Raw genomic sequence first — 288,358 nt, forward strand, 5'->3', positions numbered from 1 at the left:
GTGGTCATATGGCAAAAATAGAGTCTTATCTTGGGAAGCCATAGATATTTTTATAGTCTTCGTATGTCTTGTACTTTTTCCTCAGGGACAAAAGATCACCGTTTGTATTTGTCAACTTCATATCACCAAAATTAGATACAGCATTTTCATCAGAAACTATAACCTTCTGGGAGGACTGCACACCTTTAGATATAACAGGGAGCTGCAAGGCATTAACATTTCTGTAACATATACTTTTGGGGAGTTTTCAGCTTTGAGTCACTAAAAGTAAAATCATATCAACATGGCCAGAATCAAATTCCAGAGTGTTGTCCAGCTTTATTCCTTTTCTGCTTTTCCCACTTCCAAATGGCACTTTTCTTCAGTTGCAAAGAGCTGTTCTTCCATCTGGGTAATTTTCCCCATTGCGCTTTCCAACTTGTTCGAAGTCTGCAGAATATTGCTCTCCATATCTTAACATTCCAAATTTTGATCAGCTATTTCTTAGTCTGCAACTTTTATTTTACACTCAAGCTCTTGTTCTCTGGCACTCATTTTAACTGGGAGACTGTGCACTTGATAGACATTTTCAAGGTTCATATTTTCTCCTTGCAATTCATAAATCACAGCACATATATGGTAAACTTATTTCTCCAAAACTTCACTGTGTTCTGCTGTTTCATGCAGAATTTACTCTTTTTTTAGTAAGACACTCTGGAATTGCTCTGGAAGTAGCAAAATTGGACTGAAAGATCTGTATTTGCTCCTCAAAACTTGCTTGAAGACAAACAATTTCCATGTCCTTTGCATCTTTGTCTCTTTTTCACTGAGCGTGATTCTGCAGCATATGGAGATAATCCTCTTTTTCCACAGAACATTCATGGAGTTTTCCAGTTAGATAATCTTTCTCTAATTCACACTCTGCAAATTTTGCTCTAATAGACACAATTATAGAGTCTTTCTACACCTGAACTAAATCTGCTACTTTTTCATGTGTGCACATTACATGATTTTGATATCCCTTTACAACTGCCTCGAGCAGTTTAGACATAAGTGCCAATTTGAGATCTTTCTCTTTAAGAGCTTTAATTTCCAACTCTCTTCTTCTTCAGTAAACAATATTTTAAAAGAAGTAATTCTCTCTGTAACTTTTTATCAATTTGCTCATGCAACAGTTTGTCTTTAGCAGACTTTTTATTTAAGTTACTTATCTGCTTCACAAGATACAAAAGTCTTTCTCTGGGAAATCAATTTGCAACACAACATCTTGAAAGGGTTATCCTCCAGAATATCACAGAGGAGTCCAAAAAATGTTAGATCACCTCCTTGTAACATAATTGTTTTATTTCCAGACTGTAGACTCCAGTCCTGGATCTGCAGCTCTCCAGCTTCAGACTGAATACTTGCTAGCATTCTGACTCTTCTGGGAACATGCTTCTTTTTCATTCCCTTATTTATCTGCATACAGTATATCCAGGAACAGCTTTTCTTGTTTTACTTTATCACACTTTGCCTTCAAAAGTATTCTCAACACTACAAACCACTTTATACTGTAGGGGTGGCACTACAACTACCAGCATGTATCACAGTAACTGTCCCTTTAAGTGTCTTGACAAAAGCTATCCTGCTCTGCACCACAACCATCTCGTATGAGGAAGATTAAAATACTTGGTTTCTTCAGCAGAAATACTATACACTTGGTTTTCCTCTATTAAACCCCTTTTCTGACTGCAGACTGCTGTATCACTTCACAAACACGTGCCACTTAACACTTGTGATTTTACACACATCTTCACATATGCAGATAACTTTCTGTTCAAATAGCACTTCAGAACTAGCTTTTTTCACTCTCACCTCCTTGGGCTTCATGTAAATGAGTCCATTACATTGTTGCTGTGCATAAAGATCCATATTTTTCATTCAGCTGCTGCTGCTGCTGCTGCAATCTCCTTATTTCTGCATAGATCTTTAATACATGTCAATTTGCCACCATAATGTGATGTTCTGGGGTATTTTGCTCTGTAGATTGGGCAGTCCCAGGGGGATGTATTTTCACCCCCTAGCACTGCCAGTCCAAGGCATGTTTCCAGTGGGAAGTCACTTTCCTGCCTTCCCATCAGCCGCACCCAGCTCCTAAGGGCTGCAGCTGATGCACATGAACCTGTCTGCTGGTGTTTGTGCACCAGTCCTGCCACCTGCCAGATTCATTGTGCATACACAATGGACTAGGCAGCAAGACATGGGCACTGCAATTTGGAAAGCAGTAGGGTGAGCAACCCCTCTCCTCAAGGAGGGTAAGAGCCGCCACTGGTCACCATGCAGCTTGTGCAGCTTAAAACAAACAAAATAATATATATTTTTTTAAATAATGTATTCTAAATCATGTAGTATTTTTTAAGTACTTTAAACATCACTAAAGTCATCAAATAAACATTTTACGTACCACAACAGAAAAACAAACAAAAAAAACAGGAAAAAAAAAAGAACAGATATAAGTGCAATTTGTCCATATAAGTAGTACTTACAACTTTTCTTCCTACTTGTTACCCCCCAATTTATTAATTGCAGGCCTACTGCCAAACGTATCAAAGCCACATAACATATAATAAAATTAATATAAGCAATACTCCACGTCTCAGTGCTCTGTGTAGCTAATAAATCACAATATTCTGTGTGTCAACAAATCTTAGTGTCTTATTTACGTGGCAAAATGTTCAATACTCTATATAGCAAACAGTTCTCAATATACTGTATAATACAGATGTCATTACTCTATATGACACACAAATCTTGATATTCTATATAATAAAATAACCTCATGCCCTTCATGTCTAAGAGAAAAAAATTGTCTGTGTCAGTGCTTTATATAAAAAAGAAATCACAATATTCTATATAATAAATAAATCCCAGTGGTCTGTGTACCAAAGGAACCTTAGTGTTCTGTATATCCAATGTGTCCCGATGCTCTGTATAATTAAATAATCTTTTTAAACCATATATTAAGCAAACAATTCAAACAATACAACAAAATACATTTTAGTAGCAAAAAAGTTTTTTTATTTAAAAATAATTAATTAAATTTACCAGCACTGGCCCATCTCAATCCACCCCACATGCATCCTAAATATGTTATGTGATTGTGGGCCTGATTCAGAGATGGACGCTGTGACCAGAGCGCTCGCTCTGAATCAGGGCCCTCCTCCATTAAAATGGAGCGTCCTCCTGGACGCTCGTATAGCTGTGGGTCACCACCCACAGCATATACGAACGTCCAAAAAGATGGTCGCGATGGTCTTGACCATCGCGACCATTGGACTTGCGACGCAGACCCTGCGGGAGGGTCTCCCTGCCACAAGCCCTGGAGTGATTTTGGCTCTATCAGAGCCAAAATCACTCCCACTGACATCACTAGTGACGTCAGTGGGGCCGGCCGGCTTCATGGGAACGCCTACCGTCTGGCAGGCACGCCCCCGACACGCCCACCAAAGGGGGCGTACTGTCAATCAACATCGACAGCACGCCCCCTTTGGTGCGAGACCCGGAGCGACAGCTTGGCTGTCGCAGTCCGGGTCTCGCGCATGCGCACGACGGAGCTCCCTCCGTCATGCGCATGCGCAGTGGGGAACATCGACCCACTTGAGAGCGTACTGTCGCTTGCGAGTGGGTCTGAATGACCCCCTGTGTCAGTTCCAACAGTTCTGTCCATTTACCATGAATTTTGACTTGAAATTACGACACCTAAACATATGTCTTTCATGTTTTATCACATTGTTCACTAAGACTCTCCATTTAATCCAATCAGGAGAATCAGTCGAGAACCAAGACCATACTATTACCACTTTAGCTAACGTAGAGAGACACGTAATATACCGATACATCATAGGTGAGTGCACTTCTTCTAAATCAAGGCCAAAAAAACAAGTTCTAGAATTAAGAGGAGGTAGAAAAGGAGCTGTAAGTAATATATCTTTCCACAGTTGTTTGCAAAAAGAATAAACCAACCGGCAACCCCACAGCAAATGCCAAAATCCAACATTCTCCTCCCTGCATCTAGGGCAGAATGCATCCTCTCTTAAACCCGCATGCTGCAAAGATGCAGGTGTATGATACACTCTATGCAACACATAAAAGTTTACTTGCTGATATCGAACACAAAAAGTAGTAAATTTAACCGAGACCAAAATTTGTGCCCAGTGCTCATCTGAAATCAAACCCAGGTCAGCCTCTCATTCCAACTTAAGGGGATTAAGTTGCTCTGGGAGAAATTTTGCATTCAGAGTAGCATACACCGAGGATACCTTACCCTTAGAATCCAAATTAGCCACTAGAGATTTAACAGGGGAGGGTGATAAACTGATAGTAGTACCTGTAAACTGTACTTGTATGGTGTGTCTTAATTGCAAGAATCTAAAAAAAACTGTATTAGGAATTCTAAACTCACTCTGCAATTGCTGGAAAGACTTGAAATTCCCTTTACTATACAATTGACCTATTGTAACACCTTCTACAAGCCATATATTAAACCGATGACAATTTAAGCAATTCCAGATATGAATTATTAATCCACAAGGAAGACAAGAAAAGAAAAGAAAAGAAAAGACAAGACAAGACAAGACCGCACTTGTTCGGCCAGGAATCCCAACAATGGTAACCCAGCAGTGCCAGTTACCCATTCAAACAAATGGACTAGTTGAGTGGCCATGTAGTAAAACTGAAGATTCGGGAGGCCAAGCAAAGTTTTAATAGACACTCTAGCCAGTCCAATCCCCCATATAAAAGACACCAGAATGCTATCAATTACTGTAAACATTCTCTTGGGAATATAAACTGGGGAATGCTGCAAAATATATAAATATTTGGGTTGAATAGACATCTTAAACAAATTGATACACCCAAAGACTGATAATGGTAATTTCTATCAAACATGAGCCTTCCCTTTAAAAATAAAATTTTAATAACCCCCAAACCCTAATTAGAGCAAGAACAAAAGGGGTATAGGGTATTGCACCCTACAGCTATATTTAGCAGAAAACTCCCTAAGCTTAGGACTAAATCTAGTCCCCTGGTGTACTAATAAAACCTATGTATGACGTGCAATAAATGATATGCCAGCATTATATGTATAGTCATATAGTCAAAAAAAAATTATAAGGGAAAAAGAAAAATTCTTCAATGATGAGTGCGGGGCTATTGATCCAGCCAGTACTCCACATCTTTGATATTATCAAAAAAGTAAGTAGATTTATCGTGATCTACTCCCAGTCTTGCAGGGAGTAGCACAGGGTACTGAACATTATTATCATAAAGTAAAAAAAACTATAGTAACCTGCGCTTCACACTGATGCTGCTAATAGGTGTAATAAGGTAATCCCTATAATACTTTCAAATAGTGATCAAGAAAAGAGAAAGAACACCCAAGCGCAAAAAAGAAAGAGACAATGGTAATAATTCAAAAAGTCCAAAATGGGCAAAAGTTTGGACCAATATCCAAAAATGCAAAGAATGTGAGGGGAATAGAGATGAGAGGGGAATAGGGGAAACAGAAAAGAGAGACAAAAATCAGGGGAGATTGAAGAGAGAGTAAGAGGAGGAATAAGGTGAGATCAGAGACAGAAGGAAATTAATGGCGGAGATGGCAGAGAGAGATACCTCTGGAGTGTGCAGAGTCACCATATGCAGTCCCCTGTGATGCAGCGTCCTGCTGCACTGTGTAGCTGATGCCCGGGTTTCATTAGCAGCATGGAACCCGGAAGTGCGGCTCCTCGGAATGCCGTGTACTGTGCCTCAGCTCCTCTTGCAGCTCCGCCTCCCGTGCAGAAAACTGTCTCTATAGCAGGGGCCCAGATTCTCACTGCTCCCACTGCCATGGTGCTTGGTCGTGGCCGCGTCATGACGCACTGCGTCACGACGCGGCCGCGCATTTGTGACGTCAGCTTGATGAGCAAGGCGCCGCCCGGGAGGGTGTACTGCCGGGTAAGCCTGGCTCAGCCAAAGTGGCCGATGGCCAGTCCAGCCCTGCCTACAAGGTACCATTAGGAGATTCCTGCTCCCAGGAGGTGTGGACTTCCTTATACGTGCATATAGGTGTATCATCAGTACACCAACACCATCTGGTACGCCTTGAATTTTTACTTTATATCTGGTGGATTTTATTGTTATATTTCATCACTGTGTGAACTTCTTAAATAATAAAAACTGTAATACACTATGGTGGCTCTATCTTTCTCTTTTTACATATGAACATGTGCTGCAAGAGAGTTATTAAGCCCACCTGGATCCAGTGTTGTTGGAATTCCACAGAAGACATCCCAATTCCCCCAATAACTTTTTTCCTCCCCTCCCATATAGGAAGTGGATCTGGTAGAGATTTCTTTATACATTCTTTGCAGTTTTGGATATTGGTCCGAACTTTTGCCCATTTTGACTGTTTTGGACTTTTTGAATTATTACCATTATTATCATAAAGCTTGCGCTTGCCTTGTGAGCAGCTCTTCTGTACCTCAAGTGCACAATCCGGAAAGATTAAGGCAGTTTGATTTTCAAACTGTAGTGGACCATTAGTGTGGGCCAAGCGGAGGATAGTGTCCTGATCCCAAAAGTGCAATAAGTGAGTGATAAGAGTTCTAGCAGGAGCACCAGGTGGAGGAGGCCTTGACGGCAGCCAATGGGCATGCTCCACAGCAAAGTGGTGAGTAAAAGCCTCCCGAGTAAAAGCTGAACCAGCCAGCTCTCTAAACATTTCTCAGGCTTCATGCCCTCAGCCCGTTCAGAAAGCCCGACTGTCTAATCCCGGCAGGGGTCTAATGAAAGGCATCGAGATCCCGATGCCTGTCATTTTACCTATGCCGGGAGCACGACGCCCGGCATACCGATCTAAGGTAAGCCGGGCATGGACAGCCACGGGGGGGAGGGTTAGGATAGGGTCTCCCAGGAGGGACTTAGGGTTAGACACCCCCCCTGGGAGGGTTAGGCTAGGGTAAGGGGGGTTAGGGTTAGGCACCCCCAGGAGGTGGTTAGGGTCAGGCACCTCCCCAGGAGGGTTTGGTTTAGGCAGCGGGGAAGGGGGGTTAGGGTTAGGCACTAGGGAGGGAGGCTAGGGTTAGGCACACCTAAAGGAGGGTTAGGGTTGGGGGGTTAGGATAGTTAGTACTTACCTTTAGAGCAGTCGGGATCATCACTGGTGCCAGGCTTGTGGTATCGGACATAGGTCCGCCAGTATTTCATACTGATCCTGGTCCACTGGCCTGTGGCCTGGCTTGGATACCACAGTCCCACCTGGGCTGTATCCTCTGGGCTGATAGTTCTGAACACATTCCTTTTTAAACTTGTTTGGGTGGATCCCACATCCCAACACAGATTCAGTGGTTCACCAACACCACTTAGCTTCATTCCACCACTATATGCAGTATACATCACAGAAGCTCTACACATGAAATAATAAAGCATGGAGATTTGATTGAAATTGCATTGCAGTCCCTGTCAAGGGAGTGGGACCCCAATTTTCTGCAAGTTCCTACTCTATCACTCATAATTATAAACAAGGCAATAGCTATCAGTGAGAATTAAACTTACAGTAATATTTGCTTCTCGGTTTGTGGGTCAATTGGGTCAACCAGACATACCAGACATTAAACATCTAGGAAAGCACCTGGCTCAAGTTAAAATAATCGAGCTAACACTGGGGTGCAAGAGAAGATGTGATCACAAATAGATTAAATAAAAAAAGGTATAAAATAAACAAAAGGCAGTTATCCACTGCACTCGCCTCTCCTAGATCTGGGATTAATGTGGTATGTTACCACAGTGTTTAAACAATCCTCACAGAAGCTTTGCAGTCTTGAATATGGCCCACAAATGCTGGACTTCATTATTTATACACTGCAATTTAGATTTGAGTTTGGACACACCCATCTCACATATAAATCACTCTGCACCTTTTAAATATGCCTCACCTGCAGTGCAACATGGGTTTACCAAGGTGCAGTTAATGTACTTGCACTTTTTTGCTTTGGTTACAACTCATTCCACAGAAGTGCACCTACAGAAATTCTGAATAACAATATTGTGCAAAGCGCAAATGTCTTCTTCCTGTTATTGCATTTGCTACTTGCTCTTTAGCAAATTAAAATTGCTTTGTCTATTGCTTTTCTCTTTCATTGTATAGAGTTTTCCCATACTTACAGGAAAGTCAACACTCTTAACATCAGAGTAAAATGCTACAGAGCTCTTCAATCCAAAGAATATAAGGAAAAGCTCCTAACATCTACCCTTTCATAACATTTCAATAATTTTACTGGGAAAAATTATGTATTTATACACTGCTCTACAAAACTAGGGACAGCACTGTGCCTACAGTGTAGTATGCAAGGAATGCCCTTTCTATGCCAAACATCTCCCATAAGCTGATACAAACCTCTTCTCCACCAATGATGCCATTTATCTCCACAAAGCAATTCACATATGCAGAACTCTAGACAGACCACTGAAAATCAAGGCATGCACCATCAATCAAAAGTGCATTGTTCTGCTCCCCAGACCTGGGCTAAAACAAAGTGTGTGTGACCTGTGTCACTGCCCAGGGTTAATGGCCAAGGTAGTGTAACGATCACATGCCCGGCACCACTCTTTCCACCTTGTGAGGTACCTACATATAAGCACTGATAGATTGTAACCAATCTTCTGTAATTAATCACCAGCCCAAGTTCATTAGTGTATGTCAGACCCTTGCATTACTGAGATCTCTGGAGACAGAATCATCACCACCAGACTTGGCTTCAAGATTCTCTCTGGCTATATTTGTGGATTATACAATAATATGAAGCATAGCATGCTTGTAATTGCAACATATCCGAATATTCACACATTATATCTCACTACAGCAGTCTTTGTTAGCATTCATTACATTATTATCTGTACATGTGGGAGTGTTAGAGGGGGTTAGGGATACACAGCCTTATTCATAACCCTATCTGCATGTTTATACATTCCAAGGTTCTTTAGCTCAAAGCGCTGTGGAAATCATTCTTTGTAATATTATACATTTAAAGCTATGAATATTTAAAGGCACACAGCATCATGTGACAAGATGGAGTCTTATGTGGATAGCTTAATTACAGATTTATAATTTTCCCATCTTTTATTCATAACTTTACCCTATACTATCTACCTAAGAGGAACACGATCTTGCTATACTAAGTATAGGTACATTTATATATAAGTTCCATCTACAGGAACCCATACATAAGATTATGCATTGATCCATTCCCCATAAAGCAAGTCCACGGTCCTCAGTCTCCAATTGTCTTCTATTCGGGTCCATCTTGTCATGAATGTTCAGGGAAATGATGATAGTCTTGCATTGTCCACATGTTTGCTTGTCATCCTCAATGAGGTTGTTTCCACAAAGGGTACAACTTGGAATGTTGTCTTAGGCACAGATGTTATCATAGACTTGAGTCATCATCAAGGCCTTTAGTGTATTTTCCTTGGAGAAACAACAGTCAAGTGTAAGTAACTTCTTATTTAGAAAAATAGCAAATTTTATATCAATCAAAATTATTACAAACAAAGATAAACCTTTATCAATAAGTGAAAGAATTCCTGATATCCATCTAATGAATTTGTTAAGCCATTTAACTGGGTTTAATTAATTTAGGTAATTGTTTCTGTAAGATTGATACATAGTACACCATATCGGCAGTTGACCTTAATCATGATTTTCTTAACACACTGGAGAAAATAATTTTCTTAATTATCTTAATTACCTTGGCAATTGTCTTTGTATCTGCCCTCCAACACGCCTACCCTCCGGGCTAGTGACTGATGAGGCTCATACAAGAGGTCATCACATTGGGAACATTTGGGCAGTGGTATAAAATCAATTTGTATCCTTTGTAAGGAACACAGAGTCTGGGGAGTACTTTCAAAAGGGGTTGGGACAGTCTTACCTGGATTGTCCAATGCACATATTAGACATCCTGTTATAAAGGCCTGTGCTGCCTGTGCTGTCTGTGCAAAACCCGGAGCTATCCAATTACTGTTAGTGAGCCACCATTGTATCCTTCCTCAAGTGCACCTCACCATGTATTATCTGGGTTATAACTTAGTAAAGTGTTTTTGGTAGACCTAAACGTTGACCATCCCACCATTCACCATTTATCTTTAGCTCCTAGCTTTGCTTTTCTCAGCCTCTGGAGCTTTTACCTGGAGCTTTGCGAGGGTACTTAAGTCAATCTTGAGGGTGGGATCTACCACATAAGTGGGTTACCCTTGGGAGCAGTGACTTATGGCAGCAACACATGCAGCCTGTTCTACCAGTCTTGTGTCTTCAGCTTCGGGTGTAGTCTCTCAATTGTATCCTCATTTTTATCACTACAAGCCTTTGCAATAACTGGAATGCAGTAGACAGTGCTCTGACGTAGTCAACATATCTTGTATATGGAACTCCATCTTCAAAAGAAACATTAGAAAAGTTAAGGACAATGGCCCTCATTCAGAGCCGTACGCTCTGAGCAGAGCGCACGCTCTGAATGAGGGCAGCCCTCCATAAAAATGGAGCGTCCTCCTGGACGCTCGTATAGCTGTGGGTCACCACCCACAGGCTATACGAGCGTGCATTTTGATGGCCGCGATGGTCGTGACCATCGCGACCATCGAAATTGCGAGCCGGAGCCTGCGGTTGAGGTTTTCAACCGCAAGCTCCGGAGTGATTTTGGCTCTATCAGAGCCAAAATCACTCCCACTGACATCACTAGTGATGTCAGTGGGCCGGCTTCTGACGGCCCACAGCTTTGCAAGTGGGCTGGAGAAAAAAAACATGCCCTGATTCAGAGGGAGTGCTTGCCAGCAGCGAGCGGCTCTGAATCACTCCCTATGACCATACTTTTGGGATGATTGGCAAAGTTGTTATAAACAAATCCCAATACTATAGTCTGAAGATAATCCCCATCAATATGGCAACCTACCAACAAACAAAATGTACTTCTATGTCTATTCACTCTTGAAGTATAAAGATCACAAGTTGTATCAAGGGACAACACTTATGCTGATCATGGAAACATATTACTGGACTGTTAAATACAATAACATATTTTTGCTATCGGCGCTAACAATAATTTACTGCAAATTTATGTGTGTCTCTGAATCACTCCCTATGACCATACTTTTGGGATGATTGGCAAAGTTGTTATAAACAAATCCCAATACTATAGTCTGAAGATAATCCCCATCAATATGGCAACCTACCAACAAACAAAATGTACTTCTATGTCTATTCACTCTTGAAGTATAAAGATCACAAGTTGTATCAAGGGACAACACTTATGCTGATCATGGAAACATATTACTGGACTGTTAAATACAATAACATATTTTTGCTATCGGCGCTAACAATAATTTACTGCAAATTTATGTGTGTGCAGCAAATAAAACATAGGGGATTTTGTCATGATTTGATCAAAGCATTTAAGCCTGCAGCCCAGCATCAAGGGACCCCATTTTTCTGCAGGTCTCTAACACTAGCATATATGCCTAGCACATCATTACATTGCAGTTAAATGTACTCACCTCCTAGATACAGAGGGATACATCTATACAGGGCTGGCTGTTAGCCATACCCAACTAAGCTTTATATAGCCTTAATTGACAGCTGCCATGATAGCACAAGGCAAAATTTTGAAACAAAACAGAAAAGAAATATGCCCGCGCTCGGTTTTACCCATATCATACATGGTACCAGCAGCATGGCAATATTAATGCCATATATGTATACAAAACAGAAAAACTTTTGCTATCGGCGCTAACATCTTTGTTTTATTTGCTGCTCACACATAAATTTGCAGTATATTATTGTTAGCGCCGATAGCAAAAGTTTTTCTGTTTTGTATACATATATGGCATTAATATTGCCATGCTGCTGGTACCATGTATGATATGGGTAAAACCGAGCGCGGGCATTTTTCTTTTCTGTTTTGTTTCACAATAACATATTTGTTCATATTCAAATCTATAAGAATTATAATCTGTATACATTTTTAAAGATTCATTGGACATGTCATTTCATAAAATAAAACCCAGAACTTAAAAAAAATCCCAACAACAAAAACAAGAATCTAAGATACACAGATTTCCGTACCTGAATCCTTAGACAGACACAGGAGTTTCCCAAAAAAAGTGCAGTCCAAGTTAAGCAGAAAATTACTGATCCCGGGATGAAAGTTAGAATCCACTTTTCTGGTCACTCCCTACGTGTCCATCCACGGATCAAGGTTAGGGATCACAATACGGGAAGCTCCGAGATAGATCGTATCCAATCTTCTGTAACTAATCACCAGCCAAAGTTCATTAGTGTATGTCAGGCCCTTGCATTACTGAGATCTCAGGAGACAGAATCACCACCACCAGACTTGGCTTCAAGATTCTCTCTGGCTATATTTGCAGATCATACAATAATATACAGCATAGCATTCTTGTAATTGCAACATATCAGAATATTCACACACTATATCTCACTACAGCAGTCTTTGCTGGCATTCATTACATTATTATCTGTACATGTGGGAGTGTTAGAGGGGGTAGGGATACATAGTCTTATTAATAACCCTATCTGCATGTTTATACATTCCAAGGTTCTTCAGCTCAAAGCTCTGCAGAAATCATTCTTTGTAATATTATACATTTAAACCTATGAATATTTAAAGGCACACACCATTTGTGACAAGATAGAGTCTTATGTGGATAGCTTAATAACAGATTTATCAGCACCCAACACTTTCTGCTCCAGTGCTTGTCCTCTGACATCTCTGACATCATGATGTCACTTGTGCCAGGGGCGGGAGATGCTGGCCAGGTGGGCTTCTGCACTCTACTACACCACTTCCCCAGACATTTTGTGTTTTGTTATTGACTGTCAATATATTTAATTAGTGACAATGTAAGGGTACTCAATTTCTTCACTAAACAAAGCCATTCCATAATCACTATATCATACTGCTGAGGTATGACAGCCTTGTAAACAGCAAGGCCATAACATAGGAGAAATGTGCTGGTCCCGCCCCCTAAGCACTGGACATCATGCACATGACATTATGATATCATGCAAAAGGGTCAGTACCAGTAAGTGCAGTGCTAGCCGGGCATACTGAGGATGCCTGGTTGGCTGCACAGATTGTAGAGTTCCAGTCTGGAGCATCCAGTGTACACTCCAGAAGGGCACGCTAGAATCTGTGCAGCTGACCACTGCCACTGCAGAAGTGATACTGGCTAAAGGGTGCTGTTCCAGGCACCTTTGTAGTCAGTAGCAAGGGCCGTGGGGCAGCAACGGTGCCACACACACAGCCCTTGTGCTCTGTGTGGTGGTACTGGTCGAACAACCCTAGTTACAACCCTGATAAACAGGATTTGAACAATTACCATCTGTGTCTGAATAACAGATTCAACCTGTTGCAATTCCATTGTAATCTAACTAACATATACAGTAAATATTCCACTGCAAACAATGAATACAAATAAATCCCATTGCGTATTCATAGTTATTGGGAGTCAACACATTCATTCTCTATGTGCTGTAATAATTACACATGCAAGACCACTATTTCAGCCATTCAAGGCTTTCAGCACACTGTAAATTACCTTTTTAGCTAGGATTAGCATACCAGGATGTTAAAAATACAATGGGTAAAATATATTACCCAATGAAGATAGAAATAGCAATTTTGTAAAGTAGAACCTTTAACAATGCTATAACAATAGCAGTGACGTGCGGTAAGATCAATGGCTGGGGAGGCACACATGAAGATGGGTCTGAGGCTGGGAGCTTGTCTCACTCCCTACTCACTGTAACTCTGCCCTCATTCTCCTACCTGCATCACTGTGTCTTCTCTTGCTGCTGCTGCTGGCTGAGCTCCAATCACTAAGGACTGCAGTGCACTTCTTGGTCACATGACACATCCGAGGTATCCATCAGTGCTCAAGGCACTCCCCACATACTCAAAGGCATGCCTCTATTAGCTCTCTCTCTGTGCAGCTTACTGCCTATGGTGTGGCCCCACCCCCAGCTCTGCAAGCAGTATCTGACTATACAGAAGCTAGGCTGAGCTGTTGCTGCCTCATTTCTTGTCTTCCTGCAGTCCCAGGGAGCTCCACAAAGCTGGTGAGTGTTAACTATAAAAATGATTACAATAAACAAAGAAGTTGTTTATAAGTTATAATTATTTTCTTTTATTATTTTTATAATTTTTATATAAAATCTCAGGTGTATGACAGGGGAGGCTCTGCCTCCCCTGCCTATCCTGACTGCACATCCCTGAACAATAGCAGTATCAGCATCAGTATTTGCACATTGACCCAGAGGCTCTGGACCCCTATTGCAATCAAAATAAGGAATGCAGAGTCCTATCTCTTTGCAACTGTGGATGCAATAACACAGCTCGTTTAACAGTTATAGTGGGCTTTCTGACCTGCAAACCTTGTGTTAAGACTCCTTTCTACACTACAGATAATTCAGCACTAGAATGCCTCCTACAGCTACTAACAGTCAGTAGCAAACAGTAATTGTGCTTATACATGGCCACTTGGGTGCTAAAGTAATGCTGGGTACACACTTTGCGATATATCTATCAATGAGCGATACTGTATATATTGTGAGTGCATTCCCAGATGTGTAAACCTGAAACGTCAGTGAACAACATCGTTCACAGATATATAAGGTCGGACCTGCAGCACAGTTGATGCCAATATATATGAAAGATATATCAGTGCATACGCATGTGTCTACTGACGACCTGCCAACTGCCCGTACACTTGCTGCAGGGACCTCTGACACTGACGTCTCAACTGGGCGGGTAAATTTAAATGCCCACCCAGTTGTAATATCAGCCCAGACATATTGAGTGGCCGATTGATAAGTGTGCATAGCTTACCAATCGGCCGCTCTGACAGCGGAACAGTCTGCTGACCGATTCGCCATATAAATGTGTACCCAGCATTACCCCAGGTTCCTTGACTGCTAATGAAACTCCCTATACAATTTATTTACCTACTCAATGGTCCTGTCTTTCTGGTAAAAAACAAAATAACACTTCCAAAATCTATAAAGAAAATACTTTTACCGTGAATTAATTTGTTTAGGTAACAACTTGAAAATAAAAATGTCAAACAATGGAAATGTCATCTATCAATAAAAACAATACAGTGTTCAGAAGTACAGTAGCATGAATTACTGATACATGTCATGTTCATCTCAAAACAAAATAAAACTAAATAAATCCTGTTTATGCCCATGGCATCTGCCATTAGTGAGAAATCCCTGTAAAGGTAAAACACTAAAGCTAGGTATACACTATAAGATTAAGGGGGAGATGTACTAAGCCTAGGAGAGAGAGAGTGGAAAGAGATTAGGTGTCCTTGTACTGATGAGCTGATTGGTCGGTACTTTATCTCTCTCCACTTTATCTCTCTACTGGCTTAGTACATCTCACTCTCTGGGCCTGATTCAGACCCGCTCGCGAGCGCTGAGCACTCGCAAGCGGGTCGATGTTGGCCCAGTGCGCATGCGCACGACAGAGCCGGCTCCGTCGTGCGCATGCGCGAGACCCAGATAGCGATGGGCAAACCATCGCTCCGGGTCTCGTACCAAAGGGGGCATGCTGCCGATGTTGAGTGACAGCACGCCCCCTTTGGTTTGCATGCCGGGGGCGTGGCTGCCCAGACAGAGGCGTTCTTATGGGAACGCCTACCATCTGGGGCCGGCCCCACTGATATCACAAGTGATGTCAGTGGGAGTGCTTTCGGCTCTGTTTGAGCCGAAAGCACTCTAGGGCTTGCGGCAACGAGACCCTACCACAAGGGACTGGTCGCAAGCCCGATGGTCGTGATGGTCTTGACCATCGCGACCATCTTCCTGGCCGCTCACTATAGCTGTGGATGGTCACCCACAGCTATACGAGCGGCCAGGAGGCCGCTCTAAAAATCAAGACGGACGGCCCTGATTCAGAGCGAGCTCTCTGTCAGAGCGTCCGGCTCTGAATCAGGGCCTCTGTCCAATCCGGCTAGTAATGTATAGGAATAAATGACAATCGATCCATACATTACTAGATTTTCATTCCGGGATGTAGTCAGCATCCTGGCAGTCAGAATACCTACAGATTGCGGAAGTAAGTATTAGGGTTAGGGGCAGATTTAGACCTCTTGGGGCCCTAAGCAAGACATCGATTTGGTGCCCCCCCTTCCTCAAGTAATCCATATCACTATATTTTCATTCCTGATTTATTCCCCTTACAGTATTTGTAATTTTTCCTCCCTATATTGTAATGCCCCACACATTATGCCACACAGTAATCCCATTTACAAATTATACCACACAGTAATGCCCTTTACACATTATGCCACACCGTAACATAAAACATAAATAAATAATGATGATTTTAAATGTGTTGGTTGTCTCATATTATTTCACTGCAGCAATGAAACTACAGAACAGAGGCCCTCATTCAGAGCCACTCGCAAACAGCAGTACGCTCGTTGCGTTCCGATGTTGACTAACCGCGCATGCGTCGGTGTAACACTGCGCATGTGCGTACGGCAGATTGCGAGTTTTTTTGGTCTCGTTCGTCAAATTGCGTACAGGAAGTGACCTGTGAAATGTGATTGACAGAACAGGGCGTTTTTGGGTGTTGACGGGGGTGGAGATGGAAAAATGCAGGCGTGGCGAGGCGTTTTTGGGGCGTACATACATTAGCAGATGCGCGTGTAAAATGTGTACGGACCGACTCATACGTCACTGGATGATCCTCTTTCCCTTCAAAATGCTCGCACAGCTTAGGGTCTGGATTACTCGACCACATTGGCGATGGCCTTCACCTCCATCCCGGCACTCCTCGATGTTGTTGCGATTAATCGCGGGTGGTCTGAACAGCAATTAGTGGTGGATTGAAAACCGGCTTGGTATGTGTATTGAAAGTAGTTTTTTGTGTTAGCACAAAAGCGTACGCAGGTGGAAATCATAGCTGCTAATGTGATGATTACACAATCAATTTACGTACATTTGTGGTTGTTTCTTTGGGGCTCAATTTGTTGGTTAGGGCCTATTGTAACAATAATGTCATCATGTTGTTTTGGTTTTTACCTTTTTCTTTTGGCCTGTTGAATTTGCCTCGTTATGTTAAATTTGAAACGTTTCTTAAAGAGCCCTTTTTTGGGGGGCCATGTAAAATGTGGTTCTTGCCAGTTTGTGCCTTTTGGCCCAGGATTAAATGTAATCCATTGTGACAATAATGTGAGAATGCAATGTCAGTTTTTTAATTTTTTTTTATTGCTCAAAGAAAAAATCACAATTCTAAAATATTAGGCCAAAGTTTTTTTGCAGGGTTCATTTTCAAAGTTACAATAATTGGGCCAAAATAAAAGATTTATGAAATGTAGAACACAAAATTAAAAACAATTCACAAGAAAGGAGAGGGAAGTTTTGACCAGAAAGGAATATGAGCCAAGCACAGAAGGAGTGTGGGAAAAGTCGCCATTGCTGTCACCGTTTTTTCACCCGTTTGGCTGGGGGAGGGAGGGCGCCAGACCGGGTCCGGGATGTCATCGGGCTTGCCTGTCCAGAGGCAGATGTTGTGGCCTGTGGACTAGGCCCAGGGCTAGGCACATTTGGAGGATTGGCTGATGTTGTGCCAGAGGTGGAGGATCCTGATGTTCCGGCAGGAAGGGAGGTCGGCTCCACCATGTGCTGGCGAACGAGCTGCTCCAGGGCATTGGCGATGCGGATGTTGGCCCTGGTATTTTCCGCCAGGGCCTGACTAATGGTCACGTTGGCCGCAGCATTTTGCTCCAGGGCCTCAGCCACCCATAGCAGACTGGCGTCCATCCTCTGCAGAATCTCCATATGGAAATCCACTGCCTGCGAGGGGGATTGCCCTGGACTGGCTTCTGCAGGGTCCTCAGCCGGATGTACTGGTTCCTCCCCTGCAGAGCCAGCAGAAATTCGACGGCCAAGGCTCCCCTCTGGAGCAGACTCATCCGCCTGTGTCTCTGTTAGGAAAAATGAGAAAAGACTCACATTAGAATCTACATATTGGCACACTAACATTTCAGAGTTGGTGACATCACAAGATTTACCTGGGACAACATGAGGAGCCGCAAAGTCTGGCATGTCCGTATCCATGTTGGACATGCCAAACACCTCCACAGGCTGCACACACCCCTGTGCCAGCTCTTCTAAATCCGTCAACTCCAATGACACAGGGGTGGAACCCCCACCTGTCCCCCTTGCATGCCTAGCCCTGTCCGCGAGTTTTTGCTTTAGGCGATATTTGAAGTCGGCCCATCTGTGGGAAAAAATGGAAGCCATTATCCTTTTGTTTAAAATGGGGTTTGTTTTTAGGGGGGGCAAGTGTTTACTTACCGCCGTTTGACATCCCGGGCTAGACGGACATAATCACCCACCCTATTGACAGCAACGGCTACCTCTTCCCACATTCTCCACTTCTGGCTTATACTCATATTCCTGTCTGCCTGTGGCAGGATGTCCACACACTTCTGAATCAAAACCTCCATCTCCTTACTTGTGAAATGTGGCTGCCTTTTTTTTTTTGCAGCTTTGGCCAGAATACTGGGCCCAGCAGCCTCTTCCATGTCATCCTCCTCACCTATTTGTGTAAATATTCAGATTTCTCTAATTCACAACTTGCCCAATCTTATGTTTCAAATTAATCATTGATACAAAATGCATGAAAGACTTACCGCCTGACTCTTGGGCATAGTTTCCCTGGTCTGTAGCCATGTCTGAGGTCCAAACAAGAAATACACCAGAATTTAAATGTGTTTTCGTGACGTATTTATACATGCGTCCTTATTTTGCTGCCGCATCATTGATTGTGCGTTCCTATGATCCCTCCTTAATTTGTGCGGGAAACGAAACACTATTTATGGCCTGGTGTGTCTCGAGTCGAGGTGGCGTTTTGGGATTGTTGGAGGTTACCTTGGTTGGAGTTTCTTGTTTGCGGATAAAGGAGTTGGCGTTTGAAGTTTATTTTGTTTGCTAGATTTGCGTTTTAATTTTCCGTTCGCTTTTTTGGTATATTTTTTTTTGGCCTCGTTTCTTGATTTGGTAAGTTTTGTGAAGTCTAACTTTGGTTCAATTGGTGTCTCATTGTGTTTCTTCTTGTTTTTAATTTTGTGATCCATAATTTCATATCTTTTAGCATTTTTTTAATTTCGGACCCAAAGACCTTTTGATTTGGAATCTTATATATTTGCTCTTGGTAAGTCCATTTTTTATCTTGTATTTGCAAACTAATTAGCGCATTTTTCTCTGTTTGTATAGTGACTTGTATTTGCGAACTAATAAGCGCATTTTTCTCTGTTTGTTTATTAACTTGTATTTGCGAACTAATTAGCGTATTTTTCTATGTTTGTATAGTGACTTGTATTTGAGAACTAATTAGCGCATTTTTCTCAGTTTGTTTATTAACTTGTATTTGCGAACTAATTAGCGCATTTTTAAATGCTTATTAATCCTGTTAAATTTTTGGTGGTTGCCCATTGGCTTTTTTGGCTTACATTTCAACCCATTTTGATGTACTGTGTGCAATGTCGTTTTGCTCTTTGGCCAAATGTGTGTTTCGCATATTTTAAGTTTTGTCTATCACAAAATTTAGAAACATAAATGCACACACTAAAATTTTTCAATTTATTTTTGGGATTAATTTCAGTTTGGCCGTATCATGACAATAACCCGGCATGTAAGCAGCAATGGATGGTATCATCAAGCTAAGTTGTTCTTAATTTTCTTTTGGGGTGGGTCCAAAGCCTTACATTCTAATCTTGCCATTTCAGGTTGATCTTGGGCGGATTGTTCTGGCCATGCTCCCGGAAGCAGACCAACCTCAATCTCGTCCCAGGCGTAGGCATCGTAGGCGTGCAAGGCCCCAGATATTTCGAACACGTGTCACCCTTTTTGGAATGCCCGATGATGAGGTTTTAAGACGCTACCGTCTTCCTCCCAAAATCATCATAGACACTCTCTCATTAATAGAGAGTGATCTTGAGCGGCAAATTGACAGTCCAACAGCAATACCACCACTTACGCAATTTATGGCGGTGTTACATTTCTGTGCCTCAGGATCGTTCCAAACAATGGTGGGAATAGTGGCGGGCATCTCACAATCCTCCTTTTCCAGGATCCTGAGGGCAGTGATGGAGGCACTTTTCATGCACCTCCATCATTTTATTAAAATGCCTTTGGATATGGGTGCCCTTAGTGTGGCCAAGGCCAATTTTTACCAAATAGCTGGCTTCCCACACATCATAGGGGTTGTGGATGGTACTCACATACCACTTCAGCCTCCAGCACGGCTGGAGGCAATATTTCGCAACCGAAAACACTATCACTCCCTGAATGTAATGGTGGTATGTGATGCCTCCCTCCAGATCCTGTCCCTGAATGCAAAATTACCAGGAAGTGCACATGACTCCTTCGTCATCCGGCAATCAGGGATATGGCACAAATTAACCAACCTACAAGCTGGTGATGCGTGGCTTCTGGGTAAGTGTAGACCTTTAGTACATAACAATGTTAAGCTTGATACACAGTGATCCTGATGTTGTCTATTCTTTTTCACAGGAGACAGTGGATACCCTTGCATGCCCTGGCTGCTCACTCCTTATTTGGCTCCCACACCAGGTCCACAAAGTGAGTTTAATACCGCACTTACAGCCACCAGGCAAGTGGTGGAGCACTGTATCGGCCTTTTAAAAGGCCGATTCAGATGCCTCCACCGCTCTGGTGGCGAGCTCATGTATTTGCCGGATATGGTTTCGAAAATTATGGTCCTGTGTGGGATCTTTCACAACATCGCCATAAGGAGTGGTGTTCCAATGCAGCCAGAGGATGCCTTACCTGAGGATGGCCCCCCCGAGGTTGGTCGGAGGTCAGTATGTGGGGGGGCCATACGCGATGATGTGGTGGCCCGATATTTTAGGTAATTATTGACCAAACAACAGTGTGTATACCCAATGTGTTACGGTTTTTTAGCGTTCATCTTTTTTGATATTAATTCTTGCACCATCTTCTGTTTGTTTGCATAATCTTTGGCACTCCCACGATGACTACTTCCTGCTACCCTTCAAAAACCTTTATGTGGAAACTTCGGGAATATATTCTGACACTAATATTGCAACGCCATATTTTTGAAATCATGTGGGCATGGACCTTCGTCAACCAGTTCTTGATTTGTTGTGTGTTTGTTTCGTGTTTTTGGTATGTGGTGTATTTCTGATTATCACTGTGTGTTTTGTTTGTGAGTGACCACTTTGTATTTTGATTTCTGTTGTGAATAAATATTTGGAGAGTGTAATTTGTCTCCTTTTTGGGCACGTTAGAAGCAAGTGTAAACAAACTCCCAAACGTTAATTTTACCTAAGGGGTAACCCAGTAATGAAGCAAGTGGAGCTAAAATGTAATATGTTTTCGGGGTACTAACCAACACAACAAGGAATCCTGTACAATCAGTTGCCTTCGTAAGATTGTCCTAAGCAGTTTGGCCACCAAATAGGAACCTGAAAAATGGTGTAAACTATCATGTTGACCACCACAAAAAAGGAAAATGACATTGGTACTGGGAGGTGTTTCTTGTGCCTGTTTGCATTCAAAATACAACACACAATCTGTAGTGAGATTCTGTGGCAATCCTTGCTTGAAGAGTCTACTTATGTCAGTGTAAAGAATCTTGGATTTACTCCAAACGCATGAGACAGAGCTTGATTTAAAACTGATTTATTATGAAACAATTAGAAAAAAAAAAAAAAACAAACTAATTCCTGAGGACCAACAGATGGTCAAGGCCCGGCATAAGCCCGGTGACCTGCTCCCGCATACGGCCCACACAATTAAATATTTGTTCCCGACGCCTCTGTTCCTCTGTGGGTGACAAAAGTTTGGGGATTAATAAATCGATAATGAAGCAACATTCTAAAAAAACACAAAACAAGCAAACCAAAACTTACAAGCTTGTGGGCCAAAAAAACATTTCACGGATAAAACCCAGCACCCCAAAATGTCGTAGGCCAAAAATACAAGGGCCCTAAAAAAAGGCACACAGGTGTGATATGTGTATGGTGACATCAGCAGGAACAGGTAAAGACAACCCCCAAAAATACCCTAAGGCGACAGAAAGCCCAAAAAAATGGGGACGACACATGATTACATACAAACAGTTTGTGGTGTCCAAAATAAAATTTAAAAACATACCGTTCTCAAAAACGACAGAGCCAGAAGCCACTCCCTGGACCACCTCGGAGGTGGCTACATTCCCCAAACCTAGGGGCAAGGTGTTTGAGGAATCCTGGGAGGGGGTATTTGGAGGAGGGACGGATGGAGGAGAGGGGGAATTGGGCTGGAGGGGAAGTAGGCCTGAAATTTCGGCCACAGGGTCTGGGGAGGAGGGGGTAATTGACGAATTGGGGGATGGAGAGAGGGGCCGGGACCGGTGTCTTGTCTGGCGATGCCGCCGTAGTGTTTGCTGTGCCCTTAAAAAATGTAAAAAATATTGTGGTTAGTTTCAACAGGAATCCAAAAAAACAAAACAAAACCAAAAAAAAAATGACTAAATAGGACAGACATGAAAACATGCACATGCAGATATGACTACAATGACTCAATAGGACAGACATGAAAACATGCACATGCAGATATGACTACAATGACTCAATAGGACAGACATGAAAACATGCACATGCAGATATGATTACAATGACTCAATAGGACAGACATGAAAACATGCACATGCAGATATGACTACAAGGACTCAATAGGACAGACATGAAAACATGCACATGCAGATATGACTACAATGACTCAATAGGACAGACATGAAAACATGCACATGCAGATATGACTACAAGGACTCAATAGGACAGACATGAAAACATGCACATGCAGATATGACTACAATGACTCAATAGGACAGACATGAAAACATGCACACGCAGTTAGGGCCCACAAGATAAACTTGAAAACCACAGTCCAGAACACTTACTTTCCGCAATCTGCATGCAAAAGCATGCCAGCAAGCGGGGCGTCCGCCGGTGCAGGTCCGACCACCTGCGCTCCAGCTGGCCAATATGTCGGTGTGAGCCGAAGGAGCGCAGGCGTCGATGTACCTCCGCATATGCGGAACGCTTTCGCCTATTGGAGATGGGTGGAGGCTGACTGGTGATCCGCCTGTCCATCACCTCCGTCAGCACCAGCAGTTCGCGCCTGGTGAATGCGGCGGATCTCATGATGGCAATGGTGTTCTTTTGTCAAAATATTTTTAATAGAGCACCCCCAAAAAATTTGATTGGCTAATGTATTTGGGAAATTAACAGGACAAATTCTATTGGTTAGTGTATGAGTCATGTGTTCGACAGGGCCACAAATCTCTTGAGAGTTATGATAGGCTTGATGCAGTGACATGCGTAAGCAAATTTAAATAAAGAAATGAACCACAGAAAAATTGTGGGGAGACAAACAAATAGAACAATTGTTTAATTGGGGCTAACATGTCTTTTGAACAATAAAAGCGAAGGTTTCAGCAGTTCGTATTCTGCGAGCAAATACAAACACGGACAAGATTAAAGTTTATTGCATTGTGTTGAAAAAAAAAAAACAATTAAGCGAATTGATACATTGATTGACATGATACGATTGAGGGAGGTAGGCAGAAAAAACGAGCAGGTCATCAAAATCTGACAGTCCCACTTCCGGTTTGTACTTGTGCGTGCATTCCCTTCAAGCCATTTCGGGGATGTACGCTCGCTATTTGGCACGCTCGTTAGTTAGAGGAGGGGTCGCCTGAGTTTGGGGCGGATTTTTTGCTGCGTACGAAAATACGAGCGAGTGCTTGAATTTAAATATTTTTTTACGTACGCCGAACGTACGTACGCCCACTTGCGAGTGGGTCTGAATCAGGGCCAGAATTCCTAAAAAAAACACTAAGATTTCTGCATTGGGTTCAGCATTATACAGTATAACTTAGCATGAGAAGTACAGTGTATCCTTTTGTGTTTCAAAATTTACTTTATTAGAAGCAGGACCGGCGCTAGGCTTCCATGTGCCCAGTGTTGTCCTATGCAGCATAGCCATGCCCCTTCCTTGCCCCTAAGCACTTACCCATTAATGCCAGCGGGGGGCAAGCTTGTCCACTGCAGCCAGCTGATGGCGAGCTCAGGCACAGAGCAGGACTGCTAGCCCATGCCTAGAGCTGTCACTGATTAGAAGGGCACTCATTTATGAAATATGGTTCATCTGTTTATTGCATTCTATATTTTTATAAAGGGTCTGGAGAATTACATATTACTATAGGAAATAATAATGAGCATATTTAATATCATGTATAATATAATATGGCTCAGTCTGATAAAGGAAATACTGATCACACAAAACTGTCCTGGCACACCCCCCCGCCCCCCTCTGTCTACTAGAGCTGGTGAGTGCTGCTGAACCAGACTGCCACCCACCACCCAACATCACTGCCCACTGGGCTGACTCTCAGCCAGAAAAAAATAACCTGCAAACCATCCTGCACTGGCTGGCAACCCCCGTGGCCGACATCCCAGCCGCAGCCGGACCCCTCTCCCCCCACGGCCGACCTCCCCCACTACCCATCCCATGGCAATTATAGAGGTGGTGAATGCTGCTGCAGCTGAACTAATGTGCAGTGATCCAGCACCCAACATCACTGACACTCACCTTCTGTTTTTTCTGGAGTTTGGACTGCAGCGCGGCACCTCAAATGGCTACTTGTGTTGCCTAGCGGTAAATCTGCTACGAGTTAGGTGGAGGCTAAGGGTTAGGCGCTAGGTGAAGGGTTAGGGTTAGGCTGCGGGATGGGAGGGTTAGGGGTAAGGAGAGGGTTAGGTTAAGGGTTATAAGTTTTTCAGAATCTGTCGGGTTTCTGACTGTCAGGATGCCGCTCTCGGCATTCTGACTGTTGGCATCCTGACCACCTGGATCCTGTACCCAACCCTTTCATTCCAACCATGCCTAGTTTAAGTATAATTACCTGGCCTCAGTATTTTGTAATAATGATAGCATTGTTGACCAATGTATTTTGGTTTTCTTGTTTTCCGTATGCAAAGAAACCAGATAAAACACCATGCTAGGATGTCCTATGGCATGTACATTTTTAATTTTGATGTACTGACCTTTACTGACTTGAATATCCTTATTAATCTATTACAATCAAGTACTATTCTTGATTTGTAAATATCATCACATACTCTTCTTATGTCATCTATGACCCCAATCTCTTGTTAAAGGCAAATGTGCATGTGTCCATGGTACATTCACAGCAAGACTGGATAGGAAAATATAGATCAGTGATCTAAATATCAAATGCAATGGTAGTACACAGTGATAATGTCCAGTTTGCTTAATGAGATTTGAACATGACAAGCTGGGTTTGTGGTCTTTCAATAGTAAAATGTCATTGAAATTGGGGACCCATATTTTTGTAGCCATTAAAGTTTCACTGACAGAGACAGTGAAAGCGCTACCTCTGGGAGTGTCCCCCATACCTCCCATAGTAGCCACCTCATCCTCACGTTGTACCCCCACATTATGTTACTCATACAGTGTTGAAAGCACCCCCACCCCCACAAATGTCACTCATACAGTGTTTTAAGCATCCGCTAGCTCAGAGGTTTTCAAACTTTATTGAATTATGGCATCCTAGAGTATCATCATTTTTTTCATGGTACCTTAGGCCAAAAGTTTTTTAATTAGAAATACAGCAAAAATGATTAAATTATGTAAATTATACTTACCTGAGATCCTTGGGGTGTAGTCAACAATATTAATGTCAACATTCATAATGTCCACAACACAATGTCAACATAGGGCTGCGTGGGGGGGATGAGAGGTTAGGGTTAGGCTCTAGAGGGAGGGTTAGGGGAAGGGATTAGAGATATGGACAAGGAAAAAAATACTCAACTGAACACCAGTGGATCAGAGGTCTGACCTGGAGGTCACAGTCACATGACTGCCAGGACCTGGAAGAAGCTGCTACAGCCGTCAGGAGCATGTGTCACCGTCGGGCCACCAGGGTTGGTATGTCGACATTTCATCACCATCTATATGATGAATATTAACATGTCAATGCCGACATTATGACTGTCAACATATCATAACCAACCCATAATCTTTACTGTAGGGTCAGTTATGTGATCTTGGACATGGTTGCGCTTCTGTTTGTCCACATATTTTATGATTGGCAGCCACCAGGACTGGTTTTGCCTTTCACATTGACCAAAGAAAATGTAATTTGGTCCGGGACCACGGCACCCAGTTTGGGAACTACTGCCCTAACCAATGCCATTCTAGGTAACTGCCTATATTAGCCTAATAATAACACTGACACTGGACAGCAGATTAGGTTGAATGTACCATTAGTGTAAAGAACACATCCATGGTGAATGAGCTGCTACTCTATTTTACCTAACGACTGTTTATACAATGACTTCCTTCTACTTGAATAAATATAGCAGGTTTCTTCCAGTTTTTAGTCTAAACATAATTACCTATTCCCCAGTGCCTTTGTTTTCTGTATAATCGGTATACATATCAGGTTCACTAAGTTCCTGGAATTGAATGAGACAAGAGTTGTTTGAAACTACTGTATGTGCAGTTTGTACAGAGGCACTGACTGTTGGCTTCTGACAGCCCCATAGGATTATGTAACATTGCCTTCCCATCCTTCCTCGTTTACAACTTTCTATCCTCTTCCTTGTGGTATGTATTTGGCAGTACAGAGAATTTTATGTTACCAATTGTTAGGATTCCTTAAAAAAAAATGGCAAATAGGTAAACACATTTTATAACCAGTGTAAACAATGTAATGTTATTAGTGTGCACTGTGATATCAATATTTTCAATAGTTAACAAAGCGTATGTTGAAATGGAGTGCACTAGGTTAAGAACAAAATATAGTTTTATACACTAACGCTTAGCAGTTGGAATACATTGTAAGGAAACGTCTAAAGCTGGGTACACACTAAATGATGTGTGTACCCAGCGATGTCGCCGATGATCCCAGCGCAGACGGGCCGACTTACACTGGGCCAGGGTCAAACGCAGGATTTTTAAGGGGGAGTTTCCATATATAAATATTTCTATATATGTATGTGTGTGTATACATCTATATACATAAACACACATATAGATATACTCACATACAGTATATTGTACATACACACACATATATACATATATACGCATGCATACATATGTCACACATACCTTACATGCACACGCATATATACAAACAAACCTACCTTGCAGAAGATTTGATCGGTACAGGCCCTAACAGGCTGGCACCATGTAATTTGGCCCCTCGCCCTCATGGCAAAATGCTGCGACTCGCAGGTCAATAGGACGGGCAGGCCAAATTACTCAATTCTAATGAAATTGCATCATATTGGCTCCGCTTCCTCCATATTGACCCGCAAATCGCAGCAATTTTCCGCCAGTGGGCATGGCATAAGAACATGGTGCATACACTCCAGTCTGTCAGGGGGGGTTTCTGGGTACTCAGAATCAGAACCCCCCCTGCATGCACTACTGTGGGCAATCTGGTGCCCGACCGCCCGATATGCCGCCCCCTCCCCCCCATAGCGTTGCATGGAATCATCAACTGCATCACCTGATCTTACATGAGGCACATAAGATCAGATGATGAGGTTGATGACCCCATTGGAGCGCGTACTACACAATGTAGTGCATACACACTACACATTTTTAATGATTTGTTGTTCTGATGTGTTGGAATCGGCCAAATCGTTAAAGATATCGTGTAGTGTGTAGGGGCCATAAGGGTGTCTTACTGACACCAGAATGATTAGTCACTATGTTAATCTTCCAGCTAAAGGTGCATCGCTACTCCAGTAAAAGCAGGGTACAGTATATCCAGTTGTTATGTTTCACTTTCTATAGTAGAATAGGATACCATGATACATATTGCATACTAGAGATGTGCGCAGACCTCTGTATTTAAGTTTTGGTTCTAAGGGGTCTATGTGTACTAAGCCATGGAGACAGATAAAATGGACAGAGATAAAGTACCAACTAATCAGCTTCTACAGTAACTGACACTTTACAGGTTGTGATTAAAAAAAGAAAGTTGGGAGCCGATTGGTTGGTACTTTACCTCAGTTTATTTATATATATATATATATATATATATATATATATACAGAATAGGAAATGTGTTTACCCTCCGGGGTGAAAAACATAGCACGGGACTGCAGGACTTAAACAAAATACAATAAATTGTATTTTGTTTAAGTCCTGTAGTGCCGTGCTGTGTTTTTCACCCTGAAGGGTAAACACATTTCTTATTCTATGCATTTTTTCGCAAAGGCACACAGGCAGCTGGATTATTAGACAGAGTGCCGGTCCAACACATCAATATATATATATATATATATATATATATATATATATGTATATATATATATGTAAAAAACAGAGAGAGGGTACTCAATGGGACTTATGCAGCAGATATAAATAAATTAGGTCAAACCAGAAATGCTGTCAACGTTTCAGCAACTTAATGCTTTTATCAAGACATACATATAATAAAAAACAGTGCAATATATAGCAGATAACTCACCCATGTTCTGTCACCTCCACAATCCCCAGCTGTGGCCCAAGCTGATGTCATCATCAGAGAGGGCCTGGGAGCGTGGTCAGAAAATACCCAGTGCCATCACCATAGCAACTTGACAACAGAGAGGGGAAACTGACTCACAGGATTAACTATGCGATGAACAATCACCGCAATAATGCTGCTGTAACATAGCTATAAACAATATAGAGCAGACAGTACACAGGGATGAAGTGTCTATAGATAGTCATCCCCCAGCTGCATATGTACAATGTTGCACGCATGCTAAAGCTTAACGGAAGATAGCTAAAACATGTAAAATACAGTAAGAGCGTCATTTAAAGTAAACAGCATAATTACAAAAAAACAGCATGATTACAGAAAGCATGTCAGAGATAGATTTTCATTCAGACCCAAAGGCTGTACAGTCTGCAAAATATGGATCCATTTGGCCTCTTTCTGTAACAGAATGCGGCCTCTAACTCCACCCCTAATACTAGGGGGCACCCAATCAATCATTTTATATCTAATGCTCGACAAATTCACCCATCCTAGATCAGGCAAAATTTTTCAAATTAAGCACCCACTGACTTGCTCGAGCAAATTTGTAATTTATTACATTAAGTGCCCTTGCAGTTTGCTATATATAGGGAAGACGACACGCCAGCTAAAAGAACGTATGGAGTTACATCGTTCCAACATTAGGGCAGCACTGGATGGCAAGAGCTGTGACCAGCCGGTCGCACGCCACTTTCTACAGTTTAAACACTATCTGTCGAGCATTAGATATAAAATGATTGATTGGGTGCCCCCTAGTATTAGGGGTGGAGATAGAGGCCGCATTCTGTTACAGAAAGAGGCCAAATGGATCCATATTTTGCAGACTGTACAGCCTTTGGGTCTGAATGAAAATCTATCTCTGACATGCTTTCTGTAATCATGCTGTTTTTTGTAATTATGCTGTTTACTTTAAATGACGCTCTTACTGTATTTTACATGAATTAGCTATCTTCCGTTATGCTTTAGCATGCGTGTAACATTGTACATATGCAGCTGGGGGATGACTATCTATAGACACTTCACCCCTGTGTACTGTCTGCTCTACATTGTTTATAGCTATGTTACAGCAGCATTATTGCGGTGATTGTTCATCACATTGTTAATCCTGTGAGTCAGTTTCCCCTCTCTGTTGTCAAGTTGCTATGGTGATGGCACTGGGTATTTTCTGACTACGCCCCCAGGCCCTCTCTGATGATGACATCAGCTTGGGCCACAGCTGGGGATTGTGGAGGTGACAGCACATGGGTGAGTTATCTGGTATATTGCACTGTTTTTTATTATATGTATGTCTTGATAAAAGCATTAAGTTGCTGAAACGTTGACAGCATTTCTGGTTTGACCTAATTTATTTATATCTGCTGCATAAGTCCCATTGTGTACCCTCTCTCTGTTTTTTACTTATTTAACCCATGGTTGACTGTGGCAAAAGGGCTGCTGATATTTTGTAGGAGAGTGCCGGACTATTATTCTTACATATATATATATATATATATATATATATATATATATAAAGAAATGAAGATTACAGCACCACTTTTGCTATTGACCCTCACTAATTGTTCTTAATAACTTTTATATATAGTGATATTTACTTATAATCAAACATATATGTGCAAATCAAACTCAGGTATATCTAAAGCACCCCCCAATAATATAGGTGTCAGCTCAACCAGAAAACCTGTAGCAGTGGCAATCTGCTACACATAGATAAATACATTAAAGAAACTGGAACAAAGCGCCTAGCGTGCCAGTATACCTTAATATATATATATATATATATATATATATATATGACAAAGTGCTTAGTGATAAATAGAAAGTGCAATCGTGCTCAATATACCTCACTTAATACGTATAATATTGATATATATGTATCAAACTTAATAAATAATTGATAAAAGTGTTTTTATAAAATATTTCATAAAATATTTAAAAAAAAATTCATATAATAATGTATACTTATAGGGAACAAGGGGTTAGGGAATTGGAGATCGCACCAAGACTATTATCCATGCAAGATCACCCTGATTGTCATAAATATATGTCCCAGACTTTTATTATATTCAGGGGTGCAACCTAGGGATATATAATTACTCAAGCAAAAAAAAAGGAAAAAAATAATCCCCATGTAAGTGCACAAATTCTCGCAAGAATGAAACATAAGAATAAAAATTAACTTTTATTAATTGCTTCTAATAACCAAAATAGTGGTAAAAATAAAAACACGACAAAATATACATAACAAATTTGAGAATAAAAGTTAAAATACTAATAAGTGCTCAGTCTGTATGTCTACAATAAATCACAAATTTGTGTGCTGTAATGTATGTGTGATACTATCATTACATCCAGGTATCACATGAATATATAGGTAATATGAGTTGGGTACAACAATATATCTACCATATACCCCGTAGCGTCCTTGAACCTAAGAATAAATGTGTATTGATATAACCATGTTTATATATCAAAATAGAGCTTGATTGCTCTTATCCAAAATATTATCTCAGGAACCACGCTGTCCTCATGGCTTGTATCATCAAACAAAATGACACATATATGGTGGGTAATATAATATTAGTAACACTTACACACCTAAAGTGGTACACTCTGAACCCCCCTGTATGTGTCGGATAACCGCTCTAATACAAGCCGACTACAGCCCTCTATAATCAAGTACGGTCTCCCGTTAATTTGCTAGCGGCCGGCAGCTGTCAGCTATACACCGCACTGACTCTGCAGCGTCGTGCGGCTCATAGCTCCTAGTAACAGCGGCTAGAGATGATTTTGCCAGACACGGTATATTTATCACAGCATTAACATTCAGCTAAATAGACAGACATTTAAGACTGGCACAACAAACGCCTGACGCGCGTTTCGCAGTGCTTTTTCACAAGGCAATATAATAATGTGTAATAATCAGTGAAATAATGAAATATAAAAATTGAAATAAAATATATATATATTTATTTAGAACAACAAAACTGTCCTCAAACCCATCAGGATAGTAAAAAACATGTACAAAAAGGAGCAAAAAATAAAAAAATATATAGGAGTAACTTATCTGATCACAACAACGGTAAGTTCATGAAAGGAGAAGATGTAGCCTGGAGGCTTCAACAACTTCTCCTCTCCTTTCATGAACTTACCGTTGTTGTGATACCAACACACTTCTCCAAATCAGTAACCAGCCCTGGACCTCTGAGCCTGGTCTTTCATTGGAAAATAGGGGGGAAAATTAGCGTGTGGTTCACCCTAGTCTAAAATAACCAGCATCGGGCTGAACGAGCTGGAGGATTATGCGATAGAAGGGGACACACAATGTGAGGTCCCCCCTGTCATCCCATTATTCAGCCCTGAACTGGTGAACCCAGGGCTGAAATTCCTCAGAAAGTGGGGACCTCAAAAATAAAACAGGGTCCTCACTCCAGAGGGACAACCAGCCCTGGGCTAATATTTTACTGTTATCCATGTAACCAAAAAATGATCACTGATCCCCACAGACACTCTGTACAGTGCTTAAACCGAAATGTTATCAGGTGCATGAAATTTATCACAACCTGCATGCATCTCCATTGTCAAACATTAGCAGAAGAATCAGTTTATCAAACAAGTTAATTTGTTAAATGTTTGTTCTGCTAGAAAAAGCCCTGGACAGCTGTAAGTGCTGTTACTGTGAAATGGATGTATAGGCACAACAACAGCACAGATATGAAGCAGTAGGCCACATAAGATCACAGAACGGAACCACCAGGTGCTTAAGCACATGCTTATAAATATTGTCTGTCTTTGGTTGCAACACGAATTACTGATTTCCAAACTGCTTGTGAAAGCAATGTCAACACAAGAAATGTTTGTTGTGGATTGGCCTTTCATGTAAAAACAGTAACACACAAGCCTCTCGTCACAATGTGCAATGCTAAACATTGGGAAGAGTGGTGTAAATCACTCCACCAGTGGCGTATCTATAATGGGTGGAGTGATTGACGTGGAGTCTTTGTTTTTTATGTAATAAAACTTTTGTCTATATTTGCATGATGTGGCGCCCCCTTTTTGTGCTCTAATATTTCACATATATATATATATATATATATATATATATATTAGGGGATGTGCACCGACTCCTGTGTTTTGGTTTTGGATCTGTATTTCCTTCAAGGTTTTGGATTTGGTTTTGAAAAACCACCCTCAAGTGTTTTGGTTTTGGATCTGGATTAAAAAAAAATAGATAAAAAGTTTTGTAGGCATGTAAAGTCCAAAAAGCCAAAGTTCAGTAAAATGAACCAAAAAAAATGAAAATTAAATTTAAATAATCTGAGGAGAAACTTAAACTTGCCAGTATGCCATTTACGACACGGAGTGGCAAGGAACGGCTAAGGCCCTGGCCTATGTTAATGACTAGTGGTTCAGCTTCACATGACGATGGAAGCACTCCTCCTCCTGCTAGAAAAATTAAAATATATAAGCTGTCAAAAGCACAGCAAAGAACTGTGCATTCTAAGAAGATAGCACAAATCCCCAAAGAGAGTCCAAGTGTGGTGGCGGTTGCGATGCCTGACCTTCCCAACACTGGACGGGAAGAGGTGGCTCCTTCCACCATTTGCACGCCCTCTGCAAGTGCTGGAAGGACCACCCACAGTTCAGTTGCTGATATTCAAATAGAAGATGTCACTGTTGAAGTACAACAGGATGAGGATATTGGTGTAGCTGACGCTGAGGAGGAAGTTGATAAGGAGGATTCTGATGGTGATGCGGTTTGTTTAAATCAGGCACCAAGGGAAACAGTTGTTGTCCGTGGGATGAAAAAGCCCATCATGGTCATGCCTGGGCAGAAGACCAAACATTCCACCTCTTTGGTCTGGAAATATTTCTATACAAATCCGGACAACTGTCTTGCCATATGTACCTTATGTAAAGGTGTAATAAGTAGGGGTAAGGACGTTAACCACCTAGGAACATCCTCCCTTATACGTCACCTGCAGCGCATTCATAAAATGTCCGTAAGCAGTCCAGGGACACCTAAATCCCTTTGTCATGTTGTATCCAAGCGCCTGCAAACCACACGGTCAATTCCCTCCTCATCAATTTTGTCCTCAATCAGGATCGGAAGTAGTAGTGCAGGCCATGCCACTGGCATGACTGACTCCTTTCCTATCCGGGATTCCTCCGGAGGATCCTGCATTGCTACGCCTACTGCTGCCGCTAGTGCTGTTGCTGCTGGGAGTCATTCATCATCCCAGAGAGGAAGTTGGAACACCACTACTTCTTTTACTAAGCAATTGACCCTCCAACAGTCCTTAGCGAGGAGGATGAAGTACGACAGCAATCATCCTGTTGCAAAGCGGATAACTGAGGCCTTGACAGCTATGTAGGTGTTAGATGTGCGTCCGGTATCTGCCAATAGTGCAGTGGGATTTAGACAATTGATGGAGGTAGTATATCCCGTGTACCAAATCCCATCTAGATTCCACTTCACTAGGCAGGCGATACCGAGAATGTACAGAAACGTCAGAAAAAGTGTCCTCAGTGTCCTAAATAATGCGGTTGAACCCAATGTCCACTTAACCACAGACATGTGGACAAGTGGAACAGGGCAGACTAAGGACTATATGACTGCGACAGCCCACTGGGTAGATGTATCACCTTATGCAGCAACAACAGCAGCATCACCAGTAGCAGCATCTCAGAAATGGCAGCTTTTGAGGAAACCGCTCCTTTGCTGAGAAACGCATCAAGCAGCACACTGTTCCATTGAGACATTTAAACAGCGCTTACCACGTGCAGCAGCACTGATCCACCCGGACTCCACTACATCACTGGGAGAGAAGCATGCCAACCAGCATTCACACCAGGTCCGGTGGACATCCTGCTTTGGCTCCATTTGCTGTGGAGAGCCTCCGACTGCCAACTTCGGGAGATGGCTCAACACACCGCACATCGGGAATTTATCCTCATGTTTGCTTCCGTGTTCCACCTGGAGACAGATATAATTGCCGGCGCCAAGCACGGATCCGACCACCTCCACTCCTTCAGTTCCACTTGAGGAGGATGCACTCATTCAGCCGGGGAAGGTGAGGAGGGGATAACCAGCTGGAATTCCCCCCCCCTGTGACCAGGTCCAGGAAACCCCCGATTGTAAGGTACCTTACTTATCAAACTTTATGACGAATAGACCATGTGAATCAATATATTCCTCATTCAGACTATCGTAATGAGAAGTCTCGATCTGCTCACTAAAAAGATTTGGGAGCTGTAATACTGTTGGTGTGTCAGTGCTGATCGCTACACAATATCCATTTGTCACAATTCAGTGTTTTGGACTACACTTTGATTTATTGTAACATCCAGTGGTTACATTCCTTATAGTTCCATCTGTGAGACTGCAAGTTGCACAGTATCCACTATTGCTCATACTGCATTTCTACAGCCCTAACAGGACTATTGTTATTTTTAATGCATTGGTTGGTGTAGGTTCCTGCTCATTGGTAATTAGAGCGGTGTATATTTATTTTTACCTACCTGTGTTTTTTTCCTGATTTGTTCCATTTATCAATTATTTATTATTCATGATTTATTATTCATTATTTATATGATTGCTGATTGGTATCCGAACCTGACTCCGAATGTTCAACAAATTTATTATTTATTATTAAATATCTTATAAATTATTTAACTTGTCAGTTGCACTGTGCTTCTTTTCTTTTACTTTTCTCTAGTAGTACCATTGTGAGGTCCAGCACCTCTTACAGAAGCAGCAGTCCTGTAGGATTATTTTATTTAATTCATTACACCACTGAGCTCTTATACAATTTATACCTACATTTCTTGGCGCTCTCCTTTAGTCTTCCTTTCTTTTTCTGGTTTTTAAACCTCTTAGAGAAACTGAGGGAAATCATCACCCAATGGCTTACCCCACTTAGACTCTCCTGGGGATTTGTGATATCTGACAACGCTACCAATATTATGCGGGCATTACATCTGGGCAAATTCCAGCATGTCCCATGTTTTGCTCACACACTAAATTGGGTGGTGCAGATTTTTTTGAAAAACAACAGGGGCATGCAGGAGACGCTTTGGGTGGCCCGAATAATTTCAGGCCACTTTCGCCATTCAGCGACTTCATGCCGAAGACTGGAGTGCCAGCAAACACTCTTGAACCTGCCCTGCCATCACCTGAAGCAAGAGGTTGTAACACAGTGGAACTCAACCTTCTATATGCTTCACAGGAAGGAGGAGCAGCAAAATGCCATTCAAGCCTATACCTCCACCTATGACATAGGCAAAGGAGGGGGTATGCACCTGACTCAAGCACAGTGGAGAATGATTTCCGTGTTGTGCAAAGTTCTCCAGCCCTTCGAACTTGCCACAGGTCATTCCCCTCATCAGGCTTTTGCAGAAGTAGCTGGAGAAAGTGAAGGAGGAGCTAAGATGGAGCAATTCCACTCAGTATGTGGGACTTGTGGATGAAGCCCTTAATTCGATTTGCTAGGATTCGAGGGTGGTCACTCTTTTGAAATCAGACCACTACATTTTGACCACCGTGCTCGATCCTAGGTTTAAAGCCTACGTGGTGTCTCTCTTTCTGGCGGACACAAGCCTACAGAGGTTCAATGACCTGCTGGTGAAAACACTGTCAGCTGAAGTGGAACATGACACTGCAACAGCTCCTTCTTCATTTCTCCCGCAACTGGGGCTGCCAGGAAACAACTTAGATATCCTAAGCAACCCACTGGCGGTGATGCAGGGTAGGCAGGACCAAGTTTGGACATCTGGTCTGGACTGAAGGACCTGCCAACTATTTCTGACATGTCTACTGTCACTGCATATGATGCTGTCACCATTGACAGAATGGTGGTGGATTACATCGGTGACAGCATCCAAATAGGCATGTCAGACAGTCCGTACCTGTACTGGAAGGGAAAAGAGGCAATTTGGAGGCCCCTGTACAAACTGGTTCTATTTTAAATAATTTGCCTCACCTCCAGTGTGTACTCCAAAAGAGTTTTTAGTGCAGCTGGGAACCTTGTCAGCGCAAGGCATAGGAGGTTGCTTCCACAAAATGTGTAGAAGATTATATTCATCAAAATGAATTATCAATTCTTCTGGGAAGACCAGCCTCCAGAAAGTACAGAGGAACCTGTGGTGGTGGATTCCAGTGGGGATGAATTAATACTCTGTGAGGATGAGAATGTACACAACACTTGAAGAGGGTGAGGAATTGGTGGATGAGGATGAGTACGACATCTTGCCTCTGTAGAGCCAGTTTGTGCAGGGACAGATTAATTGCCAGCTTGTTTTGTGGGGGCCCAAACAAACCAATCATTTCAGCCACAGTCGTGTGGCAGACCTGGCGCTGAAATGATTGGTTTGTTAAAGTGTGCATGTCTGGTTTATTCAACATAAGGGTGGGTGGGAAGGCCCAAGGACAATTCCATCTTGCACCTCTTTTTTTCTTTGTATTATGTACTCTTTGGGGCCTAGTTTTTTGAACTGCCATCCTGTCTACAACTGCAGTGCCACTCCTAGATGGGTCACGTGTTTGTGCCGCTCACTTGTGTCACTTAGCATAAGCATACAGCTACCTCGGTGCAACCTTTTGGCCTAAAAACAATATTGTGAGCTGTGAGGTGTTCAGAATAGACTGGAAATGTATGTTATTGAGGTTAGCAATAGCATAGGAACAAAAAATATACAGATCCAAAACACAAAACCCGGAAGGGTGGTTTTGGCAAAACCAATCCAGATCCAAAACATGAAGAAAGATCCAGATCCATAACCCAAACACAAAACACGAAAAGTGGCCGCTGCACACCCCTAATTATTACTAAGCAGATGGTGAATCTATGCAAAGTTCAGTTGACAGGGTTATGTATGTAGGCAGAGGTCTCTCTTGCGGAGTTATAGTGTGTGTCTCTCTCCTGAGGTAAAATATATAAGAGGAGTTGCCAGACCCCTCTCTCCATGGATCCTGAGAGTAGGGAGTTAATTGTGACAATAGGAGTCTCCTGTGAAAATTATTTTGGATATATCTTTTAAGTCAAAAGTCCACTGTGAGGAGTTCTTAAGATACTGTATGCATGTTTTTGGAGTTTTATCTTTTATACCTCTGTATGCAGTGCAACAATGTATGTATTTTTCTCATTGCAGTGTGATGACTGACTGGGGTATGTATGATCAGTTCTAGAACTTTCCAGCAGCCATATACTAGGGAGAGCTCCAGCCGGTCCCCCTACTCCTCCCTCTGATCACAACTGGTCCACAGTCAGGCTCTGCTCTCCCAGCAGTTCCTCTACCTCTGTATGCCTCACACAGTGATGTCTGCTTCTCTGCTTCTCTTCTCAGCACTTGAGATGCCATATGCTCTGCAGCTCTACACTTATCCTCTCTCCCACAAAAGGCTCAGGCTGTGATGTCTGGACCTAGATGAACTCTTTCTACCCTGGACTCTCAAACTGTCCCTACAGCTGGTACAGCACCTCACTGCTATCATTCTGCTCAGCCACGGGACACAGGACATCCTCACTGGCACAGGTCCCCTCCTCCATACATGATGCTCACCCAGCTGAGTCCCATCCCAGAGATTTCTAGATCCATCCTGTTCTATTTACTAAGCCTTGGGTGGAGATAAAGTCGATGGAGATAAGGTGCCAGCCAATCAGCAGTGGCATGGCAGTCAAAAGCTGATTGGCTGGTACCTTATCTCCGTTCACCTTATCTCCATCCAAGGCTTAGTAAATAGACCCCTCTATTCCTTAAGAATAATTGGTTCATAGGTGGAAAGTGCAATGTATACCTTTACAGTTTTACCCTGTACAGTGGTGAACAGTTTTATACATACAATTTACACTAAAATATATATGTATTTCTATTTTAAAGGAACAGGGTACTTGTTGTGTTACACATGCACTCTTTCTCCCCACTGGCATTTGGATCTTCACTTCTCTGAATATTTCTTGTGGACCTAGGGGCCTGACTCATTACAGATCATTATTGGGATCATAGCTGTGATTATGCACGCAGCCCCACTGTGAATATATGCTAATGAATGCTATCGCAATGCCATGGCACAGCCAGCATAGAGATGTCCACTGCCACTATCTCACATCCGTAATACCTGACAGTCCTCGTATACATCGGGAACATCGAGTAACATCCACCCCTCACATAGAATTACAGCAGGTCTGACCTTACTCAGAAATTGCTAACCTCATTGTACACAATGAGTACTGTAGCCTTCAGTGGGCATCAATGCATAAACTGCTACTTCAAAGAAGAACAAATGTTAATTGACCAATGTAGAACTGTGTCACTTATCATAGAACTGTACATTTTGAAACTTAACAGTTCCAAAATGATAACTTTAACTAAAGTGTACCTATCACTCAAACATAACAGAAGAAGTTACAGTATGTGACATTTTTCTAAGTGCGTTCATGATGACCCTTGTGCCCAGTGAATTGATATTCTGCATTCTTATGAAGATTAGTCTAGTACACAAAATGACCACCCCTCCTAGGTGTAAAGGTGATGGGAGACAACACATTAATTTTTATCTTCCTAGTTTTATTTATTACTCTTTTTCTATGATCCTTATTTATAGTATATAATCCCACCACTGCACTAAAAAATGTAATTCATTAATATAATTAATATATACACCTACTGTAAATTGTATGATGGTGTACAAAGAGGTGTTCGGGAAGGACAGATCTGCCCAGCTATTTTGTTGCTCATGGAGTGGCGTGCAGGCCTCTGAGTCACGCCATGGACTTGTGGTGTGGCATGCAGGCCTCTGAGTTGTGCTATGGATTTGTGGCATACCATGGTATTCTTCAATGAAGGATATGCTATGGCATGTAATACAGCACTTAACCGCTGTGTGGCAAGTGCTCCACTGTTGTAATTTGTACTGATTGCCTTGTACTGAATGCCATACTGTTAAACTTAAATTGGATGGATATCACATTCACAGCATTTGCATGTTCGCACAACCAATATTTTTAATATCACATATTGTATATACAGTAAGATCTTATAACAGGATGCAAATCAGTCCATATACAGTATTGTACATAACTGAACAGTAGAGAAGTTGCCTGAGTTGTTATCACAGTATAACCGATACTGTAGATTAATGAGATGCACGCACAGCTTTCACTGAGATGGGATGATTTACAGTATGACAATTTTTTTTATAATTAAAAACAGCAGCGGGAGGAGTGCACAAGGATGAGGCCACTCTGTGCGGTTCACTGTAGCTGGCGTGTGGGCTAGTGGTTAGGTGATCACTTTGGAAGAATTATGGTCCCGGGTTCGATCCCTGGAAAATAATATTTTTTAATTTTTTGGCACTGTCTGCTCTGGACACTATAGTGAAACTACTGTAGTAGTGTTGTACTGTAACACTGTAGTGTTGTTGTTTAAAAGACTGCTTAAAAGTAAGACATTACAAACTGATTGTGCGTTTAAATAGTGCAAAACTTTCGTCAATGTCTGCGCTGTGGGGTTGCAATAGGATTTCTTGCGCATGCCCAGTGGAGGGGTTACAATGGTATCTGTGGCGCCAAGCCATACGCCATGTAGCGCTATGCCATGGTGTATGGAAGATCATCAATGCGCATGCGCAGTTGTCTGTATTACTACAGTACTGTACGGTATGCTGTTGAATTTTCACCCTTGCGCCACTCTGCGCTGCCCAAGACTTGTACACAATAGTCATTTCATGACTTCAGAAACTGCTACAGTAGTGCACTCTGTTTGAGAGGGAAGCCTCTAAATTACAAACTGACTGCGTTTAAAACATGAATTTTGCACCACTCTCTACGCTGTCCTAGACTTGGACACAATAGTGAATTACAAACTGACTGTGTGTTTAAAGCGCAAAATAGCACTGCACCTCAAACTTGCCATGCCGCTGGCATGCCCACCAAGGGGGGGCATGCTGTCACTCACCATCGACAGCACACCCCCTTTGTAGCAAGACCCATAGCGACGGCTTGCCCGTCGCTATCCGTGTCTCGCGCATGCACAAGATGGAGCCGCCTCCGTCGTGCACATGCACACTGGGCCAACATCGACCTGCTTGTGAGCGCTCAGCGCTAGCGAGCGGGTCTGAATTAGGCCCTTTGTACAGTATGAGAGAGAGGTCTCTGTATTACAAACTGACTGTGCGTTTAAAGAGCAAAATAGCGCTACACCGCAAACTTGCGACAATGTAGATGCGGTGTCAGCCTTGCACACTATAGTGATGTCTTTTGAGCAGTAACTAGTAGTGGGATCTGTATGAGATAGAGCTCTCTGTATTACATGGTTGGCGCTATGGTGGCTGTCAGCCATCTCCGATGGATTAGAAATGGCATCTCTGGCGGGCACATGCCCAGTAGGAGGGTTGCGATGGGATTTCTGGCGCATGCCCAGTGGGCCAAGAGTCATACACAGTGCATTCAGGTCCCTTCCCCCAAAGCAAGCAAGAGCCTCTCATTACCATAATAAAGGATGCTTTGTTAATCCTTTTACTGTAAGCAGTCAGCTCTGCCCTTGTGTCCTGAAAAAGGCTATGAATAGTGACCATTGCCAAAGACACCATCCCCCATATGCTAGGACAACTAGTGTGCTGCTATGAATGTGTCTGTACTGTATATTAAAAACTGACAGTGCGGTTGAATTTTGACCACACAATAGTGATTTCATAACTGCAGAAACTGGCAGTGAATGGACTCTATACAGTATGAGAGAGAGGTCTCTGTATTACAAACTGACTGTGCGTTTAAAGAGCAAAATAGCGCTACACCGCAAACTTGCGACAATGTAGATGCGGTGTCAGCCTTGCACACTATAGTGATGTCTTTTGAGCAGTAACTAAGAGTGGCCTTTGTCTATGAGAAGGCTCTCTGTATTACAAACTGACTGTGCGTTTGAAGCACAAAATAGCGTTACATCGCAAACTTGCAACAATGTCGATGCTGTTCCAACCTTGCTCACTATAGTGATTTATCATGTCCAGTAAGTAGGAGTGGGATCTGTATGAGATAGAGCTCTCTGTATTACATGGTTGGCGCTATGGTGGCTGTCAGCCATCTCCGATGGATTAGAAATGGCATCTCTGGCGGGCGCATGCCCAGTAGGAGGGTTGCGATGGGATTTCTGGCGCATGCCCAGTGGGCCAAGAGTCATACACAGTGCATTCAGGTCCCTTCCCCCAAAGCAAGCAAGAGCCTCTCATTACCATAATAAAGGATGCTTTGTTAATCCTTTTACTGTAAGCAGTCAGCTCTGCCCTTGTGTCCTGAAAAAGGCTATGAATAGTGACCATTGCCAAAGACACCATCCCCCATATGCTAGGACAACTAGTGTGCTGCTATGAATGTGTCTGTACTGTATATTAAAAACTGACAGTGCGGTTGAATTTTGACCACACAATAGTGATTTCATAACTGCAGAAACTGGCAGTGAATGGACTCTATACAGTATGAGAGAGAGGTCTCTGTATTACAAACTGACTGTGCGTTTAAAGAGCAAAATAGCGATACACCGCAAACTTGCGATAATGTAGATGCGGTGTCAGCCTTGCACACTATAGCGACGTCTCTTGAGCAGTAACTGAGGGTGGCCTCTGTCTCTGAGAGGGCTTTCTGTATTACAAACTGACTGTGCATTTGAAGTGCAAAATAGCGTTACATCGCAAACTTGTGACAATGTCGATGCTGTTCCAATCTTGCACACTATAGTGATTTCTCATGTCCAGTAAGTAGTAGTGGGATCTGTATGAGAGGGAGAGCTCTTTGTATTACACGGTTGGCATTATGGTGGCTGTCAGCCATCTCCGATGGATTAAAAATGGCATCTCTGGTGGGCGCATGCCCAGTAGGAGGGTTGCGATGGGATTTCTGGCGCATGCCCAGTGGGCTGAGAGTCATACACAGTGCATCAGGTCCCTTCCCCCAAAGCAAGCAAGAGCCTCTCTTTACCATAATAAAGGACGCTTTGTTAATCCATTTACTGTTAGCAGTCAGCTCTGCCCTTGTGTTCTGAAAATGGCTACGAAAAGTGACCATCCCCTATCTGCTAGGACAACTACTGTAGTGTGCTGCTATGAATGTTACACAATAGTGATTTCATGACTTCTGAAACTTATCAATCCCGTGAAGCCCACACTACTTTGCCACTACGGTTATGACTACACTACAGTGCACCACAGATGCCTGCTGTAACGAGGGAATTAGTGTCGTTGTGCGTTGTGTGCCGTATGTTATGCGTCGTGCATTGTGCGACGTGCGTCACTGGCTATTGAAAATGGCTGCGATAAGGGCGAGGAGGTTTTCGTCTGGCGAGCTCTTTGTCTTGGTGAAGTGGTGGTACCAAGCCTTTGCCACTAACCAAGACAAAGAGCTAGCATATAGAAATGCCAGCAGGGATATATACAGGCGCTATGGCCTGCGCCGTGACGTAAGGTCCCTGCAGCGCAGGTGGTCAGACTTGCTGAGGAGGGACAGGCCTCGCCTAGTGCAGATCAGGAGGTGTATAAGGCGCAGTAAATACAGTATTGCTGTATAATCACATGCATTACAGTATACTGTACAATAACAAATACAGTACAATGCATGACTCTGGCATACTCTACATTACTGTACACTGCACTGTAGGGTGTTGGATAATACAGTATCTGACGATGACTGACAGTTGTTACCACACACTGACATGACTGGCAGACATTTGATTGACAGGCTGATTAAATCTACAGTATTGTACTGTACATGGACTAAAGGGCGACACACTATTGGTCGACATGACTTGTTTGTATAATTAACCTAGAGTAACAAAAGGCAAGTTGATTGATCCAGCATTCTAATGCCTGTTGACCAATTCTATGTTAACCTACTGTACACACTATATATCTGTGATGGGCCTGCCACCATTAAGTCTGACATTATTACTGTACGTCACGGACAGATTCAGGGGTCTCCAATCAGCTCCCAACTGTCATCTCACAGGCTGTGTTTGAAAAATGAAATTTGGGAGCTGATTGGCTGGTATCTTATCACTTCTCACTCTGGGCCCCATTTACAAACGAAGGGAAATACCAGCTGGAATTTTCGTTTAGTATCACTGTGATACAAACTAAAATTCCACTGGTACGGTATTTAGTAATACTTACCCCTCCGGCGAGGTCCCGCGAAGTCGTAGTCCTCAGTGAGGTCCTCCGCTGGGTTGCTGGCAGCCTAACGCTGCCAGCGACAAGCTCCAGTGTCATGCGCATGCGCGACGGTCCATCTGCGCATGTGCATGACAGGGAGACCCGGCAGTGCCTTGAAAAGCACCGCCGGGTCTCCATTGCCGGCAATGGGGCCCACATCGCTCTCGCCATCTTTTAGATGGTGAGAGCGATGCTGTACAAACAGCGGTAATCTAAGATTTACTAAATACAAGAAGATGGTATAACCCCTTTAGCGAGCGCTAAGGGGGTTATATTTCGTTTGTAAATGGGGCCCTCTTTCTCCTAACACTGCTTAGTACAGTAAATACTGTAGACCCCCTAAAAAATTTTAAACGCCAGGGTTTGCCTACAGTATACAGTAGCATCCAAAGTATGCAAAGGCCAGCAATTCTGGCAGCAGGGTGCCGATCCTGGCACCCTGCAAGGCAAAAGTACAGCTCGTGGGGTGGCGACAGTGCTGCCCACAGAGCCTCTGTGTGACGTTGCACCACTTGGTCATACAGTACTTTACTGTATATTTTTTTATATACAGTACAGAACTATACTGTTTTATGTTGGGCCCAATACCAGCTTCACAGACTACAGTAGTTTTTGTACTACAGTATACTGTATTGGTTTGTATTTTTATCATGGTCAATAGCTAATTCCCTAAGGCCATCTACAGTACTGTACCGTAATCCCTCTCCAATTTGGAATAGAGGTCTGACCTCTTGTTTTCAATTTCTCCTTAATGGCGACATGTATTTTCCCCCACAAGGCGAGAAGCCCCCCCATCACCACCGCCGCCATCACCACTGCCGCCATCACAACCACCGCCATCACCACCACCGCCAGCAGCCGGGCCCAGCGGGCTGAATTGCTGGAGTAAGTACAGTACACACTACTGTACATTGCTCTCTCTCTCTCTCTTAATTTTTCTCTCTCTCTTTTTCTCTCTCTCTTTCTGCTCGCTTTCTCTCTTTTTTTCTCTCTCTCTCTATCTCTCTTTTTCTCCCTCTTTCTGTGTTTGTTTTTGGTGTTATGGAGGCTCTGGTCAAGATTTATACAGTTTATTTGTTTCCAAATGGTTTTGATGGAAATTGTTCTTTTTCCACAGTCCTATCACCACCACCACCACCACCACCTGGCCCCAGTGGCCTCTCCATGCCGCGTAAGTACAGTACTGTACAGTACACCACATTGTTTTATACAGCACTGTAAATGGGAAACTTGCTTTGGGGGATCATGTTATCTATCCTTGAACGAATATGAACTATTGAACAAGAGTCTCAATGCAAAGCCAACCTTGTAAAACCATCTCTCTCATATAAACTGACATTTCTGCAATGATATTTAAGAGTAAGCATTCTTCTTCAGTATAAGATTGTAACATGACTAAATATAATAGATGTAAAGGGTAAATTCTACATTTCAGACATCCAGGTTTTAATTCTTCCTCTCTTTAATTGAATCAGAAAATGTTGTTTGGCAGTAACAGATTGCTTGACATTTTCTTTTCTATTTTGCTGTGAACACTACAGTGTTTGCTGCAAGTTCTTCCAGAGGTTACAACATAACAGTTTCAGGAACTAGTTAAAAAAGGTGTAGTTCTTTTTAACCACTCAGCAAAGGCTCATTTTTGTTGAAGTAAATACAGATAGTTGTCAGCCATCCAGCATTGTTCCTATCGAGATGAAAAGCTGGAAGACTGCCAATAGCTTCTTGTGATTAACCAAGCTGAAGTTTCTTGTACATTTATAGATGATATACTCGTATCTAGCAAATTGCTGCACAAAACACTATAGTCTAACAATTAAAGTAAGAAAAGAGTGATCATGTGGGCTGTCTTTGTAGGCAGATAAAAAGTATTTAATAATAAGATGGCTTTTTGGCAATTAAGAATAAAGCCATTACCAGAGGAGTGCTTCTAAGAAATTAACTTTGAAATCCTGGACAATGGTAAAGAAGCTGTCCTATATGTCATTTGATATATATATATTAAATATTATAAAACATTTATTTGCTTTGCAATGCTGTATTAGCAGATAAATCAGTGCACAAAGCCCTATGTATTAAACAGTTTAGCAGCACAGTATGCAGAGCAGAGTATACACAAATAAAAAAGACTGCTAAGAGATCATAAATTGATGCAGGGATGGACTGGGGCTGTACATCAGCCCTGGCAGTCTGTCCTGTGCACGTGTGCGTGCGCTCGCGAAAGGGGAGGTGGTTTAGTTTCAAGGCATGCCGCGAGTCACAGGGCCCAGGATTTGCAGAACGCTCCCCTCTCTTCCCGGCCTACTGCCGCTACCCTTTCTCCCAGAGCTAATAGCATGTATCCGGTGGCGTGGGGTGGGGGGCAGGGGTACTTCCACCCTCCTCGCACTGGACCTAAGACCATCAACCTTTCTGACAAGTTCCAGATGGCCAAACCGACCCTGAATAGATGTTTTGTAATGACCTGGCCCTTGAGGTTTCCAGTCAGAGGACTTGGGAGTCAGGGTGACTAGGTGGGGAGGCAGCAGTAGAGGAGGAGGAAGTAAATACGACTTCCTCAATGGCTAATTCTGGGTGTTGATGAGACCTGACCAGAGCTGCGTAGTCTAACACATTGGTGGTTTTCACCAGTGACCCCTCTAATTGGGATATGGGCTTAGCTACGGCCGAATGAGCAATTCGCGGCACCCTGGTCAGGGACCCAAGACTTAGCAACTGATAGGTAGTTAAGGAAGACCACTAAGTGGTTGGATATTATCACTAGGGATTATCGGTAGTAACTGATTAGTGTCACTGGAGAATATCGGTAGTGACCGATGTAGAATATCACTGAAGAGTATAGGTAGTGAATGATGTTGAATATCTCTGGAGAATATCGGTAGTCACTGATGTTGAATGTCACTGAAGAATATCGATAGGGACCGATGCTAAATATCACCAAAGAATATCAGTAATGACTGATGCTGAATAACACTGGAGAATATCAGAGACAGGAGAAGCGCTTGAGGATACAGCAGTGTGGAGCCTGGAACAGTGATCCAAAGCTAGCAGCTACTGGAGAAGAGAAGAGGTTCAGGCAACTTCCTGTGTCCTGGAGTCCTGCTTTATACTCTTAGGTATCTGTTCATTGGACTAGAGAGTCAACTGAGAGATGACAAGGCTACCAATGGTGGCGGGTCCAGTCAGGTGAGACAGACAATATGGTTGTGCCCATGACTACCACTGTGGGAACTCCAATATGGAGGATTGTGTGGAAGTCAACAGAACCCCGGGTATAATACTCAGCGCAAGATACCGCACCTGGCATCTGACCATGTGGCTAGTCAGTGGAAGCCGGCACCACAGTGAATAACAGCCGATCCCAGGCTGAATTCTGACAGTACCCTCACTTTTAGGGTGGACTCCCAAACACCTTGAAGGTTTAGCAGGAATTTTTTTCTGAAAAGCATGAATAAGCTGCGGTGCCTGAACATCAGAGGCTTTTATCTATGCTTGTTCTTCAGACCTCAGCCTTTCCAGTCAATCTAATACTGAAGATGACCCAAAATGATGTCTGGAATCAATAATCTGTTCCATCTCAAACTCAATCCCATGTTGAGTGCAAACTTGTGGAGTTTTAGGTGGAGTGTGATGGAATTGATTGAGAACTAAAGGTCGAAGCATGGAAATATGAAACGTATTAGATACCCTCAGCTGGGAAGGTAACTCTAATTTGTATGGCACCAGTTTCACTACCTTTTAAGATACGATAAGGACCAATGAAATGCGGAGCTAGTTTCATACTTGGAACTTTGAATCTTATATTCTTGGTGGAAAGCCAAACCCTATCTCCAGGTCATAGAAGAGGAACAGCCAAACGCTTGTGATCAGCAAATTTCTAGTAATTGATAGATGCCTTCTTTTATGAAGAATGTATTTTCTTCTAGATATCGAAGAAAGATTCAAGAAGATCGCAGACAGCAGGTACTTCTACCAGGTGTAAAGCTTGAAACTCTGCGACACGAGGATACATTCCAAAAACAGCGAAGAAAGGAGTAGAATTTATGGATGTGTGGTAGCAATAATTATGAGCATATTCTGCCTGAGGCAGCAGATCAAACCAATCATCTTGAGAAAAAGATACAAATAGTCTGATGAAAGTCTCCAGTTCATTATTAATTCTTTCCATCTGCCCATTAGTCTGCAGATAATAGGCACAGGAAAACTTCAATGTTATCCCACAGGAAGAACACAAGGCTCGCCAGAATCTAGCAACAAATTGTACACCACGGTCAGACATGATCTCTTTAAGTAGGCCATGCAGACAAAATATTTCACGAAGAAAGATTTTGGCTTCTTGTGTTGTCAAAGGGAGACCAATCAGACATATGAAGTGAGCCATTTTAGAATATCAGTCCACCACTACCCAAATCGTGTTGTGACCCTTGGAGGAAGATAACTCAGAAATTAAGTCCATGGATAAATGAGACTATGGATTCGACAGAATTGGTAAAGGTCATTGAGGACCTACTGCCTTTCTGTGAACAGATTTGTGCTGAGAGCACTTTGCACAGGACACAATAAAATGACTGACATCCTCTTTCATGGATGGCCACCAGTAGGAATGTTGAAGGAGTTTAAAGGTTTTATGAATGCCAGAATGACCTGCAAATAGAGAGGCATGGGCCCAAGTAAGTAATTTTTTATGAAGATTGGGAGCCACAAAGACTTTGCCAGGAGAAGGAACAGAACTAACTTGAGTGATTTTCATCTTCTTCCTGAGGCAAAAATTATCTAGAGAGAGCATTGGCTTTCTGATTCTGTACTCCCAGATGAAATATGACCTTGAAATTAATCCTGGAGAAAAAGAGAGCCCAGTGGGCCTGCCTAGGATTAAGATGTTGAGCCATCTTCAAATATAGCAGATTCTTGTGATCTGTAAATATGGTTACTGGGAACTTGGCTCCTTCCAAAAGATGTCTCCATTCCTCAAGTGCAAGTTTCATACCCAATAATTCCTGATCACCAAAAGCGCAATTTCTTTCTGCTGGAGAAAACTCTCAAGAGAAATATCCACAGGGATGATTCCATTCATTCTCAGCTATTTGAGATAACACAGCTCCCATGCTGACTGAGGAGGCATCTACTTCTAATGTAAAAGGTTTATTCAAATCCAGTTGACACAGGATAGGAGCAGAAGAGAAAGCCTGTTTGAGAGTCTGGAAGGCGGCTACAGCTGATGGCAACCAGCAAGAAGGATTAGCCCCTTTCTTTGTGAGTGCTGTAATGGGGGCCACTATGGTGGAGAAGTTGTTGATAAACCTTCGGTAGTAGTTTGAAAAACCAAGGAACCATGAACAGCTTTCAAAGAATTAGGTTGCGGCCAAGCCTGAATGGCATTCAGCTTTTCTGGATCCAGCTGTAAGGTTTCCCCTGAAAATATATGATAAAGAAATGGCACAGAAGTCTTTTCCAAAATACACTTAGAAATTTTTCAAAAAAGGTGATGGGCTCGAAGACGGGAGAGGACCTCTTTTATATGGAGACGGTGAGACTGGATCTCCCTTGAAAAATCAAAATATCATCCAGCTGGACCACTGCAGTATGATCAAGAATATCCCAAGAAATCTCATTCACATAACCGTGGAAGACTGCTGGGGCATTGCTAAGCCAAAAGGCATTACTAAATACTCAAAGTGGCCATCACGAATATTGAACGCAGTCTTCCATTCATCACCTTCCTTTACCTGAATCAGGTTGTAGACTCCTCGAAGATCTAGTTTGGTAAAGATAGTGGCACCACGCACCTTATCAAAGAGTTCAGAGATGAGAGGAAGATGATACCTATTCTTCACAGTGATCTCCTTTAATCTACGGTAGTCGATACAAGGCCTAAGGCTCCCATTCTTCTTTTTCACAAAGAAAGAACCTGCTCCATCGGGAGACATAGATAGCCACAGTTTCTGGGACTCAGGGTCCCATTCAGACCTGCTCGCAAGTGCCAATGCGCTCGCAAGTAGGTCGATGTTGAGGCCCTGCCGCACTGTGTGTGCCAAGCCCCGGAGCGAGAGAGAAATTCTCTTGCTCCGGGACTCACTACAAAAGGGGTGGCTGTCGATGGTGATCACTGGAGCTTGCCGTAGACGAGACCCTACCACAAGGGTCTCATCGCAAGCCCCTATGGTCACGATGGTCTTGACCATCGCAACCATAAACCTGGCCGCTCGCTAAAGCTGTGGGTGGTCACCCACAGCCTAGCAAATGGCCAGGAGGCCGGCTCTGAAGATAGAAGCGGCCGCCCTCATTCAGAGCAAGTGCTCGCATTTTGCGAGCGGCACTGAATGAGGTCCTTAGAGTGGATAGACACAAACACATGGTGAGACCTTTCCAGGTACCAATTCAATGGCATAATCCCATGGACAGTGAGGAGGTTGTTTATTAGCGGCTTGTTCACAAAAATGTCACAAAATTCTTGGTAGGGCTTTGTTTAGAACTTTCACCTGCAGAAACTGAAGCTGTGCGAGAAGAAGAGATCACAGGAGTAGTTTGGTGAGTCCAGAAAAGAACTATTCAAGCAAAACCTTTCTGGTGGCATGTGTGTCCCCATGCCAGGATATGCATGGTAGACCAATCAATAGTAGGACTATGCACCTGGAGCCAAGGTAATCCAAGAACTACAGCATGATTACACTTGGGTAGCACTAGAAGCTTAAGTTCTTCCTGATGCAAAGCACCTATACTGAGCACAACAGGTAGCAAAACTGATGTTATGGTACCTGCCTGGATAGTACTGCCATCGACAGCGGAGAGAACCAATGTCCGTTGAAGCGGTTTAACAGAAACACCAAAGTTTCTGAGATTAAGTTACCCGCTGCTCCAGAGTCAATTAAAGCATCAATTCTCTTAGTGTGGGACCCAACACGAACTTTGACAGGCAACACAGAATAAGCTAAATGAGAGGAGTTAGATAGAATCCCCAACCGGACACTCCTAGAACCGGTCAGGGTTTCCCATTTCCCAAAATTTGAGGACATGCGCCAAAGAAATGTCCTGGAGTGGCGCAGTAAATGCAAAGCTTATCACACATATGGCGAGTCCACTCTGCTGTTGTCAAACAAGAATGATTTATCTGCATAGGTTCATCTTTGTATGGAAAAGAAGTATTCATATTAGTAGACATAGGGCGATCCTTGCTACGATCCTTTCATCACCTACTTGACTGTCTTTCTCTCTGACAAAGATCAGTTTTAATACAGAGAGAAATTATTCTGAAAGTGAATCAGGTAGGTCTCGCGAAGCCAAGTCCTCTTTCAATTTTTCAGACAAACCATGTAAAAAAGCAGCCATAAGAGCTCCGTCATTTCATTCTAGCTCGGATGCAATGGTTAGAAACTGACCCACCGTGTGTGAGCCCTGGTGAATCCGTAGAATATCAGAAGAGGCAGAAATAGACCTGCATGTTCTAACAAAGGAGAGACCTATTCCAGAGCAGATCTGCAGAGTAAAGAAATAACATTGGCTACTTTTGATCTTGGTGTGGGAAAATTCTGGAGGGAGAAATTCAAATTAAATCTCATGCTGGTTAATGAAACCACGGCAGAGTCTAGGATTCTCATCAAAATGATTTGGGGTAGGTAACTGAGGATGAGACTTCAGAGGAGAGAACACAGGAGGATAATTCACTTTTACAGTTATGGAGGAAGCTGGAACCACTGAAGCTAGGGTGGACCGAATAGTGATTAGTTGAGTAGAAAGTTCCTGAAGATAGCATGCCACCTGTTGCCGAGCTGCTTCTTGATTCTCTATATGAGAGGCAAGGTCCTGTATTGCCCTGGCACCTTGGAGACCCTCAACATCCATTAGACTCGAACAAACTGTCATGACCTGGCCCTTGAGATTTCCAGTCAGAGGACAGGGAGTTGGGTTGACCAGGTGAGGAGGCAGCAGTAGACCAGGAGGAAGTAAATACGATTACCTCATTGGCTATTTCCGGGTGTTGATGAAACCTGACCAGAGGCGCGTTTTCTAACTCATTGTTGGTTTTCACCAGCGACCCCTCCAATTGGGATATGGGCTTAGCTGCACCCAATGAGCAAGTTGCATCCCCCTGGTCAGTGACCCAGGAATTAGCAACTGACAGGTAGGTAAGGAAGACAACTGAGTGGTTGGATATTATCACTAGGGAATATCGGTAGTAATCGATGATGAGTATCACTGGAGAATATCGGTAGTGACTGATGCTGAATAACAGTGGAGAATATCAGAGACTGGTGAAGTGCACTGAGGATACAACAGTGTGGATCCCGGAACAGCAATCCGAAGCTAGCAGCTACTAGAGAAGAGAAGTTGTTCAGGTGACTTCCTGTTTCCTGGAGTCCTACTTTATACCCTTAGGTATCTGTCCATTGGCCAAGAGAGTCAACTGAGAGATGACCAGGCTACCATTGGTGGAGGGTCCAGTCAGGTGAGAGACAATATGGCTGTGCCCATGAACGCCGCCGCGGGAACTCCAATATGGAGGTAGTGGGGATCTAGACTTTTCATTTAGGGGGTGGTTTACTGTTTAGCACAGACTCCTCCCCTTTCCAGTAACAACTCCTCCCCCTCAAATAATTTAATTAACACCTTGCCAGCCAATGAGGTGGGTGTGATAGTGGTACAGTGCGCAATATGTCTGGGCCCTAGTTTGAAACCATGAGAAAGCTATAATGAGGCAAGATCACAGACTTCACCATTTCCAACAAACCTTTATATATTACAAACAGGACAAATGATAAGGCTTTGTCAAAGCATACACACACATATGCAGACACAGCCACATATGCATACACACAGCCAGTGGCGTAACTTCATCCCAGGTGCCCGGAGGCAAGATACATGTTGGTGCCCACCCCAAATTAAAATGTACCAACCCCCAGCACCTATGCGAGCCCCAGCTGCCGACCTCCCTATGCAGTTCCCCCAGTAGTGGTCCCCCTGTGCAGTGTCCTCTGTAGAGGTCCCCTATGCAGTGCCGTCTATGTAGTGCCCCCAGTAATGGTCCCCCTATGCAGTACCTCCAGTAGTGGTCCCCCTTTGCAGTGCCCCAGTAGTAAGGACCCCTGTAGTAAGCCCCCTGTAGTGCTCCCAGTCGTAACCACCTGTAGTAAGCCCCCAGTAGTAAACTCCCTGTAGTAAGCCCCCAGTAGTAAACTCCCTGCAGTTCCTCCTGTAGTAAGCCCCCAGTAATGCCCCCTGTAGTAAGACCCCAGTAATGCCCCCTGTAGTAAGCCCCCTGTAATGCCCCCTGTAGTAAGCCCCCTGTAGTAAACCCCCAGTAAGCCCCCTGTAGTGAGCCCCCAGTAATGCCTCTTGTAGTGAGCCCCCAGTAATCCCCCCTGTAGTGAGCCCCCAGTAATGCCCCCTGTAGTGAGCCCCCTATAATGCCCCCTGTAGTGAGCCACCAATAATGACCCCTGTAGTGAGCCCCCCCGCGAACGCACACACATACAAAAAAACCCACAAACAATACTTACCTGAAACCCCGCTCCAGTGCTGCTGCCTTCCGTCCCCAGCGCCCACTCCTCGGAACTATAGGAGTGACGTCATACAGCCACATATGCACACAGATAGCCACAATAGACACACAGCCACATATGGACACACATGCACACACAGCCACATATGGACGAACAGCCACATATATACACACAGCCACATATGTATATTTGCACAAAGCAGAAGTGAATTGGTTGGTTCAAGTTTAATAATTTGCTGCCTATTATATGTTGGTCTTTGAATGGGAAATCTATGGCTCCTATTCAATTAGAGGCAAAAAGTCAGACAATTGTCGCCTGTCCGACTTCCACCTCCTTCACCTGTTTCAGAGGCAAAAACTTTTCGTTTGTGTCCCCGCTTTTCGCCCTATTCAATTCCTAAACATGCGAAAGCGGAACAGGCGGAAAGTACGGGAAATCAGTCTGTACCCCAAAAAAATATGCACTAACAGGGAATCAATGTAGATGTGTACTAATAGCCCTAATAATAGTGTTTGGGGTAATTAAGTAATTTAAATTGCTTCATATTATTGTCTTTGTAAAAGTGTTGAAGAATGGCATAAAGCTGTATAATTGGGGGAAAATAAGTAGTCCAGTCAAATTTGGGTTACTTGAAAATGGGTGCTAGCATATTTTTATGTCTCTAAAGTGAAGTTTTAAAAAACTTCAAAAAAGCACCTGCGGCATGCACCTGCAATCCTAAAATCACCTGACACATTCTAGCAGACCCCGAAAAAGTCTATTTCGCTAGTTTTTATGCTTGTACACCCACTTTTTACTTTTTTGCCACAAAAATTAAAGTACTTTTTTGAGGTGTCCTTAGGTTTTTTTTGCCAGATTTGTCCTTTGGGGGACTGTTCCAAGGGTTCTGGGTCGTCTCCCCACTTACACCCCAAAATAAAGATTTAGCACTTCTTTTCACCTGCTATTCATAGGCAAAACTTTTTTGCCTATTACATTGCATTGAGTTTCTGGTTATGTGAATTCCGTCTGGAATTAAATTTGGAGATAAGTTCCGACCAGGCGAAAAGTGGCAATACGCGAAGCTTTTTCGACGGTTACGGCTTTTGGCCTTTAATTGAATACGGCCCTAGAGTATGTCTGTTATTTGTTGGGCAATCTATGTTGAAAATTTGGGGAATTCTACTATAGAATTTAGCTGTGCATTTTATTTTAGGGTGGTACTTTTCAGAGTATTGTATACTGGATGTTTTCTTATGGTCCATAATAAACATTTCTTAGTAGTATAAGTTCGGCATTTGCTGTGCATAATGTGCTATGTTAGTATACTTGATGGGTATCTGTGCAGGCTAATGTTGAGAAAAACAAAAAACAGTCGTTTGGCTAGCCACATGTCATGTCTCTTGCACATAAATCATTAACCTGCAGATGGTTTACTTAGAAAAAAAGGTACAATAAATCTATATCTGCTATGCTAATGTTTACTTATAATACTGTACAGCTGGAATATATATATATTTTTTTCTACTTACAGCATAGCATTACAGCTATTGTAATGTTCATATGTATGATAACAATACTAATACTAATAAAGGATACTTTCAATAAGTGCTATATCATAACTGGTCAAAGTCATACAAATCTATTTTATAATGTAAGATGCAAAACCAATATCACAACAAAACATACACATATTTTCACCATCAGATTATATTTGCTTCAGTTGGCTTAGCTAAAAGTACAGCTGAAAATGTGAAAGCTCTTTTCACTTACAGTTGCCTTATAAAAGCGTTGATGCACAAGTGTTATGTAAACGCTTCAGGAGCACCGTGAGTGATTATGGCTGATATGTAAAGAGCTTTTAAAGTACTAACTTTAAAGCTACTGTACAAAGAATAGATGAATAATGGAGCCCGAAAGTGGTTTCAAAGTGGAGTGTAAGCAGTTGAAAAGAAATCTAATAGATCTCAAAACTGAGAAGTCGATTACTGAATAGTCAATTTAGAAAGCTTTTTCTTCCTTTTTAGTTAGAAATAATTGTGACCAATAGTGGTAGGACAATGTGTTATGTGTGAATCAGATGCTGCTCTTATGGGGGTAGTGGCCTGTCTGTTTCTGTGACTAGGGGCCTGATTCAGAGTTGTACACAAACTAGGGGTGAGCGGGTTCGGATTTCTGAAATCCGAGCCCCCCCGATCCGAGTCTGATCCGAGTCAGGCTCGACTTTTCCCGCCTGACTCGGATCTGAAATCGAGGCAAAACGTCATCATCCCGCCTTCCGAGTCTCGCGGGTTTTGGACCCTATATAAGGTACCCGCGTCGGCGCCATTTTCTCACTCGGCTGTGGACAGTGAAGAGGGAGGGTGGGAGTTAGGGCTGTGTAGTGTAGTGTAGTGTAGTGCTGCTGTTGTCCACTACTTCAAAGTCCATAGGGGCTGGCTGTGTTGTGCTGTGCTGCTGTTGTTAATAGGGGCTGTGTCCACTACTTCAAAGTCCATAGGGGCTGGCTGGACTGTGTTGTGCAGTCAGTTCTCCATAGGGGCTGTGTCCATTCCAAAGTCCTGTGCAGTGTCCCAGTCCTAAAGGAGTGCTGTAGTGTTGTCCAGGGGGTGCTCTGTCCATCAGGGGTGCTCCCCCCAAGTGCTAAAAAAATAATATATTTTCTGTGTTTGTGAATTGTGTGCGCAGTAGCCGCACGTGCATCAACAAAGTAGTGCCAAGCGTGCGCCTGTGTCATAAGAAAAGGGCCGGTTGGCTTGACCGTTAAAGGGTGCTGTAACCCCCGAAAGTACACTCCAGTCCAAACCAAAAAAAAATTATTTTCTGTGTTTGTGAATTGTGTGCGCAGTAGCCGCACGTGCATCAACAAAGTAGTGCCAAGCGTGCGCCTGTGTCATAAGTAAAGGGCCGGCTGGCTTGACCGTTAAGGGTGCTGTAACCCCCAAAGTACACTCCATTCCAAACCAAAAAAAAAATTATTTTCTGTGTTTGTGAATTGTGTGCGCAGTAGCCGCACGTGCATCAACAAAGTAGTGCCAAGCGTGCGCCTGTGTCATAAGTAAAGGGCCGGCTGGCTTGACCGTTAAAGGGTGCTGTAACCCCCGAAAGTACACTCCAGTCCAAACCAAAAAAAAAATATTTTCTGTGTTTGTGAATTGTGTGCGCAGTAGCCGCACGTGCATCAACAAAGTAGTGCCAAGCGTGCGCCTGTGTCATAAGTAAAGGGCCGGCTGGCTTGACCATTAAAGGGTTCTGTAACCCCCAAAGTACACTCCAGTCCAAACCAAAAAAAATAATATTTTCTGTATTTGTGACTTGTGTGCACTGTGGCTGCACGTGCATCAACAAAAGAGCAGCGCCAAGCGTGCGCCTGTGTCCCATAAGTAAAGAGCCGGCTGGCTCATTTCTTAAAGGGTGGTGTAACCCACAAAGTGCACTACTCTCCAGCAAAAATAAAAAAATATTTTCTGTGTTTGTGTGCGCTTTAGCCACACGTATATATCAATATAACATAAATGGAGGACCAAACTTTCTCCGATAAAAATAAAATAGGGAAAGATCAAGAACCACTTCCTCCTAGTGCTGTTGCTGCTGCTGGGAGTTGTTCATCATCCCAGAGAGGAAGTAGGAACATCACTACTTTTACTAATCAATTGACCCTCCAACAGTCCCTAGCGATGAGGATGAAGTACGACAGCAGTCATCCTGAAGCAAAACGTATAACTGAGGCCTTGACTGCTATGTTGGTGTTAGACGTGCGTCCGGTATCCGCCATTAGTGCAGTGGGATTTAGACAATGGATGGAGGTAGTGTGTCCCCGGTTCCAAATCCCATCTAGATTCCACCTGCATCCTCAAAGCAGCAGCGACAAGCGTGCGTCTGTCTGTTAAAGGATGGTGTAACCCTCAAAGTGTGCTACACAAACAATAAAAATATTGTTCTTTTTTTTTCTGTCTTTGTGAATTGTGTGGGCTGTAGCCGCACTTGCATCCTCAAAGCAGCAGCGACAAGCGTGCGTCTGTCTGTTAAAGGGTGGTGTAACTCTCAAAGTGTGCTACACAAACAATAAAAATATTGTTCTTTTTTTTTCTGTCTTTGTGAATTGTGTGGGCTGTAGCCGCACTTGCATCCTCAAAGCAGCAGCGACAAGCGTGCGTCTGTCTGTTAAAGGGTGGTGTAACTCTCAAAGTGCTTCAAAAAATAAAAAACTATTTTTTTAATGTGTTTGTGACTTGTGTACGATGTAGCCACACTTGCATCCTCAAAGCAGCAGCGACAAGCGTGCGTCTGTCTGTTAAAGGGTGGTGTAACTCTCAAAGTGTGCTACACAAACAATAAAAATATTCTTCTTCTTTTTTCTGTCTTTGTGAATTGTGTGGGCTGTAGCCGCACTTGCATCCTCAAAGCAGCAGCGACAAGCGTGCGTCTGTCTGTTAAAGGGTGGTGACACCCTCAAAGTGTGCTACACAAACAATAAAAATATTCTTCTTTTTTTTTCTGTCTTTGTGAATTGTGTGGGCTGTAGCCGCACTTGCATCCTCAAAGCAGCAGCGACAAGCGTGCGTCTGTCTGTTAAAGGATTACATCGGTGACAGCATCCAAGCAGGCATGTCAGACAGTCCGTACCTGTACTGGCAGGAAAAAGAAGCAATTTAAAGGTCCCTGTACAAACTGGCTCTATTTTACCTGAGTTGCCCCCCCTCCAGTGTGTACTCCGAAAGAGTGTTTAGTGCAGCCGGGAACCTTGTCAGCGAAAGGCGTAGGAGGTTGCTTCCACAAAATGTGGAGAAGATGATGTTCATAAAATGAATTATCAACTCTTTCAGGGAGACCAGCCTCCAGAACGTACAGAGGGACCTGTGGTTGTGGATTCCAGCGGGGATGAATTAATACTCTGTGAGGATGAGGATGTACACAACACTGAAGAGGGTGAGGAATCGGTGGATGAGGACGACATCTTGCCTCTGTAGAGCCAGTTTGTGCAGGGACAGATTAATTGCCAGCTTGTTTTGTGGGGGCCCAAACGAACCAATCATTTCAGCCACAGTCGTGTGGCAGACCCTGGCGCTGAAATGTTTGGTTTGTTAAAGTGTGCATGTCCTGTTTATTCAACATAAGGGTGGGTGGGAGGGCCCAAGGACAATTCCATCTTGCACCTCTTTTTTTTCTTTGCATTATGTATAGTTTGGGGCCTAGTTTTTCAAACTGCCATCCTGTCTGCCACTGCAGTGCCACTCCTAGATGGACCACGTGTTTGTGCTGCCCACTCGTATCTCTTAGCATAGTCATCCAGCTACCTCGGTGCAACCTTTTGGACATAAAAACACTATTGTGAGGTGTGAGGTGTTCAGAATAGACTGGAAATGAGTGGAAATTAAGGTTATTGAGGTTAATAATAGCATAGGAGCAGAAAAACCCACAAATTCTGTGATTTTAGCTGTTTTTATGCTTTTTTTCAAAAAAATACAGATCCAAAACACAAAACCCAGAACCCAAAACACGGAAGGGTGGTTTTGGCAAAACCAATCCAGATCCAAAACACGAAGAAAGATCCAGATCCAAAACCAAAACACAAAACACGAAAAGTGGCCGGTGCACACCCCTAACACAAACCATACTTGCATACTCTCCCGGAAGTTGCCGGGAGGCCCCTGAATTTTTGGGTAACCTACCGCACACCCGGAAGGGTAGGCACTTCTCCTGCAGTCTGCCCACTTCCTAGAGAAGTGGGCACAATAGGGAGAATATTACCAGGGATTGGCGGGTCTGTACATTGGGGCGGGGCCTAATGATGCGATTCTATTAGAATCGCGTAATTTAGCCCTGCCCCCTATGTTAAATAGCCGTTGTTCACAGGGAATTCCTGTGAGGGGATGGGGCTTAATGACTTGAGCAGACAAGCTCCACCCCCAACACCGCCCACTTGCTTCTCCTTCCCAGGCTTCTCCTGGGGAGGAGAATTTATAAGCCAACAAGCATGACACAAACCCAGTGGTTTGTGTACAACTCAGATTGTGGCCGGTCGGCACATGTGCAGGATCTGTACTGCACATGTGCCGATCAGTGTCTGAGATTGCCTGCAGTGCCCCCTAAACCTCATGATTGACATACTGCCGCCATTTGGGGGCAAAGAACAGGCGACGACAGCCAGTGTCCCAGAAATGGGGGTGTCAGCCCTGTTTTCTGGGCATGCTGAGGCCAGTGTCTGCATCTTCTGATGCATCTAAAGTGGTTCCGATTGCGTGAAAGCACCGTCCATCCTCCTGAGTAACCCGAGAGTTACTCAAATTACCGATGATCACTCAGAGTGATTTAATGCAGCATCATTTGATGCAGAAGCAGATCACAGAAGCCAGCAGGATTTACACAAGACGCCTCCTGCATAATTAGCACAGCAGCTGCTATGTACACTCTGAATCCGTTCCTATGTTAGTGAGTGTAGTGCTACATGTACTAATAGCGCTATGTGAGTAGAAATGCAGGCAAGTAGGAAACCTCAGACTGAGACCTACTGTTTAGTGAAAGGAACAGGATCCACCAACAGCACAGCATAGTAATGCGAGGCTCCTATCAAACTGGTGTGGGAAGATTGTAGTGTCAAAATTGTATGCAGGGCCATAGCTTCTGTGGGTAGAGGGGATGCAGTTGTTATGGGGCCCACATCCCCCTGCACCCAGCTCACCTCAGCTGCATTTTTTTACTTTACAAGAGGAGATAAACACTATATGTTTATAAACACTATATGCAGTAACAGACTTTTCCTTATCAGTCCCGAGATAAACTGGCAGAATTTCCTTCCAAGAGATAAGCACATTTTGCTACAAATAATTTCTAGTTGCATTTAAGAATATTCCTATTGAATGTAGACATAGCATCTCAGTTTTGCAGAAATCAGAACGCATCCGAACTTGGGGTTTCCGAGTAGAACAGAGTCCAGGCTCAGGTAAAATATGGTTCACAAAACGTCATTTTCACAGAAATCCCAGATCTCGCAGGTTTTTTTGTAAATTGCATATAAGAGTCCCTCCCTTGTAATCAGGCTCCATTTTATATAGGAGAGTATATGGAGAGGCTGTGGGCTGTAGATGCTTTTCAAAAGAAGCCATTAGGATGCCATTAGAATTAGAATAGAGAGAGTTGTAGTTAGAGATGAGTGGGTCCCGTTCTCAGAGAACCAGACCCACCCGAAAAAAGGGAATCCAAGCAGGATCCGAGTCAGGCTCGGGTTTTCCCGCCAGACTCGGAATCCAAAACAAGGCAAAACATCATCAATCCCGCATCAGATTCTCACGAGTCCCTCCCTGCAGTGATCGGCACCATTTGCTGCTGAGTCTCCATGCAGGGAGGGCCGGCTGGTGGGCTGTGTGTGCTGTGCTGTCCATCCAGTAGTGAGCTGTTCATTCAGAGGTGTGCTGTGCTGTCCATCCAGGGGGGAAGTTAAAAAGTAGATTTTTTTTTTGTGCTGTATCCCATTGTATCCATATAAGCATTGTGACTCTGCTGGCCATATCCCAGTATATGCTTCCGTACCACAGTGTATCCATTTAAGCTCTGTGACACTGCAGGCCGTACCCCAGTGTATGCTTCCATACCCCAGTGTATCCATATAAGCACCGTGATGCTGCAGGCCATACCCCAGTGTATCCAAATAAGTACTGTGATGCTGCAGGCCATGCTCCAGTGTATCCATATAAGTACTGTCATGCTGCAGGCCATACCCCAGTGTATCCAAATAAGTACTGTAACTCTGCAGGCCGTACCCCAGTGTATCCAAATAAGTACTGTAACGCTGCAGGCATTACCCCTGTGTATCCATACAAATACTGTGAATAAAAATAAAATAAATTTACAAACTAATCAATCCTTCCTTCCCTTCCCTGCCTTCAACTACTCCATAAACATACTTCATCTCCTTTGGGTCTTGATTAATAAAACAAATTTTAGTTTTTCTTTGGTGTTGTATAGTTTATTAAACTGCCATCCTGTCTGTCACTGCAGTGCCACACTGTTTCTTAGATGTTCCATGTTGGAAGCTGAACTGCCATATGTTTGTGACACCCACTGCTGTCGCATAGCTTAGTTAGCCAGCTGGCTTGGTGCAACCTTTTGGCCTAAACTGGGTGAAATCAATATTGTGAGCTGTGAGGTGGTCAAAACTGACTGGAAATAAAAGTTATTGAGGTTGATAATACTATAGGAACAAAAACAGGCCCAAATTGTATGATTTAAGCTGTTTTTATGATATTTTAGAAAAAATACAGATCCAAAACCAACAAAAATGGCCCGATGCACATCTCTAGTTGTAGGAAGTAGATGGAATAGGTGGGAAGGCTGATTGCAGGCATCTCTGTCACTATGCATGTGTGTTTGTTTGTCAGACACACTAGCTAGCAACTGCATTCCAGTGCACTGCAAACAGGCTACTGGGTGTTTGTTTGTCAGACTGACATAGTAGCACCTGCAATCCAGTGCTGCGTACAGGCTGTTGTATATGTTTGTTAAAGAAAACTTCTTGCACTTGTTTTTTCACAAGGATATCCATTTATATTATCACTTGTGTATGGGTGTAAAGACTAGAGAGAGTGTGATTTCAAGATTATGTGTCTAAAAAATTGTATACTGTCTGTGTTGAGTTCTCTGTACCCAAAAGAAACCCTATTTTTCTGTTATGAAAATAAATATTTGCAAAAAAGTTTTTTTTTTTATCAGCAGTCTTTTGCAGTTCAATTCAGTTTAGTTTTTGAAGAATGTGTGTCTTAGAATTGCAGTGTATATTTCTGTACTTACTGAATGTTGTTGTGTCCACATTAGCTGTGCCCCAAAAAATAATTAGTGGAAAAAATATGTTTTTTATCTGGTATCAAAAACATCTGCAGTCATTTAGAATTCAACTTAAATAGGATTCAAGAGTGTGTGTCTTGAAAAGACAGCATATATTACTGTACTTTCTCTGGGTGTTGTCGTGCCACCCAAAAAAAATAAAGTGGAAAAAATATAAATTTTTATCTGATATAAAATAAAATCTGCAGTCATTTATAATTCAGGTTATTATAAATAGCATTTCAAGAGTGTGAGTATTTTAAAAGCAGCATATATTACTGTACTTATCTGGGTGGTGCCGTGTCCTCATTATCTGCACTTCAAAAAAAATAATTATTAATTAATTATCTGGCATCAAAAAAATTCTACAGTTTTTTAACCACTTAACTGGTTAATATTTCCTACAAAAACCATTCAGAAACTGTGGGTTTTTATTATGATTGAATTATGTCCATAACATCTATTTAAAACTAGTACAACACAATTTTATAAAAAAAAACTAAAAATTTTTTAACACAATATACCATAAAAATAGCATTTTTTATGGTAAACTTGTGCATAAACTTGAACTTTATACTACAGTGTTTAACCAAACCCAATTGGTGGTCCCACATTGAAATTGAAACAATGGAAAATCTCAGCACATGGAGGGGGGCAAATACTGCCTACAGTATGTTTTTACCCAGGGGGGAAGAAGGGGCTGATTACTGATTACAGTGCATACCACCGGGTATGCTACTCCTATCTGCAGCTGCCAGGTAATCACTGAAGAGACAGCTGTGATTTTTACATCTCATCGGCTGCTGCTTCCACTCTTCTCCCGCTGGACATTCAATGGGGGCAGCAGTAATTTTACATCGGCGAGTGACACCCGGAGGTGGCCCGTACCCCCCTTTTGACGCCACTGCCTCTACTGCTCTTTCTTGCACTAGAATGCCTATTGCAAAAGCCAGGGCAATCATAGGCATCTTCTGGAACATCGCATGCACCACCTTGTCACTCTGAGTCTAGATGTGTCATCTATAAAACAGGCAAATCAGTGCATAAAAATAACACTAATAACACTAATGCTGGCCATACACGCTGCAATTATCGGGACGATCCGCCCGATATCGGCGGATCGCCGCGATAATTGTAGCGTGGGGGGGGCGACCGAGGGTTAAATATTGCTCGGTCCGGCATGCTGGATTGTCCAGCATGCCCGTCCGATGCGATATTTACCCGGTAACTGTCGGCCGCATCGGGCAGTGTATGCCCAGCGCGGCCGACAGACAGACATTTCCTGTGTTCCTTCCTACGGAAGGAACAGGGAATTGTCTCCTCCCCCGGGGGCGGAGCGCAGATGTCGGGCTATACGCTGTGAGATTTCTCTCACAGTGTATGCCGCGGACATCTGCGGCTGGCAGCCGGCCAGATAAAATGTTTGTCGGTCTGACAGACATTTTATCTTGCCGTGTATGCCAAGCATAAGGATGAAGAACAAACTTTGTTTACAAACTTCACAGATTCCTGAAGAAAGTCTAAGGGTGTCCATGAGTGCTGTGTGCGAATCTCACATTTCTGACACTGTAATCCCATGATGTTGTTTGTGTCAAAGTAAGTATTTACCAGTGGCAGGCATTGTCATGCCTGAGTATAAGCTTAAATAATCACCTCTTCCATGTTAAAACATTTTTACCAAAATCCTGACAACATTTGTCAAGACATCTATAGTATTTGTGCTGCCAAATGAAATAGAGGTAGGGATGTTAACAATCTAGGCATCCCCTTCCTGTTAGTATGATAGCCACCATCCTGTTGCACAGTGGAACACTAAAACCATGATGGCTATGTTAGCATTAGATCTATGCAGGGCCGTAGAGAGCTCTGCCAGGCCCAGGTACAGAGGGGGCATGGCCTAATTGTGGCAGATGTGGCCATGCCCCCTTGAAAAAATAAATAAAAATAAACACTTTTCCAGCTCCGCAAAGCAGCGCTGCGCTCCAGGGAGGGGGCTCTATGAGCCCCTCAGCCTGGCACAAAGCCAGGGGGGTGCAATCAGTGTGATCTCCCCCCCCACAGGCATTGGAGATTGCTGTGGCTACTGCTCAGCAGGCACGAGCAGTCTCCCACTGCAGCTCAGCACATTCTGTGTGCTGAGCTGCTGTGTGGGAGAGAGAAGAGACGGGCCCCTCAGGAAGCCCGGGCCCAGGTAAACAGTACCTGCACCCCCCCTTCTCAGCGCCCCTGGATCTATGTCCAATATCCACCATCAATGCATTTGGTTTTAGATGACAAATTCCATCTTGATTCTATTTTACCAGAATAGCAATTCCTCACCTGCACTTGGAAATTAAAAAAGTTATACTTTGCCTAGAAAAAGCCTTTGTTCCAACTATCCACTTTAGTACAGATATGTGGACAAGTGGTACTGGTTAAACTAAAGATGTGGGTACATTGCCTTCAGCAGCAGCAGTATCTAACACACTAATGCCAGCATATTCACAGGCAATGTACTGTCTGAATCACCTGATTCACTAAAAGGCATACTGGTGTCAATCTGGGGACAAAAATTCAGGGATGTGATAGCAAAATGGCTTACCCCACTAAGACTCTACTCAGGATTTGTAATTCCGATAATGCAATTTAACATTGTACAAGCACTACAACTGGGTCAATTTCAACAAGTACCATGTTTTGCGCACACAATAAACTTGGTTGTTCAGAATGTCATTTGGGCATTTTGTCATTCAACACCTGCATGTAGTAGATTGCGGCAGCTGTAAGAACAGTATAATTTGCCATGCCACCAACTGAAGCAAGATATAGTATCCAGGTGGAATTCCACTCTTTATATGCTTCAGAGACTAGAGGAACAGCAACAAACCATCCAAATACAAATTAAATCATGAAATAGGGAGAGGGGGGACAAGTTACCACCTTACTACAGCATAGTGGCCAACACTCTCAGTTTTATGCAAGCTATTGAAACCATTTAAAATGGTAACCATTGAAGTCAGCTCAGGCACTGCCAACCTGAGGCAGGTCATATCCTTAATTAAATACTGGAAAAGTAGCTAGAGAAGCTGATGGAGTAGATGAAACTAAGTGATTCCATCAAGTATGTTGGACTTGTAAATCAAGACTCAAGGGTTTGCAACATCGCCAGGACTCAAGGGTTTTCAATATCTTGCATTTGGATCACTACATTTTGACAACCATGCTTGATCCTAGATTAGCTCCTATGTAATGTATTTTTTTCAATTGACACATATCTTAAGAGATGCAAAGAGCTCTTTGGGAGCAAGTTGTTAGCTCAAGTGGCACATGACACATCATCTCCTGTTTTAGTGTCTCTAAAAAAGGCTGCTGCCAGGAAAAAAACTGACCTTTTTCAAGAGACTGGTAATGATGATTATGATGTTGATGATTATGAGTAAACTCAGTGCACCTGAGTGAAATGATATGATATTTGGTCAGGTTTAAAAAAAAAATTGCCCACATACAGTATACCATGACTCAATCTGATACAGTAAGCATCAATAAAATGGTGGGGGATTGCTTTAATCATAATGTACAATTCAGTCCCTTTGAATACTTTGTACAAGGGGCTCCAAATTGCCTTTTTATCACAAACTAACTATGGTGTACTTAAGCTGCGACACTCTAGACTGTACTCGGAAAGAGTGTTTAGCACAGCCAAGAAACTTCTGAGCAATCAGCATAGTAGGCTACTTCCACAATATGTGGAAAAACTCATGTTCTTCAAAATGAACTACAAATTCTATCCTACCAATTACAATAAACATTCCAGTGGGGATGAGCTAATATTGTGTGTTGATGATATGATCAAGAGTGATGAGGATGATGATGATGATGACATCTTCCAACTGTGAGGATTATTAAAACTGTTAACCTTAAGTCACTGGTAGCTTGGTTTAACCAAACCACTAAGATATTTTCTTTTGTGGGGGCCCAAACAAACCAAGGTCTTCAGCCACAAAAGTGTCAGTCTCTTGTTTTCTATTAGACATTACACCAGCAGCAATTGAGTTTACTGACTTGAGGCCTGTGATTTGCTTCTTGGAGAAGTTGTTATTAACTTATTAATTATCAATTTCTACTTTGTATTTTTGTATTCTGTTTCTATTTTCTAAAATTATCAATTTCTATTGTCCTGAGGCCTGTGATTTGTTGCTTGGATTCAATGATTTTGGAAATGCATGTTTGGATGCATACTTTTTAATAGTTTTCTCCATGTCTCTGATGTACTTGTCTTTATATTTGCAATAAAATCAATCAATGCTTTACCTTCCACTAAATAGTTAGTATGCTAAATCCAATCACCTGTACTGGCCTTGTGCCTGTGATTTGCTGTTTGGAGAAGTGTGCTGGTAATATATTTTTTTATACTAGGATTTTAAATTTAGGCTACTAGTTCTTGATTAATGAAAACATTCTATAGGGTTGTATAGTTCATTAAACTGATATTCTGTCTGCCACTGCTCTGCCACTATGTTTTATAGATATGCTATATTCTTTTAAACTGCCATGTGCTTGTGTCACTGCTCTGTCACTTAGTTTAGTCAGCCTGCTCACTGCAGCCTGGGCCAATATAGGTGAAAACAATATTGTGGGCTGTGAGGTGGTCAAAATTGACTGTAAATTACTGGAAATTTAATGCTATTGATGTTAATAATACAGTTGGAACAAAAACAGACCCAAATTATGTGATTTTAGCTGTTTTTTTTTAATTTTTAAAAAAATCCCAAACCAAAACACGTTAGGGTGGTTTTGCCAAAACCAAAACATGATGATGATTAACAACCAAAAGTAAAACTCTGGGCTCTGCGCACATCTCTAGTTTATAGCTTGTAAAAACCTTCATAGGTGATCGTGCAAAAGGTTGGTAATTACACCTGGAAAATTTGATGACAGCAATAGTAGAAAAGTCACATCAAACCAATCTCTTTTCACTTTATGACCACCCCTATTCTTACCCTGACCTTTTTTACATGTCTCCTAAAATACTGCAATTTTATATCTCATTTATATGTTAAACCATTCATGAGAGTGAGCGAACAATGGTTCTGTCTCTTCCTTATGGGGAATGTCCAAATGAGTGCAGGATTTTGTCTGCAAAAAACTTTGTGTTCCTCCCAGTTTTGGATTACCCTTGGTATACAATTTAAAAAATGGTCACAGGGTTTTTGTGGACAAAATCCTATGGGAGGGGAATTTTTTTCCCCCACTAAGCCTGCAGCCTTTGGACAGCTGCCAAGGCTGAGTGCAGGCAGCAGGTGCAAGGTTAGGTAGTGTGTATCAGGAGCGGGTATAGGGTTAGGGTAGTGTAGTGAATGCAAGGAGTGGAGCAAGGTAGGGGTAGTATAATATGTGTGTGGAGTGGGTGCAGGGTTGGGGTAGTGTAGTGTGTGTGGGGAGCAGGAGCAAGGTTAGGGGTAGTGTGAGTGGGCAGTTAGCAGGGTTAGGGGTAGTGTAGTCTGTGCAGGGAGGGGTTACAGGGTTAGCATAGTAATGCTTACCCTGTGCCCAATACATGGAAGCTGTCTGCGATGATGGAAAAGAGACAAAGGAGGAGGACAGCACTTTTGTAGGTGAGTATAAAGGACTAATTAAGCTAATTGGAATCTTCCAATTGCTTAAATAGTCATTAGGGGTAGTGTCCAAAGTGGTCCAGAGTAGGTGCACACAGTTTTTCCTTAAAAATGGATATTAGGAAAAATTGGACCTGTTCTCTTTTGGGATGCTAAAAAAAAATTAAAACCGAACACCCAAACGGATACAAGACATTTTTGGTAAACTTGTAACTAATTGTGTACTCATATGTGTCATTTATGTTTGTGGTCATTGGTCAAAGTCCACCTAGAAAAATGTTTTTTTGCAGGAGGAGCTAGAGGAAGGTGCAAAATCTATGCCAATAAAACATACTCAACCATGTTCTTTTGCAGAGATGTTGTGCTACTTCCAGTGATATACTGTATAGTATGTAACACTCTTGTATATGCACCCACTACACCTTTTTAATTTATTTATATAATATTGTGCTACATTAAATGTATTTAAGGTGTGGGTAAAAGAAAGTGCACTTATGCACCTAATCAATACTCTGTTATGCCGTAAATCCAATGCACTCTCCCCAAAATTTAGTACAATGACACCAAAATAGCTAGATGGCAATCCAATGCTATTTAGAGCTGGTAAAAATTATTCTGGGAGCAGACTGGGTGGTGGATATTACCATGTTGCACTACATGGAGTGCAAATTAATATTTATTTATTTTTACATGTACTGGTTGATGCACACATATACTGGGCAGCTCTTTTATTAACACTGTATCTTATAGCTGTACTATGACAAAAAAAGCCAGTCCCATAGCCAATATTTTTTTCTTTGTGGGGGCCTCCGCAATATTTATCCATCCTATCCTTAGGCTGGTTTGCTCTTTTAAGCATGAGCTTGCACAATGAAGCCCTATTTGGGCTTTCAGTTCTGCGACATATTATACAGCACCAGGGCCGTAACAAGGGGTGAGTAGCAGTGCCGCTGTCCAGGGTGCAGGACCTAGGGGCTGGCACCATTACTGCCTCTTGGCACTTACAAATTACTTGGAATGGCATCCTGGAGCGTGCAGGGCCACTGCAGAGCTGCCTGGAGCTTCCTTAGGATGCTCCAGGTGCCCAGCTTCATCCTCATCCCGTCAGCCTTGCTCGATAGCTGTGACATCATAAAGTTACATGTTCAGGGTTGCGACCAGCAAAAAGCGTATTTTCGCCTGCAATACCCCTCTACAGCACTGTACATGGAAGGAATCCTAATACAAGCAAATGACATACAAATCATGAAACAGAGGATAATCACATGAGCTTACAATCTAAGTGGTATGGGAAATTGATACATAGGGTAGCAAAATAGCATCTGTAGCTGCTGGTGGGGAAAGAACATGGTGACTACTGTTAGAGTGCAGCACTATGAGACATTAGCGAATGGCATGGGTGTACAGCTACCGGTATACTGGGATGGTTGTAAGGAGGAAAGACAGTGGGACGTGGAGGCAGAAAAGTTACACTAAAATGTTGTTTTGGTTTATATATATTTTTTATTTTGAAGGAAGTTTTTTTTATTATCTATTTTATAATAAGCATATTATGTATCATTTACAGGAAGTATTCTCTCTAATAATAAATGGTGTCATACTATACAAAGATATTACTTTCATTGCAATGGTTAAGTCACTGTTTAAACAGAGTAAAGTTTTCTGTTTATAATTGTCATCCTGTAGCAAGAAAAAGAAGCAAACTTTTCTTTATTGTTCTTGATACATGTTTATCAGCTGATTTAAGAACAAGGAGTGCTTGCAACTCCTAAATAATGTTCAGCACTGTTCTTGAGCATGTGCTTTCTAAGCATCATATCATATGAGTGGAATAGTCCTGTTTACACATAGAATAAGAAATAGAAAAATCTGACTGACACAAGACATCTTCTGATATGTTGTTTTTCCAACATTGGAAAATGAATGACTGGAAGATGTTCAGGTCATGATATATAATAAAAAAAAACAATTACATAGATCTATTAGGCAGAAGGATAGTTTTTAGAGCCAAGTTATTTTTTTCCCTCTGACCTACTGTAATGTAACAGTCATGTGTATGGCTTACAATCCAGTTATTCATCCCAGTCGCCAACAGCTGGATCTTAAAGCAAGTTTGCCATGTTTTAAACAGATCTGGTAATTCAGGTATCAATCATAGCAATGGAAAGCAATATAAAACTGTGTCTACAACTGTTTTGCATCGTGTATGGTACAGAGTAGAGATGTATCACAGGATGAAAAATATGGCCCAAATATCAGACTCATTCCACATTACGTCATGGGATAGTTTGCCAGTGGAATTTGCCCTGAAATGTTCCTACCCCAATCACATTATACAGTAGAATTAATTGACCATCATCACCCAAGCTTTATTTATAGACTAAATCAAAGTATTAGCAGTAGATTTACTAAAACGTCTAAATAGCAAAATTGAAGGTGTTGCCCTTAGCAATCAGATTGTAGTTGTGATTTGTTTATTACATTCTAAAAATTGACAGCTGATTGGTTCTTATCTGAAACAATTCTTGTTTTCCTTTTTAACAGTTTTAGTAAACCTACAATACCCCTTAGATATTTAAGTCCTTTTGCAAAGTTAAAATGGCCATGTACACTTCTGTATAGCACAGAAAGCTGCTAAAAAGTTGTCTTTTTCCACCAATGTCAACCTTACTTCGTAAAAAAAAATGTTAATTTGCCATTGCTCCACAAAAATCAGCCCACTGGTGCAGAAAACACTAAGGGCCAAATGTATTAGGGTGAGAAACTCAGCCAATGTAATAAAGTCACACAACATGCAAACTTGCATGTTTTTCAGACTCAAAAACCTCTCAAGATTTAAACTCTTATCCAGGTGTTTCCCGTTTTGAAAATACAGCTCGATCAATGTAGTAGTGTGAGAGTTTTACTGCTAAACTCTCACATTTTCTAATCTCTCACCCTATTACATTTGGCCTTTAGGAGATTTATCAATGCTTGGAGAGAGAGATAAAGTACCAACCAATCAGCTCCTAGTTGTAATGTTACAGGCTGTGTTTGAAAAATGACAGTTAGGAGCTGATTGGTTGGTACTTTATCACCATCGCCTTTATCTCTCTCCAAGGCTTAATACATACACCCCTTTATCTCTCTCCACTATGTCTCTCCAAGGCTTGATACAGCAGGGCCGAAACTAGGATTTTTGTCACCCGGGGCAATGCCATAATTTGCTGCCCCCTAAAAAAATACAACATAGAGGACGAAAAGGGTGTGTGGTTTTGTGACACAGTAATGAACCTTATAACACATTATGCCACACAGTAATGTCCCTTATACATTAAGCCACAGTAAGGCCCCTTTCACATTAAGCCACAGTAAGCCCTCTTTTACATTAAGCCACAGTAAGGCCTCTTTTACATTAAGCCACAGTAAGGCCTCTTTTACATTAAGCCACAGTAAGGCCCCACATACATTATGCCACAGTAAGGCCCCTTACACATTATGCCACAGTAAGGCCCCTTACACACTATGCCACAGTAAGGCCTCTTTTACATTAAGCCACAGTAAGGCCCCACCTCCCTTCTCTTACGTGCCTGGACCATGCGGTGGGTGAGCTCGGGGTGGTGCAGGACTGGGCTGCCACAAGCTGGGTAACTGTCAGTACTGCCATCGCTGTAATGTGGTGCCGCTCGCGAACCAATTGGAGCTCATGGACCGGCAGCCTCTGCTGATTGGCTGCCGGTCCACGAGCACTGATTCGCTTGCGACCGTTACCACATTAGACTGACGGTGTCACTGGATTTAAGTATTGTTTTTGCTGCAGTGTGCTGGGGGGCAAATCTCTTTTTTTTCTGTGTTCAGAGTAAACCCCGCCCTTTACAAGCACCTGTGTTATGCAATTAAGCTGATCTGAGCAACTACCATTTTTTTTGCAAGTTTGGAGAGGCATGAAGGCAGTCAGCATTAGGAGGATGTGCTGATGCTGATAGTGCCATGTGGAGGTTTTTTGGGGTACCTCCAAGGTAAGTTAGCTCTCAGCTTTTATATGTACTGTTATCATGCAGTACATCAATTGTAATTATATGACCCAGAGTGGGTGCTACTATTATGTAGCAATAATTATTTTGGGGTGAGCGTTTGGGAGTGGGGCCCCCGGGGGGGTTCTGACTGGGCCTTGCTCATGGCATCACCACTTAATTCACATAGAATACTTTTATCACTTTTCTATTTGTTTGTATATTATTTATGTCATTTTAATTCTTTCTCATTTCATTAACACTTATTGATTTATACTTACACATCTTTTCTTTATACTTCACTATCACCTTTTTCCCTTTTTCGTGTGATGCCCTGGGGATGGCCCTTGGTTGGAATTTTTTTGGGGTGCCTTGCTTCTCGGACGTGAACCCCTTAATGCTAGGGACGCCAGTATAGAGGAGCCTTGACGATTGGCCTGGCGCTTATTCATATATTTGCAAATGTATGTAACTAATACCTCTGAATCGCTATTATCATGTAGGATTTAAGTATTGTTTTTGCTGCAGTGTGCTGGGGGGCAAATCTCTTTTTTTCTGTGTTCAGAGTAAACCCCGCCCTTTACAAGCACCTGTGTTATGCAATTAAGCTGATCTGAGCAACTACCATTTTTTTTGCAAGTTCGGTGTCTCTGTGCCTCTCAAGGCTGGGATGCGGCTCCAAACCCACAAGAACAGCAACCAAGCCTCCCAGCAGCCTCTCCCCGGCACCCCCTCAAGTGCGGCCAGAGGGTCATATGCCCCCTTAGCCCCCCTAGTTGCGGCTCGGATACAGTACATATAGCCCTCAATTTGCAAAGAGTACTCTCCCACTACCCTACTCATCCACACTGTGCAAACATGTGATCCTGCAAAAACAATGCTATATTGATTCATAAACCATGTGCCTCAGTATGCTTATATGCGCACCTCTCAGCTTACTTCCTGTGGCAATTGGTATAAAAGTAGAAGTGGTCACAAATTGCTACGCCGCCCCAACACCTCTTTTTTCTTTAAGAATAACTTTCAATTTCCACAGGACCCAGGGACACTTGTCTCTGGTGGACACAGCACCTATTCACTACAGTGATGTCCCCTCTCACAATGTTGAGCTGGAACATACCTCCAAACTTCCTGCGGGTCAGTACAAAATGTAGAGTCATGGTATGGCAGAAGATGGTAGAAGAGTCCCCTCAACTCTGGAGTCTCCCATCTAAAATAGACCAGTCTGGAAGTGTGTATATGGGACGTATTTTAAGACACTGTTCAGCCAATGTAATAATAAGTTTCAAATGAATAAAGTCAGCAAATGTGATATCTTCTTACTGCCATGATTCATTTATGACATAAATGAAGCTAAACCAAATTTTAGACTTATAGCTGGAAAACTAAATTTTAGACGTATAGCTGGAAAAGATTAAGCTAATGAATGGAGCGACCATAAAGCAATAAGTAAGTTGGGCTTTGATAGGACATTGTTATTACTGCTTCCTAATTGCACATTTTACTGGAGCATCCACAAACCCTCAAATCTGACGCACAATTTAATTTATGGGGTGGAATATAAAGACAGTGTAGTGGGCCTGCATCTTGAAATGTGCTTTGTGGAGAAGCTGATTGTGTACATCAATAAGCCATATAGTATGATTGTCTACATAAGTCAGCCATATAGATTTAAAATAACTTTTATTAGTTATTTGGTTATACTCCACTTGAACATCATACATCAGCACTCTGCCAGGACTGTGTAATGTTATCTAGCATGCCCATTGGTATATCGGATGTGTAAGCTTGCAGTACAACTGCAATAATAACGACAACATAAGGAGTCACTTGTTTTTCAGAAAGTATATTTATTGGTATCATTACATCACTCTGTATTAACAAAATGAATATTAGGTTTTTTAACAGTAAAGTTGTTTATTGAAGAGTTTTTAGTTGAAAAAGAAAAGGGTGATACCAAGTGTTCACTGTGGGGGTGGCAGCAGAACAAGAAAGGAGAGGTCATTTGCTCCTAGTTGCAAATATAATAGATACTGACAGGGGTGTAACAAAGTATTTGAAGGCACCATAGAAAAGGTTTGTAAGGGCCCCTACAGTATGTAGGTCCCAATGGTGAATATGTATATAACACATGTGACTTTGACAAGGAAGATGGACTGCCCTCAGCTCTGGGCCCCATAGCAGCTGCACCCCTTGCACCTATGGTAGTTATGCCCATGGATACTGAAGGCCTGCGCCTTAGTGGTCAGTGTTTAATCTAAGGTGGAAATAAAAAGAGAATAAGTGCAAATGGTTTAAACCTTGTTCTGAAACAATGATGGGCTTGATGATAATGCAGATGGTAGTCAAGCCCTAAGGAGTAGTGGGTGTAACTGTCTGGTGTCACAAATGAGAGGCAGACAGGTATCCTTGTACAAAAAAAACTTTTTACTTCACAGTGCTCAAGGGGAATTCGTACCTCTTAAGTGTTTCAAAACAAAGTTTAGTCCGTTTACACTTATTCCCTTTTTATTTCCGCCTCAGATTAAACGCTTGCCACTAAGGCGCAGACCTTCAGTATCTTCTATATTGAAGAGTTTATAAACTACAGTATAAAAAACTTGAACGGAAGCAAAACGTTTGCATTAGACAAAAGGATGCTATGTAAGGGCCACCATGAGGCAGGCATAAGAGATACAAACTCATTTGAACCTTAGTTGTGATAGCAGAAAAGGCAGGAGGGGAGGGATATTTTCAATATTGGGCTATTGCAGCTCTGGTAACTATGAGAACATGGCCTTCAATATATCTAGAAGACTGAAGCTGTAAACGGGTACAATGTAAAATAGCAAGGTCCGGATAGCAGGGGACAGGGGTTATAGAGAGGTGTAAAAGATTTAACAATCCACCGCAGATTGCTCATTGTTTAGGGGAGACAGGAGTGACCCAATCAATAAATTGATAAAGAAAACATGATAAATAATAAAACTCATGCTTGGGTACAGATAGAGCCCCTTTCAATTAAGACCTAAACATTTTTGATTCTAGCAAGTCTGGGGCTTTACCCTTTCATATAAAATCAGTAAATAGTGTTAAAAAAAGCTATAAATGTGGGATAGATCAAAAAGGTATAGTGCTTTGGGACTGAGAATCATTATCACATCCACAATTCTTCCCAACCACAATATTTCATAATTAAATCAAGCTTTAGACAGAGTCATGAACTATGGAATTACTACTGTCAATTGTGTCAGAAGGATATATAAGGATACAAATACACTTATAGGTCAAGACGTTGGATTGCCAATTATATTTGTAACTTTCTTAAAATCTATGGAGTAAGGCTTGGGGAATACTTATAGCTAATATCAGGACCATTTCTAGGGATCGGTGAGCAGTGCCACCACCAGGAAGCAGGGGTCAGGGGCCGGCACTATCACTGCCTGTGGCACCTGTATTTGACACCCTACAGCCTAGAAAGTTGCAGTCTGGAGCATCCAAAGGACACTGAGGCACTCAGCTTCGCTAGTCTCAGCGGTAAGATTCCACAGAGCCACCAGGAATGTCCTTGAGACATTCAGCTACGAGCTGCCTCATTGTGATTTCATGATGTCACATGTTTGGGGGGCAAGGCTGGCACAGAGCGCATTCTTCATCCTGTTAGGGACCTGGCTAATATCTCTACTTTGGAAGTGTTTCCTTTGTAAAAGCATGCTGTTGAATAATCTTGAAAAAATTAGCGTATGGTTGTAAGGGATGACTCAGGGCTGGACAAATAGCAATATATCGACTGTGAAATGACAAAGTATATGATGAGCGATGCCAATCTCTGAGCTCTTAATCAAATAAGATTATTTTTAAAACGTTCTCCTCAAGAGTCTCCTATATAGGGAGAGACAAGGGGCTTCCCTGCCTTGCGCCACTGCTGATTTTAAAAGTCAGAGAGAAAACTGTTATAAATCCTAGCAGAAGGTCGATGATATAGGTTAAGAATGGCTTTAAGAAAAACGTAAATATTAGATTTTAATATATTTTCACATTTAGCCAGCACTAGAATGCACATCCATTACAAATGTGCCACGGAAAAGGAAAGTTACAACTTTTGTTGTCATTTTATGGATGCTCAGCAACACGCACCAAAGAGCATCACACCTGAAGCAAGAAACAGAATCTAAAGTAGCATATGTTATCTCAGCATCTATGTCAGCTGCATCAGAACCTTCTCACAGCAGGAATCTCCACTGAAATAGAAGCAGGGAGTGGATTTGCTGTAACAAATCTTGTGTGAACGGTGTATGCCTTCAGCATCATGGATTCTTCTCAATAAAGAACAAAGTCAATAGATGCAAGAATTGAGCAGACAGCAGAACCTTGTGCTGCTGAATTATTGCAAAACATCTTGTAAAAACTGTAGACTAAAATGTAATCCTTGAAATAAAAAAACTAAAGTGATATAGACATCAGTCCTGTGCTGTTAATATCAGAATCTTTACAGAGAATATTTGGCCCTTCACATCAGTCCCTGCCCCAGTTAAGCTTACAATCTATACTCCCTATCACATGTACACATACATACACACTAGGGTTAAGTTTGTTGGGAGCCAATTAACCTACCAGTATATTTTTGGAGTGTGGGAGGAAACCGGAGCACCCGGAGGAAACCCACACAAGCACATGGAGAATATACAAACTCCACACAGTTAGGGCCATAATGGGAACTGAACCCATGACCTCAGTGCTGTGAGGCAGTAATGCTAACCATTACATCGTCTGTGCTGCCACACAACAAAGAATAGCATCTTGATAGTGTAATCAGTACAAATCTTGTTACATACAAAAACAATAGAATACAAAAACAAATAAAATCTAAACACAATTTGTTGCTTTCACCTTAAAAATGAAATGGGAATCTTTTGTGTCGCAGTCAACAATTAGCCAATCAAAAGGGACTAGTTAGTGCTACTGATAATCATCATTGATCTATATAGTTTCACCAGCCCCTCAGCACCCATAGAAGATACACCTCCTAACTCAAACATCTAAGACTCTGTACACTCTTCAGACAGATATGGATGTACTTTTGGAGCACATGTGCAGAGCAGAAGAGACAGGCATACTGTATGTCCAACTGTTCAAGAGTCCCATTGTTGGATGCTTTGGAAATTAGTGTGGTTCCACATGAAATTATATTGTTTTAGAATAATGTTGGAAGAATCTCCATAATATAAATAGAATTAATCAGTGCTGTCTCAATATGAAAAAGTCATAATGGATAATGTGCAAAATATGTTACATCATTAAGAGGTTAGGCACGTGTGCCACTGATGGGTTTTGTATAGATCTGTTTGAGTCTGTGTACATACATAAATATATATATATATATTAGGGGTGAGCGGGTTCGGATTTCTGAAATCCGAACCCCCCCGAGCCCCCCCGATCCGAGTCCGATCCGAGTCAGGCTCGACTTTTCCCGCCTGACTCGGATCTGACATCGAGGCAAAACGTCATCATCCCGCCTTCCGAGTCTCGCGGGTTTTGGATCCTATATAAGGTACCCGCGTCGGCGCCATTTTCTCACTCGGCTGTGGACAGTGAAGAGGGAGGGTGGGAGTTAGTGCTGTGTAGTGTAGTGTAGTGTAGTGCTGCTGTTGTCCACTACTTCAAAGTCCATAGGGGCTGGCTGTGTTGTGCTGTGCTGCTGTTGTTAATAGGGGCTGTGTCCACTACTTCAAAGTCCATAGGGGCTGGCTGGACTGTGTTGTGCAGTCAGTTCTCCATAGGGGCTGTGTCCACTCCAAAGTCCTGTGCAGTGTCCCAGTCCTAAAGGGGTGCTGTAGTGTTGTCCAGGGGGTGCTCTGTCCATCAGGGGTGCTCCCCCCAAGTGCTAAAAAAATAATATATTTTCTGTGTTTGTGAATTGTGTGCGCAGTAGCCGCACGTGCATCAACAAAGTAGTGCCAAGCGTGCGCCTGTGTCATAAGTAAAGGGCCGGCTGGCTTGACCGTTAAAGGGTGCTGTAACCCCCGAAAGTACACTCCAGTCCAAACCAAAAAAAAATTATTTTCTGTGTTTGTGAATTGTGTGCGCAGTAGCCGCACGTGCATCAACAAAGTAGTGCCAAGCGTGCGCCTGTGTCATAAGTAAAGGGCCGGCTGGCTTGATCGTTAAGGGTGCTGTAACCCCCGAAAGTACACTCCAGTCCAAACCAAAAAAAAAATTATTTTCTGTGTTTGTGAATTGTGTGCGCAGTAGCCGCACGTGCATCAACAAAGTAGTGCCAAACGTGCGCCTGTGTCATAAGTAAAGGGCCGGCTGGCTTGACCGTTAAGGGTGCTGTAACCCCCGAAAGTACACTCCAGTCCAAACCAAAAAAAAAATTATTTTCTGTGTTTGTGAATTGTGTGCGCAGTAGCCGCACGTGCATCAACAAAGTAGTGCCAAACGTGCGCCTGTGTCAAAAGTAAAGGGCCGGCTGGCTTGACCGTTAAGGGTGCTGTAACCCCCGAAAGTACACTCCAGTCCAAACCCCAAAAAAAATTATTTTCTGTGTCTGTGAATTGTGTGCGCAGTAGCCGCACGTGCATCAACAAAGTAGTGCCAAGCGTGCGCCTGTGTCATAAATAAAGGGCCGGCTGGCTTGACCGTTAAGGGTGCTGTAACCCCCGAAAGTACACTCCAGTCCAAACCAAAAAAAAAATTATTTTCTGTGTTTGTGAATTGTGTGCGCAGTAGCCGCACGTGCATCAACAAAGTAGTGCCAAGCGTGCGCCTGTGTCATAAGTAAAGGGCCGGCTGGCTTGACCGTTAAGGGTGCTGTAACCCCCGAAAGTACACTCCAGTCCAAACCTAAAAAAAAATTATTTTCTGTGTTTGTGAATTGTGTGCGCAGTAGCCGCATGTGCATCAACAAAGTAGTGCCAAGCGTGCGCCTGTGTCATAAGTAAAGGGCCAGCTGGCTTGACCGTTAAAGGGTGCTGTAACCCCCGAAAGTACACTCCAGTCCAAACCAAAAAAAAATTATTTTCTGTGTTTGTGAATTGTGTGCGCAGTAGCCGCACGTGCATCAACAAAGTAGTGCCAAGCGTGCGCCTGTGTCATAAGTAAAGGGCCGGCTGGCTTGACCGTTAAGGGTGCTGTAACCCCTGAAAGTACACTCCAGTCCAAACCTAAAAAAAAATTATTTTCTGTGTTTGTGAATTGTGTGCGCAGTAGCCGCACGTGCATCAACAAAGTAGTGCCAAGCGTGCGCCTGTGTCATAAGTAAAGGGCCGGCTGGCTTGACCGTTAAGGGTGCTGTAACCCCCGAAAGTACACTCCAGTCCAAACCAAAAAAAAAATTATTTTCTGTGTTTGTGAATTGTGTGCGCAGTAGCCGCACGTGCATCAACAAAGTAGTGCCAAGCGTGCGCCTGTGTCATAAGTAAAGGGCCGGCTGGCTTGACCGTTAAGGGTGCTGTAACCCCCGAAAGTACACTCCAGTCCAAACCTAAAAAAAAATTATTTTCTGTGTTTGTGAATTGTGTGCGCAGTAGCCGCACGTGCATCAACAAAGTAGTGCCAAGCGTGCGCCTGTGTCATAAGTAAAGGGCCGGCTGGCTTGACCGTTAAAGGGTGCTGTAACCTCCGAAAGTACACTCCAGTCCAAACCAAAAAAAAATTATTTTCTGTGTTTGTGAATTGTGTGCGCAGTAGCCGCACGTGCATCAACAAAGTAGTGCCAAGCGTGCGCCTGTGTCATAAGTAAAGGGCCGGCTGGCTTGACCGTTAAGGGTGCTGTAACCCCCGAAAGTACACTCCAGTCCAAACCTAAAAAAAAATTATTTTCTGTGTTTGTGAATTGTGTGCGCAGTAGCCGCACGTGCATCAACAAAGTAGTGCCAAGAGTGCGCCTGTGTCATAAGTAAAGGGCCGGCTGGCTTGACCGTTAAAGGGTGCTGTAACCCCCGAAAGTACACTCCAGTCCAAACCAAAAAAAAATTATTTTCTGTGTTTGTGAATTGTGTGCGCAGTAGCCGCATGTGCATCAACAAAGTAGTGCCAAGCGTGCGCCTGTGTCATAAGTAAAGGGCCGGCTGGCTTGACCGTTAAAGGGTGCTGTAACCCCCGAAAGTACACTCCAGTCCAAACCAAAAAAAAATTATTTTCTGTGTTTGTGAATTGTGTGCGCAGTAGCCGCACGTGCATCAACAAAGTAGTGCCAAGCGATGCGCCTGTGTCATAAGTAAAGGGCCGGCTGGCTTGACCGTTAAGGGTGCTGTAACCCCCGAAAGTACACTCCAGTCCAAACCAAAAAAAAAATTATTTTCTGTGTTTGTGAATTGTGTGCGCAGTAGCCGCACGTGCATCAACAAAGTAGTGCCAAGCGTGCGCCTGTGTCATAAGTAAAGGGCCGGCTGGCTTGACCGTTAAGGGTGCTGTAACCCCCGAAAGTACACTCCAGTCCAAACCTAAAAAAAAATTATTTTCTGTGTTTGTGAATTGTGTGCGCAGTAGCCGCATGTGCATCAACAAAGTAGTGCCAAGCGTGCGCCTGTGTCATAAGTAAAGGGCCAGCTGGCTTGACCGTTAAAGGGTGCTGTAACCCCCGAAAGTACACTCCAGTCCAAACCAAAAAAAAATTATTTTCTGTGTTTGTGAATTGTGTGCGCAGTAGCCGCACGTGCATCAACAAAGTAGTGCCAAGCGTGCGCCTGTGTCATAAGTAAAGGGCCGGCTGGCTTGACCGTTAAGGGTGCTGTAACCCCTGAAAGTACACTCCAGTCCAAACCTAAAAAAAAATTATTTTCTGTGTTTGTGAATTGTGTGCGCAGTAGCCGCACGTGCATCAACAAAGTAGTGCCAAGCGTGCGCCTGTGTCATAAGTAAAGGGCCGGCTGGCTTGACCGTTAAGGGTGCTGTAACCCCCGAAAGTACACTCCAGTCCAAACCAAAAAAAAAATTATTTTCTGTGTTTGTGAATTGTGTGCGCAGTAGCCGCACGTGCATCAACAAAGTAGTGCCAAGCGTGCGCCTGTGTCATAAGTAAAGGGCCGGCTGGCTTGACCGTTAAGGGTGCTGTAACCCCCGAAAGTACACTCCAGTCCAAACCTAAAAAAAAATTATTTTCTGTGTTTGTGAATTGTGTGCGCAGTAGCCGCACGTGCATCAACAAAGTAGTGCCAAGCGTGCGCCTGTGTCATAAGTAAAGGGCCGGCTGGCTTGACCGTTAAGGGTGCTGTAACCCCCGAAAGTACACTCCAGTCCAAACCTAAAAAAAAATTATTTTCTGTGTTTGTGAATTGTGTGCGCAGTAGCCGCATGTGCATCAACAAAGTAGTGCCAAGCGTGCGCCTGTGTCATAAGTAAAGGGCCAGCTGGCTTGACCGTTAAAGGGTGCTGTAACCCCCGAAAGTACACTCCAGTCCAAACCAAAAAAAAATTATTTTCTGTGTTTGTGAATTGTGTGCGCAGTAGCCGCACGTGCATCAACAAAGTAGTGCCAAGCGTGCGCCTGTGTCATAAGTAAAGGGCCGGCTGGCTTGACCGTTAAAGGGTGCTGTAACCCCCGAAAGTACACTCCAGTCCAAACCAAAAAAAAATTATTTTCTGTGTTTGTGAATTGTGTGCGCAGTAGCCGCACGTGCATCAACAAAGTAGTGCCAAGCGTGCGCCTGTGTCATAAGTAAAGGGCCGGCTGGCTTGACCGTTAAGGGTGCTGTAACCCCTGAAAGTACACTCCAGTCCAAACCTAAAAAAAAATTATTTTCTGTGTTTGTGAATTGTGTGCGCAGTAGCCGCACGTGCATCAACAAAGTAGTGCCAAGCGTGCGCCTGTGTCATAAGTAAAGGGCCGGCTGGCTTGACCGTTAAGGGTGCTGTAACCCCCGAAAGTACACTCCAGTCCAAACCAAAAAAAAAATTATTTTCTGTGTTTGTGAATTGTGTGCGCAGTAGCCGCACGTGCATCAACAAAGTAGTGCCAAGCGTGCGCCTGTGTCATAAGTAAAGGGCCGGCTGGCTTGACCGTTAAGGGTGCTGTAACCCCCGAAAGTACACTCCAGTCCAAACCTAAAAAAAAATTATTTTCTGTGTTTGTGAATTGTGTGCGCAGTAGCCGCACGTGCATCAACAAAGTAGTGCCAAGCGTGCGCCTGTGTCATAAGTAAAGGGCCGGCTGGCTTGACCGTTAAAGGGTGCTGTAGCCTCCGAAAGTACACTCCAGTCCAAACCAAAAAAAAATTATTTTCTGTGTTTGTGAATTGTGTGCGCAGTAGCCGCACGTGCATCAACAAAGTAGTGCCAAGCGTGCGCCTGTGTCATAAGTAAAGGGCCGGCTGGCTTGACCGTTAAAGGGTGCTGTAACCCCCAAAGTACACTCCAGTCCAAACCAAAAAAAATTTATTTTCTGTGTTTGTGAATTGTGTGCGCAGTAGCCGCACGTGCATCAACAAAGTAGTGCCAAGAGTGCGCCTGTGTCATAAGTAAAGGGCCGGCTGGCTTGACCGTTAAAGGGTGCTGTAACCCACAAAGTACACTCCAGTCCAAACCAAAAAAAAAATTATTTTCTGTGTTTGTGAATTGTGTGCGCAGTAGCCGCACGTGCATCAACAAAGTAGTGCCAAGCGTGCGCCTGTGTCATAAGTAAAGGGCCGGCTGGCTTGACCGTTAAAGGGTGCTGTAACCCCCAAAGTACACTCCAGTCCAAACCAAAAAAAATTTATTTTCTGTGTTTGTGAATTGTGTGCGCAGTAGCCGCACGTGCATCAACAAAGTAGTGCCAAGAGTGCGCCTGTGTCATAAGTAAAGGGCCGGCTGGCTTGACCGTTAAAGGGTGCTGTAACCCACAAAGTACACTCCAGTCCAAACCAAAAAAAAAATTATTTTCTGTGTTTAGCCGCACGTATATATCAAATCGATATAACATAAATGGAGGACCAAACTTTCTCCGATAAAAATAAAATAGAGAAAGATCAAGAACCACTTCCTCCTAGTGCTGAAGCTGCTGCCACTAGTCATGACATAGACGATAACATGCCATCAACGTCGTCTGCCAAGGCCGATGCCCAATGTCATAGTAGAGGGCACATACAATCCCAAATGGCAAAGTTCAGGAAAATGACCTTGAAAAAGACATTTAAATCAGCTGAAGAGAAACGTAAACTTGCCAATATGCCATTTACGACACGGAGTGGCAAGGAACGGCTAAGGTCGATCCCTAGTATGTTCATGACTAGTGGTTCAGCTTCACATGACGATGGAAGCACTCCTCCCACTAAAAAAATCAAAAGAGTTAAGCTGGCAAAAGCACAGCGAAGAACTGTGCTTTCTAAGAAGATATCACAAATCCCCAAGGAGAGTCCAAGTGTGGTGGTGGTTGCGATGCCTGACCTTCCCAGCACTGGACGGGAAGAGGTGGCTCTTTCCACCATTTGCACGCCCCCTGCAAGTGCTGAAAGGAGCACCCACAGTCCACTTGCTGATATGCAAATTGAAGATGTCACTGTTGAAGTACAACAGGATGAGGATACTGGTGTAGCTGGCGCTGAGGAGGAAGTTGGCGAGGAGGATTCTGATGGTGATGTGGTTTGTTTAAATCAGGCTCCGGGGGAGACAGTTGTTGTCCGTGGGATGAAAAAGCCCATCACGGTCATGCCTGGGCAGAAGACCAAACATTCCACCTCTTTGGTCTGGCAATATTTCTATCCAAATCCGGACAACAACTGTCTTGCCATATGTACCATATGTAAAGGTGAAATAAGTAGGGGTAGGGACGTCAACCACCTAGGAACATCCTCCCTTATACGGCACCTGCAGCGCGTTCATAAAAAGTTACTGTCAAGTTCAGAAACTTTGGCTCAGACCGTAAGCAGTCCAGGGACACCTAAATCCCGTTGTCCTGTTGTATCCAAGCGCCTGCAAACCACACCGTCAACTCCCTCCTCGTCAATTTCCTCCTTAGTCAGGATCGGAAGTAGTCCTGCAGGCCATATCACTGGCATGACTGACTCTCCTATCCGGGATTCCTCCGGAGGATCCTGCATTGCTACGCCTACTGCTGCCGCTGCTGCTGTTGCTGCTGCTGCTGGGAGTCGTTCATCATCCCAGAGAGGAAGTAGGAACACCACTACTTTTACTAAACAATTGACCCTCCAACAGTCCTTAGCGAGGAGGATGAAGTACGACAGCAGTCATCCTGAAGCAAAACGTATAACTGAGGCCTTGACTGCTATGTTGGTGTTAGACGTGCGTCCGGTATCCGCCATTAGTGCAGTGGGATTTAGACAATTGATGGAGGTAGTGTGTCCCCGGTTCCAAATCCCGTCTAGATTCCACTTCACTAGGCAGGCGATACCGAGACTGTACAGAAACGTCAGAAAAAGTGTCCTCAGTGTCCTGAAAAATGCCGTTATACACAATGTCCACTTAACCACGGACATGTGGACAAGTGGAACAGGGCAGACTAAGGACTATATGACTGTGACAGCCCACTGGGTAGATGTATCACCTTACGCAGCAACAGCAGCAGCGTCACCAGTAGCAGCATCTCAGAAACGCCAGCTCGTTACAAGGCAGGCTACGCTGTGTATCACCGGTTTCAGTAAGAGGCACACCGCCGACAACCTCTTAGAGAAACTGAGGGAAATCATCGCCCAGTGGCTTACCCCACTTAGACTCTCCTGGGGATTTGTGATATCTGACAACGCCACCAATATTGTGCGGGCATTACATCTGGGCAAATTCCAGCACGTCCCATGTTTTGCTCACACAATAAACTTGGTGGTGCAGAATTTTCTGAAAAGCGACAGGGGCGTGCAGGAGACGCTTTGGGTGGCCCGAAAAATTTCTGGCCACTTTCGCCATTCAGCGACTGCGTGCCGAAGACTGGAGCGCCAGCAAACACTCTTGAACCTGCCCCGCCATCACCTGAAGCAAGAGGTTGTGACGCGGTGGAACTCAACCCTCTATATGCTTCAGAGGATGGAGGAGCAGCAAAAGGCCATACAAGCCTATACATCCACCTATGACATAGGCAAAGGAGGGGGTATGCACCTGACTCAAGCGCAGTGGAGAATGATTTCCGTGTTGTGCAAGGTTCTTCAGCCCTTCGAACTTGCCACACGTGAAGTCAGTTCAGACACTGCCAGCTTGAGTCAGGTCATTCCCCTCATCAGGCTTTTGCAGAAGCAGCTGGAGAAAGTGAAGGAGGAGCTAAGACGGAGCGATTCCGCTCGGCATGTGGGACTTGTGGATGAAGCCCTTCATTCGCTTTGCCAGGATTCCAGGGTGGTCAATCTGTTGAAATCAGACCACTACATTTTGGCCACCGTGCTCGATCCTAGGTTTAAAGCCTATGTGGTGTCTCTCTTTCCGGCCGACACAAGCCTGCAGAGGTGCAAAGACCTGCTGGTGAACACACTGTCAGCTGAAGCGGAACGTGACACGTCAACGGCTCCTTCTTCATTTTCTCCCGCAACTGGGGCTGCCAGGAAAAAACTTAGGTATCCTAAGCAACCCGCTGGCGGTGATGCAGGGCAGGCAGGACCAAGTTTGGACATCTGGTCCGGACTGAAGGACCTGGCAACAATTTCTGACATGTCTACTGTCACTGCATATGATACTGTCACCATTGACAGAATGGTGGAGGATTACATCGGTGACAGCATCCAAGTAGGCATGTCAGACAGTCCATACCTGTACTGGCAGGAAAAAGAGGCAATTTGGAGGCCCCTGTACAAACTGGCTCTATTTTACCTGAGTTGCCCCCCCTCCAGTGTGTACTCCGAAAGAGTGTTTAGTGCAGCCGGGAACCTTGTCAGCGAAAGGCGTAGGAGGTTGCTTCCACAGAATGTGGAGAAGATGATGTTCATCAAAATGAATTATCAGCTCTTCCAGGGAGACCAGCCTCCAGAACGTACAGAGGGACCTGTGGTGGTGGATTCAAGTGGGGACGAGTTAATACTTTGTGAGGATGAGGATGTACACACTGAAGAGGGTGAGGAATCGGTGGATGAGGAGGATGAGGATGACATCTTGCCTCCGTAGAGCCAGTTTGTGCAGGGACACATTAATTGCCAGCTTGTTTTGTGGGGGCCCAAACGAACCAATCATTTCAGCCACAGTTGTGTGGCAGACCCTGGCGCTGAAATGATTGATTTGTTAAAGTGTGCATGTCCTGTTTATACAACATAAGGGTGGGTGGGAGGGCCCAAGGACAATTCCATCTTGCACCTCTTTTTTTCTTTGCATTATGTACAGTTTGGGGCCTAGTTTTTCTAACTGCCATCCTGTCTGCCACTGCAGTGTCACTCCTAGATGGGTCACGTGTTTGTGCCGCCCACTCGTGTCGCTTAGCATAGTCATCCAGCTACCTCGGTGCAACCTTTTGGACATAAAAACACTATTGTGAGGTGTGAGGTGTTCAGAATAGACTGGAAATGAGTGGAAATTAAGGTTATTGAGGTTAATAATAGCATAGGAGCAGAAAAACCTACAAATTCTGTGATTTTAGCTGTTTTTATGCTTTTTTTCAAAAAAATACAGATCCAAAACACAAAACCCAGAACCCAAAACACGGAAGGGTGGTTTTGGCAAAACCAATCCAGATCCAAAACACGAAGAAAGATCCAGATCCAAAACCAAAACACAAAACACGAAAAGTGGCCGGTGCACACCCCTAATATATATATATATATATATATGTGTATGGATATATATAAAATCATATATAAATATAATTGAAATATATACAGTATATATATATATATATATATATATATATGTACAGTCAGGTCCATAAATATTGGGACATTAACAGAATTTTCAGATTTTGGCCTCTATTCACTACCACAATGGTTTTGAAATGAAACAATCAAGATGTGCTTTAACTGCAGACTTTCAGATTTAATTTGAGGGTAATTACATCCAAATCGGATGAATGGTGTAGGAATTACAACAGTTTCAATATGTGCCTCTCACTTTTTAAGGGGCCAAAAGTAATGGGACTATCAACTCAAAAGCTATTTCATGGACAGGTGTGGGCTATTCCCTCATTATTTCATTATCAATTAAGCAGGTAAAAGGTCTGGAGTTGATTCTAGGTGTGACATTTGCATTTGGAATCAGTTGCTGTCAACTCTCAATATGAGATCCAAAGAGCTGTCACTATCAGTGAAGCAAGCCATCATTAGGCTGAAAAATCAAAACAAACCGATCAGAGAGATAGCAAAAACATTAGGTGTGGCCAAATCAACTGTTTGGAACATTCTTAAAAAGAAAGAATGCACCAGAGAGCTCAGCAACACCAAAAGACCCGGAAGACCACAGAAGACAACTGTGGTGGATGACAAAATAATTATTTCCCTGGTGAAGAAAAACCCCTTCACAACAGTTGGCCAAATCAAGAACACTCTCTAGGAGGTAGATGTATATGTGTCAAAGTCAACAATCAAGAGAAGATTTCACAAGAGTGAATATAGAGGGTTCACCACAAGATGCAAACCATTGGTGAGCCACAAAAACAGGAAGACCAGATTAGAGTTTGCCAAACAACATCTAAAAAAGCCATTACAGTTCTGGAACAACATCCTATGGACAGATGAGACAAAGATCAACTTGTACCACAGTGATGGGAAGAGAAGAGAAGGAAAGGAACTGCTCATGATCCAAAACATACCACCTCATCAGTGAAGCATGGTGGTGGTAGTGTCATGGCGTGGGCATGTATGGCTGCCAATGGAACTGGTTCCCTTGTATTTATTGATGATGTGACTGCTGACAAAAGCAGCAGAATTAGTTCTGAAGTGTTTTGGGCAATATTATATGCTCATATTCAGTCAAATGCTTCAGAACTCATTGGACGGCGCTTCACAGTGCAGATGGACAATGACCCGAAGCATACCTCAAAAGCAACCAAAGAGTTTTTTAAGGCTAAAAAGTGGAATGTTATGCAATGGCCAAGTCAATCCCCTGACCTGAATCCGATTGAGCATGCATTTGACTTGATGAAGACAAAACTGAAGGGAAAATGCCCCAAGAACAAGCAGGAACTGAAGACATTTGCAGTAGAGGCCTGGCAGAGCATCACCAGGGATGAAACCCAGCGTCTGGTGATGTCTATGCATTCCAGACTTCAGGCTGTAATTGCCTGCAAAGGATTTGCAACAAAGTATTAAATAGTGAAAGTTAGATTTAGGATTGTTTAGTTTGTCCCATTACTTTTGGCCCCTTAAAAAGTGGGAGGCACATATAGAAACCGTTGTAATTCCTACACCGTTCACCTGATTTGGATGTAATTACCCTCAAATTAAATCTGAAAGTCTGCAGTTAAATCACATCTTGTTTGTTTCATTTCAAAGCCATTGTGGTGGTGAATAGAGGCCAAAATTTGAAAATTCTGTCAATGCCCCAATATTTATGCACCTGACTGTATATATATATATATTAGGGGTGTGCACCGGCCACTTTTCGTGTTTTGGATCTGGATCTTTCTTCGTGTTTTGGATCTGGATTGGTTTTGCCAAAACCACCCTTCCGTGTTTTGGGTTCTGGGTTTTGTGTTTTGGATCTGTATTTTGTTGAAAAAAAGCATAAAAACAGCTAAAATCACAGAATTTGTAGGTTTTTCTGTTCCTATGCTATTATTAACCTCAATAACCTTAATTTCCACTCATTTCCAGTCTATTCTGAACACCTCACACCTCACAATAGTGTTTTTATGTCCAAAAGGTTGCACCAAGGTAGCTGGATGACTATGCTAAGCGACACGAGTGGGCGGCACAAACACGTGACCCATCTAGGCGTGAAACTGCAGTGGCAGACAGGATGGCAGTTTGAAAAACTAGGCCCCAAACTGTACATAATGCAAAGAAAAAAAAGAGGTGCAAGATGGAATTGTCCTTGGGCCCTCCCACCCACCCTTATGTTGTATAAACAGGACATGCACACTTTAACAAACCAATCATTTCAGCGCCAGGGTCTGCCACACAACTGTGGCTGAAATGATTGGTTCGTTTGGGCCCCCACAAAACAAGCTGGCAATTAATGTGTCCCTGCACAAACTGGCTCTACGGAGGCAAGATGTCATCCTCATCATCCTCATCCTCCTCATCCACCGATTCCTCACCCTCTTCAGTGTGTACATCCTCATCCTCACAGAGTATTAATTCGTCCCCGCTGGAACCACAGGTCCCTCTGTACGTTCTGGAGGCTGGTTTCCCTGGAAGAGTTGATAATTCATTTTATGAACATCATCTTCTCCACATTTTGTGGAAGCAACCTCCTACGCCTTTTGCTGACAAGGTTCCCGGCTGCACTAAACACTCTTTCGGAGTACACACTGGAGGGGGGGCAACTCAGGTAAAATAGAGCCAGTTTGTACAGGGACCTCCAAATTGCTTCTTTTTCCTGCCAGTACAGGTACGGACTGTCTGACATGCCTACTTGGATGCTGTCACCGATGTAATCCTTTAACAGACAGACGCACGCTTGTCGCTGCTGCTTTAAGGATGCAAGTGCGGCTACAGCCCACACAATTCGCAAAGACAGAAAAAAAAAGATCAATATTTTTATTGTTTGTGTAGCACACTTTGAGGGTGTCACCACCCTTTAACAGACAGACGCACGCTTGTCGCTGCTGCTTTAAGGATGCAGGAGCGGCTACAGCCCACACATTTCACAAAGACAGAAAAAAAAAGAACAATATTTTAATTGTTTGTGTAGCACACTTTGAGGGTGTCACCACCCTTTAACAGACAGACGCACGCTTGTCGCTGCTGCTTTAAGGATGCAGGTGCGGCTACAGCCCACACATTTCACAAAGACCGAAAAAAAAGAACAATATTTTTATTGTTTGTGTTGCACACTTTGAGGGTGTCACCACCCTTTAACAGACAGACGCACACTTGTCGCTGCTGCTTTGAGGATGCAGGTGGAATCTAGACGGGATTTGGAACCGGGGACACACTACCTCCATCAATTGTCTAAATCCCACTGCACTAATGGCGGATACCGGACGCACGTCTAACACCAACATAGCAGTCAAGGCCTCAGTTATACGTTTTGCTTCAGGATGACTGCTGTCGTACTTCATCCTCATCGCTAGGGACTGTTGGAGGGTCAATTGTTTAGTAAAAGTAGTGATGTTCCTACTTCCTCTCTGGGATGATGAACTACTCCCAGCAGCAGCAATAGCACTAGGAGGAAGTGGTTCTTGATCTTTCCCTATTTTATTTTTATCGGAGAAAGTTTGGTCCTCCATTTATGTTATATTGATATATACGTGCGGCTAAAGCGCACACAAACACAGAAAATATTTTTTTATTTTTGCTGGAGAGTAGTGCACTTTGTGGGTTACACCACCCTTTAAGAAATGAGCCAGCCGGCTCTTTACTTATGGGACACAGGCGCACGCTTGGCGCTGCTCCTTTGTTGATGCACGTGCAGCCACAGTGCACACAAGTCACAAACACAGAAAATATATATTTTTTTGGTTTGGAGTGTACTTTGGGGGTTACAGCACCCTTTAACAGTCAAGCCAGCCGGCCCTTTACTTATAACACAGGCGCATGCTTGGCACTACTTTGTTGATGCATGTGCGGCTACTGCGCACACAATTCACAAACACAGAAAATAATTTTTTTTTTTGGTTTGGACTGGAGTGTACTTTGGGGGTTACAGCACCCTTTAACGGTCAAGCCAGCCGGCCCTTTACTTATGACACAGGCGCACGCTTGGCACTACTTTGTTGATGCACGTGCGGCTACTGCGCACACAATTCACAAACACAGAAAATATTTTTTTTTTGGGTTTGGACTGGAGTGTACTTTGGGGGTTACAGCACCCTTTAACGGTCAAGCCAGCCGGCCCTTTACTTATGACACAGGCGCACGCTTGGCACTACTTTCTTGATGCACGTGCGGCTACTGCGCACACAATTCACAAACACACAAAAAATATTATTTTTTTAGCACTTGGTGGGAGCACCCCTGATGGACAGAGCACCCCCTGGACAACACTACAGCACCCCTTTAGGACTGGGACACTGCACAGGACTTTGGAGTGGACACAGCCCCTATGGAGAACTGACTGCACAACACAGTCCAGCCAGCCCCTATGGACTTTGAAGTAGTGGACACAGCCCCTATTAACAACAGCAGCACAACACAGCCAGCCCCTATGGACTTTGAAGTAGTGGACAACAGCAGCACAGCGCAGCACAGCACAGCACAACACTACTCTGCACTACACTACACTACACAGCCCAGCCAGCCCTAACTCCCACCCTCCCTCTTCACTGTCCACAGCCGAGTGAGAAAATGGCGCCAACGCAGGTACCTTATATAGGATCCAAAACCCGCGAGACTCGGAAGGTGGGATGATGACGTTCTGCCTCGATTTCAGATCCGAGTCAGGCGGGAAATGTCGAGCCTGACTCGGATCTGCCTCGGATCGGGGGGGCTCGGGGGGGTTCGGATTTCAGAAATCCGAACCCGCTCACCCCTAATATATATATATATATATATATATATATATATATATATATATATATACACACATATATGCACAAAATGCCCTATGATTGATCTAATGAAGATTCTAATACACACAAACAATGATATGAAGGTGCTTCACACCAGCTGCACCTCTCTCTCTCTCTCTCTCTCTCTGTATATATATATATATAAATATTGGGACATTGACAGAATTTTCATATTTTGGCCTCTATTCACCACCACAATGGGTTTGAAATGAAACAAACAAGATGTGCTTTAACTGCAGACTTTCAGATTTAATTTGAGGGTAATTACATCCAAATCAGATGAATGGTGTAGGAATTAGAACGATTTCTATATGTGCCTCCCACTTTTTAAGGGGCCTAGAGTAATGGGACAAACTAAACAATCCTAAATCTAACTTTCACTTTTTAATACTTTGTTGCAAATCCTTTGCAGGCAATTACAGCCTGACGTCTGGAACGCATAGACCTCACCAGACGCTGGGTTTCATCCCTGGTGATGCTCTGCCAGGCCTAAACTGCAAATGTCTTCAGTTCCTGCTTGTTCTTGGGGCATTTTCCCTTCAATTTTGTCTTCATCAAGTGAAATGCATGCTCAATCAGATTCAGGTCAGGGGATTGACTTGGCCATTGCATAACATTCCACTCTTTAGCCTTAAAAAACTCTTTGCTTGCTTTTGCAGTATTCTTCAGGTCATTGTCCATCTGCACTGTGAAGCGCCGTCCAATGAGTTCTGAAGCATTTGACTGAATATGAGCATATAATATTGCCGAAACACTTCAGAATTCATTCTGCTGCTTTTGTCAGCGGTCACATCATCAATAAATACAAGGGAACCAGTTCCATTGGCAGCCATACCTGCCCACGCCATGACACTACCATCACCATGCTTCACTGATGAGGTGGTATGTTTTGGATCATGAGCAGTTCCTTTCCTTCTCCATACTCTTCTCTTCCCATCACTCTGGTACAAGTTGATCCTTGTCTTATCTGTCCATAGGATGTTGTTCCAGAACTGTAATGGGTTTTTTAGATGTTGTTTGGCAAACTCTAATCTGGTCTTCCTGTTTTTGTGGCTCGCCAATGGTTTACATCTTGTGGTGAACCCTCTATATTCACTCTTGTGAAGTCTTCTCTTGATTGTTGACTTTGGCACATATACACCTACCTCCTGGAGAGTGTTCTTCATTTGGCCAACTGTTGTGAAGGGGTTTTTCTTCACCAGGGAAATAATTCTTATGTCATCCACAACAGTTGTTTTCCGTGGTCTTCCGGGTCTTTTGGTGTTGCTGAGCTCTCCGGTGCGTTCTTTCTTTTTAAGAATGTTCCAAACAGTTGATTTGGCCACACCTAATGTTTTTGCCATCTCTCTGATGGGTTTGTTTTGATTTTTCAGGCTAATGATGGCTTGCTTCACTGATAGTGACAGCTCTTTGGATCTCATATTGAGAGTCGACAGCAACTGATTCCAAATGCAAATGTCACACCTAGAATCAACTCCAGACCTTTTACCTGCTTAATTGATAATGAAATAACAAGGGAATAGCCCACACCTGTCCATGAAATAGCTTTTGAGTTGATAGTCCCATTACTTTTGGCCCCTTAAAAAGTGGGAGGCACATATAGAAACCGTTGAAATTCCTACACCGTTTACCTGATTTGGATGTAATTACCCTCAAATTAATTCTGAAAGTCTGCAGTTAAAGCACATCTTGTTTGTTTAATTTCAAACCCATTGTGGTGGTGAATAGAAGCCAAAATATGAAAATTCTGTCAATGTCCCAAAATTTATGCACCTGACTGTATATTCAAAACTGAGACATTGATAGGAGTTTCTGTGTCGGTGTTTGATTTCAATGTATGTATGTATCTGTACTTATGTGTCCACATGCACCTTTGTGTATGTGATAGTTGTGCGGAAGAGGGGTTGAGGGGGGTGCCCCAGAGATATCAGTGTAACGGCTCGTAGATTTCTGATCGCATTCGGGATCACTTTCAATTGGATGACAGCCTGTCTTGACAAAGGTCTCATAGCAAACCAAACCATCAATTATTACCTGTGCCAGTGGCGGCTCCAGAGGTGGGGCTGCAGCACTGTCCAAAATTCAAATAGGGGAGCCACACCAACTGCCAGTGAGTCTCGGCCAGTGATGTTTGTCAACGTTTGAAAGGACAGTTGGTTTGGCTCCCCCATTTGAATTTTGGACTACTGCAGCCCCACCTCTGGAGCCGCCACTGCCTGTGACATGTTCGTATGAGCTAATAAACTCATTTATTTTCGATTTTTTTCAATCTGGTGAGTGTACTTTTGTTTATTTCAAACTGTATTCATGGTCCAGGAGGGTTACCACTGGGACTTTAGAGCACCCCAGTAGATGTGGATTTAGATTACAGTTGCGAGCGTGCCAATCACACTGTGAGCCAAATATATATTACACAGACTCTGCACTCAATTCCGGTAAATACACAATACAAGATATATATATATATATATATATATATATATATATATATATTTATATATAGTCATTAACGTCCTGCACTCACACCTTAAAGGGTCCTCTTTACTAGGGTGCTCATCTTTGGACTTGAGCCAAGTATTCATACATTCATATGTGCTACATACCAAAGTGCATAGACACAAGGGCACTCACCAGATTTCTTCAAAAACAGTGTTCAAGAGTTTATTTCCCATCAGTGCAAACAAATCATTCCAGGTTGCATTCAAATAATTCCAACGTTTCGGTCTAGAAACAGACCTTTTTCAAGGCTTGCAATCCATGTTTAAATTAATTTAAACTCGCAAAAGATCAATTCAACCATCCAATACAGCAACCATCACAAACTGCATTAGGCCAGGTCCCACACATAAATACCCCAATTCAAATCACATGTATCAGTAAGGCAGAAAACCCGGATAGTAATCCGCTTCATAATACCAAAACATCCTGCACTTACTTCCAGCTAAGGTGCTGCATGCCACTCCGGCTTCCATCTCTGTCACCCTCATTCCTAAAAGAGCATCAGCTGCTATAATAAACCCAGCGCTTGCAGCATCAGAGCCCGGCGCCACACTCCTGAACCACCGGGTCCCGATTGCCACTGTAGCAGCCGAGTTGAACAATCCACGGCCGCTGCGCATGCGCAATAGTCAGACGCACCATTCCTGGTGCGCTGACCAAACGTCATGCCCGCTGCGGTCCGTGCTCCATCGCTGCTGCGCATGCGCAGTGACCATAGGTCCCACTCCTGGGACGCAGGCCAAAGGACATGCGCGCGCAGCATATAACTGATCAATGTATTACAGCCGTCTCATGTTAACTTAGACAGAGTACCCGGGGCTGCACACACTATCACCCAAAGTAACAGGAGTATTAAACAAAGATAATAGTGATAGTATACTACTGGGATATTTTATGTCTTGGGACCCAGACATAATTATGCATCACAAATGTGCAATATACCTCAAACAATAAAATAAACTGATACACATATATCATATTCATATAATAAGTGAACAGTACCTATTAGTATAATAAGTGAACAGCATCTATGAGTATAATAAGTGCACAGTACCTATTTATATCCATCAGGCACATGTTTGACATATATAATTACATCTACATGTTAGAATATTAAACCCACGAGTATGAACATATGTTCCTATCTAAGGTAAAAAAACCGAGAGGGGATTGAGTTCATTAAGACCTCTTGGTGAAACAGTGTCCAAACGACTAATCCATCTGCTTTCTAGTTGGTGCAATTTCTTTAAACGATCACCGCCCCTTGCCAAGGGGGGTACCCAATCAATGATCCTACACTTGAGCGTTGATACCTGATAGTCCTTCTCAACAAAATGTCGGACAACTGGTTTATCAGTCACCCTTGATGTTACTGCAGCCCGGATAGATGCCCTATGGTTCGCCATTCTCTCCCTAAATGGGCGTGATGTTAACCCCACAAAGTGGAGACTGCATGGACATACTAAAACATAAATAACATAGTCCATCAGACAATGTAGGCGATATCTCATTTTAATCTGTTCTCCTGTGTGCGGGTGTGGAAAAGATGATCCCTGTAATAAACTCCTGCAAGTGATACAGTTGCCACAACTGACACATCCCGGCTTCTTCTGTAATAGCCAATCAACCCCCCGGGGTGGATCCGGACTAGCCATTGGTCTTAACAGTAGCTGCTTTAAGTTAGGATTTCTCTTAAACGCCACCATTGGCAGTGGTACCCCTTTCATTCTTAACATGGTGTCAGAAGTTAATAGAGGCCACCTATCTCTCAATGTCCTCCTCAGTGGGTTAGCTCCATCATTAAATTTGGTTGAGAAGATCATACGTCCATCCGATCGACCCTTCACTGATCTCTGAGCGACTGGTGACATGAAGGTTGTTTTGTCACTTTCAAGACTTCTTTTGATCTCTTTCTGCATATAACCCCGCTCCATAAAGCGCTCACTCATCTCGCTAAGTTGTTTATCTGCAATCTTACAGTCTGAGTTGTTCCGAATTACTATCTGAGTTTTCTGCCTTACATGTGATTTGAATTGGGGTATTTATGTGTGGGACCTTACCTAATGCAGTTTGTGATGGTTGCTGTAATGGACGGTTGAATTTATCTTTTGCGAGTTTAAATTAATTTAAACATGGATTGCAAGCCTTGAAAAAGGTCTGTTTCTAGACCGAAACGTTGGAGTTATTTGAATGCAACCTGGAATGATTTGTTTGCACTGATGGGAAATAAACTCTTGAACACTGTTTTTGAAGAAATCTGGTGAGTGCCCTTGTGTCTATGCACTTTGGTATGTAGCACATATGAATGTGTATGTATATATATATATATATATATATATATATATATACACACATGGAACCCCTCTCCCCTTGCAAATCCTGCGTTTGCCCCTGGTGACAACTACTAGTGATGACAAGGGTGAGTATTTATCTTCTCAGCCTGGCTAGTACAGGGAGGAAGAGCTAGACAGTATTTAGTATGTGTGAGTGCACATGTGAGGTGGAGGGAATAGGAAACTACAACTTAAAGGTATGGCTCTCATTTAAACTAATAAACTTCCTTTTAAATAGTGTCATATGCAAGAAACAACTTATTACTATTGTACACAGCATGGGCTAACACTAATTGTATAATGCACTGACAATGTTTCTGTTAGTGTCTTGGATACTTGGAATAGTACCGTCCTTATTTAAATAATTCACTAATGTTCGTCATACTAGTAATGTACGGGATATGTTAGTTTCAGAGAGTAAACATATTTTCCATTAGTGCAAATGACTTTAAAATGCAAATAAATTATTTATTAACAGACCACAACAAATTCATATTAGCTCCTGCAGCATTTTAAGGAACATTATGAATTCAGATAAAACCTCAACAGCACAATTTTAAAAGGTTGCATTGATCTGCATGTCATGTGTTGAAAGAGTAACTCAGTAAATATAACCTCAGGGACAACATCAAATTCTAACACATCCATTAGGTATATGTCATCTGCACATGATCACTGTATCTCAGCTGACTGCCACTCCTCTGCACTAATAAGAAACATGTTGCTTGTTTAAACAGAAGCGCTAAGTGTGTTGCTTGCTGAAAATAAAATCCTACAGCAAATAAAATACAATTAAAAACTGGTTTAGAAATGTTATATGATGCTACTATTGATTCTATGCTAAAGTTGCAATCACGTTATGATAAATGTAGGGAAGCTTCCTACCAACAGATGGTATCCGGGAATCTGTCGGACCTACAGTATCCCAGGATTACAGTAGTTGTTAGTGCAATGTGCTCACATCCTACTCTGGGTCTCCCTCTTTAATCTAATAAACCCTGTTGCTGCCAATTCTCCATTCTAATCAATGTCATTGACACCCAAATGCCCCTGTTTTACAAGGGGAGAATTTTCAAGTTTTGGTTATGATCAATCTGAGGGGAATAACATTTCTTAGTTTGTAAAAGTGAATTTATACATACAGTATAAGTAACTTTCTTTCAGTAACTTGATCTTATGAATATACATTTTCTCTTAAGTCAGTTACTGAATAAAGAGAGAAATTATAGGTTTATATTTTATGCACTCATTTTTCTATTTATATTTGTTTTTAAATCTGATTTAGCATTATTATTTTTAACAGATACTTTAACAATATATAAATGCATATGATGTTAATAGCAGACACGAAACACCTGCACTGCATTGAGACTGCCCTCTGCTGGGGGAAATCCTTGTGACAAGAATTTATAGCGGAAGTTGTCTAGGAAACAAATATAACAACCCCTGATAAGGTCTTTGGATCCATTGGTGGTTAATGATCAAAGTTACTAGTGGTGTTGGCTCTGTTTAAATACAAATGGCTAATTACTAATATAAATATGTTAATAAGGGATATAGAATAGACTTTTACATATATATGTAAAAATAAATTCAATTATACAGTACAGTACAATATGGAAATTAATTTAAATGTAACTATATGTAAACTTGAAATGAAACCACCATGGTCTGGTAAAATTATTAAAAATAAATATTAATGTTAATGACATATACCCCAGTGGATTACACACTAAACTGTTAACTAATCACCAGAAGCAGTCACAGATAAAAGTATTGCTGGTTTTTAAGTACTATATTTAAACTTAATTAAATGCTTTTAATTAAATATAATTTAGTTTTGTTTACTGTATAATATGTAAAATATATAAAATTATAAGATTTTTACAATTAAAATGTGCATTCTGTATTTATTTCCATTTCTGGTCATATTAATGACCCAATATGTGCAAAATATTTAATTACCAAATGATACAGACACATAGAGACTAATATTACAAAATATATTACACAATAAAGGTAAATTAGGAAACTGCAAAATGCCCTGCAGATTAAATGCATGGCTGTGTACAATCTGGTTGTGGTAAGGTGCAGTAATGTACTAATAATGTACTAATAAAGTCCTATGGCATTTGGATCATTGCAGGTGTTGGCAGCAGGTCTGGATCTGAAAGAATCCACCCCATGCCAGCCATTCTGCAGAGTACAGCCGCACTGCCCATTTAAAAAATGGCACCTCAGCACCAGTTTTGACATTAAATTATGTCCGCTGTGAGCCAATCACGGCTCACGACATCGTCGCGAGGAGGCGGCATGGCAGTCCAATGGCAGGGAGGCAGCAGTGTGAAGAGCTGCTGAAGAAAGAAGATGTCGGAAATTGTAGTGGTTGGCAGCCATGCAAAAGAGCTGACACAGGCTGCTGCCCACTAGGTGAAGACGCCGGAAGTCCTAGTGGGCAGCGGGCATGCAAAAGAGCTGACAAAGGCTGCCACCCACTAGGTGAAGATGCCAAAGTCCTAGTAGGATGGCGGCCATGTAAAAGATCTGACATAGGCTGCCACCCACTAAGTGAAAATTACACAGAAGCCCTAGGGATGTGGCAGCCGCACAAAGGAGCTAATTGTCTGCCACGCCCTAGGTGAAGACACCAAAGCCCCAGAGGGTTGGCACCCGCCAGGCGGAGACGATGAAGCTTTGGCGGGTTGGCGCCCACCAGGCTAAGATGACGAAGTTCTGGGGTGGTGGCGGCCACGTCAAAGAGCTCAAAGGCTGCCGCCCCCCAGGTGAAGGTGCAGCCAAATAAATTATTTTAAAAAACTATTGTAGTGTGTTCATTTTAATAGTTATTTTACAAGTGTACTACAGGTATCAGTGGGACCTTAATGCCCCGCTTACTGGTACTTGTGGTACTCCAAGTACCAGCATGCAGGGGAGGAATGCTGGGACCTGTACTATACTTGCAAAAGACAATATTCTTTCAAATGCACCACACTATACAATCAATCCGGCACCCACCTCCCATGGGTGCCCTGAATACCCCCAGGGCTATCAGCCCATGCCTGGGGTGCCCTGGAAAGAGGGACCCCTTTATTGGGGGGGTCCCCAGCTCCCCACAGCCTGTGCTGACTAGTGGTCAGAGTTGATGCTTTGGCTGGGGGACCCGGTGAAAGGGCTCCCCTGGCTATGGTATTAGCCCCCACTAAATAAAGTCTGGAGCTGGTTACAGTAAATACAGGGGAACCCTACTAATTTTTTTCCCCCTGTTTATTCAGGACCGGCTCAGAGCCCAGTGATGGTTTCACAAAATACGGGGGATCCCTACATTGTTTGTCCCGTGTATTGTGGCAACCAGGGCTGGTTCTGACTAGCCCGGTGCTGGTTGTGTTTAAATACAGGTGATCCCTATGTTGTTTGTCCCCTGTATTTTCACAACCAGGACTGATAGTGTAAAGCCCAGGGCTGGTTGTGCTTGGGAGGGACATCTTACACAATCAAGCGGTCTGGGGTAATGCTTTGGCTGGGGGACCCAGTGTAAGGGCACCTCTGGCTGTGGCATTACCCCCCTGATAGATATGGTCCGGTGCTGGTTCTGGAATTTACAGGGGAACACTACTCCTTTTTTTCCCTGTATTTCCAGAACCAGCATCGGATCAAATCCCAGTGCTGGTTGCGCTAAAAACAATACAGGGGACCCCAATGTTTGTTCCCTGTATTTTCACAAAACCAGGACCGGCAGTGAGTTGTGCTTTGGGGGTATGTCATTTATATATATATATATATATATATATATATAAAACACATATTCAACTTTGAACAGATGAATGGATGGATCTCGCTGATACGTCCATACATCTGTGTCTTATTGATATGATTTTCTCAGGTACATTCCCAGTGTTAATGAGCCCTCTGTAACCCGCTAATGCCCCTGTGCACTGCCCCACACCCCCACTGCTGCCACTGCCCTGCACACCTGCAGCTCGCCCCCACAGCCAGTGGCGGAACTCCCGGAGACAATGGAGTCAGTTGCCGCCAGGCCCCAGCCCTGAAAGGGGCACCTGACTCCATTGTCACCCAGGTCCTGACCGTTCCACCTATGCCTACCAGTACTGGCTTTTTCGCTCTAAAACAGTGGAAAAAAAACACAGAGCCAGAGGAGCCGCTGAGCTGAGTGCCAATCAGCATCAGCGGCGCTCCTCCTCCGGCTCCACTACACGCTGTGGTCTCTCTGATCGCATCGGGCCGCGGACGTCACGTATTATGTGACCGCCCGCGACCCTGTGCCTGCCCCTTCTGAGGAGCCTTTGACACTGCACCGGCGGCTGGCACTGACTAATGTGGATGCAGAGTGCGGACCGTGACTAGTGGCCAGACCCAGGAGATAGAGGCTTTGTCCAGGGCCGCCATCACTGTTACTTGGGCCTCTCAGCATCAGCAGCGTGCCTGGAGAAGGAGCCACTGCCTAGCAACTGCCAGCCAGCATGGAGAGGCTGGGCCAGGCCACGAAGAGTACACCCGGAGGAGAGAGAGGAGCAGTAGCTCCGGGGGGAGAAGCTGTCTGCATCCGCTGCCGCACGATGGGGAAGGTAAAGAGGTCAGACGAGCAGGAGAGGCTGCGGGGGATCCCACTTCCAATAGTAGAGACATCCGGTACAGATATCACTGCTCTCCCACCCTCACCATGCTCTCCCACCCTCACCATTCCTCTCCCACCCTCACCATGCTCTCCCACCCTCACCATTCCTCTCCCACCCTCACCATGCTCTCCCACCCTCACCATTCCTCTCCCACCCTCACCATGCTCTCCCACCCTCACCATTCCTCTCCCACCATCACCATGCTCTCCCACCCCCACCATTCCTCTCCCACCCTCACCATGCTCTCTCACCCTCACCATTCCTCTCCCACCCTCACCATGCTCTCCCACCTTCACCATGCTCTCTCACCATTCCTCTCCCACCCTCACCATTCCTCTCCCACCTTCACCATGCTCTCTCACCCTCACCATTCCTCTCCCACCCTCACCATGCTCTCCCACCCTCACCATGCTCTCCCACCCTCACCATTCCTCTCCCACCCTCACCATTCCTCTCCCACCCTCACCATTCCTCTCTCACCCTCACCATGCTCTCCCACCCTTACCATTCCTCTCTCACCCTCACCATTCCTCTCTCATCCTGCTCTTATCAAAGGCCAAACTTTTGGAAAAAAAATATTAATAATTTAACTGGTTTATGCACCAGTAATGCCTCACCCACATTATCCATAGTAATACCCACCTCTGACAAACTGCCACCCCCACCGAAGGGGAGGGGCCCTGCCTGTTTTGAGAGTCCCGGGCCCCACAATCTCTGATGGCAGCCCTGGACTAAATAGATTTTTACTGCCTGTCTCCAGTCACAGTGCCACAGCCCACAGATACAGCCTGTGTCTGTGGGCTGGGGCACTGTGACTGGAGACAGGCAGTAAAAATCAATATGGTAAGCTATGTCTGTCCCAGTGTCCGGCAAGCCAAGCCTAATGAGGGTGATGTGGTGTCGTTGCCTGGTGTTGGAGTCGGCGGTGGGGGGAGGGGGGGGAGCTGGTCTAGGACTTTGGGGGTTACGAGCACATTTTTAGGAGCATTCTCTGTTTGAATTTTGGAACCATCAAAAAATCATATGGAGAACATGTTTCATCATTACTACTATTATACACTTTACACAAATCATTTGAACTTGTTTTCACAATGTAATAAAAAGCATTAAATAAAAAATACCAGAAGTAATCAAGACAATTCTCCTTGCACTTATGAATATATGAAGCAGGGGAAAAACTATGGGAGACAATGATGGAGGCAACAATGGATGCGTTTGCCGCCGGGCTCCAGCTCTGAAGGGGCACCTCCTCCATTGTCCACAACATATTCACCCCACTTAGGGCTGTGACTATGTACCCGGAGTGTACCGTCACGGCCGCCCAATACATGGCACCCCTTCCCGGCACCTGAGAAGCCACCATACACTAGTGGAGAGCTCCATGTCAGACCATCAGCTGCTGCCTTCTTCTATCTATAGCCTGTCTGCATGCGAACTGCTGCATTACAGTGTCAGCAGCTGTAACGGGAGGGGGGGGGCACCAAATTATAACTAGCCTCTGGGTGTCTGGGATGAACTTACACCACTGCCCACAGCTGTCTCTCTCTCTGCACCCTCAAAGCACCGCCTGTGTGCTGTCCCCTCCTACACCTGCACTAGTGAACAATTTTATTGCCCTTTTCCCCTGCAGGTAGCCCAGTTTGCTCCTCCAATCCCTGATGGTTAATAAATGATAAAAAATCTATGAAATTCCATAGGCAAAGAACCTTACAGTTTCACATGTCCCTTTAAGGCTTCTTAGACATGATCTGAAATTTCACAAAACCTACTGAATTTCTGCCACTCAAACATAAAAAAGCAATGACGTTCTAATATTTAAGGCTGGCACCTTAATGGACGTGTTCCTTGCGTAATACAGATATGGTATGCCATGACACCCTGTGGTTAACAGCAGACTCGGCACTCTAACAGAGTGAGATTGCTGTCACTCACAAAATGGTGGAGCTGCTAATTCACAGAATTGTGTGTTCACTGGAATACACACATGCAGTCTATGCAACTGAGGTCTGAGCAGAAGATAGATCTGCACAGATGGGATAAGAGTGGGGTGGATGGGGGAACAGACAGAGCGATGTGGATGGGGGAAACAGAAAGGTGTGGAGAGGGGGGGAGATTAAGCAACACTGAAGGCGGGAGCCAAACTGATGCAGATGGGTGGAAAACAGTGGTGCAGATGGGGGGACAGAGCAATGTGGATGGGAAGTACAGAGTGGCATGGACGTGGGAAGACAGAGTAGCGCAGATAGGTAAAGTCAGATTGTTACAGATGAGGGAATACAGTCTAGCACAATGGGAAAACACACATCAGTAGGGATTGGGGAATACAGATTGGTGCGGATGGGGGGAAGACAGAGTGGTGCATTTGGGGGGTACAGAGTGGTGCAGTTAGCGGAATTAAGAGTGGCACAGATTAGGGGAAGACAGAGTGGCATGGCTGGGGTGAAGGCATTAGTGCAGATGGAAGGAAACAGAGTGGCATGATTGCAGAAAGACAGGATGGAACGGATGGGGAAAGACAGATTGGTGTCTATGATGGAATAAAGAACTAGCACATTTAGGAGACCACACAGCTATAGGGATTGGGGAAGTTAAAGCATCATGGAGGCGAAGACAGTGTACATGCATAGACAGAGTATGATAGTTTTAGCAATTAGGAAGCTGAATGTGTATTCTGAATAAGATGGATGCATGAAATGAGAAGGTTGTTGGAACCCAGTGGGATTGTTGTGGTGACTGAATGGAAAGATTGTGGGCACTGAGTGGGATGTGTGTGCCACATAACTACTCAGACCTCAGTTGCATAGACTTGTGTGTATTCCAATGAGCAAACAATTCTGTGAATTAGCAGCTCCACCATTTTGTGAGTTACAGCAATGTCACGTCCATTAAGGCGTCAGCCTTAGTGATCGGAATTTCATTGCTTTTTTAAGTTTGAGTGGCAGAAATTCAGTAGGTTTTGTGAAATTTCAGATCATGTTTAAGAAGCCTTAACGGGACATATGAAACCGTAAGTTTTTTTTGTCTATGGGATATATACATATACATATATATACAGTGTATATATATATATATATATATATACATATGCTGTATGTGTGTGTGTGTGTGTATATATATATATATATATATATATATATATATATTATAACACTTAGGTGTGCGGTCACGCTCGGATATATATGGTGCATGAGGGTGAATTCAACTACACAAGGAGTGTGTAAATCAGAGAATGACCACCCAAGTCTACTGTGGTTGGGGAGATGGAACATTATGATCAAAAGTGATTGAGAGAGCAGAATTACACATTTTCTCAAAGCAGTAAAGGAACCCAAGTAGTAGTGACTGTTTAGTTGTTATTACCATGGTACTTTTTTGACAATATAATATATAGGGGTCTATTTATCGAGCAGTGAAAAGTGTGCAGAAGTGAACCAGTGGAGAAGTTTGAATGTTACATTTATTAATTACATGTAATATGAGTAATATTTGAAATGTCATTTATTTTCGTGATTTCTAACCAGATACCGAGACAGGAGCTGCGAGGCAAGACCCAGCAGCTATGCAGAGAATTAAGAATTTAAGGCATAAAAAGAAAATTTCACAATTCTGCAAAAAAATATTGTCAGGCTCAGTTACTGTAAAATCAAGTACATATAATATAAGGACTATGCATAAAGTTACTATAGTACTATAGTTAAGTAGAGCTAACTAAAAAACAAAACAAAAATAGGTGAAGCTGAATAGTAGCATACTGGTGACATTTCCCAGTATTTCTGCTAGCTGGCACGCAATGCTATCAACTTCATGTACAGTAGTAGATTATATTTTTGGGTGCGTTCATATAATATGCTTGTTATGCATGCTACAAGGGGTAAGGTTTTCCCTCTTACTGCTAAACTATAGTTAGCTGCATTCAGACAATGAAGAAGATGGTGTGACAGAGTGATTTTAAAAATATACTTTATTTTAAGAATCCTTGACTTTTGGACTTTAGGACCATACGACCAATTGGGACAGGATGCCCTCTGAACTACAATTCCTCCAACAGTTATCTGATGACATTGAAACAACTGCAAGGAGACTGGAAGGTATCACATATTAGCAAAAAAAAGTGTGTAAGTGTTCTCCTTAGTATGAGCACTGATGGAATACTTGTTCCCCATTCTTCATGATCCAAGATCTTCTCTATGGGCCTGATTCAGATATGGATGCAATGGCGATGCTTACGTTGTTGAGCAGTGTCAGATTGGGGCATGAAGGGCCCACCAAGGAATGCAGTGGTAAGGGCCCAAGCTTAGGGGGTGTGGCCAGACACAAGAGGGGGTATGGCCAGCCACCAGAGAGGGACTTGGCAGGACAAACAAAGAACGGGGTTCCTGTATAAAGGAGGGGACAGAGATATCTCATGATCACTCACATTGATTGGCAGGTGGGCTTAACTTGCCGTAGTTTCCATGAAGGAGGGGACTGGGGTGTGTCTGGATCACCCACTTTTATCGGCAGGAGGGCGAATCTTGGTGTAGTTCCAAAACCAAGCACCCAAGTTTATCCATGATCCTCCTCCACAAAGTTACTGACCCCTAGAGGAGGGAGTGGGGCTCACCGGGGATTTCCCCTGTAAACCTGTGGGCCAGTCCAACCCTGCTGTTGAGTGATTATCAGTATCTGCGCATGTGTCTGAGTTGCACTGCGAAAGCATCACGTTCCATTACTAACATCACTCGCAGTGAGGATTATTTGCAAAATTAGTTACAGGCATAAATCATTTGTGAGCGGCAATGTGGGGGTGGTGACCCATATACAGACATGTCGTGGCTATTTTCGGGGTGTGTCTGAGCCTGCACCTATGATCCCGTATGCAGTAAGCTATGGTGTCTCAGTTCTCACGACCATTCTGTGCTACCATAGGGTTACTTAGAAGGCCACCAACTGATCTATGACTGATGCTGCATCTTTGTATGCAAATGCTTGTATTTGCAAAGCTGTCGGTGGGTATCTCAATATAATTCCAGACCACGGTAAAATTTGCATATTTTCGCACAGGTGCTGCATGCAAGTTTGCAGCTCCACAGGATTGTGGAGACAGTTTATTTTCAGATCAGCCATCTCCGCACCAGGGAAATGTTGAATTGCTCCGGTGAACTTGTATCCAACACTGCTACTTGCAGTGAGTTGAATACTTAATTATCGGGAGCTACGCGGCCCCCGATAATTAACATAATAAATGGACCCCCTGGTGTCATTCTGAAGTTTGGAAACTATTTGGATATTATCCATTAATGCCAATACAGTGATCTCAATTAACCCGTTAGTGTTATAAGGTCAATTCCAAATAACTTAAAGTCCATCATTTTATAGTAAGAACGATTAATTACTAATGGAGAACACTGGAAAAATTCACCCAAAAATCAGATCAAAGTTCCCATGAATCATAAAGAATACAAAAGACGCAGCAGCAATTATGCTAAGAGCGCACAACTCTGAATCAGGCCCTAAGTTTGCAAAGTTGCATCTGAATAAAACATAAGACATCAGGGAAAATGTCCTTTGGGCAACATTTCTCAAACATGATGTAACGCATAATAACCTAATACAGAAAGCTATTACTTCAAGTTATTGCTGCTAAAGGTGGTTGTGCAAGCTACTGAGTCACCATCACAGTCAAAAATTCATATAGGCTTAACGGTGTAGATGAACTAAATTCCTACGGGGAACTTCTGATCCAACCATAAATGAAATGGGGCTCAAAAACCACTCAAGTTGCCCTCTACAGATCTATTGGCAACAATACTGGAACAAAAAAACTTTGTATACCAACATTAACAGATGAACTTTTTTGAAGACATTAAAGAATATCAAAGATAAATTAATGTACTATGGGGCAAAATTACATCTAAAACTGTGCATTTAAATTACTTTAAGGGGTCTATTTACTAAGACTTGGATGGAGATAAAGTGAATGGAGATAAAGTGTCAGCCCACCAGCTCCTAACTGTCATTTTACAAACACAGCCTGTAAACATGGGAGTTAGGAGCTGATTGGCTGGTACTTTATCTCCATTCACTTTCTACATCCAAGGCTTAGTAAATAGAGCCTAGTATGACACATTTGTTTGCATATATAAGCATATACACTTGCACATCATTTACAGATATTAACAAAAAATAACATGGGAATGTTTACCTGTCTTTGCTAAAGCTGGGTACACACCATACAACACACTGTGTACGAATACGGCATTGCGACTTTCTAAGCTATTAGGGGTTGTAATTGTATGCTTTTGTTCTAGGAAAATACTCCTGACAAATAATTAATTATATCAGGACTTCTGTCAATGACTTCTGTGTCAACATACACTCCTAAGCACTATTAAACTTTCTGCACGTATACAAGGGTTTTAAAACATTCTGTAGCAAAGAGCAAAAATTACATCTAACACTATTAAAAATAATACATTTTTAATGTATTACAATACCATAATATAAAATAATTGAGGTATGTATAAGTTGAACCTAAAAATAAATTTGAGGAACAACTTTAAGACCAGATAAAAAATAATTGGTTCGTATCTTCAATTAAAGTCTACACTTCTACATTTCAAAGGTTTTGCATCTGTAAAGCCTCTTGTCAACTGTAACAGTGCTCTTGGGGATAGATCAATATAATTAACAATACATAGTATTCTAATTAAAATAAGATGAGCGATCTTTTAATGATAATTCCTACATCAACATTATCTGTCTGCAATATATTCATAAGATAATTGGTTAGATATTTGAAATTATTTATGTGTATTTTTTTCTGAAAATAAACAATTTTAGGTAGCGTCCTGCATAGATAAGGATATGCAACCAAGAACATTTCTATTGTAACAAGTCAAACTGTGTAGAATAGCTGAAATATCTTGTATCAGAACATAGCGTTAGAAAGTAAGTTATTCTGAAGGAAAGACACCATTATTATAGTTAAACTTGTCAGTGTGACATGCAAAAGAGATTACCGTATTAGAGGGTGTTTATATATCAGGTTCACATAGGATGTATGAGTTCTCAAAAGATCCTTACTACATCTATATCATCATCATCATCATCATCATCATCATCATCATCATCATCAATGTGTGTAGTTACATTAACAATGCAATTCTTCAAATATGATTTCAGATATAATTGCTGTCATAATATAAAAGTCTGTAATAGATTTCTAAACTCCAATAAATAAAGCATAACAAAGCCCCTAGTATATATTTAAAGATGGAAGAGCAATACATGACCTTTGTGTAAATCACATAACAACAACAACAGCATAGCACTACATATTATATTGTTCTAGACATGATGAGAATTATTGTTGCCCTACAATTAATTGAAAGCAAGCCTATTAATCTGCAAATTAGTTTAGCTCACTAAGGTCGTTGCTAGGATATTGCAGCAGGTGTCAAGACCCCATATAAAACGCAGTTATGTTATGTATTTAATTTTAAATGTAATTTGATTTATAACAGTGCATTTGATATGATTAATGGATAATTTAACCTAAAATTATTTTGTAGGTAATGTCCTCCACCTAGCAGATGCCCTATTCCAGGGACCTCTAAATCAAACTTTGCGGTGGAACAGGCCATTTCACTAGCATAGAAAATTATATTTGAGTTTGGCATTTGCTTTACTGTAACATTGGATTCCAATCCTAACTTTATTTGTTAGTGTGTAATTCACTGGATTATCTCCTATGACAAGAACTAATTGCTCTGTTTAATGTGTTTGCGGTAGGACTAATAATAATAATAATAATAATAACTTTATGTTATTTATGTAGCACCTTTCTCACAATAGGAATCAAAGTCAGATGTGAATTTATAATGAATGCAGGGTCTGCGGTGCACATGGGCTCTGTACCCCCTGCGCCCAAAGTATACTTACCTTGCTCCAGTAAGCGGGTCCCTCTTCTGCCATCTTCTCAGTGACATATTCGGGAAGATGGAGCTGCGCAGTGAAAGGAAAGACTGGCACTGTGCCGGAACCTTTGCTCTCTTGTGTGCATGGGCGATCTTCCGAATAGTATTGGGAAGATGGCTCCGCATAGGAGGAGGCCCGCTTTACTTGCTGGAGTAAGGTAAGATGTGGGAATGGCAGGCCTGCTGATCAGAGGAGGGGGCACACTGCACAAGGGTCTCCTCGGGTGTTAATATGCCCCTGGGCAAACTGCTTTACACTTGAATTTAAGAAAAATTAGGCATTCAGGATGTATTTTCTTTTTTCTAAGAAACTAAAGGGTCCTTAATGAAATGCTTGAATAAACAGGTAAGTCTTGAGTCTGTTCCTGAAGGATTCTAGAGTGTGCAAAGAAGTGGGTTCCAGAGAGTCAGAGCCGCAAAGCTAAAAGCTCGACATATTAATCCAGGGAGATCCTAGGTACTGCTGATATTCATTCATTTGCAGATCAAAGTAAGTGGGTGGGGGTGTAAGGAAGCAGAAGCTGTATTATGGATTCTTGTTATGTAGGGCTTTGAAAGCCAGTAAACCAATCTTAATATAGATTTGCCATTTTACAAGCAACCAATGAAGGGAGTAGAAAATGGGTCTTATGTGGCAGTAATAAGGTCTCTCTTGCTGCATTTTTTATCAGCTGATTCTGCACATGTTCAGTGTATTGCAATTCTCTGAAGTAGAAATGTGCACAGACCGCTGTGGTTTGAAAAAAAAAAAGTAAGTTGGACCTGTTTTTGTTCTTATAATATATATTAACATCAATAACATTCATTTTTCCAGTCATTTCCAGTCAATTTCGACAACCTCACAGCTCACAATATTATATAATTTTCACCAATACTGGCCAAGGGCTACAATGAGCTGACTGGCTTTACTAAGTGACAGAACAGCGGCACAGACACATGGCAGCACTGGCATCACTAGGGAGGTGCGGGCCGCACCTGGTGAAACCATCCGAGGGGGTGACACCAAAATAGCAGCGCTACTCTGCTATTTTGGTGTCCCCCTGTCTGATGGTGTCACCGAGAAGCCAGAATGCGGAGAGAGGCAGAGGAGAGACTGTGGGCTGCCCCAGCAGCTGCAGGAGTGCTGAGTAAGCCCACTGTGTGCCAAGAACAGGGGATGGTAATGCCCCCAAGATCAACATACTTAAGGGTGCATGGCTTCATGGAGTGATGCTACGCCCCCTTCTGCTAAGCCACACTTCTATTTCCCGTGTTCGCAGCCAGGTGCCATACCTGGTGTCACCCAGGTAAGTGACGCCTCTGCATGGCAGTTTAAAAGAATATAGCACATCTATGGAAAACAATTGAAAGTGCAGCTTACAGAACTTCAAATTTTCTTCTAACAAACAGACACAAGAGCCTGTTTGCACTGAATTGCATGTGCTAGTTAGTGTCTGACAAACAAACATACACAGTGACAAAAATGTCTGGTCTTTAACATGCTACCCACCCACTCCATCTACCTACAACTCTCTTTAATTGCCGCTAGTATGTAGCATTAGAGCATGAACTACAGCCAACACCCTATCCATGCACTCTTCTGTGAGAAATGGAACCTGAAATCACGAGGGACGGACATACATGCGATCCAAAACATGCAAGATCCAGTTTTGAGATCAGAGATCTTAACTTGGCAGGACTTTGATCTACTCGGAACCCCAAAGTGATCCAAGTCGGGACAAGATTCAACTCTGGTGTGTTCTGCTTTCAGCAAAACTGAACCATTCTTCTGTACTTTGAATCCCGAGCATAAGTTCAGTTGGTTGGTTGGTTAACTTGTATTCTTATCCTTTGATGGCAAGCTCCAATCATAGAATATCAGTTTTATTGGAATAGAGTCACAGCCAACTTGCACTCATCCACACATTTCATCAATGTTGACCTTATCAATATCATCATGATCATTGTCAACATGATGAATATATTGACATGTTACATGTTGACATTATGACTTTATGTCGACATTCAAACTGTTGACAAAATATACCAACCCTGTCAATACACTCCATTAGAAGCTTGGTTGAGGCAGGGTCCAGATCAAAGGTGGAGGTATGCAATCTAAGGGTAATTTCAACAATGTCTTCTAAATCCAGGGGGCCAAGCTAGTCCAAGAAGAGAGATGGCTTACATTTGCTGGTGTGGAGCTTTGACACTCAATTGATGGCATGGTTGGGAATCAAGCCCAGGTGGAGGATACTGTATCTGCAAATAACTTTGCATACTCATTGCATCTTGACTGAAAAGAGTTATACATGCTGCTTGAAAAGCATCTCCACCATAAGGAAAAGCAGAGTTGGACGGTTGTTTGCTGCCATGATCTCACTTTTTTTGCAAGAGATTGTGAATTGGTTTTCTTCAAAATGCTTTTGCCAGATTACGGCCAAATTCTGCTAGCAAACATGCAAAATTGGCCAGCTAAAATTTGCTCATCTCGCGCAGTGACTCAGTATAGACAGTCAGAACCATGGTATATGAGGGACTGATAAAATAGTTGGTCTGACAAGCTGTAGTCCAAAGTATGGAGTGAGCAGTCAGACAGAGGTTAGACCCAAGATAGGTAGTTATTAGCTAGGCCATAGGTCAGTAACAGTATGTCAGTATATAAAACAATAATCACTGGCAAAGTAAAAGTTACCAGAAAATACAGATAAAGAATCATCTTTGGAACTGAGAAGGTGGAATTGTCTAACAGTCTGACCACTGATAAAGAACTCTACTTTTACCAGTAGCTGTGTCTTTTCCTCTGAAGACAATGCCTTAAGTATTCTGACTTACATAGAACAGTAACTCAGACCTACATCAAGGCAAGCAAAGGTGACTGTCCTGGGATAGTGAAAAACAGTGGAACCACAAGGTGACCCAGTGTCAAGAGCAGTACAGGATAAAAGGGTTCAAAGATGAAAAAATAGGGAAAACTAGAACAAAGCAAAGCAAAAAGAAGACAGTGGCATATACACAACTTATTCTATACACCAGAAAAGCAAACACTAAGAGAGATCAGGACCAAAACCACAGCTACTGTATACTACAGAAGCAAAAACTGTTCTAAGAAGACCAAGGTACAGTATAGAATAGGACAAGGGCATTGCTACAAAATGCACCACCAAGTCCCTGACCAGGATGCCCACTTGCTTCAGCAGATCAAATTAAAAATAATTGCACAGCAGTAACATATTATATATTTCTTCTAATATGAATTTTTATTTAACACTGTATAGAAAAAACATCTTGACATATGCTTACATTTATAGAAGCTATGAGCAACAATTTGGAAAAATAAAAGCCTATAGAAAAAAATATATATATTTGGATTGCTATGTACACTACTTATAAATTCACAGCATCTGACATTGTGATTTACTGACATGTTTTTGACAAGTTTATATACTTACAGTGCATTAACTTAATGCATTAAAATAATCAGTCAGCTTAACATAATTGCTTGTCTTGCTGTCATATTAATTTTAAATAAAACACTGTAAAAAAAGAGGGAAGTCCAGGAAATAAGAAGAGTACAAGGCAATTACAGGTTGAGTCTCCCATATCCAAAATGCTTGGGACCAGAGATATTTTGGATAACGGAATATTCCGTAATTTGGAATATTTGCATAAAATAATGAAATATCTTTGGAATGGGACACAAATCTAATTACAGAATGCATTTATGTGTTATATACACCTAATACACATAGCCTGAAGGTCATTTTATACTATATTTTTTATAATTTTCTGCATCAAAAAAGTTTGTTTAAATACATGAAATTCATTTATGTTTTCTATACACCTTATACACACAGCCTGAAGGTTATTTTATACAATATTTTTAATAATTTGTGATTTAAACAAAGTTTATGTACATTAAACCATCAGAAAGCAAAAGTTTCACTTTCTCAGTCATGCTAAAAATATTCCGTATTTCGGAATATTCCGTATTTCGGAATATTTGGATATGGGAGACTCAACCTGTATTGGATTTACTCTTAAGGAAAATTTGAGGTCTGGTTGATATTAGGAAAAAATATAGCTCATTGTCAAGCATTAAGACACTGAGCAGTTGATGGCTTTGCCTGGGCATTAAAAACCTCCCTTTGATTCTTTACTTAACCTTAAGACTAAAATAAAGACCAGGAGACATGACTGGTGTAAAAGAGGTAATAGCTCTATGAATTCAATCAGATAAGAAAAGAGGGATGGGTAAGAAAGTATTGCACCCAGACAGCTCCATTACTTTTTGAGGTGGCCATACACTCCCGATGCACCTGAGATATCCACTTCCACTTCCCTTCAAAATACTGGTGTCTCCTGCAAGGAAAATATCCAGGCATCCCCCACAGGTTGTGACAAACTCACTGTAATTCAATGGAGAAGTGCTCCACAAAAACCTTTGTGCCACCTGTGGTAGCTGAAGAGCAATGGTTTCCCACCAAGCTGGTCCTCCCCTGTTAAAACAAAACACCAAAATCCACATTCAACAACACATAAAAAAGTAAAAGGGTGCGCAGACAGGAATCCACACTACAAAGAAGAAGAAACTGTCCTTGCATACCAATATATCATCTCAAAAACTGTCCTCTCACATCCTATTTGTCAATCTTCCAAAGACACACTCTATAGTATACTGATAAAAAAAACAGAATATTCCTGAACTCTTCCCCAACCCTGGTGCTTGTTCATCATCAGGTTAGTAGATCCCTCTGCTCTCTATAATATCAATACAAATGTGAGTTATTCACTCATTCACCTAGATTTAATAAATATATACAGTAGATATTTAGATGGATGAAAGGATGGACAGATGGAAAAATACATAGATAGACTGATGGACCACCCACTCCTAAAGATAACCCAAATCATGTTTCCCTATTATTTATATGTGTTGTTCTATGATCCTTTGTATGTTCTATTATCCTTTGTATGTTCACAGTAAAATATCAGATTTCCTTAAGACTGTCCCCAGCACAGCCTTTCCCAAGGGTGAACTAAGCATCTTTTTGCCACTGTACCCTCTATATTTTGTTCTCAGTTGACTATTGGAGATGCAATTGCAAGGGGCCAGGAGTGACAGGGAAGCTTGCCAATTAAGCTGATCCCAGGAATGAACAGCCTCTGATTTACAGACAGAGGCAGGTTGTGTCCAGAATTATCAGGTTAGTCATATTAAAGAGGAGCACAAAGAGAATATGCCTGGGTTCCACTTTTCTTAAGGGGCAAACTGGTGTGCACAATGTCCCCACCCCCGCCCTCTACTTCCTCTTTCCTCCTCCTCTCCTCATTCGCCACCTTCCTCCATTGTGTCTAACTCAGCCTACCCACCTGTCATGACATTCCCTTTTCTCCCTTCCTACCCTTTACTTCACTTCCCCATACTGTTATTTTCTCCCTGCCAGCCAGATGCAGGGGCCATGTGGAGCAGTGACAGTGCTGCCTACAGGGCTCTATGCTCTGTGCAGCAGCACTGCTTGCACACCCCTAGTTACAGCCCTGCCCCTTACCATGTATGCCTCTGCTCTCTTTCTCTTGTGTGCCTCTGCTTTCTTGGCATGTGTACCTCCATCCCCCAATTATGTATGTGTATTTCTGTCTTTTTGCCATGAGTGCCACTGCCCCCTCCCCATGTCTGCCCTTACCTGAATCCCTATGGGTGCCTCTGCCCACGTGTTCCTCTGCCTTTGCTCCCTTGTCCATGTGTGTCTCTGCCTCCCCCCATTGTGTATTTGTATCTCTTGTTTTATATCTACTTCCTTCTTTCTCCACTTTTGTGTGCCTTTCATGTTATGTGATCCACTGTATTCCTGTCTTTCTTCTAGTATTTTTTCTCCCTCCTCTATTGTTTGTGTGCCTACAGTATGTCTCCACAATTAAGATGTCTGTCCATTTCTTTATCATTCCTTTGCAAGTATGTCTCACTTTGTCACCTCATCCCATCTGTTCACCTATCCAAATCTTATCCCCCTTTTTTTCTCCCACCTGCCCAACCACTCTATTTCCTCTAATACTACACCTTCTACCCTCTTGTCTGCCACATCTCCCCCTCTTAATGACCTTATATCCTTCTCTTCTGGATGCAACAGGATGCTAATAGTTGATCAGAAGTGTTGCGGATGAAATGATGTCCAACTGTGTTGAGCCTAAGGATGGCAGGAAGACACAATTTTCCTTAATTTACATGATATAAATCATTAGATTTTATATATATATGAAGACATTGACTATTGGCTTGTTTTTGTCATACCCTGAGTGCCGCACTTCTGGAGTCTGTGTATATATATATATATATATATATATATATTCTGAAGCTCAGAAAGATGGGAGTTGAAGAGTTGGACAACCATTATTATGGTAGTCAGAAGTGGGGAAGGGGGTTTGCCGTCAGTAGTATGAGAGCTCATATGTTCTCTTTGACTTACTTTAATCTGATCATTTAAAGTGTTGTAGAAGATTTTGTTAATTATCCAAGAGGACGGGGAACTGAATACATTGGTGTCAGCAAAAGATATCAAATGTCAACAAATTAGTTTGCACATAAAGCATTGTAACCATAACTGAAAACAATGCACATTCCTCATACAAGAGTAGAAAGCGATAACTTATTGTATTTATTTATTTATTACTATAATCTGCACAGCACACTTGATATGTTATTGTAAATACAAAAAAGTATATTGATTTGTAAAGTTATTGCCATTTGTTGAGGCACGTTATTTAAGCATTTGGTCTGAGGGCAGGATTGCGAGATTTTGTTAATGACCAACATACACCTTTGTTTGAATGGATAAGAAATAACAATACGAACCAAGTTGGTGCTATAAATGACACCAAAGCAAGCTGTGTAAGGAGGTTGTGAGCCTCCCAAGTAGGTACTGGATATAACAATATGTCAAAGAGGTATACAGTGCTACAGGTGTAACACAAATAATTATTTAAAATATGCATATGGCTTGATAAAAAAAAACTTTCTGTTTATTTATTATAAGAATATATATGAATAATCATACTGATCTAGTAATCTTGTGCAATCAGAATAAAAATAATAAGATCATGAGTAATTTACCCAAATATAGAACTGTTAATATCCAAAAGTCATTAATCTAGATATAGAGCATCAATGGCTAATTTGTTGGAACTCAGGGACTGATTCAGATTTGGGAATAGAGTGAGAATTAGCACTTAACTGTGTACCTGGACAAACCATGTTGCAGTGCAAGGGGTGTAGATATATACATATTTTTGCATGTAGTGTAAATACTGGCTGCTTTTGTATGTAGCCCACAAATACTGCACAGCTTTATTATTACCCTGCACTTTAGATGTCAGTTTGGACACCACCCTCCCAAATCTAAATTTCTCTGCACATTTTAAATCAGCGCCACCTGCAGTGCAATGTGGTTTCACCAAGATGATCAGTTAGGTGCTAAATCTTACTCTATTTCCAAAGCTGAATCAGGCCCTCAGTCCTACTAGACCAGTATACAATGAGGAATAATATCACCAGAATTCAAATCTGCTTAATGTGTTTTGCTGAGATGAACCTCAGCTTCTTCAGAAGCAAGTGTTCTGAAGAAGCTGAGGGTCACCTCAGCAAAATGCATTAATCAGATTTTAATCCTGTGTTGAGACCTTTTTGGAATCCCCTTCATTGCAAGGGGCCAGTACTGCTCAAGGCATGTTGACAAATGTGCTATTGTTTTAATCAATAGAAAGGGTTATATGTGGATTAAGATATTTCAATTTGAAAAGCCCAATTACATACCTCAGCATTCTTCATTAAAAACTACGCTCCAAGTTGCAGCTAAAATAAGTAAAATTATTCCCGGATATGGAGCAGAAAGTGATGAGAGTGGATCTGGTTTAAATAAAGTAGCGTAGTGCAGAGTTAGACTTTGGATGGCACAGGTATGCAAGACAGAGGACCCCTCTATAGTCTAAAATTAAAAGCATTTTGTTCGTAATCATTCACAATAGAGACACTGCTGTATTGAAAGTGTTACTGCTGTATTAAAACCTTAGATGAGAAATTAATGTTTTTTTTCCCTTCTAAGATCTAGGAATAGCGCATTTAGATTAAGGAATATTGTAACATATAAAATTTCCTGTTCAAATTTGAGGAAAGGTATCTGGTTGGCTAAGGAGGTTTATTCTAAGAAGAGAATCTGTTGACTTGAGATGTGGCAGGGAATCAGACATATAAATGACTATAAGGCTATAAATTCTTCTTTTTTACAAAGTAGATGCAACTTCAGCAGATGAGTTTAATACATTTTATGCAAGTTTTGATGAGACTAATTTAATCCCTGCAGTGAAAATATGTATATCCCCTTCTGAGAGATGTTTGACCTTACATGTATTTGAAGTTACAGTAGGCAGTGTTTACACAAAAAGTGGATATTTTTACTAGGCTGTTTAATTTCTCATTAGTTTATTATTCCAATCTGTTTTAAAACTACTATGATTGTTGCCATCCTTACATCCTTGATGGTATCTGGTTTCAATGATTATTGTACCATTGCTCTCACTTCGTTAATAATGAAGTGCTTTAAGATCACCTTAAGAATGGTACCCCAGTGGGTTTTGACTATCATCAGTTTGCATACAGGCCAACTGATCCACCGAGGATGCTTTTCTTATGGTTCTCCACAAGGTCCTCTGACATTTAGAGATTAGGGACTTATACAGTACTGTATGCTAGGTTATTATTTGTGACTCACAGTTCTGCTTTCAATACTGTTATTCCTGCTGTGCTAATTAGCAAGCTTCAGGAGATTGGTTATAATGTGCCCATGTGTAATTGGCTGTTAGACTTCTTGATTGGTTGTCCGCATTTATGTCAAGATGGGTACTGCACTTTCATCTAGGTTTATAATAAATACAGAAGTGCCTCAAGGTGTGTTTTAAGCCCCTTTTACAGTATATTCATTGTATACATCTGATTGTATTTCATGCTCAGAGTCTAACTTAATTGTAAATTTGCAGATGACTCTACAGTACTGGGCCTGATAACTGGTGGGGACGAAGTGAGTTATAGGGAAGAGATCAAGCAACTTGTTAGGTGGGGGGATAATTGTTTGTTTTTAAATGGCAAGAAAACCAAGGAGGTAGATTTTAAGAGAGCTAGGAAAACTGCCTCACAGACGTTATTTTTGAATAGCATGGCGGTAGAGATGGTCAGTGGATTTAAGTTCTTAGGCATTGATCTTACAGATGATTTATTATAGTCTTCTCATATTTCAGCTGTAGTTGGGAAGGCTCAGCATCACCTTTTCTTTTTAAGAAGACTGCAGTCAGTGGGTTTACAAAACATATTCTTCTTATACATTTTTATAGCTGCTTAATTGAGATCATCTTAACTTATGCTATCACCGTGTGGTATGGAAATCCACTTGTTCTTACCATGAATCACATGGTGTGGTCAAAGCAGCTGAGAGAACCATTGGTCAATCTTTGCCAAAGTTGGAGGACTTTTTTGCTTGGAGGAGCTTAGTAAAAGCTAATATGATTATTATTGCTGATCCTAGTCACCGTTGTTGTGTCCCTTTTTTCCTTGATGTCCTCCAAGGAATGTTATACTTGCCTTAGATGCCATACTAGCAGGGTGCAGAATATTTTACTTCAATCTGTAATTGTTAGTTTAATTTTCTAATATTGTAGTATTTTATTTATTTTTATTGGAAATTGCAATGCATTTTATTTAATGCTTTTTTTTATTTTTTGACAATAAATAAATTGAATCTTGAGTGATTTAAATCTAGGTAGTAAAGAGGCAGCCAGAAAAATTCCATCATGAAAGGGGTTATTTATTTAACATGCATCCCAAATATATTAGCTGAAAAATAACGCCACTTTGTGAATATTACCAGTAATTAAATTCTCCCATAGGAGAGCTCTTACTGAGAGTTTGCAGCACTTAACCTTTCATTCACCTGCTCCCACAATCCTGAAACATATAAAACTCCTAAGTTAAACTGCATTGTAGTCCATATAAAATCCTCAGGGAAAAAATAAAGACCATTCCTACCATGAGCACATTCACCTAAACTTATGTCCAGTAAAGCAACTGGCACCGATTTGTTTCAGTAATCCCCCCATTCCACAGTTGAATTCTGTCCAACACCCAGGGAACTGTAGTGTCTCATTTGTCAATGTTTACCATTTCTGCTATTGTTCGGATGCTAAATCGACAGTCAATTTGAACAGTTTTCTCAATTTTTTCCACATTTTCATTTGTTTTTGATGTGCAAGGCCTTCCAGAACATTCATCATCTTTGACATCATCAAAACCATCACTAAGGGGTATATTTACTAAAGAGTTTTTAGAAGTGAATATGTTGCCTATAGCAACCAATCAGATTTTAGCTATTATCTTCTAGAAGGTGATAGTTAAATGTTAAGTAGAAACTGATTGGTTGCAATGGGCAACATCTCCATTTCTAAAAACTCTCAGTTTAGTAAATATACCCCTAAGTCTCAAATACAGGTGCACGTGACATACAATCTGCCCCATAAGACTCGGTTAGCATATGGAAAGATTTGGTGGACATTTTGTTCAATTTAACTAATTGTAGTGTGCAATATGGATTACCACAGCTTGAATTTGATAGAAGAGTACACATTTAGAACAAGTGTATAGTGTGATTATATTAAAAAGTCTATTTAGATATTCTGTGCAGCAAACGTACACTCCTTTGTCAACACGTTTCGTTCCTGCACAGAGCTTTTTAGTTCTTTGTATATTTGATAAATTTGTGCCATGGTCTATCATATTATGGTAATGTTTATTGAGTTATACCATCTTTATTCTGCTAGATAGACCAAATCCAAGGCACTAGCATTGTTTGAAGTGGGAGTTTCAATATGATAAACAATTTTTGCTGGCAGTATCTAGGATATAATTATTGATAAGGAAGTTCAAGATTGCTAAACCCTCATAGCCTTATCCTTTTTTGGTGTCAGTTTTTCTGGCTTTAGAGTATTGGTGGTAAATTGCAAAGGTGTCTGTTGATTCTTCAACAAAAGTCATTACAGTTAGAAAAGTTATGTGAAGCACAAATGCTGTTACTGTGGACTGTGGGCCTCATTCAGCATGGATCACAACTGCTAAAGCGGATGCAGATTGCCGGTTGTTGCAGACTGCGCATGTATATATATCGCAGTGTGCTTGTGCAAATTTATCACTGCGATTGTACTGTGATCATGCAGACCACGGAGAGCCATCACAGAGTGATTGACAGGCAGTGTGCATTTGGGGGTGGTGATGGGGGGTTAGTCGGCAAAACGCAGACTAGATTGGCTGTTTGAACGTGGTTGCATGGGCGTACGTAAATTATTAATTGCAATGGCATACACAGCTTGACTACTCACTGCGTACAATGAGGTTAGCAATTTCAGAATAAGGTCAGATCTGCTGTAATTCTGCATGAGGGACCGATGTTACTTGATAGTACCGATGTATATGCAGCACTGCAAGGTATTATGGATGTGAGATAGCGGCAGTGGGTGTCTCTATGCTGGCTGTGCAATGGCATTGCGATAGCATTCATTAGCATATTTTCACAGCGAGGCTGAATGCGTAATCACAGCTGCAATCACAATAACGGTCCACAGTGAATTAGGCCCTGTGTCATCCTGCCATTCATTACTTTAATTAGGGAAGGACGGCCCATATTTGCCTGTGTGCCATTGCTGAGGATATGACAGCTCTGGAACCCTGGAAAACGATCATTATTGATATCAACCTTCTACGAAAACACCATCTCTGCTCTTATGAGTGTGTAAATGTGTTGACACGTACAATGCTTTTTGGCTTGTACACAAATTTTGCTAAGCGGCCTGGCAATGTTGTTTCAAGACTTGAGTTATGTCAATAAAATTGAAAGTAGCACCCTGAAAACATTAAGCTACCTTTGGTAATCCTCTGCACCACACCCTATGTTGGAATACGGCAAAGAAAATGAGTACAATGCAAGTGATTTATTATATAGAATTAACATAATAATAACCCAGTAACGTTAATTAATACAAACCATGAATTATATTACTTTACTAATTGTCATGTTCAGTGATTTCAGCACTGGGCGGCAAATCATCTGTGTGCCAAAAGCTCTCTCCCATTATGTAAATAATTGTGATAGATAAAGAGAGAGAGAGAGAGAGAAAGAGAGATTTTTTTCATATGTTTATACAAAATGGTTCCTCTGAAAGAATGCATATTATTTAGCGACAGCACAAAAGTAAGAAGCATGTCAATCAGTTTAGAGACACCTAGAACTGAACAGAAACTGTGAAAATGTATTGGATCCTTCTGAGGCATCTAAAGTATTGTCATCACATCAGCTCAGTAATTGATACTGTACACTGGCTTTTCTATCAGGTGTTCATTTGAATGCAAAATATCCTGTGTACTCAACATTTTATATGATCAAATGATAAAGGTTTATACTGTGTATTGCAAAGTTGCAATTTTAATTAAATCTGAAACAAAACCGTAGATTCAAGACTGGCTATGATTTTATGCTTCAGGTATAATATTATAATATATTACATAACTTTGTACACTACTGTGCAAAAAATCTACTATTTTTTTTAAATTTATGATAAATTTTAATCTTTTATCTTCATCATTTATTTGTAATGCAGTAAAAAAAAGGGGGTTGCGTTTTGGGTTTGTGTATTTACGTTGTCCGATAAACTGGAATATCTTACTATGGACCTAATTCAGAGTTGGACGCTTTTGCCATCGCGGCTACGATCCAGTACACAGCTGCTATGCGAAAATCTGCAAATGTCACAGCCGCCAGGAGATGTATTGAGGCGCCTACCTGCGGCATTGCAAATCCCAGCATCTGCGTACAAAGACGCAGCATCAGTCGCAGATCATTAATTGTTAGCAGTCCTGAGTAACTCTGTGGTCATGCAGTATGGCCGTGGGAAATAAGATGCCGGAGCCATGTTTACTGCGTATGGGATCGCAGATTCAGGATGTGCAAAAATGTCCATAGTGGTCGCAACATACCTGCGTTTTTAATGGACAGTACCTGTTACCACCAGCAAATGCTCCCTGTCAATTACAGTGTGAACAAGTACTCACTGCGACGATTATGGTAATGTCCCTTGACACATGTGCAGATGACCGATAATTGCTTAACTGTGAAAACATCTGCATAGCGTACAACTCGGATCCAGGCCCAATATGGATTTATCCTTAGCTTGAATTTTTAGATGTGTAAATTGCCCTATTTAGGATGAATGCAGAGATTAATCAGAAATTCTGTAAATCAATTTTATGTACTGTAACTGTGTAGTGACACAATTGCTACAGCTTGCAAAATGCAATTTGAGATTTTAAATAAATTATCTTCTAATTATATTATTAAACAATATTATTACAGTAATAACCAAACTGCTATCAATTTTTTTTACAGAGAATTAAGCCTTGATATATGACCTGTGTCTGTCACATAAGGACTTATGATACATCTAAGCATCCCCAGGATATAACAAGGATACGTGTGCCCCAATAAGTGAGCTGTGAGGTGTAGAGGACATTGTCCCAGGAGTGAGCATTGTGCAGTGTGAAAGTTTGGAACTCAGAGGACTCAGAAGGTGAGAGGGACTGTCAAAGAAGAGACCTTGCTGTCTGGCTACTTTCTGTATAGCTTTGAAGAATAGTTTTTCTCTATCCTCCATATTTTTTTTCTTGCTAATTATACAGTTGCTGTTGTAGTTGCTCATGTAGATTTGTATGTACAGTATCTGCACCCTGAGTGTAAGTAAGGGGAGATGCATTCAGCTAGGAGCAAGGTGTACATCAGAATAACAATTGTGTATGCTCCCTCCCGATAAGAGAGTAGAAAATATGAGGGACGTCTTAAAACCCAAGGGCTCCATGTGCAATGGGGCTTCTCCTCAGAGCAGTGGGACCTGCATGTTGGTTTGGGGGTTAGAAGTGGTATGAGGAGCAATTGGTTGTACAATAAGTTTATTAGGGTCTGTAGTCATTATGGTATGCAGTTGGGTAGCCGGCGGACCTAATCCGGACAGCCGGCTTCCCGACTGTCATATCCTGGCAAGGGTCTAAAGACAGGCATCGATATGTCGACGCCTGTCATTAGACATATGCCGGGAGCCTGACGCCCGGCATCCTGATCGAAGGGACGCTGGGCACCGAGCACGGATAGCCGCGGGGAGGGGAGGGTTAGGATTAGGGTTCGAGGGGGGGATTTAGGATTAGGCACCTCCCGGGAGGTTAGGTTTAGGCTAGGGGAAGGGGGTTAGCGTTAGGCACCCCCAGGGGGTTAGGTTTAGGAATTTAGAGGGGGGATTAGGGAGGGTTAGGGTTAGGGGGTAGAAAAAGGTTAGTATATACTTATCTTTGACGATCGGGATTTCCTCCTCTGCTGGGATGCGTTGTCGGGATTCCAACCAATGATGAAATGTCGACATGATTACAATATAGACAATGTATTTTTCTGGTGAGCCTAACTCTAACCCTAACCACTAACCAGTGAAAATTCAATATAAAAATAGTTACATCATTGCTAACAGATAATCCAGATTCTGAATGTATTCCTATAAATCTCGCTCAATAACTACAAAGGTAATGATATTGGTTTCACGATAATATCGCTAAACATTCACAAGAAGGTGGGGCCTGATTCTTCTGTACATAGAGTCAGGTAGAGATTGCTATAAGTGGTTCTTTGCAGTGCGTTACACCAATATTGTTTTATCATTTAGAATAGGGCCATCTTATTTGAATATATCTTTCATAACTTCCACAGCACTTTACTGTCAATATAAGATTTTCAAAAGATCAGCTTCCTCTTTCATGCCATGCTCTACTGTTACTGATTGGTCCACTTTTTATTTTAGAAACAAAACATTTTTATTATTTACATAATACTATTTTTTCATTTGTCACTAAATTCAGGACCAAATAATAAAAAATCTTGTTGACCTTGTGGAAGGAAGTGAGGCACGCCAGTCAGCCGCTATAGAATAACTGGAAAGCATGTGCTAGATAGGAATCTGCTGATTTGCCAGTGATTAATGCAAATCAGCATAATGTACATCAAAACAACATGAATAGTAATCTTTGGTGGGCTCTTTCTAATTAAAGATGAATAGTGTCCCAGTTATTTCCTGGGGAAATCAACACTTATGTTTTTCTGACATAGAGCTTTGGACATATTTGCAGCACATTGTATCAGATATTGAATATATCCATTATGACTTACTGTTTTTTTTCCTAGTAAATTGCTTCTGAAGACTTTTCAGCCAAACATCCTCATTAGAATACACTCATTTTGCAATTCAATAATATGCATAATTTCCCCCACTGAACGTGTTAAATAAATGTCTCTGCCTAAATGCTCTAGGGCAAATTTAACTTATTATGTTAATGACTATTTGCCCTACTGAGAGAGCGTGTTCCATCATGATTCTCTAGTCTCATTCAGAAAGCTGAATAATGCCAATCTGCATGTACAAGCAAGCTGAGAATCAGCTGCACAAATTGCAGAGGACGACTGTGAGACCAGAGTGTTACTCAGCAGCCGAGTACAAGGAGTGCCGGAGGGAGACATTTTATAGTCTATATTAGACAATACTGATTTTGTCACAACAGCAAAGCAAGAAATATAGATGATTTAAATGTAATCAATAGATAAGAATTTAATTTATCTCAATATAACAAAGCTGGGTTATGCTTTATTTTAAATAATTTCATATATTTCCTTTTTCCTTACTCTTCGTTAACTTGTGCTAAAAGAGTTGTAATGTTTTTTTTTTTCACTATACAGTTTATACGGCATGTCGTTTAATGTTCTATTTGGAGAAAAATAAGAGAGCACTTGTGTAAAGAGAAGGCAATAGTGTGATAACATTATATATGGAGGCCCTAAAATGACAAGTGCACATACATCAAGTGAATAAATGAACAGTTTATCTTGGTGATGTCACTATAGGGAGCCTCAGGTAGCAAGACTGGTCTCAAGGGGAAAACTACCACTTATTGGTATAGTATTAAATGTAATGTGGCTGCTAAAGAGCTGAACGCTGAAGTTGGCTACAATTACCTACACATTGCATGCACAGAAATACCTACACTACCGTTCAAAAGTTTGGGGTCACCCAGACAATTACGTGTTTTACAAAACTGGCTTTTATTTATCAAATGAGTTGCAAAATGAATAGAACATATAGTCAAGACATTGCAAAGTTAGAAATAATGATTTTTATTTGAAATAATTATTTTGTCTTTCAAACTTTGCTTTTGTCAAAGAATGCTCCTTTTGCAGCAATTACAGTATTGCAGACCTTTGTCATTCTAGCTGTCATTCATGGTCAAGCTGCTCCCACAACAGCTCAATGGGATTGAGATCTGGTAACTGCGCTGGCCACTCCATTACAGATAGAATACCAGCTGCCTGCTTCTTCCCTAAATAGTTCTTGCATAATTTGGAGGTGTGCTTTGGGTAATTTTCCTGTTGGAGGAGGATATTGGCTCCAATCAAGTGCTGTCCACTGGGTATGGCATGACGTTGCAAAATGGAGTGATAGCCTTCCTTGTTCAAAATCCCTTTTACCTTGTACAAATCTCCCACGTTACCAGCACCAAAGCAGCCCCAGACCATCACATTACCTCCACCGTGCTTGACAGATGGCGTCAGGCACTCTTCCAGCATCTTTTCACTTGTTCTGTGTCTCACAAATGTTCTTTTGTGTGATCCAAACACCTCAAACTTCGATTCATCTGTCCATAACCCTTTTTTCCAATCTTCCTCGTCCAACGTCTATGTTCTTTTGCCCATATTAATCTTTTCCTTTTATTTGCCAGTCTCAGATATGGCTTTTTCTTGGCCACTCTGGTTAGAGCCTGTTTGTGCTGTTCACTGAAGGGAGTAGTAAACACCATTGTAGGAAATGTTCAGTTTCTTGGCAATTTCTCACATGGAATAGCCTTCATTTTTAAGAACAAGAATAGACTGTCAAGCTTCCCATGAAAGTTCTCTTTTTCTGGCCATTTGGAGAGTATAGTCAAACCCACAAATGTGATGCTCCAGATACTCAACTATCTCAAAGGAAGGCCAGTTTTATAGCTTCTCTAACGAGCAAACCCGTTTTCAGCTGTGCTAACATAATTGCACAAGGGTTTTCTAATTATCCATTAGTCTTCTAATGCACTTAGCAAACACAATGTACCATTAGAACACTGGAGTGATGGTTGCTGGAAATGGGCCTCTATACACCTATGTAGCTATTCCTTTAAAAACCAGACGTTTGCAGCTGGTATAGTCATTTACCACATTAACAATGTATAGAATGTATTTCTGATTAATTTAATGTTATCTTCATTGAAAAACACAGTGCTTTTCTTTCAAAAATATGGAAATTTCTAAGTGATCCCAAACTTGAACTGTAGTGTATGTATATTTGCCTGCGTGCAGAGTTGTAAACATCACTAGTCTTGGTGCAAAAGATCCTACTACACTATATACATATTTACACATACACTAAAATGCCCTCAACAAATTTACTAACATGCGAACACCCCATTAACACCCAGTTACCCCTTCAGCCACAAGGAGGGGCATCAAGAGCAGTGCAGGGCTGCGCGCTGGGGAGGGGGCGCTGTGAGCCCGTCAGCCAGTGCAAAGCCAGGGGTGGTGTGATTAGTGTGATCACTTCCCCCCCAGAGGCATAGGAGACTGCTGCGGCTGCTGCTTAGCAGCATCGAGAAGTATCCTACTGCAGCCCAGCACACAGCAGCATGTGCTGGGCAGCTGTGAAATAAGAGGGAGGGGGCGGCACTGAATCCGTGCCCCTTTTGCAAGCCTGGGCCCGGGTAAGTAGTACCTGTTCTCCCCTCCTCTCTGTGCCCCTGGCCACAAGTGCAGATGTGACAGAGATTGCGTACAACGCTGCATCACCTGTATTTGTTTACGCTCAGCTCTGGAGCATGCACAGAGAGAAACCACACAAGATCCATCCGCAAAACTAACTTTCGTTCAACATTGCGTCAGTGCCCAATCTATTTAACAAGTTGCATAGAAGTTTATCTGGAAAGTACTAGTGTGAGTAGAAAAGTTAAATCATTTTGTACATTGAAGTTGTTAGCAAAGTCAGCTGTTGCTCTATGTACATGGAACTGTCACCAGAAAGTGATTTGTCAGAAGAAAAAGTCCTTTCAAGTAACTGAAAACGTAATTAAGTCTGAGGATATACAGTATAATATACGTGGTTTTTTTTATGGATCGATAGAAGGCTAGGGGTAAAAAAGGGGTGGTATGTATTTAGATTACGAGTGTTGAATGACAGGGTTCATTAGCCTATTAGGTGTTAGCGGGAGGGGTTGTTAGACAGTCCATATAATAGGCAGAAGAGATTCCTTTTTTCCCTCTTCCGGGTTTGATCCCCCAGAGCATGGCTGGATAAGTGTTACATAGATTTGTCATTTCCTTTGCTAAATAATTACTGTCTATTCTCTGTTTTCTCCCTGCATCTTTATTTTCCTCAAATCTGTCACTTCTTTCCTCACAACTGTCTCTTTCTCACTCTTACCCACTTCACCCCTCTACCACCTCTTGCTGTCTCCTTTGCTACCTGCTCCCCCTGTAATTCCAGTTTTTCTCCCTCTCATCTCTGACACCTGCTGCCATGGCCCTGTCCCACTGCTATGCTCCCCCTCCCTGGTGTTTAGCGGTTGCTTCCTAACCTCCCAACACTATGGACGTTTCAGTGGATACTTGTGGAGTGCGGTCTTTACAGACCCGCACCACGGCATCACTGCCTGCAGCTTCGGGGGTTGCTGAGGTCATGACACATCCAGCACCCCCTCTTGCATTGCAGTTGTGTCAGATGAGGTGTGCCATGAGCCGCACCGGCACCTTTTGCCTTGCCATCCCAGTCACTGCGGCTCGCGTCCAGGCCCTGCATTACAGTTGTGTCAGGCAAGGATTGCCGTCAGTTGCACTGGCTCCTCCCCCTTGTAGCCGCTGCACCAGATGCTGCTTCTAAAAGGAATAAGCGCATACCATATGCAATTGTTAGCTAAACTTTGCAGGAATTCCTGCACCAGCTGCAAGTGGCATCTTATTACATAAGCCCCATATTTGATTGTTATCTGTATCACAGCTTGTGGATGAGGAAAGGTGGGTCCTGGCATCATACAGTTGACACATCCACTGCATCTAACACAACATGGTCATTGTTGTAGAGGAATCTGGCTGATTGGAATGAAAACCTGGTAATGTATGGGAGCAAATGACAATTGTCCATTTGCTCACAAACACTGGAAAATAGCCAAAAATGGTTGTTCAGACAATTTGGTTAAAACACACAAATTTAACCAATTTGAACAATTTTTTTGTCCTATTTTCAGTGTTTAAAACCATATGATCAACTGTCATTTGCTCCCATACTTTACCAGGTTTTCATTCCAATCAGCCAGATTGGACACATCTGACAGAAAATTGTATAGTGGATGGCCAGCTTAACAGAATCACTGAGTAGATTTTCAGTATCAGAGAGCAAACTGCCAGTGTTGAAAAGGAAGCTGTCAATGTCCTGGACAAATCTAGCAGTTCCAGAGTCCAGAGGGAATCCAGATCTGATTCAGAGGAGTCCAGACTCTGTCCAGGTATTCAGAGTTGACCAGATACAGCCTAGTGCTCCAGGTATCTCGAGTGAGCCAAGATCCTGCACAGGTGAACAAAGACAATTGAGTACTGATCCATTTGTCCACAAAAAGTCAGAATTTATAGATATTGTTCCAGATGCCTATTTTTGCTATGATCTCAACTATACATGGCCAAGTGAGAAGAATAATTGGAGAACCATAAAGGGATTTTCTTTTACCTAGTGTGTCCACAAGATCTCCACAACTGGTTTAGTCATGCACAGCACCATCCATTACAGTGGCTCATCTGAGCTAAAGGATTATTCCACTCCTAATCTTATTCACATATTTGTAGTGTTTATTGTTGGGACTACTTACCTCATTTTCACATATTTGTTCTCATTACTATTATTGGGAATTCACCCTCATACAGTATTTCTTTCTCTTCAAGACAGAAATACATTACACCTATTACTCCATCCTATAGTTAGATAAAGGAAAACTCTTTTCAAGAGGCACTCATGTAGTTATAACCAAAACTTAGCTTTCATTAATGCATCTAAAATTATATAAACAAACTACATAAGAAATATAATATGAATGTACATAACAATAATGTAGAAAACTCACACAGAGTTTGCCAAGGTTGGTCTCCACCAAGTGTAAATTAGGTGTATATTCCTTAAATTACTGATCAAATGTACTTCAAAAGTACTGTATAATAAAGTTTGCTGATTCAGCTGAAGTCATAGACCAAATATAATGTCTAAACCTAGCTCAGATACCTTAGAAGTATGAGTATCTCAGAATCGACCATACATATTCAGTAACAAATAGTAATTGAAAAATCTGTGCATATACTTTAGATTATATCTTATAATTATAATCAAGCATATTAAAGCAAAAGGACAGATAATGAATATAAATATTCAGTTTAATAAAAATGCAAAGAATAGTAAAGAGCAATTGGAAAAGTTACATAGATTGTGTTCAATTTCTACTGTTAATCATGTTCCTGCTGGCAGTGAATTGTCAATGAGAGTGCTGTGATGCCCTCCTCAATATGTAGAAGTAGGATCTGGATCTAATGTCAGCCTGGGGAAATGAATCCGAATTGTATGGAAAATAACCCCAAATAACTAATTAGGGTACAGATATATAGGGATACTGTATGTAACAGAGTAATCCCAGATTTGGCTGATAGGTTGCAATACAATATCCCTATGTCCACAAATGGTAAAGAAGAGTCCAATGACTATTTTAACACTCAGATATCAATCATATAATGTGTAGTCAAAAAGCAAAATATAACAATGTCAATAACATATGTAAACATAATTAAACATATAAATGGTCACTGCATCCTAGCCCAGAAATAGCTATAGTGAAATGTAGTAGTCTAATTAAAGCTTTAAAGCTCAAAGTCCACCAAAAACAGTTTGCTAAGGCAGATATAAATTATATAAACAATGTTAGCTCCCAAAAGGAGTCAGAAGTATAGTAAAGAGATAAGAAATAACTCTTTTCAAATGTGTCCCATATCTGCTTACAACTGTGTGCCCTAGGGCAGTGAACAACCAAGGAGAGTGCCAATACACACATCCCAGATAAAGCCTGCAAATGACGCTGGCTGTGGGGAGTTGAATTCCTATCTCAGCCAAGTCTCAGTAATATAGTGAAAGAAGGAAAAGAGAATACCTGCTGGAGAGTCTGCTGGAACACAGAGGAATCTCAGGTGGTCTGATGAAGTTTTAACCATGACTTGCTTGTTCACAGAGTCAGTTCTGGGATGTGAAACTAGGATAAGTATTAGTAATGATTCCCAATCAATCATGTTATGTTTTATGACTGATTGACAACCAATGGTGAGGACTGTCTCAGTGAATCTCCTTTGTAATAAGTCTGACTGACAAATATATTAGCCATAGTGAGTACATAGGATCATGTCCTGGGCAGTACAATATCTCCAGCAAGGCGAAGAGTAAACACAGACATGTTCAGATAAGATGTGACAGTGGCCCTGATTCAGAGCCGGATGCTCTGACAGAGCACTTGCTCTGAATCAGGGCCGTCCTTCTTGATTTTTAGAGCTGCCTCCTGGCAGCTCGTATAGCTGTGGGTGACCACCCACAGCTATAGCGAGCGGACAGGAAGATGGTCGCGATGGTCAAGACCATCGCGACCATCGGGCTTGTGACGAGACCCTTGTGGTTGGGTCTCGTCGCCGCAAGCCCTAGAGTGCTTTTGGCTCAAACAGAGCCGAAAGCACTCCCACTGACATCACTTGTTATGTCAGCGGGGCCGGCCCCAGACAGTAGGCGTTCCCATGGGAATGCCTCTGTCTGGGCAGCCATGCCCCCCGGCACGCCCACCAAAGGGGGCATGCTGTCACTCACCAATGACAGCATGCCCCCTTTGGTATGAGACCCGGAGCGACGGTTTGCCCGTCGCTATCTGGGTCTCGCGCATGTGAACAACAGAGCCGGCTCCATCATGCGCATGCGCACTGGGCCAACATCGACCCGCTTGCGAGCGCTCAGAGCTCGCAAGCAGGTCTGAATCAGGCCCAGTATATGGAAGACCCCTGTCTCTATGTGACTGCAGATCAGCGTTGTACATTTACAAGGAAAAAGACCTGATGATGCCCCTAGGTATATGTGAAGAACTGTCCTGTATAATAATCACTGTAAAGAAGAGTAGGGGTGTCATACGCACAGCTATAATCCCATTCCAGGAGATTAGAGATATGGCCTTCATGGATGATATAAAGAATAGGTATAAATTAGAGATATTTGCAGATCCCCGTGTTTTGGCTTTGGTTCCAAATCATTGCCATATATTAGTGTTGGTTATAGCAAAACCACTCTAAAGTGTTTTTGGTTCAGTTTTTGTTTTGGATTTCTTTAAAAATGTATAAAAACAGCGAAAATCATTTAACTTCTTCCTATAGTGTTATTAACATCAATAACATTTTATTCCAGCCATTTCGAATCAATTTTGACCACGTCACAGCACTTGAAATCACGAGGGAGGGACTTAAATGCAATTCAAAACTAAAAGATTCGGTTTTTAGATCCGAGTTCCGAACTTGGTGAGAAGACCAGAGTAAGGACTCAGGACCTCATTCAGAGGGAGCGATCGGTCACACCCAAAGTGACCGAGAATATGCAAAACGAGCGCTCAGTTGCAAAGCACATCGTAAGCGCGGAAACACCCACAACAATGAAAGCACACCTCCTATCTCTATGGCCTAATTAAGAGTCGGTTGCAGGCGGCAACCTACGTCAGCAAGATTAACACCTGTTACATTGTTAATTGCCTACAAACATCGGTTGATGCAGTAACCATCGCCAGCAGTTGCAATGCTTAAGGTAGACCCTGGGCTACCCTTAGCTCTGCGAGCAGTAGCGTCGTTATTGCAACGAGATGACGTGTGTGATGACTCGCTCAGTAATATATGCACGCCCTTAAAACGCCCTTTTTAAGGTCAACCACACCTGCATGCGCACCACCACACCCCTGTTCACAAGCACCTTCCCCTGTAACCACCCACAAACGGCACGAAATGTCAATCACAGCTACGACCTCGTAGTGACTTGCGAGGAAGAGGATTGCGGTCGGGAAGACAGGCTTGCGCACGCGCACTGCCAGGTGCACGCATGCGCAGTTGAAAAAAACATTGCTCGCTACGTCCAATCGCTCCGTGCGACCGCCTCTGAATGAGGTCCTCAGTTCTACTTGAAACCCAAAGTGATGAGAGCTGGGACTCTGTTAGACTCGGAATCCCCAAAGTTCTGGTGTGTTTGGTTTTCAGCAAAACCAAACCCCTCATTTCTAGAATTAATTTATACTCATAACTTATATTAAAATTAAATGAGCCATATGTGGTAAGAGAAGAATGTCCCAATAAATGCAGACCTGCCAGTGCCCAAATATAGGAGAGCATCTAACAGTACTCACTGGCAGAGCCGTAACTAGACTTTTTGGTGCACTGTGCCAGAAAGAGCATTGGCGCCCCCCTCATTTTTCAAAGGGACATAATGCACCCAAAAAAGGGCCATGGCTTCATGGGGAAGGGCCAGGGAATAGATAGGAGAGGCCAGGAGATGCTGGGGATGAAATAAGAGGAAGCTACAAGCAAGAATGATAATAAACAGAAATTTTACAGGCCCAAACAGCGCCCCCTGACCTGTGGTGCCCTGTGCGATGGCACCGGCCGCACTACCCTAGCTACGGCCCTGCTCACTGGTGTGTTACATGATAACCCCATATAACCATCAATGACAACGGTGGGGGAAATGTCGTATGCTGTGGGTCAAAGTGAGTTATGCTGGGAATAAGAATGGTATGATGCACATATATTTATTTTCGGATTGATTTTCAAATTATCATATGGTACAAAGAGTACACAATACATCTGCCTCTATTATAATATCAAATAAGGTGGATTGTCTTAGGCAATGATTTATCCATGAGATAAAACATTAACAATATAAACATGAACAATAATAGACAAAGTAAACAATATATGCCTATTACTCTGTTTCAGCTCACTCAGGAGCTTTCTTCAAGTCACAAATTCATATGGGAATTGTAGGATGCACTTTAAATCCAATTATATAGAACTGTCACAAATCTGGGTCTTAGCATTACTGACAGGTACAGACATTCATTCATTGCTGTCTTAGAACATCACAGGTACACTCCATGTGATTAATTGCTGCACCTGTTATCTCACCTAGTATACTAGTCCAATGGCTAGAGACCACTCCCTCTTTAAACTAGGGATGTGCGCCGACCCCCGTGTTTTGGTTTTGGATCTGTATCTCCTTCATGTTTTGGATCTGGATATGGTTTTGCCAAAACTGCCCTTGCGTGCTTTGGTTTTGGATCTGTATTTTTTTTCAAAAATTGATAAAAACTGCTAAAATCACATAATTTGGGCTTTTTTTGTTCCTACAGTATTATTAACCTTAATGACATTAATTTCCACTTGTTTTCTGTCAATTTTGCAACCTCACAGCTCACAATATTGTTTTCATCTGGTTTAGGCCCAAAATTTGCACCAAGCTAGCTGGCTGACTAAGCTCAGCGGCAGCAGTAGGCGGCACAAACACATGGCAGTTAAACTTCCAACATAAGGAAACATATGTTTTCATTAATCAAGAGGCCTGAGGAAGATGGAGTATATGTGTAGTTGAAGGCAGGGACAGGAAGGGTTGATTGGTAGTAAATTTAAATATATTTTTTGATTCTGAAGCAAATTTATGAGGGAGCAGGGGAGAGCATAGGTGAACATTATGTCCCATGTTTTGCCTCCAAAATCAACTTGGTGGTTCAGAATATTGTTTAAAATTAAAGGGGCATGCAGGAGATACTGCCTTTGACCATAAACCTTTCTAGACATTTTTAGCATTCAGCAATCGCATGTCAAAGACTGCAGCAGCTGTGGCAGTTCAACTTCCAACATGGCACATCAGGAATCAAATGTTTTTATTATTCAAGAGGCCTGAGGGAGTTGAAGTATGTATGTAGTTGAAGGCAGGGAAAGGAAGATTTGATTAGTAGTAAGTTTAATTTAATTTTTTGATGCCAAAGCAAATTTATAAAGGGAGATGGGGCGGCATTTACAAAATATATTTAAATCATTGACGTCAGTCCTTGCCCCAGAAGAATCATTGAGTGCTATGCCTGCTGCTGCTGGGAGTGGAGTTTCATCCCAGAAGGGTACCAGGAAGACTACTAGTAGTACTTTAAAAAAATAATTGTCTGTTAAACAATCCTTTGCAAGGGTGAGCAGGTATGATCGTAGTCATCCAGTTGCACAGTGGATCACTGACGCCATAACATCTATGCTGGTATTAGATGTGCGTCCAATATCCACCAATAATGCAGTGGGTTTTAGACAGTTAATTGAGGTCCTGTGTCCCAGCTACCAAATCTCATCTTGATTCCACTTCACTAGAAAAGCAATTCCCAACATGGAAGCAGCCACTTGATGAACAACACAACATCCCTTTATGGATAGCCAAGCATCCCTGTGGAGCAGTGGAGTGCAGACGGACCACCTGCAGAGTCACAAATACATGGATGATAAACTGCACTCTGGCCGGCAGTGTCACTGAACAATAATAGCGTAAACACTGGTGAAGAGCACCCCTAGATTGACAGAGCACCCCATGATGACTAAGCACTCCTGCAGGCCTAGCCCCTTGATGGACAGGACAACACAGCAGCACCCCTTTATGTACTGCAGCCTCCCTTTATTTACTGCAGCCCCAGCCCCTTTATGGACAACACAGCAGCACCACATTATGTACTGAAGCCCCCTTTTATGTACTGCATCCCCAGCCCAACAACACTGCACCCTTGAACAGCAGCACAGACCTCCAGCCCAACAACACTGCACCCTTGAACAACAGCAGCACAGACCCCCAGCCCGATAACACTGCACCCTTGAACAACAGCAGCACAGACCCCCAGTCCAATAACACTGCACCCTTGAACAACAGCAGCACAGACCCCCAGCCCAATAACACTGCACCCTTGAACAACAGCAGCATAGACAGAGCACGTCTGTTTTGCACGCTCTCTACAGCCGGAGTGAAAATGACGCTGGTCACCGGGACCTTTATAGAATCCAAAACTCGCGAGAATCTGACAGCGGCAGTATGAAGTTTTGCCTCGTTTTCGGATCCTAGTCAGGTAGGAAAACCCAAGCTGGACTCGGATACAAGCTCGGATTGTGAAGTTCGGGTGGGTCCAGTTCTCTGAGAACCAGACCCACTCATCTCTACTTCAAACTAGTTCCTTTGTGCAACCCATTGCCTGAACAATGTGTTCCTACCCTGGATAGTTTAAGGCTCCAGGTTTACTTTGTATCCCGTGCTCATATCCACTGTGACTTAATTGCTACTTTATTGTTTCCAGCTTTTTACCATCTTCGCTGAATATTCTTCACCTGCTGGCATCACAGTGCCCACGCTATTCACAGACTTGCAATACATTTGTTGCTGTGTCTCCACATCTGCCAACACCGTTGTATTCACACTGTCCTCCTGAGTTCTTTCTGCTGCCTGTGTTCTGGTACCTGTCAGTGCCACAGCTTTCACACTTGCACACAGACCCTCTATCCCCCAGCATTGCAGTGTCCATGATGTCTTCCATCTTGAGACAAATTCACCGCTGTGCTCCGTTACCTGATTGTCCTGCAGTTCCCATACTGCATACAAGTCAGCTTAACCATCACACCCCAGTCTGCAAGTGTACTATTTACATTTATCTGTCAACTGTTACCTGCCTATACTGAGTCAGTGTGATCACCTGTGGTATTATTCTATCATACCGCTGGAACATTGCTTGTTAGTTCTTTATGATGTTCTATTCTGTGCTCAGTGGTTGTCCAGCTATAGAGTCATAATATTGTGCTAAGTGTATTGGTTTCCCTGCACTGTATGCTGCTGTCTTGGGCTGGTTCAGAGAAGGGTGCTGGTTCAAGGGCTAGTGTTCACTGTGAGGTATACAGTCTGTGCACTGAGGTGCTCATTAGCTGTTTTGCTTATCCTAACTCTAAGTTTCTGAGTTTCTCACTGGTTCCAGGTCCTGCATTAGAGCTGTTCCAGGGTTGCAACTTTCCTAAGTTGTATTCTGTATACATAAGACTGATTCTTGGCCTGAGTCCCTATCTACCAGTACTATGCCATTCTGAGTTCCAGGGTCACTCTTGTTGCTGGAGCATATCCCTGGTCTGGTTGGCCTTCTGAGGTCACTAGGCAAGGGGTTGCCCAGTGGCCTGGGTAATCACCTCGTTTCCAGTCTAGCATCCTTGCATATCACAAGTCCATGGTTCCTACACAAGCAATAGTGTTCTGGCCTCCTGTTCATACTCATGAGCCAGAGTTAGATCAAGCCACCTAGTTTCTCATGCATGCCGGCCAGACCCAAGGGTCCCCAGCCGGATCGACAAAATAATCAGACCGTGACAGGAACATATATAAGCTATGGTGAATGGCCTTCATCTACTGCAAAGCAGAGACAGAAACTAGAAGTAGAAGCTCTTCCGATCCAATGCTTGGCCAGAAACCGGAAATATAAAACAGTTCCAGTCCGCGATGGGCGTCAAAACCGGAAGTGGCATCATTTCTGATTTAGCTGATTCAAGGGAGGATATTGGTCACTAAATGTACCAATGTAGTAGCTTCACATGTACATACAAAGAGAACATTTGTTACAGTAATAGTGCCTCCTATTTCAAGACACCGAGGTAGCAGGCCACATAGTTCGTGACTGGAAGTGCACCTAATGTAACGGACTTCTGGTCCGCGGTTAGTATCGAAAACATTAAGTGACATCACTTCCACTTTCAGTAAATTTGGGATAAGTCATTGTTTATTAAAGGAAATGTGCCCATGACATGTACTGAAAACAGGGGGTAGAGGGGCTAGCTATAGCGCCATATGTACAACATTTGCATCCTAGGGTCAGGCTCATACTATACATACAAAAAATAACATTAGTTAGGTCCACAAAATGTACTGTATTTCCCACAAATGATGTCACTGATTAGTAAGTGGACTTTAGGTATAGCTATTCTGTGATATATAGAGATACTGAAATTAAACTTATGTGATAACTAGTGAAAATCATGAAAAAAATTACCAAATGTGAAAAATAATAATCAAAATAAAAATAGAAATGAAACAATAAAATGAAAAATCAATACAGGAATAACAGTCAAAAAATACTCTTGCAATCCTGGAACCAAGTGAATAAAGATCATAATGGTACTTCACACAACTTTACAGTCTATAGGAGAGTCCTAATGCACCATGGGTGATAATCAATGAGAGATAATGAATTCATGGATGGGCAGGACTATAAGAAACATTGTAGATGGTTAGTATCACTGAGATCCCTAGCTATGACTGTTTCTAATATCCAGATCCATCTCGCCTATTTTGATTAAAAAAAAATATGACCACGATCACTACTCCTAATAGATTTTGATACACAGTCAATAATCATTAGAGATTAACTAAAACAGCTAAAAATCACATAAAATGGGCCTGTTTTTTGTTCCTAGAGTATAATTAACCACAATAACATTTATATTTTTTAAGAAAAAATCCAGATCGAAAACATGAAAAAAAAACACGGCGGTGAGGTTTTGGCAAAACCAATCCAGATCCAAAACCAGGGTAGATCCAGATCCAAAACCAAAACACGTGGGTCGGCACACATCTCTAATAATCATACATTTGAGGGAGGACACTTTGTGCTGGTTCTCCAAAAAGTGTCTAGAAACTGGCCTAAAATTTTTATAACAACATAAAAGCCATGGGAACAAATCAAGGCAACTTTTCAGTGTGGCCCAGCTTTTTTTTCCTCAGGACAATACATACAGTAATGATAAAATTAGGCACCGTGAGAGGAGAGAGAGAGAGAAAACACATACTAAAGTGACAGGCTGTATTACAACTTGTCATTGTAAATATCTTAAGAATTAACAGTATTTATTACATACTGGAATATGTTGTCTGTCACTCTAGTGTGTGAACCGCGAGGAGAGAGAGGGAGCAGTTAAGAGAGATACCAAATAAGAAATAAACAAAATAGATAAAACATAATAGATTAATTAAAATACAAAACAACTTCGGCAATGCTGGGTGCAACACACACATATATACTGTATTTTTATATATATACTGCTGTGTCCTCATACATCTAGCCTCAACACGCCACGCAGTGCAACTTGACTGGCGGCACTAAGATGCCAGGATTAGGATCTCATGCCATCGCGTTTGTTTTTCAAAAAAATGTCTCAATGTTTATTGCGACTAGGAAGCATCAGCAGACTGTACTGATTATATTAATATGTGACACTTATATCTGGGTACACCTATATCTCGGTAGGGCTGCCTTTCAGGCTATTCTACCCAGCTCCTAAGGGCCGCAGCCCATGCATTTCCTAGAAGCTGGTATTTTGCGCATGGGCAGCACCACCAACATGTGTGCATATGGGTTGGTCCCGGCGACTGCCAGATCTATTGCGCATGCACTAGGATCCGGCCGGGACTATGGTGTCTCCCCCTCTCCTTTGGCAACAACAGCCCCCCTCATCCAAGAGGGTAGGAGCCGCTGCTGTATATAACTGTATGTGTGGGATACTTGCTTATAAAAATTGCCAGAAGGAAAATATTGATGCTCTTGGCTTTATATTTCACTTTACTTTTTGATTACTCATCTAGAGGAACAATAGAACAGTCTTCCAAAGGCTCGAAATGCATAGAGTAATGAGATTTCATGAATTTATTATTAGTAAATGTATCCAAGATTTTATGCTTTAATCACACACAATTCATTTCTATGTTGCATGCCTCTGGTTTTTTTTTTTTTTAAACAGTCAAACATTAGTTATTATACTGTATATGGTACAGGGACTTTTGTCAGTTTTTTCTCTAGGTTTACAACAATATAGAATTTGTACCTGTATTAATTTCCATATTTAATTTTAAATATTAATATACTACAATGAATATCTTAAAAACATAAACAGTTTACTGTATAGAGTGAGTAGCTGTTAAATCACATCAAAACAATGTAATAGCTCATTACATAATGCTGTAATGTGCCATTGATTTGTAGCTATTGAGTTCATTTAAAGAACCTGTTCTAATGATGCAAGTGATTAAGAATGAACTCCATACAGATTCCCACACACGGGTTGTAGTTACACCCAGGTGAAGATTTAACTTCATGAGGCTACATAACAATCCTACTGTTGTAATCCACAGTTCACAGAACAAGTGAAATTAAACACCCATGTGAATAATATCTGGGGTAACCTGTTTTCTATCTTGGAACACACCATTATGTCACTTCCATTAATAATTATATGGATTAAGTTGCACAGCTAATGGGGAAATTGCAGGCCAGTTCTGAAAACCAAGCAGCTCTTAAATAGAGTTGTTTAAATGTAATATATCTACTATCACTGTAATAAGATTAACATTCCAAAAACAATAATTTATGATTTCATCAAGTCGAAAATATGAAATCAATTTCATATTTAGGGTATTTGACAATCTTTCTGCACCTGTGTAAAAGATTCTCACATCACTATTCTGTGCTTCTAATTAGAGATGTGCAAGGACCCCAGGGTTCTGGTATTAGTTTTGGATCTGGATTCATTTTCGTGTTTTGGCTTTGGATATGGTTTTTAAAAAAAAAAAAGTTTTTAAAAACAGTTAAAATCATGTTATTTTTTAATCCAAAACCTGAAATTTAGATTTAAATCCAAATTCCGAACAGTAGGAAGATCAGAACCATGACTCGCATCTGTCCCGATTCACAACATTTGGGTGGATTTGGATTTCTGGAGAACCAAACCGCACATCTCTACTTCTAATATTGTTCCCGTGCTCAAATTTGCGATATATTGGTCTAGCCTAAGCCACTTCAAGGGGCAGATGCTGAGTCGCACACAAAGTTGCTAGGTGCCACAGCCCAGGGCTGGTTCTAGGCATGTTCCACCTGAGCGGCCACACAAGGGCGCCACCCACAGTGGACATGCCGATTTGCTGCCGCCATTTTCCCTCTTTGACTGGCCCTTTAATGTAAGTGAGGTCTCTGTCTGAATCCCCGCCGCTGACCTGCTCCTGTCCCCACTGCCCACCCTGCTTTCTGGCTTGAAAGACCCATGTGCCTATACTGTCAGCCAACCAGGATCGGACAGCACTGGGCATGCGGCCATGACCCCTGAAGAGATATCATTTGACATCACACAACTTCCCTGCCTGTGTAGTGAGTCCGATCTACCTGAGGCGTGGATGGTGGTCAGGGCAGGAGGTCAGACAGTGTCAGTGAGGTGACAGTGTGTCACAGTGCTGGCAGCAGCGGATGCTGTTTCAGACTCTGGCTACTGCTAGCGGTGGGTGTGGTGCGACCCGTGTGACCTGCGGATTGTGGTGGACAGAGGACCGTGGACCAGAGGACGGAATAGTCGTGAGTACTACTACTAGTGAGCCTGAGGCTGAGCCTCAACCAAGCAACGGAGTCCTGACTGACTGTGACTGACTGACTGACAGCTGAAGCCCAGCTGGAGATAGACCACCAGGAGGAGTCAAGAGAAAGTCTTAGAGACTGTGTGAACTGCGGAGGGGGGAACGGATGGTGGTGGTGGTGGTGAGAGGTGCCTGCAAGGTGAGCCTGGGGGTGACAGAAAGGAGTGGCTGGCTGAGGAGCACTGTGTGTGACCGCAGTGTGTAGGTGGAGTATGTGTGATAGTGTGTAAGGTGAAATATTCTGTAGATGTGACCCATCCAGTTCACATCTATATTTCAGATTAAAATATGATCCATGATCGGAAATGAATACATGCAATTGAATTTAGAGGACAATGGCCCTCATTCAGAGCCGCACGTTAACAACAGTACGCTCGTTGCGTTCCGATGTTGACTAACCGCGCATGCGTCGGTGTTACACCGCGCATGTGCGTACGGCAGATTGCGAGCTTTTTTTCTCTCGTTCCTAAAATAGCGTACAGGAAGTGACATGTCAAATGTGATTGACAGAACAGGGCGTTTTTGGGTGTTGACGGGGGTGGAGATGAAAAAACGCAGGCGTGGCGAGGCGTTTTTGGGGCGTACATACATTAGCAGATGCGAACGTCAAATGTGTTCGGACCGTCTCATACGTCACTGAAACATCCGCTTTCCCTTCAAAATGCTCGCACAGCTTAGGGTCAGGATTACTCGACCACATTGGCGATGGCCTTCTCCTCCGTCCCGGGACTCCACGATGGTGCAGCGATTAATCGTGGCTGGTCAGTAAAGTAATTAGTGTTGGATTGAAATCCGGCTTGGTATGTGTTTGGAAAGCAGTTTATTGGGATAGCACAAAAGCGTACGCAGGTGGAAATCAGAGCTGCTAATGTCATGATTACATAATCAATTAGCGTACATTTTTGGGCTTTTATTTTGGCCACAATTTGGTGGTTATGGCCTATTGTAACAATAATGTCATCATCTTTTAATTAGCTCCCCTTTTTTTTGGTTTACTGTGGAATTTGCATCGCTATGTGTTTTTTTAAACGTTCCTTAAAGAGGCCTTTTTTTTTAAAAAAGAGGGTCAGTTTTTGCGTTTAAGGCCAGGATTAAATGTAACCCATTTGTACAATAATGTCACAATACAATGTCAGTGTTTTGTTTTTAATTTATTGTTTACACACAAACAAATTGGCATAATATTGTATTGCCTTTTTTTGTGGCCAAGATATTTGATCAAAAAAAAAACAAAACATAACTACTAACATAAGCGTAAATACAAAATTTAAAAACATTTCACAAGAAAGGAGAGGGAAGTTTTGACCAGAAAGGAATATGAGCCAAGCACAGAAGGAAAGTGGGAAAAGTCGCCATTGCTGTCACCGTTTTCTCGCCCGTTTGGCTGGGTGAGGGTGGGCGCCAGACCGGGTCCGGGATGCCATCGGGCTGGCCTGTCCAGAGGCAGATGTTGTGGCCTCTGGACTAGGCACAGGGCTAGGCACATTTGGAGGATTGCCTGATGTTGTGCCAGAGGTAGAGGATCTGGATGTTCCGGCAGGAAGGGAGGTCGGCTCCACCATGTGCTGGCGAACGAGCTGCTCCAGGGCATCGGCGATGCGGATGTTGGCCCTGGTATTTTCCGCCAGGGCCTGAGCAATGGTCACGTTGGCCGCAGCATTTTGCTCCAGGGCCTCAGCCACCCGTATCAGACTGGCGTCCATCCTCTGCAGAATCTCCGTATGGCAATCCGATTTAAAATTGAGTTCTGTGAGGAGGCCCACTGCCTGCGAGGGGGCACACCCTGGACTGGCTTCTGCAGGGTCCTCAGCCGGATGTACTGGTTCCTCCCCTGCAGAGTCAGCAGAAATTCTGCGGCCAAGGCTCCCCTCTGGAGCAGACTCATCCGCCTCTGTCTCTGTTAGGAAATTGGAGAAAAGACTCACATTAGAATCTACATATTGGCACAATAGCATTTCTGAGTTGGTGACATCACAAGACTTACCTTGGCCAACATGAGGAGCCGCAAAGTCTGGCATGTCCGTATCCATGTTGGACACGCCAAACACCTCCACAGCCTGCACACACCCCTGTGCCATCTCTTCTAAGTCTGTCAACTCCAATGACACAGGGGTGGGACCCCCACCTGTCCCCCTTGCATGCCTAGCCCTGTCGGCAAGTTTTTGTTTTAGACGATATTTGAAGTCTGCCCATCTGTGGAATGAATTTGGAACCATTATCCTTTTTTTTACAATGGGGTTTGTTTATAGGATGGGAAAGTGTTTACTTACCGCCGTTTGACATCCCGGGCTAGACGGACATAATCACCCACCCTATTGACAGCAACGGCGACCTCCTCCCACATTCTCCACTTCTGGCTTTGGCTCATATTCCTGGCTGCCTGGGGCAGGATGTCAACGCACTTCTGGATCAAAACCTCCATCTCCTTGCTTGTGAAATGTGGCTGCCTTTTTTTTTTTGCAGCTTTGGTGGGTTGACTGGGGCCAGCAGTCTCTTCCATGTCATCCTCCTCACCTATTTGGGTAAATATGCAGATTTAGCCACTTCACAACTTGCACAATATTATGTTTTAAAATACTCATTGACACAAAATGCATGAAGGCCTTACCGCCGCAATTTTGACCATTGTTTCCCTGGTTTGAAGCCATGTCTCTGCTTCCAGCATGAAATCATCCAGAAATTCTATGTGATTTCGTGACGTATTTATACATGCGTCGTTAGTTTGCGGCCGCATCATTGATTGTGCGTCCCTATGATTCATCCTTAATTTGTGCGGGAAAATAAACACTATTTATGGCTTGGTGTGTGTGGATTCGAGGTGGGGTTGTTGGAGTGTTGTCGGTTAAGTGGTTTGGATTTGGTTGGTTGGTTGCGTTTGGAGGATTTTGGAGAGTTGTTTTTTTGTTTGTTTTTGCTACATTTCTTTGGTTTTTCCGTTCGCATTTTTTTCATTTTTTCAACATCCTTTCCTGATTTGGTAAGTTTTGTGCATTCAAATTTGTGGCCAATTGGTGTATTCTTCTGTTTTGTGGTTAGTTAATTTGTTTAACACTCATTTCATCTTTTTTAGTTTTTTTTTGTTTTCGGACCCAAAGAAGTTTTTTGAGGACATCTTATATATTCGAGTTGGGTAAGTCCATTTTTTGTCTTGCATTTGCGAATGAATTACGGCATTTTTGACTGTTGGTGTAGCGCCTTGCATTTGCGAATGAATTACTGCATTTTTGACTGTTGGTGTAGTGACTTGCATTTGCGAATAATTTACCGCATTTTTGACTGTTGGTGTAGTGACTTGCATTTGCGAATAATTTTCCGCATTTTTGACTGTTGGTGTAGTGACTTGCATTTGCGAATAATTTACCGCATTTTTGACGGCTTATTCATCATATAATCCAGTTTTGCTTTTCCCTTTTCCATTTTTTGGGTCCATTGGAACCCTATTTGACGTACGGTGTGCAATGTAGTTTTCATCGATGGCCAAATGTGTTTTTCCGCTATTTTCTGTGTTGGCTTGCAACAATTTTTAAACAAAAAAAACACCCTCTAAATTTTTGAAGTCTCATTGTTGCCTTTTTTACAGTTTATACGTATCATGACAATACCCCGGCATGTAAGCAGCTATGGATGGTATCAGAAAGCTAAGTTGTTTTTTCTTACTTTTGGGGTGGGTCAAAAGCCTTACATTGTAAACTTTGAATTTCAGGTAGATCTGGGGCGAATTGTTCTGGCCCTGCTCCCGGAAGACGACCAACCTCAAACTCGTCCCAGGCGTAGGCATCGTAGGCATGCAAGGCCCCAGATATTTCGAACACGTGTCACCCTTTTTGGAATGCCCGATGATGAGGTTTTAAGACGCTACCGTCTACCTCCCAAAATCATCATAGACACTCTCTCATTAATAGAAAGTGATCTTGAGCGGCAAATTGACAGTCCAACAGCAATACCACCACTGACGCAATTTATGGCGGTGTTACATTTCTGTGCCTCAGGATCGTTTCAAACAACGGTGGGAATAGTGGCGGGCATCTCCCAATCCTCCTTTTCCCGGATCCTGAGGGCAGTGATGGAGGCACTTTTCAAGCACCTCCATCATTTTATTAAAATGCCTTTGGATATGGGTGCCCTTAGTGTGGCCAAGGCCAATTTTTACCAAATAGCTGGCTTCCCACACATCATAGGGGTTGTGGATGGTACTCACATACCACTTCAGCCTCCAGCACGGCTGGAGGCAATATTTAGAAACAGGAAACACTATCACTCCCTGAATGTAATGGTGGTATGTGATGCCTCCCTCCAGATCCTGTCCCTGAATGCTAAATTACCCGGAAGTGCTCATGACTCCTTCGTCATCCGGCAATCAGGGATATGGCAGAAATTAACCAACCTACAAGCTGGTGATGCGTGGCTTCTGGGTAAGTGGAGACCTTTAGTACATAACAATGTTAAGCTTGATACACAGTGTTCCTGATGTGGTCTATTTTTGTTCACAGGAGACAGTGGATACCCTTGCATGTCCTGGCTGCTCACTCCTTATTTGGCTCCCACACCAGGGCCACAAAGTGCGTATAATTCCGCACTTACAGCCACCAGGCAAGTGGTGGAGCGCTGTATCGGCCTTTTAAAAGGCCGATTCAGATGCCTCCACCGCTCTGGTGGCGAGCTCATGTATGTGCCGGATATGGTGTCTAAAATTGTGGTCCTGTGTGGGATATTTCACAACATTGCCATAAGGAGTGGTGTCCCAATGCAGCCAGAGGATGCCTTACCTGAGGATGGCCCCCCCGAGGTTGGTCGAAGGTCAGTATGTGGGGGGGCCATACGCGATGATGTGGTGGACAGATTTTTTAGGTAAGTTTGTTCAAAACTCCAGTGTTTATACCTAATGTGTTTGTTTTTTTTGGCAAACATCTAATTTATTTTTAATTTTCTCACCATCTTCTGTTTGTTCACATAATCTTTGGCACTCCAACGCTCACTACTTCCTGCTACCCTTACCAAACCTGGATCTGGTCCTTTTGGGCATATATTCTGGAACCCATATCGCAACGCCATGTTTGTGGAATCATGTTGGCATGGTCCTTCGTCAACCAGTTCTTGATTTTGTGTTTTTATTTATTTTTTTCTTGGTATGTGTTGTATTTGAATTTATCACTGTGTATTTTTTTTGGGAGTGACCACTTTGTTTTCTCTGTTATATGGTGAATAAATGTTTGAAGAGTGAAATGGTCTTCCTTTTTTGGGACGTTAACAGCAAGTGTAACCAGGTTAACACAAGTTACATTTGACTAAGGGGTAAACCAGTACTGACGCCAGTTGAGCAAAACTGAAATATGTTTTCAGCTTTCCAATCCACACCAAAAGGAAGCCTGGCCCAACCTTGGGATTTGTAAGATTGGCCTAAGCAGCTTGCGCACCAAGTAGGAACCTGGAAAATGTAGAAATCTGAAATTGACACTACACCCAAAAAGGGAAATTACATTGTTACTGTTATGTGTTTCTGGTGTCTGTTTGACATACAAAGACAAAACACAATCTAACTTTTAAAAAAGGGAAATCCTTGCAGGAACTTATGTCAGGCTAAACTATCTTGGTTTTGGTTTTTAAAAATGAGCCACAACGTATATTTGTCTTTAAAAATTTATTGGGCAAATACAACAAAACAAAAAAAAACTAATGCGGAAGGAGGCCAGACAGCCGGTCGAGGGCCACCAGAAGGCCGATTACATGGTGGCGCATCTGCCCCACAACATCCGCCACCTCTTGCCGACGCCTCTGTTCCTCTGTGGGTGAGAAAAGTGTGTGGGTTAATACAACAATAGGGACTCCACAGAAAAACATTAAAAAAAAAACAAATCACTCCTAAACCCAAAAACATAAATAAAAAGGGTGGGCTGGCAAAAATACAAGGCCTAGGTACAAATTCCCACAGGTATGATATGTGTATGCTTAAATCACCAGGAAGAGGTAAAGGCAAACCTTCACAATCAACAAAAGTCAAGCCACAAAAACACGAAGAAAGGCACGACACATGATTACATACAAACAGTTTGTGCTTTAAAAAAAAATAATAAAAAACATACCGGGAAACAAATCGGGAGCTCCGGCAAAACCTCCATGATCCTCCTCGGAGGATCCGTCATTCCCCAAAGAATGGGGCGGAGTTATGCTGGACTCCGGGGAGGGGGTAATTGGAAGAGGGGTGGGTGGAGGAGAGGGGGAAGTGGGACGGAGGGGAAGGAGGCCCGACATTTCCGGGAGAGGGTCTGGGAAGGATGGGGAGGAGTGGGGAATAGGCGAAAGATTTGGGGTGGAGTGTTGGCTGGGGGTTGGGGAGAGTGGGCGGGAACGCCGACGTTGACGGCGGAGTCTTGGCTGTCCCCCTAAAATATGTCAAATAAATTGCGTTTAGTTTATGGACAAATCCGGGCAAACAAACAAAAAAAAAAAAAGAAAAAATAAATAAAACAAAAAAAAATAGCAGTAGAATTAAAAAAACATAAAAAGAGGGAAAACATGCAGACGCAGATATGAGTACAAATAATAAATAGAACAGACAGGAAAACATGCAGACGCAGATATGAGTACAAATAATAAATAGAACAGACAGGAAAACATGCAGACGCAGATATGAGTACAAATAATAAATAGAACAGACAGGAAAACATGCAGACGCAGATATGAGTACAAATAATAAATAGAACAGACAGGAAAACATGCACACGCAGATATGAGTACAAATAATAAATAGAACAGACAGGAAAACATGCAGACACAGATATGAGTACAAATAATAAATAGAACAGACAGGAAAACATGCACACGCAGTTTGCCCCACAAACACAAACATTAAAACCACAATACATAACACTTACTTGCCAGGATCTGCATGCGAAAGCATGCCAGCAAGCGGGGCGTTCGCCGTTGCAGGTCGGACCACCTGCGCTCCAGCTGCCCGATGTTGCGGCGTGATCCGAAGGACCGCAGGCGGGACCGTACCTCCGCATACGCGGAGCGCTTCTGCCGGTTGGTCATGGGTTCTGGCTGGCTGGTGATCCGGCGATCCATGACCTCCGTAAGCACCAGCAGCTCACGCCTGGTGAATGCGGAGGCTCTCATGATGGCAATGGTGTTTTTCTTAAAAATCATTTTTGATAAAGTGTGTAAAAATTTTCTGATTGGCTAATGTATTTTGGAAATTAACAGGAGCAATTTTATTGGTTAGTGTATGAGTCATGTGTTCGACAGGGCCAGAAATCTCTGGAGAGTTAGGATAGGCTTGATGCAGTGACATGCGTAAGCAAATTTAAATAAAGAAATGAACCCAGGGAAATATGCGGGGATACACAGCAATAGTACAATTGTTTAATTGTGGTTCACATGTTTTTTAAACAATAAAAGCGAATGTTTCATCCGTACGTATTCTGCGGGTAAACACAAACACAGACAAGAGTAAAGTTTCTTGCATTGTGTTGAAAAAAAACAAACAATTAAGCTAATTGATACATTGATTGGCATGATACGATTGATGGAGGTAGGCAGAATAAAGGAGCAGGTAATCGACATCTGACAAGGCCACTTCCTGTTTATACTTGTGCGTGCGTTCCTTTCAAGCCATTTCGGGGATGTACGCTCGCTATTTCGTACGCTCGTTAGTTAGAGGAGGGGTCGTCAGAGTTTAGGGAGGAATTTTAGATGCGAACGAAAATACGAGCGAGCCATTGAATTTAAATATTTTTGTACGTACGCCTAACGTACGTGCGCCCGCTTGCGTGCGGCTCTGAATGAGGGCCAATGTGTGTTATTTTTTCTCCTTTGGGGCACTAATTGCATCATTGTTGTATTTTTTCCCATGGGGGCATTTATAATTCATTGCATCAATAAGTTTTATTTGGTTGTTGTTGTTTTTGCCCTGTGGGAGCCAATGTGTAGTTTTTTTGTAATGTGTGTTTTTTTTATCATGTGGGGGCCAGGGGGCCAATGTGTGTCTAATAATTGTATACATTTTTTCCTCATTTATTTTCTACTAGTGTTGTTGCTTTTTGTGGATGGCTATTACAGAACCAAAGCAGACAGGAAGGTTGCCCGCCAGATGTACATGGCAAAAACTGCAGCAGCATCCCATTCTTTTGTAGGTAGTTTAGACAAGTCAGGTATGTGCCACTCTGTTTTTGTATCTTTTACAGGGGTATTTTATAAGGTAATTTTTTTGTTTCCTGTGGAATCATTTCTTTAATTAAAACATAGGAAATATTTTATTTATGTTCAGTTAACAAAGGTATTACCGATGGGGGGGTACTCCAACATTTCTCGCACTGGGTGGTAGTAGACCTGGAGCCGGCCCTGACACTGCCATAAACTAATGTGAGTATATGTTCAACTTATACGGGGGACCATACATGTGCATGCGGAAACCCATGCCATCCATTGATTTTACACCGGTGCCTGCAACCATCATCATTAGTATATGCACTTGCATCAGGCCCATGCTAGGTAGAAGAGAACCATCAGAAACAGGCTTCCCTTCCCCGTACACACAACTTTGATCACGCCCATGACACTCCCACAATTTAAGGTGGTTATGTGCGATAGCCCAGTTCTTACCCAAAATGCTTAATTTCACAGAAAGACAGATCCAGCTCAGAATAGGACGGACATATGCAAACATACGTAAATTAGCATCTGCGCATGCGTTGTATGCAGAAACTCACCATTAGCATCCATGAGCAGAAATCTTTATGATTCAGAATCAGCCCCCAAATGTGACAGCAAGGTGGTTGGACTTAAATACTCTTTGCTGATGATGGTATGTATTCAGGAAGCCGGCAGTCAAAATGCCACCCGCTGGCTTCCCGACTGTGAAATCCTGGCATGGGACTAATGATAGGCGTCTAAATACCGATGCCTATCAGCAACCCCACGACAAAATCCTGATGCTGGCATACCAAATGTAGGTAAGCCGGGCATTTGGACCTTTTAGCCATGGGGAGTGGGGGGGGGGGTTAGGTTTACGGTCCCAGGGGTACTTAGGTTAAGGCACCCGGGAGGGTTAGGATTAGGCTAGGGGAAGGGGGATTAGGGTCAGGCACCCCCAGGGGGGAGATTAGGGTTAGGCACTCCCCCAGGAGGGTTAGGCTTAGTTTGCGGAGAGGGGGGTTAGGTTTAGGCACCCCTTATTAGACTCCACAAGGTTTCCATAGCGTTGTATAAAGGATTAAAACTAATAACAAGAACCATGAGTACAGACAGACATTATATAAATTCACATAGATAGACAAATAAAGTGAGCATTTAGCATAACTATGCATAGAAGACAAAGGGGTGAAGGCCTTGCTCAAAGAGCTTACACTTCAAACTCTCTATATATAAGTCAATAAGGTGATCCATAAACAACTTTTACCAACTCTCCCTAATTTGTGGAACTCTCCTGGATCCCGAGAGAGTACACAAGCCTCCGGGAGACTAAACACTATTAGCAGAACCTATGATGTTAATAGGTGCTAGTGGTGTGCGATGGAGGTCAGTCCACATGGTAGATAACTTAACCAGATTCACTGGTTTATGAACCAGTAGTAAGAAAAGGTTAATTGGTATCCAGCAGGTACACAATGCAGGCATGCAATGTGTCCAACAATATGTCCAGGTGCAGCCAAGAATGTATGGGATTAATGCTGCTGGTGTGCAGTGTAATGTAGCACACACCTGTATATTCAATTGACTGTGGTGAGATAATGTATATGGCAGAGTCTCTGCTGTAATGCTCATTCTCCATTATAGAAACACTCAGGGGCATGTCCTCTGCTATAGAGGACAGAGGAGAGAAGACATGCAGAGAAGCAGCGCATGCACAGTATTGCACTTTGGTCAGGGTCGGAGGTTGTGTTCACACAATGAATAACTTAACAAGGTTCTGGTTTATTAACTAGGCAGAAAGGGTTGCAGAATAACACAGGGGTAATACAGTAAGTACACAATGTATAAAGCAGGTTCAACAGAACCAGCGTGGAATGAGTGGAGGTTAATACAAGTTGTGTGATGTATAGTGTAGAACATACCTGTGTTAGTACACAGTTGTGGTAGTGGAGTATATAGTGTAACTAGTGGTGGTGACACAGTGGCACTGCTGGGTTTCTGGCATTGCTCGCACTATTCACACAAGACACACATAGGGTCACGTCCTTTCATAATGGAGAATGGAGCTGGAAGACACGATGTGATGTGGCTCTGGCAGTACGAAGTCTCAGTGGCTCAGACAAGACAGCACAGTGCTCTCATACAACTCCCCTTCCCTTTGGTCAAGGCTCTTGTAACATAACAATACAAAGCATTCCACATTTTGGATGTCTCACCTTAAACCAAAAGAACATTTAAGAACATAGTATAACACTTCAAATGTATTCCAGTACACATTTCTGTAGAAAGATAGTTAGTACATGTGTCATCAGACTTTTGATTAACATATTAGTGAGGATTCTACTCACTAGTAATATATTTCATGTTGCTTAAAGTGCTATCTACCAGCTCTCTTCTAAAATGGTATTTTATGGCAATATGCTTAGACTGACCAAGATGTTTGGTGCTAGAAGTCAGTTGCACCTTTGTTGTCACATGCAATCTGGCAGTAAAGGACCCCAGTAAGTATCCCTGATGTTTGTACTCTGACTACCGTCAGAGGCAATAATTTGATCCACCTTGATTGTATTACACTAGCATCAGGACTGCAATAATGCAGATCCCCAAGTCTGGATACAGTACGGGCAAAGCTGAATATAATATTTTCACTGAATGCATAAACCATACATTCTATCACTCTGCCTATTATGCGTACTACACCCCTCTTTGCCATCACCACCAGTGGTAAATATAAAGGAGCCACTGATCCTAAAACACTCTATCACAATTGAGCAGAGACGGTAACACAAACTCCCATGCAGTTAATTTGATCTCCCCCTACTTCTAGCCACTAATAATAGTTATAGTGAATGCTCTATCAAAACTGCACAGGCTTGACAACACAATCTACAAAACAGTTTAACAATGATAGATATTATGTAACCTTAGCAATCTAATAGCTTTCTTAAACACTGGGTTCTAAAGCATAGATAAAATAGACTAATAAAGAACACCTTATTTTCTAAAAAATTATAATTCATACTACAGGAAGGTTACAAAGAACAAAAAAAGGGTAAAATGTTACATAGATAAATATGTGTTTCATTTTCAAAATAAAAAGGAAGAAACTTATAGAATTGCAAACAACCTATTCTATGCTGGGGCACAGCAAAAATTATGAATTATTAATTCCCCCCCTCTCTAGTGAGCTTATAATCAAGTATCTGTTGATTGGTAAACCAGTTATTTAATTCAGGGTCCATACTATGATTGGCCACTTATTTTTAAGTACAAATAACAGCATATAATATCCCCTGAGGAATAACTTTATAAAATATGGTATGTACACATTGATCTCAATTATTTAAGTTATAGTATGAGTGTAAATACAAAATATATGTGATGTGGGATTGGTTAGATACTTCATTCCTCTGAAACCATACATACTAAGGATTTCAAAATCAAACCTAACCTATGTATAAACTTCAGATATTTTTCTATGATTTTGAAAGCTCCTAGCTGTTATAGAAATATTAATTTTATGTCAAAAATAGATAATATATGGTTTTGTCTTTGTTCTCTGTCTGCAGTCTGAAGGCACCTCTTGGTAAACTGCAGTTTGTTTATCCATGCATACCCCTGGGGTATTTGCTGCCAGTTTTACAGGTCCAAATAATAAACATGTGTCCACAGGCAATAAGCTTTTTGGCTACAGGATACCAGAAGCATTGTACATATTGATTGAAATTACACAGGATCACCTTAGGGCTTCCTGAGTCATTGAAACGTCCTATTTATCTGTGTGGACAGAATTTTAACCCAACATCCCCAAAAAACATATGAAAACCTCACAAATGGGCATTCAGATTACCTGCTCCCTATTATCTACAGTTAAAAAAACAACAGTTCATGATTATATCATGTTAAGCAATAGGTGAAGTAATTATTAATGGAAGACATTTCCCTTTGGACTAAGAAGACCCAACTTAAACAAAGTCTCCTTCAGCCACAATGCCTCTTTTGCGGTTTGTTGTTACAGCAATATATTCCATTTCAGTTGAAGACAAGCCAATGGTAGTCTGTATGCTGCTAGACCAGCTGATGGCTGATCTTGCTAATGCATACAGGTATCCAGTAAAGGAATTTCTACTGTCTTAATCTCATCCCCAATCAGCATCACAGAATGCTTGTAACTCCAAACTACTAGTTTTTGAAACCTTTAGTTTTAAGTAGCTTTAAGTATCTGAGGATATGTTTTACAGCAGTCCAATTCTCCCTTCCAGGTTTGACTGCAAATTGGCTAACATGACTGACTGCATGGGTAATGTCTGGACATGTGCCAAAAGGTGCAAAACTGAAAGTTCCACTGGCACTTTGATAAGGAACTCCTTTTTATTTCCTATTTCTGCCACTGTCTTTGGACAGTTTTTGTACTATTGTTAACTGGTGTGCTGATTGGTTTGGTGATCAGCATTGCCTCAATGTGCCTTTGTTGGTCTATGGTAATAGTCCTGGCATTCAAATTTTCCACAATCCTCAGACCCAGCATTTGGTGCACCGGCCCAAAGTCTTTTAGTATGATCTGTCACTCATTACCAATTTACCAATTTTATTTTGGCTAACTGGCTTTCTTGGCCTACAAGCAAAAGATTATCTACATACACCACTATGATGTACAAGCATATTTCCTTCCATTTATAGTATAAATAGTGATCAGTTTTAGAAAGTCAATTTCCAGTAATACACACATTGCCTATGGGGCTGCACAGTCCGATGCGTACAATGTTAGTTAATCAGAGAAAAATATACATCTATCTATTTACCTACCTGTATATATATATATATATATATATAAATAATATTTATACATATATATATATTGATGCATTTGGTATTGTGATTAAAATTTGGTAATTTTAATACCACAAATAATACACATTATGAGAATGCACATAACTGTGTTGGTTGTATATGGTAACAGTAGCAACAAGAAAGTTGAATCTTAAACTGCTGCTACATAGTTACAAACAGTATATGAAATTTCAATTTTGATTCATTCTATATTCACAATTGAAAAACATGGATATAGATTGTTCTGACCCACAAGTCTGAAAACGATATAGAGGCTTGTTCTTCTATAGGTCCCAATATAGTTAACCTGATTAATGTTCAGTAGGTATATGTAGAAGGCAATTAACCAGGTTAAGTAATAAACTACACAATATGGGTTACCAACATCACATCTGTGTTAGATATGGCACTTATATTTGGAGCGATTCTGTTGAAATAAGTAATATACTCTCTACTTTGATGTAATAGCAGTGGCCACTTTAAGCCCATGCAATTATTTCTTTATTAGCCATACTTTTTCCTCTGAGAATGCTTCAACATTGTAGTGTTCCGGTGGCTCCATGTAAATTTCTACTAGCTCACCAATTAAGAAGACTGAATCAAAGTTCAGTTGGTACAGCAATAAATCATAGACATTAGATAAGGTAATGACCATACAGTATGCCAGGCACTGTACCATGCAGCAAGCGCAAAGTCATTGCCTGATTTCTGGATGTGTATCTTAGCAACAAGTTGGGTTTTGTGTTGACTTCTTGCAGAAGACCCATTTGTTTTTGACTGTTTTGGGTTCACTTGGACTGTCTACAATGGTCCATGTGTCATTGTTTTTGAAAGTTTTAATCCCTTTATCTATGGCTGATTTCCATTCTTCCCAGTCGCTGCTTGATTTTGCTTCTTAGATGGTTTGAGGTTCCCAGCAGATAACGTTTGCAAATTCTTTGCTGTATCTTTTTGGCAGTTTGCCATTGTTCCTCTTCATAAAGCTCTTGCTTTGTGGTTGATCACTTGTATGACACACTTCCAACTGCCATCATATCTAGCATCACAAGTTTTTGTGTTGTTGCAATACTCAACTTGCCTTTAATTGAAACTGTCTTGTGAAACATTATGGGGTAAATGTAATAGCCTGGTGACTGCAGGCATCTGCGAGTTCCATGCGAGACTGCCCAATGTTTGAAAGTAACAGTCATTAAAAGGAAAAATCAACCTGGTTTTGCCTTTTAAAAGACTGCTAGTTTTATTGGGCAGTCTTGCACAGAACTCATCGATGCCTGAAGTCCGCAGACTATTACAGTTACCCCTATGTCTCTTGACTTTACGTTCTTTTGGGTGCCAATGTCCTACAATCTGTATTCTTTGCTCTCTTGACAATATCCAAGCAAAATATAGGGAGATGGACTTGGGTTCCAATTTGCACCTCTTTTCTTTAGTGGTGTGGGCATATGCTTTACACCCAAAGACATGGAGATGACTGCTGCTTGGCTTTTTACTGGACCACACCTCCAATTACCTTTGCCTGCCACTCTGTGTGCTCAATTCTTGAAGTACATTGTAGTTAGGACTGCCTCTGCCCAGAATTTCTTATACAGACCTGCATCACTTAACATAGACTGTGCTCTCTCAATGATTTATCTGTTTGCCCTTTCACTCACACCATTCTGTACAGTTGTATAGGCAATCATTAGTTGATGCTGTAGGCCACTCCTCTTTAGAAAGATAGTTAGATCTTAGTTCTCATATTCTCTATTGTTGTCAGACCGTAGCACTTTATTTTTAGGCTTGTTTGAGTCTCTACCAGACTTTTGTATTCTGCAACTGAACTGGTTACTTCACTCTTGGCTTTCAGGACGTATACATGGATCATCCTTGTAGTACCATCTATAAGCATCATGAAGTAATTGTTACCGCTCATTGACTCCACTTCCATCGGTCCATACAAGTCTGTGTGCACTAGTTATAATAGTGCTTTAGCTCTGGACTCTGACTTTGGAAAGGAACAATGTGTTTGCTTACCCTTCATGCAACTTTCACATTCTGGTCTCTTTGGGTTATACACAGACATCCTCATCACCATGCCATCTAGAGGTTTCTGTATGTTATTGTACCTTAGATGTCCTAGTCTCCTATGCTATGGTTCTATGGACTGGTTGGAATCTGAAGCCACCATTGCACAACACTTCTCAGTGTCTAGTATATATAGTTGTTGGCATCAGATTTTTATTGTAATTACAGTCCTTCTTTTACTTTTACTTTTACTGTACACAACATGCTGTCCCTCTGTGAATTGAACCTTGTATCTCTTCTTCTCCAGTACACTGATGGCAATCATATTGGTTCCTAGATCTGGCACAAATAGTACATTGTCAATATATGTGGCAACTGTTTGATCCTCAAGTGCACAGTAATTGTCCTGACTTTCATTACATTTTGGACATGATGTTTACAAGATTACATGACTTTAATGTCTTGAACTAACTCTCATTACAGCTGAAGTGCCTTGTGGCTCCTGAGTCAATGTACTAGCAATCTTTGCAGTGACTGTCAGCTAAATTTTGTGCTGTCTCATTCTTTATGTCACACTTCCATGATAACTCATGATTTAGTTCACTTGCTCTACTTTCTGCAGCCTTATGTCCTATTTTATGATATTTAAAGCACTTGTAATTTGGCTTTGTGGATTTTGTGCCCTTTTATAGCAAGATGGAATTCACTGCATTGGTCCCAACAGGAATTCACACTTCAAACTGCAGTAGCTTCACCCGTACAATCTCTGTTGATAACTTGGCATGCATGACCTCAAAGCTACTACTAAAATATAATACTTTGGCATAAGATTTTATTGCATCTCCATTGCAGCCTCCTTGGATGCCTATTGATGTCAATTGCTGAGGAGAAAACAGCATCAAATCTAAATATTAATTAATTCATTCTCTTGCACGCACTTAGCTTAGTACCACAGAGAGTCCGTCTCAGGTTGAGCATTCTTATTAAGCCTTTGTGTTCATAAGACATCTGCAAAGCTTCCACATTTCATGTGCTGTCACCTTCCTGTGAATGATGAAATACACATGCTGCTCTACAGCTAAGCCTATGGTTCCCATGGCCTTATCCACATTATCTGAGTTTGGAGTTTTTACCCAGATTGCTAGTGACAGGCCACAATTTTCCCACTTTAACTGCATCTGAATGGCAAATTTTAATGTAGCGCAGTGCTCTGAGCCTGTTAACTTTGTAAAGCCCATACTAGCACTTGCATTGTACATTTTACCCCTAATATGAATAAAGGACTTTTCTGTACTCACTCAAATCCTTTTATTCCATGTTGCTGCAGCTGCTTTCTCTGTGCCATTATTGTTCACATGCTGGTGGCCTGGGAACATAACCTATTGCGAGAACTTATAGGCGTTGATATACTGTAGGTGGCAGCGTTGTGTGATGGAGGTCAGTCCACATGATGAATAAATTAGCCAGGTTGTGGTTTATTAACAAGGCAGAATGGGTTGCAGGTTAGCACATGGTTAATATAATAGGTACACAATGTATATAGCAGGTTCAACATATCCAGCCAGGAATATGCAGGGGTTAATATAAGTGGTGTGCTGTATAGTAAAGCACACACCTGTCTTAGTCCACAGTGGTGGCAGTGGAGTACATAGTGTAACTAACGGTGGTGACACAGTGGTTTTGCAGGGTCTCTGGCGTTGCTCACACTCACAGAGGAGACACACATCAGCAAATCCTTCTACAATGGAGGGCAGAGCTGGAAGATATGCGGACAAGCCATGCATGCGCAATGCATTCAGCCTGTCCAGGTCGGAGGTCGCACTGTGATGCGATCCTGCCATTATGGGATCCCAGTGGCTCAGAGCGCTCTCCTCCAACACCCCTTTCAGCTAATACTGTGACCTGATGTCTGATGGAGAGAGGTAAAATTTAGTTGGTGTTCATTAACTTTATTGAAACTAAATATGGCATTGTTACTGAGGCTGTGAAATCAAGAATTCCTGAACCTAATATTTAATTGGAATCAGTATGAATGACTGTTCAAATCCTGACGCCGGCTGCCCGATGGGTGAAAATCCTAACAGTGCAGATAAGTATACTATCCCTACCCCTCTCCCCCACCTTACCCTAACCCTCACTTAGGGGTGCCTAACCCTAACCACCCCTCTAGTGCCTAACCCTAACCTCCCCCCATTAGTGCCTAAACCTAACTCCCCCTTCCCCTAGTCTAACCCTAACTTTCCCCATGGGGGTACCTAACCCTAAGTTTCCCTGGGGCTCCCTAAACCTAACCCCCCCATCCCCAGCTAAGTGTATACTCATCCCTGGCAGAGGAAGATTGGTCTGGCATCCTCTTGGCGTTCTGGCATCGGGATTAACATAGGCATCAGTATTTTAACGCCTATGTTAAATCCCTTGCCAGCATTACAGTGTCATCCCTGTTTAATCCACAGATATTCTCCTATCCTAAATATTTTGAAGCATTGTCCCACACTTCCAATAGCGTAATTAGCAACTCCAATACCAATTGAAAAACATAGGTTCAAGGTTAATAAACATTCCTACTGCATGCACAAATGCACAACATAACTGAACAATGGGTCTGATTGTGATTTGGTAGCATAGTTAATACATCAAGTAACTTTGCACCTGGCAAAACTATGTTGCACTGCCAGTGCGGCAGGCGTAAATTGTGCAGACAGATTTAGATTTGGGAGGGGAATGTCCCAGCCCAAATCTAAATTGCAGTGTAAGAATAAAGCTACAGTATTTGCACCCATTGCATTGAGCATGGTTTGTCCAGGTGCAAAGTTACTCCTTTTTCTTCTTCTTTGCTCTCAAATCACAATCAATGAGAGTATAGGGAAAGAGGACACCACCTTCTAATATATATTCCAATTAGATTGATATATAACGTCTCCATGCCCCCAAAGCTGGCCCTAGGCATAGGCATTATAAGCAAATGCCTAGGGAGACTTGAATGCCTAGGGGCATCCCAAGACTCTGCCACTGCCCCCTCTTTTAATATAAGATGCAGAATAGAACTTGGACAGGAGCAGAGTTACAGAGCACACTACAGTTCCCCTAGCCCCTACTCAATTCATACTTTTAAACAGGATTCCAGTGATGGGCTGCTGCTTATCTGCAATGTGGGCAGGGCCTGCTGCTGCTTGGGAATGTGGGCGGGGCCTGTGCTGTGATTGACAAAGCAAGCCACAGGCTAAACTGAAGCTGCAGCAGTGTAACTTCACGCAGCAGTGATGACATCACGCGGCACACGCTGTCTGTGTGCGTCTGTGTCAAAGCCTGAGGACTGAGGAGTGTCAGAGCCTGAGGAGCAGGCAGCGTGCATTTAACTGGTTGCCATGGCCTATAGCTGGAGCAGCAAGACACCGAACTGCCTCTTAGGAGGAGAAGTCTGGCTGTCAAAATTAAGGTAAATTAGAAGGGGCCGAGGAGTGGGTTAGCTGTTGAGTTTACTCAGGGGAAGGAGGCTAGAATAACAGGTGGTTGTAAGAGACATGGGCTAGAGGCTGCAATGAAAAGGGCTGGAGGGGACAAAGAGGGCTGAAGACTGGAATGATGGACTGGAGGCTGGAATGATGGAGGGTTGATGGGGACAGAGGGTGCTGAAATGACGGGGCTAGAGGGGACACGGGGCTAGAGGGGAAACAGAAAGCTGGAGGGGACTGGAATGACAGGGGACTAGAGGGGACACAGAAGGCTGGATGTTGGAATGACGGGCTGGAGAGGACAGAGGGGGCTGAAATGATAGGGGGCTGGAGGCTGGAATGAAGGGGCTAAGGGTAACAGGGGCTAAAGGTTGGAATAATGGGGCTGGAGGGGACAAAGGGGGGTGGAATGATGGGGCTGGAGGGAATACAGGGTGCTGAAGGCTGGAATTACAGGAGGATGGAGGAGACACACGAGGCTGGAATGACAGGGGGCTGGAGGGGACACATGGGGCTAAAGGCCAGAATTATGGGGGCTGGAGGGGAGTGGAATGACAGGTGGCTGGAGGAGACAGAGAGGGCTGGGGTCAGGAGGGAACACAAGGCAGGAGACTGGAATGATGGGGCCGGAGGGAACACAGAGGGCTAAAGGCTGGAATAACAAGGGGTTGGAGGGGACAGTGGGGACTGGAATGACAGGGGGCTGGAGGCTGGAATGACAGGGGGCTAAAGGATGGAAAAAAAGGGATTGCAGCTGCAATAATGGGGGCTGGTGGGGATACAGGGCACTGAAGGTTGACTTGACAGGTTTGGAGGGGACACAGGAGGCTGGAATGATAGGGGGGCTGGAGGGGACATGGGGCTAAAGGCTGGAATGATAGAGGGGACCTGAATGACAGGAGGCTGGAGGGGACACAGGGCTGGAATGACCGGGCTGGAGGGGACAGGGCTAAAGATTAGAAAAACAAAGGGCTGAAGGCTGAAATAATGGAGGCTGGAGGGGACAGAGGGGACTGGAATGACTGGGGGCTGGAGGGGATGCAGGGCTGTAGCAGGTACAGGGGGCTAAAGCCTGGAATGGCAACAGGCTGGAATGATGGGGGCTGGAGAGGACACAGGGGGCTGAAATTACAAGGGGCTGTAGGGGACACAGAGGGCTGTGGGCTTGAAGGGACACCGGGCTGCTGGCTGGAATGACAGGAGACTGGAGGGGACACAGTAGACTGGAATGACAGGAGGCTGGAGGGGACACAGGGGGCACAAGTCTGGTTGAACTTATGTTGTATGAAGGTTGTCCAAAAAGTAATGCCTAAATGCTCATAACTCTAAAATAATATGCAACATTTATTTGATACTTTGTCAGTTTGTAGTTTAATATGTCTGCTAGCTATATATGGATTTTTGTTTAGGTAGTCCAAGAAATACCATGGAATCCAAGATGAAACAAAGAGCTATCATTGAATTTCTGGGAAAAAAAAGGCTGCAGTGCTACAGAAATCCACAGAAGACTGTATGGTGTCAGAAGGTGGATGAAGTTTTTTCAATCGGGACAATCGTCCATGTGCGACAAACCTCGTGGTGGCAGACCATCAACTGCAGTGACAATAGAGAACCAACACAAAGTCGATGCCATGAATCAGAAAGACCGTCGTGTGACCATCAGACCATCAGAGATATCAGTGATGAACTTGAATGTAGCCATGGCACTGTAGAAACACTAATCAATAATTTGGGATATCGTAAAGTGTATGCTAAATGGGTTCCAAAGCAATTAACCAGGGATCATAAGGCCCAGAGGGTGGAAGTGTGCAATGACCTTTTGACCAACTTTGAGGCCAACCCTGAGACATTTTTGGAAAATGTCATTACAGGAGATGAAACCTGGGTATTCATTTATGACCCAGAAACAAAGGCCCAATAAAAACAATGGAAACACCCAAGTTCACCTAGGCCAAAAAAGTTTAAATCACAGCGATCCGTAAACAAAGTTATGGCCACATTCTTCTGGGATTGCTGAGTTGTTATTCTCATCAATTACTTGGAACCAAACCAATCAATCAACAGTGATCGATACATTATTACACTCAAGCTGAAAGAAGCCATCTGCAAAAGAAGGTCAACAATTCCACTGTCAAATGTTATCTTACACCACGACAATGGCAGACCTCATACTTTGATGGCAACATCTACGGCCATTGCCAAAATGGGGTGGGCAATAATGCCACATTCAACATAGAGTCCTGATTTGGCCCCTTCTGACTTTCATCTGTTTGGCCCTCTCAAATACTGTCTCCGGGGTCAACATTTTGAAGACATAGAGGTTGTTAAAATCATCATACGTTCCTGGGTCAAACACCAACCACTGGAATTTTTCCAAAGTGGATTCACAGCTTGGGTTGAGAGGTGGAGAAAATGTTTGAGGGCAGATGGTGAATATTTTGCGTAGAGTCATTCTGTTACTAAGACTTCAAAGTATTTTACTGCACATTTTCAAATCTGTATCTATAATAAAATTTTAGTTGTGAGCATTTAGGCATTACTTTTTGAACAACCCTCGTATGATGATGACATTGGTTATATTCCTACACAAACAGGCATCTTCCAGACCATGTGATTTTCAACGTGAATAGTGACTACTGATTAAAGATGCTGTCTGCCCAGGGAGGATCGATTTCTTCAGAGGTTCCATGTTGCTGAGACACCACCATATAGGTATGGTGAATTTTTATTTAGTACACACAAAAAAAAGAATACTTTTTTTTTGTTTGTTTGTTTGTTTTAAGGGGGATGCCAAGGGGAATTTTCTACTTGGTCTAGAGCTGGCCCTGGGTATAAAGGCTTCCAGATATCACCAGGTCCATTTTTCCCGCTCAGCAGTCACATATCATCCTTCTCTGTTGTCCTGATTTTTACACTTTTCCACATCTCCTCCCCTGATATGTATGCTTTGAAGGAAAGGACTACTTTTCTATTATATTATCTATATGTCTAGAAAGTGTGTACTCTTATATTGTGGTTTGGCTGCTTCACAGGTTTGAGGATACCTTAGGTCAATGGACTGCCTGTATCCAATCCAACGCACTCCCAGACTTGTCCAGCTCATATACTTATAAGTGTTATAGTATTGTAGCTCCAAAAAGTATTTACCCAAAATTGATTTTCTTTGGGGGGGGGGATTTTTTACCACTTATCACACAAAGTGCAGATTATCTCTGAAATTGAGGTGGGCTACTTTTGTTAAATGACTAAGCATTAAAAAATCATAAAATCTCCCTCCACCAGACAGATGCGGCTCTGACATGCTTTCTTGCAAAGGTGGCCACATAGTATTAGTATCCCCAGCACAAGTTATGCAGCAAGCACAGCAATCAGGCATGGCAGCCAAATTGTATTATTATCCCCAGGAGTGCAAGCTGCACTGTAATAGGGGCCTGATTCAGACCCGCTCGCGAGCGGGTCGATGGTGTGCTCTGCGCACGCACAGCAGCCGCACTGCGCGTGCGTAAGCCCCAGAGCGAGATAGAAAATCTCTCACTTCCTGGTTCACTACAAAAGGGGCAGCTGTCGATGTTGATTGACAGCTCGCCCCATTTTGTAGGCGTGGCCGGGGGGTGGCTTCACAAATGGAGTCATGTCAGTGAGAGAGCTTCCGGCTCTATTAGAAGCTCTCTGGGGCTTGCGGCCACAAGACCCTACCACAAGGGTCTCGTCGCAAGCCTGATGGTTGCGATGGTCTTGACCATCGCGACCATCAACCTGGCCACTCACTATAGCTGTGGGTGGTCACCCACAGCTATGTGAGCGGCCAGGAGGCCGCACACAAAAAAAAAAAATAAAGCCCAGATTCAGAGCAAGTGCTCTTTCAGAGCATCCGTCTCTGAATCAGGGCTTATGTTCAAGGCTCATATCATTGTGATGACCTTTGACCCCCACTACCCATGTGTGCCTCTGACTCCTCCCTACCTATGTGTGCTTCCGACCCTCTCTTCCCATGTGTGCCTTCGACCCCCACTACCCATTTGTGCCTCCTCTGACACTCCCATACCCAAGTGTGCCTCTGAGCCCTTCCTCATCTCTCACTGTAATTCCAATACCACCATCTCCCACTGCACCTTTGCCTTCATCCTACACAAGGCCGGTGGATGACTATCAGTACTAGTGTGGGTGAACAGACCGTGTTTGACGCAGCGTAACTCAACATAAAGATTACAGGTAAACACAATTTTTCATCTTTCTAAAATCATTGGGGGCCCCTTCCCAATGAATTTTAGGTGGATCATACTTTTTCAGTGTATTTTATGTGGATCATATGTTTTAATTTTTTTTTATTTGGATCTTGCTTTGTCAATGTTCTTTTTTTATGTGTAGCTGACTTTTTCAAAGTATTGTATGTGTATATGGCTTTGTCAATGTTTTTTTATGTGCATCTGGTTTTTCAATGGTTTTTTTTATGTGGATTTGGCTTTTTCTTATATATGAGGAATCGATATGTCTTCGAATAGAATTTGGTTTTCTGTTGGTGTGTATGTGTATAGTTTTTTTTATATTATATGATTGTCACATTATAAGAATTCCACCTCCCACCCCACACAGCCCAACTTTAGATTTTTTTTTTTAATTGGTTTACGCACCAATTGATGCCTCACCCCCACTTTATCTCCACATACTCTAGCCACAGCTCCGCCCACATATGCCTCCCCGACAGGAGTTCCTTAACCTATTATATATATATATATATATATATATATATATATATATATTCAGTCAGGTACTCTGGATAAATTCACTGGTAATCTCGAGGGTGGCCTCCTAAGAGGATAAAACAGGCGGCACTCCTCAGTAGTTGTAAAAAAGTTATATATTGTCTCATATCACATAGGTGCTGTCTACCAATGATGTTAGTCCCATGAGTGTCACAGAATCTCGCTCTCTCTATATCTATCTATCTATCTATCTATCTATCTATCTATCTATCTATGTGTGTATATGATTGATGGCGGGATTATCTGCTAGGGGGGCACCAGTCAAAATTTTGCCTATGGCACCAACTTGGCTAGGGCCGGCTCTGCATGCCCCATACCCATCTGACATTGAGGTCTCTAGTGGTGATAATTCAGTCTAGCAGTGATAGATGCTGTGGCATATAATATATATGTGTCAGGCAGCAGGATTACTAAATAAGCACAACAGAAGGGGATGCACTGAATAAAGGATATTTCTGCAACATTGTCCCTTTTCAGCAATAAATTATCACCACTGTTGTCATTGTCTTTGCTGCTGTCTTATGAGGAGTGTTAAAAGATATGTAAAGATATACAGCTGTCTGACATCTGGAACTGTCAGTTTCACAAATTACAACAGAGGTTATGGAATCATGAAGCCTCAAAGCACTCTGTTTAGCATGTTTTATTCTCATAAATACTTAACCATTTACTGCAATAAACTTTTATCTAACACAGTTTTTACTATTGGTGAGTACAGTTTTTACTATTCTGTGGAATATTTAATTCATGAAATTTTGTATATTCCTTTTGCAGAATTTGTCCTTACTGTAAGTATCCAACACTAAGGCCCTCATTCAGAGCCACTCGCTATTTGCGGTCGTTCGTTTTCTAAAAAGGGGTGGCTATTCAAATGAACCGTTCGCACTTTGCGGTCTGTTCACGCCTCTTAAGTCTGAACGAGCGAGCAAAACATGCGAACGTAAATTTGAAAAATACGCCCCCTGGCCGCTCGCACCATACGTCATGTCCGCTATTTATTAGATTAATCGAGTACATCGACCAGCGTATGAACTGCTCGCTATTCTTGTGGTTGGTTTTTTCAACCACTATTTTGCGAGCAGTTCTGAGTTAAAATAACCCAGTGATGTGGTCAATGACGCTGCTGGATTAATTATGCACTCCCTTAAAACGCCCGTTTTGACCTTTAAGCACGCCTGCGATGGGATCTCCACTCCCCGTTTTCAAGCACCTTCCCCTGTTACCACCCACATACGCCTCATTCTGTCACTCAAATTATCAGGCATTCGCTATTTTGCGAGCACATGAATTTCGGCCGCACTGACTGGTTCGCGCATGCGTATAACGATCCGTGCGCATGCGCAGTTGGGCAAACATCGCTCGGAGCGAACGAGCTGCCGCTTACGAGTGGCTCTGAATCAAGCCCTAAATTCCCAAGTATCCAACACCAAATTCACTCTATCAAATACATATATAAAAAATATACATACAAAAATATATAGGCAAAGCAGAACTAGAAACTATACACCAGAAAAATCTCCCCTGGTACCCAGAGCAACCTTAATTTTTTTGCAGCTTACTTACAGTATGCGCTGCTGTTACATCTAAATAATACTGAATATACAGTAATAACACATGTGGGCTTGGAAGCTCCATCAGATCACTGTAGGATCTCCCAAAAGTGTTACAAATTGATAGTTTGTTAAATAATATTAGAGTATAGCAAACATGGGCCTTACAAGTGTATTAAATCTTGTATCACATGCACATGTTTGCAGTGTCAGAGTGGCTAAACGTGGTGCCCGGCAAGCACTGGTGAGCCTCACTGCTCTGCCCCATACCTGGCCTTCATAACAATAAGCCCGATACAGAAATTTACCGGAGTGCCAATATTTACACAGATCGAGCAATTGTCAGCCAATGCGCATGCGTGTAAGCCATACAGCGTACGTACAGAGATTGGTATGGAATTACGCTCGCACAGGGAATTAATTCACAAAGCGAGTGACAGGTAGTGTAGCTTTTGGGGGAGGTGATGAGGGGTGGCTAGCCAAAGGCAGGCGTGTTGGAACTATTTAAACTCTGTGTCATGGGCATGCATAATAAATTAGTAATTACAGTCTCCTTTGCTGCGTGAGCGCTCTCAGCATGTCTGGAGAGATGCAGTGTTTTAGACAGGTCAGACTTCACTCAGAAGCTGTGTGGCTGCCCGATCTGCGACAATGTTCTCGCTTTTTGTGCCGATGCAAGTCATTGGATGGATGTGAGAAGGCAGCGGTGGATGGCCCTATGCTTTGGAAGTCATTAGTATATTTTTGCAATTGCTATCTGTAATGCATTAGCGTAGATATCTGAATCAGGCCCAATATGTCAATGAATGGTGGAGCCATTAGCACAATGAATGGTGGATCCATTAGCACAATGACTGGTGGAGCCATTAGCACAATGAATGGTGGATCCATTAGCACAATGAATGGTGGATCCATTAGCACAATGAATGGTGGATCCATTAGCACAATGAATGGTGAGCACTGTCAGCACACATAAAATAAGAAGACACCAGAATTCAGGTACCACCATGACTCTGCCAAAGTGGGCAGTAGGAGCAGTGCTGCAGAAGCCAGGAAGAGGCAGGCAGTAAAAGCTGAAAAGGAGAAGCCAATGGAGCTGGGTACCACAGTATAGAACATACCTTCTACCTGTCCCACTTTTGGCAGACAGTCCCAATTTTCCAATATCAAGGTGATTGCCCAGTTTCCATGGAAGTTGACAGTTTATCGCACACTGCGGAGGCAGGCATCTCCACAGACTGCAGGATTAAAACTTAGATAAAAATAACTGACCATCATAGGAGGTGCTTACAAAGACTATGACATGTATTTCACAATAAGATGCAATTGTACACAAAAGAAACAGATTCACAGATCTTGCTGTTCATAAATTACCGTCAGAGAGTGTCTGACAGATTTGCCCTACAAGAAAGCACTGAATATATTGGATGCATCAGTCATACATAAGAGCAGGTTTAATGTCTCCAGTCTTAACTCTTTGACCCATATCAGATTGCTTCACACAGAGCCTTAACTAGGGGGGGGCAAACGGTGTTGGTGCACATGGCGCAGGGTCCTAAGGATGGCACTGTTGCTGCTCCATTGTGTTTGGTGTTTGGAATGGCATCCTGCAGCCTGCAGCACTGCTGCAAAGTCACCTGGACGTCCAAGGGATGCTATGGGCAGGCACCCTGCGGCCTTGGTGTGAAGTCATGATGTCACTGCTTTAAGGGGCGGTGTCGGCACAGGGCGTTATAGAACCCTGTTCCGGCTTTGCCATCATAACAGTGTTTAATACAATTTGCCAGTATGCCAGGGTTTTAGCTGTCTGCAGTGGAGTTGGATGGTAGTACAGTAACTTACTATTATCACAGCTATAAAGGAGTGTCAGGTTAGCACTTAGCAGTTGAAAATATTTCTCAATTTAACCAACACAGCCACATTATGACCTGTGGTAACTGTAATACAGATATAATATACCCTCAGTCATGAAGGAATAAATAAAACTGCCTTCTATGACAGACGCACATTGCATCAAACCAAAGTAAAAAGTAAAATATTTGCTACCTGAATGAACACTTCTGTACCACATAGCCCTATAGGTTCTGTGGATGAGTTATAACAAGAAAATGTGGTTATGACTTGGTGATACAATATCATCTTGGCAAGCCAAAGCATATGAAGACAGTAATTCCACCATCATATCCCTGACTAGTCAATGTTCACTGTTAGACAGGATGCGATTACACAATTTGGGTCATGATTGGAAAGGTAAGTCACATAATAGCATATATCTGCATCATCATGGCCCTAAACATTCATTGTTTACTGAGATAGAGCTCAGTCGTGCAATTTGCCTTATTAGGTCAGTGAGGTTAGGCATATAATGACATTATACTGTATAAACCATCTTGCCTACTTTGGGCCTGATGCTAAGCTGATTGCACGGCTGTTGGCAGAATGTATCTTACGTGTTTTTGCATTGCACATTCTCTAGTGCCAAGTGTACGCAAGTAAAGGTGAGCATGAGTGCAGAGTTGTACGCATTTCAAACACATCTCCACTTACAGCTGTGGTGGTGTAACTGGCTCTAATGGGGAACTCTCACACAGGCATGTTGACAGAACTGCAGGCTTAGAAGACCTGAACATAAGTGTAAATATGACTGTTTGAAAGCATATCACTTGCTCCAAGCTAATGATGGTGAGCCTTGTTGATGATGATTAGTAGCAAGCCAAACATACAACTCTGCATATGGGCGAATATATGCATTTATTTCCGTGCATGCAATACGGGCAAACATACGCTCAATATCTATCCAACTCTGCATCAGGTTCTAAGTCTCCACCGATGCAAATGGGGTGATTCAAATTGTCAGACCCTTCTTGCATGCTGGCAAGCATCCTATCGGAAGAGTAGTTGTATTCTTTTTAGGAAGTCCAAGAAGTCTCCTCATTCAGGAACCTCTCAGACATTACAGGAAAGCAGGCAACTATTGTATAGCACACTCTATGGCATGTTTGTGGAACTCCTGATTAAGGCAGTGGTGTGTTTAGCCTTTGATAATCACAGATAAACATCCCTGTGCAGTGTTTGGCTGAGGTAACCAAGGGCCATAAGTACCAAGCAATCACATATACTGTATATACCAGTGATTTTCAACCTTTTTCAACTTGAGGCACACAACGCAAGATCTTAAAATTGCCAAGGCACACCATCCGGCGATGCGGCGTGCACAACCTATGAAAAAACATAAATTTTGGCTACCACATAAAAAAAACACACCCATTGGCCTCCACAGAAATAAAGCATTACATTGGCCTCCACAGGAATAAAATGCACATACATTGGCCCCAGAGAAATAAAACACACATATATTGACCACCACAGGAATAAAATGCACATACATTGGCCCCAGAGAAATAAAATACCACAGAAAAAAAATAATTTTGGCTGACCACACACAAAAAATTAAAACCACAATGCTCCCTACAAAAAATAAAACCATTGGCTGGCCCTCAAAGAAAAAAAAAACACATTGCTCCCCCCAAAAATAAATCACACTGGCTCCCACATGAAAACATTTTTTTACATTTTTCTGGCCCTACTTGTCCCTCATTGGCTGGGGGTGCACACAGTGCAGAGCTGTCAGCAGCGTCCAGACGGGCAGGAGGGAGGGCTGGCTGACTGGAGGAGCGGGACGGATGGATTGGCTGGCAATGTGGCCTGCGTGACCTGCGATATGTCACCGCATCTCATCAGGTCACAACCTGGGCAACCCTGAGCCTCCAGTAGAGCTCAACGGCAGAGCTGCCCGGTCCACAGTACACTAATCTGACCGGAGGCTTTGACTGCCAGCTCTGACCCCGTGGCACACATGACAACCGCTTGCGGCACACTAGTGTGCTGCGGCACAGCAGTTGAAATACGCTGGCATATATATACTCATGTATAAACTATATACACTTTATTATCTAAGTGCACAATCACATATAGTATATTTATATATTTATCTTTTGGCACCTTGGAGGTGGACCAATTTGTTTGTACAAATGTCTCCAGATTAGTATTACTCAATCTTTTCTTACCTAGGATTGTATATGTGCCAAGGAAAGGAAACACCATCTATTAATGACAAAGAGATCTGCAGTATAAGGATAGTGACTAGTAAATTCTTTTGCAAGGGAGATCGCTGGATTGAATGCATTTCTTACAATAAATAGTAGCTCCAAATATAATTATTAGAATTCATTACTGGTGTGATAGATCCAGGGAATTAATCTGATTACCATTCATGGGGTCAGAAAGAAATTTGTTTTCATACTGTGAATTTAAATTGGCAGCTGCCTCTCTGAGGCTTTGCTGTACCATCCTCAGGTTCAACACATAGATACATGTTAATAGGTTGTGTTTAATGGACTTTTTTAACATAACTATGTAACTATTAAAAATTTAGGCATCTGGTTCTAGTTGCAGAATTAATGTTAATGCTTATAGCTCATATAATGATTTGATAGCGGCAGCACTGTAACTAAGATACATGAATCATATAAGACAAGTACTACAAAAAAAAGTAAATTCTACTTATCTGGCAGGAAATTGTATGCAATGGGTTGTAATGACTCATTTTGCTTCATCTTGGTTCAGTGCAGTTTCCTGTATGTATTTATTGAAGCCACAGAGTAGGGTGTGCAGAGGAAGATCGGACTTAATTTATACAGTGCAATTTTATACTACATTTTAAATAATACAATGTACAGCTAAAGTAGATGGTGAAAAATACATACTGTAGGTACGGTACTTCAATGCTTCTACTACTACAAATTTCTAGTATTGCATCTTAAGATTCACCTAAGATATAAGTTTACTTACTAATTGAACTATTTAACATACTAAAAAATGTGGACATTTTACATTTACGTCTCCACCTGTTAAGTATTGAAAAAGCATTTCCCATAGCTGTCTATGGGGACATGTGTAAAAGTGCTATTTACCAAGCTCCTAAAGGTCTAGCTATTTAGAGCTTGGCAAGCTTCTAGGCAACAACTTTGCACAATTTTTTGGACAGTGTTTGCACATGCTCAGCTTTTGTTCTAGCATCTGAGGAATGACAAATTGCCCCAAAAAGGTACTCCAAGACACTGCATATTGTGGCGATAAGAAATGTAACTTTTGGGGGATTTTACTTATATATTAATAAATAGGCGCCTAAATTATTTTATATAAGTGGCAACATTTGTTGCAAAACAATGAATGAAACAATGCCATTGTATACTCTCCTTACATGCAATATTAACAAAGTGGTGCCTAACACCAGATATGCTTGAATCCAGCATAAGGATGTTCAATGTACATCCTTATGCACTGTAGTGGTTACATGAGTGGTCAGGGCCACAGAGAGTAATTTTGGGTTGCTGCGTCCTGAAGCCCATCTCCCAGGCTGTGTGCGCATCCTAGACAAAAGCCAAAGGCAATGTTGCACACGCTTTCTGGAAGAGTTGTGACTGTAAGGACTAGCAGTCACTTTAATATGGCTCAGTTTTGGTGGCAGAAGGGGCTGGAGCACTGTCCACCCCCACCACTGAGCTCCCAAGGGTAGCCACGGCCTTGGCAATCTGCTCTTGCCCCATCCCCCTCACAGCACCCCTGTATGTCATTTACATATTAAATAGAATATATGCAGGAATTTTCCATTTGAACAAAGTAACATTCTAGTTAATCCCAGATTTGTTTGAAGTCATTAGAAAGTGCTGATTGTTGTGTGCAACAGGGCAACGCAGTAACAGACATGAAGCACCCAAACTGGGCCATTCCATGGAAATGTCCCATACGTGACACTGTAAAATAAAAAATCTGTAGTTGTGTATCTTTAACATAAATTGACTAATTAAATTATAGCTATTTCTCATAGGTTTTCTTAAAAGAATAGCACAGGCTCTTACTACAAAGATTTGAGCTAAATTATCAAGTATCAGCTTCCTTGATGCCCCGTACGTGACATGGAATGGCCCAACTATGCATGTCTAAACACATGGGGCCTCATTTAGCGTTAGGTGTAAATCCAGCTAAATCCTTTATGGGATTACATTTAAAATGTGCAGACAGATTTAGAGTTGTGAAGGGGACACATTCTAGCTGAACTCTAAATGACAGTATTAAATTAAAGCTTCCTGGTATTTGTGTATTGTATGGAAAACCGGGAAGTTTTTTTCCTGCTTGCATTTCCATCCATAGCACCTCTTGTATGGTAACGTGCTCTGCCCAGCTGTAGGCTTGTTCCCTTTAGCTGGATTTACTCATAAATGAGTCCCATGGTTGGCACAGCTACTGTAGGCAATATAATATAAATAGTACACTTGGATTTCTAATTGTAATTTGCATACATGTTTATCTCCTATTTGTATATTAGATGAGACATAATTATATTTAAATTGAAAACATTTTTACACAATGCAGAACATTTAAATAAAAAGGAAATATAGATGTGTCCTATAGCAACAGTTGTTGCCCATGGCAACCAATCAGATTCTAGCTATTATCTTCTAGAAGGTGCTATATACTGTAAATGATAAGTAGAATCTGATTGGTTGCTATGGGCAACATCTCCACTAAAAACCAGCACTTTAGTAAATATACCCCCTAATGTAAATTCATCATATGGCGTGAGATGTCCAGTATGCCTGTGCCGCTCAGAGTAGCCTAGCGTACTATCTTTTTCTGCCTCTTATTTACTTGGCAGACACAGCTGATCACCACTCACAGTATACTAGAAATGGTGGTCTGAGACTTTAACTGCACAGAAATTAGTTTTAAACACGTACAAAGTCTCAGAAGAAGCGGAACTTGGCATGAGAAAACTCTGACGCTGCTGCATCGTAGCACTTTATAGATTTGGACTGATTCACACAGAGATGTAGAAATGTCGCACATCAAATTGATCAGTGTAATCTAGCTGGTTGGGTATGAGTTCCCAGCAGTTGGGATGCCGCTGGCCAGAATACCGACAGCGCCATTCTGACAGTAAAAATCCCTACAGCGATAGGAAAGTGTAATACCACTAACTCTAACAACTACCCTAACCCTTCCTCCCTGGTGCCTAGCCCTAACCTACCCCCTAGTGCCTAAACCTAACCTCCCCCTTAGTGCCTAACCCTAACTCTCCCTCTAGTGCCTAACCCTAACCCTCCTCTAACCCTCGATACTTACCTTCGGGATGCCGGCGGTCAGGATACTGGAGCTGGGATCTAACCCTCCCCCCTTAGAGCCTAACCTTCCCTCTAGTGCCTAACCCTAACCCCTAACCCTCCTCTAACCCCTGATACTTACCTTAGGGATGCCGGCAATCGGGATACTGGAGCCGGTATTTAGACCATCGGCATCCCGCACGCCAGGATGCTGACTACATGCCAGTCTAGCAGAGTAGTTTCATCACTTTCAGTTGTTTTATTTTTGAGAATAAGTTGCACATTTTGAGCGAGTAAGACACTCAATGCAGCAAAGGGGCCCAGGACCTAATGCTAAGAGGGGGTGTTTGGGGCGACTGAAGCCACAATGTATGAGGACACATCTCTGCATTTCAATACTTTATGGGAACAGGTTGGTAGCTATAAATATAAATCAAAATGACCATTATGATGAACTTAAAAGAGACTGCGATTTCATGTTGTGGTAAATGGTATTGACCATGGAAACCCTAATAATCTTGAGGAGTATTTGTACAGTAAGTGCAATGCTGAAGATCTTGTCAATAATGCTAAAATAGTATGTGCTTGGGAAAACTTTTACCATGGGGAATGCTCTCCTCTGGGGGTGCCAAGAGGGGGAAAGGGGGGGGGTCTGCCAGGGAGGTGTAAGCATGACCCCCACTATAGCAACCTATAGCAACTCAGCTACTGCAAAGGGTCTAGTTTCTGCAATAAGGTGGGGCCACACCCCCAGATCCTTGACTACACCCCACTGACATCAAACCAATAAGCTTTCTTGATGACCCTGTTTCTCCTAAGAGGAGGTAATTATTCATGCAGCCTATATGTCTGTTTATTTTTAGCTAGTGTAATATTTCCTGGCTATGCTGCATTATCCTCAATTAACTTAGACGCATATCTATTCACTTGGAAAGAAAAGTAGGGTTACATGTGCATTCATGTATTTTCCAGCTGTTGCACTTTTCCATTAGGTGGCATGAGATACTGCTTGTGAATGCACTGGTGGCTGGAGAATGGGTTTCCTGTTTCTTTCGGGAATTTTGTCAGTCCTTCAGGAACACATGATGCCTGGGAATGTACCTTTCATTAGCCAGATGTATCATAATGCTCTTCCTTTCTTTAAGTTTGACGTTATATAATTATGGTGAAACCCACAGTAGGAGGAAATGTACAATACATGTATTCTTCTATCACATTGGAACAGAAAATGAGGAAATCCATGTGACAATGTTTGCTCATAAAAAGCAAACTCTTGTTTCACTTGATGTCAGTGGGGCCACCCCCAAACGGCAGATGTTCTCATGGGAACGCCTCCATTTGGCAGCCACCCCCCCGGCCCGCCCACCAAAGGGGGCGAGCTGTCACTCAACATCGAAAGCTCGCTTCCTTTGGTGTGAGACCCGGAGCGACAGATTGCCCGTCGCTAGCCGGGTCTCGTGCATGCGCACCCGGTTGCAAGCGCTCAGTGCTTGCGACTGGGTCTGAATCAGGCCCACAGTTACAGCGAGTGTTGAGGATTTGAGATAAAATCGTTCAGAATTAAGATTTTCAGTGGTCTGCAAGTTTATGGAGGAATTTAATTAGTTTGTGATAATTCGATAACTTAACGTATGTTATCGCACAGTTCACTACTTTGTGTGTAATAATTTTGCGACTTTTGCCTATGCGCGCTACCATTTTTTGTACAATCCAGTTCCAAAAGCCACAATGCGGCATTCAACCCAAAAAAGGCAAACTGACAGGAAAATAATATAGATGTGTATTAGTGGTCCTAATACAATTTTATTTAGGGTTCTTAAGTTGTGTCAAATGGCTGTTTTATGCATATTTATAAAACAGCAAAAAAAGATAAAAACAAGTTTTTTTTGCAAATAATATTTAAATCCTTAAATTGAGGGTGCATAAAAACCCCTATAAGTATATATTTGTGTCATTTAAAGGCACTTTTAAAAAACCTTCACAATATGCCTCTAACATCCACCTGCAATCTTAAAAGCACATGTCCAATTCATATAGCACCCCCATATACCTGTCCCACTACTGTAAACCCTATTTCCAACACTTTTTACTTTTTCACCCAAAAAATTACATATCATATTGGCCAAATCAAGCTTCAGTAATTAAAAACTATTTTTTTCCTAATAATTCATTAAGGAAGGTGTACCAGTCATTCCAAGTCCTGACATTTTTACCTTAAAATAGGGGTTTTGCACAACTTATCACCTACTCAGGAGGTGGTGAAAACTTTTCAACGCTTTTTGCTATGGGGAATGAGCAGATGTGAAAACAGCGGCTAATAGAATCGCGCGATAAGTAGAAATTTGTATGATAAGCGGCTTGTTGAATCTAATTGAATTCACCCCTTAGATTGGCCAGTACATGAGGATCCTGTGATGTTCTCCAGTGACATGTTAAGTACAAAGACCACCTGGTAAAAATGATATTATTGGATGTAATATATTGTTGATTATTGTATATTTTTTTTACGAAATTAAATAAGAGTGATACTTACAGTGGGGGGTGGTATGTTAGGTTGACAGTTCTCATGTTGGCATGCATCAGGTCGACATAAGAATGTCTACATGGTAGAAAAGTCGAAATTCATCAAGTCTACACAAATGACGTGTCGACATGATAGAATGTCAACATAATGTTTGGTGGCCCAGCGGTCACTTACCTGGTTCTGGTGGGAGCTGCTTCTCCAGTGCTGTCTTCTCAGATCCCAGCAGCCATGTGACCAGCACTTCTGGAGGAGACCTGTGACGGATCGGCGTTATGGTAAGTATTTAACTCCTAACCCCCTAATACCTAACTCTTGGCCACCCTCTTCCCCCGCTTCGCATCCTACCCTTAACCTCCCCCCCAGCCTAACCTTAACCCTCCTGGTGGCGTCTAACTGAGAATGTCAACATTTCATACAGCAACATTTCAATGTCAACATTGTTTAACATGTCAACATGGTGCCTGCCGACATGTTGAACAATGTTGAGATCCTAATGTTGACATTGCGATAACATTATGATTGTCGACGTGGTAACGGTCGGCCATGTGACCGAATTCTGGGCAGAATAAATCCTTCTTTGTTGATGTCGCATTCCTCAGTTTGCTCTGGTACACATAGTTTTCTGTAAAAAAGCATTGGTTTGTGAAACAAGAAGGCGGCATTTGTGGAGAAGAAGACGTTTCCTCTGTTGAGTTGGGGCAATGGTGTACCTTGCTAGGTAATTGAATGGACCAGCGGCACAAGGCACTAAGCAAAAACAAGTGTCTTTTTGCAGGGTGAGATTGTTAAAGTTGGCTAATGGGCTGGAGAAGACACACTTTAGGGCCATTATATGCTTATGAACGGGTGTTCAGTCATTTTGCTACTGATTATTTTTTCCTCAGTTTTCACTAGTTCATAGCTGGCAGATATCAGGTCTCATCCTATGCTTTAGTCGTGTGCACTTTGAGCAGTTGCAGTTCAGTGAAGAAGCGCATTTATGAGCTACTGTGAGCAATGTGATGAACACAAATGAGCCATATGTAATCAATTCAGTCATGTTATCCCCACAAGCTCATAACTAACATAAGCCGTCCATGACAATACAGTAAATTCTGAAAAAAACTGAAAAGAATAACATAACGAAAGCAGCTGCTTGTAAAGTGTTAATGATTGACTTTAAGGGGATGTTTACACTTTAGCACTTATTCAGATCATCCTACAGTATCTCTATGGGAATCTAGGATCATTTCTGGATTGCGGAGTTGCCAAGAGATGGAATATATGCATGCAGCCATCCAGGCACACCAAAGCAGGATGTACTGCATATAAGTCCAGTACTGTATGTGCTACATAGAAATATATATTGTTTTCAGCTGTACATTAGACCCTTATAACCTGCATATTGTCAGTCTCTGCATCCTCAAGTACAACAACAATGGTTTGTCAATACTGGAGTGGAGAGAGCATTTACAGGGTGTTCTAGTATTGCAGGTGGCTACAGACCCATTTTGTCTAAAGCTGTGTACACACCTAAAGATTTTCTGTCCAACCGGTTGGAATGAAAATGTGGTAAGGTGTGAAAGCAAATGACTATCAGCAATTTGCTCCCAAATGCCGGAAAATGGACAAAAACCGTTGTTTGAACAAATTGTTTAGATCAAACATTTAACAAACTTGTCTGACGACCATTTTCATCTGTTTTCTGGCATTTCGGAGCAAATTGCTGATCATCATAAATCCCATACATTACCAGATTTTCAATCCAACCAATCAACTAGTTGGATGGTTGGACAGAAAATCTTTAGGTGTGTACCCAGCTTAATATGGTGATAGTCAGGTACCAGATATTGCTTTCAATAGGACATATGTTTTGTATTTGATTGGTGAAAACATATTTGTATGGACACAAAACCAAAATCACTTAAAGATTAAAATGTCCAAATATGACACATGATGTAAAGCCGGTCTGATGTCCCACATACTCTCATGAATTAAGTTTGTTTTAATTAAATAAGTGGGTGTTCCAAAAGGGTTAGCAGGCAGGACTTTGCAGTGTTTCATTTTAGCAAGACAGACATGTCTAAGAATCTTCTAAATGTACAAGTAAAGTTTATGGAGAGTTTTACCTCAAAACGTGGAAATATGACCTATGTGTCCTGCAGTGAAATCACAGTTCTTTAAAAAGTACAGCTCCTACACAAATTACTCTCACTTCCTAATGATCTTCATTAAGGCTCTAAATCGGTGGTTTGCAAGTTGAAAGATTTCAGGGGCCTCACAGGTGGTTCTTAGTTCTATAAGGTGTAACCGAAATGCCTTTTAATAGAAACATCAGATAATATTTTAAGATTAACACATCCAGGGACACCAAGAAGTTTGGGTGGGCAAAGATTACCTGTGTGGGGGCTAGGAAGAGCAGGAGAGAGGAATCACTACCCCCTTAGATGCAGTGATCATGTCCCCCCCATTGCACCATAGTGCAGTTGTGTATATATGAGATAGGTGTAACTATGACTCTTTCCAGCGGCTGGGCCAACCCTGCAACTGAACCCACCCATAGTCTATACAGGCCTGAATGCAATAGAGTAATCTATGGCTAGATTTTCAATTTGTTACCCCTCCCCTCACCACCAGTGCTGTAAATAGTATGAATGTTCCACTTCCACTAACCAAAGTTCTGTTCTTGGACCTCTCCTTTTCTCCCTATATACATCCTCTTTAGGTGAACTCATTAACTCCTTTGACCTCCAATATCATCTCTATGCTGATGATACTCAAATTTACCTTTCCACCACTGAGCTCTCCCCCTCGCTCCTTACCCATTTCTCCAACTGTCTCTCTGCTGTCTCTTCATGGATGTTCCAGCGCTTTCTTAGACTTAACATGTCTAAGACTGAGCTGATCATCTTCCCACCCTCTTCCACTACATCACTTCCCACAATTTCATTATCTATTGATGGCACAACTATCTCCTCTAGCCCCAAAGTGCGCCATCTTGGAGTTATCCTAGACTCCTCCCTCTCCTTTAAACCACACATTCAGCACCTCTCGCAGTCCTGCCATTTTCACCTAAAAAATATCTCCAGGATTAGACCCTTCCTCACCCAGGATGCCACTAAAACCCTCATCCACTCATTGGTCATATCCAGATTGGACTACTGTAACCTTCTCCTAGCTGGCCTCCCAGTCTCTCACCTCTCTCCACTACAATCTGTTCTCAATGCTGCTGCTCGGCTCATCTTCCTCTCCAGACGTTCTACATCTGCTTCCCCTCTCCTTCAAGCCTTACACTGGCTCCCCTTCCCCTTTAGATGCCAATTCAAGGTTCTTACATTCGCCTACAAAGCCCTGACCAAATCCTCTCCCGCATACATTTCTGACCTTCTCTCCCTTCACACTCCCGCCCGTCCACTTCGCTCAACTAATGCATGCCGCCTCTCTTGCCAACTGATTACTTCCTCCCACTCCCGCATCCGAGATTTTGCCCATGCTGCTCCCTACCTTTGGAATGCTCTCCCTCTCCCTATCAGACTTTCCTCCTCTCTACAAATCTTCAAACGGGCTCTCAAGACCCACTACTTCATCAAGGCCTTTCAGCACTCATCCTAACCCACCTCATGCTCTTTCCTTCCAATCTTCCCCTTCTGTGTCACGCCTGTCTGTCTGCCCCTCCCCTTAGAATGTAAGCTCTCATGAGCTGGGACCTCTTCCCTCATGTGCTTCTCTTTACAATTTCTTCTACTCTCTACTCCCCATTTGGGCACCTAACACGGGACTGACAACTCCCGGCAGCTTATTGTGAGTGCTTTAATCACTATTTCAGCAATGTATATAAGTCGTGTCCTTGTCCTGCACTGTAATGTACTGTAAGTTACTTGTTTCTTGTTCACCTATTAGTTCTATGTACTATGTAAGGCGCTGCGGAACACTTGTGGCGCCATATAAATAAAGGATAATCATAATAATAATGTTCCAGGCAGAAACACAAAACTGAGTTTTTACAAATTCCAGGGAAATTAATGCAAGAAGCAAAATATATTTCCCATTGTAAATGATAGTCATTTTATGTTGTGTTTCATGACATTCTGCTCTATATACAATACAGAATAATTTGTCTTGAAAGTCAAATGGAATAAAGTTTACATTGTTATAAAGGACACATCCAGTAATAGATTTTGTTTTGGAGTTGTGCACTTGTAATTTTTCTTTTTGTGTCTGCAACAATAGTCTCCACAGGTAGCACCTCCCATTATATATATTAAGGGTGAGCAGTCTAGGGCCTTTTCCATATATTTTGTTTCCTGCCTGACCTGACAACTGAAGGTGCTATCAGACACTTAAATCATCCAGATGTATGGGGAATCCAATCTGCTATTGTTTCAATATGTTCTGAGTATAATATATGTTCCGTATGTACCAGCTTCAATTTTCCTTAATGGACGATAACGATAACGGTTTCTGTATATCTGAATCTTGACTTTGAAATGTAACACGTGGCTTTCAATGTCAGTCTGCAGTATGGAAAATTCCAGAATTGTGAAGAATAACATGCTTTAGCAAAACGTCATAATAATTTATAGTTATATACTGTACTGCATGATCAAATGTAATCAGAATTGTTTTAATTAATTTACATATTGATGAAGCTTGTAGTGAGTTGTGTGCATGCATTTTGTTGGAAAACATAAAAAAAATTAAAAACATTATTTTTTATTAGCCCTGTTATTACATGGAGCGCCTGTTTTATTAAATTGGAAGATACTACAGTAACTGCATGAGAGTGTATTAATTGAAAAATAGTAACACAGTTATCTCAATTATATTTAAAAATGATTTTTCACCCAGGTTTGTTGATACACAGACCAAAATGTCAGCTTGCTCCTAATTCTGCATGGGGTTCAGTCATATAATTAGATGTTATCTGGCATTCTATCAATGTGATTGATGGTTCTGCATATTACAGTTTTACAGAAGCTGTCTAGCTGTGGTCCATGGTTACAGTATATATGGAAATCATGTTATATTGATTGAATGGTGGGAGAACCAGGAAATTAGTAGTGTGGGTTAGCGAGGAGAGTGTAACCTTCTAAAGGTGAAAATTCCTTTGAACTGCAATGATGAACATTGTTTTTATTTATATTAAAATTACTTGAACAGTAACAGTAGTTCCCCCAGATAGACCAGAAGTCTTACCACATGCACCTCATCTATAACACCAGTGTACCAATTGTAGAGCTAGGTAGGTATGTGAGCACTATCATGGTAAGTAGATCTACAGTATGTAGCAATCTACTGAGGTCTGTCCTGTCTCCTATATGCATGCACAGTGGGATCCAGGGCACATGTTGCCCCTCGAATGGCTTCTACTTGCAATGGGACAGCCCAGCTAGAGAGGAGGAGTGCCCACAGAACTGGTAAGTATGCAGAAGTGGAAAGGAGGGGGCAGGATGCGGGAGGGGTGTACTGTATGGAGTGGAACAGAGCAAGTAATTGGCCTGAGAAAGAACAGCATAGAGAGTGGGGTGGAGTGGGACAGAGTAGTGGGTGGAGCGAGACAGAGCAGCAGACAGGGGGTGGGGACAGAGCAGGAGATTGGCCCAGGAAAGACCAGAGGATAGAGAGCGGGTGGAGTGGGACAGACTAGTGGGTGGAGTGAGACAGAGCAGCAGACAGAGGTGACCTGGCTTATGGGTCTCTTTACTAGTATTTAATCATTGTGCATAATAAAAAAAATGCACATCTGTATATTTGTTGCTGATCTGTTTTATCCAGGAGGTGACTGATCTCAGGTGGAAACAATAAAATAAGATACACTGAAATAACTAGAAGTCATCCAAGTTAAGATCGTCACACAGTCTGGTACATGAATGGAATTGAAAGTATCAGTTTCCAGTTCCACCAATTAAAAAAATGAATAAATATTTATTTTCTTTGTAAAATGCATTTTATATACAAATATATACTAGGGGACATGTATCAAGTAGAGATGAGCGGGCCCGGTTTCCAGAGAACCGGACCCACCCGAACTTTCAGATCCAAGGTGAGAACCGAGCTTTGCTTGAGTTTTCTCACCTGACTCAGATCTCAAAACGAGGCAAAACGTCATCCTACCACTGTCGGATTCTCGCAGGTTTTGGATTATATAAAGGTCCCAGTGATCGGCGCCATTTTTACTCCGGGTGTGGATAGTGAACTGAACAGACATGTTGCTGTCACTGTCTGTGTCAGTGTGTTGTCCAACTTGTCCTGTCGGGGTCTGGGGCTGAAGGCAGCTGCTCTGTTGTCCATAAAGGGGCTAGGGATGCAGTATATAAAAGGGGGCTTCAGTGGGTGCTGCAGCTGCTGTGTCAGTCAAGGGGCTTCTGCTGTGTTATACATAAGGGCTGCTGCTGTGTTGTTGTCCTGTCCATCAAGGGGCTAGGGATGCAGTCCATAAAGGGGTGCTGTGTTGTCCAGGGGGGTGCTCTTTCCCAGTGTAAAAAAAATAAAAGGTGCTTTTTCCTTTTTTTTGTGTGTGTGCATTAGCAACTTAGCTGTGCTATTATTGTTTGGTGACACTGCCGGCCAGACTGCAGTTTATCATCCACGTATTTGTGACTCTGCACTGCAGGTGGTCTCTCAGCACTCGGCAGGGGTGCTTTGTTGTCCTTAAAAATGGAGTGCTGTCTGTGTTGTTCATCAAGGGGCTGCTGCCTCATTCAGGGGTGCTCTTCCCCAGTGTCAAAATATTGTTCAGTGACACTGCCGGTGAGACTGCAGTGTAAGTTTGTTGATATGGAGGACGATCAAATGAGGAGAGCAGGAACCACATACCAGTCTTGCAGTTGCTGCCAGCATTCATGATGATGATGCAAGGCCGTCAACGTCATCTACAAAGGCCGATGCCCAAGGGCTTAAGTCAGGGCATTTAAAATCAAGCAAGCAATGTTTTACTGTGTTAAAGAAAAATTTTTTTAAAGTTAGCTGCAGAGAAACAAAAAAATTGGCAATATGCCATTTACTACACAAAGTGGCATGGAAAGGATAAGGCTTTGGCCTTTATTTATGACTGGTGGTTCTGCATCTTATGATGATGTAAGCCCTTCTCCCTGTAGAAGTATCAAAAAAATTTAAATCACTAAGGCACATGAACCAACTGTGTGCTCAGAAAAGTCACAGATCTCCGAGGAGAGTCCAAGTGTGTCCGCAGTTGCCATTTGTGAGCCTGACCTTTCTAATGTTGTACTTAAAAAGTATCCTTCTTGCATCATTTGTGTGCCCTCTGCAAATGTGGGGATGAGCAGCACAAGTCAACATGCTGACGTAGAAATCGAGGATGCTTCTGTGGAATTGCACCAGGAGGATGAAGAGGATATTTCTGTAGTTGGAGCTAACAAGGATGATGAGGATGTTGATGCTGAGGATGTTGTTTGTGTAAATCAGGCAACAGTTGTTGCCCATGGTATAATAAAGCCCATTGTTGTCATGCTGGGGCAAAATACAAAAAATCCACTTCTCATGTGTGGAATTATTTCCATCCAAATCCGTAAAACAGTTGTCAAGCCATCTGTAACATTCGCCAAGCAAGAGTGAGTAGAGGTAAGGACCTTAACCATATAGGAACTTCTTCCCTGTTAATTCACTTGCAGCGCATTCATCAAATTTCAAAGTGTTTTCAAAATTCAGAAACTTTGGGTAAAAACTTAACAATCAGTCCAGCATCACCTAGCTGCTCCCTTCTCTCTGTTAGATCCAAGCACCTGCAATCTCCACCACCAACACCTGCATCATCAACATCCTCAATTATGATCGGAGGTAGTCCTGCTGCATCCAATTGCATAAGCATGACTGACTCCTTTCCTATCCGTGATTCCTCAGAAGAATCTTGAGAGCTATGCCTATTGCTGCTGCTGTGAGTGGATCTTCATCCCAGAAGGGGACCAAGGAGATGACTACTTTTAGTAGCTTAACAAAACAATTGACTGTCAAACAATCCTTTATAAGGTGGAACAAGTATGATTGCAGTCACCCAGTTGAACAGCGGATTACTGACGCCATAACAGCCATGCTGGTTTTAGATGTGTGTTAAGTATCAACCATTAATGCATTGTGTTTTAGACAGTTAATTGAGGTCCTGTGTCCCAGCTACCATGTCCCTTCTAGATTCCACTTCACTAGAACAGCAGTTTCCAGTCTGTACAAGGACATTAAAAAAAAACCTTATTAGTGTCCTCCAAAATGCCATTGTACCCACTGTTCACTTAACCACAGATATGTGGACAAGCGGGACAGGGCAAACAAAAGATTACATGATTGTGACAGCCCACTGAGTAGGTGTATTGCATCCAACAGTGCAAACAGCAATAGCAGCAGCATCTAACAAATGCCAGCTCGTTCAGAGGCAGGCTACTTTGTGTATCACCGGTTTCACTAAGAGGCATTCCGCTGAGAACCTCTTAGAAAAACTGGACTCTCCTCTGGATTTGTGATTTCTGACAATGCCACCAATATTGTGAGAGATTACATCTGGGTGAATTCGAACATGTCCCATGTTTTGCTCACACAATTAATTTGGTGGTGCAACATTTTAAAAAAATGACAGGGGCGTGGAGAAGATGCTCTCGGTGGCCTCAAAAATTTCGGGACATTTTTGACATTCAGCAACTGTGTGTCAAAGATTGCAGCACCAGCAAGTACTGTTGAATTTGCCCTACCATCAGCTGAAGCAAGAGGCAGTAACTAGGTGGAATTCTACCCTCTATATGCTTCAGCGGATGGAGGATCAGCAAAAGCCAATCGAAGGCAATACAACAGCCTATGACATAGGGAAAGTAGCGGGAATGCACCTTAGTCAAGCACAGTGGAGAATAATTTCCATGTTGTACAAGGTTCTCAAACCCTTTGAACTTGCCACATGTGAAATTAGTTCAGACACTGCCAGCTTGAGTCAGGTCATTCCCCTAAACATAGTTTTGCAATAGCAGCTGGAGAAACTGAAGGAGGAGCTGAAATGGAGTGATTCCGCTAAGTATGTCAGACTTGTAGATCAAGCCCTTCATTCGCTTCACCAGGATCCAAGGGTCGTCAATCTCTTGAAATCAGATCACTATATTTTGGTAACCATACTTGATCCTTGGTTTAAGTCATACCTTGTGTCTTTCTTTCCATTAGACACAAATCTGAAGAGATGCAAAGAGCTGTTGGTGAAAAAATTGTCAGCTCAAGTGGCACGTGACATGGCAGCATCACCTCCTTCAGTTTCTGCGGCTGCCAGGAAAAAACTGCTTGTGATACAGATCAGTCAGCAAAACCTAATGACATCTGGTTGGGTCTGAAAGAACTTCCTACAATTAGTGACATGTCTACCATGACTTTGTCTGATATGGTCACCATTCAGAGAATGGTGGATGATTATTTTAGGGATAGCATCCAAATAAGAATGTCAGACATGCCTTTTCACTACTGGCAGGAAAAAGAGGCAATTTGGAGTCCCATACACAAACTTGCTTTACTTAAGTTGCCCACCTATCAGTGTGTACTCTGAAAGAGTTTTCAGCGAAGCCGGAAACCTTGTCAGTGATCAGCATAGGAGGTTACTTCCCCAAAATGTGGAAAATATTATGTTCATCAAAATTAATTACAAATTCCATGAGGAAGACCTTTACCAGCAATTAAGTAAAAAAAAATACAGAAGTGCCTGTAATGGTGGATTCCAGTGGGAACAAACTAAAATTGCGTGAAGAAGAGGATGTACACACTGATGAGGATGGGGATGATGATGACGATGATGACATCTGATCTTACGTATGTTGTAAAGCCAGTTTGTGTATAGGATCATTGCCACCAATGTCCACTGCACATTGGCAGCTTGTTTTGTGGGGCCCCAAACAAAGCAATCATTAAGCCTTAAGTGGCAATTCCTGTCACTGAAGTGATTGGTTAGTTAAACTGTGAATGTCCTGTTTCATATATACAACATAAGAGTGGGTGGGAGGGCCCAAGGACAATTCCATCTTGCACCTCTTTTCTTTGTGCTGTTTGGGGCATTGCTGCCCGACATTTTTTATAGTTTATAAATGTCCACAAATTGTAATGGCCACAGACAGCATCTCCTATATGCCCCTTTCATTTAAAAAAAAAATAATTCTTAACCACCAAGTCGATGGGGTGGGGAAATATGAGCAGCAGCACAGAGCTTCTTCCTGCCAGGATGTGTGCAATAAAGTGCAAATACGTTTAATACAAAAATTAGTTGTGTATATTGGTCACACTCATACATATTTACATGGTACATACATGAGGTAACCTGAAGTATGCCACCTGTTGTTGACAAATAACTTCCAGTAGGCCCAGCAAACATCACAGATGCTGGGAGTTCTAGTTCAGCCGGAGAACTACATGCTGCTTTTCTCTGATGTAAACAGCAAGTCTTGGTCCCATTATCCCTAACAACCTGGAAATAAATTATATTGATGTTAATAATACAGTAGAAACAAAAACAGGCCCAAATTATGTGATTTTAGCTGTTTTTATTATTTAAAAAAAAAAATACAGATCCAAAACCAAAACACGGGGGTCGGCGCACATCCCTAGTATCAAGATGTGGACAGAGAGAGAGAGAGAGTGGAGAAGTAGCCCAAAGCAACCAATCAGCTTCTGTCATTTCAAAGACTGTGCTAGATAAATAACAGAAGCTGATTGGATGCTTTTGGCAACTTCCTCACTCTCTCTCCATCCAAGGTTTGATACATCTTCCTCTCTCTATGTTATATTATATATATTTGGGACAAGCCTACAGTATTCATTTCATTTCAGGTTGTCTCATCTGTTAATGCCACAGTGAGAGGATATTAGCAGAACAGACATGGTATTGTTAAAAAAACAATTATTGAGAAGTAATTTTCCATATGTACTGCCAGTAGGTTATCACCAATGACAGTGGGAGCAGTTGGTAGCCCACTTAATGTATAAGGTAGAGATGTGTGCAGACCCCCGTGTTTTAGTTTGGGATCTGGATTTATCTTAGTGTTTTGGTTTTGCAATCTTGATTTAAAAAATAAAAATGCTAAAAACTTTTTAAAACAGCTAATATCATATAATGATTGCAATCCAAAACCCGATATTTGGATTTAAAATCCGAATTCCGAACCGCTGGAAGATCAGAACAGTGACTTGGATACAGTATATCCTGATCTCCAAAGAAGATTAGAACTGCGACTCGGATCTATCTGGAATTATGATTCGGGGGGATTCAGATTTCTGGGGAACTGAACCGCACATCTCTAGTATAAAGAAAAGCAAAGACAAGTCTCATTGACAAATACTGTATTTGCTGCTGCTAAGTTTTGTGCTGCAACCAGTACAGTAAAAACTGTTAACTTTTCCAGTTATTATTAATGGTTCATACAATGTTGCCTGAAATATGTCAAGTATCTAGTACAAAATACAGCCTCCTGCTCCCCAGGCACATCTGTGCAGCAGAGATGAAGCCTTAAAGAGTAGAAGCAGCATTTGAGTAGCTGTCAGGAAATACTGTGGGCAGCTGACAATGTAGACACTGCAAGTACCCTTTGGGCATTTTAAGAAAGAATATAGTACAGCTTTGTCTATCACACTTCATCGCATCCTCACCATCAACTAAGTGGAGACACGAGTAAAACAACTGGTGGAAGCATTATGCTCGTATATATACTGTAGTTTTATCATTTGTCTTCACCATCTTCCATTACAGTATGATTGCTAATGTTCAGCATTTTCATTACATTTCTGCAGGGCTGATTAATGTTTTCCTGAACAATAACATCTTGCTACTAGCAGAATAATGCTGTGGTTTTCTCTACATAGTGGTGGTAATGCTTTTCCTGTGGATCAATAATTGTCTACTTTTACAGTCTTTCTGTTTCACATATTTTGACTGCTGATGCTGTTTTTACAGGGGTCTGTTCAGAGCTCAGTTTGAGTTTATGCAGACTGGCTGACAATGACTGTAACAAGCTCTGGCAGGTTATACGCCGTTTCCTTGTCTAACGTTATCAAAAGTGGCAGCAAGACAAACTTAACTTGAAATTGATCATTTTAAAGAAAATATTATAATGTTTTACAGTAAGCTGTAGGATGAATTTTATTCCATCTAATCTCAGAGATATAACACAGTTTGAAAGCAAGTAAAAAATAAGAAGCTCACTTGAAGCTAAGCTATGATTTCATAGAGAAAAAGTTCAAAGTATTTGTATTTTGCAAACAAGGGTGAAAAGAGCCTGTAGCTGTCACAAATGGGTGTTTATGCAGCTTGTTTTCACTTTAACCATACAGTACTTGCCAAGTCTCCCCAATTGTCAGAGAAATTCCCTGAAATAGTAGCAATCTCCCTGACTCCATGAAGCGTCTAGCAATCTTCCTGATTGCACCTTACCCCCATTATGTAGCTGTTATATACTTGGAAAAAAAAGAAATATATATATATATATTCAAAGGGAATAATCAGTGCAATTTCTCTGCTTTGGTTATAAGGTACAATGGGCCTGATTCAGAGCCGTTCGCTATTTGCGGTCGTTCGTTCAAAAACAAGGGGTGGCTATTCAAATGATCCGTTCGCAAATTGTAGTCTGTTCACGCCTCTAAGTCTGAACGAGCGAGCAAAACATACGCTTGTTTATTTGTTAAAAACGCCCCCTGGCCGCTCGCATCCTACGTCATGTCCGCTATTTATTAGATTAATCGAGTACATCGACCAGCGTATGAACTGCTCGCTATTCTTGTGGTTGGTGTTTGCTACCACAAATTTGCGAGCAGTTCTGGCTATAAAATAACCCAGTGACGTGGTCAATGACGCTGCTGAATTAATTATGCACACCCATAATACGCCCGTTTTGACCTTTAAGCACGCCTGCGTTCGGATCTCCACTCCCCATTTTCAAGTACCTTCCCCTGTTACCACCCACATACGCCTCATTCTGTCACTCAAAATAGCAGGCACTCGCTATATAGCGTACAAACGATTTTAGGCCGCACTGACTGGTTCGCGCATGCGTACTAAAAACCGTACGCATGCGCAGATGTGCAAACATCGCTCGGAACGAGCGTACTGCCGCTAACGAGCGGCTCTGAATGAGGGCCAATGATCCCTATGGCTGCATGCATTTTCATATAAGGTTTTCTTTTGGCCACTTATAATGGAATCCCTTGTAAAACACAATATATGAGGAAGCCTTGAAAATCACCATCAGTGTGTTTTCATCAACAAGTAAATCTTACTAACTGCTTTGAGGCTCATTTACATTTGGAAGTAAGTCAGTATTATGACACGCCTCTCAGATGTAGCGGTACACGCCCACTTTATCGCCGTGCTCATAGGTGCTGCTTTCACAAACTCCTTGAAATGCTTTTTCAAAAGTAGGCTAGTATGACTTTAACCAATAAAGGAAATAGGGTTACCACTAGCTATGTAAGTTGACTCCAGTTTTTGCTACAGTAGCATGGGGAATCCTATTTAACAATAGTACCGGTATTTATAACACTGTATTTCTAACACTGTTACCATGTCATAATATACGGTATAATAAAATTAGAATTTTTCAAAATATGGTATAGGTATGTAATAAATACATTCCAAAGGGGGAAATGTAATGGAGTTAAAAAATAAAGTAAATTTGCTGCAAATCACAGTAAATTTGGTACATAACAGACTCACTTTTGCTATCGGCACTAACAATAATATACTGCAAATTTGTGTGTATCTAGCAAATAAAAGCATAGGGATAAACTCAGTGGCGTAACTACTGCCCCCGCAGCCCCCGCGGTGGCTTGGAGGCGCCGGGTAGCTTGGGGGTGACGGGGGCAGTGGTTACGCCACTGCAACTGTGAGCGCTGGCCTCTGAAATGATCGGAGGCTAAGGAAGCCTCCGATCACTTCAGAGGCCAGTGTTCACAGTAATACAGTGCGCGGGTGACGTCATGACGTCACCCGCGACCTGGGGAACCTGCGCGGCCGCGTCTGCTGGATCTATTTGGATCCAGTCAGCGCGGCAGCGGGAGAGACAACGCGGATGACAGCGCGCAAAGTCAGGTAAGTGAGGGAGGGGGGGAGAGGGAGAGAGGTTTGGGGAGGCCACAACTACAGGAGAGGCCACAACTACAGTGGGCACTACTAAAAGGGGCACAACTACAGAGGGCACTTCTAGAAGGGGCACAACTACCGAGGGGAACTACTAGAAGGGGCACAACTACAGGGGGCATTACTAAAAGGGGCACAACTACAGGGGGCACTACTTTAATGGGCACAAATACAGGGGGCCCTGCGTAATTGGCACTACTACAGGGGGCATTGCATAATGGGCACTATTACAGGGGGCATTGCATAAGGGGCACTTGCTACAGGGGGCATTGCATATGGGGCACAACTACAGGGGGCACTACTTTACTGGGCACAACTACAGGGGGCCCTGCATAATGGGCACTACTACAGGGGGCCCTGCATAATGGGCACTACTACAGGGGGCATTGCATAAGGGGCACTATTACAGGGGGCATTGCATAAGGGGCACTAGTATAGGGGGCACTGTATAAGGGGCACTAACTTGATACACGCAGTTTACAGGTTATAAACTATGGGCCTGATTCAGAGCCGGTCGCTATTTGCGCTCGCTCGTCCAGAAAATAGGGGTGGCTATTCAAATGAACCGTTCACTGTTTGCGGTCTGTTCACGCCTCTAGGTTTGAACGAGCGAACAAAACTTGCGTTCGTTTTTTGGGAAACTACGCCCCCTGGCCGCTCGCATCCTACGTCATGTCCGTTATTTATTAGATTAATCGAGTACATCGAACAGGGTATGAGCTGCTTGCTATTCTTGTGGTTGGTTTTTGCTACCACAATTTTGCGAGCAGTTCTGGCTCTAAAATAACCCAGTGACGTGGTCAATGATGCTGATGTTTTAAATATGCACACCCATAAAACGCCCGTTTTGACCTTTAAGCACGCCTGCGATCGGATCTCCACTCCCCGTTTTCAAGCACCTTCCCCTGTTACCTTACCACCCACATACGCCTCATCCTGTCACTCAAATTAGCAGGCATTCGCTATTTTGCGAGCACATGAATTTCAGCCGCACTGACTGGTTCGCGCATGCGTATAACGATCCGTACGCATGCGCAGTTGGGCAAACATCGCTCGGAGCGAACGAGCTGCCGCTTACGAGTGGCTCTGAATCAGGCCCTATGTTCCCAATAATCTGGAAACTTTTTTGGAATGGGGGAGCAAAATTTATAGTTACGCCACTGGATAAACTGTATATAAAATGATCACTACACGATCACACCAATATCACACCCACTGGGCCTGATTCAGAGATTTCTGCTAATGCAATCATAACTGTGATCTCTCACGGATGGCAATTGCAAAAATATGCTAATGTCTTCCAAAGTTTACTCGAGCATAGGGACACCCACTGCTGCCTTCTCATATCTGTACGACGATGAGAAACAGGTAAACATCAGGAACATCAACGCTCATCAGGCAGCCACGCAGCTTCTGTGTCAAGTCTGACCTGTCTCAAACACTGCGTCTCTCCTGACACGCTGAGAGCTCTCATGCAGCGAAGGAGATCGCAATGGTTAATTTATGCACACCCATGCAACTGAGTCTAAAAGATCATATACACTTGCATTTCCTTAGCTACCCCCGTTAGCTCCCCAAACAGTGACTGCCTGCCACTCACTTTGCGAGTAAATCCTGTGTGAGTGTAATTGCAAACCAATCGATATGTTTGCGCAGTACGGGTTTCACGCATGCGCAATGGCTAAAAATTCTTAATCTGCGTAAATGTCAGCGAAAATTTCTGAATTAGGCCCATTGGCTCACACTGAGCTTTATATGCATTATATGATATATTCTATTAGTATTATTTATTTTTTGTTACTATTTTTGTCTGAAGAGCAACATCTATTTCTAGAAAATCAGTAAAATTTTAACCCAGAGTAAGAAACGCCAAACTCAGGATATAAGGTCAATCAGGTATTTCCAATTTATTAAACAATCAAGGTGATGCCTGGAGGGATTTAAGGAGGTACCATCAGTCATGGCACTCAGGGCCTGATTCAGAGCCGCTCATAAGCAGCCACTCGTTCGCTCGCATGCGTATGGGTCGTAATGCGCATGCGCCAACCAGTCAGTGCGGTCGGAAATCGTGTGTTTGCAAAATTGCGAGTGCCTGCTAATTTGAGTGACAGGATGAGGCGTTTGTGGGTGGTAACAGGGGAAGGTGCTTGAAAATGGGGAGTGGAGATCCGAACGCTGGCGTGCCAAATGGTTAAAACGGGCGTTTTAAGGGTGTGCATAATTAACAAAGCAGCGTCATCGGCCACATCACTTTGTTGTCTCTTAGCCTGAACTGTTCGCATGATTGCGGTAGGAAAATCCAACCACAAGCACTGCGAGCAGTTCATACGCCTTTCGATGTACTCGATTAATCTAATAAATAGCGGAGATGACGTATGATGCGAGCGGCCAGGGGGCGTCTTTACAAAATAGCGAGCGCATGTTTCGTTCGCTCGCTCAGACATAGAGGTGTCAACAGACCGCAAAGAGCGAGCGCTCAATTTAAATAGCCGGCCCCTTTTTCTGAACGTGCGAGCGCAAATAGCGTCTGGCTCTGAATCAGGCCCTCAGTCTTGAGAAAGTCTCGGTGATCGACAGGACGAAACACGTTGACGTCATCCAAGCAGACGAGGTCCCCACTCCACTAGCATTGGTTGTGCTTTGCTACTTCCCGGCGGGTCCCTTATTTCATCATACCGCCCATCCTTACAGTTTACAACATTCTATTCAACAGTTCCTGGTTCACCGTCCATTGCGGCTCCACACGGCCAGAATCAATAAAGCCAGGACAGATACCAGCACGAATACGCTACACAGGCTCACTGCTCTCCGCTGCATGGATCTCTGTCTTTCTCCCATTGCGGCATCACATGATCAGAGACGAAAAGAGCCAGGACGGACAACAATGTGGACACGCTCTGTAAGGTTTTTAATTCAATTCACTTACCATGCTCATTTGAATTACTTATTTCCAAGTGCGGATACATTCTTACATTGGGACGCCAGCAGTGAAGAAACGTTCATTCAAGCCTATTCTGCTGTCACATTTGTCTGTGAAATTGGATACAATTGATTCACGCTGACAGCAGAAGCGCTGCTACAAAGTAACAACCATGCTGCACTGCAGGTGGGGCAGATTTAAAGGTGCAGGGAGATTTAGATTTGAGAGGGAGGTGTCCAAACTGACATCTTAATTGTAGAGTAATAATAAAGCTGTGCAGTATTTGTGGGCTACATGCAAAATAAACCAGTATTTACCCCACATGTAGAAAAATCTATGTATTTACACTAGGGATGTGCAGGCTCGGTTCTACTCGGTTCCGTTCGGGTGTTTTTACCGAATCTTATTGGCTATCCAAAACTCGTGACAGCTGATACCCAATAAGATTCGGTAAAAACACCCGAACGGAACCGAGTAGAACCGAACCCGCTCACCCCTAATTTACACCCCTTGCATTGCAATATGGTTTGTTCAGGTTCACAGCTGAGAGAGATATCGCACTCTGGGCCTGATTCAGAGCCGGACGCTGTGAAAGAGCGCTCACTCTGAATCTGGGCGTTATTTTTTTTTTTTTGTGCGGCCTCCTATAGCGAGTGGCCAGGATGATGGTCGCGATGGTCAAGACCATCGCGACCATCGGGCTTGCGACGAGACCCTTGTGGTAGGGTCTCGTTCATCACAAGCCCCAGAGAGCTTTCGGCTCTGACAGAGCCAGAAGCTCTCCACTGACATCACTCGTGATGTCAATGGGGCCGACCCCAAATGGCAAGCGTTCCCTCGGGAATGCCTCCGTTTGGGCAGCTACCCCCCCGGCCCGCCCACCAAACGGGGCGAGCTGTCACTCAACATCTACAGCTCACCCCCTTTTGGAGCGAGAATCGGCGCGATGGATTGCCCGTCGCTAGCCGGGTCTCGCGCATGCGCACAATGGAGCCGGTTCCGTCGTGCGCATGCGCTATGGGCCACCATCAACCCGGTTGAGAGCGCTCAGTGCTTGCGACCAACTCTGAATCAGGCCCATGGTGTTTTGGGACCTGTACATGCTACAGATACAGTATGAGTATCAGATTATACAACGTTTTTTCAGCCAGTGATGGTCACTCATCACTAGCATCTTATGATCACATTTCAATTTCTATCATTGCAATTTTTCTGTGTATATTTTTATCTTCTACATTTTTATATTGTTTGTCCATGTAATGGATATGTGATTTATAGATTATTAAAATTATATATTTTATCTGAGCCTCCTGTTTATTAACAGACAGCAAACCATATTTACATAATATTATATGTTCACAATGTACCAATCACAGTGCTTAGCGCAGTAAACCATATATTATATACAGGTGACACTGATATCCCAGACTCATGTCTGCCAATCGCCTGTGCCCTTGTGTCTTTTCAACCCGATGACAGTAACCCTTTATCTAACCTCTTATCTCTGCTGCTTACTCCCATGCCTCATGTCTGTCCTGTAATTCTCCTGCAAGGCTGCTCCCTGCTTCATGTCCTTCTGCTTTTTCCTGACTGTTTAGCTGCTCTAATACTTAGTACAGTGAGGCAAAGACATTACATTACAAAAGAGCATTGGTGCTGTGTTTTTACACTTTTGTGGTACTTACATTACCATTACTCTAGAAAAGCACATTCCCCATAATATGGTTAGCAGCTGCAAATGGCAACTTGAAAAAAGAGCAGTAGTGAATATCAGAGAGCAGCAGGGACTATCAGAGAGCAGCAGGGGTTATCAGAGAGCAGTAGGGACTATCAGAGAGCAGCAGGGGTTATCAGAGAGCAGTAGGGACTATCAGAGAGCAGCAGGGGTTATCAGAGAGCAGTAGGGCGTATCAGTGAAAACTAGGGGGTATCAGAGAGTAGTAAGGGAGTATCAGAGAGCAGTAGTGAATATCAGAGAGCAGTAGGAAGTGTCAATTAGCAGTAGGGAGTATCAGAGAGCAGTAGGGAGTATCAGTTCCCAGCTGAAAACTGATGCTTCCCACACCTTTCAGATACCCGGGGTATGCACTATCATCCACAACCTGCAGACTATGGCCCTCATTCAGAGCCGCTCGCTAGCGGCAGTACGCTCGTTCCGAGCGATGTTCGCACATCTGCGCATGCGTACGGTTTTTAGTACGCATGCGCGAACCAGTCAGTGCGGACGAAAATCGTTTGTACACTATATAGCGAGTGCCTGCTATTTTGAGTGACAGAATGAGGCGTATGTGGGTGGTAACAGGGGAAGGTGCTTGAAAACGGGGGAGTGGAATTCGAACGCAGGCGTGCTTAAAGGTCAAAACGGGCGTTTTAAGGGAGTGCATAATTAGTACAGCAGCGTCATTGACCACGTCACTTGTTTTTTTTTTACTCAGAACTGCTCGCAAAATAGCGGTTGAAAAAACCAACCACAAGAATAGCGAGCAGTTCATACGCTGTACGATGTACTCGATTAATCTAATAAATAGCGGACATGACGTATGGTGCGAGCGGCCAGGGGGCGTTTTTATCAAATAAACGAGCGTATGTTTTGCTCGCTCGTTCAGACTTAGAGGTGTGAACAGACTGCAATGTGCGAACGGATCATTTGAATAGCCACCCCTTGTTTTTGAACGAACGACCGCAAATAGCGAACGGCTCTGAATGAGACGCCTCTCTCTGCATCAGTTGCTAAAGTAGTGCCCTATTTCATTTTATGCCCCATAGTAGTGCCCTAGTTCATTTTATACCCCATAGTAGTGCCCTATTTCATTTTATGCCCCATAGTAGTGCCCTAGTTCATTTTATACCCAAGAGTATTGCCTTATTTTATTTTATGCTCTATAGTAGTATCCTAGTTCATTTTATACCCCATCATAGTGCCCTATTTCCTTTTATGCCCTATAGTATGAACCTAGTTAATTTTATGCCCCATGCCCCAAAGTAGTGCCCTAGTTCATTTTCTGCCCCTAAGTAGTGCTCTAATTAATAATATGCTACACAGTGTCCCATTGCACAATATGCCACGGTGTAGTCCCTCCAGTTCACATAATGCCACACAGTGCTCCCAGTTCATACACTTCTTAGAGCATAATAAATAGGGGCCAGACTGCAGTCTTTAACATTATTAGCCTAATGATAGAGAGGAACTTCATAAATAACTATGATACCTAAATCATGCTCAAACTGTGGTTCCAGAATGATTTTTAGTAAAAAGTACATGATAAATCACTGTCAGCTAACATGTTGTAATAACACATTATTATGCTCTCTTTATAAAACCAGCAAAAACCAGAGGCCAAAATTGCCATTATAACAAAGGTAACATTACAAAGAGGGTGATATTTAATTGAAATAATGTTGCTTTACTTGCAGTGAATACACTTGATAAAGAGGGTTATGTTTTGAACTGGAATGTTATAAAGTGGCAACACTAGTTTCTGTTCCCATTAGCCTAATCATGGAAGAATAGAACCACACTAAACATCTGTTCTGGAACCTCAAGAAAGTCAGTAATAAACATTGCACATTACATCTACAATCAGGGTACCCCAGTAAAAAGAATCTTGAAACACAGCTTGTGCCTCTTAGAAGAGGCTAATGACATCCACTCTCATGTAACCAGCATCCAAATTTTTTGTCAAAAATATATTTTTTGCTATGAAATGCATATATCAATGTGCTACCTCTGCTGTGTAACGATAATGTCCATGCAAAGCCCCAGCCATTAAAAATCCTACCAATAGTTTGTCTCATTTACACCTGAATTCTGCATTTAATTTGTCTATCTTGTACCATCTCCTGCAGAGTATTATCAGCAATTTAGTTTCTGCAGAGTACATGTGTAAAAGAGAAGCTTCCCCAAGGCATTGTGGGCCTGATTCTCGGTTGCACGCAATCCGCACGCAATGCCAAGGTTCACATAATTGAGAGACTATTGGCAACTGCACTTACGCCAAAAAATCAGTAAACCTCTACGGTGCATGTGGTATACAAATATTCAATTATTAAAGTTAAAACCAATATGTGTGAAAATAGCACTGTCTTGAACATCTCAGTGCTGTCACTGGTATACAATCAGTAATGTGCATCCACCTTCAGGTGATTTAATTTGTAAATATTTTTTTGGAGGGGCGGTCTTATCTCTTCCTAGCTCATTATTTCTATGTTCCTATCTTTCTACTTATACATTATCCATTCTTGCTGGCAAATTCTCTTTTTTCTCTTTCTTTTCCCTCTCTTATTCTCACTTTCATTTTCTTATTCTTTCCTTTCACTTTTGCAATTTTTGTTTCTCTTTCTCTCTATTTTTCGTACTATTATCACTTTCTTTTTTACAATTTTTCTCTCTTCTTTACAAACACTTTTTGCTCTACTCTTCTCTTCCTTTTCACATATTTTCTCCCTCCTTTTCACGTTATTTTCTTTTTTAAATTTACTTTACTTTCACACTTTTTTCCCTTTTTCTTTTGTCTCTCTTTCACTAATTTTTCCTCTTTTCACTCAATGTGTTTCTTTCTCTAAAGACAACTGCTTCCTCACAGCAGAAGATATAGAGACAGAGCCTTACAAGTTTCATGCCAGCTATAAAATTTTGCAGAGTTTAATGACAAAACTAAAACCAAGGTGCTACTGAACTTATACAACCATCTGAGTCTAGTGCTGAAGTTCAATTAACCTACTGTGAGGGTTACATAATTATACAGATCAAATTACGACAAAGAAATGCGCAATGGAAACAGAGTTACCAACTGTTCACAATAAAAAAAAAGTTTATTATAATTGTAAAATGTATTATCCAGGAAACACAATACAATATATCACTAATGTAACGAGTTGCGCACCTTTAATGCCTTTGATGTTGCTCCTTTAAATGGATTTAGTTTTAGAATGGCATTTATGGCAGTCTATTGGTTTAAAGGATGAGGTTAGTGGACTATTTTGTTGTTGCAAGGCAGCTTAACTGCTTCTTTGTTTCCTGGATTTCCACCCATCCATTCACTTATTGGTTTGTTTGTTTTTGAACTGTTTGCTGCTGTTATTAGAGTTGTTATTAGTTATGGATGCACTCTGCTCACATGTGTTATTTGAGGCAAATTGTCCCTTACAGAAAAAGCAACACCACCATTTTGTTTTTATTGGAGAGTTGAATACCAACATATGGTTTGTATGCCTGCCTTGCTGTCCCTGTCTGGTCTATGATTCGTCATCATATAAATATATTTTTATAATTTGTCAATATTATTTGACCGAATTTTTAAATGACAATGTTGTTGTCAGTTGTTTTTATAGTTTTAATTCTTGAGTGATATGGTTTATTTTAAACTGCACTGGAGGGGTAGCCTAAATAATCAACTGTCAGGCCACTTATGTAGCCAATAACCAACTGTGGATAAAACAAAGATGATAGAGGGAATTCCACAGTGAATGCTTAAGTTTAAATCCAACTGTATAGATGTGTGGAATTCTGCAGTCACATACAGACTACTTGTTGGGTAGTATTTAATGTTGAGATACAACCAATCGGTTTATGACTTTGTATTATGTCACAATTATGGCAAAATGTTACTTTAGAATTTTAAAAAGACTTAATATTAGAAATATATGATGAAAGGGAGTTAGTATGTACTTTTAATAAATGGAATATCTTCAATTAGCACTATAGTATCGAAGTATGCATAGCAATGCTAATCAATATAAAAAAACAGGTAAATTTACAATCAGGAGCAATATATTAATATAACTGGCTTCTTAATATTCACCATTAACCTTCTGTGACTTAAGTGTCAGTTTATTATGTATATCATTCAAGTTTTGCAATAATCCCAAGTGCACATTTATTTAAGATTTTCTGACGTGTGCACTTTTGAGCTCGGGAATATGCCAACAATCACCTGGCACATGCAACAACCATGGTTAAACCTTTAATTAAGATCTAATGTAATGGCTATTGATTATACCTAATTAACACAGGAATGCACATTTAAAAATGTGCTGTTCTGTGTACAGTAATTTAAATTGGGATTACATTTTATATTATGCTTTTGTGCATTATAGCACATTTTAAAATAAATGAATTCAGAATTCTTGCCTCCACTATCTAAAATCCAACAATAATTGAGTTTTCTGCAGGATCACTATTTAAAGTTGATGTAGAGACAACTCAAGGCAATTTACATAATATCTCACAAAATATTCCACCTAATTATTATTTTTGTTGTGTGTGCTGGAGTCTATGCAATAGCTCCTGATACTTGAAATTTGAATTCTGCTTAAAATCTCCTGCTAAACCTCAGAAACACATTGTTGCTACACTTTGACAAATAGTGTATGTTGTGATTAGCTGACCATTTCTTTAGTATCCATGGAAACAAACTGAGGACAGTAGTGTCTGCTTCGTTCCACTGCTCTTTTAGGAGTGAGAGAGCATCTGTGCTCCCAAACTTCAAAATGACCACAGTATTCTTTCCTACTCTTAATGCCTGTGGTGATTCGTTGCACCGTGCTGGCTTCTAGTTAGCTGCCTATGTGTCTCATTGCAGAGAACATCATTATAGGCAGCAGCAGAACAAATATCCAGAGACACACTGAAGAGGAATAATGATTGCATTGGTTCTTTGGTGCTTTAATGTTGTGAGAATCAACATCTGCTATCTCTGTCATTTCACTCCATAGTTTTGCCTTTACAGAAGTTTACAATTATTTGTTTATTTGTAGTACAGTAGAATCGAGCTCACCAGATGTTTTGAACTACTGTTCTAAGACCCCAAATTAATAAACAAAAAATTTTATAAAATGTTTACAAAAATAAAATATCCACTCAAGTAACATTTGCCTGGGACCTAGTGCACAAGTTTGTCGCAACTGCAGCCACAGCGTAAGAGGACACATGTGTACTTCCTTGCCGGGAAGTAGGCTTGAATCCTTAAGCTATTGAAATTGAGGCACAGGAGATCTCTGAAGTGATAAAGAACCTTAAGGCCAACAAGGCCCCTGGCCCAGATGGCTTTATGGCCACCTATTATAAATCTTTTAACTCCTTAATCTCCCCCCATCTTGCTGAGGTGTTCAATGGTGTGATGTCCGGTGGTTCTTTCTCCAAGGAAACCCTTGAGGCTAGGATTATTGTTATTCCCAAAGAGGGAAAAGACCACTCCAATTGTGCTTATTACAGACCCATCTCGCTGTTGCACACCAATGTTAATATTTATACGAAGATACTTGCAAACTGCCTGAACTCAGTATTGCTCAGCTTGGTCCTTAATGATCAAGTTGGCTTTATACCAGGGAGACAGGCCAGGGACAATACCAGATGAGTTATTAGTCTCTTTCACACCATCAATTCTACTCGAACTCCAACCCTGGTGCTCTCCTTAGATGCTGAAAAGGCCTTTGACTGGATCTGCTGGCCCTTAATGCTCCAAACATTGAGGGCCTTTGACCTAGGTGGTAATTTTCTCCAGGGCATCCAGGTCCTATACTCTACCCCTTCAGCTAGGGTCTCCGTGAATGGTCTTCTCTCATCCCCTTTCATTATAACCTATGACACTAGACAGGGGTGCCCTTTGTCACCTATGATCTTTGCTTTGGCCATTGAACCCCTTGCAGCTCAAATCTGCCTTGACTCGGATATTAGGGGTACCCTACTCAGAAAGGCAGATTACAAAGTTCCTTTTTTGCTTATGATGTACTCCTAACCCTAACTTCTCCCCATACGTCTCTTCCAAAACTCTTTCAGATCTTGGCTGAATATGGCTCACTTTGGGCTACAAGATTATCTTTTCTAAAACTGAGTCTCTCACACTCAATATATCGCCCATGGCCTTTGATCTCCTGTGGCACAATTATAACTTTGCCTGGCGCCCCTCTAAAATTAAATATTCAGAGTTTATATAACAAGCAGATATGTAACCCTATACTATGTGAACTTCCCCCATATGCTTAAAACAATTAAATTCGAACTCCTCCGATGGCGAGATGGCTGGTTGGGTAGGATAGTAGCAGTTAAGATGAACGTTATGCCCAGACTCCTCTACTTCTTCAAGACCCTCCCTTTTGCTGTCCCTAAATCAACTTTATTGCAATTATACAGGTGGTTTGTACAATTTGTATGGAAATCCAGGCCTCCCCGTTTCAGTTTTCTCACTCTCCGTCATCCCACTACCATTGGTGGCAATGGGTTTCCTGATGTTAACCTTTATTACTATGCTACCTATTTAAGTCAGGCAATAGCTTGGTTTGCATCTTCCTAGATACCTCGGTGGGTGGAAGTTGAAGCTAATACATGTGATATCCCCTTTATGTTCGGTATTGTAGGCTTTGCTACACCTTATAGGCCTCAGTCTGCTCGCTCACATCTTGTTATTTTCTTTACATGCTCCATTTGAGATTACTGTAAATCTCACTATAACATTACCTCCTATCCATCCCCCATTACTCCTATATTAATCCAGCATTTTCCCCAGGTTTCAACCTCACCCTCTTTTCTTTATGGATTAAAGGTGGGGTTCGGGTGGTATCTGATGTCTTCAATTCAGGTGGGTGCGCCTCTCTGGGTTCCTTACAGAATAAACTCGATGCATCTTCTATCAACACTTTTGCCTATATTCAAGTACAGTATGACACTTCATTAACTCCCTCCTTCTCGGCAGCAACTCATAAATAAAATTTGGCACGTGGCAGCCATGGAGAAAATATCAGCTTATCTCCACAATACATCTCATAAGTTTCTCATGGTTTGGGGGTGACTGGTTCCTATATAACAACACCACACCACGCTTTTCAAACCTCCTACTCTAACGACCATAATTTATTTATATTATTTATTTGTTTATTTTCTCTGCATTTTGGTATGGCGATTTTTATTCAGGTTTCCCCAATGTACAACATAGACCCAGACTCGGCCTCCTTCCTACTTCCCCTGTCACCACCAACAAATTCTTCCTCTTCTTTTCCTTTTCCTCTTTTTCTTTCCCCATTTTCTTCTTTTCTCTTCTATGTGTTCTTCTGTTTCCCACTTGTTCTTTTCTTATATTTTGTATTATTATCTACAATCTATTTTATTATGTGCTTTGATACATAGCAGTTTTTGCTTTTCTATACTATATCTATTTTTCAGCTTAGTTTATTGCTATATGTGTCGGTATGATACAATGCTATTCTGTACTTTTGTTTTTGTATATTCCAATTTTTTTTGTTTTGCCTATGCACATACAGGTTGAGTCTCCCATATCCGTAATTCTATTGACCGAAATATTCCAAAAATCGAAGTATTTTTTGGCAGCCGTGACGTCATGACGTGACCTGGCATCATGACGTCACAGATCAATGACCAATCACTAGTGGCGTGGGAGTGGTCTATATGCCACACTCTCCCCACTGCAGTGCACGCCAGGCACTTCATGATACCCACCGGACTCCCCTGCAACACCTGCTGGACCCTATTGCAGGATCCACCCCCACCGCCCATGCCGGGCCTCACATGACACCTGCCGGACTTCACCCGACACCCGCCGGATCACTCACAACATCCACCGGACACCCCCACAGCACACGCCAGGCCTCCTGTGACACCTGCCGAACCCCCTGCAGCACACGCCAGGCCTCCTGTAACACCTGCCGGACCCCTCCGCTGCACATGTCAAGCCTCCTGTGACATCCCCCAGACCCCCTGCAAGGTATTCTGAAACCAAAATGATCCAAAATCCGAAATGCTCCTGGTCCCAAACATTTCGGATATGGGAGACTCAACGTGTATATGTACTATTTTATTTCTGTAAAAAAATTTTTAAAAGTCCATGACATGCCAAACAGGGCTGTATTTGGCACAAATTGAGGATAGGTGTATGTGGACACATCTATATGTATACTTAGATGAGTAGTTTGAATTTGGAGAAATCCAACAGAATTTGGGGTTTCTGAGTAGAACCGTGTCCCGGCTCGGCTCCTCCCGTCAAACTCACTTCTCAAACCAAGGCAAAACTTAATTTTCTCATAAATCTTGGATCTTGTGTGTTTCAGGTTGCATACAAGTTCCTCCCTTGTGATTTCAGGTGCCATTTCACACAGAAGAGTGCATGAAGAGGTTGTGGACTGTAGCTGTGATGCAATACAAGTTTCCATTAGAGAGGATTCTAGGTAGTTGGAGTAGGTGGGAAGGGCATAAATGAATGCAGGCATCTTTAATCTGTATGCCAGGGTCAGACACTAGCAACTGAAATCTGCAAATAGGCTCCTTTATATGTTAGAATTTGAAGTGATAAAGCTAATCTGACCAACAAATACTGTGCTTTGCTGTATCTGAGAGAGCTGCACCCCCAAAAAAATATTTTTGTCTAGTTTAAAAAAATCTTTATAATTCAATTTAGATATTTAAATGAAAGATTGTGTGTTTTTGAAAGGCAGTGTATATTACTGCACTTACTGAGTGTTGTGTACCCATCAGCTGCACTCCAAAATAATAAAAAATTTTAAAATATATTTTTTGTTTAAAAAAAATCGGAAGTATTTGAATAATTCAATTTAGATATCTCAAGGGAAGATTGAGTGTGTGTTTGAGAGGCAACTTACATTACTGTATATGCTGGCTGTTGTAGCCCCATCAGCTGCACCCCAAAATAATAAAATTTGACAAAAGATTTTTTTTCTTGGTTTCCAATAAATTCTCAAGTCTTATAATAAAACTGAATGGTAATTGTAACAGTCTCTAATTTCTCTATCTCATTGTACTGTACATTCATTTGGCTTGGTGGCAGTTACAAGTTTATGTACAGTAGCTTTATTCCTGTCCTCATGTAAATCAATCATGAATCAGTCTATGGAAGAACAGGAGCAACCCAGTATTAGTGCTGGCTGTCAGAGCACTTCTGCAACATCTACTTTTAAAGAGGTTCAAGGAGTAAGAAGAAGGTGTAAGAAAGGGTACTCCAAATCTATACAATGTTTAACAATCTTTAAGAAAAAAAATTACCTCTATCTATAAAGGGAAAAGTTACACGTGAAAATGTAAAATTGCAAACATGCCATATGCTACATGCAGTGGCAAAGCAAGGCTCAGATCATTGCATTTATTTGCGAGTTGTGGTCTTTCTACTGCTCTTTCATGCCCTTGAATGCCTATTGTGAAAGCCAGGGACAAACACAGTCAGGCATCTTCTTTAACCTCACATGCACCACCTTCTCGCTCTAAATCTAGTTGTGTCACCTCTAAAACAGGCAAATCAATGTTCAAAAAGAACACAAAGGCTGAAGAACAAATTGTGTTCACAAACTTTGCAAATTCATGAGGAGAGTCTAAGGGTGTCCCCAAGTGCTACTGTATGTGTGGTCTGACATTATTGACTCTATAATCCTAGAGAAGCCTCCTTCCACCATTTCAGAACCCACTGCAAATGAAAGGATGAGTAGTTGTAAAAGCAATCATAATGACTGTTTAGACATACAGTATAAATTGAGGATGCTACTGTGGACGTTATAAATGTGCAACAGGACGAGGGGGATAATTGTGTATCTGACACTAATGAGGATGGACAAGAAGAAGTTGATAACATTTAGGAGGAGGATGTTGTTTGTATCAAAGTAAGTCAGCCACCAGTGCCAGCAGTTTTTTCAATCATAAGAAGCACATTGTCATGCCTAGGCAATAGACCAAAAAAGCCTCCTCCTCCATGTGGAATTATTTTTACCCAAATCAATCCTGACAACATTTGTCAAGATATCTGTGGCATTTGTAGTGCCAAAGTAAGTAGAGGTAGGGACATTAACCATCTAGGCACATCCTCTATATTATGTCATTTACAGTGAGTTCATTCAAGTTGTTTATCAATAGCTGGAAAATCATATATAATAAAAAGCTGAAAGAAGAGGGATTTCACACTAGACCCTTGTAATAAAGTCCAAAAATATTATGTTAACCAACAACTATCTGGGGATCTGGGTAATTTCTAGAGTTGGTGGTGCTCACTGGAGTCAAGAGGTACTATACATATCTATGACGTGAAGGGAAAAGAAGACTCCTTTGTCAGGCATAATATTGAGTGATTACATTTAATCATATTTTATCTGCTCCTCCACAATTATTTGTAGGTATATGTTGCTTGTCTATTTTTTGTTAGTATATTGATAAGGCTATTTATTTTACTAATAAATTAATTAAAAGTTTAGTTTTAACAAATTTACATATACTTATAAATTGTGCCCCACATAGGAGTCTTCTTTTCCCTTCTCAACATAACAAGCAGTCCAGCTTCAGCTACCAGCAGCTTGTATAGATATCAGCACATACAATCTCCTTTGCCAAACACCTTTATCATCAATCTTCTCATTAGCGATTGCAGTTAGTTCTCCTGCATTAAATTTGCAAAGGTTAACTTACTCCTCTCCATCCATGGTTCCCAAGAAGAACCCTTGCGCACTAGGGCTGCTGCTGCTGCTTGGGGCAAATCATAATCACAGAAGGGGACCAAGAAGACTAGTAGTTTCAGACAACAATTGTCTGTGAAACAAACATTTTCAAGAGGAACAAGTATGTAATCTGCCATCCTGATGTACAGCAGATCACTGAAGGCATGGTGGCTATGTTAGCATTAGATCTGCATCCAATCTCCAAAATCAATGCATCTGGTTTTAGCCAATTACTTGAGGTCATGTGCACATGTTGCCAAATTCCATCTCAATTCTATTTTACCAGAAAAGCAATTCCTCACATCTACTGGGATGTTAAACAATTTTTTTTATTTACCTAGAAAATGCTATTGTACCAACTACTGTAGCTATTTAACTATAGATATGTGGACAAGCAGTAATGGTCAAACTAAAGATTACTTGACTGTGAGAGCACACTGGGTGGGTGTATTGCCTTCAGCAGCAGAATGTAACACAACGCCAGCTCATTAACTGGCAGGCTACTCTCTGTATCACTGGCTTCACAAAGAAGTTCACTAATTTTAATCTGTTGGAATAACTCATGGATGGGATAGCAAAATGGTTTACTCCACTAAGACACTCCTCAGGATTTATAATTTCCAATACCACAAGTAACATTGTATGAGCTTACAACTGGGTTAATTTCAACACATACCCTATTTTGTGCACAAAATAAACTTGGTGGTTCAGAATTTCTTTAAAAATGACAGGTGTGTTCAGGAGATGTTGGTTGTGGACCGTAAATTTAGGCCACAAATGGACATTCTCGGCATTCAGCAAACGCATGTAGAATAATGCAACAGCTGCAAGAAAAGTTCAATTTGCCATTCCACCAACTGAAGCAAGAGGTAATCACCAGGTGGAATTTCACCCTTTAAATGCTTCAGTGACTGAAGGTATAGCGACAAGCCATCATTTTGTACACATCAAGTCATGAGATAGGGAGAGTGGGGACAAGTTACCACTTTACTGCAGCAAACTTGAGAATACATTAGGTCATACACTTAATGAAATTACTGAAAAAGAAGCTAGTAAAGCAGAGGGAGGAGATGAAACAAAGTGATTCCACTAAGCATGTTGGACTTGTAGATCAAGGTCTTTATTTGCTTCACCAAGACCAAAGGTTTTGCAACATATTGCAATTGGATCTCTACATTTTGGCAACCATGCTTGATCCTAGGTTTAAGTCATATTTAATGACTGACATAACTTAAGAGATGCAAAGAGCTCCTTGCGAGCAATTTGTCAGCTCAAGTGGCACATAACATGATGTTTCCTGCTTCAGTTTCTCCTGCAAATGCTACTGCCGGGAGAAAACTGACCTTTTCTGAGAGACCTACTGATGATGATGAGTGAACTCAGTGCACCAGAAAGAAACATTATGACATCTGGTCAGGTTTAAAATAAATTCCAACATATATTGACACCTCTACCGTGACTCAATCTGATACAGTAAGCATCATTAGAATGGTGGAGGCTTACTTTAATGATCATGTATAACATTAGCATCTCAAACAGTCCCTTTGAAAACTGGGAGGAAAAAAGGGCAATTTGGAGCTCCTTGTACAAACTAGCTATGGTGTACTTAAGCGGCCCACCATCCAGTGTGTACTTGGAAAGTGTTTAGCATAGCTGGGAGGCTACTTCCAAAAATCTGGACAAACTGATGTTCATCAAAATTAACTACAAATTCAAAGAGGAAAACCTTTGCTGCCAATTACAAACATAGACTTCTGTAACAGTTGAGCCCAGTGGGAATGAGCTAATATTTTATGATGATGATATTAACAACAGTGATGAAAGTGATAATGACATCTTGAACTTTGAGGATAATTAACACTGTTATCCTCAAGCCCATTGGTAGATTGGTTTAACCAAACCACCAAAATATTTTCATTTGTGAGGCTCCAAACAAATCCCACACTGAACTGCTCAGTTTGTTGACTTGTACATGTCCTTTTTAATATACAATATAAGAGTAGGTGGGCCCAAGGACAATTCCATCATTCACCACTTTTCATTATGGGCTTTGCCCACTAACTGAGTTGTTGTAAATTCTGCTTACCTGTTACTTCATCTCCATTTACTTTTACTGGTCTTGTGCCTGTGATTTGCTGTTCAGGGTAAGTTTGATGGTGATATAGTTTTCTAGTAGAATTTACTCTGTCAGCAATCACTTCTTCTGGTCTGAGGCCTATAATTTTGTTTTCAGATTCAGTTTGCATTTGAAAACCCGCATATGGAAGCTTGGTTTTTATTAGTTTGCTCCTTGTTTCTGATTTACTTTTACTTATAGTAAATAATCAATGCAATTGTTTGCAATGGCATTGGGCCTGTGATTTGCTGTTTTGAGTAATTTTTATGGTGATCTACTTTTCTACAAGACTTTACTCCAGCAGCAATCTCCTATACTGGTCTGAGGCCTGTGATTTGCTGTTAGAGAAGTGGTTTGGACATATATTATATTTTCTACTAGGATTTTAATTTAAGATTTTAGTTCTTTATTAATGAAAACATTCTACTGGGTTGTATTGCTTATTAAACTGCCATCCTGTCTGCCACTGCTATGCCAGTATGTGTCATAGATATCCTATAAACTTTTAAACTATCGTGTGTTTGTGCTGCTCCTCTGTCACTTAGTTTAACCTGCCAGCTCACTGCAGCCTTTAGCCAATATTGGTGAAAACAATATTATGAGCTGTGAGGTGGTCAAAGGAACTGTAAATGACGGGAGATGAATATTATAGATGTTTATAATACAATAGGAAAATAAACAGATCCAGATTACACAATTTAATCTGTTTTTTATCAATGTTTAAAGAAATCCAGATCAAACCCAAAACACTAATCAAAACATGATGATGATTAAGAGCAAAAACCAAAACACAAGGTCTGTGCATGATTCTAATGTATATACATTTATCTGCGTACCACTAGACACTAAGGGTCATATGAGTATACTGCCAGGATCCTGCATCAAACAGTAACCACCAACAGTAAGCTCTGAACAAGAGTTATACCAAGAAACTGAGCAGCACCAGGTACTGTAGCAGTGCAATCTGAAATAGAGTGCAAAACCTGTTGTAAAGACATGAATGGGTATATTAACTAAAATGTGGGTTTATAGAAGTGGAGGTGTTGCCCATAGCAACCAATCAGATTCTAGTTATCTTATAGAAGGTGTTAGATAAATGATAAGTAGAATCTGATTGGTTGCTATGGGCAACACCTTTACTTCTATATACCACAGTTCAGTTAATATACCCCATAGCCTATCACCTCTGCACCCTCAGCATGCCCTCCAATCTTCTTCATCCTCAGCCCAACCTAGCCTCATCATACTGTACATCCTCAGATCATGTATACCACAACAGGAACCAATCACAGTGCCGTGTACACCCCTCACACACCTTTTGAATAAATTAACCATAATGTGTATGTGTTTGCATGCATTAAGAAATAGATTATAAACTCTACTGTGACATGGACTAAATAATCTCTGTGAAGTGCTGCATAATGTGTGTGCACTATATAAATAACGTAATATATATATTATATATATATATATATATATATTAATAATATATATATTTTTTTCATATTTTAATTCAACCTACCACTTTGATCACACCCAACCATCTCTAATGCATACCATTAGAAGTATGGGTTTGAGAGAATTTTTGTGAGAAAGCATTCTAAATTGAAAATTAGCATAAGGAGTTTTGGCCTCTTAATCCAAATAGTTCAATTGCTCTGTAAACTGACACCCATACATGAAAACAGATTAAGAATGGAATGCCATCATTTCAATTTGTGAGTAGTTTTCTTGACAAAGATATAAAACAAGTTATTCAGGTAAACCTGATATCCCAGGTGTAGTAATTATATAGATGGGAAAAAGGGGACTTGCTGGTTTGGTTGTGGGTTATCCTAAAGCTACATTTTGTAGTATTAGTTTTTGTTATGTTATTGTACAGGGAGAATTGTACTGTCTTACATTTTTCCCTCTATAGTAGAACATTTATGTTTATTAAGGAAATTATTAAATTTAGCTTTATAGTACATTTCTGCAAAAATCTGACTCATGTCATTGACTTGGAGGACTAAATAAACTAGTCAGTAACTTTGCCACTTAAGACTTTGGGGTTTAAGTAAGAGGGAACGAGCTTGTGCTGCTGCGGGAATACATGAGAGTGTTCTCGTATTTATAAAGCGCCAATCATTTTAAAGGCAAACTGTTTTTTCCTTTAAAATGATTGTCAATTTAAAAATAACCTTTAGAATTTAACTTAAAATCAGTTCATAGCTATTCTACTATACTTTTATGTTTAATCTGGAGTTATCTATGTGACCATTAATTCTTGTGGGACAAAACCTCTTGTGGGACAAAACCTAAAGCGAATTTACACAGTAAGTAAAACACAAATGAGTGGCTAAAATTTAAAATTGAAACTTCTTACTTTACTGAACACTGGGCCTGATTCAGCATGGATCGCAAATGCAACAGCGTATGCAGATCGATCAATGGTGCGTACTGTGCATTGCGATTGCTTTGGGTTCACTCAAGCAGAAGAAAAGCCATTGCAGAGTGAGTGACAGGCTGTGAGCATTTGGGGTGGTGACGGGGGAGTGGTCAGAGAAACACAGGCAAGTCTGTCTGTTTGAACGCCGTTCCTGGGTGTGCATTAATTAGCCATTGAGACGGCATACGCAGCTTGAGTACTCACTGTAATCTACAAAATTTGCAGTTTCTGCAACAGGTCAGACCTGCTGTAATTCTGTGTGAGGGGCCGATGTTAGATAGCGTTAGTGGGCATCTCCATGCTGGCTCTGCGATGGTTTTGCGATTGCATTAATTAGCATATTTTCACAGCAGGCCTCGGTGCGATTACGGAGTTGCGATCGCAATAGTGATCCATGTTGAATCAGGCCCACTGATTGTTGAATGCAAGTTGATTCTTGATGGAGGTGCAATTAATAAAGCTATCTAGTAATAAGCACTTACGTATTTTTTTCATGGATTGATCACCAAATCACTGAAGATCATTTATTAAGCACAGTCATGGCACACAATAAAATGCCTTGGCTTTATATAGGGGTACCTGAATTGTTCACATTGAGCACATTAAAGTGTATGCCTACCCTCCGCACTTGTGAAGCCCCTTCAGCAGTGTAACACCCACAGGTCCCTGCCCCCAACACATGTGACATCATGACATAAGAGAAGAGAGGTCTGGGAGCAGGAGGTTGGGCACCAGGCATGTAATTATGACGTGCCCGATGGCTCTGCAGGATGCCTGTCCAGTCACCCCATAAGTCAAATACAGGTACCAATAGGGCAGTGGTGGTGCTGACCACTTAGCCTTGCAACCTAGGAGTGTACAAAGAGGTCCAAGAAACCACAACTTTTAATTAAAAAAAGAATCTTTCAACTAAAATATTGTTCTGTTTCATGCCTTCAATTAATCATGAGCGCTAAGAATGTCAGGTCTATGTTTATTGCATTTGACATTTGTGTATGTGTTAAATTGTTTATTACAGTGCTCAGAGTGTGAATCCAAATATGCTACTTGGCCACAGAGCAACATGTAGGCATAAAACAGAATCCACTACTAGTATGGGACAATGCCCAATGACCACCGACTCTGGGCTGGTGCAAGACTTATGTAATTTTGCAGAGTGGCCCTAAAAAAACACCCTTTCCACCATTCTATCTTTTTAAGATACAGCATTGTCTCTACACTGTACTTTACTAAAAATTAGGGATCTGCGCCGACCCCCGTGTTTTAGTTTTGGATCTGTGTCTCCTTCAAGGTTTTAGATCTGGATTTGGTTTTGCAAACCACCCTCAAGTGTTTTGTTTTTGTTTTGGATCTGGATTTATTAAATAAAAAATAGATAAAAAGTTTTAAAAACAGCTAAAATCATTTAATTTATGCAATCCAAAACCCAAAATTCGGATTTAAAATCCGAATTCCAAACCGCAAAAAGATCAGAACCGTGACCCGGATTTACCCGGATCTCCTCAGGAGATTAGAACCGCGACTCGGATTTACCCGGATTCACAAAATTCGGGTGGATTCGGATTTCTGGAGAATCTCTACTAAAAATACGTTAATTTTTCCCAACTCCTACTCTTTGGCAGGGCAAGCTCTAGCTTCCGCAAACACTGTCATTATGCTCTGTAAACTCTCAGCGGACATCAAGATGTATAGCAACAAGCCCAAATATGCAGTTACACAGTGCAGCAGATGATTCCCAGCCATTACTTGCCGCTAGTGTCCTCAAACAAATTTCAGTGTGCACTGTTTATTATAGACTTACTGTACAAATATAATCTGTTTTAGACCTTTGTGTCATGTGCTATGTAATATGTATGAGATAGTATAATCTTAACCTGCATGATTCATTTATTGGGCATTGCTCCACACACACCCTTTCATTCATATTTATGTTTCTTTAGCTTTTATACTTGCCACTTGCATTATTCCCATGCATTCCCTTTTTTCTTTTAAAACAATTTTATTGATATAATTGTTGTGATTGATCCAGGGGATTATTCTCATGACATTTGTTTCTCCCAGTGAGAGGACGTATAGACAGCTGCCTCACTTGTGGTGTTATATCACCTTTGGCTATATCAAAACATACAGAATTTAGAAAAGGTTAACATGATGGATGTGGTATTTTATAACCTTACATTTTCAAAGGAGCCCTGGATTTAGATTTTTGAACTTAACAAAGTCTGTGAATTGTCATTTTTTTTTTTTGCATGAAATAATCATAGTAAATAAAGAAAGATGCAATAAATGATTGGGTATGGATATTTAGACTGATGAATATAATACATTAATTGTTATTATTATAATTATTAGTAGTAGTACTGGATCTAGTAGTAGTAGTGATAGTATTAGTAAAGCACCAATCAGAGATGTCTATAGCAGTCCCCCTTTTTTCGATCGCACGCACAGCCTCCATAAGTTTCTATGGTGGCAGCTACTTGTGATATCTACCAATGCAAAGCATTTCAGAGCTTGGCCCCAGTAGAAAACCCCATCTTCAGATAATGTTAGCCATTGTAGTCTATGGGCTACAGACCACAAAAGTTGAAAAATAAAGGTTTGACTCAAACTCACCTTAATGGGGTGTATTTGAGTTGCTGCATATAAATCGGAGATGGATCAATGGTGGTATAATCTGCGCTCTGCTGCAAGGTCCCCAAATAGTCTTAAAGTGCGATGGATGGATCTCTATCCATTATATATAAGACCTTATGTATTGAGATTACTATTCTATATAAACATAGAGCTGACAAACAAGTGTTGAAGAAAAGTTTTAGTAATGTAACTAAAATGTATAATACACATATAAACAAATGTTGTGCACATACAATAACTGGCAATGTCAGTCTAGGGTATTTGTATAAACATAGTTATTAGCCAGACAGCAGGCAGTATAGATATAACTGTTTTGGTGTAAGATAGGAACTGGTCTGGGGTTATCAGAGAGCGGCGTCCCACACCTCTGAAGTACTCCTTCTTACCCACTGCTGATTCCAATAAGTCCTTCAAGTTCTCTTCATCCCCCGCTCTCTACCGGATCCCCTGGAGTGCTGTTGGGAGCTGTTAACGGAGTGATACTGAAAGTACGAGGGCAATGTTGCAAGCAAGCAATGGACATAACACATACATAACACATATGAACCTAATGAAAACAAATTGAACCTAATTTAAAGTTACAGGGTACAGGATACAAATGTTTTTTTTCCATGGCAAGAGACAATTTTCCTCCAGGTCGTTCCTATGACAGGCTATTTGGCCTCAAATTCACTTGCTATTTATTTTCAGACATGGAGCTGGTCTGCCCTGTAGCTCAGCTGGAGAAAAAAGTGAAGAGATTGAGTTTAAACGGAGGCATGGAGCTACAAGTGCTTGTGGAGTTCTGAAGTCTCCATCAGATATGAGTGTTGAAGCTGCTGTAGTCTCCAAAGTAAAATCAACTTGGCCTGTAGGGTGATAGGGAGGTGGAATTACAAGGGAAGCATTGTTTGAGTGCCCCAGCATATTCAGTATTATGCCCATGTATTTGTGTGACCCACTGTGTTTCTGTGTGACCCTATGGACTGACACAGGCCCTGTGGTCACCATGGACAGCACACCCTCCCATAACAAGTAGTATCCTCCTCACATTGTGCGCTTCCTTAATGCTTTTTTATCATAGCACACTTGATCTGGGAGCAGCATCTTTTCCTCCTGTTACATTATAGCCAAACGCCATACTACCAGTGTAACACAGCCAGGAGCAGCAGCCAGAAATGTCACATTTAGGATACTGCTAGCTTGGAGTGCTGTAGGTGTATTGGAAACACTGGGTCATTAAAAAAAAATTAGTTTACACATCTAGTGTTTTAGGTACACCTCAGGGGCGTATCTATAATGGGTGAAAGGTGTGCTGTGCACACGGTCCCCCGGGTCCAGGGGGGGCCCGCACCGCACACCCTGCACCCATATTGTTTAAAACGTACCTCTCCGAGGTCCCGCGCCGGACTGTCAGCGCTGTAGAAAAAGCCAGAAAAATGGACCATCAGAAATGTTTCTTAAATTGGCTTCCCTATGCTTTACCAGGAGAATCATTAATCAGAGAGACCTGACAATAGCAATCACTTAGTAGAAAAATTGTATTTCCTCCTTTACTAAATAGACCAATAAATGCACAGGAGAACTGAGTGGACCTGCCATACAGCTAGTTCTTGAGCATGAGATAAAGTGTATTTGGAAAGCATTCCAGAGGCTAGGTGCAGGACAAGAGAAGTCTGGTATGCTGGAATAGCAATATATGAAATACACTAGTCTTCAGCAGACTGCAGATACCTTTTTAAAGCACTACAGAGTATGCTAGCACTATATAAATACATGCTTATAATAATGAGTGAATGAGGAGATAATGCTCCTGCCCACCAATTGCCAGGCATTTTCCAGTCTTTCTCTGACCAGTCATTTGCACCCACTACCTTTCCCTGGCTATTTGGCTTCCTATTCTCCACCTCCTTACCCATCATTGGCACCACCAGAATGGCCTGTACTACCATCTTCCTCCTGTCCTATTCCTTCACTCTCAGCCACCTCTTGCTGCAGGACTGTCCAGTCAGCTATCTGCCACCTCTATAGGCCTGCTCTGACTACAGCTCTGAACCAGGCCCATAATGTGTACTACTCCGTTCTAAGGGATTATTAAGCTTCTCAGAATGATGCTGTGATTGACTGTGGGTAAAAGTGAATAAAAGGGAAGCATATATATCAAAAAGCATTTAAGTCAGTCCTATTTTATTTAAACAATGTAATAGTAATAATAACCATCGCATGCTCAGTAACATTAAAAAGTGTTTTCACTTTAAAAAAAAAGTTTTATTGGAATGTCACTCTGATTTCACCAAAGCCCTTATATCCTCTTATACTGCTTTTATACCTAAATTCCAAACTGGATCATGCCCCAGAATTTAGCTTGCGCCAACCAAGGTTATTCTTAAGTCGGCGCCATTCACACCGGGTGGAAGTGAACGCTTGGAGATGACATACAGCGCACTCCAGGTCAACGCCCGGATTGCGCTGTTTACACTGCAGGGTTTCATGGGTCATTCCCATGTTAAACTCTGCAAGTTACCTGGGGTGTATTGCCTGGTCACTCGACCCAGGAATCCAACCCTGTTTCCTTTTACACCAAGGAGCTACCTGAGTTAACCCTGCAATAACCCGGGTTTTAGCTTTGGTGTAAAAGGGGTATAAGAAACATTTGTGTTGCCCTTGGATTCAAAATAGATCAGCTCTGCCTTGTGCATGTGATTTAATTGTATACTTACATCAAGAGCAAAGGAAGGAAATTATGTTTATGTTATATAAAGGATAAACAATATAGAGGAAATCATATATTTATGGGATCATACAGTGCACAGAGCAATAAAATAGAGACTGTTTAAAAGACTGAAAGTGTCCTGCAGAATGAAATGTTCCTAGTAACCCACTGTGACATATTAAACTAGAAAGACACATTGATAACATTGGAACCTGTGTTTTATAACATTAATAAATATGGTGTCAAATGTTGGGGAGAGTTATGTAGCTTTATAAGATAGCTTTATAATGTAATGTTTTACCAAAGAAAATGTAATGTTTCTGCTTGGTTCTTATCGGCACACCTCAGAAACACTATCTTCTCACACATTTTGGATTATACTACAACCTCACATTTGTCTGCATTCAATTAACAGCTGTGTCTTCAGGCCACTGAGAGCTATTTCAGAATATTTCTGTTCAAATAATAATAGAATTAAAATAAAAAACAGAAATCCTGCCGTATTTACATTAATTGGCAATTTACGGTATAAGTTGCTTTTAAAAAAGATAATCAATGTATTAATCTGTCCAACTTTGATGCCAGTATTTTATGTATTTAGCAGATGTTAATTTATGGAAATAGACTACTGTAGAGATTCCCAAACTCTGTCTTCAAAGCAACCTAACAGTCCAGGTTTTAAGGATATCCATGCTGCACCACAGGTGACGTAATTAGTACCTCAGTCAGTTTGATTTAAACACCTGTGCTAACAGGGCAGCACAAAAGCTGTGACACGTTAGGATTTTGTACTACAGTTATTCACTGCGCCAGACTTTGCAAGATAAGATGGTGGATTATGTGAAGGGGCAAAGGCAGGGCTGAACTTGTTCTGGAATGCAAAGTAACCCAGTTCCAACACTTCTTTTTCCCCTTTTCTTTAATATAACATTTTTTATGTCCTCCCAGCATACAGTATGTGATGTGTTTTTGAGTTCAGCTTTTTTTTATCCCCATATTAACCACTGGGCACATATGTTGTTGTTGGATAGATCAGGCATTTCTGCACTGTATATGTACTCACCTATTCTGAAAAGCTCAGCCTGAGTTCCGAAAAATGTAATTTTATCTATGTGCATGAGATATTTAAATGAGCTACAAGGTTAGAGTTTGCAAAAACTTGTGGCATTCCTTCTTTCATAAGGTGAATGGTTTTTAGTACCAACTTGAAGATGTGTGGTTCGGTTTTACTCGGACTCATATGTTCAGATCTCAAAAACGGCATCATATTGGCTACCCAGCTGTCACATGTTTTGGATAGCCAGTAAGAGAAATCCGAACTAATCCGAACTTGCGATAATTTTAGCGAAAAGAACAAAGTAAAACCGAACACGCACATCTCTACTTGAAAGTGACATTAACTGCAGTTTTTAATGAAGTGGCAAATACATATCATGAGACTGATGGAGCGCTGAACGTAAACCTGTGTGCGGAGCCAATTTTTTGTATTTTCACACTGCTCATACTCCAGAAGTGAGCAAACGCAAGTGTGGATAATGCAAAGTCATGTGAATCTCTATCGCATCTCCACTTTATAACTCAAGAGGAGTAATTAGCTTGTAACTGGGTGTTCCCAAGTAGGCATAGTTTAGTGATGGAGTGTTGCGGCTGTGCAGTGTTGGACATAAGCAAAAATACATTTGTTTGGAGGCACACCTTCTATACTATATAGGGTAGTTGCAAGCGCACACTGATGATGATAATGAGTAGAAAACCAAACATAGTTATGGGGACAGTCCCATTGCAAAATATGTATGTAATCCCCTGTCACTGATGATTCAGGAGAGCAACAATTTACTTCCAACTTTGCATAAGGAGCCACTGAGGTCTGGATGGTCCGGTTAGAGCTACTGTATAAGAAAAACAAAATATACTTTATTATTATAAATTTACAAATTTAGAATTAGAAATAAAAGCAGCCATATTGGCCTTACATTCCTTAATTAAACTTGAATGGGCTGTTAAACTGCTTATTTCTTACCATTTTGCCATTTATCATCATTTGTAAAGTCAGAAGAACCCCAAAATGTGTACAGTTCTATCAGGAACCCCTTCATGACTGTGGGAAGGTCTTGTGCCCACCCAGATAATAGTGGATTAACAGCATCAGTGAATAAAGGTATAACAAAGGCAAGGCTTGGTCTGTGTAGCTTCCTGCTATAACATTTATTACAGCCTATTAGAGGTGATGCAGTTGGGTAAAGGGGACCCAAAGATGAAATTTTTATCAGTGACCTCAATTCAACAACTGTACACTCATCAGGGGCCTATTTATCTTTTTTTTTTAATGAAAAAAAAACAAGCTAAAAGCAGAAGTTTCCACGTTTCTAGTGCTATGTGGGCCACATTAATTAATTGTTTTATGCATGAGATATCTCAGATATATTCTGTGTTACATAAGTACCATTCTCATGTTTTTCTTTCTGAGTTTGAAGGTACTAACTAATGTTATCATCAGGGGACACAACAGGCATTTTTTCAGAGACTGACAAGTTTTTACGCAGCTATTCCTGCGCTTGAACCATGCTCCTGTCTGTACATAGAGCAGCCAGTCTACAAAAGAATGGACCACTACATTTATTTAAATAAAATGGTTTCTTTTCCTCAATTTAAAAAAAAAACTTTTACCAAGATTTTAGTGACATCCATGGAGCAAGTAACATTGAACACTTGCCAGCCTTGTATGCACATGCTCAAACTTCATTTGGCACATATGCGGACTCAGAGTTGATAGGTAAAGTCTTTCCTATTGGTGGAAGAATTATTTGGTAAACTTTGGGAACCACAGACAGTTTTTACTGGGACAGCAGAGCTGTCCCGTAAAAAGATGCATAATAAATGGATGCGTAATGATACATTTTTCATTGCGAATCGCAGCAATGGGTTGTAAGTTATCAGCCTATTTTACCAATTTATGATAAATAAGTTCTGTTTAGATGAAATTAACAGAATTGGCAAACTGATGGCTTTTCAAACAACTGCACTTAAAATTGTGGCAGATATTTTATACTAGCTGGGATACCCGGCATTGCCGGGGTTAAAGAATTGACTTTGAAGTACATCTGCAGCTTTCATTTTTTACATTGTAGACCAACATTGGAGACCATGGCATATGAAAATGTGCTTGGAGGAAATTAGTAACTGTGCAGTGTGACAGTTGATCCTCCCACTCACTGATCTTCTGTTGGAGCTCTGCCTGCCCCCCACTGGTACATAACAGCCTGTGCCTTCAGATCAATGCAGTTTTAGGCACTGGAAGATATCCTGAGCGAACTTGCTTAAACCATAATTTCAAAGCAGAGTCCACGGCCTACTTGGTGGACACCATGTAGACCTCCATGGCCTCGACTAACTTCAAAAATAGCCAAAAACCTCCACCTGTGCATAAAGGATAAACACACACACAAACACACACTTTCTCACTTATTATATAGATATACTGTATAGGAGGAGAGATGAAAAAAATGGAAAATCACTCCATACGAAAGAAGAAAAGAACAGGAAATCAATAAGATGAAAACCCCTATTCTCCATTCACTAGAGCTATCACGACACAGAATGGATTCACTGCATACAAAGGTTGAATTTAAATAGTGACTCAGATTTTTTATACCCGGGCACCAATACTCGGACCTCAAAACAAAACTTCAAATTGGCATCCCCCCTCAGAAGAAGATACCTAGAGGAAGAGGTAATCAGGACAATAGGAGGAAAACATTACAAAAAAAGATACCTCCAACAATAAATCCCCGATCCAAAGGTATCTTCAATTTATCTAGCCTGAATCAGAAACATCGCTGTTAAGTTAAGGCTTGAAATTTGTGCCCAAGACTAAATTGAACAAAATTTGAGATCTTCATTGATTTAAATAAATATGTGAGGAGTCTCATGCTTAAAAGACAATTTGTGAAAAAATAAATTGAAAAATACTGTATACATCATTTGACATCTGGATTAAAGAAAAAGAAAAAGTTTTAACATTACCCTATTGAATCCGCAGGTAACCATATAAGCATATTTTACAATCTAATAAAGAAAGATCTTTGTGAGTAGAACTTGGAACTTATTGCATTCAATTTGAAAAATAATGCCTTGAAAACTTACAGTAAAATGATGACATAGGGGCATATTTAATAGGCTGCGAGAAAAGAAAAAACCCTGCACCTGCGAGGTTTTTCGTGCAGGTGCGGGTTTTTTGCTATTCTATTAGGTGCGTGTTTTGTTTCTAAACATGCGCCGGGAGGTATTTTTTTGCACACGTCCTGTGCAAGCGTGATTTTTCCTAAAATCGATGATTTCGGGAGAAATCACCGGGACTTGCTCTGACACCCCCGCGGCACCCCCCCCTGAGAACTAATTAAGCATTTGGAAGTATCCAATTAGCTTAATTGGTCCTTAATTACTTACCTTTGGCAGCGCTGTCTTCTGCATCTTCTTCTTCATCCAGCGTCGGGAACCGGCTCTTCTGCAGCAGGGGTGAGTATGTGAGTGTGTGTGGTGTCTGTAAGTGTGTATCAGTGTATGCGTGCATGAGTGTTTGTGTGTGTGTGTGTACCGGTGTCAGTGTGCCCCCCCAGTGTCACTGTCGCTCCCCCGTAATGGGCGCTAGGAGAACTACATCTCCCAGCAGCCCTTGCTCCTCCCACCAGCCCCTGGGACTCCCAGCAGCCCCCTCTCCAGTAAGAAGAGAGAGGGGAGGCTACCGTGAGCCGCAGAGACTACTGGAGACCCCCGGTAGGGTAAGTGGTGGGGTTTTTTTTCTGGAAAAAATATGCGCTGCAGGGTTTTCAGAACTGAAAACTCTGCGACCGTTATTTTGGAAATTGAATACCGCGGGTATCGGGAGCATGCATACCCGCAGTAATTCTAAATTGGGCGCGAGGGGTTGAGATTTTTGACTCGCTAAACCTCGCGCCCAATTGGATATGCCCCATAGTCACTGATAAAAGGCATGGTTATCATAGATCAGATACAGTAGTCTATATTAGATAAGCAGACTTTTAAGTGTTGAGAATTCCCCTTCAGGTTGTAAGCTCTCATGGGCAGGACCCTCTTCTCTTATGTGCTTCTCCTTTTCCGTACCTACACTTTCGTACACTCACTACAACGGCACCTAACCTTTGTTTGCTGATGTCCTGCTTCTTATTTGAGTGTTACATTCACGGATGTAGCAATGTTTATAATTGATGTCCTTGCCCTGCATGTTTTGTACTGTAAGTCACTGCTTTCTTGTTTTACATATTTGTAAGGCACTGTGGAACCTTTGCAGCACTATAAAAATAAAGGATAATAATAAATGTAAGATTTTACATGGTGATCCCACTGACAAGTTTGTTGAAGATATTAGGCAATTTTTGGTACAAGGTCTACACACCATATTTTGGATAAGGAAGAATATCAATATTTGAAGACACTGAATACCCTAATTCTCATCTTTTATATTAAAAAAAGATACAAAAATCCCTAATTGATCAACTTGGAAGGCTTATTATTGCAGGAATAGATTCTTTGACTTCACACATTTATAAACATGTTAACATTTTATTAAATGAGTATGTGAAAGAATAACCATCATACTTGAAAGATACTATAAGCATACTAAACCACCTATTGAATATAGAATGGAGAGGCACATACATTTGATTCACAAAAGATATAAAATGTCTGTACAAATGTATCAAACATCAGAAGAAAATTGCAGCCTGCTAAAGCTACCTTAGTAGGGATCCCAATGTATCAGGAATTTATAAGGATTTTAGTTGTGACAATCAATTTTATCCTTAGTCACAATTATTTTAAATTCTTGGACACATTTTATTTGCAGACCTGTGGCACTGATATGGAGACGGGTTTTGCCCCTAGCGTTGCCAACCTTTTTATGGGATGCTGGCAAGAGGCTTTCATCTATTATAACCATCCATATTAAAGTCAATTTAAATTCTACAAGAGGTATTTTGATGACAGTTTAATCATCTGGGATGGAGATGAAACCACTTTTTATGTGTCTTTAGATTTTATCTCAGCTAGTAATTTCAATTTGAAACTCACTTCTAACATTAACAAGACTACAATCAAATTCTTGGATCTTATTTTGATGCATGACAATAACATGATCACCACCAAGAACTTAATTTAAGAAGTTGATAGTTAACTTAATTTTAAAAGCAGTCACATCAAGAAGTGGAGACCAACATCCCAGACTCTCAATTTTATCACATCAAACGCAATTGCATAAAAAAGGTTTAAAAATATTATTAAACAATCACTTACCATACATTGGAACATTTTGAAAATGGATCGAATATTAAAAAATGTTCTCCCAGTTCATCCAAAAGTGTTATTTAGGAAGGCTAGGAACCTTAAGGACATTTTAGCTCCTAGCCTTCTTAGGAACTTCCAGCCTGCTAACAGTTTACCCATATATGTTATAAGTGTGGCATTTGTATTGTGATCTGCTATATTCATCCAAATAGGAAGAACTTTTTTAATCATGATAATTATCGAAAATATGATATTAAGCACTTTATGAACTGTAATTCTACCTCAGTGATATATATTCTGGAATGTTTATGTGGTTTAAAATACATTTGAAAAACTAAAACATTAAGGTTAAGAATACAGGAACATGTGTGTAACATCAAGAACAAAGTGAAAAGTCATATCGTAACAAAAGCCTTCCTTGGTCACCATAATTTTAATCCAAAAGATATTACCTTCAAGCCTATTTAACATGTTTTGATTGGAGAAGGATATATACCTAATAAACTTTATGTATCCCTTGGGGTTCAGTGAAGGATATGAAATAGAACCTTTTCTTTAAATACCTCCCTAATTTATTTTCTGCTTAGTTTTGCCTTTTAGTATCCTCCTATTAGTAAATAATACATTTTAATATTTACATTTTATATATTTTTGACTAATATATGGATTACATATGCATTTGGTATGCTATGTGGATTTTCTAAAACGTTAATTTATTATAAATTATGATTGTGATTTGTATAATGGGTCATACACACTGACGCATTTTATAACTGGCTATAAGAATAGTTTACTAATTGCTGTTCTGTTAACACTGATTGTTTCCCTGGTTGCATAACAACCACTCTATCAGGAGTCTTTTACTATTTCCAAAATGGCCACTATGTGTTCCAGTATGTTCCAGCAACAACTTCTGGTTGATCTATAAAAGTGCAACCCATAAAAGAAAAACGGACTTTATTAAACCTGAAACAACATAACAAGTCGAGAAGCATTGAGCCAAATATAAGATCTACAGCCACGCTGCAATCTTCGGCCAGGAGGAAGTGACGTCACATAGTCTGGCATGCAGATTGGCATAAGTATAATTTTGTGTTCCAGGAGCGTTCCACAGTTGGGAGTCATCACATAAGGAATATATTTGCACATATACTTTTTCGTGCTTTATATGTAACATAGCTCTGTATATCTGGGTCCTTTGCTTAATAGATATACCCTCTGAATATCAAATGACAGCAGATATGACATCACCAGATGTGACATCATTGGAAGTGATGTAAATCTGGATTTCACATGTTTAACTTTTGAATCATGCTTATCAGTTTAGTATAAATATTACCCCTTGATCTATGTAGCAAGTGATTAAATTCTAACATTATAGGTTTACAAGATGATAGGTACGACATTTACACTGCATACCATGATATGTTGCAGCTGTGTGACAGTACTTTTGCTCACAGTGCTTCAAGTATTCTGTGCAAATAGAGCATCTACTCGTAACAATTGTAGGTAAATTCCAGGGATTTAAATTTTTTGTGTGCTTGCTCTCCATTTAAGACATGCCTTGTGATTTTTTTTTTAATATGTCTCATTTTGAGATAATTTAGAACATTTAAGGCCTGATTCAGATTCATACTTGCCTACTTTTGAAAAAGCATTTCAGGGACATTGTGAAAGCAGCACCTATGAGCGCGGCGGTAAAGTGGGCGCGTACTACTACATATAAGAGACGTGTCATAAAATTGATTTACATCCACAAGTAAATGAGCCCCAAAGCAGTTAGTAAGATCTACTTGTTGATGAAAACACACTGATACTTCTCAGCAAATACATGTAACCATAGGGATCATTGGGGCAGATGTATGAAGCTCTGGAAAGTGATAAAGTGCAGAGTGATAAATGACCAACCAATTAGCTCACAACTGCCATGTTACAGGCTGTGTTTGAAAAATGACAGGTGGGAGCGGATTGGTTGGTCATTTATCACTTTGCACTTTATCACTTTCCACAGCTTCATACATCTTCCCCATTGTGCCTTATAACCAATGCAGGGAAATTATACTAATGATCCCATTTGAATGTATATATCTCTGTTTTTTCTTTTATATAACAGTGTCTTAATGAGGATAAGGTGAAATGAGGGAGATTGATAGACTCTTCAGGGAGACAGGGAGATTGCTGCTATTTCAGGGAGTCTCCCTGACAATTAGGGAGAATTGGCAAGGATGTTCTGATTGCATGTAATGCCTATGTTTGCAGAGTTGAGATTTTTTTTTGCTATTGTACATGCATGAAAGTCCATAAAAACTTGTATGACACATGCATTACACATACATTACACTGTGTGCACGCACAGAGGCACAGTTATGGTTGACACACATGGCATAAGAAATGTATTGGGAATGTGCATTCCTAGGCAGTGACTGGGAGGTGGCTACTTAGACGCATGAAGATGGTCCATTTCATGAGCGTGTTATGGGACTGCCGTGTTGCAGAACTGGTTGTGAACTCAGGAGCTTAATCATTCACGTTGGAGGCCATACTTTGTAACCTGTCCACTCCTGTCATTATATTAATGAGCACAGGGCTGCATGTGACATGGACTGTGTCATGATATGTGGAGCTGAATGGAGTCAAATAGGATGTTTTCTCAAAATGAGAGATAATAAATAGAGCAATTTCCCAAAAGTGAATAGCAGTTAAGTAAATATCTGGTGCCAAATACACATCAATAGGATTTGAAATTAAGTTCATATATCTAACTTGATAAACCTTAAACTCTATTATAAACCACCACTCTTACTGTGGCATTGTGGACTGTCAACACTTACATCCAGCAAGTCCTTATCTATAACTGTATAATGAAATGTACAACACTGACAGAGGATGCAATCTGTTCTCTATAGACAGCTGGGAGATAATATATTCTTGACAGTTCTACCTCTCTGGAATGTGAAATTAATTTGTTGGAGGAGTTCTTACAGAGGCTCTTCCCTTGCATACTCTACATTTGAAAGCTATCAGTTTAGTGGATGTAAAACAAGCAGAATGCACTGCCATGAAGGAGGGGGCTGTATGTGTTTGATTGAAAAGATTACAGAGCTGTCAAAGTAGAACCTTTATTCTGATGGTCCTTTATACAGGTCTTCATTCAGGTATGTGTAGACAGGATGTAGTTATGAGACTGGCAACCGCATGCCCACCGGTCTCAATCCCGACATCGGGATCCTGACAAGAGATTTAACATAGGTGTCGAAATACTTGTACCTATCTTAATCCCAATGCTGGAATGCCGAGGACGCCAGCCCGAACAAAGGTAAGTCTGGGGCGCCCTTAGCATTAGCCATGGGGGGGAGGGTTGAGATTAGGGAGTCTAGCGGGGTTAGGGTTAGGTTTTTTTTGGGGGGAGATTAGGGTTAGGCACCCCTAGGGGGTAGGGTTAGGGTCAGGCACCCCAGGGAGAGATTAGGGCCGCATCCCCCCGAGAGGATTAGGTTTTGGGCACGTTATGAGGGGGTTAAGGTTAGGCACCCCCAGAGGGAGGTTAGGGTTAGGCACTAGGGGGGAGGCTAGGGTTAGGCACCACTAATGGATGGTTAGGGTTAGAGGGGGACAGGGGAGGGTTAGGGTACTTGCATGCCCCAGTTAGGATCTTCATCCTGTCGGGCATTCGCTGTCGGGATTTGAACTGGTGGCTAAACAGCCGCTGGTATTTCAATCCCATTACGTGTAGACACTGTCTATACATATATGTGTCTGTGGAAAGCATATTATTGCTGTGTGTCAGAAGCCGCCACTGCGGCTTGCTTCTGGCCGGGATCCCAGTTATTGCTAAGCAACTGGGACACCATGGCTTCCAGCAGCAAGGTCTGATGGGTCTGCCGGTTGGTTGGCAAGTGGGATACTGGATGAAGATGCCGGCTGCGGTTGCCAGGTGACGAGGAAGCCAGGTGTCCACAGGGACTGCTGGGGCTGCTATCAATTAATATGATGTGTACTGTAGTTACGTGCAGTGCTGCAGCTGCATCTACTTAGTATAACCCCTGGTTACTACCTAATGACTAACCAACAAAGTGCCTCCACCTAAACTGTGTTTTGGTTTTTTTTTGTGTTGTTACAGATTGCGACAGTGGTCGTTCTTTCAACTCCTAAGGTAAGTGCTACACAAAGTTATTTTTAGTTGCATTTATTTTTGCACAACTCGTTTACCTGACCTCTATAGTTCAACAGTAAATATGAATTACATTAACATAACAGTGTATACAGCTTTCCATATGACAACCATTTTACATTATACCATACACATAGTACATAACAATAGGAACACTTCTGTGGAACTAGGTAATCTCTGCAAAATTAACTATACCAATAGATTGTTTGCTTTGTCCTTTATAAAGTTCCCCACACAGGTTGCAGGTATAAATTGTCCCGGTGCAACCAGTCACCCTATACCCTTCACTAATATTTCCTTTAATGGCAGGGATTATATTCCTCGATGTTTGGTTATAAAAAGTTACATTGAGTTACATTTTAATTATACTCATGGGTCATCTGCCATGTAAAAGCCAGAGCTTTACTTTATATACAATGTAGCAAATCTCCTATCAATAATCCTTGGGATGTCTAAGCTACTTGTATCTGGTCCCTGAAGTAACCAGCAACAGTGGGATGCTTCAATGGACTCATACTCTCGTTAGCATACTCTCAGATAAAAGTTACATAACGGTTTAACTGGTTCACTCAGCCGTAACTTCCTCTCCTATAGTGCTGATATAAATGTATACTCCTCTCCCAACTCTTCTAGTCAGGTGGTCTATTGTTCTGTACTTTATATCATCTCGATCTTATAGCATATAAAATGACTAACCTTCAATAGGGAAGGGGTTATATTGTGATCCTGCTGGGCCTAACTATACTGCGGACAACTGCTGTGTATCTTGATCGCCCCAGACCCACTTAGGCTCAAGAATGCATTATTGGCCCTATGATAGGCTAAGGCTTTGGGTCACGTTAGAGCCCTTGCTGCTGTAGGCCCATTGTGCCTCTCTAGCATGGAGCAAATCCCAGTGCTAAGTGGGGGTACTGAGGAGCTCTTTACCGCAGCGCTGCTGTCAGTCTAGGTGTGGGCGTGGCTACTGTGTCTGCCGAGCCAAGGCTTGCCTCTCATCCGACACTCACCGGCAGCTGTTCTCTCCTGAGGCTCACTAAGCTTCAGGGTCCGCCCGCCTTTTTAGCCACCTCCTCCAGACTATTGCCATGGCAACCTGGGTGGAAAGCCTCGGGGCTGTAACTGCAGAGCCAGTTGAGCACTCCGGCCTTATTCACCTCCGGAGCTCACGTTCTACCCCGTCCTCTCAATCAGAGCCTCTGCACCGGAGACCCCTGGACCAGCAGCCCGCTCTGACCTCGTCCACTCTTGACAGGTACAATCGCCTCAGCTGCCGGGAAGCTCCCAATACCCCCAAACAGGCTTCAGCACCAGAGACTTCCATTAGCTGCAGTAACTGCAGTCATCCTAGCAGCAATAGACAGCCACAGCCTGAGCCATGCGACCACTCTCCTCCTGCCCACGGCACGAGCCTCTTCACTGCTCCAATCTTCAGTCTACCCTTAGCCTAAGCTCATGCTATGTCTAGCACTTTCTAAATTGCCTTGTGCCGCTGCTACTGTCCTTTACCTGGGACCCATAAGTTTACATACATAGTATTACATATAAACTACATGTTCTAATTTACAATAAATATATATATATTTTTATATATACTATCCTACCTCTATATAAATTATGTACTTCTTTCACATTCCTAGCCTACCTACTAAATAAGGCTACATTAACAATTAGGAGTCTCTTCTTTCCAAGCTGCAGTTCATTGATGGGTCTCTCTGTTATACGGCAGTCTAGGATTCTCCTCGTTGCCGGTTATAGCTTATACTTTGTATGTAAGATGCTGGTCCTGTCCGTATATTTGTGGGACTCCTTCCTGTTAGTTGATTTTACCTTGCCTTGTTATTTTCATCTCCGGCTATTCAGTGACTGCAGTCTGAGGGCAAGCCGTCCACCATCTCCAGTCTAGTTGTAGTCTCAGCCTACGGTCTTATCACACAAATTCTGTACCTGTGGTCTATTATTCTGGAACATCCTAGATGGCTTCCAGACTGTATCTACCAGCAGGACTATCACATCTAGCTTCTGTGTCTAATTTTAGTCCTTGGGATAAGTCCTGCTCCTGCCGCATACTAACATCTAGCGAACACATGCGTTGTTGCATAAGCCCCTACTGTGCCAAGCATGAGACATAGTGGCAATCCTAAGTACCGGTGAGCATGTTCAGCTCTAAGGGAACAATGGGGGGCTGTTATAGGCTTCAAGACCTTGCTGTGTGACTCTAGTGGGTTTATGCAGAATAAACACAGGTGATTCATAACATTGTGGATTCATTAAAATTTTTGATCCACTTAAATGGGAACAAACGTTACAGGTATAAATGTCCGGAAATACAAACACACCCATAATCAGGGGTTCTGAGTCAAATCGAGTCCCAGTTCAGAATAACTTTGCGGTTCCAAGTCAAACAGAGTCCCGGTTCAGGTCTGCTGTTAGTTCAAAATTCATATTTAAAAACTGAACTTGGGTTTTGGATTGCATGTAAACAGGTCTAAATGACATGATTTTATTGATTTTTATAAATGTTAAAGGAAACCAAAACTAAACCAAAACCGAATCCGAACCAAAACACTTAAGTTTGGTTTTGCCAAAACCAGAACATGATGATGAATTAGAACCAAAACACGGGGGTTCTCGCACATCTCTAGTTAAAGGTATTTTTCTGAGGAAATCTCTTCTTTGAATTAACATAACTGCAAAGATCTTTAGCTTCAGGACTCCTGAAGATTGCAAGGTGCTCACCAACCAAACTCTTAGCTCACTGTACAAAAAGAAGACATACAGAAAGCCAATTGTGCTTGATGGGCATTATACCCAGAGACCATGTCATGTGGGAACAACAATAAAGGCTGTATTAGTTGTGGTTAAAATTTAATCTGAGACAGACGCTACATATGGTAAGAAAGGGGCTAGATGATTGCCATTTTTTATATCTCACCCACCCTCCCTATAGTGTTTGTTGTTTGTGTGGTGTGTTTCATGAGTGGTAAGCAAAGTAAACAGGCCAATATTTGAGATTTTAAATGTACCACCTGCATAGGAATTTCAGGACACCACCAATATGAAGGTCCCTCATTTTGTAGAAGTGGTTTTAAGATATATGTTGTGCTAGGAGTAAGTGGCCTCTCTTTCTTGGTTTCATGATGGTTATTGAATCTCATGACCTGGCATAACATGTTCATTCATGCAGGGCTCCACCAGTGATTTGCATTCAGCTAAATTATTAGTATCTATTTCTAAAGATGTGTGCGTCCAGTTCTCAGAGAACGAACAACAACTGAATTTAGGGGTTCAGAGTCAGCCCGAGTCCAAGTTCGGAATCACTTTGCGGTACCGAGTCCTGGTTCAGATCTTCCTGTGGTTCGGAGCTCGGATTTAAAAACGAACTCGGGTTTTGGATTGCATGCTAACAGATGTCATTTTAGCAGTTTGTTTGTTTTTTTTTGTTTAAAAATACAGATCCAAAACAAAACCACGTGAGGGTGGTTTTGCAAAACCAAAACACAAATATGAATAGAATACGAATCCAAAACCAAAACACGAGGGTCGGAGCACATCTCTACTAATTTCTAATTTTAAATCTAAATTTTGCAAAAATCAAGCTTCCATGACTGGAGCAATAATTGTACAGTTATGTTATTGTGATTACGATTTTCAGCCATTGGGGAATTTCACAGCCTGGTGAAGTTGTGAGTGGAAATGAGCCATAATACCACAAGCAGCGGATTTTACAAGGCACAGCAGCCAACTGATCAGCTGCCTTTTGCAGTCTGGCTAAGTCCCTTTCACATTCAAATTCTCTGTTCTGTTCTGGCTGTAGAGTACACTACCAATCAAAGTGGTCAATAGCATGTCTTGTGAATGGTGGTGTACTGGGAAAGTACCCATGTAGACCATGGTTTTTACTAGTAAGAAACAAATTTACAAAAAAAATATGAATTTGATTTGAATACATTTTTAGAAAGGCCCATATGGTACATCATTGTTTTGTGAACATTGGGAACTTTATTGTCATCCAGTCATTCCTTCCACAAAGGAAACCGAATGAACTGCGAGCATTTGCTTATGAGGACTTCAAACTTTTATCAAGATCAAGTATTTAATTATCCCTTCAGAATTTGTGTTCACTCATTTATTACATATGTGGTTATTGCTGCCAGGGCTGTGTCATTGTAGCTGCAGCTACTAATCCCTCTTTAGCTTCTTTGGTGGAAAGATAGATAACAATGCGATTGATACATTTTTAGGTTTAGATTTGCATACCATATCTTATGAGTAGCTACGTATGGTGTTTTAAGATCAATAAATGTATATGTTTTACGGGGTATCAACTTATTACTTTTATGGTCCTCATATCATTGCGCAAATTAGAACAATCTGTTTAAATCACCACTTGAAAGGAAAGTTACAAATTTCATGCAAACATTGTGGTGAAACAAGTAATTTATCAAAGGGTGTGAAGTTTTAAAGATCAAGGGGTCTATTTACTAAGCAGTGTTAGGAGACGGAGGGCCTGATTCAGAGCCGAGCGCTCTACAGAGCGCTCGCTCTGAATCAGGGCCAGCCCTCTGGTTTTGCAGAACGGCCTCCTGGCCGCTCGCATAGCTGTGGGTGACCACCCACAGCTATAGCGAGTGGCCATGATGATGTTCGCGATGGTCAATACCATCGCGACCATCGGGCTTGCGACGAGACCCTTGTGGTAGGATCTCTTTGCCGCAAGCCCAAAAGTGTTTTCGGCTCAAACAGAGCCGAAAACACTCCCATTGACATCACTTGTGATGTCAGTGGGGTCGGCCCCAGACGGTAGGCGTTCCCATGTCTGAATCAGGCCCAGAGTGAAAAGTGATCAGAAAGTGATAAGGTGCCAGCCAATCAGCTCCCAACTGTCATTTTTCAAACGCAGCCTGTGAGATGGCAGTTGGAAGATGATTGGCTGGCATCTTATCACTTCCTTATCACTTTTCACTCTGTCTCCTAACACTGCTTAGTAAATAGACCCCCAAATTCATACACAAAAACACACAAAATATTATGAGATGCAGATTATGCTGAATATTCAGCAGAACCAGCTGAAAAGGAACCTTGTAGTTAAGCAATAATTATAAAAGAAAATATGTTTTTTCTAATTATTACTACCAGTGATTTATATAGTGCATACATATTCCCTGGGTTAGGTATGTAATACCGGCAGTCGGGATGCCTTCTGTCAAAATGCTGACAGCGGCATACCAATGCTCGATATCCCGACATAGGTCAGGTAAGTGCTCTAACCCTCCCTCCTTCCCCCCCTAACCCTCCCTTCTTTGTGCCTAAACCTAACCCTCCCCATCCCACACCCTAACCCTCCCCTTAGTGCCTACACCTAACCCTTCCCCCTTGGTGCCTAAACCTAACTGTCCCTCATTATTGCCTAACCCTGCCAGTTGTGCCTAACCCTAACCCCCCAGTGGTGCCTAAACCTAACCTCCCCACTCCAAAGCCTAACCTTAACCCCTGTGGTGCCTAAACCTAACCCTCGCCCCGGCTTACCTTCGATCGAGATGCCGTCTGTTGGGTTTCCAGGGTCGGCATAAAGGTTAGCGTCAGGATTTAGCTGCCTATGTTCAGTCCCAGGTCGGAATTCTGATGCCGGAATTTAAACAGACGGCATCCTGACCATTGGTATTATAACTACATCACATATTCTCGAGCTCTTTTACAGGAAATTTTTGGCCATTCACAACAGTCCCTGCCCCCAGTGGAGCTTACAATCTATATTCCTACCACGCTAACTACCCATGGGAGTGCACATATAATGGGTACACACTAGACAAGACAATGTACCTTATCTGTTACCCAAAATCCTGCGGGATCTATCGTCTAGTGTGCACCCACCTTTAGTTGTTAAAATCTCAAAGGGCATATCAAATTCGGTGCGGGGTTTACCACGCAGGGCAATTCTCTGGGTTCCATGCCTGGGGCTATTCAATTATTCTTAATTTTCTCTGTACAGTAACCCTCACGAAAAGTGCAGAATCTATGGGTTTTCCTGTGCATTCAATTCAAGAGGGTGCACTTTAATGCAAACTGTTTCTTGCAGATCCTTTCGTATAGTGCTGTTCCTTAACTTTGAGAGGTACAGTAATTATTATTATTATTACTACCCATTTAGTGTCTCATTTATCACAACAAAAGGCGTCTTTGGACGCAGCAGCAATGTGGAAATATGGAAAAGCTGCAGGAGGGGAATCGGTATGTCGATTCCCGGCAGCGGCAGCCCAACACTGGAACAGATCCCGGCAGTGGCAGCCCGACAGCGCTGGAAATCCCGATCGTCCCTAGGTAAGTATTAACTAACCTACCCCCATAACCCTAACCCTCCCTTAGGGGTGCCCAACCCTAACTGCCCCCAGTGCCTAACCCTAATCCCCCCTCTAAGTGCCTAAACCTAACCCCCCCCTTCCCCGCTGCCTAAATCTAAGTCCCCCGGGGGGGTGTCTAACCCTAAGTCCCCCCCGGGAGCCCTAAATCTAACCCTCCCCCCCCCCCCCGCGGCTGTCCGCTCGCGGCGCCCAGCATCCCTTCGATCAGGATGCCGGGCTCCAGTCTCCCGGCGCTGGGAAAAGAGCAGCGTTTCACCCTCGCCGGGATATGACAGTCGGGAAGCCGGCTGTCAGTAAAATGTCTGCTGGCTTCCCAATTGCATCCCGCAGGAGGCATCTGAAAAAAAAAGACGCCTCCTACCGGCATTGCAGGTCCACGTGCTGCCATCAACCATCTGAGTAAGCCTAAGCTTACTATTCTCTTTTGTGTACATGAATAGAATTATATTGTATACAAAGAGGGTAATGTGACTTTAGTTTACTGCTAATACTGAGAATCCACATCTCTAAGCTATCTGTAGCACACCTACAAAACAGACCCTGTTCCTTCCCGAAATGGCCACAGCCTGTCATTCAGACTGCGGTTTAGGGAGCACTGTATGCGAGAACATAGGAGCTATTCTGCATATGCGTAGATCGGGTCCTGTGCATGCACAGTCCTCCCACGATCATAATTTTATGCAAACCATTGGGTTTGTGTACAACTATAAATCAGGCCCAATGTACAAAATATTTTTATTAATGTAACTGCACTTTGTACGGTTATCAAGCACTAGTATAGAGGTCTCCCAGCTTGTGAGGAATGGGAAGAGAGTACATCTAGGACAGTTCTCCAGAAGTGGAATTTTCCTATAAATATCCTTAGTTACCATTCTTTATCAATTTCACAAAGCTGCATTTAAAACTAAGGGACAATATTGCAATACAAATATGTTACCACATCAAGACACTAAATGTATCCACATGATATTGTGATTGCGCAAATGTAACTTGGAGAAGCAGGCTCTTTAGAACAGACATAACTTTCACAATATGCATATTTTCCATCTCACAGCACATAAATGTGTACCTCTCCTAGCTGAGAAATGAAGGGATGTCATATTTCCAAATTCAGCATACTGCTTTTGAGGATGTCACTTTCTTACTTGTCTGTCTGCAGAGACAAAGCTTACTCAACAAGAAATTGTATATTTAATGCCAATGTCCGTGTAATAGTTTGCTGTGCTTTTACATAGACCATTTTATAACCCTATTTTGAAATTTCCTGGGCTAATTTATAAAATATAATAAAATGCAACTCAGCAATTTTTTCCATTATGTGCAAGGAAGTCACATTATTGATAGGAAGCCACGTTATTAATAGGAAGTCACATTATTAATAACTGTCAAGACTTTATTATATTTTGTGTATATGATAATATAATAATAATAATATAATAATATTGTGCGCAAATACCTTTGCGAATACCTATGTGCACATTCACATTCTGCCTTTTAAGATCCCTCTGCATTTCCTTTTGTAGACCTGGGGTTTCGTTTCTTAGTGCTTCATTTGCAGATTAAGAAAACAAAAACAAAAAGCGAAACAATAATCAATGAAACATGATGGGAGGAAATTCAAAATGATCTTGAAAAATTATAGACTTTGAAGCCAAAAGAAGCACCGGAAATATGTTACTGTCCTTTCCAGAACAGATGAAACCCTGTATTTACTAATATACTGCATTTTAATTTGAAGTTACAAGTTCTCTCCTTAAGTACTGATGCTCAAGCTTTATTTATGTCTTATATTAAGCATACACCTTGGCAAGAAATCAGAAATACTGGCCAAGTACATTGTTAAAATTTCACATCAAAGTCCACCCTCCTACAACTTTAGTAACAGCGGTTTCAATAATTGATGCTTTTTAGTGATTCTCCTAATATATGCTGTGCCTGGTTTCATTCGGGCTTACATGAATCATGTCGGCTAGTGGAAATCAGGGCTGTCTTTACCACATGTGGCACTTTTCAATGTGCACTTAGAAATTCTCTGCTGGAGGGCAAAGAGAGGGGGCGGGTACTAGTTACCTAGGCCTCCTTAGGAGCACGGAAGTACTGAGAAGGTGTAACATTGCCTCTTGCGATGCCATGATCACACCCACTGGTGCATGTGGCATGCACCATAGGTATATGCACCAAGAGATGTGCTCCCATACTCCTTCAATGTATACTAATGATCTAATAAACTGGAAGATGATTGAGATAAAATTTACTATCCATATTTAGGGACAAATTCAATTAGTCACGCTAAAATCGTGGTTTACCACGGCTTGAGTTAACGTGCATACCGTGAGTTTATTTTGATTTTTTTCCAGCACAATTCAATTGGAAAAGGATTATTCTGGCATGCACGTGGTACTTCTGGCTGGTAACACCTGTATTAAGTGTGGGGAAAAATGGGGAAATCAGCGTGTACCCCAAATAAGTGCAAACTAATACGTGATAATAACCAGTATAGAAGTATATTAGTGACCAAAAGCAAAGTATTTGGGGCTCTTAAAAGTTGTCAAATGACTGATTTTTGCATTTTTTAATAAACGTGTAAGAATAGTACGTTTTTTTTTCAGCAAATGAAATGTTCTAGATTAATTGTTGTGCATAAATACCTGCCCCATCAATACATATACATATTCCATATAATTTAAACCCATTAGTCTACATTTTGCAGAATATTATCCTAAAAACGGCATGTTATTTTTGGCCAAATTAAGTCAATTAAAAAACATCTAAGTGCCTAATTAATCATTAAGGGGGGGATCACAGGGGTTCTGAACTAAACTCTGAAGAAAAGTTAACACTTGTTAACTTGCACAGGTAATTGAATAGTGAAACATTTGCACCCTGCCATGTTAAATACCTACCAACCCTTACAAGCAGTATGTACATAAGATGGGTATAGGTGGTGAAGGGAAAGAATAGGTGCAAGGAAGAGGGATATTCCATCTGACACTTTCAGTTTTGAGATACTATATTAGTAGAATTGTGCTTTCTCATGTAGTGTCAGCGTAAGGACATGGGCTGGGGTGCAGAACAATGGGTATACATTCAGGAGCACTAGAAAAGCATTTGTGCATATGAAATGTTTCCTGCATTACTTGTTGTAAACATGTATGACCTGTATTCTCAAATAGCAATTCGTATTGTGTACAGTTTGTATTTGGCACACACACACTTCCTAAAAGGTCAACATGTCTCTAGAGGTTTGTGTTGAAAAAGTAAATAAAATTTTTTAAAAACATGTTATGGAATCTAGATTGTTTCTTGCAAATATTCTTTATTTTCCTTTAATTTAATGTTGAACATTTTTAAATTAGTCAATTTGTTGTCTATGTATGAGAAAATTGAAATGTAAAGATTTGCTTATTAATATTTACAAAAGCATTTCCATGGTTTTGGGTTATAACAGGCAGCATGGTGGTGCAGTGAGGTCATGGGTTTGATTCCAAAAGGTGTTGTATACGTGTGGTGTTTGTATGTCCTCCCTGTGTTATGGTGGGTTTCCTCCTGGTACTCCGGTTTCCTCCACATTCCAAAAACATACTGCTAGATTAATTGGCTTCTGACAAATAAATTAACACTAGTGTGTGTGTCCATGTATTAGGGAATATAGATTGTAAACTCTACTTATGCAGGGACTGATGTGAATGACTACAGGTATTATTCTCTGTAAAGTGCTTTGTAATAACTATTATTAAATAATAAATAATTCCATTAGCAGCATTCAGGAAACAACCACCACATATAAATTGCAAATTTGGATAATTCTTTCCTTCTATCAGTATTCCTGCAGATCACAATTATGCAGAAGTACTACAGGATTATTCACATATGCCTCCATCCTCATGAGATAGGTGCCCCCCCCCCTCCTCATTTATACACAATGGTATATTTTCTTGAATTTTTTCCCATACTGTCACCATAAGTGTGCACTGTGAGATACCGACACCCTGATGTTTGGCCCCAAACCTTCTTCTTATGATGAGCAGGGTAAAGAACTCAGGTAGTCCCCAAACCCCTGGAGAAGTGGATGGATGTCTTGTATCTCACCCATTTCCCAGTATAGTGGACAGGATGGTGAGAATAATACCAGGAATCACTGGTCCGTATGTACGGGACTGGGACAATATGACACATTTTGCCGCATTTTAGCCCGGCTTCCTCCACACATACCAGCAAATCGCAGCACAGGGTGAGCATAATGACATGAAGAGCCCGGCTCCGCTCCTGGAGCGGTCATGTGCATCTCCGCTATGGGCTTCTCCTGGAGAGGAGAAAGATTACATCGGTAAGTATGACTGATATACAAGGTCATCCCATCGAGATGTCAATTGTTGCCGGATGACAGAGATTTTTTTGGTGCCTAATTATTAATGTACTTGTTTTAAATAAAATAAATGGTTAAAGAGATGGGAGCAAATGGGACACGTGTCTCGTGTAAACCAGGAGCTTTAGCCACTGTTGCCCACCGGCATGCATCTAAATATAATTGCCACTTTTCACATTGTCACAAATGCAACTATTTTAAATGAAAGCAAATTACGCCTGTGATTTAGGAGCAATTGTGCCCAACACTGAACTAGCCGCACTGTCAGCTGTATAAATGCTTGTACAGCCATTTCTGCCATTCAAACGTTTTGAATTTGCAGTGATCAGGTCTACTATAAATTAATGGGATGAATCTTCTGACGTCCAGCTGCACTTTGGGGGAGATGTGAAATAACACTTATATTAAACATGTATTAAAACAAACTGTATTAAATACATTTCCAGTGTTCCCTCGCTGTAATGATTTATTTACTTTACAAATAAGGCTTAAGTGAACAGTGTCTTGGAGACAAAAGTATAAACATTTAAATTACTTAAAGTGTGAATCTAACAGGGCAGTAGGGTGTACTTCGAGGTGACATTTGCACTTTACACAGTGGTCCTCTTAGAGTAGGCATGCGTAGGACAGACCTTTGCTGTCCTATGATTCTGATGCAACAGAGTTCTAAACAGTACCTACAGTAACTTGATTTTTATTACTCTTACTACTGCATGTTGAATGTATACTTTGTATGCCATAATTGATCTTGTTGTTTAAATGTATCTTCAAATGATTTTTTTATGTAGTGTTACTATCTCGTTACATATTTCATGTGTCTGACACATTAGCTACATTTTTTATTGCGTTGCTTCAATAAAACATATACTGTATGTTGTTTTTAACACATTGGCTGCCAATTGATAGGTCTGTCAGCACAGTCATCTTTTTTACTATAAGTACAAAAGGTCAACAGGTTCAAAGGATCCGCATGGAAATAGTCGACACAGAAATGGTCGACATATACTGTATATATATTTTTCTAACCCTTCCCTTGGTGCCTAACCCTAAACGTCCTTCCTAGTGCCTAACCCTAACACTCCGGTAAGTGCCTAACCCTAAACCTAACCCTAAAAACTTAACAGAAACATGTGTCAACCATTTCTGAGTTGACCATTACCATGTCAACCTTTTGAAACATTTTGTCATGTTGACCTTCTTCCATGTCGACCTTCTGGTGTCGACCAAATCATTGTCAACCTTTACATTGTAGACCTTTTGTATGGAAGCCGCATGGGGCTGGCGATAATTCAGATACTAAAGAAGACAGCTATGTACACGAATGCAAATACAGTAGGTGGGATAGGTTTAGCGCATTCTGGCGCACAGACTTCAGACACACCGAGGCAGACTGCCACATTTCAATATTAGAGAACATACAAAAAGGTACACTAGCCGCACTGATAATCAATCGCAGACTCTTCTAACTGAGAATCAGTCCCGATTGGTGCAAACAAACTTTTTGCACAGTATGTTGAATGTTTAGTACAGATTAGATCCACTTAAAGTGTACATTTTGCTTATATTAACAATGTTAGTATACAGTATAACCATCATAACCTTAAAACAAATTGTCACTATTTCATGAAGAATATACTTGCAAAATATGTATGACTAAAAAGCAAAAATGGTGATCAGGAGCTCATATCTTTCTGCAGATAAAATCCAGAGAGCCAGATGCTTTGCATTAATGTGTATAAACTGCTGGTAAGCTAGAGTCTTTGCTTGATATTTACCAGGTCTCTGATAATTGAATCATGTTAGTGAGGAAAGATGATTACAGCGGGATCAGTACACTTCGCCCTGCTGGCCACACTTTCTGCATCCTGGTGAGAAGATAATTTACTGACCTAAAATTCAGGTCTCACAAACACTGAAAAAGCAGTTTTTATTACTTAGATTTATATTTCACTTTTTTTTTAGAATATCTGTAAATAAATGTTACATACACAGTACAATAAAATAAAGAGATGGCACAATACTGTATCCTAGGTTTTAAGCATCAACATACATTAAATTATTTAAACATCATTGATCATAAGTTCACTATTGAGATCAATGATATGAAGTTTTAAATGCTAACCAGAGCCTGAAGCGTACATACCATGGACACAAAACAAGTACTTATTTGAAGTCACCAATTATGTTCCTATCTATTCTTTCTATTCAATACAAATATCTTTAATTTTGGTATATTCCAAAGCCAAAGGAGATATAATTGTCATATACTGTAACAGGGAGCTTTCGCTCATTTTGAATTGCACACAACCGCGGCCGCATCTAGCGATTTCTCGCATACTGAGAACACGCTGCATTATTATTATTATTATTATTATTATTATTATTATTATTATTATATAGCAGTGTGTTTGTTTTAATTAGCAGCCATTGAGGCCACTATTTAAAGGGCACTGCATAAGGGTTACCACTATTGGGGGCACTGCATGGCGGGGACTACTACTGGGGCACTATATAAGGGGCACTGCATAGGGAGTACCACTACTGGGGGCACTGCATAGGGGTACCACACTGGGGGCACAAGGAGCTTATTACTGGGGTCACAAGGGGCACTGCACAGGGGGGACCACTACTGGGGGCACTGTATAAGGAGCACTGCATAGGGGGGATCACTACTGGGGGCACTACTGGAGGCCTGCATAAGGGGGACATCTCCTGGGGCACAAGGGGCACTGCATATGGGCACCACTACAGGGGGCATTGCATAAGGGCTCAACTACGGGGAGAACTGCATATGGGCACCACTACAAAGGGGCACTGTATATGGGCACCACTACAGCGGGCATTGCATATGGGCACCACTACAGGGGGCACCACTACAAGGGGCTGCTCCTAATCTTTATGTTTACTTCTCTTTACTTTAATCCCATATTGACCCCCATCCTCCCTGGAATACTTGAGGGGGGGGGGGCACCGTAGTACTCGCGTTCTCTGGGCACTCTGGCTACACGCTACTCCTCTGACTACAACTACTAGTGTGTTCCACTGGCAAAATCCCTATTTGGGATATATTTATCACTGATGGCAGTAGGGACACGTTAACTATAACTTCTTATCGCCACATATTACAGCAATAAGTAATGATTTTGAGTGTATATCTAAAAATAAACCATTGCCGAGACAGTACAGATATGCCCAGCTACATCCTTGCCACTGGCATGGCAAATCGTGGCACACATGGTGCAAGATGCACGTCCGCGAGCAAATACACGCAGTGCGTTCTAACCCGCGCCTCCATAGGGATGGATGGTGCAATCGCAATATGTGATATAGTGTACCGTAGCGTATGCAGGCATGGAGAATTGCATGGCGTGATGCGTGCGCATGTTTGTGGTGCGTTCAGCAACAATGTAACTGGGTGCATCTGTATCTTCGATAGGAGCCTGTTCCAGCAATTCTGATACGCATGATATTGCCCTGACAGCATTCTCCATTGAAAATTATGGGAATGAGTATGAAGTCCCGGCGGTTCATATACCGATGCCGGCAGCCCAAAGGAATAAGATCCTGACAGGGCAGGTAAGTACCCTATCCCTACCCCTCTCCCCCCTAACCCTTACCCTCCCTTAGTGGTGCCTAACCCTAACCCTCCCCCCAACCAGCTTGGGCCTGTTAATTTGGCAGTTTGAACCAAGTAAGCAGCTTTAGGGCCAAATTCAATTACCCCTGTTAATTTAACGGGTGTAAAAAAGGGTGGTAGCCTTCGAACTTTGACGCCTGGGGCTATTCAATAAGTGCCCCCTTTTCACACTCGTTTAATTACAGTGCTAATGTGCGTTTATACATAGAATCCATGATAAGTTCACAGACCTATGTGTTAACATGCTCACAGCACCCATTAACATGCTAGTTATCTGGGATTTATAAAAAAAATCCCCAGGGCGTAAATTAGCCTGCGGTAATTACCAGGGTTAATTGAATTTTCCCCTAAGTGACCGATTCCATAAACAAAAAGATCATTCTGCCAAGAAACTAAAATTATTTCACAAAAAAATATTCTTCTCTAGTGGCAATGTAAAAAACACAACTATACCCCAGTCATAATTAAACACAATACTATAAGATTATACAGAGTACACGTTGGTGTAAGTGGAAACTATTAGCAATTTGGCAACATTAAATAGCAAAGGTTTCATAGTAACTAAACATGAATCAGGAATGCCTCTGCAGGATTGTTTAGATGTTAGTAATATTTCAAAAGGCTGTGAAAAATAACCAGATATTCTGTGCAAGCAAGGAGCTGTGGCTACACATATATGGCAGGAAAATAGTACTTGCCTTCAAGGGTGATTAAGCACCAGACAGAAGGTTGTATTTATAAAAGATTAAAAGTGCAAATTACATTTCTTCTTTCTAATATAATTTAAATTGAAATATCAGGTAAGTTTAGATCAGTTTCATCTAAATGACTTTAGTAATATTAAGCTGATATATCGGTATATTTATTATGTTGCCTTATACTAGGCACAGTTGTTTTATAAGAAGAGATCATTTATAATACTAACCTTTATACTCCCCTTTCTTCAAGTATTAGGACCTAACAATGAATCAGTGTATCCTGTGACCTCTGTGATCCACCCTCTTAATGGCCATATATCTTCCAAGTCTGCATGTATCCCTCTGTGTACGTGTTGTAAGGATCTCAGGAGGCCTTTTAATGAAAAGTTTCCAAATAAATAAATAATTTTTTGACAAATGAATAAAAAGTAATGGTAGAAATAATATTTAGGTAAATATACAGTAGAAACACAGATAAACCAGTTTCATCTTCCGTAAGTAGATTTAATATAATACATTTTTTACCATGGAAGTTGGGCACATCCCATTTGTGGAGTGTCGGGGAGATGTATCAAGCTTTGGAGAGAGATAAAGTGGAGTAGTTGGCCAAAGCATCCAATCATCTTCTGTCATTTCAAAAATTGTGCTAGCTAAATGACAGAAGCTGATTGGTTGATTTGGGCAACTTCTCCACATTACAGTATCTCTCTCCTAGGCGTGATACATTTTCCCCTATATCTTTATTTAAATAGCAGCAATTTACTGTATTCCTCAGTACTGTGCAGTGCAATATTTTTTATGTAGTCAGTTTAATTTATGTTTAAAAGAAAAACAAACACACATACAGTACTACAATATACAGATAAAAAGACCACATGACTTACATGTGCTGTTATAAAGTTCTAATATATATATTTTTTAACCAATAATACATAATAATTTCATGGTCTTTTAAAAACAAAAATCTTTTTAAAAACCAAAAATAAAGGCACTTAAACTATGTTTGTATTATTAAATTGCTTCACGCATAGGGCCTGATTCATTACGGATGGCAACTGCAATTGCAATAGCGTGTACGCACGCAGCTTCACTGCGATAGTATGCTAATCCACTGCGATCGCTATGCCATTGCAGCACAACATAAGGATGCCCACTTTACCTTACACACATCCGTAATGTTTGCAAGACTGCAAAACCATCCATACTATCGAGTACGATTGCAGCCTCACGCACACTTGCACAAGCTCTGACCTTACTCAGAAATTGCCAACCTCTTCGTACGCAGTTAGTACACAAGCTGTATATGGTATCGCAGTGGATAATTTATGCAAGCCCATGCAACGGTATTCAAACACACTGGCACACCTGGGTTTCACCGACCACCCCCCCATCACCACCCCCAAATGGGGAGTCTGCGATGGGTCCGCGTAATCACTGTGATTGCAGTAGCTGTTTCCCGCACGCGCCCTGCAATGCATACGCATGAGCAGAGCGCAACAATCGGCCGATTGCCTGAGGAATCGCAGTTGCGATCGGTAATGAATTAGGCCCATAATCAAGATTGTATAAACACAAAGTAAAATGAGTGACCTTTATCTATACCTTTGGCATTACTTATACCTTTGGCATTACTGGTCAGCCAATAGATTTGTTTCTAGTGAACCCCAGAAAGACCATTTAGATCTCCAAAAAAGGCCCACTGAGTACATTATTGCTTTGTCTGTTTCTCTTTTTCAGTGTTTTGTCGGGAACCACAATTTTGCCAAATGAAACACAGCACAATTTCAGACCATGGAAAGAAAAACATTTGTCAATAACCAAAGTTAATCCGTGTTTTCACAGTGACTCTACACATCGATAACACCCATCAAATTACTGTAATATTGTTCAGCTCTACAAAAATAATAATATGATGGAGATAAAACTGAAGTTTATATTTGTTCATCAAAAAATCCCCTGTTACAGAATAAAGAAAAACACAGCTTGAAAATCCAGAACACATTATGCTGGAGCTTTCCCATTATCAGTGAATAGGTTCAGCAGGCCTGCTACAGATAATCTTTTATTTCTACTGAAAATCGAGCCAGAGGTCAGATAAACACACAGAGTGGAAACAAATAATATGGAAAATAAAGATGTCCAAATATATCTGTCAAAATTTAACTCTCATTGTACAGGTCTGGTACAATGACTTATTTCTATTTATTATGATTTTCAGGTTCCATCTTTATCTATTGGGGAATTTTATTTGTCCATTTATTGATTTTTCAGTGTTAATTAATATATAATGAATAAAATAAAGGGAGACTCCTCCTCAGTGACCTGGAGCTGAGCGCTGCACTGTGATGTTATTATGTTCCGGGTCACTGAGGAGCCAGCAGTGCAGGAAAAGAGCTGGGCACACCCAACACCAGGGTGTACCATGAGTCCACACCCTCCCAGTGAGGTCCAAAGATCTACTGTGCACACCAGGTGTCAATGACCCCAGTGATGCCACTGCCAATGGTTAAAGGAGAGGGTCCCACGGCAGAGACATTGCATAAGTCCGCCCGTACATATGCAGAGCTATATATTGAGATACACCTGTCTTTGTGTGTGTAAGTTTAAAGCCAGGCTTGTAAGTCACTCTCATCAGTGAGTACTAGCACCTGTCAGATACTAGGTGCAAAAGGGAATCAGTATGATTTACCGCCGGACCCCTGGCCAGCAGTTCAAATCCCGACAGTGGCAGCCCGACAAGGATGAAAATCCCAATCGTCCCTAGGTAAGTATTCACTAAACTAATTCTACCCCCTAACCCTAACCCTCTCTTAGGGGTGCCTAACCCTAACCTTCCCACCCAGTGCCTAACCCTAATCCCCCCTCTAAGTGCCTAAACCTAACCCCCCCTTCCCCGCCACCTAAACCTAAGTCCCCAGAGGGGTGCCTAACCCTAACCCTCCCCCTAGCCTAACCCTAACCTCTCGGGGGTGGGTGCCTAACCCTAAGTCCCCCCCGGGAGCCCTACACCTAACCCTCCCCCCCCGCGCGGCTGTCCACGCTCAGCGCCTGGCATCACTTCGATCGGGATGCCGGGCGCCGGTCTCCCAGTGTCGGTAAAATGACAGGCGTCTAGATTTAGACACCGGTCATTAAACCCTCGCCGGGATTAAGCAGCCGGCTGTCGGGATTAGGTCCGCCGGCTTCCCGACTGCATAACGTGCAAAAGATATATCTCCAAACACCATGTATTCGCTTGTGCCCAGGTCTGATAAGACACATTTGTGTGAGCATGCCCTTCCTGAACATTGCTTATGCGAGACCACCCCTGCATACCCCCATTCCAGGCATATATGCAATCGAAAAGGCATATGACTCTACATTGCCATACTTACATGTACCAATTTTCTGGGTATGTGCAGTGCAAATATAAGCAAGATACTCTACACAAATGGGTGTTTATTCAGCCCCTGGGTGTGCAAAATTTAAAACGTTCTAGGAATTGTTTCTCCCTTTCTGTCTCTCTGTGCTCTATAGTGCATAATGCATGTACTATTTTTACTACTTACAGCTTTCATTACCTAGCCAACATCTGTATCCAGCTATTACACACTTGATTAGGGAATGAAGAAGAAAGTTAATTACATTTAGGACAGGTTAACAAGGTTAGTATTGCACATTAGTGGGATCTTTTCAACACAATTAATTACTATAAAATGTAGATTCACGTTCTAATCATCATTTGAAAATGTTATAATTAGTTGAAATGGTTTAATTGTAATAAAATTGAGATTTAAAAACAAACAAGCACAAAAGCTATAAAATAACATGCTGGAACAAGGTCTCAGGTAAACTAATACACACAGGAACAGAGTGTAAAGAATAAACTACAAACAGGAACAGATCCTCTGAACAGATGGGCAGATTCTCTCCTGAGCAGCAGCTGATAACATCACATCTGGGGTGTATCTATAAGGGGTGCTGGGTGTGCAGTGCACATGGGCCCCCAGGTCCAAGGGGGGCCGGCACCGCACACCCTGCACTCAAATTATCTAAAACTTACCTCTCCCAGGTCCTGTGTTGGGTCTCTAAGCGCTGTTCGAAATGGTGGAAAATGGCCACTGCGGACATTTTTCCGGCAGTTTTGCATATGCTCTGAGAGGAAATTGCCAGGAAAATGGCGGCCATGCCATTTCCCCGGAGATCTGTGATTGCACAGTAGACTCTGGGCACACTCTAGTGCCCAGAGTCTACTGATTCTACAGTTGCCGGCCAGCCACATTAGTCGGCTGCCGGCCGCCGGTGAGTGGAGGAAACCAGTGACGGGGGATGCACACGGGCCACCTCCTCTCTAAAAATGCCCCTGCCTCACATTCAGAGCTCCTGATATAGAGACCCTCCTCGTGCTTCCCAAAGCCAGGCTGGGAAATATTCCTCTGCATCTGCCAGTGTCAAAGATCTCTTCATCATGGACCTGAGTCTGAAACAGAAGCACCTGTGAAAAATTATGCAACTCTTGGGTAGACTGCGCAAGCGTCTAAATCACAAAACACGGTATGTACATGCACTGCACAATGTGTCCGAAGTCGTAAGTAGGTGCATGCATGACGTATCTTGTACTAAACAATACTATCCTTAAAGGAGCAACAAAAAAAAGTCTTAAAGGGGCCTAGCTGGAAAAGCTCTTAGGGCTTTAATTATACTCAGCCAGCTTCCTGACTTGCACTTCAAATCCAATGTTGGCAGAAAGTATTAAGACAGCACCAAATACTGTCATCTTTAGAGGGCTGTTGATAGTGCAGAGATTTTGGCAAGTTAGCAGTCAGATTTAAAACAGCAATTTTTACTGGGTCAAGACCAAATTGTTTATGGCTTAATAAACATTGCCGCTTTAAATGTGACTGTTAACTGTCCAACATCATGACACTTTCAAAAGCCTCAGAGAAAAAAAAACTAATACCTCTGAATTTCTATTATCATGTAGGATTCAAGTATTTTTGTTGATATTGCTACAGTGTGCTGTAGGGAAACTTTTTTCTCTGTGGTTCAGTGTAAACCCCGCCCTTTACAAGCACCTGTGCAATGTCATTAAGCTGATGTGAGCGACCACCATGCTTTCTATTTGCAGTTCTGAGAGGCATGAAGGGAGCCAGCATTGGGAGTATGTGCTGGTCCGTATAGTGCCATGTGGAGGTTTCTAGGGTACCTCCTAGGTGAGTCTGCTCTCGGCTTATACATGTGCTGTTATTATACAGTAAATTAATTTGTAATTATATGACCTAGAATGGGTGCTACTATTAGGTAGCAATAATTATTTTTGGGTCAGCGTTTAGGTGTGGGGCCCCCGGAGTTGCTCTGGCTGGTCCTTTTTCAGGGCATCACCACTTAATTCATATAGATACTTTTTTATCACCTCTCTATTTGTTTGTTTAAAATTTGTCATTTTAATTCTTCCTTATTTTATTAACACTTATTGATTATCTTTACACATCTATACTTTACACTTCACTATCACCTTCTTTCCCCTTTTCGTGTGATGCCCTGGGAATGGTCCATGGCTGGAATTTTTTGGGGTACCTTGAGCCTCGGACGTGAACCTCTTAATGTTAGGGATGCCAGTATAGAGGAGCCTTGACGCTGGCCTGGTGCTTATTCATATATTTGCAAATGTATGTAACTAATACCTCTGAATTTCTATTATCATGTAGGAGTCAAGTATTTTTGCTGATATTGCTGCAGTGTGCTGGAGGGAATCTTTTTTTCTCTGTGGTTCAGTGTAAACTCCACCCTTTACAAGCACCATTGCAATGTCATTAAGCTGATGTGAGCGACCACCATACTTCATGTTTTCACTTTCAAAAGCCTGCTACCTATTACAGATTTTTAAATTGCACTAGTAAGAAAGTTACATACTTATAGGTTGTGTAACATTGCCCATGATACAGCAGAGCTGAATCGCTGAGTCGCAAGTTGCTTTAGTGTCTTTTGTTGTAGTTGGATCTGTGACTTTATGCTAATGCTAGTAGCAGCCCTTCCCCTGGTGTTCAAGTTCCCGTCTAAATACTTTGAGCATCTTCAGATTTTGAAATCCAGCTTAGTTAGTCTGTAGATGCAACCATCGAAACTTGCACCAGCCTCATGCTACATAGGTACAGATTCTCCCTCAGAGTATGGCCTCCAATGTGAGTGATTAAGTATCTGATTGTGCAACCAGTTTAGCCACACACCCATGACACTGCCATAACATGCACATAAGACAGTGCATCTTCGAGTGTCTGAATAGCCACCTCCCAGTCATCAAAAGACTTTGTTATCAACGCTAACATTAGTGTACTGAACATCTGTGTGTATCTATCTAGCAAATAAAACTGGGGATTTTGTATATATTTTTATCAAAACATCAAACCGTGCAGCCCGTCGTCAAAGGACCCCAATTCTCTGACCCCAGTAACTGCACAGGAACACCCAATACATCTATATAATAAGCGAGAAAATGTGTGTGTGTCTGTCTGTCTGTTTGTTCTTTATGCAGAATATTCTACCTACATCCACCAAATTTGGCACGGTGGTGTAGTTTGACCAGGTTTCGTTTTTTGTCTATGTTTGAAGTTCCCCAGGCCATGGAGGTCTACATGGTGCCCACCAAGTAGGCCGGGGAGTCTCCAATTTGAAGTTTTTGTTTAAGCAAGTTCACTCAGAATGTCTTCCAGTGCCTAAAACTGCCTTGATCTGAAGGCACAGGCTGATATGTAACAGTGGTGGGAAAGCTCCAATAGAAGAGCAGTGAGTCAGAGGATCAGCTGTCACACTGCACCTTCATTAACAGTTACTGAGTCAACCCGGGCTTAACTTGAGAGAAAATATGAGTGAGGACAATCATTATGAGCCAATCCTGAGCTAAGTTTACAATACACTGATGCAATGTTCAATCAAGCTATCATCTTCTTGGAGGACAAAATTCAACAGATGGTAGGCAAGAGTCTACATCAGCTAGTGCTTCCAACTCCTGACAGAAAAAACACCTCCAGGCTTAGTAAAGACATGTTACATGAAACAACCTATAATATTGCACAGTTGTAGAGATTTGTGACAGAAAATGAGCCCAGGATGGTGTCAGATCAAAAAGTTGCATATAACAAAATTAGTTCTATGATAACAAGAAAAACTGGAGGTATTGTCCTTCTAGATGCTCCAGGGGGAACAGGAAACACATTCCTCCTAAATTTAATCTTGGCCAAAGTTCGTAGCCAAAAGCAGATTGCAATTGCAGGTGCCTTCTCATGTAGTGCCACAACATTGCTTATACAACATTGTTTATACCTCAGTGTTGAGGTAACAGTGTCTAAATACTCTATATAAATCATTAAATAGGTCCTTTTCAGGGCTAAAACCATGTTAGCAAACAATGGGGTCCTTTTTAGGATTCATGAAATGAGGTTATAGGTGAGGACAAGGTAAAAAATGAAGGCTGCAGATGTACTTCAAGGTCCATTCTTCAACCTGGGCAGTGCCGGGTATCCCAGCTAGTTGCCAATACATTTAGAACACAGTGAGTCATTTTCATGCACACACAGTAGTAAAAAAATTGCTCAACAATGTGAAATCCGGCATTGCTTGCGGCTCAGAGTCATGCCCAATGTCCTATGGTTACCTATTGCATGTGCCATAACTGTGCTCATTAACCAATGTGGATAATGGATACTTCTAGCTGGAAGTTAATTCACAGTTATTAGATATTAAACTTCTACTGAGTACATATCCTAAAGGGAATTAAGTCATAATAAGAAACATTTGAAATAATTCTGGCATTCAATGGAGGACATTTCACACATATACATTCACTGTGCATCCTAGCACTTCAATGATATTCTTCATATTTAAATTTTATGTAGTTGGGTCCATATATTTCATATATATTGGTCGTGCTCATATTCGGATGATAGAAGAAAGTGTCAGATAATATGTATCGTCTGTACTTAAACATCATAATGCCAATGACACTTATTTTTTTACACAAATTATTTGAAGGATTTTTTTTTTATCTCAGCTTTAACCTGCAATTATTTTATTCACTTTTTCATTTTCATATGTCTTCAGTTAAAGCCAAGAATATTAACCTTTCTGGCTTGTCAAATAAACGTTTTCAAAAACATTAATAATTTTCTTTATAAGTCATAATAAATCGGCTCAAACTGGTTCCCAACATGAACATTTACTTTACATCTATATACCCAAAATATGGCTGAAATGCTACTGTTCAGTTACAAAATAGCACTTTGACTTGAATGTGCCCTTCCCAGAATTTTGTACCCTCTTACCTAATGATAGTATTTAGCAGTGGAGCTTCCCTTGAAACCTGCACTGTTACCTTCATATTACTGATGTGATACCCCACCCTCAGATACATATATTTATGACTGTCACTATTGATTATGACTATGAATATGTCACTTTTGTACAAAAAGGATCATATGGATATAACTTATGAGAGCTGCCCCATAATATTAATGATAGTATCCTATGCTCCTTTTAAACTATTGTACAAGCACTGCAGCAGCTGCGGGAGACCCACGTGGACAGCCGGAAACCAGAACTTTCAGCGCACGGGCGGCACTTGGGAGCCTCATGCATTGCAGAATAAAGAGGCACCCTGAGCTACAGTTGAGTTGCTTTTCCAGAGGTTACCAGCAGGAGAGGGCTGTGTCTGGGCAGTGCTCTGGTCCTAGTGAGGTGCGGTGTTGTTCCGGTGAAGGAGAGAGGCCAGAACAAGAGGCGGAGCCAGCAGGAGTTACAAGCTCTGGTTAGAGACTTTGGGCTCATGAAAACACATCCCAAGGGGTGGTGCTGGGAGGTGCTCTGAGACCACTCATACTCAGTAAGCAGACAGTGAGAGAGAGGCAAGATTCTGCTGTAGGACTCACCTTGGAGGCAGTATTGAGAGGTCCATCCTCTGGAGGGGTGGTGCCTAGAGAAAGGAGCAGGGAGGTGCTGCAGTTAGCAGCTGTCACATGAGTGGTGAGCCAGAGATCCCTTGCTTATAACTGTTTTGTGCCCCAGATAACTGAAACAAACTGACAGCCCCTACACACTTCCCATCAGTGATTATAACAGATGAGGAGATGACACAGGGAGAGAGTCCGGCTTTACAGAATAACAAAACCTATACAGTCCCATCATATGCTAGCAAATAGGATAGCCCTTGTACAGCTCAAGTCAGAAAGAATAAGCTCTAAGGTGACTCTTAATGGAGAAGGTTAGCAAACTGTTACCACACGAATCCTCACTTTATCCTGCTAATATTAATAAGCCATCTAGTATTCTCAGAGATATGAAGCAGGAAGACAAACTTACATCAACCAATCCTGGACTCATTACTTTGAAGATAAAATGTAATGTTCCTTCATGATAAATAATTGGGTACAGTTCCAGCTGTTTTACTAAAAGAAATGTCTAAAGGTGCGCACACACTGGGCGATTAGGAAAGACTGACGATTACGACATCGTAATCGTTCAGTCGTACCTGATCCCATGTAGTGCCTACACTGAACGATCAGTCGTTCAGTGTAGACACCCTCCATCATTCCAGAACATGGCCAATCTGTCGTTATCGCCAGATTGGGCTGCATGTTCAGGCAATGGACAATGTCAGAAACGACCAGCAGGAGTACGCATCGCTGGTTGTTTCCGACATTGTAGTGCAAGATATGTGAACAATTACTGAGCGATTGCACGATTACAATGTCGTAATCGTGCAATCACTCAGTAAAATCGCCCAGTGTGTACGCACCTTAAACCTTTGGAGAAGCCTCAGCTTTAATCTATTGAGCATTAGAAACTTTTTGCAACATTCAATTGTTCTAGTTACTACTACAGAGTACTAAAAACCATTGCAGAACTGAGTAAGAAAACAGTGTGCACCACCGAGTCTAAATGTAAAGACATTTCATTTAGTTATACTGCAGTATAATAATAGTTGACTGGTAAAAGTAAAATGTTATGTTGTATTTGTCGTAAAGTGTTGTGGAAGAATGTGCAACAATTAGTTTAGCACTAAAAATATATTGTAACCTGTAGGAGTGATTTGCTGACATTGGATTGCTAAACTGTATTATTTTTAAATTGTATGCTGTATGCACTTTCCTTGTGGAAAATGTTACCAGCGGAGACTTCTGCTGATTAGTTCCTAGTAAAATACAGTAAAACTAAAATAATTTTAAACAATTGTATTTATTACCTGTGATTATACTATATTAAAATTACATTCCATAGGGAAACTTGCCTCTCTGAAAAAGGGTGAGTAATTCAGGTAGTGGTGGGAGGAAACGCTTTACATCACGTATTTAGTTTATGAACCTGTAAACTCACAAAAGGCAAAGCAAGTCTTCCTGTCTTTTGTGTTTCAGGCTTATTTAAAAAAATAATGTTGAGTTCCCTTTTTAATAGCAAAGCTGGTAAAATACTGACAAGGAGGCAGCAATATGGAATCCCGAAGGACTTGAGATCTTGGAAGAGAAACCTAATGATTGCTATAAGAATGAGGTAGTCTAAACCTCTGATGGGGGCTGGCACCAGTGCAATCATCCAGGTGTAATCATTTCATGTTGTGTGCGCTCCCTTCTTAGACTGGTAGTTGGCTGACCACTCTGATAGGGGCAGCATCATCACCAAAATGGGTGGGAAGTCAAGTTAGAAGTTTGAGTGGATACCCTTTGTTGTGTTGTAGCTGTGTTACAGTTGAGTTAAGCACCCTGGGCAGTATCCGTCTACAATGCATGTTGTTGGTTGTTATTGTGCACTGTGGATTGTGCTGATTCTGGGAGTCCTTTCTTTGCCATCATACTTTTTCTTAAATATATATTAAATCAAATAAATAGCTAACAGTTTTCCTGCCAAATTTATGTCTTAATAATAATAACAATAATATTATTATTATTATTATTATTATTATTATTATTATTATTATGGTTGTTGTTGTTAGATTTGCACACATGACACACAGGAGAAGGTTTATACACCAATCACTGAAGGGTCATCCCCAGCAGGCAGTAAGGTGCTCAGATTATCGTAACCTCCCCTACAGGTCAGGACTGAGGGCACACATCCACTAGACGATTAAAGTGAGCGATTGAACGATAACGATATCATTATCGTTCAATCGTTCTATAATTGTTTGAAAATCGTTTGCACATCGTTAAAATAAAATGTCTAAAACGACCAGTGATGCGCACTCCCGCTGGTCGTTTAGACATCTATCATCGGGCAAATATGTTGTACAACCTGACGATAATGTCAGGTTCAACATATTTGCAGATGATTGATTTGCCTACACTGAATGACTGCTCGTTCAATGTAAGCACATCACAGACTGACAAACGACTGCACGATTACAATGTCGTACTTGTGTAGTCGTTTGCCTGTCTTCTAGTGGAGTCTTGTGTTTTTTAGTATTTTTTTTTACAAATTGAACTGGGAAAAGGCAAAACCAGTGTGTTGCCTAGGGGTCCATGGTGTTTTAATCCAACACTGACACCAGCTACATGGAAAACAACTTTATATGTTAAATGTGAGAAGTAGGCCTCAGACCCCTATGATTGCTAGGGAAGGGTGGTTTAAATTAAAGTTATACCCTATGTGGAGATTTATTTAACATCTTATCACATTCTATATGAAATACCACGATCTTGTTCCTTCAACAATCTGTAAACAGGCAGTGCCCAGAGGCAATATGTTTGGGACATGTTCCGTATGTCTACATGTGTGAAATAGTAAGAATTAAATATTTGAATTGTTGCTATGTAATATTGTTTGTAACACATACAATATTTCATTTTCAGCAAATCTGTATTAACATAAAATGTCCTTATTGCTTTCTGTTTGACATAGTATAACAGGTGTCCGTAATGTAATTATATTATGCTATTAAAGTCAATCAAGATGTCATTAGCAGAGCAAAAACGGTAACGGTAGAACTTCTGATCATGGGATTGTCTGTGCAGCAAGGAACAAAACATGAGAACTTTGGAAGGAACTTCTGTCTGGGCATATGGTGCTAAGATTTTATCTCTGACAGACCAAAAACTGTGAACTGATTAATGCTGTAATGCAGAATATAACTCCTACTGAGCTACAGCTTCCTTGAGCAGTGGCGTATATTCTTGAACAAAAAAAAAAGAGAAGACAGCTGGGCAATTTCCAAAGCCAAATGCGACCACCTGATTAATCAGACTCCAGAATATATTTTCTTTCTGCTTCACTGCTCGGAATTCTTAGGTGGAAAATTACAGACGTTTTGCATCTCTGACACAGAAAAAAATGACTTCAGAAAATCAGGAAAGAGGGATGATGTATGCACCAAAGCCTCTATTACATTTAGTTACAGTACGCTGCATATAAGAATGACATGACTGAAAATTAGGTAATTCTTTTTTATACAGTATACACATTTATTACCTAAAGTCTACAGATGTCAATCTACAATTTAAAAACTAAGGAATCAAAAAACTCAGTAAAGATTTTGGACATCATGCAAACATATTGTATTATAATTTGGAATATTAAGGGTAATTTTGGATAAAACAGGCTAATTAAAACATGTCGCCAGTGGTAACAATGCAAATACAATGGCATGTTTCCATGTTTCCAAGATCCCATAGGTTTTATTACCTTTTAAGGTAACATTATATATTAAGTTTAAACATAGCCCAAGCTCACTTGACATGACATCAAGGTTATACCTACGCCAAGAGAGGGGGGAGCAGGTACTAATTATCTAATTGTCTGGGCTTGTTGGAGGGGCCTGGCAGATGCCCAGATCACTGCTGCTCCCCCTCCCTCTTACCTTTCAGCAGCCTTTCTTGCCAGCCCAGCACATGCTGCAGTGGGGCCAGTGATGCTGCTGCTGCTGAGACTTCTCTTCTTGTGCGGGGTGAGCGATTACACTGATAACGCCACCACACTGGATTTGCCCCTGGCAGAGAGGATGTCAGTGCCCCCCTTTTCAGCATTTGCTGCTGCAAATGCTCTTTTATCTGTTATTTTTCTAATGGGGGTGGGCATTGTCACGCCTTCCACAATTAGGCCACATCCCCAAAAAGTACCAGGGCCTGGCCCAGCTCTCTACAAACCTGCCTGTACCACTGAGAATTAATGGGGAAAGTCTTGGCTCTCATACACCTATTACCCTGTCTTACTGTACTGCAACACATCCATGTATTATTATCTGCACAATTAAACCTTTTTTATTATACACTATGTAGGGAAAAGTGATTGGACACCCCCATGCAAGCAAAATGTATGCCATGCATATCATTGCACACGAGATTCAAATGGCCACTAATGTGGTGGTTTCGACAAGTATACATCCTAGGTAGGCAACTACACTTGCAGATCTGCGGAAACAACAAATGCTTTTATCAGGACGACAATGCCACCTCTCATGTTTCCAGGGCGACGCTGGACTGGTATACAGAAAATTCTGTAACCTGGATGGTCTAGCCAGCACAGAGTGCAGATCTTAACCCCACTGAGAACCTCTGGGACAAATTGGAGCGACGGGTGGGTGCAACTTTACGCACTTTAGTCAGATGTCCCTTGTTTTTTTGTCTAAATAAAAATGTTTTACACTATTATATTCCCTTTCTATTCTTTATATGATGGGAGGAATACCCCCTAGGAAGGAGAAATATTGAAGATGTTGTTTGGATATATATTTACATGGACAAACGAGAGTGACATACTGCTGGGTGCTATTTATTTGAACATTTCCAATGAATATACCGGAGGAATCATCTATAAAATTAACGTAAAAGACGCATACTGTATATCATTGCTTTTTTGTGAAGTAAGCACCTATATGAATTACACTCATTTATTTTTATTACGACCTTCTTCATGGTCACAGTTGGTCATTGTACTTATGGCGTAATGGCAAAACATACCACCTGTTGTTGTCCAGGAACGCGTGGACAGTTTGCCAAGAAGGGTGTCTGGCAAATCGGCAAGACCGGCGCCCGGCATCCCAATCGAAGGGATGCTGGGCGCCGTGAGTGGACGGCCGAGGGGGGAGGGTTAGATTTAGGGCACTTGGGGGGGACTTAGGGTTAGGCACCCCCCCGGGAGGATTAGGGTTAAGCTAGAGGAAGGGGGAGTTAGGGTTAGTCACCCCCGGTGGGAGGGTTAGGGTTAGGCACCCTCCGGGGGACTTAGGTTTAGGCAGCGGGGAAGGGGGGGTTAGGGTTAGGCACTTAGAGGGGGGATTAGGGTTAGGCACTTGGGGGGAAGGTTAGGGTTAGGCACCCTAAGGAGGGTTAGGGATAGGGGGTTAGGTTAAGTTAGTGTATACTTACCTTAGGGACGATCGGGATTTCCAGCGCTGTCGGGATTCCGCTGCCGGGCTCTGCTGATCTGTCGGGCTGCCACTGCCGGGAATCGAACTGCTGGCCATGCGGCAGCCGGGATTCCATACCGATTCCCTCCAAACGCAGCCCCAGATTGGTGAATTGCGGCATTACTTTGATGTGTATACTGTACTACTGTAGCAATGATAATTCAGTAAAACAGATTTTTAAATAGCATGGAGTCTATGGAAATAGACTCCATAGTCTCTGCAAGTTGTGGGAGACATAATTTACTCTGGTACACAGCAGAAGATAGAGCTACTGAATAATAGCTGGCAGACATTCACAATGCAAATAAGTCACAGGTACAGTATGTGGTGCAAAGGTACCATACTGTATGCAAAGCAGAATAAAAGTTTCTGGGATGCAGAATATGAAAGGTAGGTCTAATAGAGATGTAGGGCGGTATATAATTGTATATTATGGCTTGGGAATTTATCATTTTATTACTGGACACGTGAATTATACAGATATTGTGTGCTGATTGGGGTCAGTGGGATGGGGATGTCAAACTAAAGTAATCATCTCATGTGGATGCCATTAGCCATATGTAATTCATATCATTCATAAGTGTACCTAAAAGGGATAAGTTGTCAATCTTGAGCCTACTGCACATTAGCTTAAAGATAAGTATACAAAGAATTGTGATACATGTATATATTGTGGCTTATGTTTAAAACAGACATAGGCAACCCTTGGCACTAGTGCCATGAGGTGTCACTCACAGGTGTCTACAGTGGCACCTGCAGGGTCAGAACCTTCCTATCTACACATTGTGTTCCTCCATCTCTCCTTCTGCACACTTTCCTAACAGAAGAAGCGTTTTCTTGGTGAGCTGAACCTTCTCCAAGGAGAACACAATAGTGGTCTTCATATCCAGCAAAGCCTTGGCCTCAGGTGGGCAACCCTAATACAGTTAGTCCTACTCACTTGCGGATAACAGTACAAACTTATGAAGCATGGCTTAGTGATGCCTTATGTATACAGTACTACTCATCATACTTTAGTGAGAAAGAAAAAGGACATTTCTCAATAATAAAATATAGTCACATCAGTTTTTGGCCTGTCCTGCATCATAAAATGCTCCATATAGCTACAAACTGTAGAGTGTTCTATTTTTCAACTTATGTGAACTAAAATTCTAGTGTTTGTACATTTCTCACTCTCCTGGGGGAAATAATGCTGAGTCCTAAAATATGTTTCTATGTGATACTACTGCTTTTGCTTGAACCCAGGGTGGACCTACAATGAGGCAATGGACTTTAGTGGATTAATTGAAATTTTAACTTTTCCTGCTGAAAAACGGTTATAATATTAGTTACTACTTTGCTGTTCCAGTAAATTTTTAAAGTGACAGCATTTACCAAATGTATATTAAATGTCTATATATGATGGCAGTGATATTGCAGTTGCTACCACAGGTAGCAGAGCAGAATGGTAAGGCATACCCCAGCTTGGACTATGAAGTGATCTATACTAAATTTTGTTTTCATTTAAAACACTTGGCCATAAAGTTATTATACAGTATACAGTGCTGAAACTGGAGTAGCGATGATCTGGAGCATGACAAATCCGTTGAATAAACACTACTTTGTAGGCTAACACAACTTTTGTAGGCATAGCAACCTAGCAAAGCAAACTGCATGATGATACTTCTCACTACCATCCCTTTCAAAGAGCAGCCAAGCAGCCATAGACTTTGCCTCTGTTGTGTGTGTCTGCACCATTAAAATGTTTAATCACAAAGAAAGGCTCCAAAGTCATCAATATTTGCATAAAAGTCAGTGATACACAATCTGAGCCAAGGCTTACTATGCCTCTACCTTCACCACTCCCATTCTAATTTGTAGTTTATTATCTGTATAAATTGAGAATAAATACTAAAATGAATATGACACCCCAGCTACAGAACAAGAAGGGTCTGAGTTAGAGGAGCACTGTAATGCTGCCGTGACTGTATCTTTCTCTGCAGTGTGACAGCATCTTTATGCTCATGCCGCAGCCAATTTCATACAAATTCATATGGGATTCATAGAGAGACGCCAACGGGCTGTGGCGCTAATCCGAAGCTTTGCGTATTAAGACGCACTATCAATCGCACCATTGAACATTGCACCAGCCCTATGGAGATGCAGAATGTTTGCCTAAACATGGTCACCGAAATTAGTACAACTGTGGCAAAAGCAGACAGTTACACACCCGCATCTAGCCAACCACCTCCATTACCACCCAGCAACACCCAGTAAAATTGCCTCTCTCGCTTTCAGCGGTAACCATTGGGACATATGCGCAGTGCGACTTTGGTGCATGAGTAGACTGAAAAAATTGTCCGGTAGCTCCTGACATTGATGCTGCTCTTAGTGTTAGGGACTGCTAGTGACAGAGAAGCCGTGAAGAGGCCTAGCAGCTTCCCATGTATTTGCAAATGCATGCAACCAATATCTCTGATTTCTATTACCACATAGTGTTCATATGTTGTTGGTAGTACAATTCAGTGTGCTGAGGAACAATAGGGGGTTAAACCCCCCTCTCTTTTCTACTTGGTATGACCCCTCCCTTTCATGCACCTGAAAAGTACTAGCAGATTGATTGAGCAGCTGCCATTTTCTTGTTTGTGGTCATGAGAAGCATGAAGGAGCCAACATTAGCAGGGCATGCTGGTTCTAGTAGTGCTAGTTGGAGTTCCCAGGGGTGACTCCCAGGTAAGCTAGCTCTCAATTTGGATGCATTTAGGTATGTGCCTTTATCATGAGGCCTTACATTTGCCAAAATATATGTGCCTTTATTATGAGGCTTTAATTGGTATATATTACATTTGGGGTGAGCATTTGGGCTTAGGGCCCCCCTAGGCTACTCTGGCTGGGCCTCCTCAGGGCATCACCACTTAATACACATAGCTACTTTTCACATCACCTTTTATGTTTGTTTATTATTCATGGATTTTTTTCACATATATTTTAACCTCTGATTCCACACTTATTGATTACTCGCACACATCTATACTTTACACTACACTATCACTCTTTTTCCATTTTCCTGCGATGCCCTGGGGGGGTCCTGGGCTGGACGTTTGTTGGGGTGCACTGCGCCCCGGACGTGAACCTCTTAGTGTTAGGGACTGCTAGTGACAGAGAAGCCACGAAGAGGCCTAGCAGCTGCCCATGTATTTGCAAATGCATGCAACCAATATCTCTGATTTCTATTACCATATAGTGTTCATATGTTGTTGCTAGTACAATTCAGTGTGCTGAGGAACAATAGGGGGTTAAAAGCCCCCTCTTTCTAATTGATGCTGCTCTTCCAGCTCTGAATCAGGCCCCAAAATGTGATTCATTTCTGTTTGTCATAGTTTCTAACTGGTCTATGGTCCCAACTGGGAACCATGTAAATGGGAAACGGTACTTGCGCTTACAGCTTTTAATAAGAGCTGAATGTTTCCCTCACATATAAAAATAAATGCATTAGACTAATACCCCTTTTCCACCTAAATTCCAGGTCTGACCCGGAGTTGGAACAAAGTTCCTATCCTGATCAGCCCCGGAATTTTGCCGGCGCCGACTCGGGATATTCCCGAGTCAGCGCCACTAACACCGCAGTCGGGTCTGCATAGACCCGGCTTTTGCAGAGTGAAAGTGGTTGCTTGGAGATGACGTCATCTCCAAGCACCAATGAAGCCGAACCAATCGGCTGGCTAGCAGCGCACTCCAGGTCATCATGACCCGGAGTGCGCTGTTCTCACAGCAGGGTTTCACGGGCTACGCCCGTGTTAAACCCTACTAGTTGCCTGGGTTGGATTGCCGGGTCACTCGACCCGGCGATGCAACTCTCTCTCCTTTTACTCCAGGGAGCTGCCTGGGTTAACCCTTCAAAAACCCGGGTTTTAGCTTTGGTGTAAAACCAACAGCTTCACCAGAGCATTGCTGGAAGATTACATGTTTTAGAGACATCGTGACAACTGAGAGTGTGGTGATACTGTAGATCAGTTAGGAGCAGACAGGCCACATAAAACAAATGTGAACAAAAAAGGTCTCTCATTAATTTCCTGTGTGACCACTAATGCCAATTTCTTTCCAGTGACCCTTGGACATGGATTTTAATTGACATCATCACCAATCTACCACTTTAATAATTTTTTTTGTCATCTGTGGTGTAGTCTTTATTTCTAAAATGTCCCATTGCATCATTCTGAATGGTCTCCGAATCGCTTATAAGCTACCTGTAATCTTTAGCTTTGACTTGTTTTATTGTTTACCTGATATCCCCCAATTGTCTTGGACCTTAGGGTGTAAATTGTGTACAAATTCTGGAGAAGTTACTGCAGGAAACTGGGAGTCAAATTCCTACTTTCCTCGGTGCATTATCAACAATCCAAGACCAGACCAAAAGTGTTAATTGAGTTTTGGCAACATGGCTACGGTAATAGCCCCCAGTTCATGATGGAAGTTTTGTGCCAGCCTGCTATGTAGTGCTGGGAACCTGCTGCAATGATTAATATGCAAGTGGCTCACTCGGTTGTCTCCTTCTCCTTGTTAACTAACAGTGCTAGTGAGTGACATCTCAGTTGGGACTGAGATGCCATGAGATGATCCAGAGGAGCTGCAAAGAGTGCAGCCCCGACCAGCCTAAGCCCAGCTCCAGAGAGTGGAGAAAATAAACACTCAAAACAGAAGTAGAAAAAAAGAGCAGGATAGGAAGAAGAAAGGCATAAGAATTGAAGGAGCATGTAAGAATAAAATATAAAGGTGAAAGGGGAGAGGTGGGTAGGAAGAAAGCTGCCCACATACCCCTCTTGTGCCATGAACCCTCTCCATGTGCCTTTCTTGTGCCATCAGCTCACCAATGTGCCCCTCTTGTTCCATCAGCCCCCTCTTGTGCAATAAGCCTCCTCCACATGCCTCTCTTGTGCCATCATATCCAAACACATGCCCCTCTTGTGCCATCAACTTTCTCCACATGCCCCTTTTGTGCCATCACCTCACTCTTTGTTCCCTTCTTTTGCTGTAAGCCCCCTTTACATGCCCCTCTTGTACCATCAGACACCAACACATGCCCCTTTTGTGCCATCAGCTCTTGTGAGATCAGCCTCCTTCACGTGTCCATCTAGTGCCATCAACCCCCTCCATGTGCCCCTCTGAGGAATCATCCCACTGTTGTGCCATCAGTCCCTTCAATTTGCCTCTTTTATGTCATTAGCCCTTCTGTGTCCCTCTTGAGTAATCAGTCCCCTTCATGTGTCTCCCTTGTGCAATCAGCCCCCTCAATGGACCTTTTTGTGCTTTCAGCCTCCTCCACATGCACCTTTTGCACCACCAGTCCTCTCCACGTGCCCGATTTGTGCCATCAGACCCCTCCATATTGCCTTTAAGCAGATTGCCTTGAATAATATCTTATGGAATGTAATATTCACCTTTTGTAGTTGACAGTCTGTGCATTAGTACAGATAATAAGATTTGTTTTCTCCCATACAGAGAGTATTGAAGTTTGCCTTGGATGAAAAAAAAACACCATCCAATTTGTTTCAGTGCACAGTGTACAAACCACTCATGTATTTGTGAGCTATTACTAAGAGAAGGACGGTAAGTCATACTCTCATATAGATACTATAATTTAAGATATAGTTTTTTAATAAAAATGTTTACAAATTGGTAGTAAAGATATCTTTTTGTTTCAGGTGTGGAGATAAGGGGGGACATGGTGCCGGTGCTCTCTCTCACCCAGGGCACATGTCTAGCTACGGCTCTGGTGCTGAAATCTGTATCAGGCTCACTTTGTTTATCACAAGGTGCTTGAGTAACAGGTCATGTAAATGTATATGTGTATTAGTATATCTATCCTGGCTAGCATGTGTTACAGATTGTGAACCATTTCTTCTACCGAGCACCATATACTGCATATTGGCCTCAGTTTTACTTCTAGGTTCCTTCCATACCTTCCCTAAACCCCTGGTAAAAGGAATATGGGATTACTAGTAAAGTCTTTAAACCAGATTTATTTAGCTCGAATTTCCAGCCGCGTAGCGGACTCACATGGGGAAAATTCATTACAGTGGTGTGGAAATAATGCATAATATATCAAGCGCCAAACAGTCACTTATCAGGTGAAAATATATAGGTGATATATGCTGCCGCTTGCCACCTGGGAATAATTGCCAATCTTCCCAACAGTAAAAATAGAATAAATATAGGTGGAAAGCGCTGCACAGAAAAACAAGGAATCAAAAGAAGTTTAATAAATCACTGTTTAATAAACAGTAATACACAATAATATACCTCCAGTCTACTAATACTAAAAGGTTAATGTCTGGAATAGCATGGTACACTGCTAACATAAATACACAATGTAACAATACCAATACATACAATAAAAGATATCAAATATGTTGTGGATAAAAATGACTGAATAGTCCCTCCTACATAAAAATAAAGTCACAAAGTAATGTTTGTCCATAGAAAGAATATATTTGTTATATGCTTTTGAGCCACACTCTGAATAAAGCAGTGGTGGCTGTGCTAGATGAATGAGGCAGGACAAATGATGGCTATTATTAGCTGATGAAATGTCCACATATATTGCAGATACCCACAGCGTTTCCCCAGGTAGACAGATCTGTCCCTGCCGCAATGGATATATCCTCCGGCAGCACAGTGGGATCGCTGTTCCTACCAGCTGTATAATAGCCCTGTGGTCAGTGCTAGGACCCGTCCCCTCCTGTGGAAATGTCCGTGCCGCATCAGAGTGTGAGCTGCGTCCTCACAGCCAAACTCTGCTGTGTTGTAGAGAGGAAATCCTACACCGCACAGGGCGAGTGGGTCACATCAGGAGTGTCAGCTAACCAACAATGCGGAGTAGTGGCGCTGTTGTGAGTGGCTCCACGGGACAGCAAACAACAGCTCCAGAGATGTGGGAGTGCACAAATTGAACAGTCGTGTTCCCTTTAACGCGTTTCACCGCTAGCAGCGGCTTTATCAAAAAGGCAGGATAACTTGTCCATGTCCACAATGGGGTTTAAATAGCCTGTAGTTGGGCTCAAACACCTGTCGGCAGTTGATTAATTCCCAGGCTTAAAATAGCATACCAGGTGCAGCTAATTCCTAATCCACCATTAGCATCAATAGTTCCAGCAGCAAGCATATACTATATTTTATTATTCAAAAAATGATGGATAATAGAAACTAAAGTAAGAGGGAATACATAACAGAATATAAAAAAAATATATATATATAAAAAATAAATATAAAAAACATTCACATACAGATACAAGATTGTCTATATGCGCTTATATGTGTATTATAGAAACATACGTTTAACATTAATAGATCTAATCTTGTATCTGTATCTCTCTGCTCTATATAAATGGCTTGAGAGGAATTAATAATTCCTTGTATTTATTGTCCTTGTGGCTTCCTCACTCTTACAAATACACTTTCTTTATCATCTTTGCGATAATTTAAATATATATTTGGGTTGTATTAAATGAGTGTATTTGATTGGGTCCTGAATATTAATTCATAATTCTAAACTCTCTCACTATAGTATAACACGTCAAATTATTTAATTTACTATTTATTTTTCATCTGGATATATGCTTTTGGGAATTGACATATGTATATACATATTTATACACATATTGTATTTTACGGGAATATGTATTTATATGCATATGGTCATCTCAATGTGAATGTTTTTTATATTTATTTTTTTTATATATATATATATATATATATATATATATTCTGTTATGTATTCCCTCTTACTTTAGTTTCTATTATCCATCACCAATTAGCATCTGTTTAAGGGAGTGTGTGAAACTCCCAGAGAGAAAATATGTATAATAAAGAAAACAGTGCACACTGTCAATTTACCTAGATAAGTACTCTTTTATATGGCCATATACAGTATGGAGCTCATTCAGACCCACTCGCAAGATGCAATCGCTCGCTGGTCAAAAGGGGCTGGTTAATTAAATTAAGCACTCGCACTGCATCGTGTAAGGACGCCCAGTGTGTGTTAGCAAGCTACAGCAAAGTGCGCTCGCAAGTGTCTGAAGACACCTCTTTTCCTCTCACAACATACGTCATCTCCGGGAAAAGAATGATTGATCGGGACCATCGAGAGCCATCGGAGCAGCTCGCAGCCCTTGGGGTTGCCTTTTCCCGCCGCAAGCACTGTGATCAGTGCGGGCTGAAATACATGAAGGTGACGTGTACAATGACGCTACTTTGCTAATCATACACGCCCTTTAAACAGCGTTTTGGGGGACTGAAAACGTTCGCACATCCACTCCCCCATTCACAAGCACCTTCCCCTGTTACCACCCACAAACGGCACTGTCACTCAAAGCTTACGAGCTACCAAAATCAGATCGCAACAAATGGCTTGCCCACAAGCACTGCAAATTATACGCATGCGCAGATGTGTGAAGATCGCTCTCAGCGAGCGATTGCGCCTTAGCGAGCGGGTCGGAATCAGGTCCTATATGCACTGTTGTTTAATGATGTACTGTATATTCTTACCCTGTATTATCTTAATTAGATTTATTAAACTTATTTATTATTGGCCAAGCTGCATGTAGAGAATAATTAGAGTATATCCATTTCATTATACCTACTAAGCACTGTTGTTTTTATTAAAAACATTGCAATGTATGCTGCACAAAGAAATCATGAGGCATGCCCATAACCTCCTTACTGGCAGTCAAGAGTGATGACTTTTCCTTAACGGTTCTCCTGTACATCTCATGACAGAAGATATAGTTCTCAATAATTACAGGAATGATATTTTTTTCAAACAGAGCCTGTAAAATTATAGTTAGGAAATTATAGTTAGGAGCTGATTGGTTGGTACTTTATAGTTCTCCACTTTATTTATCTCCAAGGCTTAATACATCTCCCCATTATTAGAATGAGATTTGCACTCATTGATATTTGATCAATTACTTAGACATTTTTATACAATATAGATAGATTAGTATTATATTGGTACCTGAGTGCCATAGCTGTACCTAAAAATATTTGGAATTTCAGAAACCTTATCTACTATGCTGTATTGACTCTGAAAATGCTTTAAAAGTCTACATTCTCTTTGATAATCTGTAGTGTACTTGATATGTCCAGTAGCCACTCTATGAAATTCCTTCTGTTAATAATATTTAAAAAAATGTTTACTCTAAGGAATTACTATTACGTTAAAGAAGCGTCAGCTTTCTGTGTATTGTGCATGACTAATCTTTTATCAGTAATACTAGGTATTTCCAAGGCTGATATGTGTAATTCCTCTAATTCCTGGCCAGGAATTAGAGGAGAGATAGCTCCAGGATTTCTCCTGTTCTGTAACAGCTTAGTCAGGGTAATTTATGTAATCTTTATTCCCAGGCTGAAATATTTCTGCAAGTAGTAGTTACATTATATTATCACATTACTTGAGATTAGGGATGAGCGGGTTCGGATTTCCGAAATCTGAACCCCCCCCGAATCCCCCCAATCCGAGCCGGGAACCGAGCCCGACTCTGGATTTCCCGTCAGACTCGGTTCCCAGAACGAGGCAAAATGTCATCATCCCGCTGTCGGATTCTCATGGGTTTTGGATTCTAAAAAGGTCCCGCGATCGCCGCCATTTTTCATTCGGGCTGTGGAGCGTGCAGTAGGAGGGAGCTGGGAGTTGTTGGCTACTACTAGTACTGTTGTGTGATACTGTACATTTAATACATTACATATTGGGCTGGCTGGCTACTGTGAAGAGGGAGGGAGCTGGTAGCTGTTGCTGATGCTGGCTGGCTGGCTACTGTTGTCCATATACATAGAGGCTGGCTGGCTACTGTTGTCCATATAGGGGCTGGCTGGCTGTAGTGTTGTGTTAAGGGGGTGCCCATCCTTCAGGGGTGCTCTCTTCATCTACCACCAGTGTTAAAAAAAAAAAAATTCTGTCATCAGGGTAGGGAGGTGTGCAGGGGTGCTGTGCTCCTGTCAAGGGGCTGCTGCCCAAAAATAAAAATAATTTTTACAGGGGCTGTCCTGTGTGTTGTACGCTGCCCTTCATCATCAAAATAATCTTTACAGGGGTTGTTCTGCATGTTGTACGCTGCACTTAAAATCATTTTTACAGGGGCTGTCATGTGGGTTGTACGCTGCCCTTCATCAAAATATTTTTTACAGGGGCTGTCATGTGGGTTGTATGCTGCCCTTCATCAAAATCATTTTTACAGGGGATGTCCTGTGGGTTGTATGCTGCCCTTCATCAAAATAATTTTTACAGGGGATGTCCTGTGGGTTGTATGCTGCCCTTCATCAAAATAATTTTTACAGGGGATGTCCTGTGGGTTGTATGCTGCCCTTCATCAAAATCATTTTTACAGGGGCTGTCCTGTGGGTTGTACGCTGCCCTTCATCAAACAAATTTTTACATGGGCTGTCCTGTGTGTTATTGTGCACTGCCCTTCATCAAAATAATTTTTACATGGGCTGTCCTGTGTGTTGTACGCTGCCCTTCATCATCAAAATAACTTTTACAGGGGCTGTCCTGTGTGTTGTACACTGCCCTTCATCAAATACATTCTTACAGGGGCTGTCCTGTGTGGTGTAAGCTGCCCTTCATCAAATACATTTTTACAGGGGCTGTCCTGTGTGTTGTTGTATTCTACCCTTCATCAAAATAATTTTTACAGGGACTGTCCTGTGTGTTGTATGCTGCCCTTCATCAAAATAATTTTTACAGGGGCTGTCATATGGGTTGTACGCTGCCCTTCGTCAAAATTATTTTTACAGGTACTGTCCTGTGGGTTGTACGCTGCCCTTCATCAAACAAATTTTTACATGGGCTGTCCTGTGTGTTGTGCGCTGCCTTTCATCTAAATAATTTTCACAGGGGCTGTCCTGTGTGTTGTACATTGCCCTTCAACAAAATAATTTTTACAGGCGCTGCCCTGTGTGTTGTACGCTGCCCTTCATCAAACACATTCTTACAGGGGTTGTCCTGTGTGGTGTAAGCTGCCCTTCATCAAACAAATTTTTACAGAGGTTGTCCTGTGTTTTGTTGTATGCTACCCTTCATAAAAATTATTTTTACAGGGGATGTCCTGTGTGTTGTACGCTGCCCTTCATCATCAAAATAATTTTTACAGGGGCTGTCCTGTGGGTTGTATGCTGCCTTTCATCAAAATATTTTTTACAGGGGCTGTCCTGTGTGTTGTACGCTGCCTTTCATCTAAATAATTTTCACAGGGGCTGTTCTGTGTGTTGTACACTGCCCTTCATCAAATACATTCTTACAGGGGCTGTCCTGTGTGGTGTAAGCTGCCCTTCATCAAATAAATTTTTACAGGGGCTGTCCTGTGTGTTGTTGTATTCTACCCTTCATCAAAATAATTTTTACAGGGACTGTCCTGTGTGTTGTATGCTGCCCTTCATCAAAATAATTTTTACAGGGGCTGTTCTGTGTGTTGTACACTGCCCTTCATCAAATACATTCTTACAGGGGCTGTCCTGTGTGTTGTTGTATTCTACCCTTCATCAAAATAATTTTTACAGGGACTGTCCTGTGTGTTGTATGCTGCCCTTCATCAAAATAATTTTTACAGGGGCTGTCATATGGGTTGTACGCTGCCCTTCATCAAAATTATTTTTACAGGGGCTGTCCTGTGGGTTGTACGCTGCCCTTCATCAAACAAATTTTTACATGGGCTGTCCTGTGTGTTATTGTGCACTGCCTTTCATCAAAATATTTTTTACAGGGGCTGTCCTGTGTGTTGTACGCTGCCTTTCATCTAAATAATTTTCACAGGGGCTGTTCTGTGTGTTGTAAGTTGCCCTTCATCAATATAATTTTTACAGGCGCTGTCCTGTGTGTTGTACACTGCCCTTCAGCAAATACATTCTTACAGGGGCTGTCCTGTGTGGTGTAAGCTGCCCTTCATCAAATAAATTTTTACAGGGGCTGTCCTGTGTGTTGTTGTATTCTACCCTTCATCAAAATAATTTTTACAGGGACTGTCCTGTGTGTTGTATGCTGCCCTTCATCAAAATAATTTTTACAGGGGCTGTCATGTGGGTTGTACGCTGCCCTTCGTCAAAATTATTTTTACTGGGGCTGTCCTGTGGGTTGTACGCTGCCCTTCATCATCAAAATAATCTTTACAGGGACTGTTCTGTGTGTTGTATGCTGCACTTAATCAAAATAATATTTACAGGGGCTGTCCTGTGGGTTGTACGCTGCCCTTCATCAAAATCATTTTTACAGGGGCTGTCATGTGGGTTGTACGCTGCCCTTCATCAAACAAATTTTTACAGGGGCTGTCCTGTGTGTTATTGTACACTGCCATTCATCAAAATAAATTTTACATGGGCTGTCCTGTGTGTTCTACACTGCCCTTCATCATCAAAATAATTTTTACAGGGGATGTCCTGTGGGTTGTATGCTGCCCTTCATCAAAATATTTTTTACAGGGGCTGTACTGTGGGTTGTACGCTACCCTTCATCAAACAAATTTTTACAGGGGCTGTCCTGTGTGTTATTGTGCACTGCCCTTCATCAAAATAATTTTTACACGGGCTGTCCTGTGTGTTGTATGCTGCCCTTCATTAAAATTATTTTTACAGGGGCTGTCATGTGGGTTGTATGCTGCCCTTCATCAAAATAATTTTTACAGGGGCTGTCCTGTGGGTTGTATGCTGCCCTTCATCATCAAATAATTTTTACAGGGGCTGTCCTGTGGGTTGTACGCTGCCGTTGTACGCTGCCTTTCATCTAAATAATTTTTACAGGGGCTGTCCTGTGTGTTGTACATTGCCCTTCATCAAAATAATTTTTACAGGCACTGTTCTGTGTGTTGTACGCTGCCCATCATCAAACACATTCTTACAGGGGCTGTCCTGTGTGGTGTAAGCTGCCCTTCATCAAACAAATTTTTACATGGGCTGTCCTGTGTGTTGTTGTACGCTGCCTTTCATCAAAATTATTTTAACAGGGCTGTCCTGTGTGTTGTACGCTGCCCTTCATCAAAATAATTTTTACAGGCGGTGTCCTGTGTGTTGTACACTGCACTTAATCAAAATAACTTTTACAGGGGCTGTCTTGTGTGTTGTATGCTGCCCTTCATCAAATAATTATTACAGCGGCTGTCCTGTGGGTTGTACGCTACCCTTCATCAAACAAATTTTTACAGGGCCTGTCCTGTTTATTATTGTACACTGCCCTTCTTCAAAATCATTTTTACAGGGGCTGTCCTGTGTGTTGTACATTGCCCTTCATCAAAATAATTTTTACAGGCGCTGTCCTGTGTGTTGTACGCTGCCCTTCATCAATATCATTTTTACAGTGGCTGTCCTGTGTGTTGTTGAACGCTGCCCTTCATTAAAATCATTTTGACAAGAGCTGTCCTGTGGATTGTATGCTGCCCTTCATCAAACAAATTTTTACAGGGGCTGTCCTGTGTGTTGTATGCTGCCCTTCATCATCAAAACTATTTTTACAGGGGCTGTCCTGTGTGTTGTACGCAGCCCTTCAGCAAAATAATTTTTACAGGGGCTGTCCTGTGTGTTGTACGCTGCCCTTCATCAAATAATTATTACAGTGGCTGTCCTGTGGGTTGTACGCTACCCTTCATCAAACAAATTTTTACAGGGGCTGTCCTGTGTGTTGATGTGTGCTGCCCTTCATCAAGCAAATTTTTACATGGGCTGTCCTGTGTGTTGTATGTTGACCTTCATCAAACAAGCTTTTATAGGGGCTGTCCTGTGTGTTGTTGTACGCTGCCCTTCATCAAACACATTTTTACAGGGGCTGTCCTATGGATAGTACGCTACCCGTCATCATCAAAATAATTTTTACAGGGGCTGTCCTGTGTGTTGTACGCTGCCCTTCATCAAAACAATTTTTATAGGGGTATTCCTGTGTGTTCTACACTGCCCTTCATCAAAATAATTTTTACAGGGGTGATGCACTCCATAAAAATAATGGAGGACAAAAATGTGGAGGATAAAATTGGGGAAGATCAAGAACCACTTCCTCCTAGTCCTGAAGCTGCTGCCACTAGTCATGACATAGATGATGAATTGCCATCAATGTCGTCTGCCAAAGCCAATGCCCAATGTCAAATTAGAGGGCATGTAAAATCCAAAAAGCCAAAGTTTAGTAAAATGACCCCAAAAATTGCCAATATGCCATTTATGACACAGAGTGGCAAGGAACGCCTAAAGTCCTTCATGACTAGTTTTTCAGCTTCATATGACGACGGAAGCCCTCCTTCTCCTGCTAGAAAAGTGAAATGAGTTAAGCTGGCAAAAGCACAGCAAAGAACTGTGCGTTCTAATTCTAAGAAGATATCACAAATCCCCAAGGAGAATCCAAGTGTGGCAGCGGTTGCGATGCCTGACCTTCCCAACACTGGACAGGAAGAGCTCCTTCCAACATTTGCACGCCCTCTGCAAGTACTGGAAGGAGCACCCCCAGTCCGGTTGCTGATATTCAAATTGAAGATGTCACTGTTGAAGTACAACAGAATGAGGATATTGGTGTAGCTGGTTCTGAGGAGGAAGTTGACAAGGAGGATTCTGATGGTGATGTGGTTTGTATAAATCAGGCACCAAGGGAAAGAGTTGTTGTCCGTGGGATGAAAAAGCCCATCATAGTCATGCCTGGGCAAAAGACCAAACATTCCACTTCTTTGGTCTGGACAGAGACGTCAGAAAAAGTGTCCTCTGGGGGTCATTCAGACCCGCTCGCGAGCGCAGGACACTAGCAAGTGGGTCGATGTTCCCCCAAGGGAGCTCCGTCGTGCGCATGCGCGAGACCCGGACAACGACAGCCAAGCTGTTGCTCCGTGACTCGCACCAAAGGGGGCGTGCTGTCGATGTTGATTGACAGCACGCCCCCTTTGGTGGGTGTGCTGGGGGCGTGGCTGCCAGACGGAGGCATTCCCATGGGAATGCCTACCATCTGATGCCGGCCCCACTGACATCAGTAGTGATGTCAGTGGGAGTGATTTTGGCTCTGATAGAGCCAAAATCACTCCTGAGCTTGCGGCAGCAAGACCCTACCGCAGGGTCTCCATCGCAAGCCCGATGGTCGTGATGGTCTTGGCCATCGCGACCATCTTTTTGGCCGCTTGCATATGCTGTGGGTGGTCACCAACAGCTATGCGAGCGGCCAGGAGGCCGCTCCATTTCCATGTAGGAGGTCACTGATTGAGAGCGAGCGCTCTGGTCAGAGCGTCCGGCTCTGAATCAGGCCCTCAGTGTCCTAAAAAATGTGGTGGTACCCAAAGTCATGTGGACAAGTGGAACAGGGCAGACTAAGGACTATATGACTGTGACTGCCCACTGGGTAGATGTATCACCTTATACAGCAACAGCAGTGTCATTAGTAGCAGCATCTCAGAAATGCCAGTTCATTCCAAGGCAGGCTATGCTGTGTATCACCAGTTTCAGTAAGAGGCACACCACCAACAACCTCTTAGAGAAACTGAGGGAAATCATTACACAATGGCTTACCCCACTTAGACTCTCCTGGGGATTTGTGATATCTGACAATGCCACCAATATTGTGTGGGCATTACATCTGGGCAAATTCCAGCATGTCCCATGTTTTGCTCACACAATAAATTTGATGGTGCAGAATTTTTGGAAAAAATGACAGGGGCGTGCAGGAGACGCTTTGGGTGGTCCAAAAAATTTCTGCCCACTTTAGCCATTCAGCTCCAGCAAGCACTCTTGAACCTGCCCTGCCATCACCTGAAGCAAGAGGTTGTAACGCAGTGGAACTCAACCCTCTATGGGCTTAATTCAGAGGCGGCCGTACAGTCTACGGGACATGTGAAGTCAGTTCAGACACTGCCAGCTTGAGTCAGGTCATTTCGATCATCAGGCTTTTGCAGAAGCAGCTGGAGAAAGTGAAGGAGGAGCTAAGATGGGAGCGATTCCACTCGGCATCTGGGACTTGTGGAAGAAGCCCTTCATTCGCTTTGCCAGGATTCGAGGGTGGTCAATCTGTTGAAATCAGACCACTACATTTTGGCCACCGTGCTCGATCCTAGGTTAAAAGCCTATGTGGTGTCTCTCTTTCCGGCCGACACAAGCCTGCAGAGAAAACACTGTCAGCTGAAGTGGAACGTGACACGGCAGCAGCTCCTTCTTCATTTTCTCCTGCAACTGGGGCTGCCAGGAAACAACTTAGATGTCCTAACCAACCCGCTGGCAGTGATGCAGGGTAGGCAAGACCAAGTTTGGACATCTGGTACGGACTGAAGGACCTGGCAACAATTTCTGACATGTATACTGTCACTGCATATGATGCGGTCACCATTGACAGAATGGTGGAGGATTACATCGGTGACAGTATCCAAGTTGGCATGTCAGACAGTCTGTACCTGTACTGGCAGGAAAAAGAGGCAATTTGGAGGCCCTTGTACAAACTTGCTCTATTTTACCTAAGTTGCCTCCCCTCCCATGTGTACTCCAAAAGAGTTTTTGTGCAGCCGGGAACCTTGTCAGTGAAAGGCGTAGGAGGTTGCTTCCACAAAATGTGGAGAAAAGATGTTCACCAAAATGAATTATCAATTCTACCAGGAAGACCTGCCTCCAGAAAGTACAGAGGGACCTGTGGTGGTGGATTACAGCTGGGACGCATTAATACTCTGTGAGGTTGAGGATGTACACAACACTGAAGAGGGTAAGGAATCGGTGGATGAGGAGGATGAGGACGACATCTTGCCTCCGTAGAGACAGTTTGTGCAGGGACACATTAATTGCCAGCTTGTTTTGTGGGGGCCCAAACGAACCAATCATTTCAGCCACAGTCGTGTGGCAGACCCTGGCACTGAAATGATTGGTTTGTTAAAGTGTGCATGTCCTGTTTATACAACATAAGGGTGGGAGGGCCCAAGGACAATTCCATCTTGCACCTCTTTTTTTTCTTTGCAGTATGTACTCTTTGGGGCCCAGTTTTTCAAACTGCCATCCTGTCTGCCAATGCAGTGCCACTCCTAGATGGGCCACGTGTTTGTGCCACCCACTTGTGTCGCTTAGCATAGTCATCAAGCTACCTTGGTGCAACCTTTTGGCCTAAGAACAATATTGTGAGGTGTGAAGTGTTCAGAATAGACTGGAAATTAGTGAAAATTGGTGTTTATGAGGTTAATATTAGCATAGGAACAAAGAAAAATCTAATTCTCTGATTTTAGCAGTTTTTATGCTTTTTTCCAAAAAAATACAGATCCAAAACACGTAGAAAGATCCAGATCCAAAACCAAAACACAAAAAGTGGCCCGTGCACACCCCTACTTGAGATCTTTTTAGACTGTCCCTTAAATAAGGACCTTGACAAACCTATGGGGGTGACTCATTTAGGTGAAAAAAAATATGGCTATAAATATTGTTATTAAAATTTTATTAATATTTATTTATGTAGTGCCAGCTTATTATGTTGCACACAGACAGATGGGTAAGAGGGCCCTGCTTGCAGGGTTACAGTCAATAGGAATTTGATAAATGGGAATAAATATACACTTCTGCCCATACTTACCTACTCTCCCAATTTTGTCGGGAGCCTCACGAAAATCGGGTGACTTTCCCGTCCCCCCGGAAAAGCAGTCAAGCCTCCCGGACTGCCGGAAACCCCTCCAGACCCCCTGCAAATAACACATAAACCCCCGCAGTGGGGGGGGGTGAGGACACGAATCGAGCTGAATCGCATCTTCATGACCCCGCCCCTGCTTCATAATGCCAAAAAGATCGACATTGTTTAGCAGGGGTGGGGCCAAAATGATGAAATTCCATGGCCAAGCCCTTGCTCTGCCCCATTATCGGGTAGTATTCCCAGCCACACCTCCCTCTATCGCATCACTCCACCCCTGCTTGTCTGACCTGGTTGCTCCCTCCCGGAGGGGGCTGCCAGAATGTCGGCAAGCATACTTCTGTCTATAGCAAGCTGCCATTTTGTCTCGCAGGATGTGAATTGCTTCCTCTGGTTGCTCTTGGCTCTTACTGGTTATCCAATGCAATTTTTTATTGTATTTGACCATTTAATCATTACACCAGATACCTTTTACATTGATTTATTTTTGTTTAATTTTGCATACATATATTTTATAAATATTGACAGGGTATCTAGTATAAAAAAAATTTCTTTAAGAGTAATTGCTTAGAATAATATTATCATACACAGTTTAGTTATCTTATTGAAAGAATAAAAAGTTTGAACGAAAAAATGCATTATTAAAGCACCTCTTTCTAGAACGCTGTATTTTCAGTTATATTATTTGGTGTGGTAGGTATTACGTCCGGCGGTTCAAATCCTGACAGCAGCAGCCTGGCAAGGGTGAAAATCCCAATCGTCCCTAAGGTAAGTATTGCTATCCTAATTCCCCCCCTAACCCTAACACTCCCTTAGGGGTGCCTAACCCTAACCTCCCCCCCAAGTGCCTAATCCTAATCCCCTCTAAGTGCCTAAACCTAACCCCCCCTTCCCCGCCGCCTAACCCTAAATCCCCCGGGGGGGTGCCTAACCCTAACCTCCCGAGGGGGTGCCAAAGCCTAAGTCCCCTAAGGGAGCCCTAAACCTAACCCTCCCCCCCCGCGTGGCTCAGGGTTGTCTTAACAGCAGTGTGCGCCCTGGGCAAATCAATGCACTAGGGCCCCTACCCACCCATTCACGGGAAAAAAATTTAAATGGTCAATAAAATTAAACCCTCCTGTCTACCATCAGATCTCCCACACATGCAGAGAGAGACAGTCTGACTGGCCTGGAGCTGGTGGATTAAGTCAAACTGGGACTGAGGTGAGTACTCGCGGCTGTAGGGGGGGCGGGGTGGCAAGCTTCGGGCCCTTGGACAACTGCCCAACAAGCCCAATGGAAGACATGGCCCTGGCGTGGCTGTCCGCGCCCGGCATCACTTCGATCAGGATGCCAGGCATCGGTCTTCCGGCGTCTGGTTAATGACAGGCATCTAGATTTCGACGCCTGTCATTAGTACCAGGCCGGGATTAGAACATCTGGAAATGCGGTCGGGATTCAGACCATTGGCTTCCAAACTACATCCCATATTATTTACTACAAGCTCTTGCCTGCGGCTTCGGCCACGATGAATTCGCTTCTGCCAATTTTTTTTAGGTGTTCTAGTTGTATTGCTTTGCATAGGGACCCTATTGCGGGAGTGACCCATGTGACCAGCAGCGCTAGTCACAGACTGGTGGCAGCAGCGGCTCACCCACCACTCACACCAATGTGACTGTGTGCCCTGTGCACAGACTGCTAGGTAGCTTATTCTATTCAAGTGAATGCGGGCCCAAAGCACCTCTCCTACCACACCCCTTACTGGCCGCGCGCATGGTGCCACACCGATCTCTTGCAGCGATGATGTCAATAAATTTTGATTTTGTTATTGCTCAGCTTTAACTTCACGGATCAAGATTTTTTTTCATGAAAAATCGATTCAGCAGTTTTTGCGTCAACTTGGAACAGACGAACACAACATTATTATTATATTAGTATAGATGTAGTTACAGTAGATTATATTGTAAAGTAATTGCATATAATATATTTGTCTTTTTTATCACTTTACAGATATTTAATAAAAAAATATGAGCTTAATATGACTAAATGTTAATATTTTATTAAGATTATACTTATAGAGTAGGATGGCAAGGCGAGCACCTAACTTATTTGCACAGGTCATCACATGAGGCAGAGAAGAGTCTTCAGCTTCTGATAGGTCTCAGTGTAGGACTAGCTTGCCGCAGCTTTCCCTTTCTGTGATTTGAAGTAACAGAAAATAATAAAAAGCATAGTGCTTAGCTGTAAAGTCAGTTTTCCATCTATAGGAAAGGGCACATCTACAATCCTGCAGCTCACCTTCTGCTAAGTACAAGCTCTTTTACAGCATACCTTTTCCATGATAAATAGAGGACTGTTGAAGGAGGTGTTTGAAATCTTTCATCAGAGGAACAGCTATTTGTTTGCTTACTCCATACATTTTAGCTCAAGGTAGTTGTGCACATTTTATTTTAACATTAGAAAAAAGAATTTCAGAATTATTTACTACCTTTCTAAATATATGTACAACTACAAGCAGACATTAACTAAGAATTAAACTGGAAAAATAATGTGCCACTTTCATGTAATGCTTTTTATCTCAACAGCCTACATTTTCCATTTAAGCAGAAAATAAAATAGGCATTTAGGCAAAGCCTAAATCTACTCATGATCTATTTTATAAAGTATATAACAATTTAATTCAATTGATATAAGTTCAACTTCTGCAGCAAAAACTTTATACGTTACTGTCAAAAAACAAAACGTAAACTTGGGTTAACAGCCATTGAAGAGGTGTTGATAATATTTTTTTATAAATTAAAACAAGTGCAGAATTGTATAAATGTAACCTTACTGTTTCATGCAGAGTACCACAGCAGGGCACATATGTGCTTTGTGCTGAGACCTTCCATCCCCACCCCTTGTATGGTACCTCAAATACATTTATAGATGTTACAATGGATGGATAAACCCGGCCTGATGTTACCTTGGTTTATGCAGGAAATGAGGGATCGACTTATTGCCCTGGCACCAATCTTCAGCAGCACACTTGGGCCCTCATTCAGAGCCGGATGCAAATAGCGCTCGCTCGTCCTGAAAATAGGGGTGACTATTCAAATGAACCGTTCGCTGTTTGCGGTCTGTTCACGCCTCTAAGTCTGAACGAGCGAACAAAACTTGCGGTCGTTTTTTAGGAAACTACGCCCCCTGGCCGCTCGCATCCTACGTCATGTCCGCTATTTATTAGATTAATCGAGTACATCGAACAGGGTATGAACTGCTCGCTATTCTTGTGGTCGGTTTTTGCTACCACAATTTTGCGAGCAGTTCTGGCTATAAAATAACCCAGTGACGTGGTTAATGACGCTGCTGTTTTAATTATGCACACCCATAAAACGCCCGTTTTGACCTTTAAGCACGCCTGCGTTCTGATTTCCACTCCCCGTTTTCAAGCACCTTCCCCTGTTACCACCCACATACGCCTCATTCTGTCACTCAAATTAGCAGGCATTCGCTATTTTGCGAGCACATGAATTTTGACCGCACTGACTGGTTCGCGCATGCGTATAGCGATCCGTACGCATGCGCAGTTGACCAAACATCGCTCGGAGCGAACGAGCTGCCGCTTACGAGTGGCTCTGAATCAGGCCCTTAATTCCCTTCTTCTCCACAACAACAGAGAGGCAAGGACTCCCATCTCCAGACAAAGTAAATGCACAACAGCTGCTTTTTAAGTTTTATTGTTACTTTACAAAAGTGGTATAAGAATACTTCTGGTTTTAAGGTTATAGTGAAAATGCAGGATAAGAACAGTTTATCACAATAAAACACACCATTTAGTGATATGTGAATAATCTTGCTCCTGAAGAATGCTTTTCACTATTAACACTTTATCAAGATTATCTCTAACAAGTAGAATAATAGCTTTGCTTCAATAACAATACCTATGATTATAATCCTGCAGATCTATAATTAAACTATTGTCTGAATAATTAGTTGAGTACATTGGTGAGGCCCTTTAATATATTTAGTATCTCACCAATTCAGATGACCGTTGACTGGATACTGTTCTCTCTCTCCCATAACAATAACCAATAATAAAGATACAGAGACTTGAATTTGGCAGAAAAAAATGAAGCTATTTATTTAAATTAATTGGACTAAATGACTAAGGTGGCAGAGAAAGGATGGACAGAATCAATCAGACCCAACAATGCACTACAAACTAACAACAACATGCATTATAGGTGAATAATACCCAAGGTGCATAAGCACAAATCAAACAGACAACAAAGATATTCACTCAATCCTCTAACTTGACTACTAACCCATTGGGGTGATGATGCTGCCCGTTAGGGTAGTACAGCCAACAAACCAGTAAATAAAGGTAAGAGCACTGAAAACTTAAAGTATTGCACCCAGACTGATGACCTGCCATTCTTTCCTGCAAAAGCAAGGATCTGACAAAAGAACCCCATCTATAGACATATTGGGGTAGATTTATGAAGCAGTGAAAAGAGGGGAGAAGTGTGCCAGTGGAGTAGTTGCCCATGGCAACCAATCAGCTTTGAGGATGCATTTATCAAGTACATTCTATAAAATAATATGTAGGGGCTGATTGGTTGCCATGGGTTATTTCTCCACTGGCACACTTCTCCACACTTTTCACGGCATCATACATTTACCCCATAGCTCTTTGCACTTTGCCAGACTAGCCTATGGACAATACAATTGTAAAGGAAGGGCAGGCAGTTAACACCCTAGCAAGATTGTCAACAGTGGAGCACCGCAAATCCAAGGCTGTTCTCTTATTCAAATCAATGCCACATTAATGGAATACCAAACTAAACAACCGAAACCAAAAGCCTGCTATAGCATACCTCTAAAACCAATCTACCAATCTACCTAACCAGCCTAGAAAAACATGTGAGCCAAGAACCTTCCAGCCCAAAATATATAGGAGTGGCTATCAACCCATACTGTACCTTGAACACATCCTGCCTATTCTAAATGAGGGGGGAAATTCTGTAAGAAAAAAAACATTATTAATTTTGATATATTAAATTGTAAATCAAAAACAATAGAAGGAAGCAACAAAGAGTCAATAGGGTGTTGTTATATGCCACCACAAGGGAAAGGTGAGCCTTACCCTTGAAGGCCTTTACAATAAGAAAGCTCATGGTAATGTCAGGAAGGCCTTCAATTTACAGAAAAAGGAATGAGACAAGACCCATGCCACCTTTTGCCCTCACTGCTTTAAAATTCTTATTAGCCTACTCGGTGATCACAAAACATCCATGGAAGATCTAATCAGATTTTTATATCAATAGCTTGCTCTTAAGCAGGGCAACAATGTGGGTTGTCACAGTGCACACTGTCATCCTTTCACCTTTCCATGCATGCCCCTCCTAATGTGCCTAGACACCTCTAACCTAGCTGATATGTCACTGCTCTCCTATGTGCCTTACTGGAGCTGTCAGAAACCAATGCCAAAAGAAAAATAAAGAACTGGAGACCTTGTCACCTACTTGATGTGCCTGACTGATCACCTCTTGGCACAGTCGACGATGAACCTCCATCCATTTCCTTGAAGTCCTTGAGATAATTGTTGTCTTCATCATTTGTAATAGATGGTAAAACAATGGCATAGTCTGTAGTCCATGTCGCAGACAGAGAAGAAGAAGTTGCAGCAATGGGATAGTTTCTATCTGCATCTGGGACAAGGACAGGACTCTGTTGCACCACCAGGAGGCCCAAAGCCCACAGGGTTTACAGATATTGGTCCATTAATGGTGTAGCTTGTGCAAATCCCTGGCCAAATAGGGGAGCAGTTGGCAACTGAACAGACCTTGGGATCAATGCTGCAAGCAATGAAGTGAAAACATCAGCCATGGAGCATATTATGGACATGACTGCCAGAGAATCTAGCTGCACAGCCACGAGAGGGAACCTGGACCTAGGCTAATGCTGCATGCTCCTGCCACTAATGAGGAGGAAGATACAAGTCCAGCACCCCAATTTTGAAGCCTCCTACTAGCAGCAGCTTTCCTGCCTGCTCTCAAGCCAAATCCTTGGTCCTTGGTTGACAGATCTAGGCAAGGCAGCAGAAACTACTGACATTATAGGAATGGTACCAGTTCCTTCCTTGAGCGTTCCCTGTTCTTTATAAAGACAAGAGCCAATTAAGCCCTGTCCCCTCCCCACCACACCTCTTAAAATGGCCCATTGCAGGGAGATCATAATCCGACTCCCCTGTAGTGTCACCCTCCGCCCCACATAATGGGTCCTGCTGGCAATGCCACACATCTGTGACATCTGCTAATGGTGGCATTTGGGAGCCTCCCACAGGCAAGCCGCAACCTAGGGATTTCACCCAAGTGAGGGCCCCCTACGCGGCATCAGAGGAAGGCAGGATAGATGTAACAAACACAGTGGGGGAGAAGGAGGCACTGAGGGGTGAGGGCAAGATTCACCCTGCAGCAGGGGACTGCTCCGTTAGGGAGTGGATGGGGGGACTGAATTGCTCTGTGCTTATGGTGCATAGTGAAAAGGATAAGAATGACAGGCCAAAGAAAAAGAACAGGGAGGGAGTGAAGACAAAATGTAAATAAAGAAAGAGTGTGGAAATAATAGAATGCAAACAGAGCAGAGGAAGTATAAAAGCAACAAAAAATAAAGGCATTAGAATCACAATTGTCAACACCAGTATAGACTTATCTGTCCTGAAGATACTTTCAAAAGAAGCTTTGTCCAGACCCACAGCGCCATAGCTTTAAATAAACTCAGTAAGAAACACACCCCTAAGAACCCTATAGGCTAATGAAAGCATGTGATATCCACACAAGCCAGTCTAAATGTTTAACCCACCTCATTCTTATTACAATCATTTGGTTCTACATACAAACTCTCTCACTGGTATGCACTGTGTTCACAAACTCACAATGGAACTGCAAATCCCAGCAGTCTCTCCTGGAATGCATCCTGTCTCCAATCTACCTCTGCTGACAGATCTCTGCACTGTAAACTCTAATCAACCTCTACACAGTTCACTCAGTTTCTCAACTCTTGACTCCTGTTCAGCAGTTTCCTTTTGCTCATAAGTCACCTCACTGTCATTTCTCAACAGCTTCCTCCTCAATCACTCTGGAAGGGTCCTCTCAACACTTCTCTCAGCTCAGAAGCATATAATCAGAAATCAGCTCTACATAGCTGCTTCTGTTAACACATCTCCTCTCCACACTGCAGCAGTTTTGCTTATCTCACCCCACACCGATGACGTGGCTCTCTCTCTAAAATTCCACCTCCTCACATTGACTGACTTTTTTTGTGTCCATTGTTCTTCACTGCATGGAGGACAAATTGGCTTCAGCTAAGAACTGTGGGGAAGATATTCTCTTACAGCTGTTATTCCTGCATCCCAATGTTAGTAAAGGTTATAGCAACCCCTTGCAATGATGTACTGTTCAGGGTATCACAATGGTGTATGTGATGTCATGACAGAACAAGCTCTGAGAGGTAGGTAGATAGATGCTGGGTGCTTTCTAAGGACATGTCCTACTCCTTTATATGTTTATATGTTGAACGGAGCCTCTCCAGCCACCTTGTAAGCTGCAGGGCTGCAACTATGGAAAGGTATATTTCCCCTTCAGTTTCTGTACCTGGAAGTGACGTGGAGTGAGGGAGGGAGTGTGGTTCCCTGCCCATACAGTCCACCAAAAAAAGAAAGTTGGCCCCTCATGGTCTCGCTTCGCTCACCATACTTCGGGCTCGGTGGCTCGCTACACTCGCCACAAGATTATGTTCCCCCTCTATGTCCACGTGGATGGTAGGGAATGATGTTGGACAGTAACTGATGACATCAGTATATAAAAACTGAATGGGATCTATCCACTTCCCTGCAGCTATGCTGCCGGCTCAGCTCTGTACATTCTGTACACTGAGTGGCGGCATTAGTCACACACCCCTTATTATATCTCTGTTCACTCACATCACTATCTAAAAATACTTTTAAACATAAACACATGCAAAAAAATCATCTATCACATTACCAGCATCATTTCTATCTGCTGAAGTTGAAATGTCCTGATGATTCTCAAATGTGGTGACTACCCAGCAATGATGATATATTTAGTATACTGTAACAACTACAACTTATTTTTTCTTTTGCCAGGTTCTTCATTATTTGATCATAACCTTAATCCATATTTCAGTTTTATTAGAAACATTTTATATTAAAATGTTAAATGTCTGTTAAACAATAAAGGCACACACATCCTCTAAATAATCTTTTGAGCGACTCTCAATTATCATTTGGGTTAAGGGATCGTCTCCCTTCGATAAAATCCCGTTCCCTTGTAAATTCCCTTTTACCTGCAGTCTCCTTTCGAGCCATTATACTAGTCAATAAAAAGCTCAGTAAATACAGTTACAACATTATGTACAACATTGCACTAATGGAAATAGGATCAGTTGCATATTGTTGTACAAAATCAAGGATTTAATTAATATTTTTTCAATATAATGCTGAACTGTTTGTATGCATTTCAAATAAAGAGTATCATAACCAAATGACTGTGTAAGTGACAAAGAATGGTTTGGGTATATATCTGTACTTACAATAAGTTATTTGCATGAAAATAAAAATGAAATGAATTATATGTATTTGTTTTTTTATAGAGAATGAAGCATAAATCTTTCTGAATCAGTACACAGGCAATGTGCTTCAGATGTTACGTATGAGTGATTAGCATCGCTTTGCCATTAATATTGCAAGAGAAATGACAGATTTGATAATGCACAGTGCAAGACTACTTCCACACAGTTCAATATCTATAGACCCCCCAATATGTCACAGGTACAAAATGCTCTTCACCTGGACTTAACACTTAATGTATGATTGCAGTCACCTGTGCTGAACTAATTCATTTGTGAGAAGGGTTTTCAAGTTGAGTGACTACAATCTAAAATTATGGGGTAAGTCTAGAACCAGAGAATGTAGTACCTGGTAAATAGTATTATATTGGAGGGTAGGTATCTATGGAATTCTCTATGCCCTATCGGCATCTGTTTAGCTTCCAATATGTTAAAAAACGGCTGAAGACTCTATTCTTCAAACAAGTTGATGCACCATGATCAGAATCTTTGCTCCAGTTTATCCAAAAATTAGTCACTCCCACCTTCCACACCCAGAGCTTATTTGGCTACTTCCTCCCTACCCTCTCTAGCAAGTGTTTATCCACACCTCTGTGATGTCCAAAGATGTGTGGCCAAACCATACATGGCACACTGCCAATATAACCCGAGTTATTGCTGGGACGACCCGGGTCGCGGCTCGGTGTGAAAGGGTCCCTGAAAAATAACCCGGATCGAGTGACCCGGGATTTCAACCGAGGTACCAAGTGCGGTTGGACATGGGGATGACTCGATCACAGTGCAGAGCGTGAATAGTCCGACCCGGGTTCTCTGACCTGGGTAATGCTAAAAATGAGCTGTGGATCAGCCACCACCCACTTTTTATGACCTCACAAATTTAGCAGGGAGACCCGGGTTCAGCGTGAACAGGGTCTACCCGGGAATAACCCGGGTCAAAGGTGCAGTGTAAATGGGGTCTTCCCCGGGACTGACCCATGTTCAGAATCCCGGGTCAGACCTGGGATTTTGGTGTGAAAGGTGTATTAGTGTTATCAGATAATAGCCACAGGAACTGGGGATAAAAACTATTCACCCGTTCAGACATTTTTCACATTTAATTTCCTTATGTCTTCAAAATAAAAATATTTATTTGGAAATTCAAAATACTTTGTAATATCAAATAATAAAAAACACAATATTTTTCTTAAATAATAACAATAAAAAACAAAGTATTGAATAAGTATTAGTCCTTGCTATAACACAGTTAAAAAAACCCATAGTTGTTGTGAATTGTTTTAGTGGGCACATAAATAAATGGTTGATGGAGCCCACCTGTGTATAATTGCTTTAATTGTTTTAATAAATATGCCTCTCCTGTGAGTTTCTGCTACTGGTGCTGGAGAAGAGGGCACATCGAGCAATATGGCCCCCCTTTCAGATACTATCATCCCTGACACCAAGCATTCCTTGATTTTTAGACATTATCTGCTTCATTCTCACAAGCACAAATGGGGAATTGACTCGGCCCCTTAAATTGTATTACTGCTGTCATTTGTCTGTATTATAGGAAACCACTGTCCATCTTTTCACAGCATACAGGAAGAAAAAATAGGCTTGCAATGTATGGATGTGCTATAGTCACCAGCAATGCACAGAAATACATTTTGACCCATAATATGACGATGTATATGTACAGTATGTATGCCATATTGGTGAGTACTTCCAAGTTATATAGTTTCTTCATCAGATACATTTCTGTGTATAAACTACTCATACAGGAAAGAGACCATTTGCAGACAAATGAAGTATAAAGAGCAGACAGAGACAGAGATCTGTAATCTTTCTAGTAATTGAATAAGGGATTATCTTAAACGTAAAAAAAAATGACATTCACTGCAAGTATATATTATAGGGCTACAAAGATCAGAGAATTATTATCTAGCAAGGTTAAAATGTGCAAGACTCTCCATATGGTGTTCCAGTTCATTTTTCCTTTAGCTGTTTTTAATATATTACAATTTTTATCTGAAAGCAAAAGTTATCTAAATATCATAATATCCTAAAATTCTAGGCTTTAAATGAAGATTAGTATTAATTTAGTGAAATGGATTCATAAAAATTGTACAATAACAATGCAGACTTCTAATATTCTATAATCCATTTATACTTTGCAATACAGTAGTTTAACCTAATGGAATCGGTATGATATGCTGGCTGCCGCATGGCCGGGAGTTCGAATCCCGGCAGCGGCAGCCCGACAAAACAGCAGAGCCCGGCAGGGGAAACCCGACAGCCCTGGAAATCCTGATCGTGGTAAGGTAAGTATTCTCTAATCTAACCTAACCCTCCTTAGGGGTGCCTAACCCTAACCTCCCCCCCTGTGCCTAACCCTAAACCCCCCTCTAAGTGACTAACCCCCCCCTTCCCCGCTGCCTAAACCTAAGTCCCCCGGGGGATGCCTAACCCTAACTCCCCCCCGGGGGTGCCTAACCCTCCCCCTATCCTAACCCTAACCCTCCCGGGGGGGTGCCTAATCCTAAATCCCCCCAGGTGCCCTATACCTAATCCTCCCCCCCACGCGCAGCTGTCTGCTAGCGGCGCCCGGCATCCGCTCAATCAGGATGCCGGGCGCCTGTCTCCTGGTGTCGGGAGAATGAGCGCCGTCTAGATATAGACGCCGGTCATTTATCCCATGGCCGGATAAAGCAGTCGGGAAGCCGGCTGCCGGGATTCCGGCAGCCGGCTTCCTGATTGTATACCAACCTAATATAGGTCTTATAATGTAATGCCCTATTTCACATGGATTAACCCATTTTATCCCCAACATTTACAGTGACTATACATTTGCCATCATCACTGGTTCCATTGCAAGTGACTCTAGGTATTTGTAGATTGATAGGAAAAGAAGATTTTTGGCTATATCACTTGGATTACTTGGCGTTGCACTAGAGCAGAGCTTCTCAAACTCTGGGCCTGATTCAGACCCGGTCGCAAGCGCTGAGCGCTCGCAACCAGGTCGATGGTGGCCCACAGCGCATGCGCACGATGGAGCCGGCTCCATCATGCGCATGCGCGAGACCTGACTAGTGACGGGCAATCCGTCGCTCCGGGTCTCGCAACAAAGGGGGCGAGCTGTCGATCTTGAGTGACAGCTCGCCCCCTTTGGTGGGTGGGCCGGGGGGGGTGGCTGCCCAAATGGAGGCGTTCCCATGAGAACGCATGCCATTTGGGGGCGGCCCCATTGACATCAAGAGTGATGTCAGTGGAGAGATTCCGGCTCTGTTAGAGCTGAAATCTCTCTGGGGCTTGCGGCCACGAGACCCTACCACAAGGGCCTTGTCGAAAGCCCGATGGTCACGATGGTCTTGACCATCGCGATCATCATCATGGCCGCTCGCTATAACTGTGGGTGGTCACCCACAGCTATGCGAGCGGCCAAGAGGCCGCACAAAAAAAAAAAATGCCCAGATTCAGAGTGAGCGCTCTTTCAGGGCGTCCGGTTCTGAATCAGGGCCTCTGTCCTCAGGACCCCACACAGCTCACGTATTGCAGGTCACCCAGCAGGTGCACAGGTGTATTCATTACTTACAGACACATTTTTAAAGATCCACAATTGGAGCTAATTATTTCACTTGTGATTCAGTGAGGAGACATGGAAAACATGCACTGTTTGGGGTTCTGAGGACTGAGTTTGAGAACCTGTGCTCTAGAGCATATACTGTACATGTATATATATATATATATAGTATTTTAAATTGGCAGTGTTGTACAGAGCATGTGTCTGTAACTAATACTAGGGAATTACAGCCTATAGAGGTATGAAAAATAAGTAATAAAACAGCATACTGAAATCTAGGTTAGAGATCGTGGGCCTGGTGCAGAGGTGAACAAAGGTTATTCATGAATTCACACTGCGCACCCTCCAAAAATGGGCACATGAATTTTCAATAGAAGCTCCACTTATGACCAGAGAGGTAGAATGGAGTTGTGAAGGGGCGTTCTCAAGTATGAAAATTTCAGGAAGAGCATATTAATGCAAATGCATACTAGGCAGACCTGGATGTAAGTGAATACCTGGGTTATAGGAGACAAATTGTTTGCACCTAGTGTAGGCAGGGCCGCAACTAGGGGGGAGGCTAAGGGGGCACGTGACCAGGGTGCCGGACTTGAGGGGATGCCAGGGAGAGGTTGCCGGAAGGCTAGGTTGCTGCTCTTGTGGGTTTGGAGCCACAGCTCGGCCTTGAGAGGCACAAAGACACCGTCAGTCTAATGTGGTGCCGGTCACAAGCCAATCAGTGCTTGCGAACCGGCAGCCAGTCAGCAGAGGCTGCCGGTCCGTGAGCTCCGATTGGTTGGCAAGCGGCACCACATTACAATGACGGCAATACTGACAGTTCCCCCCAGCGTGTGGCAGCCCCGTCCTACGCCACCCCGAGCTCACCCTCCGCACGGCCCTGGCAGGTAAGAGAAGGAGATGGGGCCTTACTGTGGCTTAATGTAAAAGAGGCTTTTCTGTTGCATAATGTGTAAGGAGCCTTGCTGTGGCATAATGTGTAAGGGGCCTTGCTGTGGCATAATATATATGGGGAATTACTGTGGCTTAAATGTATAAGGGGCATTACTGTGGCTTAATGTATAAGGGGCAGTACTGTGGCATAATGTGTTGTAAGGGGCATTACTGTGGCAGAATGTGTTGTAAGGGGCATTACTGTGGCAGAATGTGTTACAGGGATCATTAATGTGTGGCATAATGTGTTGTAATTTTGTCCTCATTCAATTTGTATTGCCTTTTCCAATTGTGTCACATTTATCCACTTTAATCATTTGTTTATAAACTAATTCCTGCACCCACTGCTCACATACCTCTCCTTTATATATCACTTTTGGAGCTGCGCTCATACATTAGCAGCACTGTTCTTTACATGTATTTTTGAACATTTAACAACTTTAATCCACACTGACTCTATATCTCACAGCCTCCACTCCAGTTTACATCTCAATTATTACCTTGTCCACAGCATGAACACCCTTACTTCACACAACCCCCATATTCTATGTCCACATAATCCTCTACTTTATCCATCCCTCTCTTCCCCCTCCTGTCTCCTCCACTTGTTGTTCTTCCTTTTTTTCTCTCATCAGTCTGCTTCCAACCCTCTGCTTCTTTCCCCCACCTCTCCTATACCTCCACTCTCAACCACCTCCCTCCATGGTCTTGTTACCCCACTACTAAGCCCCATTCCCTCCTCGTTCTGTCTGTCACCTCCAGGGCTGCCAAGAGAAATTCTGGGCCCGGGTACTGCAACATCCTGTGGGACCACATCATGTATGGCTGCACCCATTTGTGAGTGGGTCTAGCATGTGAGATGCACCCACTCACAGGAGTAGTCACTACTGTATTAGGATGGCGGGACAGTCCCATAATAGCTGCATTTCTTGTCAGGCTGTATATAGATGCTAAAATGTAACACACAAATTAAAGTGCTTCTACTTTACTTTGTACATCTCTCATGTAAATAACACAAACAATCTATTTTCTATCATAGAGATAGATGTATGAAGGACTTAATTTTTACATAACATCAGGTCGTCTTATACACACACATTCCGCAGCACATATCCTAACCCACTGCTCCATGCTCCTTCTTCACTATCTACCCCTCTGTGTCGCCCCTGTCTGTCTGCCCTTCCCCTTTAGAATGTAAGCTCTCACGAGCAGGGCCCTCTTCCTCACGTGCTTCTCCTCCCCCTACTTATAGTATAATTTACTCCTAACTCCCCACAATGGCACCTAACACCTGGTTGCTCATGTCCTGCTGCTTGTGTTTTGCAGCTGAGTTTATAACCTTGTCCTTGTCCTGCATTGTTTTGTATTACTATTAACTGTTTTTCTTGTGTGCTCATTTATGTACTGTGTAAGGCGCTGCGGAACCTTTGTGGCGCCATATAAATAAAGGATAATAATAATAATAATAATAAGGAGCATTACTGTGTCACAAAACCACACACCCTTTTCGTCCTCTGTGTTGTATTTTTTTGGGGGGTGCCAAATTATGGCCTTGCCCGGGTGACAAAAATTCTCGGTCCTGGTGTAGGGCAGGTGTAAGTACTCACTGATGATAATGATTTCTAGCACACCAGGTGTATATATGCAGATGCAGACACATCTCAGTTTGCATACAGCACTGCATATAAATGAATGTATGCATTTCTTCCATGCAGATTTGGTTCGAGCAAATGTTTCTAATTTATTTCCAGCTTTAAATCAGGTTCTATGAACTGCTTGTCAGTCCTTTTATTTATTATCAGCACTTCATGTAGTTTGTTGGCTGTTGCCTTTACCACACTAAAAGGTTGACTGTTATGGTGTTGTTGTCTATGCTCCATGGATCTCAATGTCTACAGTGTGTCCTCTTCTATAATAACAAACTTTTACCTGAATTGTAAGAGGTAGTCATCTACCAGAAATTGTAGTCCACCTTTTCAATCCAACTTGAGTATGCTGAGGTAAGTATAGGGTTGTAGTAGGTATTACCGACATCGGAAGCCCGGCAGCGGTGAAGATCCCAATCACTAATAAGGTAAGTATAACTAACCCTATTTTCCCCCCTAACCCTCCCTAAGGGTTGCCTAACCCTAACCTCGCCCCCTAGTGCCTAAACCTAACCCCCCTATTCCCGCAGCCTAAACCTAAGTCTCTCGAGGGGGTGCTTAACTCTAACCTCCCCCCGGGGTACCTAACCCTAACCCCCCCTTCCCCTAGCCTAAACCTAACCCTCCCGGGAGGGTGCCTAGCCCCAAGTCCCCCTGGGAGCCCTGACACCTAACCTTCCCCCCGCGGCTGTCTGCGCCCGGCGCCTGGCTTACCTTCATTCGGTACTAATGACAGGCGTCGGGTTTCGACGCCTGTCATTAGTACCTTGCCGGAGTTTGACAGTCGGGAAGCCGGTGGTCGGCATTTAGACCGTCGTCTTCCTGACTATATCTCAAGTACGGCTATAAGGTCCAATTTACTAAAGGAATGTCTAACTATGTCCCATCAAATGGGATTAAGTACAATTGTGTTATATTTACAAATAATAAAAAATTAACAAATACATTATAAAGGCATAACACAAGCAAATAAGAAATACAGTTAGCAAATTGTTTACAATTACAGGTGATTGAAAAATATGCTTAGAGACAGATTTTTCTATCAACTCTATGTTTCAGAGTTAGGAATTGAAAGATTGATTTGGTTAATGGAACTAGGAGCTAGTGACATCACTCCATGGGACCTATCATTCTGAACTCCTCAGTGATGTCACTCACTCCTAGTCAATCTACACGTTGCATTCTAATATAGAGTAGTCCAGCCCACGGTGGCCACTTTGTTGTGTGTAGGCAAGGGTGCACCTAACTCCACCTTCTCTGAATGTCTTCTGCATCCAGAAATTTCTAGGAAACTGCTTGGTCTCATTATATTGCAAAGCTCCTAAATAATTTGTAATGTTACTGTTTTATCCCATGTTACACCCAATATCACTTGGCATTTGTGCAATGTGTAGTTCTATCTTGTTTGCTTTGAGCCTGTAAAAGACACAGGTTCAATGATATATTAAATGTATGCCTCGCCTATACAGAATCCACCTTCGCTCCAGGAAAGAACTCAATGTCTTGTAGATACTTGTCTTTACTATTTTTTTATTCTTCTCAAAAGATGCTTTCTCTTTTTCTAAGCTACAACATGTAAATGCAAAAATAAATAATAAGCATATAAAACAGCACGCCAATGCAATAGACTCAGGACACAAACACATGCTAAAAAGGACATACAAACTAGCAATTGTAAATAAGAAAAGAAACATATTAGACTGCTTCCAGAAAAAAAATATACCCATAAAATCAAATGTGTTGCTAGATCAAAGCTGAAATCCTTACAGTAAGTGAACAACTTCATTTATTACAAAGAAGCCTTTAATATTACGGAAAGGCTACACACTGTATATATGAAACTTTTACTATTTGGTACTAGTGAAATATCTTTCAACATCACTAAAAAGTAATTATACAGCTGTATTGAGAAAAGGAAACGTATAGATACTTGTGTGTGATGTCCTTGAATGGATTTAATTGAATTTTCAACACTGCTAAATATTTGATAATACGTTAAAGTCTATTCATTCTCCTTCAGTAGTTTTCTCAAAGTTTTCATAAA

General features: G+C 42.0%; 1 long non-coding RNA gene across 2 annotated transcripts; it reads left to right on the forward strand.

Annotated features, from left to right (window-relative positions):
- The first annotated feature begins 29,878 nt into the window (after positions 1-29,878).
- LOC148535258 (uncharacterized) lies at positions 29,879-241,520 on the forward strand. Of its 2 annotated transcripts, XR_015875740.1 has the most exons (8): positions 29,895-29,924; positions 37,827-37,843; positions 44,651-44,757; positions 44,990-45,043; positions 122,125-122,305; positions 224,525-224,557; positions 238,737-238,876; positions 241,373-241,520. It is a non-coding gene; the product is annotated as an uncharacterized LOC148535258 (long non-coding RNA). The 2 variants fall into 2 exon arrangements; XR_015875746.1 differs by lacking the exon at positions 37,827-37,843 and having other exon boundaries at positions 29,879-29,924.
- Positions 241,521-288,358: the final 46,838 nt, after the last annotated feature.

This window comes from Taudactylus pleione, unplaced genomic scaffold (assembly GCF_031769625.1).
Source record: "Taudactylus pleione unplaced genomic scaffold, aTauple2 ptg000053l, whole genome shotgun sequence".
In the NCBI taxonomy this organism is placed as follows: domain Eukaryota; kingdom Metazoa; phylum Chordata; class Amphibia; order Anura; family Myobatrachidae; genus Taudactylus; species Taudactylus pleione.